General features: G+C 39.8%; 14 protein-coding genes across 26 annotated transcripts in view; 6 read left to right on the top strand and 8 right to left on the bottom strand.

Moving 5' to 3' along the window:
- The window catches only part of LOC130917173 (stromal interaction molecule 1-like), an 84,742-nt gene extending 27,400 nt beyond the window's left edge, over nt 1–57,342 (bottom strand). The window contains exons 1-10 of one of the 4 annotated variants that reach the window (XM_057838286.1): nt 57,122–57,342; nt 54,050–54,168; nt 42,302–42,432; nt 33,412–33,526; nt 23,812–23,923; nt 23,551–23,666; nt 15,570–15,747; nt 3,861–4,038; nt 3,174–3,341; nt 2,916–3,016 (exon numbers count right to left, since the gene is read on the bottom strand). In XM_057838286.1, coding sequence (XP_057694269.1) covers nt 2,916–3,016; nt 3,174–3,341; nt 3,861–4,038; nt 15,570–15,747; nt 23,551–23,666; nt 23,812–23,923; nt 33,412–33,526; nt 42,302–42,432; nt 54,050–54,149 — 1,199 coding nt within the window. In that variant the 5' untranslated portion in view covers nt 54,150–54,168; nt 57,122–57,342. The remainder of the gene's footprint in view (nt 1–2,915; nt 3,017–3,173; nt 3,342–3,860; nt 4,039–15,569; nt 15,748–23,550; nt 23,667–23,811; nt 23,924–33,411; nt 33,527–42,301; nt 42,433–54,049; nt 54,169–57,121) is intronic. The other 3 variants (XM_057838287.1, XM_057838288.1, XM_057838289.1) reach the window with 3 other exon arrangements.
- Nucleotides 57,343–59,037: 1,695 nt separating this feature from the next.
- LOC130917176 (post-GPI attachment to proteins factor 2-like) lies at nt 59,038–74,112 on the bottom strand. Of its 3 annotated transcripts, none has more exons than XM_057838293.1 (6): nt 73,930–74,112; nt 71,301–71,476; nt 68,016–68,265; nt 66,843–66,949; nt 65,450–65,558; nt 59,038–60,058 (listed from the first exon to the last, which is right to left on the bottom strand). In XM_057838293.1, the coding sequence occupies exons 2-6, from the start codon at nt 71,460–71,462 to the stop codon at nt 59,946–59,948; spliced, it is 741 nt and encodes a 246-aa protein (XP_057694276.1). In that variant the 5' UTR covers nt 71,463–71,476; nt 73,930–74,112; the 3' UTR covers nt 59,038–59,945. The 3 variants fall into 3 exon arrangements, with proteins under 3 accessions (XP_057694276.1, XP_057694277.1, XP_057694275.1); XM_057838294.1 differs by having other exon boundaries at nt 59,079–60,058; nt 65,535–65,558; XM_057838292.1 differs by lacking the exon at nt 59,038–60,058 and having other exon boundaries at nt 62,880–65,558.
- Nucleotides 74,113–74,173: 61 nt separating this feature from the next.
- On the top strand, nt 74,174–88,158 carry LOC130917175 (neuronal acetylcholine receptor subunit alpha-9-like). 2 transcript variants are annotated; one of them, XM_057838291.1, is made up of 5 exons: nt 74,174–74,371; nt 76,756–76,874; nt 77,011–77,165; nt 80,477–81,009; nt 86,544–88,158. In XM_057838291.1, the coding sequence occupies exons 1-5, from the start codon at nt 74,311–74,313 to the stop codon at nt 87,176–87,178; spliced, it is 1,503 nt and encodes a 500-aa protein (XP_057694274.1). In that variant the 5' UTR covers nt 74,174–74,310; the 3' UTR covers nt 87,179–88,158. The 2 variants fall into 2 exon arrangements, with proteins under 2 accessions (XP_057694274.1, XP_057694273.1); XM_057838290.1 differs by having other exon boundaries at nt 76,756–76,901; nt 86,544–88,156.
- A 17,618-nt stretch (nt 88,159–105,776) lies between these two features.
- On the top strand, nt 105,777–106,712 carry LOC130917697 (olfactory receptor 6M1-like). The gene has a single exon (XM_057839342.1). The coding sequence runs from the start codon at nt 105,777–105,779 to the stop codon at nt 106,710–106,712; it is 936 nt and encodes a 311-aa protein (XP_057695325.1).
- Nucleotides 106,713–116,063: 9,351 nt separating this feature from the next.
- On the top strand, nt 116,064–117,014 carry LOC130917019 (olfactory receptor 52B2-like). The gene has a single exon (XM_057838057.1). It carries the CDS (start codon nt 116,064–116,066, stop codon nt 117,012–117,014), a length of 951 nt encoding a protein of 316 aa, XP_057694040.1.
- A 10,108-nt stretch (nt 117,015–127,122) lies between these two features.
- Nucleotides 127,123–146,871, top strand: LOC130917919 (V-set and transmembrane domain-containing protein 5-like). Its single transcript, XM_057839699.1, has 5 exons — nt 127,123–127,175; nt 127,257–127,465; nt 134,736–135,062; nt 135,129–135,272; nt 144,342–146,871. Exons 1-5 carry the CDS (start codon nt 127,162–127,164, stop codon nt 144,371–144,373), a joined length of 726 nt encoding a protein of 241 aa, XP_057695682.1. The 5' UTR covers nt 127,123–127,161; the 3' UTR covers nt 144,374–146,871.
- Nucleotides 145,948–163,362, bottom strand: LOC130917918 (mediator of RNA polymerase II transcription subunit 17). 3 transcript variants are annotated; one of them, XM_057839695.1, is made up of 13 exons: nt 163,223–163,362; nt 162,568–162,812; nt 162,341–162,504; nt 162,045–162,264; nt 161,837–161,973; nt 158,597–158,678; nt 157,099–157,251; nt 156,900–157,030; nt 156,280–156,464; nt 150,125–150,262; nt 149,924–150,041; nt 149,698–149,857; nt 145,948–146,340 (listed from the first exon to the last, which is right to left on the bottom strand). In XM_057839695.1, the coding sequence occupies exons 2-13, from the start codon at nt 162,800–162,802 to the stop codon at nt 146,132–146,134; spliced, it is 1,932 nt and encodes a 643-aa protein (XP_057695678.1). In that variant the 5' UTR covers nt 162,803–162,812; nt 163,223–163,362; the 3' UTR covers nt 145,948–146,131. The 3 variants fall into 3 exon arrangements, with proteins under 3 accessions (XP_057695678.1, XP_057695680.1, XP_057695681.1); XM_057839697.1 differs by having other exon boundaries at nt 163,195–163,320; XM_057839698.1 differs by lacking the exon at nt 163,223–163,362 and adding an exon at nt 162,949–163,089.
- A 257-nt stretch (nt 163,363–163,619) lies between these two features.
- LOC130917736 (centrosomal protein of 295 kDa-like) lies at nt 163,620–205,200 on the top strand. Of its 3 annotated transcripts, none has more exons than XM_057839400.1 (28): nt 163,620–163,946; nt 170,717–170,917; nt 175,827–175,951; nt 176,021–176,114; nt 176,182–176,295; nt 176,359–176,499; nt 183,569–183,752; nt 183,828–183,986; nt 184,094–184,378; nt 188,053–188,147; nt 188,224–188,424; nt 188,495–188,559; nt 188,726–190,061; nt 190,185–190,353; nt 190,428–190,553; nt 190,634–190,807; nt 190,886–191,001; nt 193,541–193,772; nt 193,861–193,997; nt 194,071–194,350; nt 200,168–200,535; nt 200,672–200,848; nt 202,103–202,228; nt 203,505–203,574; nt 203,641–203,901; nt 203,969–204,047; nt 204,894–204,993; nt 205,097–205,200. In XM_057839400.1, exons 1-28 carry the CDS (start codon nt 163,848–163,850, stop codon nt 205,136–205,138), a joined length of 5,556 nt encoding a protein of 1,851 aa, XP_057695383.1. In that variant the 5' UTR covers nt 163,620–163,847; the 3' UTR covers nt 205,139–205,200. The 3 variants fall into 3 exon arrangements, with proteins under 3 accessions (XP_057695383.1, XP_057695381.1, XP_057695380.1); XM_057839398.1 differs by having other exon boundaries at nt 183,828–183,995; XM_057839397.1 differs by having other exon boundaries at nt 183,828–184,004.
- LOC130917737 (delta(3,5)-Delta(2,4)-dienoyl-CoA isomerase, mitochondrial-like) lies at nt 204,994–223,255 on the bottom strand. 2 transcript variants are annotated; one of them, XM_057839402.1, is made up of 10 exons: nt 223,156–223,255; nt 218,786–218,954; nt 218,614–218,702; nt 214,809–214,933; nt 214,683–214,731; nt 214,541–214,605; nt 210,070–210,140; nt 208,265–208,336; nt 208,050–208,200; nt 204,994–207,975 (listed from the first exon to the last, which is right to left on the bottom strand). In XM_057839402.1, the coding sequence occupies exons 2-10, from the start codon at nt 218,911–218,913 to the stop codon at nt 207,871–207,873; spliced, it is 855 nt and encodes a 284-aa protein (XP_057695385.1). In that variant the 5' UTR covers nt 218,914–218,954; nt 223,156–223,255; the 3' UTR covers nt 204,994–207,870. The 2 variants fall into 2 exon arrangements, with proteins under 2 accessions (XP_057695385.1, XP_057695384.1); XM_057839401.1 differs by having other exon boundaries at nt 204,997–207,975; nt 222,972–223,213.
- A 215-nt stretch (nt 223,256–223,470) lies between these two features.
- On the top strand, nt 223,471–236,724 carry LOC130917738 (ribosome maturation protein SBDS-like). The gene is made up of 5 exons (XM_057839403.1): nt 223,471–223,728; nt 223,854–223,983; nt 224,106–224,306; nt 228,816–228,980; nt 234,233–236,724. The coding sequence occupies exons 1-5, from the start codon at nt 223,598–223,600 to the stop codon at nt 234,356–234,358; spliced, it is 753 nt and encodes a 250-aa protein (XP_057695386.1). The 5' UTR covers nt 223,471–223,597; the 3' UTR covers nt 234,359–236,724.
- On the bottom strand, nt 234,883–240,794 carry LOC130917739 (claudin-4-like). Its single transcript, XM_057839404.1, has 2 exons — nt 240,139–240,794; nt 234,883–237,792 (listed from the first exon to the last, which is right to left on the bottom strand). Exons 1-2 carry the CDS (start codon nt 240,472–240,474, stop codon nt 237,451–237,453), a joined length of 678 nt encoding a protein of 225 aa, XP_057695387.1. The 5' UTR covers nt 240,475–240,794; the 3' UTR covers nt 234,883–237,450.
- A 4,379-nt stretch (nt 240,795–245,173) lies between these two features.
- LOC130917743 (claudin-4-like) lies at nt 245,174–287,432 on the bottom strand. Of its 2 annotated transcripts, none has more exons than XM_057839407.1 (2): nt 287,375–287,432; nt 245,174–246,594 (listed from the first exon to the last, which is right to left on the bottom strand). In XM_057839407.1, exon 2 carries the CDS (start codon nt 246,585–246,587, stop codon nt 245,952–245,954), a length of 636 nt encoding a protein of 211 aa, XP_057695390.1. In that variant the 5' UTR covers nt 246,588–246,594; nt 287,375–287,432; the 3' UTR covers nt 245,174–245,951. The 2 variants fall into 2 exon arrangements, with proteins under 2 accessions (XP_057695390.1, XP_057695391.1); XM_057839408.1 differs by having other exon boundaries at nt 287,358–287,405.
- Nucleotides 253,233–265,319, bottom strand: LOC130917745 (claudin-4-like). The gene is made up of 2 exons (XM_057839410.1): nt 264,774–265,319; nt 253,233–254,522 (listed from the first exon to the last, which is right to left on the bottom strand). The coding sequence occupies exons 1-2, from the start codon at nt 265,266–265,268 to the stop codon at nt 253,851–253,853; spliced, it is 1,167 nt and encodes a 388-aa protein (XP_057695393.1). The 5' UTR covers nt 265,269–265,319; the 3' UTR covers nt 253,233–253,850.
- Nucleotides 269,763–282,559, bottom strand: LOC130917744 (claudin-3-like). Its single transcript, XM_057839409.1, has 3 exons — nt 282,294–282,559; nt 279,003–279,283; nt 269,763–270,745 (listed from the first exon to the last, which is right to left on the bottom strand). The coding sequence occupies exons 1-3, from the start codon at nt 282,486–282,488 to the stop codon at nt 270,010–270,012; spliced, it is 1,212 nt and encodes a 403-aa protein (XP_057695392.1). The 5' UTR covers nt 282,489–282,559; the 3' UTR covers nt 269,763–270,009.
- Nucleotides 287,433–288,358: the final 926 nt, after the last annotated feature.

The following is a 288,358-nucleotide window of genomic DNA, read 5'->3' as shown; positions in this document are numbered from 1 at the left end:
AGATTCGAATTAAATTTTGCTGCTTCGAGTATTCGTTTAAGTGGCGTTGTAATGGTTTATTTTGAAAGTGTTTGCATTTAGTTTTATTGATCTGAGTGGATACACTGCCTTCGAGTCTGCTTCATTTCACATGGCTGAATCCAGGTGCTCCCTGTTAAAGGGTATGTAGCGGCAAAGGGGGTGTGAGACATCAATAGAACCATTATGTGCCAAGATAACAAATATTGATAAAGTTAACAAAAAAATCAATCACATTAATGAGCAATTACCGAAAATAGATCGAAAATGATGAACATTTCCGAAAGTGTTCCGGAAACAGCCGAATGGGGCGGAGACGTCACGACAAGTGATTGACAGTCAAGGCGGAGCCAGGTGCCATTGTTTTTTAACGATGAGAGAGTAGCGTTGGGGTTTGTTTGACCAAAACATCACAAAAATGGTTCAAAACTGCTGTGCTATGTGGTGTACAAATAGTTATTTATCGGAATATGGTATCCATGAGTTCCTGAACGCAAAAAAAAAAAGCTGGACTACACAGACAATGGGTAAAGTTCGTCCGTGCAAAGAGGGCTAATTTTCTAGACACAGCCTCCGGCATGCTTTTCTGTGGTGCGCATTTTCCACCTGAAAGCTTCTCGAGCTATGGACAAGTGAAATCGGGTTTTGCTAAAAGATTGCTGCTCAAAGGAGATGCGGGGCCGACCATACAGGCGCAGCCACCTAAATGTCCCGAGATATCAAGAAAGAGGACGATGACTGGTAAAGAAGGCTAAAGCTAAGCAAAGGAGGGAAGCAGCCAAGCTCGAAATGGCCAGAGTGAGTACTCTTTTATAATTAAAAAAATGTCACGCATTGGATACAGGACTGGACACATGTATAAATTATCGTTCGTAAAATATATAGAACAAATCCTCTGATCCCATTCATATTTGTGTCTGTTAGCAGAGCGAAAAGCTATGATAGCGCAATAAATGATATTTATTCTATGCATTCCTTTATTTTGCAGTCACGGTGTATCAGCTTCACAAAAAGAAATGCAAAACAAATCATTGGTGTTTCCCACACGATCTGCTGCCGATGTTTCTTCAGTGTCATTGCTCCCCTCAATGACCGTTTCATTATGCTGCATTGGCGTTCGTTTGGGCTCATATTGGTAACCTAAAACACCGATTAAAGCTTCGTAACTCTCCTCGTCACCATTAGATGAACATTCGTTACGTCCTTCTACGTCGGATTCGTCGCTGAAACTAGAAACGAAATTGTCTGCCATCATCGCCGCCGTTCAGTACTAAAGCACTGAGCCTTTTTCTTGTTGAAGAAACACCCCTCACTGTCAATTCTGAATTCTCTTTTATTGACAACGAGGGGTGTTTCTTCATGAGGGAACCTGGAATATGTGCAGGACGAACACAATGCATCAGCATAAACAGCTCAAAACACCCCTAATTCTCTCCTCACTAGAAGGAATCATATTGATGCAGACAGGCGCTGCCCCCCTAGTGGCCGGTGGCACTCTCTCCACTTGTCGTGACGTCACGCACACAATCTGCCAGATCTCGGGCGCCGGTCGTTTTAGCTTGACAATTGAGCCAAATTTCTCTCATTTTCTTGTGTGTAATTACACGAAGTGGCATGATATGAATACAAAAGGCATGCGTTTATGGATAAATGATGGAATATTAACATTTTCCCAGGGCACTGCATACCCTTTAAGACCAACATGAGCCAAGTTTTTGTTTGAGCTATTTTTTTTTTTTTTTTTTTTTAAATGCATTCGTAATTTAGTTTATTTGTAAATTTAGCCTATTTTTGTGGGATTATGTGTCTGAACCATTTGTTAAGAGCACTGTAAAAAAAAAAAGTTTATAGCATTTAAACTAGTGGACTTTTGCAATGTAAGTTAGCCTATTTATCTTTTGTTGTACTTAGATCCTTATTTCTTTATTTATTATACTGTTTGAGGCTCAGCTCAGGTAATTTAATTTTTCATGTTCCTTATCCGATTACTCGATTATTTGAACTAACTAGTTCATCGATTAATCTACTACTAAAATAATCGATAGCTGCAGCCCTACTTTTAATGATTCAATTGGTTTCAGAAATGGCTCACATGGAGCTAAGACCCTCCCAAATGATGTTGAATGTACAATAATATATTTGTCTCAATGAAAAAAGATTTATCATTTCATGAAGACATAAAGGTCAAATTTTGGCAAGACAAGAGTTTTGTCGCCTACAGAAAGTAGAGTGAAAATTGAACAAAAAATCTACTTCAAACACAAAAATATGTTACATAAGTGCTGTGAGATCAAAATTTAATATTTTGTATGACTTCCATGGGCTTCGGCAAGGATTCATACAATTTATTGATTAAGTCAGGGCATTGAAGATGAGACGTGGCTGGGTCTTTCAGCATGACAATGATCCCAAACACACAGCCAGGGCAACAAAGGAGTGGCTTCGTATGAAGCATTTCAAGGTCCTGGAGTGGCCTAGCCAGTCTCCAGATCTCAAACCCATAGAAAATCTGTGGATAGAGTTGAAAGTCCATGTTGCCCAACGACAGCCCCAAAACATCACTGCTCTAGAGCAAATCTGCATAGAGGAATGGGCCAAAATACCAGCAAATACTTATTTTCCACCATGATTTGCAAATAAATTCTTTAAAAATCAAACAATGTGATTTTCTGGGTTTTTTTTCTTCCCACATTCTGTCTCTCATGGTTGAGGTTTACCCATGTTGACAATTACAGGCCTCTCTAATATTTTCAAGTGGGAGAACTTGCACAATTAGTGGTTGACTAAATACTTATTTGCCCCAATGTACGCCCAACAGTCTCACTGTGTCAATCAAAAACAAAAGTAATAATTATTCTATATGTAGAAATTTGTATATACTTCTATTTCTGACTCACTTTGCTGCTAAAATTTTGTGGTCCACATCATCCAGGGACGAGCTGTGTGCTACGTGGAATGTCCCAAAGAGAGTGTTCCTCTTTTTCTTGATCTTTTCAGCCTGTGGAAAACAAAACAAAAAATATACATATAATAATGTACTGTAAATATTTCTTTTAACTCCTCCACTGCCATTGACACTGTTAGCCGTTCCAGTCCAAATGGATTGGATGTCTATCATGGTTACTGACAGTCAATTTCAAACACAATCATTATACCCCTTCTTTAGCAACCAGGAGCTGCCGTTCAGCATTCTGCTTCTTGATGTTGTAATACTGCACTTCCACCTCGTGAGTGAGCTGCAGCCACTTCTGGAGCGATTCTGGAGGGGCCCAGCAGCTTCGCGACTCCAGCTCCTTCTCGGCTTTCTTAAGCGCCATGCGTACCTACGGAGGAGGAGTTTTTAACATTTTGTGCAGTTCCTTCTGAATCATAAGATTTGACCTCTGGTCTGGGGACAATACAGTATAATATATCCCTGAATGTATGGTAAATTTGAAAAAGATGTTCATTGATATCCATTAAGACGCTACTACTCATTCTTCGCAGAAGATAAAGAATGTATGCCTGTGAGTAAGTTGTATTGCCTGTCAACATTGTGTTTGTGTTCCAAAGAGCATGAAACATAAAAAAATGCCTTATTTTTGAAAAAAAAAAGTCCTCTAAAAGCCTAATGGCAGATGTGAAGTCCGCTAATAATATCTAGTCACATCACTTCTAAGTTAAAGTAAAATTCTTTTAATGTCTGTTGCTCGCAAGCTTTATTGTTAAACGTCTTGTAAACAAAGCCAAGTGTGGGTGTATTTATATTACTGGATAGCCAGTGTGACTCTGATGCATCCAGGCATACACTCAAGTGTGATATTACAACACACATTTTCCATATGGGATTAAGCTCTTAATACCTGCTCAAGCTCCTCTTCGGCGTACTTCTGTCGACTGAGTTCGTTCTCAGTGCCCTCACGCAGCTCCTTTAGCCGTTGGGCTTCCTGCTTTGCTGTGCTGATCTCATCCCTGAGCTTCTGCTCAAGGTTGACCTTCTCCACCTCCACCGAGCGATGCTCCTCCTGTGCGATCTGGAGCCTGTGAGCAAAACAAAAATGTGCTTTTTTTCCATTGTTGTTGGGGAAAACCAGGACTGTTTATCAGTAGTGATAATAACTGGGCGCACCCTAGAGGTGGGAATCTTTGGGCACCTAACGATTTGATTACAAATCCGAGGCTATGATTTGATTATAAATTTATTATTGATGCACCCCTCCCCAGGTATTAGCGGCTTTTAATGTTTTACATTGTTGTACAAAATGTACAAAAATCCTCTCAGGCTTAAATAAATGACTATTTCAGTATCAAGTTAACAGTTCAAAACAGTACATAAAATACTCAAGTCACCATTCTATATCAGCAGCTTTAAACTACATTCAATTAATTAAATGTTGTAAATCAACCGTTAAAGTTGTTCAAATTGCTCCCGTTATTCCATATTTTCCCTTCTGTCTACTTTTGACATGTGAAAGTTTTAGAACTGTCTTAAATATAGATTCAAGTGAAGATTTTGACGATTTAGGAGTATTTTAGATAGAAAAGTTAATTAGGTTCGCTTGGAAGGTTCATTACAACAACCTTCCAAGGAAGTGTACTGATTTAAAGAGCATACGACGTGTGGGGTCTTAAATGGCATTACGTGAATTAGAATCATATTTTGAGACGATTCGACAATATACATCAATTTAGCAAAGCGCAGATGACGAGAAATTAGTCTTTTAATCTGCCGGTTAGCCACGCCTACCATTATAGGGCTTTAGCGTCCCCAACAGGTGGATGACGTCAGCGGAAGACTGGGCTCATTGGTTTTACTATTCAGCCCATTAAGGGGGAATTATTCAGAACGAGGAAAACGCGACGAAGAGAGCCGCAAAATGTCATTGTTTCAGTCTCTCTACTCCAATATTTTTACAGGTTATTCTTTTTATCCAAGTATTTTTCCCCAATAGCTATATAAATGGCTTGAGAAGGACCAGTCAGCCCGTCGAGGGGGAACTATTCACAACGAGGAAAACGCGACGAAGAGAGCTGCAAAATGTCATTGTCTCTGTCTCTTTACTTCAATATTTTTACAGGATATTCTTTTTATCCAAGTATTTTCCTCAATTGCTAAATAAATGGCATGGTGATGACAAATAACAGTCTTGTGCTAAATGGAATATGAAATAATAAAAATGCACTTATTCAGGACGACATTGCAAAATTACTCCATAATGGTCAAAACTGTCGACTTCACCTTTACTGTGGCACCTCCCGAATGATATTTTGTGACACCTAAATCGGACATATGTCATTTCCCTTTCCCGGCTTCGGAGAATGTAAACAAACCAAGAAGTGTGACAGCTAGCCGACATGCTAACCCGAACCGAGTGATGTTTCAAAGTCTTCGAAGCGGAAAATCACACATAACTAGCCCGAAACTCCAAAAAGGCGCACACGCCTCTCCCTCTGCAGTTGTTGTGCAGCTAACGTGCTGCTAATGTGCATGAGGAGAGCTTTTTACATGCCTATCAATGATCAAACGTAAGTAGTCCTTTATTTAAAGAAAGTTTGTAGTGTTTACTTTGTAATCGCTGTATTAATATTTGACATAATACAAAACAAGATGTTTACTCACTTCCTCGTAAGTCCAATGGTCCCACAGTAGTTGGGCTTGTTTTGGCCAATATCCACGGTGAATGGGAACCTTTTGAAACTCCAAAAAAGGCGCATACGCCTCACCCTCATACAGGAGGATTTTTCTGCAGCCGTTTGGCTGGCGTGATGCGAAAAATAAACGTATTAATCCGCAAAATCAGCTGAATCCTTCGTCCTCATACACAACAGTACGCTGTATAGTGAAGAGGACGCCTTCTCCCGTACACGTCACAGCGCCTCTCCTCAATGCAAGACCGAAGCCGGAAGTCACTCATTTTCATGGCGCGGGATTCAAAAAACTAAATAAATATAGCGATCGCTTCCACACACATCCAAGCAGTCCATATCATTCAGAAGCATAAAATACCGCGTGTATTATGAAACAAACATGCTTTTTTGTGTCACATACACTTTAAGATGGCGGCTGTTTTCTAACGGCAGCAAGTCTGTCATTTTACATCTACTTTTCTATACATGTGCTGGTAACGCCGCCGAGTCTGTCATTTCGCATCTAGTTCTTTCTACATGTGATATCTACCGTGGCATTATGTGGTAGTAGTTTGTAGCGGCTGTCGGCAGCAGTCAGGTATGCTTGTTGTTTTTTTTTTTGTTTTTTTTTTAATATCGCAGCATGAGTTGAACCAGAGCCGTGAGTTGAGCATTGTCATTAGCCGGGTAATGACAAGCATTATGTTTACTCTCGGTCCGTTCCTCATTGCAACCTGAAGGCCGCGCTGACTGTGTTTTAGTTTCGCTTTACTTGACATATTTCAATCATCGGAATTCGGTCCGTTCCTCATTGCAACCTGAAGGCCGCGCTGACTGTGTTTTAGTTTCGCTTTACTTGACATATTTCAATAATCGGAATTTGGATGTTTGTGAATCGTTCTGGAATCTTCCACGGCAGAATTGCGAATAATCAAAGAATCGGAAATTTCGCACACCTCTAATTGCAACTAAATTGTAAATTGTAACTAGTAATACATACACATACAGTATACTGAATATTTCCATTTTATGAATTTGTCCATTTCACCAACGATATTGTTTATTTCATTGTATGTACAGTATATAAATTAATTGAAACAAAACAGTAATTTCTTACATTAACATTAAAACACCAGTACTTTAATATTTGTGACACAATACATGGATTGAATCAGTGTTTAAAATAATAAAATAATTATATTTGTAATACTGTATATTGTTACAGAAGATTACCTGTGTAAAGAGTTCTACTTTTTGATTATATTTATCACAAAATTAATTTTAAAGAAATATATTGTTTCAAATTTTAACTACCGTATTTTTCGGACTATAAGTCGCGGTTTTTTTCATATTTTGGCTGGGGGTGCAACTTATACTCAGGAGCGACTTATGTGTGGAATTATTAACACATTATGATATAATTTCACATGTTATTTTGGTGTTTGCAGTGACACTGATGGTTTTGTAAAGTTGTTAGCATGTTCTTATGCTAGTTATCTGAATAACTCTTTATAGCTATGGCCACGTTCGCGTTCTGCCTTTGGCAGTGTATGTTCCATTGTATTATTTACTTTTTTATCTATGGATGCATTTAGTTTGTGGCGCTTTCACGCCCAAGTGAGGGCGCACTCGCACTTGTTTACGTGAAGAAGAGTGCTCACATGCCAGAAGAAGACGGACAGCTACGTAGCTCTGAGTGAGTGAGTGGGCGAGAGAGAATAGACGGCTGCGAACCTACTTTCATTGTTTATGCTTTTAAATCATCTCTACAGAGGCAACGCCTGCGTGTATCATCTTTTTATGTTGTTGTTGTGCGTTTTCCACCCGCGATCGGACACTTAGAGCCAGTTGTGTGGTTGTCTGAACGATGTGCTAATGATAGCGAACGCATGCTAACCTGTTACTTATTACTAATAGTACCTAATTATCATTTATTTACGTTGATGCGAACCTGTTTTCTATCGAGGACCAAATTGATTCAGCAAATTATACGGACGTCCAGCATTGTCTTTTGGGAGTTCGCTGTATAGCCAGGACCGAGCCGTAGCGTAGGACAGTATATTCACATTTCGTTGTTCATGCACTGTACACTGTACATTTATTTAGCATGTTGTTCTCTATTGTATTTTTATATTAAATTCCCTTTCAAGATGACATGTCTGTTCTATGTGTTGGATTTTATCAAGTAAATTTCCCCCAAAAATTCGACTTATACTCCGGTGCGACTTATATATGGTTTTTTTCTCTTCGTTGGGCATTTTATGGCTGGATCGACTTATACTCAGGAGCGACTTGTAGTCCGAAAAATACGGTACTGTAATTTTTGGACTATAAATCTCAAGTCTCAACAGCAAAATTACAGTACAGACCAAAAGTTTGGAGACACCTTCTCATTCAAGCGTTTTATTTTTACAACTATTTCATTGTAAATTCTCACTGAAGGTAATTATGAACTTCGCAAAAAAAGGTATTATAACTAAAAACATGTATAATATTCTAGTATCTTTAAAGTAGCCACACTTTGCTCTGATGACAGTTTTTCACACTGTTGTCATTCTCTTCATTAGCTTCAAGAGGGAGTCACCTAAAGTGGTTTTTGACTTCACAGGTATGCCTTTTCAGGGCTGATTAGTAGAATTTAATGCTTTATCAATGGGGTTGGGACCTTCAGTGTTGCATTGAATTAGGCGTGTCCGAAACTTACTTAGTACATACATACTGTATGTGTTAAATACATAAGCCACATGGACTATATAAATCACAGGTGTCCACATTGCATGATGAGATTTTTACGCCAAAAAAGCATGCAGCTCTTTACCACATTAAATAAAATATTAAATTAAATTTAAAAAAACATAAATCACACAGGAATATAAATTGAAGGGATCAAAGCAGGGGACAAAAATAAACCCCAAAACTAATCTAACCATGTAGACATGGTAACGGTATATGTATTTGTATTGAACAGTTTCGGTACGTGGTGCTCTGTTCGGAACGGAGGCGTACCAAACGAGTCTCTGACGTAATGTAACCCTTACTTTTCGAGGCTGTGAGTCAATAGGGTTACAATTTCTTTGTGTAGGTTATATTTACTCCGTCTTCTCTACTATAGTGAGGAACAACACGGTAGGACAGTAGAACCCAGAAACGTCAACGGCGCGACAATGTGGCCACCGCGAGAACGCAGTGAAACGCGGCCGTTAAAGTCAATCAGCCAATGCACACCAGTCGCAGTGCGGCCGCTTGTTAGACACGTCCCAGAAGCGGCTCAACACGATGCAGGCGAAAAGAACGGCAGAGTTTATTATTTGATGCTAGCTAGGATCAGGCAGACCGGAAGTCACTCGTGTAAAATACGGTGGATCCAGTCGATCAGGACCCACTTTTTGAGTCCATCTGATCTCTTGAGTCGTAGATCGGGGCACAGTTGACTTGTCTTTGATGATTTACTGCTGTCTTCTCTGCTATAATAATAACCAACATGGCCCCGTGTTCATTACAAAACCCTCCTACCACAACAAAACAAGTAGGAACTAATATTCACATAGGAACTAAAGTTATACAACATAAAATATACAATATAAATGAATACTACATCACATTTGTAAAATATAAACACAAAGTAAATAAATAATAGCCCATTTAAATAAAATAAATTTAAATGAGCTAAAACACCTGTAATTGAATAATTAGAATAATACACAGATCCTGCTTACACAATTAATTTCTGTGTGCGCTTTAACTTGAGAAAATCCACCAATAAAGCTTTTGAAAACCGTTCATAAGAAAAAAAAATGATTCATTGAGGCATTTTATTTGTAAAATACATGTTAAAATCTTTGTTATTGGGATTGCTTTTCTCTTTAGCACAGGACTTCTATTTTCGTCTTTCATTCTGAAAGAAAGCTGACCAATACGCGGGGTCTGAAAGGCAAATTGTTGTTGGATTAATCTTTAAGTACTCGCTACTTTTTGAGCAGGATTCTAACTTTGTATAGGCTAATGTTCCTATTGTTGAAAGCACAAAGGTGTGTAATAAACTAGCACATATATATTTTGCATTTTGTTTTCTTACTGTACCGAAAATGAACCGAACTGTGACCTGAAAAACCGAGGTACGTTCTGAACCGAGATTTTTGTGTACCGTTACACCCCTACCATGTACCCTATTCTTCATATCTATATCACATTACAAATAGTTACATAAAAACCCATTCATTCATGAATGAACAATATTTTTATTAGATTTATTCCTAATAATGTAAATAAATGACATGCAATGAAAACCACAACCACCACAAATATTTCTAAATTGAGTATCAATCCAAAGTAAACATTATCATCCTTGTAAACACAGAATTTTACAAGGCCCTATTTTTATGTCTGTGCAGGTGTTTGTAGTGTTGTGGCCTGTAAGTGTACGTACGTGGTCCTCACTTTCGCCATGCATCAGCAGAAACCATCACTGACTAGCACTACTGAACTCTCTGTTCAGCTGCTGGGTTACTCACAATAAAATAGCAATAAGAGGCTGAGAACAGCTGTTGGCGTGCAATAATAGAACAGTACAGAGTGTTACTCAATGCTACTGCACTACCACATGTGTCTGAGGTCGTATTGAGCACTCCTATTTTTAGATGTGAGCATGACTTTACAAAAGAGGAGGGCTTTATCACCCGTGACTTAATTACTGAGTGCTTAGGCACGCACGGATGATTGTTTTGTTCCGGAAGTCATCATAATAGCGCACAATGTGTTTTAGATTTCTTTTCACCCCCAGCTGTAATACTGGCTCCCGTCACTGAGGAGCAGCATTTCCCCAGGGAAGAGCAGGGTGGGAATGAAAGGCGATCCAGATGGAAAATGGAGGGTGAGTTGGGACCCTGACCTCAACTGCACAGAAGAGATTCCAACTAAACATGGTGGGACGTTTCCCAAGAAAACTGATTAGCTGTACTTTCTTGATACCGTTCTGTTTACGACTCATTCGACGCCGTCCTTGTCGACAGTCCTTGACCAATTTGCCGCTCGTCTGCACCACTACTCGTAGAGTCACCTCCCCATGTGGCGGAATTAGCAGCAGAGACACCACATGGAAAACCTTTATGCTTAACACCTCATCTCCCTGCAGTGAATCAGAGAGCCCCCATGGTCAAGCGGCGCTCTAAAAGGCTCCCAGGAAATCCAGCCTTCAACCACCAATAGCTCCCTACAGGGATACAGCGGTATCAGGTGGCTCTGGGCTTGAGGGTATGGAAAGAGAGCAGCTGGCAGCAGGGATCAGGAAAAAGCAGGAGGTACTATAGCTACGCTTCCTTAGCTTGAGAAACTAACAAACCCTTAGTTGAATCACCTGTAAATGAATTAAAACTTAATATTGCAATGGGACCATAACTTGACATTTGCTCAGTAAAAAATGTCCACCCGGTTCAGAGTAAAATAATCCCACTGTTTTTGTCTCGATTTTGCTCTTTATAGATCAAGGACGAGAAATGCAAGACCATCTTTTATTTTATAAGATTATTTTATAAAGTTATCCTGTTATCTGAGCTGTGTTAAGAATGACTTTGTTTTGATAAAGTGGGCCGAAGCGGGTCAGGGATGATGATCTTAAAAGAAACCTCGGACTTGAAGACGTGTAGGCTCTAATAGGTAGTGTTGCACCGATACCATTTTTTGGCCCCGATACCGATACCTGGCTGTGCAGTATCGGCAGATACCGATACCATACCGATACCACCCCGTTTATATATATACATATAATTTTTTTTTCCTTTTTTTTCCCCCAAAGAGCTACATAATTGGATGTGAAATCATTGCTATCAAGGCTTTGTCAGGCTGTTGCTTACCTTTGCAAAATAGGAAAAAGACTAGTACAAAGCGAATAGTCTACTAAACCCTAGTAGACAATAGTTGAATAAACCTTTGGCTCTCAAAGGCCAAAATAGTGCTACATTTATGAAATTAATAACACATGTATAATGCTAGCCCAACAGTAAGAAAGTAAAAATAAATTCATAATAATAAACTCAGAATGAACTGAATAAACCTTTTTAAACTTCTCAAAGGCCAAACAGTGCAACTTTCATGATATTATTGTCACATTCTGCATCTGGTTAGATTGTGACTGGGCTGGTCATGGGGGCTTTCCTGACGTCGCACCTGAATCCAATGCAGGCTCATCAGCGCAGCATTTAAGCACGGGTGATCTCAAAGGTATTTTGCCTTGCTGATCGCCATTTGACATCTCGCACTATAGTCTCGCTACATTTGCTTGTTATGCCCCTGCATTGGGTTTTTTTCTGTTAGTGTGCTGCTCTCGTTTGTAGCCCCATACCCTGTGCAGGTATTTGAATGTTTTTATTTTTGGCTTTTTGGCTCACTGCCTATCGTCTTAGTTAACCTTCGAGTTTGTAGTATTGAGCTCCGTCGACCTGCTGTCACGAACTCCTTTTGGTATTTCTTCTATCCCGCGATCGCGTTATTTTTTTGTTTGCAATCACTAAGCCCTTGTACATATCCCCCGCTTGTTGTCTGCTTCGAGTTCCCACCTTGTTTCACATTTGCGGACGCTAACAATTATAAGTAATAATAATTGACCACAGCATCCCGTCTATTAGCCTTTTTTTTTCGGGAGGGGGGAGTCCCTTATTTCTATTTCTGAAAGGTGGCAACCCTACTTTGGAAACAGTTCCCAAATTACTGCGGCATTTCTTTCAGTGAAACACAATAAAAGTAAAGTAGATGTAGTGAACTGACCAGAGATTGTTGCTCCGGTCCAGCGCCCTTCCTCTGGATACCACTCCTCCTCTTGCAGGCTCAAACTCGTTGTGTTGGTTCACATTTCGTCTTCAAATGTTTTATCAGGTTCGAGGTATTGAAATTGGCCAATTTAACTCCACATCTCGAAACTTTCAGGCCGCAAATCTTGCATGCAGTCATTGATTTTAATCGACGGGATTTCTATTTTGAAATACTTCCCGACCGCCGCCATTACTCCTGGTTTGTGTTTCCTCCATGTGAAAAAGCTGCCTTGTCATTGGTTAGGAGTGGCTATTGGCCCGCTCTCATTGGTCTGGAACAGGCCAATAGCGATAGCTGCTTGATGTTCACGTGTCATCACACAACACAGAGACAGAGTGTAGTGAGCGCCAGGAGGAAAAAAAAAAAGGCTGTGGTCAAATGTTATAATATTGGACCGGTAAATGGTATCGGCGCCGTCTTTGTTGGTACTCGCCGATACCGATACCACCATTTCGGGCTGGATCGGCGCCCCCTACCGATACCAGTATCGGTATCGGTGCATCTTTACTAATAAGCCACAATTGTTCTCTTTTGCTAAAATATGCTATGAGAAACACATAAAATATGCTCAAAACAAAAAAATGATCAACGGATGGCGCCATGTTTTATGCGCGCAATGGACGCTAGGGGTGATGACGTAGTTTATTACTGTCACTAGACGAACACAACCGGTTTTCTGCAATTTCTTCCTACGCAGCGAGACACCCAACACATGCGCACATCGGTTAAAAGCGGTGAGTATTTACTATTTGTGTTTTATTGAGTCTTTTATTACCTTTTCATTGCCTCAAAATACTTTAGCATCTTTAGTATGTTCTGTCTGTATGCACCTAAACAAAACAAGCAAAAAGCGCACAGTAGTCCTTTAGGTGTCAAATTCGCCTCATGTAAACGTTTCGCCAGTGTAGCACATTTTGTTTTGTCCTACTCTGGTCTGGTTTCTTCCCGTCTTTCCTGTTCATTTTGCTTTTGCTGCTCGTTTTGTGAAATATGGATCGTGCTGTCATGCCCAATAATGTTCCTCTAGGGTTCAAATTGAAAGGGCTGAACAGATGACATGTTGATGTCGCTGGAGTCATTTCTGGAAGCCCGGCAGTGTAACCCAGTGACATCACCACACTGCCACGTCAACAACAGTGGGGACCTACTAGTTAGACTAATTTTATAAATTGTATAAAAACGAAAACATCAAGAGGGGTTTAAATATCAAATTGTTTCAACTCATAGCATTTATCTTTAATGAACTACGGGTACAAGTGTTTCTATCCGTGGTTCCCATTAAGGATAAAATTAAAAAATACATAAATACAAGCCTGAAAAAGCAGTTTCTGCTCTTTCACCCCTCTTTAAAATAAACTCCTGCTTTTTAAGCCAAAAGAACTGTTGTGTTTGATAGAACAATATGTCTATATGCTGCCATAGCAGATTCATGGCACATTATTTAATTTGTCCGTTTTACACTGGAGACCCCCGTTTACAGACGTCGCGCAACCGCTTTTGTTTCAATCCAGCCATAAAAAGAATTATATTTATTATTCGAAAGGTCTGTCATGTTTAGCTTAGAATCATTAATTGATATCTAATATTTAGTTTTTAAAAAACGCCTTTAAAAAATTATTCACTGGCATATTTTAAACTTTTAAACAAATTACGTCACAATGAAAAAAATAGTGTCTGTAAGTAAGTCACGGTTATGTACCTCATAACTATCGCTTAATTGAATTTTTTTTTTGTTACTGTCGCATTTTCCCCAATATTTTAGATACTTAATTGATAAAAAAAAAGACCATTTAAAAGGGTAAATAAATGAAAAAGAAAATCTTGACCACTCCTTGATGTCTGCGATTTCTGCATCGCGACCCTTGTTATATTACCGTGTTTCACCCATAAAATCCTCAAAAAATTCGGCAGTGGCCATTCACAGTTGTGTCTTGACACTCGGTGATACATGCAACATGGAGTTTATGGATTGAAACAAGGTACGTATGTAATACTATCTCGTTAAAATCAGGGCGTCTTTAATTATGCTCTCTAATGCTCTCACCTACAGTTAGGGCAGGGGTGGGCAAACCGGTCCTCGAGGGCCGCAGTGGGTCCTGGTCTTTGTTCAAACTTATTCAGCACAGACAGTTTAGCCAATGAGGTATCAGTGGAAACAAGAAGCACCTGACTGAAATCTACTGATTGCACTTGTAAGAAACCGGATTGGTGAAAGGCTGTCCTCATGATTGGTATGAACAAAAACCCGCACCCACTGCGGCCCTTTGTGGAATAGTTTGCCCATCCCTGAGTTAGGGTTTCGCTATTCAAATTTTTTCTTTAAAAAATGCCCTCCTGTTCAAAAATTTTCTTCCCCCAGAAAATTGAGATTTTAAGCTTTCCAATTATGTATCTCACATGCATATAGGACAATTTTGAAATTTAGCCAAATTGGGGGTCTCAGAGCCGGACTTTAAGTAACCTGAGTGTTTTCCGCCATATATATTTTTTAAAAAGGACTAAGTGTGGGAAAAGTTTAGTTGTGACTTTGAGACTGGATTTGGAAGAAGTTAAAAGCTAAAAGTCTGCAATTAATGAGAATGAGTGGAGAACTGTGTCACTCTCCCAACAGGTTATAGTTAAATTTTCATTGCCAGGCAGTACGATTCTGAAGTTTGTAGACTACTGTGAATAAATAAATACAATTTCATGAAACAACTATTAGAATTTAGGGTTTAAAAGTCAGTATTTGCGATGACCAGCAGACACTGACTTACTGGTCTGTAGCTTCAAGTCAAGTGCATCTTGTACCTCTGACAAATGCTATAATCTTAAAAGGAATGCTGCATTAGATCAATGGTTGGCAAATCCATGAAAGGAACAAGAAGATACAGTGCACACGCACATTGTGAGCATTCTTTGCCGTATTAGCAGGCCCAAAAATAGGTTCTTCAATAACCTAACGCTTCGTTGCGGCAACGCAGCGGGCGAACAGGGGAGCGAATGTCTCATTCAGACCATTTTATCTAATCAACAGGCTGCTATGCTAGACATGTACAGTATAAATGTGAAGCATCTGTGATATGTGTTGAAAATGTTGTATAATTTTAGTTGTTCTTAAAAATAAGTTAAAAAAAGAAACAGGAACAACATGGACTAACTTTTGTTGCAGGTCATGAAGACTTTGTTCGGCCTTCTGCAGGCCCTCCAGATCCTTCATCATCTTCTTCATGTGATCCTTGGAGTAGCGGTTCTGGATGTAAGCGAACCAGCAACCGCCCATTCCGATGACAATGGACACCACCAACATGAAGTCCTTCAGATGGTTGTGTCTGTTCACTGAGAGATACGGAAACGGAAGTGTTATGCGTTTATTTAACATTTAAACTAGATGGCTTAGTGTATTTTCTTCTTCTTGTCATACAAGAAAAAGTACTATATGGACCTCATAGTGTAATACTTTTCTACTCCATGCATGCTCCACCAATGCCCTGATAAGTACGCAGAGCCCTGATATTTTAACTATGACCGCCCCAAAAAGTCCTTTTTCTTCCCTTCACTAGACAGGGTTCAGGTCGAACACTCTGGGCGACACACGTCTGCGCACGTCCACGCGCATCTCATGGCAGCCGCGTGGTCTACGTTTGGCTAAAACACTCCACACGCGAGCTAGTAACTGTCCACAATTTACCCTGGATTCTGCAGGCACCTTTAAGTCATTTATCTACTTATAGTGACCAAACACCACAATTGTAAGGTTATACCCTCGTAGAGCTTGTAAAAAGAGGTGATTAAATATTTAAAGTAAAAGAATACAAACATTTGGGCGAGGCTCCAGGTCAGGTTGCAACATGCTCTCAAAAGCAACAGCTCAACGCGTTTGTTGTTTTTTCAAAATGAGCTTTGTGTGTTTTTTTTTTTTGTTTTTTTTTACAAAAAAGTTTTTTCCTCGAGTCTAAAGCTGACCGGTTCACAAGTCAGTTTAACATAAGCATGTGTTTTCGTCATAGCGTTCAAGTGGAGTTCAAAGATCCCCCTGAATTGAAATGCAGCCGCACAGCTCCCGTTTTGACACTGAGCCAGACGACACCAGCGCAAGGAGCAGGCATCAACACAAGATATTTGTATGAATATTTGTATAGTTGACTAATCACAGGGTTTCCCCTACAAATTAATGATTGTGGCGCACCGCCACACCAAAATAAAAGCGGCCCCGCCGTGCAAAAGAGATCTTTAAAAAAAAATAAAATAAAATTTAAGGCCGTTTCAAACTAGCGGCAGCCTAGCGTGAAGGGTTCAACAGCAACTAGAGACGTCCCGATCGATCGTCCGTTCACGTCATTTTCAAAGTATCGGAATCGGCAAAAAAATATCGGCCATGCCTTTTTTTTAATATATATGTATTTTTTAATTAAATCGTTTTCTAATTGTATTTAACGTTACAGACATAATATGTTACACTCATCCAGAGTATTTAGTTTAGGCTTAAGGTAGGGTTATCAAATTTATCCCAATAACGGCAGTAATTAATTTTTTAAAAAATGTATCACGTTAAAATATTTAACGCAATTAATGCATGAGCTGCACGACCCACTCACGCATTGTCACGCTCAATCTGTAATGGCACCGTTTTACCTATATAGAGAGATAAAAGGCAGCGTAAAATGAGTAGAGTGAAATTTGGCAGCCTTTGGAACCTTTTTTTAATTGGCTAAAGCCTTACAATCCCTCTCCCTACGGTTAGAAATATCATGGGAAGCAATGTGGGGAAGCAAGGTAGCACTTGATCTTTTTCTTAACACCTTATGTTATTTGCCAACGCAGAAACATATATGAATTGGTAGCACTACGCACAGTCATGGTTCCACTTCCCATCATGCATTTGGCCACGGCTACAGTATCATTTACTGATAGCTCAACAAATACACTAGATGGCAATATTTAGTCACAAATATACAAAGTCACAAGTCTTTCTATCCGTGGATCCCTCTCACAGAAAGAATGTTAATAATGTAAATGCCATCTTGAGGATTTATTGTCATAATAAACAAATACAGTACTTATGTACTGTATGTTGAATGTGTATATTCGTCCGAGTTTTATTCATTTTTTTCTTAATGCATTGCCAAAATGTATATGATCGGGAAAAATTATCGGGAATGATTGGAATTGAATCGGGAGCAAAAAAAAAAAAAACAAAAGCAATCGGATCGGGAAATATCGGGATCGGCAGAGACTCAAACTAAAACGATCGGGATTGGATCGGGAGCAAAAATACATAATCGGAACAACCCTAACGGCAAGCTATTCATTGTGTATTGTAATGTCCGTAACTCGGCAAAGCCCCCTTAAGAAACATTCGGACGAGGAGCTGTGACATAGAGGGAAGCGAGATAGCGGTCGCATGTCACGGAAGCCCGCTATTATTTTGTTATATATTTTCTTCATTATTTTTGCCACAATAAAGTGGGTTAGCCAATACAGATTCCTCTCCTTCTTCCCTCTATCCGGGGCGTTACAGTATTTTGGATCGGACTTTTCAGCGAAAGTAAGCAGTGGACGGCCGTCTTGGACAGAACGGCAAGTTTGAATGAAATTGCGTCGAGAGGCGAGGGAGTGCCATCGTGCTAATATCAACAACGCGTTCAATAGCACAGAGGCAGGCGTACTTATTATATCTGCTACCAGGCTGTTTCGGCGGACGAATATAAGCAATCACGGCTGACGAAACCTTGATAAATGTGCTCTCTTCGTGAGCTCAGCGACACTCGAAAAATTACTCTCATCTCCTTGCTGAGCTAACTGGTACCTCAATGTGCGTTTGTGTGGAAATGGAGTTAAAGAACAACAACAACAACAAAAATATTCACCTTCTCACCGAAACTAGTAAAACTCTACACGGCGAGTAGAATTTCCCCCTACTCCTTGAAATGGATCCATTACAAGGGCGTAGGTTTGGTCCCAATTAGGGCTGTCCCGAACGACTAATTTCCTCCCGATTAGTCAGCCGACTATTTTTACGACATTTTGGAACACCTAAATTCTTTATTTATGTATAAATAAATAACATAAATATCAATAATAAATCACAAACAATGAGGTCAAATGCTGCTGGCATTAACTAGTGCAAAAAAAAAAGTAAACCAAAACACTGTGACTAGAGATGTTGGTCTGATCACGTCATTTTCAAAGTATCGGAATCGGCAAAAAAATATCGGACATGCCTTTTTAATTTTTTTTTTTTTTTTTTTTTTTAATTAAATCGGTTTCTAATTGTATTTAACGTTACATACATAATATGTTACACTCATCCAGAGTCTTTAGTTTAGGCCTCAAGTAGGGTTATCAAATTTATCCCGATAACGGCGGTAATTAAATTTTTTAAAAATGTATCACGTTAAAATATTTTAAGCAATTAATGCATGCGTTGCACGGCCCACTCACCCATTGTCGCGCTCAATCTGTAATGACGCCGTTTTACCTATATAGAGCGCTAAAAGGCAGCGTAAAATGAGTAGAGTGAATTTTGGCAGCCTTTGGAGCATTTTTATAATTGGCTAAAGCCTTACAATCCCTCTACCTATGATTAAAAATATCGTGGGAAGCAATGTGGGGAAGCAAGGTAGTAATTGATCTTTTTCTTAACACCCTATGTTATTTCTCAACGCAGAGAAGAAATATCAATTGGTAGCACACAGTCATGGTTCCACTTCCCATCATGCATTTGGGCATGGCTACAGCATCATTTATTGAAAACTCAACAAATACACTAGATGGCAATATTTAGTCACAATATACAAAGTCACATTTATCCTTTAAGAATGACAAGTTTTTCTATCCGTGGATCCCTCTCACAGAAAGAATGTTAATAATGTAAATGCCATCTTGAGGATTTATTGTCATAATAAACAAATACAGTACTTATGTACTGTATGTTGAATGTATATATTCGTCCGAGTTTTATTCATTTTTTTCTTAATGCATTGCCAAAATGTATATGATCGGGAAAAATTATCGGGAATGATTAGAATTGAATCGGGAGCAAAAAAAAAAGCAATCGGATCGGGAAATATCAGGATCGGCAGATACTCAAACTAAAACGATCGGATTGGGATAAAAAAAACATGATCGGAACAACCCTAACTGTGACTTCACATTTTTAACAGGAGTCAAAACAAATCTTACTCTTTTTGTGGTATGTCATTGTCTAATGAATATTCGTTCATTCGCTGCCCACTCCCACTTCAAACGGATTGAACGTCTACTAGTGATAAACTCATTCCAATTCACAGCAGAAGCTTATTTTTCTGTTTATTAGTTGTTTGTAGAATATCCTAGAATGATTTCCTGACCAATGTATTGATAATATGGATTGATATATATAATCGTTGTATCACCATATTGTCAGATCATCGTTATCGCGAGCTTTGTATCGCAAATCGTATTGTATCGTGAGGTACCAAGAGGTTCCCACTCCTACTCTGAAAAGTCGCATAAAAAGAAGTCCTTCAGCCCACTGCAGTGGTGGAGGGACAGTGAAGAAAAGTTCCCAAACCTGACTCTCCTGGCCAGATCATACCTGGCAGTGCCTGCAACTTCAACACCATCTAAGCGTCTTTTCTCAGCTGCTGGGCACATTGTTACCAAAAAAAAAAAAGGACACCTGAGCATGTAGGCAATCTCACCTTCCTTCATTTTAACGTTTAGAACAATATAGACATACAACAAAAAGAGTAAGAATTGTTTTGACTCCTGTTGGAAAGGGGAAGTCAGTGTTTCCGTTTACATTTTTGTTGTTGTTTTTTTTTTTTTGCACTAGTTAATGCCCGCAGCATTTGACCTCATTGTTTGCGATTTATTATTGTTATGCTAGGATATGTTTATTATTTATACGTTAATAAAGAATTTAAGTGTTCCAAAATGTTTTTGGGTGAATTAATTAGCGTCAACAAAAATGTCATTGCTAAATTAGTTTAAAAAATAAAAAAATATTAGACTAGTCGACTAATCGTAAAAATAGTCGGCTGACCAATCGGGAGAAAATTAGTCGTTTGGGTTAGCCCTAGATTTTTTTAATTAAAAAAATACAGTATAAATAAATTAAATACATACAATTTTAACAATTATTAAAAGCATACAGGAGAATATTTACTATTATGAACTTCATAAAACATAGAAAATTCTCAGAGCAACAATGTCTCTCAATGATTAATTAATTCAAATAGTTGCTGATTAATTTGATAATCGATTAGTTGTCATCTAGTCAATCACCGGTAATCCAACGCACAAGGAAGTGTAAGGAAATCAGGATAATAACCTCCATTTTCTCTATGCAATCAATGCCACTGAATAGAGTCTACATGACACACCAGGCTAGCAACAAGCGTAAAAAATCGGCCTTGTGTAATCATGGACACGCAACAGATGCACTTCAAATCAGTGTGCGGAATTGTGTAAGCCTTGTCAGATGAGGATGTGCCTCATTGTTGCACATGTCTTAAAATGGTGCCGCATTGGTGAGGGAGCCAATGTGGGTGCGAGTGCTTAGAGAGGCTGTCAAAGTCAGACGCCACTCGTTTGCATCTACCCGGGTGCCGACACCCACAGTGACACATGCCACGCGCAGATTCTGCTTGCATACTGTGCCCGTTACGCTACAAAGTGGGCCGACTAGCGTCACCCATGCGTGTCCCCAGCTAGTCATGCTTAGGCAGATTATATGGTCAGATAAAACAAACATTCCAAACAACTACCAAGTTTCCTGGTTTCCCACACAGCTGTTTTGAATATCACTGGTGCAACAGAGATGAAAATTTTCATTTTACTGAATTTAAACGTTCTTCCTAAGGAATACAGGGGAGAATTAGCAATAACATCAAATACAATGGGGCGTTAACTTAAAATTCACTTTTTTCTATGAATGACCTCTATTGAGCATTCGAGTTTTCCATTTGCAATTTGGCAGATCACAAAGAATTCTTTACATAGAGAGTGGTCAAAAAATGTGCTTGCTTTAAACTGCCTATTGTCACCAACAGTAGATGTTTATAACAAAACTATTAACTAAGTAAACAGAAAAGAACCTTTTGACCAAATTGCGTATTTCTTAAGATGCAAAGCAAGATGCTAACTTTATGCTATATCTGTAAAATGCCACCGACATCTTACAATTCAGCATTATACATTTGTTCTGGTTGCCACTGTAACCCTGGTTAACATAGTCTCACAAAATTAAGATTCCATTGATAAAGACAAACATTAAAAGAATACATTGCTTAAACCTTAAAATGGAAAATGTTTTAAAATCCGTGTTTTGTTCAAGATTTAAAACCTGATATAACCAGTAAACTAACTATTTAATTGAGAAGAAATAAAAAGTTTTCCGCTAGACTTCCATTTTGAAAATCTCAATTGGGGAAATGCACCGACATGGAAACTTAGAATGCTCACAACTTCACCGCTGTTGCTCACACTTGATTGAGGAAGGAAAGTGGGGAGTCCATTTAGAGTTATTGTTGAAAAGATTAAAATATTTAAATTATGTCGCTAAAATTTTAACTGTGAAAGGTGTATTTTCGGATATTTCCCAAGCTTTGTTAATCTTGGTGACAAACCGCTTTGCTAAAATGGACTTGGTGAGTTTGAAATTATACTTAATATTTCAGTCATATTGTATTGGTCAGTGTATGTTAAAAGTTTTAATTCATGATATTTATGTCGCACGATTATTGGTGGTTAATTAAACATATGACTTCGCAAAATGTCCCCTTTTTGTCTAGCCTAGCCACCTACATTGTCGTTTTTAACATGTGCCATTGCAATTCATTCGACAATAACTTTAATTTTAATTGTATTTGGACCTCTTTAGTATGCGAATTACTTTATTTTTTATATTTTTGCTAATTACAGAGGCTATTAAAGCTTGATTCAAAAGTGACTGAACAATTAGTGGAGTGACAATTTCCAACTGAGAGACAAGATGGCGAGCTACCCACAGACGACCCGTTGAACTACAGTGGGGAGAACAAGTATTTGATACATTGCCAATGGGTTTTCCCATTGTGAGTGTATCAAATACTTGTTCTCCCCACTGTATGCCTCACTCAGGAGCGAGACGCATGCATGAATTCTATTTGGCATCCATCAACCTGGTAGGCTGCACCATGTTTTTTGTTACCCAGCGGAGTTTTTTTTTTTTTCTGCTCTGGACCACCAGAAAAACTGGACGTAAGACATTGCTATAGCGATATACCGAGAAAAAAAACTGGACATAAGACCTTGCTATAGCGATATACAGATATACCCATTCAGCCTTTTGCTGAATTTGTTTTGAGTTTACTCTTCTTGTCATTTTTATTTTTGTTATGCCGCTGTCCTTAATACCTGAAGTGCTACTGACTTAAAATGTTGTTGATCAACAAAAGAAAAACATTTGATGAGAAAAATTGAATATTGAAATTCAAACTACAAACCAACTACCTTCAGTAGTTCAACCTAGCACTGGTCAATAGTTATTTTGACTGTAATTACTTCATAGGTGTTACACCACAAATGAGCAGCTGTATGTCCACTGAACTGTAAAGACATATTTTGGATTTTTTTTTAATTCTTTACAATCAATTAAATTGTTTTATAACTATGTATATACGGTATATTTCTCAAAAAGTAAATAGCTGTACGTTGCGATTTTTCTAACAGGGAACAAAAATGCATTGGAAGAGATGAATGGGATTCCCCTTAATTTCGATGTACAACTGCAATAAAACCCCTTATGGACACTGTCTATTTTAGATGACATTTTAGATTCTATAATGGCCACACAACTGTTTAACGACACTAAGCTAAGAGAGACAGGATGGCAAAGTGTTCAATGTTCATAGGAAATTATGGTGGAGTTTGGAATAGGGAATTGATAGTGATTCAATGGAAACGGCATCATTTCAGCAAATCAAAGGCTTTTCTACTTTATTTTGGAGGTTCTGCTGTAACTGGTTGAGAAAAATTGACAAGCATTTCAAATTGTCTTTGCACCCACTGACATGACAAAAGAAAAAGCAATTGACAACTTTCAAATGCTTTAGAAACCTCCTCTGAAGCCACAATTATGTGGAATTCATGAACAAAAGATTTAATGACACTTACTGAGGGGTGCTCCGAACAGGACGGTGTCCAGAGATTTGAGTTGCAGCTTTTGAACGTGGCTGCGGTCCAGAATCTTGAGGATGGCGTGTGTCAGAGTTGTGTTCTTCACAGCCAGCCTGAGAGAGAACAGACACGAGGAAGGAAGTTCAATGAAGATGCATCATGCAAGCACACAGTGTATTCTGTTCGGCTGGCTTCTCAAAGTCGAAAAACACCAAATATTACGCAGCTTCCATTGAAACATGACAACCGGGTCCTCACCTGGGCATGGAGCTACCGTTAAAGCTCATCTTACGGAAGGCCTCCACGTACTGCGGCAGCTCCACATAAGTGATGAGCCATTCCACTACCTCGTCCACTGTCCAGTTATACACTGAGGATAGTGAGCAGAAACATCAAGGTTGTCAAAACATCAGAATCTGATTTAGTGCTCAATATATATACAGTGGGGCAAATAAGTATTTCGTGACCCGTCAACCACTAATTGTGCAAGTTCTCCCACTTGAAAATATTAGAGACGCCTGTAATTGTCAACATGGGTAAACCTCAACCATTAGAGACAGAATGTGAGGGGAAAAAAATAATATCGTTTGATTTTGAAAGAATTTATTTGCAAATCATGGTGGAAAATAAGTATTTGGTCAATACCATAAGTTCATCTCAGTACTTTGTTATGCACCCTTTGTTGGCAATAACGGAGGCCAAACGTTTTCTGTAACTCTTCACAAGCTTTTCACAGACTGTTGCTTGTATTTTGGCCCATTCTTCCATGCAGATCTCCTCTAGAGCAGTGATGTTTTGGGGCTGTCGTTGGGCAACACGGACTTTCAACTCCCTCCACAGATTTTCTATGGGGTTGAGATCTGGAGACTAGAAGCCACTCCTTTGTTGCCCTGGCTGTGTGTTTGGGATCATTGTCATGCTGAAAAACCCAGCCACGTCTCATCTTCAATGCCTTTGCTGTGGGAAGGAGATTTTCACTCAAAATCTCTCGATACATGGCCCCATTCATTCTTTCCTTTACACAGATCAGTCTTCCTGGTCCCTTTGCAGAAAAACAGCCCCAAAGCATGATGTTTTCACCCCCATGCTTCACAGTGGATATGGTGTTCTTCGGATGAAATTCAGTATTCTTTCTCTTTCAAACACGAGAACCTGTGTTTCCACCAAAAAGTTCTAATTTGGTTTCATCTGACCATAACACATTCTCCCAGTCCTCTTCTGGATCATCCAAACGCTCTCTAGCGAACCGCAGACGGGCCTGGACGCGTACTGGCTTCAGCAGGGGGACACATCTGGCAGTGCAGGATTTGAGTCCCTGGCGCCGCATTGTTACTGATAGTAGCTTTTGTTACTGTGGTCCCAGCTCTCTGTAGGTCATTCACTAGGTCCCCCCGTGTGGTTCTGGGATTTTTGCTCACCGTTCTTGTTATTTTGATGCCACGGGGTGAGATCTTGTATGGAGCCCCAGAAGGTGCAAAAACATTAGCTGTTTTAAAGGCAGTACTTATTTCTCTCAACAATACAATAAAATTTACACTGGTGAAATGAATTCCACATTTTCTGGAAACAAACAAAGTGTCTTTAGAAATAAGAATTCTTTTAACAAATTGATTTTGTTTTCACAGATTTCTGTACTGTTTCGCATGTTTGTAGTGTTACCGCTGTACTTAATCCTGGTTTTGCACGTTCTGCACCTGGAGTGACTCTATGTACACGACCAAACAACGCACAAATTGACATGGGAATACATGTTAGCCAATGCACTAATTAGCATAGTGCTCGGCGATAACTATCAACATCTCAAAAACAAAAACAATAAAAACTAAACAGTACAAGAGGGTTCGTGTACTCACTTCTGATAGACGGACACAGGACTTAGAAAAAACTCTAGTGACTTTTTCTCAATTAATTCGACTTGAACGTACTGCTGGACAACTGAAAGACAAGGAGCAACGAACTATCTCTCTTCCCCTCACGCTCTAAGAAATAACTTGCGCACAGAAGAGGACCCAAAGCGCGACTGCCGGGACCTGCCTGTCTCATACACAAATTTATTTTCGAGTCTTTTGAACAGGAGTAAATGCTCAGTAACTTCAGCTGCAGCCATCATAACGTTGTGCGTGCGTCCGTTAAAGGGGTCCGGGTGGCAGACGTGTCTTGAATTTCGTTCCGCTACGAGCGGCTGTCATAAAGTTATTAGGGAAACCATCGTTTTTGAACATTTATTAATCATAATCGAATAGTCACTTGTGGAATCTTGATGCATCTAATAATTGTTTTTTTTGGCACACCGCTACATTTTACCCACTTTAAGAGCACCTAAAGCCTGCTACAAACCTTCACAACCTCCAAGGGAATTTTAACCTTTTTTACCCGAAAATCGAGACATCTATCCCTGGCAAAAATCTCCACGATCTCTGAAGGGATATTCAGCATTAATTTTCACCGTTTTCACATCCAAAGCTCGCTACAAACCTCCAACACCTCACAAGGGGTTTCAACAACGTTTACTCACTGATGGAGCATTCAATCCCCTCCAAATACCTCCTAAACCTCCAGGGTCATTTTCAGTGGTACTTTTCACCGTTTCCCTTCACCATTATAATCAGTTCATATATATATATATATATATATATATATATATATATATATATATATATATATATATATATATATATATATATATATATATATATATGTATATATATATAAATTTGAGAGCACCTAAAGGTTGCTTCAAACCTCTAACATCTCTGGGGAAATTTTAGCTTCCTTTTAAGCCGCAATTTAAGAATCATATCCCACATACGCGATCACTTTGCTCGTGAGTGGACCAACATGACATTAAGGAGGTGTGCCAAAACACACCTATGCAACACGCAGGGACTGTAATTAAACCCTACTTAGTAGTTTTTCACCTTTTAAGGTGGGGTTCTGGTCCATATTAACCGCAAAAAAGGAGGAATCACTGTATTCCATAATCAGTTAATCCTATAACTTTGAAAACAAGAACCAAACCTTTGGTCTATTTTGTCTTACGCTGAAATCCTGTAAAATTATAATCACTATGTAATAGGGGTCTAAAGGTACACAAAAATCTCGGTTCGGTATGTACCTCGGTTTTGAAGTCACGGTTCGGTTCATTTTCGGTACAGTAAGAAAACAAAATCCAAAATATAAATGTGCTACTTGTTTCTTACACACCTTTGTGCTTTCAACAATAGGAACATTAGCCTATACAAAGCTAGAATTCTGCTCAATAAGTAGCGGGTATATAAAGATAATCCAACAACAATTTGCATTTCAGACCCCGCATATTGGTCAGCTTTCTTTCTGAAAGAAAGAAGAAAAAAGAAGTCCTGTGCTAAAGAGAAAAGCAATCCCAATGACAAAGATTTTAACATGTATTTTACAAATGAAATGCCTCAATGAATCATCTTTTTTTCTTATGAACGGTTTTTAGAAGATTGGTGGATTTTCTCAAGTTAGAGCGCCACACAGAAATTAATACATTTAATTGTGTAAGCAGGATCTGTGTATTATTCTTATTATTTAGTTACAGGTGTTTTAGCTCATTTCAATTTATTTTATTATGTGTTTCTATTTTACAAATGTGATGTAGTATTCATTTATAATGTATATTTTATGTTGTAAAACTTTGGTTCCTATGTGAATATTAGTTCCTACTTTTTTTGTTGTGGTAGGAGGGTTTTGTATTGAACACGGGGGCTGTGTTGGTTATTATTATAGCAGAGAAGACAGCAGTAAATAAAGACAAGTCAACTGTTCCCCCATCTCCCACTCAAGACTCAAAAAGTGGGTTACGATTGCATATTAGTTTGAAGATCGACCGGATCAACCGTATTTTTATTTTTATTTGAGGCAGGAGGGTCGCGTCTCGCGTCAAATAATAAACTCTGCTGTTCTTTTCGCGTGCGTCGTGTTAAGCTGCTTTTGGGACGCGTCTAACACGCGGCCGCACTGCGACTGATGTGCATTGGCTGATTGACTTCAACGCCCGCGTTTCACCGCGTTCTCCTGGCGGCCACGTTGTCGCGCCATTGACGTTTCTGGGTTATACTGTCCTACCGTGTTGGTCCTCTTTATAGTAGAGAAGACGGAGTAAATATAATCTACACAAAGAAACTGTAACCCGATTGACTCGCAGCCTCAAAAAGTAAGGGTTACATTACGTCAGAAACTCGTTCGGTACGCCTTCGTTCCAAGCAGAGCACCACGTACCAAAACGGTTCAATACAAATACATGTACCGTTACACCCTTACTATGTAAATAAGAAAAGTAAGTAATGTGTCTTTATTTGGTAACGGTGGAAAACGTCTTGGCCAGATGAATTTATTAAAAGAAAAAAAAAAAATGTTATTCAACAATTGGAGACAAATATGTACCTATAATTTACACCATGTTTTAATTTTCTGGTAATTATTATTTTTCTATATTTAAACTTAAATTGTGTTTCAAATACAGTAGCTTAAGCTATTATTAAATATATACCCCTTATAAATAGACCCCATGCACTTATAACTTGGCTAAGTTTACAGTTGGCTAAAAAAATATAAAGGTTTACTTTGCGTTGTAGCCAAAAAGCACTCGTAACATTTGTATCCGGGCCGCATCCCAAATCAACTATCCAGTGACATAACACTGAAAGAGAGCCTGAAATGGGAGCGGATGACCCAACCAGCTCCACAGCTGCTGGTGCAAAGTGATTGTGAGTGAGTGGACTATGAGTGTGAGAAAAGGCAGCCGGCAGAAATTGTGTGAAAGACACGATAGCGAGATAAGGCATGGCACATGAAAGCTCGACCAGAAGAGAGCAAGGGAACTAAGGGGGTGCTTGACAGCATGCATGTCGGTTATTGTGTTGACTGGCTAGAGTATGTTGCCGAGTGGGCTGCTCTTCATTTGACATAGCGGCAGATAGCGCGCCTTGACCAGTAACAAGTGAGTGAGAAGGTCAAGTGGCAGCCGGCGAGAGACACAGATTAGTCACTTGTGTGGGTGAAAATGGCATTTAGAGAGACATGTGTTCCCACAGGGGAAGAAGGACAGAGACCTGCTACAAATAGAAAAAAAATAAATCACACCCACTGAAGAGGTTTAGAATTTTCCTGCTAATGCCGTTTCATTATGGCCTGACTAAATGACCCACTCTAAAGCGCAAGACAAGGTGATGATCAAGTGTATCCCAGTGGAAGAAAATCTTGCTTAACAATGTCAGGAAAAAATACATTTCCCCCCTGTATAATAGCAAAGAAACACAAAAACAAAACATTGTTGCCGCAATCTGGTCCGGTGTGTCGTATTTGCTGCCCACAGTCTGCTGCGCCCAGAAGTATGGTGTATAGTTGTTTCATACACGGATTTCACTCAGATCATTTTTTTTTTTTTTTTTTTTAAAGACAAGGGAAGGGAGAAGGCCATGCCAGTGTGCTAGTGTTTGGTTTTCAGCTATGCAAATAGAACGGAGGGTAAATACAAGCGTGGCTGCTGATCACTTGTTGAAGAGATGGCTGCACACTGTTCGGCAAAGAAAGACAATGAGGGGGTCAAGGTTGGGGTTGCTTCATTTAAGGACCGTGTTGGGCACGTTACTTTAAAAAAAGTAATTAGTTTTAGTTACTCACTACTTCTTCCAAAAAGTAACTGAGTTAGTAACTGAATTACTCTATATTAAAAGTAACTAGTTACCAGGGAAAGTAACTATTTCCGTTATTTTAAAAAAAAAAAAAAAAGTTGTATGTCAAAGAATTTGAAATTTTCTGAGCAGTATTCAAGTCAGTTGAATAGAGAAGGACAGGTAGTTGTGCTATAGAACCTTGTAATATTTATTGCACCTCACCAGCAACAGATTTATCTAGTGCTGCAACGATTAATCGATTAACTCGAGTATTCGATTAGAGAAAAAATATTCGAATGAAATTTTGTTGCTTCGAGTATTCGTTTAATTAAAGTGGCGTTGTAAAGGTTTATTTTGAAAGTGTTTACATTTAGTTTTATTGATTAGGATACACTGCCTTCTGGTCTGCCTCTTTTCACATGGCTGAATCCAACTGCTCCCTGTTAAGACCAACGTAAGCTAAGTTTTTGTTTGAGCTAATGTTTTTAAATGCATTCATGACTTTGTTTATACTAGTAGGTATATTTAGCAGTTTTTTGTGGGAATATGTGTCCGAACCATTTGTTAAGAGCATTGTAAAAAATAAATAAATAAAAACCAGCATTTTATAGCATTTCAGCTAGCGGACTTTTTCTGTGTAAGTTAGCCAATTGTTCTTTTGGTGTACATAGATCCTCGTTTCTATTTTTTATTTTATACCGTTTCAGGCTCAGCTCAGGTATTTTAATTTTTCATGTTCCTTATCCGATTATTCGAACTAACTAGTCCATCGATTAATCGACTACTACAATATTCGACAGCTGCAGCCCTAGATTTATCCTACACTTGAAGTGCAACAAAAATAAACAGATTTGAAATGCTTACCACAGATGTCGACAAAAGCTTTGCCCCGGGACATAAATTACACTTTACATACACGTTCTTTCCTTTAATTTCGACCAACTTGAAATAGTGTTTATATCTCCACCTCGTAAAGGACAAATTTTCCTCTGAATGCTCTGCCATCATATCCCTCTGCATCTGTTTTGCGTGTGTGTGTTTGCCGCTCGCGCTGTTCCGGTTTGTGTGTGAAAACACTGGTTCTGAAGTACGTGCTCTATTAGGCTCGAGCGTTTACGTCACAGAATGGGGGATCACGTGAGATTTGACAACAACGCGGCCATATTGGAAGCAGGTCTGGCTCGCGGGACATTAAACTTTAACTTGCCAGTTCGATAAAGAGACAAACTCGTTACTAAGGCGAAGAACAGATATGTGATCAAACATGAGGATGTGAATAATGTTGACCCTTACGAGCAAGCCGAAGACAAATGGAGTAAAGATGTCGACGCGCTTCCACAATTACGCGAAATGGACATTCTGCTGTATTTATTTTTTGGTGTATGTTACTAAACTCATCAGCGATTCCAAAATTACACATCGCTACAAAGCTACGAACAGTTTTGTTGCGGATGGGTGCAGGACCTGCACATTTATGACCGTATCAAACGGCAACTCCATCATTCTTGCAAAGGTAGGCTATGTGTGTTTACTATTTTCATTGCCATGAACCTGAACGCACCCCAAGTCTTGGATGACAAATAAAGAGAGCAGAGTAGACTCGCTATGGCTGGTAGTTTCTTCAATTTATTCAAAGTAAGTAACCCACCGCTTTTGACCATCAGTAACGGTAACGGCGGGGGAAAAAAATTAGTTAGATTACCCCGTTACTGAAACTATATATTATATATATTATAACAGCGTTATTCCCAACACTGTTTAAGGATGACAGTTCGAATTCACCCAAGCCAAAATGTGAAACACCCTTCGTCTGCATGCAAGATGGGAAAGAAGACTGCAACACCAGACCAGGTATATCAACTTTTAAAAGTATGCCCTATTTTATTTTTGCTTCATAACTGTGTTGGAGTCTTATCAGTGTTTATGAGACAGTGCCTGCTAAGGCTGTAGCCCATCACAAAAACTACATAAACAACAGCATATTTGTCATTGATATGTAATAGTCTGTAATGAAAGTATAAGTATGATAAATAATGTCCCCAAATGGATTTCTTTGCCACTTTTTTCTGATTGACACATTGATTCTCCCATTGAAGAAGCTAAATTTAATGGTCGCCTTTCCTCAAAACTGTTAGCCTGTAAGCACGCTCTGGCTTTGAAACACAAAGAATGACTGCTCGAACTATCCGAGTAAAAAACTTCATCCGCCATTTTATTTTGGTCGTAGCCCAAAACTGACATCCCTGGCTGGCAATCTGTAAGTTACCTCCAGCACAAAGGAACTGACATCCCAACTGACATCACAATCATCAAAAAATGGCAGCGCCTATGAGTGGTGTAATTTTCTGTTACCATTGCGCTAAGAAATTTGTAATTTGTTTATTTTCCAAACGCTCACGGAGAAAACATTTACACATTCTTTTGCCTATGTTTTAGAGTGTCTTATGCTGCAGGCATTTATTGTATTGCATCATTTGTTTTAGGGGGTATTTCTGCAAGTTAGTTAAGGGCTGCAAGCGGGGAGTGTTCTGTCCCTTGATCTTAAGGTAACTTCTTTTTAAGTTTGATTTCTCTCTAAACAGATGTATTGTTCATCCGTCCAGAAGATGTTACTATTATAACTCCGGACTGTACATTTTTTCTTTGGTTTTGCGATCTGTGCTTGGCTACCCCTAGTGGTTACTTACTGGAAGCATCAGGCAAAAAGAACATTACTTAAATTGGAAAATAATTGCGGTGTACAGACGCTACACACCTCCTCTGCACAACACATCATTTAGAACCCTTGATAAAACAAAATCTGTAAGTTTGCATGTTTTAACAGAGGATATGTTATCATTTCGGTGTGTTTATTCTGTTATTTTGCTGTCATTTATGTAAAGCGAGGCAATATGTTTTTGTGCTAAGCTAAATTAGCCACTTCATTTGATTTGCTCATAACGGAGCTCGTCCTCATGTGGCTTCTTCATGGCGTTTGGCAGCTATTTTTTCTGGTTGGCGGTCAGCGCATAGAAACTTGGAAACAAAATTTTAAAAATTCAAACAGTTCTGGGAGAACCACAGTATTAGTCCCGGATCCCATCGATGCCCAACCCTACTCTTAGGTAAGATCTTTTCATAGGACTGTAGAGGATGCATTTTACCATATTGATTACGTTATATTGGTTAAAAATTACTTTTGATCAACTCAATCTTTATCAACGACAGCATTCAAGCACAAACTGGATTAAAAAAAATGTTGAGATGTTATACAAATTGTGAATGAAACAAGGATTATCCAAGCTGTTATTATCACCCAGTTTAGAAGCCTGCATCTGTAATGGTATAGGGTCGCATGAGTGCATGTAGCATGGGCAGCTTGCACATCTGGAAAGGCACAGTATATGTAAAAAGGTATAACAGGTTCTAGAAAAACAGCAGCTTCCACTCAGACTTCTCTTATCGAGAAGACCTTGCATTTTTCAGCCTGATAATGTCAGATCACATACCAGTACAGCAATAATACGAAAATCATAGCTGCAAAGAAAAAGGATCCTGGTATTGAAATGTCTAGCCTGTAGTCAAGATCTTTGAGCTATATAGAACCTTTAGCACAAGTTAAAGTGCGACAAAGAAAGCCCAAGACAGTTGAAAAGTTTGAGACCTGCCTGTATTTGACAAGAATGGGACAGCATTCTTATTTCTAAACTTGAGAAACTTAACGGTTAGGGACTTTTGCAGACTGTTGTAAGAATAAGGCATACCTCACAATGACGAAAATGGCCTTGTCACAACTTTTCTGAGATTTGTTGGCACCACGGAATTTAAAACCAACTTATTTTTCTCTTTAAACGATACATTTTTTCAGTTTAAACTTTTGACCTGTCATCTACGCATGTTCTATTCTGAATCAAATATTGACATTTGGCACTTCCACAACATCGCATTAAGTTTCATTTGCAATTTGTATAGTGTCCCGACTTGTTTGGAATCATGTTTGTCAATATTGAATACTACATGAAAAGCTGCGCAATAAAACTCAGAAAATACATTAAAAGCAAAATCTCTTTTCCTGAGCTGTATGAATGAACGAAACCTAGCTTTTTTTAACATTTCCAGAAAATGAATGGTTGAGAACTTGTACAAAAAACATCAAGGGATAAAATGAACTGGAACTAAAATCCAATGAATGCTTCCATTTTTATGGCAGTTTCATGTATCCAATAATTTAAAGCAGTACCTTCAGAGCCCTTCCAGGCGTTCCACAGATCTTCCACGCTAATGAATTGGTCATCCCCATGGAAGCTGTTGTGCTTGGCCTTGGGGTCATGGTAGTTCAGATCCTCTCTTAAGAACTGCAGAGAGCAACATTCAGATAAGTGGTTGACACGAGGCTCCTTTTGTATTGGGATGAGACACGTGGGGAAGGGTGAAAAACTGACATGATAAAGGAGCAGTCTACCACAGTTACACAATAATGTCCACTTGTCAAGCATTAAAAGGAACGGTGGGGACTGTGCTGCACTTAAATGGGCTGTAGTTGCAGAGAATGTTCATTACAACTATATAAAAGACCTCATGCATTTAAAAAACCATGCGTGTTTATTGCTCATGACTACTTTCATGTACAGTCAAACTTAACTCAAGACTTCCTTCTTGTTTAATCATGAACAACAGCAACATCGACAGCCCTCTAAAATGACTACTTCAAATCGCTTATATCTTGTGTTACGTCAAAAAACATCTCAACATCAAGGGTGTGTTGGAAATCCATGTGCTCTGTTACACTTCAACCTTCGAAATCTATTTTTCTGTTACTGGAGCGCCACTCGTACAGAGCGGCAATCACACCTACATCAACACAAACATGGCATTATATTTAATCGCTAGTTTAATCATTAATAACACTGTAGACCAGCGGTCTCAAACCGACTCCACAAAGGGCCGCAGTGGGTCCTGGTTTTTGTTCCAACAGATCCAGCACAAACAGTTCAACCAATGAGGTTTCTACTAACATAAGCAGCACCTGATTGCAATCAACTGATTACACTTGTAAGAAACCAGATTGGTGAAAAGGTATTTGTCTCGTTTGGTTGGAATGAAATCCAGTACCCCCTGCGGCCCTTTGAGGACCGGTTTGAGACCACTGCTGTAGACTGTGGTGCCAATAGTCACCCATCCCTTGAATAAGCACAGGCAAGTCACATGGTGACCATGTCTGCCCAATCACCCGAAAAGAAAACACGTGAAATCGTAAACACATTGCAGAAATTAAGTACAAACGTGCTTGCTTTGTTCATCATTCCAAACATTAACAAAAATAAAATATTCTTAGTTCCTTCCATCCAAACATTGACAGATAGAGGACATCAAGAAGTTTGTTCCGAAGCAATTCAAGTGATTATGTTCATATAATGTTGTACCGATACCACTTTGTGTTGTGTGATCACACGTGATCACTTTGCATGGCAAGCAGCTATTGCTATTGGCCCGCTCCAGACCAATGAGAGCGGGCACACACCCGCTCTAAACCAATGCCGGGGCAGCTTTTTCAGATGGAGGAAAAACAAACCAGGAGAAGAAAATGTCGGCGGTCTGGGAATATTTCAGCATACAAACGCCGTCGAGTACAATGGCTGCATGCAAGATTTGTGGCCTGAAAGTTTCGAGAGGTGGAGTTAAATCAGCTAGTTTCAATACCTCGAGCCTGACAAAACATTTGAAGACATAACATGTGGACGAAAACAAAGTGTTTGAGGCTGCAACAGCAGCAGCTGGTGCTGCTACCATAGAGAGACGGGATGTTGTGGTCAATGGTTATTAAATTATTATTATTATTATTATTTGCCACCCATACCAGGTATGCAATAAAGAGTTCTACTGGATTAACGAAGTGTTATCGGAATTGTATCGGTATCGGCCGATACTGCACAGCCCGGTATTGGTATCAGTATCGGGGCCACAAACTGGTATTGGTGCAACACTATTTGTATACTTCATGTGCTCTACTGACTGGTAACTGATAGATTAAACCTAATTATTGTGTTGGGATGTTGACTTTGGATGCTCACAATAGCAACTTAGCCAAGCTGTTACTTAAAAACTTGAAAGCGAGACAGTACTTCCTGATTCATTGATCCACCATGCAGCACCGTCGTGCAAACCTCAACTCTCCAACCACTTCCCCAAGCAAATCAGGAGAGAGGCGGCAGCTGCAGATGTGACCAGGAAGCAACTATATGGTTGAATTAATAAAATGTCCTAATGCAAAGCGGTTCTTGCAGATAGTTAAATTTCTGAAGTTTTGACAGAAATACACTTCATTTCCTCATTAAAAGAAGAGGAAAAAATATCACGAAAAGCTTTTCTTGATGGGAATTGATGTTTTCGCGAGTCATCCAATAATCAGCGGTATATTTTTTGAAGGTTCCTCGCATGAAACAAGTCTTGACTGGATCTTCCCAGATTGATATGTCGAATATATTTATAGTGGATATATGGAACAATCAATCTGGCATGCCAGGTTAACATAGTGCTTGATACGAGTAAATTGAAGGCTATATGGAATGAATAGACGTGTGAGAGCATGTGACCCCCACCTACTTTGGCTTAAACCAAAGTGTCACGAGACTACAGAGGAAGTCGCTCCCAAGGCCTTACAGATGAGTGAGTACGCAAGACTGGACTGAGGTAGGTCTGATGAACTCTGCATTTATTATGCTAATCTTCCAGTTTTTTGTCATTATTTTTGTATGTCTTCAGGGAATACCAAAGATTATCTTGTGGAGCTTATTTAAAAGCTGGGTATTCGGTTTCCAGTAACTAGTCATCATCTTGTAGCATCATTAAGAAAGTAACTCATTGGCTGCCATTCACGGCGATAGACGTCCAATCCAATCCAACATAGCAGGAGGGTGAAGAACTAGAGCAGCTGCTCTATGATGCAGTGTATTATTAGCAATGTGGGTCATCCGTGTGTACACAATGTTAATGACTGACAAAAACAATACCGGCGAAAAAGTCATGGAAAGTGCCAATTTAAATAGCTCCACAGAATGCGAAGTGACATTATTAATAGATATTTTTTTATGAAAAAACAGAAAACACATGGTTTAGTGAATCAAAAACTAGAGTTCGACCGAAACGTGGTTTTCAGGACCGATACTGATTATTATTAGTTAGTCGGGCTGATAACAGATTTTTGTAACCGATATTCATTTGCACTAAAAGTGTAAAAATTGGCGTAAACAAAATTGAATGATGCAAACACCAACTTTACTGAAATGCCTAACGCATGTTTATTGAATCACACAAATGGAAAAAATAGCTCCAGAAGTGCCTGAATTTGCATCTCTTATGAAGTTGAATAAAAGGTTAAATAAATAACTGTAATTTTTTCAAAAAAACAAAAACCCTGGTGTATGGCTGGGCAATACAGCCTAAAGTACATATCAGGGTGAATTAAGCAGATTTACTTCGATAAGGATAAATGACGATAAATTCAGCCAAGCGGACTGTTATATAATTTGAAAATCTGAATCAATGCGTAAAATACAAATGAACTGTTTCTCGTTGATTTATTTACCAGATATCAATTTAACACATTCAAACAATTGTACATGCAGTCTAAACATTAAGTATATAAAAATTTCTTGTAAACCATGAGAATTCAAGTCTGAACATATACAGGTATAACAGCTTGTATGACTTGTACAATGTACAACCTGATAAAAATCAATACGATGACTGTGCGAACATGCCATTGTAACACAAATGACTTACAGTTTGAACAAAATACTTCAAACAGACAAATTATTGTTAATGGCTGCTGTGACATAATTACTCAACACAAGTGTTTACTTCAAGGTTTCAGTCCCCCCACCCCCCCGAGCATTTTTATGATACATGCACGCACACATGCACCCCGCACACACACATTAAAGCTATATTGCTCTTTTGCCAATGGAACATTTAAGATTTTATCATGGCAGTAATGACACAGAATGAAGCAAGCACATACAGAAAAATAGCTGTGGCCATTTAACGGTCATATTACAGGCTTCACTGTTGCATTATAATTTATGCTGAATGCTTTACCCTCATAAAAGATAGCAAATAAATATCACACACACACACACACACACACACACACACAGATATACAAAATAATGCGACATACGACTTGCTAGATGCAGTCCGTGCCCAATCCACTCATTAACCCTTGAGAGTCGAAGGACGCGCCGGCGCGTCCTCAGCGCACGTCGTCTTTGAAGCGCCCTCACGTTTTAATTACGTCACCCACATCCCGTTGGTTGGTCTCGTTTTAAAGTGCGGAAGTTGCGGTTTACTCTCATTATTTGAAGTCAATCGACCAACTAAAACGTGAGATATTGTCATTTAAGTTTTATAGTTTTATTGTCCTCTCAAAAAAACATTAAAACGCTGCATGGATCATTTGTTTACGTCTATATTTCCATCATTTCTTGTCCTTTTTCAAAACGGAAGCTCCATGAAAAAAACACAAATCAAACGAACCCTTTCGAAGTCACAGTGGAAGCACAAAATGCGTTTTTTTAAATAAATATAACTGCCGTGCGAGGTTCCACCGAACGAGAGGGAGGAGTGTTCTGAAGCAGCGAGGTGGCGAGCGATGGCCATTTGGATCGAGCAGCGACTTTGTGTGACTTTGAGAATGAACGGAAAACTAAATTTAGCGCAAGCAACTGTGCTTTTTGATCAACTTGAGGAAGAGGATGGTTCCAAATTCGTCATCATCGTCTTCTTCGGAAGAGTCCTCGAGTGAAGATAGTGACGGATTTGAACACGTGGGTGACGCCATCGACGAGCAGAGGTAAGCAAACTCACTTTTTTTTTTTTAATGCTGAAAAAGTTTCTTTTGATATCGCAAGACAAAGTTAATTTTGATGCAATATAAGTGCGTGTTTGTGTATATAATAATAAGATGTGCATATCAGATCAAAGTCGTACGTGCACTGTGTGTATCCAAGGCAGGAATTTATAATTGCGGTGATCTTCTTTCTTTATGAAGATTAGGGATGTAGCACATATTCAGCTATGGTATTCTTTCTATTGTCATACATATAGATTTCCATTATTATTTATTGCTGTATATATTTTTATTTTATACTTTATTATTTTCATAAATACTGACTTTTTTTCATGTACATTTATAGTGACAATGAAAGTAAAGTGAAATGAAAATGGAAGGGTGGAAGGGTGGAAAGAGGACCGACACCCCATGGAAGTGTGGGCTGTGTGATGTCGCCCTGTGTCGAATTCCAGGACGAAACTGCTTTTCGGAGTGGCATGCCTGAAAAAAATTTAACTTGTTTATTGTAAATATTTGTGAAAATACTTTTTTTTTCTCCAATGTTATATATATTTTTTTTTCCCCACAATCAGTCTTCTCAATTTGTGTATATAAATGTGTGTTCAAGAAGCTTGATTGTGTGCACATAGTTTTCATCAGGTGATGGGCCGCAATACCTAAACTCATAAAGAGATGGCCTCTTAACACTTTTTGTGTTAGATGGTATATATTTTTTCACTGTTCGGTCTGCTGTATATAACCTGTTTTGACTAGAGCATGTATAAAGGCAAAAAACGCCTATGGCTATACCTGTTGTTTATGTTGAATTGTCAAATATAAGACTATTTATTCTAAATGTTTTTGGTTGAATGTTCATCCTAACATGTTGAATAAATATTACAAAGTTTCAAAACGGTTCGTTACGCATGTTTGGTTGTCAACTGGACATCAATATTAAAAATTTTGACAAAACGATTTTGGAATTTTTGGTCTTTTTGGGCCCAAAATTATGATTTATAATTGGTCAGTGAAGGAAACAACAGTTTGGACATGAAGTTCAAGGTGTCACAAAAAAAGGGACCAAACCAAGCCGTCGTAAACAATTCTTTCTTTGAAATATAAAGGCAACTTCAAAGGCATGCAAAATCAGACAAAATAGGCCCAGACCTTAAAGGGTTAAGATCAGCCGTTTTGACAAGGTTAGAGCCGCTATCCAACTCCATCACGTTCATTTTATTGCATTAGCCGCTAGCGTTATTCTGTGGCCTGGCTACCAGTAGAAGGCACCCTGTCCTGAAATCGTGAGAACCACAGAGGAAAGCGGGTGAAAGCCCGTTTGGAGGCCACCAATAGTCTACTTAATGTTGAGTGAAAGTTTGGTGAAGCTCCCTTAAGCCCGACTCCATCACGTTTGCTTGTAGCGATAGCCGCTACCATTAGCCTACCGGGCTTCTGTTTGTTTGAGTTCCTGATAACCACGTGACTTCATACATAAGCATGCTGTTTTCTTAAAGGGGAATGAACATAGCCGAACAACACAGAGTCAAAGCGGGATGAAAAGACTTTATTTTCTTGTTTTATTAAATTACCGAATTTACCCACACGGTCAACGTGAAGAATTTCGGTAAGGGTACATTTTCGGTATACCGCCCGGCTCTACCCTGGTCATTTCCTCAAAGTATCCTTGAGCAAGATAATCCAACCCGCTTTGCTCCTGATGCTGTGTCACCAGTAGGTAGATGAGGATATAGTGTGAAGCGATTTGAGAGCCGTAAAAAGGTGAAAAGGCGCAATACAAGTATAACTCCATTTACCATTACCATTTAACCCTTTAACACCTAAGCCTATTTTGGCCGAATTTGCATGCATTTGATGTTGCCTTTATATTTCAAAGAAAAAAATTTTACAATGGCCAAATTGGGTCCCTTTTTTCAGGACACCTTGAACTTCATGTCTAAACTGTTGTTTTCTTCGCTGACCAATTACAATCCACATTTTGGACCCAAAAAGACAAAAAAATCCCAAAATCTTTTTTCAAAATTTGTAATGTTGACGTCCCATTGACAACCAAACATGCTCGACCAACTGTTTTGAAGCTTGATAATATTTATTCAACTTGTTAGGATAAACATTCAATAGAAAAAAATAAGATTGAATTGTTTTATGTTTGGCAATTCAACACAAACAGCAGGTATGGTCATAGGCGTTTTTGGCCTTTACACATACTATGGTCAAAACAGTCTATATAGTGTGCAAAATAGTGAGAAAAAATTTTATATATATCATCTAACACAAAAAGGGTTAGGAAGATATCTCTTTGTGAAGTTAGGTGTTGTACCCATCACCTTATCAAAAGTATATACGTACATGCAATCAAGCTTCTTGCACACACATCTACATAAAAATTGAAAAGATTATAGTGAAGAAAAAATATATATAACATTGAAAAAACGTATTTTAAAAAATATTGACAAGTAGTTCAATTCAAATTTTTCAGGCATGCGACCCAATAAAGTTTATTTTTTATTTTTTGCGCACTCAATAAAGCTTCTTCTTGAACAGGTCACGGAGCTGCGTCACACACAACGTCACACAGCCTACTCTTTCGCCGTTTGCGCACTACTGTCACTTCTACTCGCCGAGACGCCGATTCATCAGAGGAAAACAACGACAAATACGACTCATCTTCTTCCTTGAGTTAATGAAATAATGCATTAGCTTGTGCTAAATGTAGTTTTAGATTCATTCTGCACGTTTCAAAGTCGCTCGCTCAAACCAACCGGTGTTGTGCATTTTTCGGCACGACACCGGCCGCTGCTTGCTTCGCATGCCTCCTTTCAATAGTTGGCGCCTCGCTCGGAAATTTATTAAAAATGATCACATTCGGTTCGTCCTTCCTGACATCACAACGACTCTTGGGATAAGTAGTCTTTTGTGCTGCTTTTGAAAAAGGACAAGAAATGATGGAAATATGGAGATGGATACATGGTCCATGCAGCGTTTTAATGCATATTTATGAGTGCAATAAAACTCAAATGACATTATCTCCCGTTTTTCTTGGCCGATTGACTTCAAATAAAAACTGGTTTGGACATCAACTTCCACACTTTCAAACGAGACCAACCAGCAGCACGTGGGTGATGTAATTACAGCGTGACGAAGCTTCAAAGATGATATGCGTAAACGCGTCGCTGCCGACACGTTCGGTGTTAAAGGGTTAACCAATCAGAGAACAGGGTGAATACTAGAGGTGTGCGAAATTTCCTATTCTTAGATTATTCACGATTCGGCCATGCAAGATTCAGGAACGATTCACAAACATCCAAATTCCGATTATTGAAATATGTCAAGTAAAGCGGAACTAAAACGCAGTCAGCGCGATCTTCGGGACGCAATGAGGAACGGACCGCATTGCGTCCCGGGAGTAAGCATCATGCTTGTCATTACCCGGCTAATGACAATGCTCAACTCACGGCTCTGGCTCAACTCATGCTGCTAGATAAAAAAACAATAATACCTGATTGCTGCCGACAGCCGCTACAAACTACTTCCATATCATGTTACGGTAGGTAACAGAGGTAGGTTATATGTATACAGAACTGGATACGAAATGACAGACTTGCCGGCGTTGGTAAAAAGCCACCATCTTAAAGCAGGAGACTTCTCTAGAAGGCTCTGTTGTAGCGAATTAACTTAGCAAAATCTTAACTTGAAACTATCTTTAAAACAGTTTTAAAGCTTTCACATGTCTCAAGTAGACAGAAGGGAAATTATGGAATAATGGTAGCAATTTTAACAACTTTAACGGTTGATTCACAACATTAAATTGATTAAACGTAGTTTAAAGCTGCTGATACAGAAAGGGGACTTGAATATTTTATTTACTGTTTTGAACTGTTAACTTGATACTGAAATAGTCGTTTATTTAAGCCTAAGACGCTTTTTGTACAATTTTTGTAACTAATGTACGAAACACTGAAAGCTAATAACTTGGGGGGTTTGTGGGTGTCATCAATAATCAATTTATAATCGAATCGTTGCCTCTGAATCGTAATCGAATCGTTAGGTGCCCAAAGATTCCCACCTCTAGTGAATACTAGTGCAGGAGGCAGCAGGCATGAGAGAGAGGCGCAGCTGCATCTTAGCCGTAATAACACAATATTAAATTGTTTTCATATCGGCCGGTCGGATTTAAAAAAAAAAAGCCGATACCGATATACGTCAAATTTCCAAATATCGGCGCCTATACTAGTGATTGATCTATTTCTAATCAAAAACGTTTTTGTTTGAAGCCTCCTACCCCGTCTGTCTCGACCACGTCCACATTGCCGTTTTTGTCATCGTCCATCTGCTTGTGGATGCTGCGGATGGCCTCAAAACTGAGAACAGGGTTCTCGTCGCGGCACAGAAGGCCATCGATACGACAGAAATCTGAAAGACAGAAGATACGCGCAATATTCACACACATTGTAGGATACCAAACTTCGCAATCTGATCAGTACATAAGAACAGGAGAGTTTAAAGTTCATCAGTTGTCTTGGGAAATGAAATATTGGCATGACTTCCTTTGCGCGAAAGACAGATGACGATTTTACTGCATAATTGGCCAATCTGTCAGCAAGGCCTTATCGAGTGCTTTCCATCGAGTCCGCCACCTCCTTCCCCTTTTGCGCCTGCTTCCTCCTTCCTCACAGATAAAGTGAATATAGAAAACCTTGTCTGTGATGTATCGCCAATGTTTGGCTGTCTGAAGGGCACGCTAAGCTAGCATAACTATAGATTTTTATTTTTCCGTTTACATTTTAAGGCATTCATTTAATACACATTACGATACAATTTGTTTATCAATTACGACATAATTGTGCTATAACCAAGAGCTTATGTTGTATGTTTAGCTAGGTGGTCTTCACTGGACATTAGAGGTGATCTTATCAACATAACGTCCCATCAGGCTTGGCTTGACTTGACTGTGGAAGAATGTTTATGCGTTTTGCTTAGTTTTTTAAAATTATTTTGTATAGCGTTTCAAATACATCAGCATCTCCATTAGTGCTGCGATGATTAGTCGATTAACTCGAGTAATTCGATTAGAAAAAAGATTTGAATTAAATTTTGCTGCTTTGAGTATTTGTTTAATTAAAGGAGTTGTAATGGTTGGATTTGAAAGTGCTTGCATTGAGTTTAATTGATTTGGATGGATACAATGCCCTCTAGTGTCAACAGTTAATATGCCATAATTCATTTCATATGGCTGAGTCCAGCTGCTCCCTGTTAAGAACAACATAAGCTAAGTTTTTGTCTGAGGTAATGTTTTTTTTAATGCATTCGTAATTTAGTTTATACATATTTAGTCGTTTTTTTGTGGGGAATATATGTTTGAACCATTTGTTGAGAGCATTGTAATAAATATATATATTTACATTTTACATGTTATAGCATTTAAACTAGCGGACTTTTGCTATGCAGGTTAGCAAATTGTTTTTTGTTGTACTTTGATCCTCATGTATTTATACAGTTTGAGGCTCAGCTGAGGTATTTTATTTTTTTATGTTCCTTATCCGATTACTCAATTTTTCAAACTAACTAGTTCATCGATTAATCGACTACTAAAATAATCAATAGCTGCAGCTCTAATCTCCATTATGTGCAACTTCAAAGGTTTGACAGTAGATATAATTCACTGTATGAAGTTCACAGACATTAGTCATGCCCTTAGTTCTGACAAGTCGGCCGAGAGACCGAAGAGATATTACCTCAACATTTTGAAACCATTAGATGCTTAAGGATTTAGCATTTTAGATGCCTGAGCAACATATAAAAAACTGGCTATACAGTGTAAACAATAACTTCATGTATGACTTGGTTTTTTTCACCCCAACATTTGCCTTGCAAACCTCTGATGCGCAGATAAGAGATTTGCAAACCAGTCAGCCTGCTTTTTTAAGAGCTCCTATTACGCAAGTTATTGGCAGCTTAGGCCAAATGCCATACATTTCCAACTCCAAAGTCTGAGAAGATAGCTACTATTCATCTGTCATTAAAAAGTGAATTAAAAAATACAGAATGAAAACCCTAAAGTGAGAACAGGTGTGTTAGGTTACGCATTATTTTCCTAAAATTAAATACTGTATGTGTTTAATAAATTTGAAATGGGAAGGGCTGGCAACGATTGAATAAAGATTAGGGGTTTTTTTGTTTTGTTTTTAATTAACCTTATGTATGATTATCAAAAAAGATGATTAAGACATTTAATATATGTGGGCCTACCAGAACAAAAAACAGCTGTAGCCACTATGAAAGGAAATACTGAACAGTATTTTCACACCTTTTCTTTCACGTTGAACAATATTGTGCATTGTGTGATGAAATAATGATAGAAAAAAATGAGGGAGGAAAAAACTAGGCCACGGTGTTTCTGAAATGGTTTTTGTCCTGGTGGCACGCCCTTTTCTGCAGACTATTTCATGATCTTTGAAAACAATAGGGTGCCGTGTACATCTTGGGCTGGGGTGTCAAACTCAACTGCAAATGTGTTTTGCTCTCCATGAACGTACTGTGAGGAGCAGAAGTATTTGCACCTCTTCTGATTTTGAAAATTCACACACTTATAAAATAGGTAGAGGTCTGAAATTTAAATCAAATATGCATTTCCACTTAGAGACATAATCTTTAAAAATCTAGAACTCAGATTATATGATTTTTCAACCATCTATTTGTAAATTACTAGGGTTGATAAGTATTTGTACCCCTGAGAAAATCAGTGCTAATATTTAGTGCAAAAGCCTTTGTTTTCAATTACAGAAGTCAGACATTCTCTGTAGTTCTTCACATACGGAAACAAGGATTTTGGCCCATTCCTCCACACAAATCGTCGGTAAGCAACCCAAAGTATCAGCTCCATCCAAAGATTGAGGTCTAGAGACTGGCTACGCCACACCAGAACCTTGATATGCTTTTTACGCAGCCAGTCCTTGGTCAGCTTGGCTGTATGCTTCTGCTCAATGTCATGTTGGAAGATCCAGCCACGACTCATCTTCAAGTCTCTGACTGAGGGAAGGAGGTTGTGGCTCAAAATCTGACGATGCATTTCACCATTCATCCTCTGCTATATACAGTACAGTCGTCCTGTCCCTTTTGCCGAACTGCAGCCCCAAAGCATGAGGTTTCCGCCCCCACACTTCACAGCGGGGATGGTGTTCCTGAGATTGTACTCATCCTTGTTTTTCCTCCACAGACAACAAGTTTGCACAAAAAAATTGGTCTCATCTGACCACATGACTTTCTCCCATGACCCCTCTGCATCATTCATGTGGTCCCTGGCAAACTTCAGACTTGCCTTTACATGTACTGGTACTGGCTTCTACAGGGGAACCTTCTGAGCAATGCATGATTTTAAACCATTGCACCCTGGTGTTCTATTGACAGTAACCTTTGAAACTTCATCCTTTTCCATTTTCTAACGATTGCTGCAACTGTTGATTTATTCTCACCAAGCTGCTTTCCAATAGTGTACCGCACGAATGCTATTTTTAGATCGCGATATGTCGCATCGTAAAGCAGAAGTGGGACATTATAGACATGCCCTCGCATACAAACCATTACTAGTAAATTTCTGGTAGTTTTCTCCGTTAATCTTTCAAAAACGAACATGACGATCAAACACTGCTACTATGGAACTTATATGAACAACTCTAGACATTACGACATATGAAGAATGTTTTCTTCATACGTTTCTGGAAACCAAAAACTGAAAAAAATGTGAAGAACGAATCAACTTGCGCGGACGTTTAACGCAAGTTAGGTGAAGCCATTCACATTTCATATTAACTAACATTTTGTTGGGGGGCATAGTCCTTCAGAGGACGATGAGGTAAGCCATTATGATATTTTTTTACTTATTTTTTAGTGTGGCGTTTTGCCATGCTGCTTCTGTCTGACAATGAATGACCTGAAAAAAAATATTTAAATGGCATCTGACTGCCACTGTTACTTTTTCTGTTGTAAAAAACAAACAACTTTAGTTAGTAAGGGGGAAGGTTAAATGCATCATAGAATTAAGATTTGTTATTAATGAAAAAAATTAAAAGTGTTCGTTGGCTGTCAATGAGTAGCATTTGCGATCGTTACACAAAAATAGCAACGTAAATTGCTAGTGGTGTCAACAATAATCGATGAGGCGATGCATCCCGATGCAGGGCATGGACGATTCGATTCGATGTGGGCAACAAGATTCGGCGCATTTTAAAATATATAAGTACGTTGAAAATCTTCCCTGCGCAATTCCGGTGATGCAACAGATTTGGTTTCCCCATTTGTATTATTATTGTCATGTTTCATTTTTTACACACTGCATAACTCTGGTCACGTTTCCCACCAACCTCGTAGAAGCCAAAATGTCTCCAGATGTCAGCTTTCAATGTCTTATGTGCATCAATAATCTTTCTCGCTCCCTCTTTCTCCGCTTCAGCCATTGTTATGTTATGTCCTATCTCTTAGAGGTTACATCTTGTGCACGAAACCCGAACGGGTCGGGCCCAAAATGTTAAGCATTCACGTTCGGGTCGGGTCGCCCCGCACTAATAAATTATTTAAAAAAAAACAAAAAAAAAAGGGATAAAACCGAGAGCAGGCTCTCTGTATTGTGCATTTGCTTGTGCACTCACATGAAAAAGTGGCGCCGCCCGCTTTTTCTTCTCCTCCTCCGCTGTGGCGCTTGCGATTCGTTACGAAAGACACTTTTATTTATGCACACAAAGGCAACACAAATGTGATCCTTTTGAATCTTCTCCTCTGTGTGTCTGCAAACTCGTTTTTTTTTTTTTAATGTTAAACTTTCCCAGCGTTATTTCGTTGTGTAAATGATTTTATAATGATCACAAAAAAATGTAGACTATTTAAAAATTAAGAAAACTTTTTTTCTCCCAACTCGATGGAAATAAATTGCTGCTGCTGCGGGGGGGTCGCATCACTCCAAGCCGGGTCGGGCTGGATTTTTTAGGCCCGATCTAACCTCTACTATCTCTCTGCTATCTCGATTGCAAAAAACTGATATTTCCTCATGTTAAAACAGATTGTTATGGCTGCTAAAATGCTGCTGCACTTCATTTTAATTCATTATTTTTGGAAATTAAATTATTCTTGGAATGAAAAGATAAGACAAGATGGATATATACATTCAACATACGGTACATAAGGACTTTATTTGTTTATTATAACAATAAATCAACAAGATGGCATTAACATTATTAACATTCTGTTAAAGTGATCCATGGATAGAAAGACTTGTAGTTCTTAAAAGATGAATATTAGTACAAGTTATAGAAATGTTATATTAAAACGCCTCTTAATGTTTTCGTTTTAATAAAATTTGTAAAATTTTCAATCAAAAATAAACTAGTAGCCCTATTCTGTCCTCAATGTGTGTGAGTACACAAATTGACAGATAGCGAACATAAGTTCCAAAAAGAAATCAGACGGTGTGGCAAAGTTGCATGGGCTTTACTGAAGTCATCTCTTTTTGACAGGAGCACGTTTCTTGTATTATTGTAAAACTGAAAATAACAAGGCAATGTGTCAATAACTTGCATAAATCACAAAATAACATAAAATGTACACACACGTGTCCATTTGAGCAGTAGCACTAGCCAATTAGCTCACAAGCATCTAACAATGTAACTGCATTTCACCATATATGTGAACAAATTCAAATACACATCATCAATAACTATCTAATGCTCATGAATATAAACAAAGGAGGAATATAACTCACAAGCGATGCATGTATTAGACACAAACAGTGTGATGGGGCTATGAGAACTGCCACTGAATAGTGGATGCGGACATTAGCTGGTCTGAATAGCACTGTCTATTAGTGTGAGTTCGCGTCGACATATAATCACGTCAGAAAAGCGCGCCGAAACCCAAATAATCAGCTGCACTTAATCGCCAGCAGAGGACGACATTACGCCACATAACATATGCAAGTCACACCCAAGCGCCAGCAGAGGGCGGAAAAACTCCATAAAACACAATTAACAAGTTGGCCTTTCACTGTACTGACATTTAAATCTGTCTGAGCGGGCCTAGTGCGTTAATTGCGTCAAATATTTTAACGTGATTAATTTAAAAAATTAATTAACGCCCGTTAACGCGATAATTTTGACAGCCCTAATTATTTTTTATTGTTATGGGGTAGTTACTGATTGCATTTCTAAGTTGATTGCACATATATAGTGTCCTAGGTCTACATTTTACTTTTGTTCTACATTGCAATTTAGTTGGATGTTGTATGAACTGATGCCTGGATTGATATTGCGATGAAGATGCTGCTGCACTACAATATTTTCTTTGTCGCTTTCTTTAATATTTACTTGAATATTTTTATCGATGGGTCGTTGTAACTATAATATAGTGACTGTTATTAGTGATTTTGCACAGGAGTTCAGATGTTGCACTGTGTGAAAGGCCGCGACTGTGGGTAAAAAAAAAAAGAAAGACCTGGTCTCATTCAAAGCACCAATTAAATGCTGTGATCTGTTTTTTTAATATATACAGTATATCTGAAAGTATTTTCATTTGACTTCAACCAGGAGTGACACAAGAGCCAATAAAAAGTTGTTTAATGTCTGACCGCTTGTGTTGCCTCGTGATTCACGAAAAATATGCTTTGCTTTAGAATTTTAATGCATCCCAGGCTGTAAGGCATCACGATGCATTGCCGAATCGAAACGAATCGAATCGTGACCCTCTGAATCGAATCGAATCGTGGCCCTCCGAATCGTAAACGAATCGAATCGTGAGGGCAGTGCCGATGTGCACCTTTATAAATTGCCCCCCAAAACGGTCAGAGACGTAAGACAACTAGAGGATACAACATATAAGAAAGACAGGGCATATGGTGGTAAAGGATAGATTGTTGAAACAGGAGAATGCCATTGTCAGGGGCATAAGAAAAAGGTGTCGATAAAAAAGCTAAGGCTAAGCTTAGGTCAGCTCGTTTCATTTTCAGCCCTCGACACTCAAGCCATCTCTTTAACTGAACATTTGTATGTTCTTCCACATCTTTACCAGTGAATTTGGCACCAGAGACATCATTTTCAGACAGAATTGATAGGTTGTACTCCACTATTTCCAATGATTTCCTATTGGGGACAAACAAGAGCATGTCCCCCCTTAGCAATAGTAGCTAACGTCATGAATATTAATGAGCGGAAGTGAAGTGTTGCTTGCGGTACGCCATTGTCCGATAGCCTTTTCCAGTTTTGTTGAGCGCAACAATTTTTTCCTCTGGTGTCTTTCGAAAGCTCTCTGATCTTGCCCATGGTAGCAGTTGGATTATGACTGACTGTGGGGTGCACAGTAGAGGAGTTCCTCAAAAAAAAAAAAAAATCGATTATTACATGCATCGCGATTCATCGCGATGATTTTCCCTCATAACTTTATGGCAGCCGCTCGTAGCAGAACGAAATTCAAGACACGTCTGCCGCCCGGGCACCGTTACGGGCGAACGCACGTCATGATGGATCCCGCTGGTTACTGAAAGATTTTAAAAGACTGGAAAATAAATTTGTGTATGAGACAGGCAGGACAGGTGTATGAGATAGGCAGGACAGAAGCGCAACCCGGCGGTCACGCACAAGAGGTGAGTACACGAACCCTCTTCTATCGTTTAGCCTTTATTGTTGTTTTTGAGATGTTAATAGTTAGCCCCAAGTGCAAAGCTAATTAGCCAACGTGTATTTCATATGCACAACGTGTAAAACAATGATTACGTACAGCGGTAACACTACAAACATGCAAAATTGTACAGAAATGTGTGAAAACAAAGTAAATTGGTTGAAAGAAGTCTTATTTCTAAAGACACAGTTTCCAGAAAATGTGGAATTCATTCCACCAGTGTAACTTTTATTGTATTGTTGAGAGAAATAAGTATTCCCTCAAAATGGTTAATGTTTTTGCACTTTCTTGTAAAGAAAAATAAATAATTAATTAAAAAAGCAGCTTAAGGGCAGCTTTTTTGTTGTATGGGCATGTTTCCATGGTTCCTGTTGAATCATTAGGATATTTTAAATAAATAATGGACATGAATTTGTTGGGCTACTTTATTAATTAGTAATGTACAATGCATCGATAATCGCAATAAACGTGATAACCGTGATCATCGTCAATACCGTGATCATCGTTCAATAATCAAATCTGAGCACCCTGAATCGTAATCGAATCGAATCGTGGGGTGCCTAAGATGGCACACCCCTTAAGTGACAATAGTGTGGGTGGTGTTTGGGTGGTTACTCATGGGTTAAAGGTGGACGTTTTTTAAGGCAGACTGACAACTCTTTGAGTGTCATAATTATTGCTGATTCTCAGGTGTACAAATACTTACGTACCCCAGTAAATTATTTAAATTATTATTATTTTTTAAAATCATAAAATGTGACTGCTGGATGTTTATTTTATTATGTCTCTATGAGTGGAAATTAATCTATGCTTAAAATTTCAGACTTCTACCTATTTTCTAAGTGGGTAAACTTGCAAAATCACAAGGGGTGCAAATACTTCTGCTCCTCACTGCATCTACTGTCAGAATGACATTTGTTCGAAATATGAGCAACCTGCTTAACTAGTTAAATTCCCTTGTTTTCAGTGTAAATCTATTGGAAATAAGTGAAATTATCTGATAGCACTTCAAGTATATTTCACTCAGATTTCTTGAAGAAAAATAGCTAGGTGAAAATAATCTTAACAGCCTAATTTTAAGCAATAAATTATTATACTTAATCCTAAAAAAAAAAAAAAGTCAGAAATGTTGAAAAATCTTCAAGAATAGGTATGGTTCAAAACTCGAGCTGAAACGAATACTCGAGCAACTCGAGTAACTCGAGTTTAAAAACTGATCCGAGTAATTTTATTCACCTCGAGGAATCGTTTAATTTTGCCAGCTCTAAGCATCGCGTTTTGCCCGGACTACTTTAAAAGCGGGACATGCTCATGTCACGTGCGTAGAGGAAGAAGCAATAAAAAAAAAAAAAAATACCTTGCTGCAGCCGACAGCCGTTACAAACTGCGTCGACGTTGCTAAAAACTACGCCCGCATGTTGCTACGGTGGTAGCAGGTAGCGTCTGCCGTCTGATGCGTGTCATAGATATCACATGTACGTAGAACTAGATGCGAAATGACTGACTCGGCGGCGTTAATAAAACAGCCGCCATCTTAAAGCAGTACACTTCTCAGCGCTCATCAATAAGATTAACGTTACTGTCACTCGCTCACATAACGTTATGCCTGCGGAGGTTTCTACTCATTATGACCACTGTCGATACGTGGCTAACGCTTACGTACAGGCTTTATTTAATCTGTGAAAACAGCGCTGTAGAGCGATTAGGGTGTAAAATAAAAACTTAATAATGCTAACTGTCAATTTTAGCTCAGTAGTCATTGCTGGATAAAACACAAAGTAACATTGGTGCCTAATGTGCTCCAATACAGCACAGCATTTATTTTGAACACTGCAAAAACTCAAAATCCTATCAGGACTTACAGTTTAGACTAACTTAAAACTTAACTAGAACTTATAGCGTGACACAAGTGGAAATTCAATTGAAACACGTGGGAAAAACAACTAACTTTTAAGTGATGTGTGTTATCAAGCGTAATGACATTTTTAGGTAAGAAATATATTTTTTTTTTATAAGATCGAAAAGTTTTTTGAGTAAAAGCAGTGAATTCATCTTTTTTTTTTTTTTAAGTCACCTTTGAGATGCAATTGTTGGCCGTTTTCAACAATGTACATCGAAAATAAAGACACTGCTTGACTGAAAATGGTTCAATATTAGATGAAATGGCTTGTTTTCTCATCTATATTTATAATTGCTCTTTAATAGGGGTGTAACGGTACACAAAAATCTCAGTTCGGTACGTACCTCGGTTTTGAGGTCAAGGTTCAGTTCATTTACGGTACGAAAAGAAAACAAAATGCAAAATATAAATGTGCTAGTTGTTAATTACACACTTTTGTGCTTTCAACAATAGGAACATTAGCCTATACAAAGCTAGAATTCTGCTCAAAAATAGCGGGTATTTAAAGATAATCCAACAACAATTTGCCTTTCAGACCCCGCTTATTGGTCAGCTTTCTTTCTGAAAGAAAGAAGAAAGAAGAAGTCCTGTGCTAAAGAGAAAAGCAATCCCAATGACAAAGATTTTAACATGTATTTTACAAATGCAATGCCTCAATGAAACATTTTTTTTCTTATGAACGGTTTTCAAAAGCTTTATTGGTGGATTTTCTCAAGTTAAAGCGCCACACAGAAATTAATAAATTTAATTGTGCAAGCAGGATGTGTGTATTATTTTTATTATTTAATTACAGGTGTTTTTGCTCATTTCAATTTATTTTATTTAAATGGGCTATTATTTATTTTAATGTGTTTATATTTTACAAATGTGATGTAGTATTCATTTATATTGTATATTTTATGTTGTATAACTTTAGTTCCGATGTGAATATTGGTTCCTACTTGTTTTGTTGTGGTAGGAGGATTTTGTATTGAACACGGAGCCGTGTTGGTTATTATTATAGCAGAGAAGACAGCAGTAAATCAACAAAGACAAGTCAACTGTGCCCCGTTCTACCACTCAAGAGATCTGATGGACTCAAAGATTAGGTTACGATTACATATTAGTTTGAAAATCGACCGAATCCACCGTATTTTTACACGAGTGACTTCCGGTCTGCCTTATCCAAGCTACCGGTAGTCGTATTGACGCAGGAGAGCCACGTCTCGCGTCAAATAATCAACTGTGCCTTTGTCATGCGTCGCATTGAGCCGCTTCTGGGACGCGTCTAACACGCGGCCGCACTGCGACTGGTGTGCATTGCCTGATTGACTTTAACGCCCGCGTTTCACTGCGTTCTCGCGGCGGCCACGTTGTCGTGCCGTTGACGTTTCTTAACTGCCCTACCGTGTTGGTTCTCATTATAGTAGAGAAGACGGAGTAAATATAATCTACACAAAGAAACTGTAACCCGATCGACTCACAGCCTCAAAAAGTAAGGGTTACATTACGTAGGAAACTCGTTCGGTACGCCTCCATTCCGAACCGAGGACCCCGAACCGAAACGGTTCAATACAAATACATGTACCGTTACACCCTTACTCTTTACCTTAAGAAAAAAAAAAAAAAAAAGTTTTATCCAATTACTCGATTAATCGATAGAATTTTCAGTCAATATTCGATAGCTGCAGCCCTAAAAAACATTATTTGAGAGCATTTTTTTCATGATTTACATTAGGTGAAAAATGGAGGCTAAATCAAGTATATAATTATCGGATTGCATTATCGGTTGATTTTTTTTTTTTTTTTTAAATCTGGATTATCTGCGTGACATCATAATTGCCATTATCGGCCGATAATTATCGGTAACCGATATTATCGTGCATCTTTAAATTTTGTGCGAGGTCAGATGTGGCCCGCGGGCCTTGAATTTGACACGTTCTACGGTGGCAGACTGATGAAAACCTCCATGAATACATTTCACAAAACTACAACATTATAGAAGAAGGCTAAACACATTTTTCCAGCAATTTGAAACTGTTTTCTCAAAGGCTTTGCAGAAGTCAGGGTAGTAACAGGTTTGTTTACTCATGAAAAGCTTCATCTCTTGGTACCCATTGGTAATCTGAAAGTTGCGTGATGATGAAATGTTTATACCCATACTGCTTGGATTACATCCTGCAGGTGTGCATTGTGTCGTCTGTGTTAAGTAATTCATGGGTTGGTGCAACTCTCGCGATGATAAACAGCCCCAGCGGCCATTAGGTCAATTGCTTCCTGTCTGACTAAGCGTTTTGACGCTCGCTGGAGAATGCGAGCCAGGCAGGACTATTCTCAGCCTGGGCTACATATAGAGCCTTCACAAAGACGCATGCAGAGTTTGAGTCTAGCTGTGCGACTCGGACACGTCCACCAGTTAACACCCATGCGAGTTTAATGGATATTTTTGGAAAGCTTACTAAAAGTTATCCACCCCTTTGCATCCTTGCTCACCTGATATACCATTATCAGCAGTGTCGGTAGGAGACGAACTGGATCTTTCAGTCCAACTTCCTCCAATAAGACACAAGAAAAATATCCACAGGGTTACCATTCTGTCCAGTGCTCCAGTGCTGCAAACACGAGAGAAAAAGCGCTTTTTCAACCTGGCAAGCAATATACACAATTGGAACATTGTCTCAGAGATCTAATATTTTAAGCTGGGGACAAAATAAGAAAAATAAAAAGTCTATTTTTGCTCCACTTTACAAAGTTGCTTTCTTTGCTATACTTACGCTTAATGTTTCACAGAAACCTGTATTTCTTCTTCTAAGTGCTCATTAACATACCACAGATTATCTATTAAAATAAATACACAAAAGCCAAGAGGTGTTCTACCTTAAGCTAGTACCAAGCCTTGAAAAAAACAAATGGTTTTTTAGACAAATGGTGATGTTAAATGGTTACATTTGAGTAAAAACTTCGTGTTTAATAGCAATTTTTAGGCTAAACAGCAAGAGTTGTATGCAACAGCAGCACTGCACTGCACTACTGTCAGTGTCAGATGGAAAGAATTGAATAGAATAGCATTTTTTGCCATTGTAACATATGATACGCAGGAGTGATGAAGTGAAGAGTGACACTATAGAGCAGTGGTTCTTAACCTGGGTTCGATCGAACCCCAGGTGAGTGAGTCTGAGGGGTTCGGCAAAAGACAAGACACAGAGGGCCCAATTTTCATACACTGACCAAAGTCTAAGTCATTTTGGACTGGTTTTCCTCTAATTTACATGCTTTATTCCATTTCTTTCAACTGCTAATCCTCTATCTAATGGGAGTAAAAACTGGTTTGCTCAGTGGAAGGTTGACTAGCACTTGGTATGTGGAAGTACAGTGGGGCAAATACGTATTTAGTCAACCACCAATTGTGCAAGTTCACCTACTTGAAAAGATTGGAGAGGCCCTGTCAACTTGGGTAAACCTCAATCATGAGAGACTAAATGTGGAAAAAAAACAGAAAATCACATCATGTGATTTTTAAAGAATTTACTTCCAAATTAGAGTGGAAAATAAGTATTTGGTCACCTACAAACAAGCAAGATTTCTGGCTGTCTAAGAGGTCTAACTTCTTCTAACGAGGTATAACGAGGCTCCACTCGTTACCTGTATTAATGGCACCTGTTTTAACTCATTAACGGTAAAAAAGACACCTATCCACAACTTCAGTCAGTCACACTCAAAACTCCACTATGGCCAAGACCAAAGAGCTGTCGAAGGACACCAGAGACAAAATTGTAGACCTGCACCAGGCTGGAAAGACTCAATCTGCAATAGGTAAAACACTCGATGTAAAGAAATCAACTGTGGGAGCAATTATTAGAAAATGGAACACATACAAGACCACTGATAATTTCCCACGATCTGGGGCTCCATGCAAGATCTCACCCCGTGGCGTGAAAATGATAATAAGAACGGTGCACAAAAATCCCAGAACCACATGGGGGACCTAGTGAACACCTAGTGAACCACAGTAAATTGACAGGAATTTGAACGGGAATTCACTTAAATATTAGCTTGCTGCTGCTCAGCTATGTCGGTTTTGAATTGAAAAAAAAAACATTGCATTTTTATTAATTTTTGAAGGGTTTGGTGAACGCACATGTGAAACTAGAAAGTTGTAAAGCAATAACACTGCAACAAAAATGAATGAAATGAACAAAAAAATATATTTTTATAATGGGTCAAAATTATTTTTCCAGCACCTTAGATGGTCATTTGCTTTGCATATAATTTTAAAATGTATACATATATATATTATAAAAGAAAAAAAAAGAAAAAAAGGATTTTTTTTTTTTGATTGAAGCAACTTTTTTTGGAATTGAATTATTTAGACACATATGTCCTAATCATAATATGGCCCAAACACAAAAAGGATTGTGAAATCAAGTGTTCAATGCAACATTTTTAATCTCAAACATTTTTTCGCATTCATGAATTTGAAAAAAAAAAAAGATTTAATTTTTTCCTTTTTTGATTGAAGTGATTTTTTTTACAAATCTATATATTTTTGAAGCAACTTATTTTTTGATTGAATATTAAACACAAAAATGTCCTAGCCAAAATGTGGCCCAAACACAAATCAACATTACATCAATCAAAAACGTTGCTTAAATAAAAATAAAATAATTTTTTTTTAAAAAAATCAATAAAAGAAAAATGGCTTTCACATGCATTTTTTAGTTTCAATTTTATTTTTGCATTCAAACAAAATTTTTTTTTTGATTGAAGCAACATTTTTTCAGTTAAAAATGTATACTTTGATTGAAGCAACTTTTTTTTGATTGAATAATAAAGACAGAAATCTACCTCCATATGGCTTCGCCGAGGGGATACAATTTTTGACTGGGGTAACTACATTGGCACGTCACCGACGGGCGTACCATAATCAATGGATGACGATCTTGGATGTGAAACAAAAAAACTCTCATTGTAAACGTATTATTATAAATATTCTTGTAAGTTAATTTTATTGCGTTTCAGGGTCATCAACATGTTGTGCCCCCCCTGCCCCAAAAGTCAAACTCCGCCTATGTATTAAAGTCAGAATGGGGAACTCTATTTTAATTAATCACTTGCAGTTCAAGTATTGGAATGACTCCCTTGATTATCATATTTAAGAATGCTGCAGTAATTTTCCCAATAATGACTACAATTATAAACTAAATATTTGCAGTACTTAAATGTACACGAAGTGACTATACTGATTTGGTTACCCAATCAAAAAAATCGAATCTGCGGATGACATTATACACACACATAACATAGATGCCACCGTTTAACTTTACCGCGGGTACCGAGTCGAAGCTAGCTTGCGTGACAATGTGGAGATCAACTCAAACGTGACATTTTCATGCTTGAAACCCCACTTTCCTCACCGTAATTTCGTACTTTCAACTATTACTGAGCCCGCGGTTTGACGTCCGGTGGCACTATTAACATTTGGTGCGAGTGAGGCTGTAATGAACTAGCTACAATATTTCAGCAAATCAACAATGAAGAGCCTTGTCAACGGTGGACAAAACTTACGTGTCATGGATAAAGAAGCTGCGTTCAAGTTGGTCTTATTCGTAGGTTACCATCGCTTTGGAAATTATTTTTAAAAACGCTTCAAGGAAAGAGGACTCGGTCCTCTTACTGGCGAGTATTTGTCTGGGTCTTTTCTTGGTCGTAGCGAATGCGCGCCCACCCACTTGCAGAAGCGAAAAGAGCCGCAGAGTGGAAGACAGGAAAGCACTGGCGGACAGTGGGTCTTCTTCTACGGTTATTAATGTTTCGTTATGACTGTGAAGTGACGACGCTCGCCCACTACAGTCTGGAAGCGGCGGGAGTTATTGAAAGCATAGGTCTCCCATATGAAAGGGTAAATGATGTTTTAAGTCAAGTTGACGGCGTGAGAAAAAGCCGGCCATCTTGCGTCGCAAAACGTCTAAAGCAGGCTCAATGTAGCCGACGTAAGTTAATTTTTTTCTTACTAAAATACTCCATGAAATTTTGACGTATTTACCAGCTGGTTGTTTTTAAATATTGATAATAATTTAAAAAAAACACACACACAGTAACAATGGCTATACTGCGTGTTGTTCAATAAATTACGCGAATTGAATATAATGCATCGCTGACGTTGATGAAAGACCATTGTAATCTCTTGAAAATTGGTTAAAAATAGAGCCAAGTGCCCGCTCCGTTGACTGCAATTTAATATTTAATGAACTGCCCCGACTCAAAATGGCCGCAAAACACAACGTTCTCCATTGACTCTTATATATCTCTGGTTGCGGGTATAGTTGACTGTGGCCATCTTGTGGATGAGCATGGAAAGTCGTTTCGGCAATCAAGGAAGTTTCGGGCTTTTTGTCCAAATTACTAATTCATATCACTTAAATGTATCTTTCCAGTCAAATGACAATGTACTGTGCTAGTATGCGCTGTCCTCCTTTGTACACAATTCAAACAGATTTGTAGGAATATTACCTGTAAACGAAGCTATTTTATCATGTTTTAAAATCTAATTTAAGAAATCCTCACTGGCTGCCATTGACAGTGAGAGACGTCCAATATATTTGAACTGGCAGCCAGGGGTTAATGACCACATTTATTCATATTTTTTTGCAACCGTTGAAACAATTTTCCCCTTTCAACCCCTAAGCAAATCTACTTTAAAATCAAACAATTTTGTTTTTATAACAAACAACAAAAATATACTTTAATTTAAAAAAAAAAAAAAAAAAAAAAAAAAAAACTAAACTCATAACACTGTCGTATAAATAATCATTAATGACAACATTGTTGATCTTTAGCTTTCACGTGATCACTGTTGACGTTGAACATCAGCCTAGGCCAGTAGTTCTTAACGTTGCTGAAGGTACCAAACCCCAGAAGTTTCACGTGTGCATCCACTGAACACTTTGGAATTTGATTTCAAATTCAGTACTGCTATATCTAAGCTAGCAAGCTAATATCTCAGCAAATTCCAGTTCAAATTTCTTCACATTTGGTAGCATGTTTTTTGAAACAGATCAAAGTTTGAGTCCACATGGCCCAAAGATCTGTTATACATCTTCATATCATGTGAGAGTCAACTTTCCACTGAGCAAACCAGTTTCTGCTATAGGCGAATCAAATGGAGGACTAGCAATTGAAAGAAATGAAATCAAGCAAGGGTGTCAAACTCATTTTGTTTAGCATGCCACATTTAGGCATTAGAGTTCATGTAGGCTGGACCAGTGTACTCTGGACCAATCAAGTTAACTCACTGGCTATCATTGCCAGCACTAGATATCCACTATGCGAATGAGTCGCCAGTCCCAGTCAAAATGGATTGGATGTCTAGTGTCATCTGTGGGACTAGAGCAGGGTTCACTAAGTCTGAAACTCGGTGCCACTTTTCCTGTCGTGTTTTCCACGTCTCTCTCCCCTAACACACCTGAATCAAATGAATATGTCATCAGCAACCTCTCCAGAAGCCTGATAATGATCCTGATTATTTTGATTCAGGTGTGTTGGAGGAGGGAGACATGGAAAACACTACAGGAAAAGTGCCACCGAGGTCCGGATTTAGTGAACCCTGGACTAGAATATAAGGATTCACTGTCAATCTTTCCTGTTTAAGTGAATTGGACGTCTATTGTTTTCAGTGGAAGTCAAATACTTCATTTTAGGTCACTTCTTTGTTATTTTGGAATACTTATGGATCAATTCCTGTACATTTTGGGGGATTTCCAGATTATTTTGGGTCATTTCCTGTTGGTTTTTGTGGATGTTTGGGTCACTTCCTTGTTACTTTATTAGCAGCCATTGACTGAGAGGGGCGAATGAACATATTTGACTGCGGACACAAAAGTGAAGTATAGTAATGCACTCAATCATGAAAAAAACTTACAAATCTCCAGTTTTGCAGCTCGAGTGTCAAAATAAAAAGATGTGTTTCACTATGTGGGCCGTACGTTTAACACGAATGGAATAAATGTAAATTGCGGACAAACCTGTCCAAAACCTGGCCTAAAATGTGAGTTTGTATAGATTTAGTCAATGTAATAAAACGGGTCCCTACGTCTTACTTGCCGAACCCCTGACACTTTTTCACCGAACCCCTGGGGTTCGGTCGAACCCAGGTTAAGAACCATTAGCCTAGACATGTCGGCGCTTTCCTATAAACTTTGTGCATCTAGACTGGAGGAACATCAGCAACTTGGCATATCGGCACTTATCATGTAACCTCTGTGCATATACACTACAGTATATCCAAAAAGGCATCAGTGGTGGTTTTCATATGAAACCAGGTCTTTGGTGGTTTTGAGGACTGCGTCGGTTTCACTGCGTTCTTTGTAGAGTTCTATAGTCAGAAGTCCTTTTACAGGCAGGCAATGATTAAGTCACGGCTCCGGAAGTCCCACACTGCTGTGAAGTGGAAGCCCATGATGGAGAAGACAATGAGGTACTCAAACAGGGCAAACAATGTGTAACCTGTTGGGAGAGAGGGTCATTTATTAATCATAATAGATATTTCCAAATAAGGTGAAATATATTTTCATCAGATTTTCTGAAGGGCCGGATTTAGAATTTTGCTATGAAAAAATGGGCAAAACGTAAAAAGGAAAACACTAATGTGTGTCAGTATAAATTCAGTCCTTTTTTAAAATTTAAAATATTGAAAGAAGATTAATATTGTAATTATCTTGTAATATTTAAAAAAAAAAAAAACAGTATCCATACTTTTTAGTTGGTTGCGCTTTAGCTAATAAGTTTAATTTCCCCATTTTTTTTTTTACCATAAAAAAATCTTCTAACTATAGCTGCCAAACAAATGTGCCAGTATTTTACCATGAGTTTGCCTTTTTTTATTTTTTTTTTTACAGTAATCCTATAGAAATTAGACCTCAGGTATGTGTTGTCTATTTTTGTTATGCTATTTTTGATTTGTTAGTTTTTTTTTCATATTTACTTTTTATGTAAATCAGACCAACAAAGCCCTGCTTCACCGATAAGCAAAACAATATATATTTATATATATATATGGCTGACAGTGACGGCAACAGAGGTCCATTTCACTAGAAGTTAATATGCACGTTTCAGTGCCAGCGGTGATAGGCGTCCATTCCATTTTAAAGTGGGTTGGCTGGCAACTCCCAGTCAAAATGGAATGCACGTCTATCGTCGTCAATGGCAGCCAATAAGTTTGTGAACCAAACTGTGACCGAAACATCCAGGTTCATACCAACCATTGATATTTGGGGTACAGTTACAACTAAAGTTGTTCCAATATATTGATTAGTGCTGCAACGATTAATCAATTAACTCGAGTATTCTATTAGAAAAAAATATTCAAATTTTACTGCTTCGAGTATTCGTTCAATTAAAGTGATGTTGTAATGGTTTATTTTGAAAGTGTTTGCATTTAGTTTTATTGATTAGGGTGGATATAGACCCTACCCACGTGACGTCACACACAGCCCTAAACCACGCCCCCGCACCATGTTGGCCGGCAACACATCGTTTTTCCCCATTGAGGCTACATACATTCCTCCTATTAACGGCGTTTTTCTGCTACTTAACGGCGATTAAACAAAATGGTGAAGGCGTGTGTGGCTGTTGGTTGCACTAACAGAGAAGATGGAAGGAGAGACGTGAAATTTTACCGTATTCCGAGGGATCCAAATAGAAGAGCGAAATGGACGGCTGCAATTCGACGTGAAAATTGGACACCAAAAAATCACCACAGACTATGTAGTAGTCATTTTATATCCGGTAAGATGCATTTAATATATATTTAGAGGGTTTTGGCCTGACAACCACAATTAAGATCATTGCTAGGCTAATCGCCGACAACATACGACGTAGTACGACATAGTTTCAAATTCAAGATGTTTGTGACTTCCCTTTCTTCCACCATCGTTATTTTTTGAATAATATTTAGCTGGTACCAAGTGAGGGAAACTGGCCTCGTCTACGGGGCTGACAAATAACCACAATTAAGATCATTGCTAGGCTAATCGCCGACAACATACACGTATGTATGTAGTGCGTGCTATCGCTAAACCATATAAACATTAAAAGCCTTAACTCCATTGACAGCGTGCTATCGCTAAACCATATAAACATTAAAAGCCTTAACTCCATTGACAAACGACATGAAATACATTAGACTTGACAGTGGATGTTAGCAATAACAAAAGAATTCGAATTGAAAATTTCGTAACTCACCTTTCCAAGCACAAGATAGATTCCTGCCAAACGAGGACCTGTTTCACCCAACCAGCAACGAAGTATTTGTAAGCGTCCAAGCTCTTGAAGTTTTTCGTGAGAATAGGCTGATTTTGTGTGGACAAGATCATTTTAAATATCAGCGTAGCAGATGTCAGGCAGACAGGGCGAAGACGGTGGGTCGAAAAACATCGATTTGGGCATCAAATATGGATCTGGCGACTGTATAGAACGAAGCTTTTCCTCATAACGCCTTTTATGCAACAGATCCAGTGAGTTTGCGGCATCAGAAAGCACCGGGTCTTCCATGAAATGCATTTTAAATTGCGCCATCAATTGAAACCAATGCAAATACAGAGTCAAAATGACGGCCAAGTGGGCGGAACCCTACAGCGAACACGTGGTGCGTGGGTAGGGTCTATACTGCCTTCTGGTCTGCCTCATTTCACATGGCTGAATCCAACTGCTCCCTGTTAAGACCAACGTAAGCTAAGTTTTAGTTTGAGATAATGTTTTTTATGCATTCATAATTTAGTTTATAGGCATATTTAGCCGTTTTTTGGGAATATGTGTGTGAACAATTTGTTAAGAGCATTGTAAAAAAAACAACAGCATTTTATAGCATTTAAGCTAGCGGACTTTTGCTATGTGTGTTAGTCAACTGTTCTTTTGTTGTACATAGATCCTCTTTTTTTTTTTTTTTTTTTTAAATACCGTTTGAGGCTCAGCTCAGGTATTTTAATTTTTCATGTTCCTTATCCGATTACTCAATTATTCGAACTAACTAGTTCATCGATTATTCGACTACTAAAATAATCGATAGCTGCAGCCCAAATATTGATATGATGATACATCACGAAACTTTGTATCCCAATAGGTTATTGATATGCTTCAAGAATATATATTAGTCCTTCTCAAAAAATTAGCATAGTGTGAGAAAGTTCATTATTTTCTGTAATGAACTGATAAACATTAGACTTTCATATATTTTAGATTCATTAAACACAAGTGAAGTAGTTCAAGAATTTTATTGTTTTAATATTGATGATTTTGGCAAAAAAGTCAAGAAAAACCAAAAATCCCTATTTCAAAAATGAGCATATTTCAACCGACCAATACAAAAAAGTGTTTTTTAATACAAAAAAAGTCAACCTCAATTAATTATATCAGCTATGCACTCAATACTTGGTCGGGAATCCTTTTGCAGAAATGACTGCTTCAGTGCGGCGTGGCATGGAGGCAATCAGCCTGTGGCACTGCTGAGGTGTTATGGAGGCCCAGGGTGCTTCGATAGCAGCCTTAAGTTCATCCAAAGTGTTGGGTCTGGTGTCTCTCAACTTCCTCTTCACAATATCCCACAGATTCACTATGGGGTTCAGGTCGGGAGAGTTGGCAGGCCAATTGAGCACAGTAATGCCATGGTCAGTAAACCATTTACCAGTGGTTTTGGCACTGTGAGCAGGTGACAGGTCGCGCTGAAAAATAAAATCTTCATCTCCATAAAGCTTTTCAGCAGATGGAAGCATGAAGTGCTTCAAAATCTGACAGCTAGCTGCATTGACCCTGCCGTTGATAAAACACAGTCGACCAACACCAGCAGCTGACATGGCACCCCAGACCATCACTGACTATGGGTACTTACCACTGGACTTCAGGCATTTTGGCATTTCCTTCTCCTCAGTCTTCCTCCAAACTCTGGCACCTTGATTTCCGAATGACATGTAAAATTTAGGCAACAGTCCAGTGCTGCTTCTCTGTAGCCCAGGTCAGGCGCTTCTGCCGCTGTTTCAGGTTCAAAAGTGGCTTGACCTGGGGAATGCGGCACCTGTAGCCCATTTCCAGCACACGCCTGTGCGCGGTGGCTCTGGATTTTTCTACTCCAGACTCAGTCCACTGTTTCTGCAGGTCCCCCAAAGTCTGGAATTGGCCCTTCTCCACAATCTTTCTCAGGGTGCGGTCACCTCTTCTGGTTGTGCAGCGTTTCCAGCCACACTTTTTCCTTCCCACAGACTTCCCACTGAGGTGCCTTGATACAGCTCTCTGGGAACAGCCTATTCGCTCAGAAATTTCTTTCTGTATCTAAGCCTCTTGCTTGAGGGTGTCAATTGCCATGTTTACATGGAGCCAAATATTCCAATTACAATCGGAATATTTGTTCAAACCGAATAAATGTGTTCCATATAAACACCTCATTCGGAATCAACAGGCCCAAACCGAATGGAATTTCATTCCGATTCACAGGGGTGGAATATTCCTTTTCCCAAACCGATTAGAAGTAAAATTATATCATGTAAACAGGGAAGCGGAATGGTGTCTGGTTGCGTTCTTTCTGCACATGCTCCATACTGACGTGGTGACGTCACTTGGTGACGTAAGTAACGTCACTTGCAACATGGCTTCCAAGCACACGCACAGCGCACCCACACAACTTTTTAAATGAACGGCGTATCATTCTGAAGTTTTGTTTCCACTCGAAAAGTTAAAACAGCAGCTGATCTGACGATCGATCTCCATGTTTTGCAACGTGACGCTTTGTTTTGATTAATCTGCGCATGTCAGACGGCAGTTGTCAAACGTCCTTTCGGAATAAAGGCAGACACATGTAAACGCTGGATCGGAATAGATGAAGTGACATGTAAACAGCTGATGTGAAATTTCCATTCGGAATGATTTGAATCGGTATGAATAAAAGTCAGCATGTAAACGTGGCTACTGATGGCCTTCTGGACAACAGTCAGGTCCGCAGTCTTGCCTATGATTGCGATTTTGATTAATGAACCAGGCTGGGAGTTTTTAAAAGCCTCAGGAATCTTTCACAGGTGTTTTGAGTTAATTCGTTGATCCTGATGATTAGGTCAGTAGCTTCTATAGAGTACCTTTTGATGATATGCTAATTTTTTGAGATAGAGATTTTTGGTTTTTTTACTTTTTTGCCAAAATCATCAATATTAAAACGATAAAAGGCTTGAACTACTTCAGCTGTGTGTAATGAATCTAAAATATATGAAAGTCTAATGTTTATCAGTACATTACAGAAAATAATGAATTTTATCACAATATGCTAATTTTTTAAGAAGGACTAGTATGTCATTTTAAAAAGATGTCACTTATTTATCTTAGCAAAATGTTCCCAAGGTTTTCCACTAGACCAAAAATTTCCACTGGAATAATGTCTGTTTAATTGACGGTGTCCAACATTAGCATTCAAAGCCTCGTTTCCCAGTTTAAATGAATTGGACGTCTATTGTTGTCAATGGCTAACAATGAGTTAAAAAAGGCACTCATTTGTTTACAAAAATGTTGCAATAATATAGTATTGCTGTATTTACCAACAGAAATGTTGCACTGAAATATTCTCAGTCTTTGAGAAAGACGAATGTTTGGACAGATTGTCTGCGACAGCGCAAAAAGTAAACATTGTGTTTTTTTTTTCTCCCATTTAGAATTAATTAATTTTTGTCTTGAATAGAGAATATTGTAAAATATTGTAGATTGATTTCCTGACCCATGCATCAATAATCGTTGTATCACCATATTGTGAGATAATCACATTGGGAGGTACCCAAAGGTTCTCACCTCTAGTTACAACCCTGAAAACTACCATACACAAGATTTCCTTGGAATTGACTTGTGTCAAACTAATGCCATACTTACTCCCCGCTTCACAATACAAGTTATGTTGGACATAAAATAATCCGGCAAAAGCACTGAAGCACAAGTTGAGGAGGAACAGACGTACTTTCCAGACATGGGATTTGGCATCCTAGGGGAAAAAAAAAACAGTCCAAAAAATAACAATTGTAAACAAACTACACAGTGTCTTGACTTACAAATAGTGTTGCACCGATACGATTTTTTGTGCCACCTTTGACTCTCAAATGCCAAAATAGTGCTAAATTCGCGAAATCAAAACATGTATAATACCTGCCCAGAGTTTTGCTCTCAAAGGCCAGACAGTACAACTTTAATGAAATTATAAATAATAATAATTGACCACAGCATCCTGTCCCTCTATTAGCCTCCCTCTCTGTGAACCAAATAATAATAATTGACCACAGCATCCTGTCCCTCTATTAGCCTCACTCTCTGTGCACCAGCAGCAACACACACTTATCCACTTACAGTGGGGCAAATAAGTATTTAGTCAACCACCAATTGTGCAAGTTCTCCTACTTGAAAAGATTAGAGAGGCCTGTAATTGTCAACATGGGTAAACCTCAACCACGAGAGACAGAATGTGGGGAAAAAAAACAACAGAAAATCACATTTTTGATTTTTTAAAAGAATTTATTCCCAAATGAGAGTAGAAAATAAGTATTTGGTCACCTACAAACAAGCAAGATTTCTGGCTGTCGAAGAGGTCACCTGTTTTAACTAATTATCGGTATTAAAGACACCTGTCCACAATCTCAGTCAGTCACACGCAAACTCCACTATGCCCAAAACCAATGAGCTGTCGAAGGACACCAGAGACAAAATTGTAGACCTGCATCAGGCCGGGAAGACTGAATCTGCAATAGGGAAAACGCTTGGTGTACCCATTTTCCACCATGATTTGCATATACATTCTTTAAAATCAAACAATGTAAATTTCTGGGGGGGGGGTTTCCCACATTCTGTCTCTCATAGTTGAGGTTTACCCATGTTGACAATTACCGGCCTCTCTAATATTTTCAAGTGGGAGAACTTGCACAATTAGTGGTTGACTAAATATTTATTTGCCCCACTGTAGCTTGGCTTACTTTGCTTACTTCTACACTAATTTTAAATAGGCTTGTCCTTTGAAATAAGGAATCGTTCCAAATTGGGAATTAAAAGTTGCGTTCCGTAAAGTTTAAATTATCCAATAAATGTTGTTCCACTTCACGATTGTGTCCCACTTGTTGTTGATTCTTGACAAAAAAATAAAATTTCATATCTTTATGTTTGAAGTCTGAAATGTGGCGAAAGGTTGCAAGATTCAAGGGGGCCGAATACTTTTGCAAGGCACTGTATTGTTACAGTCAAGGTACTAAGGTGTGTTTTAAAACAATGAGGGGTCACTTACTACTGGATTCACCGAGTACCTCTTGATGACCTTCCACAAATGACACGTTATCACCATGTAGACAAACGAGCTCAGACTGAAGAGGATGAACCCCTCCTCGTGGACAGCTAAGTTGAGGGGAAAGTGACGCTTGCATTAAAAGAGATAAGCAAAAATCAACTTTTGAATGCCTTGTATACAGAGGTGGGTAGTCGTTACATTTACTTGAGTAATTTTTTTGAGAAAAATGTACTTCTTAGGGTAGCGTTACCACGCAATACTTTTTACTTTTACTTGAGTAGACTCTTACTCCGCTACTTTGGGCTACACTAGAGTTGTTCTACGGCCGTACTGTTGAGCCAGTTCACAGATGCGTACCCCACGCTCATATTTTTCTATCATTTCCATCTTCATTTTAATGGTAAGCGTCACCTTTTCCTTGTTTCACCACCTGCACTAACCTTCTTGGAACCTGTGCTGATTTCTCTCACAAGAAAATCCGCCGTGCGTCTGTCTGCGGCGCTGTCATGTTGCCGTATTTCGACCATGTCGGCGGATGTAGAAACAAATGGCGAGTCAAATTTTACGTCGGATGTCGAAAAGATGGTGTGTCGAAGCGATCGTATGTCGCTGTACCACTGTACCATTATTTTTCTTTTAATCAGACATTGTAAGGAGTTACTCACAATTGTACTCGTTACTTGAGTATTCTTTTCAACAAAAACCTTTTTACTTATACTCGAGTACATTTTTGGATGACTACTTTTACTCTTTCTTAAAGAATATTATTTTGAAGTAACGCTACTCTTACTTGAGTAATTATTTTGGCTACTCTACACACCTCTGCTTATATACAAATAAAATACATGTTGTCCCCGGGTTACGAACGAGTTCCATTCCTATGCTAGCGACTTAACCCAAATTTCTGCGTAAATCGGAATTAACCCTTTAAGTACCCCTAAATCTCAAAATAACTATCCAAAACAGGTATCACACATCATATTAATAAAATAAAGTAAAAAATTAAGATTGCGACTGGAGACAAATGGCGAACGAGACTCCGGCATCGAAAAGTCAACATCACATAAATCAGGTACGTAACCCGGGGATTACCGCTATACCCAAATAATGGATTAGAAGTGTGGCTGTTAGACTCGTTAAGTCAGAAAAATGCAGAAAGCAAAAGGTACTCACAGTAGATGTCAGCCGACGACACATAGGTGAGCATCAGCAGGCCGAGGTTTTCAGAGACGGAGAAGCCCAAGTTGAGGTAGGCCAAAGTGGTTTCGGGCACCCGAGTGGCAAAGCAGACTTTGTAGAACTTGAAATAGGCGAATGCCAAAATAAACCTGGGTGCAGAGTGCAGGCCAATGCAGAGGCGCCAGATGTGGCACTCGGGGCTCAGGCTGATGGAGGCGCTGATGGACGGCAGGTAGTTTTCAACCTGGGAATACACATGGAATTTTAGAAAGGAACATGTCAGGCCTCAGTCATTCAAAGATGAAATTCAAATTTCATTAATACCTCAAATTGTATTTTTCAGTATAAATATGCAGTATGTAGATATATATGTAGTAGTGTAGTTTATATGGTGCCCTCAACATTTAAGTTTTTGACAAGATTTTTTGTCATCTCAAAAAGAAGTTAAGGGTGACGTAGTAGCAGTAGCAGTATCTATGAATGAGGTTTCCCTTTTTTTCAGGTAGTTGGCAACCCTACTGATAAAGCATGGTGACGCAGACTACCATCTTCTTAAAAATGACACCGAGCTTTGCCATTTCACAGTTATACACAAATATTCACTCATTTTACACTTCCAGCTGTTAAAGTCTAAAAGTCCATCACGCCCCAGGTTAGTAGGCCGACTTTTGCCAGCACACAAGCTGAAATAATGGCCTCTAGGTTCGTAGAGACAAAATGCGGAACTGGTCGTCTAACCAAAGAATTGTACTAAACCACAGCAAATTCACATGTATAGATTAAAATAGGAGCGTGACAAAATATCAAAATGGCGATATATCATGAAAGGATATGCTCCTGCCAAGAATCGAGATATCGTTTTAAAAAGCTGTCAATGCTAAAAAAATAAAATGGAACCAACAAGTTGCAATCAAAATCTTCCATGATAATAGTGTCTAAGTTAACTATATGGCTGCCATTGATGGCGCTCTACGCCCATTCCATTTAGACTGGGGGGGTCGAACGAACTTTCATTCATTTGAAACCAGAGCATTCACAGAGAGCTCTCGCTTGCAGCTGTAAGGCTCAACATTCTCTCACCGGTTGTTGCTCAGTGTCAGTGAGTCAGCTGTGCAACACGATGGCTGGAGGAGGTGAAACTCCTGAACGTTTTGCCCCATCGAAGAAAACAAAATCGCTGGTATGGGAATCCTTCGGCTACAGAAAAGTTACAGGCGGCCGCGGCTTAGAGGAGGAAGGGCCCACCAACATGTAAAATATGTTTGCGGAAGATGACTGCCGAGGAGGCAATACCTCCAATATGATGTCGTATTTACGCAAAATTAAAGGTTAGTAAACACTGTCATGAACGTTTCCGAACGGCTACGAGAGTTAACTCCAGCGTGTTTAGTGTGTCTAGCGGTAGTAAAACGTGGTGGTTTTTTTCTCTCTGGCAACTGTCTGTGTTGAGAAAGAACGTGTGTATAATGTATACCGTAATTTCCGGACTACAAGCCGCTACTTTTTTCCCTCATTTTGAATCCTGCGGCGTATGCAATGATGCGGCCAATTTATCAATTTTTCTAACGACCGCCAGGAGCGCTCGAGCATAAAATGTAAGCGTAAAACACGTGGAATATATGTGTCAAGGAAGACGCTAGTTTGCACTCTTACCCGTATTTTAACTTTGTGCTTTGTGCACGAATAAAAGTAGCAGACCCTCATCTTTGTGCATTAGTAAAATTAGCAGACCCGCATCATGGAAAATGCTAGAAGAAATGGATATGACGTGCCAAGTTGAATTGAAGGCTTGGATGAGGGATCGTTTTCCAAAACTGGCCGCACGCGAAGAGCAACTTTTGCACAAGTCTGACAGCGTGGAGCAGTGTAAATAAAATCTACCATCACCAACAGGTTTCGAAAAACCGGTCTGCTGCGTGACGAAGAGGACGACACACGCTCAGGAGTGAGCTTGAGGAGTCAGCTAAGTGCCGTTTTGCTGGCGCTCTTTGTAAAGAAAAGTTAAGGTATTGTAACGTTGACAAAGAGTCACCCGCTTAGTTAGGTTGCAATTCTTTATTTTGGAAACTCATGAAACAATACAAGACTGCTGTCTGCAGCAGTCGACGCGCACACACCCCCACAAAAACAGGAAGGCACGTCTCTCGCTCTTCCGCACCTGCCTTACTCCCGTAAGTCACGCGCGATATTTATAACCCGATTCGTTAAAGTATGTTATTAAAACTCAGAAAGCTCTGTGTATTTCTTCATAAATATCTCATGTTACTATGTGGGCACACGCGGCTTATAAACAGGAGAGGCTTATGTATGTGCAAAATGTTTTTTCCTTTAAAAATGTACTGGGTGAGGCTTGTAATCAGGGGCGCTCAATAGTCCGGAAATTACGGTACATGATACGAGTCATACACACGTGCTTTTTATGGAAAATAATTCAATTATTTTTGTTCTGATGATAATAATGTTGAGCTGTGGCTGTGGGTTTAGCCTTACATAAAGGACTGCATTTATTTTAAATTTTATTTAGAATATTTCAGTGTCATTTTGTTATTTTCTATTTTAACTTAATATTATACTTATGTTCTGTGTGTTATGTTTTGAAACATAAAAATCCTGTTCAATGGAAAAAAATATTTTTGCTTAAAGTAACACATTTTGGAGCTGTAATACCGTGATATTTTTGCTTAAGTTTAGTTACGGGTAGTCGCGGGGTAAAAAAAAAAACGTCGACTGAGAACCAGACAAGGAGGCTGGTTTTCACTTCAACCAGGGCACACTGTCATTAGACCTAGCTTATGCAAATTGTTGGAAAACAACGTTATCTCCCCTTTAATAATATTTCATACTCCAATTTATGAATTAAAAATATCACTACATAAATTTGGATTTGAAAAAAATATATATAATAAATGCGAATATTTACTATTAAGAGGCTCAGAAAGGACAATAACATCTCTAAATGATTCATCAACTATCAATATAGTCAAATTGATAACAGATTAGTTGTTGATTAGTCAATTCATTGTGATAGCCCTACTGTACACACATACAGAAAGAATGGTTCGATACACATTTTTTTGTGTGTATTTAATTGAATGTATTCTGGAAAATGAATTTCAAATCATTGTATTGTTTTTATATTAACATGTTATATAGCGTCACAACTTCATTAGACTTATGCTATGAACAAAAATTTGGTATATAAACTAATTGAAGTGGATAATGGGCCGTATGCATGTTCTATGAACAATATAAAGAAAAGGCTTGGGTTTATCTTCCTACCTGGCAGTGTGTTCTTGTAGAGTCCTCGTAATGGTAGAGAGAGGAGATGACTATGCAGACCAAGAGGCCCGTCAGTGGCAAGCAGAGGGTTCCCAAAACACACGCGGTAAAGGAGACTCGGACTAACGTAGACCTCTCATAACTGTACAAGTTCAAGATCATCTTTTGCACTGCACCTGTAGTTATTGAAAGATATGATTAGACAGACTCATTGGACTATATTTTTAAGTTTGCCTTCCACAAACACAATTTCCTACTATTGTACAAGTTCCACAAAATAGCCAGAAACAATTATAGCATGCGTAAATCCATCTTCTCACACTTTATTTTATATTAATATATATATATTAGCTATATTAGCCTACTATCAAAATAACTAAGTTGGCTACAAATACATAATCAGCCTTCACGATTACCGTATTTTCCGCACTATAAAGCACACCTGAAAGCCTTCATGTTTTTCAAACGCAGACAGTGCACTTTATAATTTGATGTGACATAAATGGATCAATATTGGGTAATCATGGCATAACCATAGACTTCATAATGACGCGGGGCACCCCTTCAATCCGTGAATTCTTTATAGATATGGACGCAAAACAGCCTTGATTCTTGGTTAATTGCAAAAAAAAAAAAAAAAGTGCAGTTAGCATTTATTTTACGTAAATATGTCGAAGTACGATGCTAGTTTGTTAGGCAATGTGGCGGGAGCCTTACACCTTTTTACGTTAAAAATTCTTGTGAAAAAAAATATATATAATAATTACCTTGAATCCTCGAACAAATCACTCATGAGACAATCCTTCCTGTTTATATGTGGTACAGCTTTCATACTAACCATGTAACATGTATCTCTGAGTGTCAAGACACAGTTGTGAATGCCCACAGCTGGATTTTTGGGGGATTTTATGGGTAAAACATGGCAGTATAACAAGGGTCGCGATGCAGAAATTGCAGACATCAAGGAGTGTTCGAGATTTTCTTTTTAATATATTTGCCCCTTTTTTCTTTGTTTGGATCGATTATCGAGAAAATGTGACAGTAACAAAAAAAATACAATTAAGCGATAGTTATGAGGTAGATCTCCGTGACTTTTTTTAGACGCCATTTTTTTTCATTGTGATGTCATTTGTTTAAAAGTTTAAAATATGCGAGTGAATAATTTTTTTAAGTCGTTTTTTTTTTTTCTAAATGAAATATTATACGTCAATTAATGATTCTAAGCTAAAAATGACAGACATTTTGAATAATAAATATAATTAAGTACCTTAGTTTTATGGCTGGGTTAAAACAAAAGCGGTTGCGCTACGTCTGTAAACGGGGGTTTTCAGGGTAAAACGGACTAATTAAAAATAGTTTGGAGGCTTAATACGCCATTAATCTGCTATGGCAGCATATAAACATATTGTTCTATCAAACACGACAGTTGTTTTGCCTTAAAATACAGCAGTTTCTTTTAAAGAGGAGTGCAAGAGCAGAAACTGCTTTTTCGGTCTTGTCTGTGTTTTCCGCATTATATTTGTGGTTAAATCCAAATTAAAGGATTGAACCTTTATGTTCTATGCTCTATGTGTTTGATAATTGTAATAATGCCTGTAGTTCTTTCAGGAAGTATTAGCAGAATATGCTTTTTTGAGCATAAAAATCAACTAAAATTGAATATATATTTTTTATACCTATATTTCAATGAAATAATTGTGCTGTTAAAACAATTTCATTGTTGGCTAAATGTGAACAGATTACAGATAACTACATGACAAAATGATGTTTGTGTAACGTAAAATTCACAGGTGTACAGTGGCGCCTCCAGAAATTTTTCATAGGGGTGGCCAGATGGGGCCACTTAAAATTTTGGGGTGGCCAAAACTGAAACCCATAATTTCAGGTTTTCATTATATTATTGCAGTAAAAAGGTCAGGGGAAAACTATCAGAAAGACTTAAGGACACGGCTACTGATATACTTTGGTGTATTGTGTAATATTTGATGTTACTAATGATTTAATGTGCATCCTCCATAACTGTCCAGTCAACATTTTGAGTTCCACAACTATTCTGTTTTATTGTGTTATGTATATATTAGGCATAAGGTGTACATTTAACAAAACCAAATCATTACTGGGGAAAAGCAGGTGCTGGCAGATTTGCATTTGGGATGAAATGCATAACTGATGCTGCAACAATCTATCGATATACTGGCAAGCGGGGTGGCCAGTGGGGTGGCCAACAAATTTGTAGGGGTGGCCGTGGCCACCCCTGGCCACCCCCTGGGGGCGCCACTGCAGGTGTAGTAAAAAGGAAATATTTATAATGATGTAACATGATTTTGTTATGTACAATATTCATGTTGGCTATAACATGATTTTATTGTGTGCAACTGATATCCATTTTTTTTTTTTTTTTTTTAATGTAAATCCAAAGATTTATTTTTCAGTGTTACTACGGGCAGGTACGGGATGGGTACACCCTGATTTGGTTGCCAGCTGGCACAAAAACACACAATTATGTAAATCAAACATCAGGAAGAAGTAATATTTAACATTAAACACCAAGTTGTGAAAAGGGTTTAGTGTCCACTTAAATGAAACCACTCAACACAGCTGTGAAAGTGTACCTAATGTAGTGACCTACTTGATATGGCGTCCGTTGCGTGCAAGAGCCGAAGACGACAAAAGCGTGAGTAGGCTCACATACATGATGCGCACAAAATAGCATGAATATATTGTCACCCACTGATTGAGCTTTTCCAGTCGGGAATGAAGAATGTGGGTTTTTTTTTTGGGTGGGTGTCTGTCGGGGAGAGGGAAGATGTTAACCGTGGTACTGAAGCTAATGATGACAACAATGACGTCATGTACAGCGCGCCGCCTCCCACAAATGCAGAGGATGGAGCGCAGAACGATAAAGAATGTTGAATTTTAATCTAGTTTGTCTTTTCGTCACATTATTGTGAAATATTAGAGTTTTTTGTGTTAAATGCTCGTTGGTTTGGGGTAGATCTCTTTTAGCGGCATGAAAGGATCGGAAATGCAAAGTTTATTGTGCATGTTGTTTTTTGCTTCAGTGTTGCCAGGTAAGAATATTTCCCCCTCCCTTACATTTAATTTACTAAAAAAAAAAAAAAAAAATTCACAGCCCCAGTTAATTCTAGCATTTTTTAAATCTTTTTTTTTTTTTTTTTTGTAGGCTATATATTATATGTATAATACTATCGATTATTTGTTGTTATTGTAATTTCAGTTAAAACAAACTATTACATTTTTGTGTTATTTAAAAAAACAATAATACATTAAGAACACTGTTTTTATGAATTTATTTTTGACAGGTTAACATTTTAAAACCGTGCAACATTTAGAATTGTTTTTATAATTTCCAAGTAAAGATTCAACCGCACCCCAATATTGAACTTTTGAATTGTGTATTTTATTACTTATTATTTTATGTTTAACATTAATTTTTCAAAATAGTATTTTATAGACTGGTTGTCATGTTTTAAGATGTTGTCATTATGCAAACATGTTTTATTATTTATTGTTTTTTTAAACATATTTGTATTTTTATTACTTTTTTACTTTACAAAATTTTATATTACATACACATGCTGATTCCATTCATTAAGATTGTTTTTAATACTTTAACACCTCATATGCAATATATGTAAATATTAACATATTATATATATGTGCATTCCAATCAAGTTTTATTGGTTACTTTTTACATGCATTATAAGATTGTTTAATTTTTTACAGGGAAAAATGTTTTTGCATGACTGACATGTTGGTTTTTTGTACATTTCATTATCATGCTGCTTTTTTTTTTTTTCATGAAAAACGGCCTCACAGCGTCCAGATGTGCAGGGATTTCACTGCCATCATAATCCTTCCTGTGTTGACCTTGTTAACCAAGTTTTTAAAAAAAAACATGTGCTAGCAACATAACAACACAAAATGCAATTAAATAACTTCTTCATCGACCCAAAATGTCTTCAAGTATGTTCCTTTTCCTGCCTCTGGTGTTTGTGTGTGTCTTACCAACATTTTACACTCACATGTTTAATTGATGGAAGTAGATGCAGATTTGGGTCAGAATCAACAACAAGGGGTGAGCCATCATGAAGTGATCTCAGCTCACCATCTGCCACATCCAAAGCACAGGATTCACTTAACTGCTGATAGTTTAAATGTTGTGTCATATGCAGGGGTGAAAGTGGACCAGAACGATCAGGAACGCAGTTCCGGTATAAGAATCAGGGCCAGAACGCAGTTCCGGTATAAGATTCAGGGTCGGAATGCTGTTCCGGTACTCAGTGCTTTGATTCCAAAAATATGACGGCAACTGTCAAAACGCTATGTAATTTACAAAAAAAAAAAAAAAAGCATGGAGGTTTCCCCAGCTGCTGCAGTTATCTGAGCCTGACAACGATGAGTCACATCAATATGTGAATGCACGCAGCAAAGCAAAACACCTGGACTCATTTTTCTGTTCAATTGGCTGACATACTGACATGTGATCAGCAGAGATAGTTAGCTCGGATTGGTTCAAATGTGCATGTTTTCTGGAACAGCAAAAAAAAAAAAAAGTTTGTTGAATTGGTGCGACAAAAAAGGGCAATGCAACATAACATGGATCAAATCTTTAAGAGCAAGGAAAGAGTTGAGGAGGCTTATTTATCATATTTAGTTTTATTTGCTCTGATGGGGAGGTTCAAAACATCTTAGCTGTCAATGTGCACTTTGGACCGATATTTGTTCATTTATGTTAAGCTACTTATTCATTTCCTTATGATTTAAAAAAGTCAATGTTTGTGCGATCTTCAAAATATATTCCCTTTCACGTTGCATAATATAAGTAATTTGTATTTACCGGTATTTTTCTGAATGTATGTTACTTGTTTGTTATTAAATAAATAAACAAAAAGTAAATGTTTACATTAACTTCAATTTTAATATACAGTACATCCAATGTTCTTAAGAAGTTAAAATAGAGATTTAGAATTTAGTAAGTGAGGAAATGAGGGAAAATAAAAATTAGGAGATGGAGATGGGGGTTATTGCCGTTTTTGTTTACTTTTATTTTGCAAATCATTGACAAAAATACAATTTTGAATGAAAATCAGTTTTTGTATGTGTTATAGAAATAACTGCTAAAACAGTTTTCCCTGCATTTCAGTAGTTTAAGAGGTTTGAAAAAAATCTGGCTCCGTGGCGACCTGCACGTCGGGGAGTTCCGGCAAGAGATTCTAGCCACTTTCACCCCTGGTCATATGAGAGAGAGGTTAATCAATTTGGCAGAGCAAGGCAAACTAATTTTATTTTTATTATAGCTACATAAAATGCTAATAAGCTATGTAAAACGGACATAAATGCAGAGTAGACTTCAAGAAATGTGTGCATCCTGGTAACCAATGCTTGAATGTGCATTCATTCCATTTGATATTGATGTCTCCTATGTCCACAGTCTCCTGGTGCGCACACGGCAGGTTCGCCCAGAAGCTCCTTAATGATCTCTTTGACAACTACACCAGCGCTCTAAGGCCGGTAGAGGACACAGATGCCATCCTGAACGTCACCCTGCAGGTCACACTCTCGCAAATCATCGACATGGTAAAATACAAACTAACTCATACGCTGCCAGCTATTCCTAGTTGAAATGGAACGGATGTCCAACAAGGTTAAATTATAATTCATTACAAATAGTTTGGATCCTTTACAGGATGAACGAAACCAAATACTGACAGCCTATTTGTGGATACGACGAGTGTGGCTGGATGCTCATCTCAAATGGAGTAAGGAAGACTATGATGGACTCGATACCATCCGTATACCTAGCAGTTATGTATGGAAACCCGATATAGTCCTATATAACAAGTAGGTCGGACTGGTGTCGAGTTACCATTGTATGATAATTAGCTTTTTTTTTTTTTTTGAAGACGTTATGTACAGGAGAGTCCAGACCCCTTTTTTATGCCTCAGTAAATGGGCACAGTTTATATGAAGTCGATTTTTGAAACTTGACTTTATTTGCCTTGACTTTACTGGAAATGCATAAAATATAAAGTGGAATGAAAATGTATCTGAACCTTTTGGAATTTCTTACATTTCTGTATAAAGTCACTGTCAAATGTGATCTGATCTTTGTCAAAATCACACAGATGAAAAAACAGTGTCTGCTTTATTTAAAACCACCCAAACATTTATTGTTTTTCATATTTTAATGAGGATAGTATGCAAACAATGACAGAAGGGGGGAAAATAAGTCAGTGAACCATCACATTTAACGTGTATTTTGTTCTTCTAAAACCATTCTGAATTAAAGTTACTTCTGTGTTTTTGATTATTGTCTTGTTGCGGCATCCATCCTGGTTTTAGTCCTAACCCTAAGCCTTCCTGCAAAACATCCTGACAAACTTTTGAATTCATTCTTCCATTACTGATTGCAAGTTGTCCAGGCCCTGAGGCAGCAAAACAGTCCCAAATCATGATGCTTCATCCACAATGCTTCACGGTGGAGATGAGGTGTTAATGTTGGTGAGCTGTTGCATTTTACCTCCACACATGACGTTGTGTGTTACTCCCGAACGAGTCAACTTTGGTTTTATCAGTCCACAAAATATTTTGCCAAAACTTCCGTGGAGTATCCAAGTGCCTAATGCGAACATTAGACAGCAGTGGCTTCCTCCGTGGAGTCCTCTCATGAACACTATTCTCTGACAGTTTTACATATAGCTGATGTGTGCACAGAGATATTGGACTGTGCCAGTGATTTCTGTAAGTCTTTAGCAGACACTCTAGGGTTCCTTTTTACCTCTCTGAGTATTCTGTGCTGAACTCTTAGCGTCATCTTTGGTGGACGGCCACTCCTTGGGAGAGAAGCAACAGTTTCAAACTCTCTCCATTTGTAAACAACTTCTCTGACTGTCGATTGATAAACATCCAGACTTTTATAGGTTTTGTATCCTTTCACAGCTTTATACAAATCAACATTCCTTGATCGCAGGTCTTCAGACAGCTCTTTTGACCGAGCCATGATGCACATCAGACAATGCTTCTCATCAAGACAATTCTTACCAGGAGTGTGTTTTATATTGGGCAGGGCAGCTTTATACCACTCATCAGTGATTGGGTACACACCTGACTTAAAGGGTATGTCATGCCCTGGGAAAATGTTAATATTCCATCATTTATCCATAAACGCATGCCTTTTGTATTCATATCATGCCACTTCGTGTAATTACACACAAGAAAATGAGAGAAATTTGGCTCGATTGCCAAGCTAAAACGACCGGCGCCCGAGATCTGGCAGATTGTGTGCGTGACGTCACGACAAGTGAAGAGAGTGCCACCGGCCACTAGGGGGGCAGGGCCTGTCTGCATCAATATGATTCCTTCTAGTGAGGGGAGAATTAGTGGTGTTTTGAGCTGTTTATGCTGATGCATTGTGTTCGTCCTGCACATATTCCAGGTTCCCTCATGAAGAAACACCCCTCGTTGTCAATAAAAGAGAATTCAGAATTGACAGTGAGGGGTGTTTCTTCAACAAGAAAAAGGCTCAGTGCTTTAATACTGAATGGCGGCGATGATGGCAGACAATTTCGTTTCTAGTTTCAGCGACGAATCCGACGTAGAAGGACGTAACGAATGTTCATCTAATGGTGACGAGGAGAGTTACGAAGCTTTAATCGGTGTTTTAGGTTACCAATTTGAGCCCAAACGAACGCCAATGCAGCGTAATGAAACGGTCATTGAGGGAAGCAAAGACACTGATGAAACATCGGCAGCAGATCGTGTGGGAAACACCAATGATTTGTTTTGCATTTCTTTTTGTGAAGCTGATACACCGTGACTGCAAAATAAAGGAATACATAGAACAATTATCATTTATTGCGCTATCATAGCTTTTCGCTCTGCCAACAGACACAAATATGAATGGGATCAGAGGATTTGTTCTATATATTTTACGAACGATAATTTATACATGTGTCCAGTCCTGTATCCAATGCGTGACATTTTTTTATTATAAAAGAATACTCACTCTGGCCATTTCGAGCTTGGCTGCTCCCCTCCTTTGCTTAGCCTTAGCCTCCTTTGCCACTAATCGTCCTCTTTCTTGATATCTCGGGACATTTAGGTCGCTGCGCGTGTATGGTCGGCACCGCATCTCCTTTGAGCAGCAATCTTTTGGAAAAATCCAATTTCATTTGTCCATAGTTCGAGAAGCTTTCAGGTGGAAAATGCGCACCACAGAAAAGTGTGCCGGAGGCTGTGTCTAGAGAATTAGCCCTCTTTGCACGGACCAACTTCACCCATTGTCTGCATAGTCCAGCTTTTTTTTTTCGCGTTCGGGAACTCATGGATACTATATTCCGATAAATAACTATTTGTACACCACATAGCACAGCAGTTTTGAACCATTTTTGTGATGTTTTGGTCGAACAAACCCCAACGCTACTCTCTGGTCGTTAAAAAACAATGGCACCTGGCTCCGCCTCGACTGCCAATCACTTGTCGTGACGTCCCCGCCCCATTCGGCTGTTTCCGGAACACTTTCGGGAATGTTCGTCATTTTCGATCTATTTTCGATAATTGCTCATTAATGTGATTGATTTTTTTGTTAACTTTATCAATATTTGTTATCTTGGCACATAACGGTTCTATTGATGTCTCACACCCCCTTTGCCGCTACATGCCCTTTAAATTGTTTGGTAAAAATTGGTTTCAATTGCTCTTTAAGTCTCCTTAGGTAGAGTGTTCACGTACTTATTTTTTCCACTTCTGTCATTTTTTGCATGCTATCCTCATTGAAATATGAAAACCTATATATGTTTGGGCGGTTTTAGATCGAGCAGACACTGTTTTTACATCTGTGTGATTTTGACAAAGATTAGATCACATTTGATGGTGATTTTATGCAGAAATGTGAGAAATTCCAAAAGGTTCAGACACTTTTTCATACCACTGTACATAGAATAATTGGTGTGCTTGTGTCTTTTCGGACGTCTATTTACGCCCTGTTGTCCTTTTCAGTGCAGAGAAAGAGTTCTCCAGTTCAGGCAATAAACATTTTGAGGACTGACAGTAGCCTCGGAATAAAAATTTTAGTACTCTGGTTCCTGCGCAACCCTCCAGAATGAACACAATCCAATCCATTCCTACTTATGAGGTATGTTTCTGCCTTTCAGTGCCGACGATCACTTCACAGGCCCCATGGACACCAACGTGGTAATCAGCCATGATGGCCAGATCATGTGGGACTCGCCGGCAATTACCAAAAGCTCTTGCAAGGTGGATGTGTCCTTCTTTCCCTTTGATGCACAGCAATGCAGGTTCACCTATGGCTCATGGACCTACAATGGCAACCAGCTGGATATCCTTAACGCCATGGAGAGTGCCGATCTGGCAGACCTGGTGGACAATGTGGAGTGGGAAGTCCTTGGCATGCCGGCCACCAGGAATGTCATATTGTACGGCTGCTGCGCTGATCCTTACCCTGATGTCACGTACACCTTGAAACTCAAGAGGAGGGCGTCTTTCTATGTCTTCAACCTGCTGATACCGTGTGTGATGATCTCGTTTCTAGCTCCACTGGGCTTCTACCTGCCTGCCGACTCTGGAGAGAAAGTGTCTTTGGGTGTCACCGTTATGCTGGCGTTGACTGTCTTTCAATTGTTGGTTGCGGAGATCATGCCACCCTCGGAGAATGTACCACTGATTGGTAGGGATGCACAATCAGTCTATTACAGATTGTTCAGTCTCTGATCCTATGTCAGAAATATGCGGGTCAGCTGTAACCCCTCATAGTGTACCTCACATACAGAAGCACTAGCCAAAGAAAAACTTTGGGTTTGCTTACTAGCTAGGAAGGTTGAAGGTTAGTGTCTTAGGCTAAATGACTACAGGTGTCTAAATGTAATCTTCTATCCTGCACTATGTAAAACAGTTAACAGGGAACCAAAGGAAAGAAACACACCACACACTCAAGAGCAAGTGCAATATTCCTTAAGAAGTCGACAATATGAAACAACGATTAAAAACAAAGATTTTTTTTTTCCCAAAACAATATCATCAATCAGGCAATTTCTGTATGAGATGATTGGCTCATGACTGACTGAAGAGCAGGACTTTAAAGTTAGTGTCAACAAGAACAACAACAACCTGAATGGTTGCTCGACAGGCCTTCAGCCTTTAAAGGGAACCACAGACTTAAAGACTTGTGGGCTCTAATAAGCCACAATTGTTTTCTTTTACGAAAATATGTTATTAGAAACACATTAAATATTGCAATTGGTTTAAAAATCAATAATATTACATGTACATGTTTTGACCTGCGGAGGGCACCATGTTTTAAGCGCGCAATGGACGCTCGGGGTGATGATGTAGATCAGGGGTCCTGAAAGTTTTTCCTGTGAGGACCACATAACTTTTCCCTTCTCTGATGAGGGGCCGGGGTCAGTTTGTAACAGAAAAAGTGTGAAGATTGCAGGAGTGCCTAAACGTAAAAATGTATTGTTTTTCAGAAAGCCACAATCAAATAACCCTTTCTGGATTCTTCGCGGAACAAAAGTAAATAAAATAAAAAAAATAATAATATATAATATAATAATAATAATATATAATAATAACACTATTAATTAAATAAATAATAAACAAATAACCCTCTCTGGGTTCTTCACTGAAAAAAGCCAGGAAACAAATAACACTATTAAAAAAAAAAATCAAAAAGCTCTCTGGTATTGTTCAGGGGGCCTGACCAAATGTGGAGGTGGGCCGCATCTGGTCCGCGGGCCGTAGTTTGGGGACCCCTGATGTAGATTGTCACTGTCACTCGACGAATACTACCGGGTTACTGCAATTTCTTTTCCGCGGTGAGAGGTCCAACACATGCGCTCATCTGCTAAAACCGGCAAGTACATACCGTATTTTTCGGACTATAAGTCGCACCTGAGTATAAGTCGCACCGGCCATAAAATGCCCAACGAAGAGGAAAAAAGCATATATAAGTCGCACCGGAGTATAAGTCGCATTTTTGGGTGAAATTTACTTGAAAATAATCCAACACATACAACAGATATGTCATCTTGAAAGGCAATTTAAAATAAAAATACAATAGAGAACAACTTGCTGAATAAGTGTACAGTATGATAATGTTAAATGATGCATGAACAACGAAATGCGAAGAAGATATGCATAGAGGAATGGGCCAATATACCAGCAACAGTGTGTGAAAAGCTTGAGAAGAGTTACAGAAAACGTTTGGCCTCCGTTATTGCCAACAAAGGTTACATAACAAAGTATTGAGATGAACTTTTGGTAGTGACCAAATACCTATTTTCGACCATGATTTGCAAAAAAATTATTTAAAAATCAAACAATGTGATTTTCTGTTTGTTTGTTTTTTTCCACATTCTGTCTCTCATGTTTGAGGTTTACCCATGTTGACAATTACAGGCCTCTCTAATATTTTGAAGTGGTTGACTAAATACTTATTTGCCTCAATGTATGTCCGTATTTCCATCTTTTCTTGTGCTTTTTCAAAATCGAAAGAACCACAAAATACTATACATCCCAGGAGCCATTGTGAGGTCAAGAAGTTACCACTGTAACTCGTACTATCATTTATCTTTTAAGAAGTACGTCTTTCTATCCGTGGTTCCCTTTCAGATCATCAATGAACCGAACCTTTAGTTTTGATATCAGTGTGTTGAAAATAAAGGTGACCAAGAATGATGAAGTCGCTATCATCCATAGATCAAACAGGGTTCTCTTCAATAAAGTGTGCCTATGTACAGTGTATGTCGTATTCAAATTCAGATTTTTACCTTCATCATACAAACATGAGTTCCAACAGGTTCGCAGATTTAAAGGGATCCTCGGTTTTTAAGACAAGTAATTCTTAGAAGATACATGTTCGTATGAGTTATAATAATTTGATATTAAAACCCCTCTTCAGGTTTTTGTATTAATAAAGTTTGTAAAATTATTTTAAGTGATAGGTCGCCATTCTTGTTACGTCACAGTGCGTGACTACACTGGTCCCGTTGCGGAAATTCCAGCATGTCACTCGTTAGCTTTCCCAACATATCGTCAGTTCTACCCTTCCTATTTGAACCAGATCTGAAAAGTGAAGAGTAGGACAGCACTGTTGGTCGTTCACAGGACGAGCTTCAGGGAAAAATGCATGCAGCAAATACCTGATAAGACAAAAGTTGGGCAAAACTGGTGATGCGAGAGAGTGCTGTTGTGTTGGGAACTCCGGTTGGGAGCGAGAGTGTATTCTGTCCGGTTTTATTAGCAGATATTCAAGGTAAGCATATTGCGTTTTCAAACTTATCCCAATATAATTATGTAGATTGTTAGCATCCAGAGCTGTCGTGTGCTTACAGTACAGGCCAGAGAGCACACCTTGTGTAATCCATGTCTTGTACATTGTAACGCGTGGTAGCTAAGATACGTGTATAAAAGTACCAAAAAGGGGAGAAGCTTCCACTTATGCACATTTATTCACAAAAAATCATATTTCCACCTTGACCACTCTTCACTCGGGAGCTCAGCAGTATGCAAACACGCGTTCCCTGACGAACTCCCAACATTGTTGTAAGGTCCACGTCAGAGTCACTGTCGTCACTGTCAGGGCCGGAGTGGGACTCATTTTCGGCCCTGGAATTTCATGCCTCAGACCGGCCCACTCATTTAAAATTATGTCATTATGCATACACGTGTTCAGTGTTCTCTAAAGCCGTGTACTGTAATTCTGTGTATTCCAATTCAGTGCAGGTAATGGTTGTTTAACAAGGTGGCTTTATTTTAACAAGTGCAACACAACATATTTTGAACAAATTTAAAAATGGATTTAAAAAAAAAAACTATATTAAATGATACATTTGAAAAATAAATTAGGGCTGTCAAACGATTAAAATTTTTGATCGAGTTAATTACAGCTTAAAAATTAATCGTAATTAGTCGCACTTCAAATCATCTATAAAATATGCCATATTTTTCTGTAAATTATTGTTGGAATGGAAAGACAAGACACAAGATGGATACATACATCCAACATACGGTACATAAGGACTGTATTTGTTTATTATAACAATAAATCAACAAGATGGCATTAACATTATTAACATTCTGTTAAAGCGCTCCATGGATAGAAAGACTTGTAGTTCTTCAAAGATAAATGTTAGTACCGCTTATAGAAATTTTATATTAAAACCCCTTTGAATGTTTTCGTTTTAATAAAATTTGTAAAATTTTCAATCAAAAAATAAACTATTAGCCCGCCATTGTTGATGTCAATAATTACTTACACAATGCTCATGGGTGCTGAAGCCTATAAAATCAGTCGCACCCAAGCGCCAGCGGAGGGCGGCAAAACTCCATAAAACACAATAAGTGGGCATGTCATTGTACTGTCATTTAAATCTGTCTGAGCAGGGCATGTGCGTTAATTGCGTCAAATATTTTAACGTGATTCATTAAAAAAATTAATTACCGCCCTAAAATAAATGAATAAATAAGACCTTTTCTGCAACATCAACTATTAACAAAATGAGTGCTTACAGATAAAACAAACATAGCAACATAACAATATGAAAAATAAAGAATACGTATTGCACATTGTAACAACTTCTAATGATACTATTATCCATGTTCCATTTCCACTTTAAAAACGCCACGTAATTGATTATATTAATTCTAATGTTCACTCGCTGAACGACATGGCAATCCTACCTTCCAGCTCTGCACCTGTGGTGTGTTCATTATGGCTAATGCTTGCTGCTACATATCCCTTGTGAGGTGCTACAAGAAGCCAAAGTTTCCACAATTACATATTGTCGTATCACACGGTGCAAGTTGCATTTTATTCGCCATCTGGCCTTACCACTTTCGTTGTAATCCTCTGTAGTTTGAGGCAGCAAGGTCGTTGCATGAAAAAAATTAGCTATTTTCGCGCATTTTGCCGATTCTTTCACGAGTGCTTTTCTCTTTTTAATTCTTATTTTTCAGCGCCACCCTTGCTCTTTTTATCCATCCGAGCACTGAGATAGCAGCTAATTTGGCTCAATACAGACTACAATTAGGGGGCGGAGCTGCATGCTGTATTTTTCGTCTGCACACGTGAGGATGAGTCTGGAAAAAAATAATACTGTTTTTTTTTTTTAAGACGGCCCACAGGGACAGCGGTAACAGAATGTAAGTTATACTCAGTGACACTGTCATAAATAAATACCAAACAAAAAATTATAACAGTGTAATTTTTTTTTTTTTTTTTAATAAAACCCGGACCGGCCCTTCTGGCCGGCCGGCCCTTCTGGAATCGTCCAGAAGCTCCCGATTAGTCACTCCGGGCCTGGTCACTGTAGCGTGCCATAGTGCTTTAATTATTTATTTAGTATGATTTGGGGGAAACTCCCACGAAGAATAGGCAACAAAAAAGATAGCAATAGTAATCCAAATCTGCGTTTTTTACTCACTCGAAGATCCAGGAATTAGACCGATACCATGGCAATGTCGCAGCCGCAATTAGGCCGTCGATACCACAAAATAGACTGATCCGAAAAGCCGCTGTGGGACCGACAAATTAAAAAAAATGGACAGATCCGAAACCAATATTGCAGACGTGGTGGGACCGTCGGATCCAGAAAATAGACGGATCCCTTACTTGACTGAGGATCCAGGAAAAATGTTCGGGCGCTATTTGTAACGCGTGGTGGGTAGGACGCGTGCATACAGGGACCAAAAAGGGGGAGAAGCTTCCACTTATGCACATTCATTCAGTAAAAATAATAATTCCACCTTGACCACTCTCTTCACTCCCCTTGTTTCCATTTGACTGGAAATTGCATCCAAAAGCAGCACATCGTGGCATTTTACTTCGCGAATTTAGGCAGTAATAAGCAATTGTTGAACACGGAAGATACCAATGACGTCATCACTGCGAGCCCGCAAACCATGGCGCCAACTAACGGTCAAAATATGGACTAAACATTATAAAATATTGCCATTGATTTAACATTTTATGTGTTTCTAACAACATATTTTAGTACAAGAGAACAATTGTGGTTTATTAAAGCCTACATGTATTTAAGTTAGAGGATCACTTTAACATTTTTAGGGGTTGGGATTGTGTTATGTTAGTGTGAAGGTTCCTAAACTGTCTCAATTCAGGGTTTAGGGGTGGAGGGCCGAAACAACAGCATAACCAGTATCAACCAACGTGACATTGCATGCCTTGTCTATCCCCAACAGGCAAGTACTACATAGCCACCATGACCATGATTACTGCCTCCACTGCCTTGACCATTTTCATCATGAATATTCACCACTGCGGCCCAGATGCCAAGCCTGTACCCAAGTGGGCCAAGAAAGTCATCTTGCAGTACATGGCGAGAATGTGCTTTGTTTACGAGGTCGGGGAGAACTGCATGTCTCCACAGTCGGAGAAAAGGGAACCATCAATGGTGAGGAACCGCAACATGAACGGCCTGGCGGGTGCCCGCGGAGCAGATCGGAACTTAGGGATAGAGGGATATAGCTCCGTGACCACAGAGGAAAGACAAGACTCGGACCCTAACAACTGCTACGATTCCTGGAAAAATGGAACCTTCGTCGACATGGACTATGACGACTTGTGTGACGCCAAGAGATGTCGGAAAGGTGGCGTGAGTGACGGGGAGCGGTCACACGGGGCCCCCTGCAATGAGAAGCTTCTGATTTTGCCTAACGTGGAATACATCGCCAACTGCTACAGGGAGCAAAAGGCCACTCAGAAGAGAACCGGCGAGTGGAAGAAGGTGGCCAAGGTGCTGGATCGCTTCTTCATGTGGTTGTTCTTTATCATGGTCTTCTTCATGAGTCTTCTTATCATGGGCAAAGCCATCTGACAGATGGCACATTTGTTTAACGGAGTCATCCTCAATGACAGTGCTTTACACAGCTAACTCGTTGTGTGAAACATTGGTATTGATCAATATTTGTTTAACCATTTTTTTTAAAGATAAAAGGAAAAAAAATCTCTCTTACCTACCTGAGCCAATTGATGCATATGTCTTTGTTGAAATCAAATATGAAGTAAAAAATATATCAATAAATAAGCTATAAACTTTGGATTCCATGGAATATGGATAATATGATAGATTTGATCAAATGAATATTGATTTCCACTCAAATCTTATTCGTACAAACCTATTTCTTTTACTCATAATGTGTTATCGAGGAACAGATAGGGGACGTGCCAGATCAAAGAGTTAGATTCATGTGCAAAAAAAAAAAAAAAGAATGGAATTGTTTTGTTTGCCGTGCATAAGCAAAGGAATCATTTAGCTTTGCTGTTAATAACAATTGTTTGTTAGAACATTAAAAAAAAAAAAACTCCCTCTCAACTTGTTTTGAGTGATCCAAATACAGTCAATAAAATTTCTCTACTTAAAGGGATCCTCGATCTTTAAGACAAGTAATTCTTAAAAGATACATGTTAGTATGAGTAATAATAATTTGAAATTAAAACCCCTCTTAAAGGGTATGACAACACCTGGGGAAATGCTAATATTCCATCATTTATCCATAAACGCATGCCTTTTGGATTCATATCATGCCACTTCCTGTACTTACACACATCGCAACACCAAGAAAATGATAGAAATTTGGATCGATTGTCAAGCTAAAACGACCGGCGCCCGAGATCCCGGAAATCTAGCGTATTATGTGCGTGACGTCACAACAAGGAAACACACGGCTCAGTGCTTAGTACTGAATGGCGGCGATAATGGCGCACAATTTTGTTTCTAGTTGCAGCGACAAATCCGACGTAACGAACGTTCTTCTAATGGTGACGAGGAGAGTTATGAACCTTTCTTTGGTGTTTTGGGGTATTGAGCCCAAACGAAAGCCAATGCAGCCTAATGAAAGGATCATTGAGGGGAGCAATCACACTGATGAAACACCGGCGGCAACAGAAACACCGAATGTTTTGTTTTGCATTTGTTTTTGTGAAGCTGATACACTGTGACCGCAAAATAAAGAAATGTATAGAATAATTATCATTTATTGTGCTATCATACGTTTTCGCTCTGCCAACAGACACAAATATGAATGGGATTTGAGGATTTGTTTATATATTTTACGAGCGATAATTTATACATGTGTTCAGTCCAATATCCAATGCGTGCAGGGCCGGCCCAGCCCATTTTGGGGCCTAAGCAAAATAAAGCAAAGGGGCCCATATTTTTGGCCCACCATTTCGTCACAGTGTATTGTGAAACCCATACACGCAATCCAACCCATACGTCCATATTTTGTATATTGATCAGATTTTGTTGCACTGCAGACTTCAAACCTCTCACCCCAAATTTTTGTCCGTACTTACAGTAGATAGCGCCAAACCTTTTTCTAAAAGAGGAAAGAAAGAAGTTAAGGAAGAATTTGTATTTTTTAAGCTTGTAATCAAGTATCAAAACTCACAAAAGTAAAATAAAACAAACTGTAGTAAACAAAATAGAATATGAATTAAACAATTGCCAGATTGGGGGCCCCCTAGTGGTCAGGGTTCCTAAGCAGCTGCATAGGCTGGGCCGGCCTTGAATGCGTGATATGTTTTTTATTATAAAAGAGTACTCACTCTGGCCATTTCGAGCTTGGCTGCTCCCCTCCTTTGCTTAGCCTTAGCCTCCTTTGCGAGTCATCGTTCTCTTTCTTGATATCTGGGGACATTTAGGTGGCTAGGCGTGTATGGTGGGCACCGCATCTGCTTACAGCAGCAATTTCTGAGCAAAACCTGATTTCATTTGTCCATAGTTCGAATAGCTTTCAGGTGTAAAATGCGCACTACACAAAACCGTGCCGGAGGCTGGGTCTGCAAAATTAGCCCTCTTAGCACGGACGAACTGTCACACCTGGGTGTGGGTTGTCATGTCTTGGTATTGTTTTCTCTTCCTGCTTTATTTTGAAGGCTCAACCTCCTGTTTCCACCACTCACCCTTCCTGCTGTCTCACCTGTCTCTGATTATGATTAGCTATTGTTCCCACCTGTGCCCCATTCCTCATGTGCTTAAATTGTTTGTCACTCCCTAGTCTTGTGCCAAAGTGTCTTCGTCGTCACTACAGCCTGCATTCATAGTCCAAGATATTCTACATTGTGAGTTAATTCATAGTATTCTACAGTTGTGTTCTTTTATGCCTAGTGCCAAGTCCTTTGTTATAATATTCTACTCCAGTGCATTTTGCCTGGCTCTCTTGTTTCTCGTTTTTATTATTTTTGTTTCATAGCCCGTTATTTCCTCCTACTGGAGCGCCCTCAGTTTGTACTTGCCTTTGACCATTTTAAGTTATTAAAAGACTGAATTCTGCATCTGAGTCCGCTCATCTTGTCTAAGTGTGACAGTACACTTTGGCCATAATGGACTCAGCGGAATTCGCCAGGCTTTGCGCTTCGCTCCAGGGCCACGACAACAGACTCGACCGTCAGGAGCAGTTCCAGACGGCCATGGCCACCCAGTTGATCCAGCTCACAGCTCAACTGACCGACCTGGCGGGTAGGCTTCAGCCCGTCACTTCACCTCCTGCGGCAACTGCTGTCCCCTCACAAGCATTTTCCACTCACTCTGGGGGAGGTCCTCGGTTGGCGCCACCGGAGTGTTTCTCTGGAGAAGCTGGTACCAGTAAAATATTCATTACTGATTGTACACTACATTTTGACTGTTGTCCGGGCGAGTTCAGCTCTGACCGAGCGAGAATCGCATATATGATCACTCATATGACTGGCCGAGCTAGGGCATGGGCGATGGCTGAGTGGGAGCGCGACTCTCCAATTTGTTACTCACTCACTGCTTTCAGAGAAGCCCTAATCAGGACGTTCGACCCTGTCTGCACCGAACGGGCTCGAGCGCGGGAACTGGGAAACTTGCTGCAAGGCACCCACTCCGTCAATGACTATGCCATCCAGTGCCGCACCCTGGCCGCAGGAAGCGGCTGGGGACACATGGCGCTCTATGACACCTTTCTGAAGGGGCTTTCCGTTCCTATCCGGGAGCAACTCATTCCCCTGGACCTACCGGGCGACCTCGACTCCCTCATTGCTTTAGCCATTCGGACAGACCATCGGCTGCAGGAGCTCCCGAGGGTCCGACCAAACCCATCCGAGAAGCCCCCCCCCAGGACATCCGAGCATCAAGAGAAGCGTCACCCTTCTCTGCATCATGCCGTACCAAGACTTGTAGACGTCGAGCCCATACAGCTAGGGCCAACCGGTCTTTCCAAAGAGGAGCGCAAGCGTCGCCAACTGGAGAGAAGGTGCTTCTACTGTGGGGCCTCAGGACACCTTGTAGCTGCCTGTCCCTGTCGCCCCAACCAACCAGGTGAACCACGAGGTATTCCAGAGAATACACCCCGCTCGACCACTGAGATCCAAGTAACGCACAGGGCCAGGACCCACACATTCCGGGCCCTCATAGACTCAGGAGCGGATGAAAGCCTGATGCCTTGGGGTGTGTGTAAACTCTTGGGACTGCAGGCTCTTCGTCTTGAGCGACCTCTGGTGGCCAGGTCCCTTGATGGCACCAGGCTATTTACAATAACTCATACTACTGAACCAGTGGAGGTTGGGGTACAAGGACACACCGAGACTATGAGCTTCCACCTTTTCTCAACATCAACTCAGACTGTGGTGCTAGGGTTCTCCTGGTTGTGTAAACATGGCCCGCAAATAGAATGGAAAACAGGGACAATTGTGGGTTGGGGTAGTGACTGTGCAAGGAACTGTGGGGGGCGGTGTAGTACGGGGGCTAAGAAGGTTGCTGTTAATAACATGTCTCTTTCTACCTCCTCAGGACCGGAGATCGACCTGAGCGCAGTCCCCGCTTGTTACCACCACCTAAGCCAGGTCTTCTGCAAGACCAGTGCCATGTCATTACCTCCTCACAGACCTTATGATTGCGCCATCAACCTCGTCCCCGGGTCCACTATCCCCAGGGGACGGCTCTACTCGATCTCTGGTCCCGAGAGACAAGCCATGAAGGCCTACATCCAGTCCTCGTTAAAGTCAGGGTTAATCCGCCCTTCGTCCTCTGCTGCTGGGGCAGGGTTTTTCTTCGTGGGGAAGAAGGATGGAGGCCTGCGTCCATGTATTGATTATCGCCAGCTAAACGATATAACGATTAAGAACCGTTATCCACTCCCATTAATGTAATCAATTTTCGATCAGTTGCAACAAGCTAAGGTGTTCACAAAGCTTGACTTAAGGAATGCTTACCACCTAGTTAGGATACGGGAGGGGGACGAGTGGAAGACGGCATTTAACACTCCAGATGGCCATTATGAATACCTCGTGATGCCGTTTGGTCTTACCAACGCCCCTGCTTTCTTTCAGGCATTGATTAATGACGTCCTACGTGAATTTTTAGACCGCTTTGTATTTGTTTATTGAGATGATATTTTGATCTATTCACCTGACCTAGCCACTCACCAGCAGCATGTAGCCACAGTACTAGAAAGACTCTTAGACAACCAACTGTATGTTAAGGCAGAGAAAAGCCAATTCCACGCCGACACCATCTCCTTCCTGGGTTTTATCGTAGCCCCTGGTAAGGTTCAGATGGATCCGGCTAAAGTCAGCGCTGTTGTTAACTGGCCAACACCCAATAGCCGCAAGAAGGTCCAGCAATTCCTGGGATTTGCTAACTTCTACAGGCGGTTTATTCGAGGCTTCAGCGCAATAGCGGCTCCCCTCCATGCTCTCACTTCTCCACAGGTGCGGTTCTCGTGGGCCCCTGAGACAGAGGCCGCCTTCCAGAGCCTAAAGACCCGTTTCACCACAGCACCAATACTAAACATGCCTGATCCACGCCGCCAGTTTGTGGTGGAGGTTGACGCTTCCAATGAAGGCGTTGGGGCCATCCTCTCACAGCGCTCTGAACAGGACGGAAAGATTCATCCCTGCGCCTTTCTTTCGAGGAAACTCTCCAAAGCTGAGCGGAACTATGACGTGGGAGACCGAGAGTTACTGGCAGTGAAGACCGCTTTAGAGGAGTGGCGTCACTGGTTGGAGGGGGCGGAGCACCCTTTTCTGGTCTGGACAGACCACAGGAACTTGGAATACCTCAAGACTGCGAAGAGACTAAATGCTCGTCAGGCCAGGTGGGCGCTCTTCTTTAACCGCTTTTCATTTTCCATCTCTTACAGGCCGGGGTCCCAAAACAAGAAGGCTGATGCCCTCTCTCGCCTCTACGACCCTGAGCCTGTGGCCAAGGAGCCTGAACGCATCCTACCTCTGAACTGTGTGGTAGGGGCGGTGACTTGGCCAATAGAAAAGGAGGTTAAGCTAGCTAATGGGGGGGGCCCTTCAACACAGGGGTGTCCAGAAAACCGTTTGTTTGTCCCGATCGACTTACGCCCCCGGGTGTTTCAATGGGCTCACTCCTCGCAGCTTTCCTGCCATCCGGGAGTTCGGCGGACAATGCACGCCATCTGCCGGAGGTTCTGGTGGCCGGGCATGGAGCCGGAGGTCCGGGAGTACATTAAGGCGTGCTCGGTCTGCGCCCAGAACAAGAACTCAAACCGCCCACGCATGGGTCTGCTACAGCCTCTGCCTATCCCCTCCAGGCCTTGGGCAGAAATTTCCATGGACTTCGTCACAGGACTGCCGGTCTCACAAGGCAACACCATTCTCACAGTCATCGACAGATTCTCGAAGATGGCCCGCTTTATCGCTCTGCCTGCCCTGCCCTCCGCCAAAGATACTGCTGAGATCATGATGCGGCAGGTGTTTCGGGTCCACGGATTCCCCAAAGACATTGTTTCAGACCGGGGGCCCCAGTTCGTGTCCCGGTTCTGGGGGGCTTTCTGCAAACTGATCGGAGCCAAACCCAGCCTCACCTCTGGGTATCATCCGGAATCCAATGGCCAGACCGAGCGCCTGAACCAGCAGTTGGAAACCGGCCTCCGGTGCCTGGTGTCCCAGAACCAATCGACATGGAGCAACCACCTGGTCTGGGTCGAGTTCGCCCATAATACGCTGCCCACCTCAGCTACGGGTATGTCGCCGTTCAAATGCGTGTTTGGCTATGACCCTCCAGTTTTCACCACCCAGGAGCCTGAGGTCTCCGTTCCCTCCGCCCACGCCTTGGTCCGCCGCTGCAGGCGCATCTGGGAGGCTGCCCGTCTGGTCCTTGCCAGACAGGGGGACAGGATGAAAAGAATGGCGGACCGTCGACGTCGCCCGGCGCCTGCCTACCAGCCAGGGCAGCGGGTCTGGCTCAACGCCCGGGACCTCCCTCTTCGAGCCTCATCAAAGAAATTAGCACCCCGCTTTGTTGGACCGTTCCCCATCTCCAAGGTGGTGGGACCAGCGGCCGTCCGACTGCGCCTTCCTCGCACCCTTCGGATCCACCCCACGTTCCACGTGAGCCAGGTGAAACCCGTGGTGGAGAGTGCCGTGCTGCCAACTCCGCCCCCGCCACCCCCGATGGAGATTGACGGTGGTCCTGCTTACAAGGTCAAGCGGCTGTTGGCGGTCCGGTCCAGGGGCCGGGGTCGCCAGTATCTCGTTGATTGGGTGGGATACGGCCCTGAAGAGAGACAATGGGTGCCCTCCCGCTTCATCCTTGACCCGAGCCTCATCGCAGACTTTCACAGGGACCATCCTGAGATGCCTGGTCCGTCTGGGATCCGGTCCTAGAGGGGGGGGTTCTGTCACACCTGGGTGTGGGTTGTCATGTCTTGGTATTGTTTTCTCTTCCTGCTTTATTATGTTTTTTATTATAAAAGAGTACTCACTCTGGCCATTTCGAGCTTGGCTGCTCCCCTCCTTTGCTTAGCCTTAGCCTCCTTTGCGAGTCATCGTTCTCTTTCTTGATATCTGGGGACATTTAGGTGGCTAGGCGTGTATGGTGGGCACCGCATCTGCTTACAGCAGCAATTTCTGAGCAAAACCTGATTTCATTTGTCCATAGTTCGAATAGCTTTCAGGTGTAAAATGCGCACTACACAAAACCGTGCCGGAGGCTGGGTCTGCAAAATTAGCCCTCTTAGCACGGACGAACTGTCACACCTGGGTGTGGGTTGTCATGTCTTGGTATTGTTTTCTCTTCCTGCTTTATTTTGAAGGCTCAACCTCCTGTTTCCACAACTCACCCTTCCTGCTGTCTCACCTGTCTCTGATTATGATTAGCTATTGTTCCCACCTGTGCCCCATTCCTCATGTGCTTAAATTGTTTGTCACTCCCTAGTCTTGTGCCAAAGTGTCTTCGTCGTCACTACAGCCTGCATTCATAGTCCAAGATATTCTACATTGTGAGTTAATTCATAGTATTCTACAGTTGTGTTCTTTTATGCCTAGTGCCAAGTCCTTTGTTATAATATTCTACTCCAGTGCATTTTGCCTGGCTCTTGTTTCTCGTTTTTATTATTTTTGTTTCATAGCCCGTTATTTCCTCCTACTGGAGCGCCCTCAGTTTGTACTTGCCTTTGACCATTTTAAGTTATTAAAAGACTGAATTCTGCATCTGAGTCCGCTCATCTTGTCTAAGTGTGACACGAACTTTGTCTCAACAGAACTCATTGTCTGCGTTGTCCAGCTCTTTTTGTCGCGTTCGGGAACTCATGGGTACTACATTGCGACAAATGGCTATTTGAACACCACATAACATGAGAGGTTTGAACCATTTTAGCGATTTTTTTTTTTGATAAAACACGAAGGCAACTCTCTCGCCGATAAACAACGATGGCACCTGCCTAGACCTTTTGTTTCCTTGTTGTGACGTTTCCGCCCCATTTGGCGGTCTCCGGGATACTTTTGGAAATGTTCGTAATTTTCGATCTATTTTCAATAATTGCTCATGAATGTGATTTATTTTTTTGTTAACTTTATTAATATTTGTTGTCTTGCCACATAACGGTTCTATTGTTATCTCACAGCCCCTTAGTATTATAATAGGGAATGGGACGTACTACGTCACTGTTTGGCTATGCCGCCATGCTGGCAATATCCTTCCGGCAGACTCAACGGGGATTGTAACGTGTGGTAGTGCTAACCTAATTCCTTCGGTGTATTAGAAAGAAAATATGGGTGTGCATTGTTGTGTTACCGGGTGCAACAGTGTCTCCTGCGACAAAAAAAAAGGGCGAGGAAAACTGGACTCACTTCTCACAGTTTTCCTGCATGGAGGACCAAATATCAGATCACGAAGGCACGACGGATGGCTGGGTTGCAGCGGTTCGTCGGAAAAGCATCTTTTGATCATATTTCTGCTGGAATGAGAGCGTGTTCCCGTCATCTCTACTCTTGTAAGTTGAACGATTTATCCGTTTTGGTTTCAATACGTTTTTTAATTTTTTTTACCGTTGTGTAAATCTGCCTCGGTAGCAATGCTAACCTACTCCTCCTCCTCACCTACCTGTTGTGTTACTAGGAAAACCTGCATATGAAATGCTGACAACACATCCCCATTGGTCACCATATCTCTTCTTGGGTTATTCTGAGGTCAAGCGCACCACATCGGAGCGTTATGAGAGGTTGGAAAGGCGAAGAGTGCACGCTGAAACTTCAGTTTGCTCTGCTCTTACAAACACGATCCCAAGTGTTGTTGTGAAAAGTCAATAAAATATGAATACCAAAAAATGACTTGAACAACTTCTTGACAAACTGTAACTGCTTGTTGTTTACTTCAGGTCTTCATAATAAACAGGTGTAATAATTACAAAGTCAGGTGACTTAATTTTGTCATTCTATTTGGAATATGCATTGACAATGTGTGGACAGTGTTGTAGACAAGAACTGGGACTGATAAGTTGCAATAGATTTATTTCAAGTAATGCAACTTCTCCAATACAATATTTGAGCTGACAGTTTAAAATCTTTAAATTAATGCAAACAAGGCCCACCCTCTGACGGGGTCAGCAAATATTATATAATTATAAGTAATATATACAAGTTTAACATAAATGTGTCTATGTCAAAGCAGTTTAAAAACTATTTACTGGCCTTGGGTAAATTGCCAGACAGAATAAATATGTGGTTTAAAGTTCTTGCATTTCCATTTTAAGTATTGCAAGTTCTCCAACACAATATTTGAACTGACAGTTTAAAATCCTTTTAGTGCAAAATGGCCCACACTCTGGCAGGGGGTTGCAAATATTATAATACATAATACATTATAAAAAGCTATATACTATATGAATACAAGATCACAACAAAACCTGTATTTTTCAAAGCAGTTAAAAAAACATTCGGTGGCCTCAGGTAGATAAAGGTGTATAAATATGTACATTACAGTTCTTGCATTTCTATTTTAGGTATTGCAACTTTTCCAACACTATTTGAATTGACAGTCTAAAGTCTACATTAGTGCAAACAAGAATAATTATAAATAATAATAGAATTTATCAATTCAACATTACAATGAAACGTGTTTTTGTCAAAGTGGTTAAAAAAAAAACACTTCACCGGCCTTAGTTAAATAGCCAGGCAGAATAAATATGTGCATTAAAGTTCTTGCATTTTCACAAGTTAAAAGCCCGCAGTTTATCAGCAAGAAAGGCAGACCCAGACGGCGTCTGCTGCAGGGGCTTGTTTGATTCCGACACAAGACAAATGGAACCACTCAATTGAACAAATTTTCTTTGTCAAATAATCCAAGAAGAGAGATGGTCACCAATCGGGATGTCTTGTCAGCAGGTTTACCTAGTAACGTAGTCACAACAGGTAGGTGAGGAGGAGGAGTTAGTGACGGGATCTGTCGTTCACTTGAGTAAACGAATCCATTCCGGTTCGTTCAGTAAAAAGATTCGTTCAAACGAATCGTTCAACGAATCGTTCGCCCCCCTCATCTCCCTCCCCGCCCAAATGAATCGTTCGGTTAGTGAACGAGAAGTGACGTTGCCGAACGAATCACCAAAGACCGCTTTGCAGTATAACTGAACGGGAAGTGACATTGCTTGGTCCCTCCCTCTCTTGCACATTGACCACTCGTCGTAGTTTCAGAAATGAGTGACAGGCGATATCATTCTGCTTACACAGACAGCCTCGTCTCCCTCCCGCTGCTGCAAAAGCGAGGGAGAACTTCCGCGTCGTCTGTCCTAGTTCTGTGGGCTCAAAGTCATGGCTCGTGCTTGCATTTCGATTTAGGACACGGTTAAACATTTTCCTTTTGAGGGGGAAGTGGGGGTTTGGGGTCGGGGGCGCACAGACTTTCTTTAGCCTGGTCTTGCTCACATATACAATGCTGCTGCAGTGCTGCTACCAGCCAACGCAGCATGCTTGCTGTCACGAAAATAAAAATAAATCGAAAGTTTAATTTCTAAATATGGAACGACCAACACATCATATTTACCTCTCGCTCTGTTGTATTTTTGTTTTTTATTATTAAGATGATCGTATTGAATTTTTGCACTGGTATTAATAAATAAAATCCGGTCAGCTCCCCTGTCGTCCCCGCATCTCAGATCGTCAAATGCTGACGAGAAATAATTGTTTGCTCTTTATGATGTCGCCTTTCTACTCTCATTAGTCTGTTAAGAAAAATGTAGACATATTGCGACATCTCCCGTGTCCGCCCGCTTTGTTTTTGGGCGCTTGAGTAGCACATGATGGACGGATTGACATAATTTGTCAAACCAACCGACACCCTCTGACACGAAAAAAAATAAATAAAACACTCGGAAAAAATTGACATGTATATACAGTTTCATTGCAAATCAGTATTATGGTGATCATACTAAATATTCTTTTTTTTTCTGTGCACATATGAGGTAAATATCGCTGCCATGAAGCCTCCATATAGTGACAGTTCTCTGCCCGCTTCACTGCCGTCACGCGACCGCAGCTCAGCTTTTGCTTGCCTCGTAGCTACGCGTGTTTTAAATTACTGTAAATTTGATAGTATATAGTCATAGGTACAGTCCCAAGTCTGTTGAGAAAAGTAGAACGCTAAACCATGCTCGCTAGATTTGTGTGGTGTTTTTGTCTGTTTGAGCAGCATTTGATAGGCTCCACGTTAACAAATATGTGACAAAGTCATTTCCTTTCATTTTATGACTCGTACACCGCATAGTCATTACTGGAAAGTCAAGTTAGCCGCAAGCTAGGTCAGGAACCGGAGGACCGAATCACTGAACGGGAAGTGACAAAACTCAGTCTTTCCCCCCCTGCCTGCACGCTGGCTGCTTATTGGCCACACGTGGAAATGAGTGACAGACGCCTTGATTCTGTTTCCGCTCCCTCCCCTGCCCGCGATGAAGCTGGCGTCTGATTGGTCGTGTGCGATGTCAGAAGACGCCGCCGCTTGCTCAACGCCCTCCCACGCAGCGAACAAGCGCCACCAACTTCATAGAACGAATCAGTGCAGATGGTGATTAGTTCGGTCTCGTTCACCCAAACAATTCGTTCAAAAAGAACGAATCGTTCGCGACCGATACAACACTAATCAGTGCAGATGGTGATTAGTTCGGTCTCGTTCACCCAAACAATTCGTTCACGAATCGTTCGCGACCGATACAACACTAGGAGGAGTAGGTTAGCATTGCTACCGAGGAAGATTTACACAACGGTAAAAAAAATAAAAAAACGTATTGAAACCAAAGCGGATAAATCGTTCAACTTACAAGAGTAGAGATGACGGGAACACGCTCTCATTCCAGCAGAAATATGATCAAAAGAAATGCTTTTCCGACGAACCGCTGCAACCCAGCCTCCGTCGTGCCTTCGTGATCTGATATTTGGTCCTCCATGCAGGAAAACGGTGAGAAGTGAGTCCAGTTTTCCTCGCCCTTTTTTTTTTTTGTCGCAGGAGACACTGTTGCACCCGGTAACACAACAATGCACACCCATATTTTCTTTCTAATACACCGAAGGAATTAGGTTAGCACTACCACAGTTACAATCCCCGTTGAGTCTGCCGGAAGGATATTGCCAGCATGGCGGCCTAGCCAAACAGTGACGTCCCATTCCCTATACCCTTTAATGTTTTCTTTTTTAATAAAGTTTGTAAAATTATTTTAAGTGATAAGTCGCCATTCGTGTTACGTTGCAGTGCGTGACGTCACCGGGCCCATTGCCGAACTTCTAGCGTGTCACTCTTAGCTACCCAAACATGTCGTCGGTTCTGCCCTTCCAATTTGAACCAGATTGGAAAAGTGAAGAGCAGGACAGCAATGTCTGTCGTTCACAAGACGAGCAGCAAAGGCAAAATGAGAGCAGGAAATACAGTACCTGATAAGACAAGAGTTGGGAAAAACCGCTGATGCACTCGCTGCAAGTGCGTCTCAGTGACAACGGAGCGAGAGAGTGTGCTGTTGAGAACTCCGGTTGTTGTTAGCAGATCTTCAAGGTAAGCTATTGCGTTTTCAAACTTTTCCCAGTATAATTATGTAGATTGTCAGCAGTATCCAGAGCTGGTGTGCTTTACATACAATACAGGCCAAAAGTTTGAACACACCTTGTCATTCGTGCATTTTCATGACTATTGACATTATAAAATCTCACTGAAGGTAATAAAACTATGAATGCACACGTGTGATAGGATCGGAGTCGTGTCCTGGCTGACTGTCCTCATTAAATTCGTCATCTGACGGAAACAAATCCTGGAATCGAGTGTAGTCCACGTCTTGTACATTGTAGCGCGTGGTAGGTTTCACCTGCACAACATAGCCAAAATTAGAAATATTTTATCTAAAACCGATGCAGACGAATTCACGCGTTTGTTACATCGAGATTGGATTACTGTAACTCCTTACTTGCAGCATGTCCTAAAAGTTCTCTAAAGGTCTTCAGCTAGTCCAAAACGCAGCAGCAAAACTTTTAACAGGAACCAATAGAAGAGAGCACATCACCCCTGTGCTCCAGGCCCTTCACTGGCTTCCAGTCGAGTTTAGAATTAAATTTAAAATCCTCCTTCTTACATCTAAAACCATTAATGGGTTGGGGCCATCTTATCTCACTGATCCTCTGGTTCCATACCGCCCCAACAGAACACTCCGCTCTCAGAATGCAGGTCTACTAGTAGTTCCCAGGGTTTCTAAAAGTACTGTCGGAGCTAGAGCCTTTAGCCACCAAGCCCGTTTTATGGAATCAGTTTCCAGCTAATATTAAAGAAGCCGAGACAGTCTGCACATTTAAGATTAGATTAAAAACGTTCCTATTCGACAAAGCTTATGGTCAGGCTAGTTGAAGTCGGAGTAGACTCACAGTTTAGTCTAAGCTACACTAGAAGCTATAAAGCTGGGGGAAGCACAGCCACTGAGTTCTATCTCCTTTTTCTCACTCTGCCTACCACTTGTCTTACTTTATTTCTATTTTCCAATGTTAATATCTAGTTGCCTAGTCTCTTCATCACTAGTCACCCGGTGTCCCCTTTTCCCCCTCCCCAGAGCTTTCAGCTGCAGCCTCCTGACTGTCCGGACCCCTGGCTTGATGGACGTCCTCGTTGCTACCCCCTTCTCATCTGGCTAGATGGACCTCTTCTTGTTCCTTTACTCCACTGCATCTTTACGGACTGTAACTTCACCTGCTAATTCCCACTAGCAGTCCTGGGGCTTCCTGTCTATCCGTCCTGGGAGTGGATCTCTCCTGACTGTGGTACTCCCCAAGGTTTCTCATTTTCTCCCAAAGACTCTGGAGTTTTTGGAGTTTTTCCTTGCCGACATGGAGGGTCTAAGGATGGGGGATACCCAGGACATGAACTTTATTTATTCATCTTTGTTGCGTCATTTGCTGTTTCTGATTGTGTATCATTTTGTCACTGCAAAGCCCTTTGAGACAACCTTGTTGTGATCCAGGGCTATACAAATACATTGAATTGAATTGAATAGGTAGGATACGTGCATAAAAGTACCAAAAAGGGGAGAGGCTTCCACTTATGCGCATTTATTCACAAAAAATTATATTTCCACCTTGACCACTCGTCACTCGGGAGCTCAGCGGTACGCACAGACGAACTCCAACATAAAAGTAAGGTCCATGTCAGAGTCACTGTTGTCACTGTAGCGTGCCATAGTGCTTTAATTATTTGGTATGATTTGGGGGAAAACTCTCACGAAGAATAGTCAACAAAAAAGATAGCAATAGTAATCCAAATCCGGGTTTTTCCACTCACTCGAATATCCAGGAATTAGACTAATCCCATGGCAATGTTGCAGCCGCGATCAGGCCGTCGGATCCAGAAAATAGACAGATCCCTTACTTGACTGAGGATCCAGGAAAAATGTTTGGGCGCCAGTTGTAACGCGTGGTAGGTAGGATACGTGTATACAGGGACCTGAAAGGGGACAAGCTTCCACTTACGCACATTTATCCACAAAAAAAACAAAAATAATTCCACTTTGACCACTCACGTCACTCCACTTATTTCAATTTGACTGGTAATTACATCCAAAAGCAGCACATCGTGGCATTTTACTTCGCAGGTTTAGGCAGCAATACGCAATCGTTGTACAAGCTACACATTTGGAAACATCCCATGAGCGTCATCACTGCAAGCCCACAAAACATGGTGCCAACTAACGGTCAAAATATGTACTAAATATTATAAAATATTGCCATTGATTTAACTTTTTATGTGTTTCTAACAACATATTTTAGTACAAGAGAAAAATTGTGGTTTATTAGAGCCTACATGTATAAAGGTAGAGGATCCCTTTAAGACTTCATGGTCACTGTTGTGGCTAAAAGATGTGAGGCCAGTGACAAATCTACACTATAAAAAACGATTTTTGTGCATGGTAATTATGATCCATGTAAATTGTATAAATTATACTAAAAGTATTTAGGTAAGCAAGTGAACTGTATTAAATTGGGTAAAATTAACCAACCAATTTTAATCGGTAAAATCTTCAACTTGAACAAACAAGATAATCTACCCAAAAATATTAGGTTTGTGCACTTTGGGTCTAGATTAGAATGTCCAAAGAGGGTCTCATGGGTGACATAATTAGTCCTGCCTAAGGTCCTAACTGCCCCTTTGTGGCCATTTACAATGTGTTACAGTGCCCAAGGACTCTACTGTATGTGACCAAATTAGTAATTAAATTACTACAAAATAATCTGTGAGATGTAAAAATAAAGGTTCAACAAGCCATAATTAATGGATTTCTGAATACTCAGAAGTATTGTTCGCGTAGATTCTGTCATCCATTACCTTTGATAACAGAAAGTGATATTTTGAATGGTCACCTGCTTTCAATAAAAATATATTATGTTGTTATATCTATGATCGCCTTAATTTCTCAACAATGTAAACATTTCACATACAATCTCATTAGTTTACCTTGTTAGTATGTGTTTTTGAACTGGCAGTTGTTTTTCTAGCGAGCTTAAAGGGAAAAACAAGTGTCAACCGAGACGGTTCCATTTCAACTTGACACATTTACACCATTTAAAGTTAACAAAACAAACAAATGGTCATGCTTATGCTTCCTCTGGGGTATCATTAAACACATATCCCTAACAAATAACACTGTCATTATCCACCGGTGCTTTAAACTAACCCTTCAGGGATAATTAACAGCGAGGCAGTTTGTAACAATAACAATATTTACTGCTCCCAAATGGACTCATTAATAATAATTTGTTTTGGAAATTAGCTGATGTAATTCTGATCGTGTCTTTTTTGTTTGCAGTTATAGTCTCAGGGTATTCGTATCTACATTTGAAATACTTCAAACTAAATATATCCAGGTGAACTATATCCAGGTTAAAAAAAAAAAAACTACCATAGCCTTACTGACACTGAATTTCTTTTTATGTGTTTAACCTCTGATTTAGCAGTACACCTTAGCTGAATATGGCACCCAGTTTGATGAAGATAGAGTAAAAGAAATTAGTTAACTCATTTGCAATACCTACATAGGTTCCCATGCAAATTGCAGCCGTAATAAAAAATAAAAATAAAATATTTTACGAATATCAAAATGTAGCATTGCTGTTTTTCAAATCATTGTTTTCTTTACCAAAAAATCTCATTCTCTCACTTAAATTCATGTTACTTTTGCAATTTTTGTCATTCAAATCCTACTGTTTGGAGTAACAATACAGTATATAAAGTAGTGGAGAAACGATACATTGGTCTGAATCGATTAATTGATCGATCGACATTGCAATGATCCAAACATTGAAACGTAAAACATCGATCAACATCAGTCAACTTGTAGATTTTTCTAAATCAACTTGTAGATTTTTCCATTTTGTTAAAAACAATTGTTTACATTTAAATGTCCGAAATGTAGCTTTAGGTGAAATGTAGCCTTTTGTGTTCAATGTGTGCATAACTTCGTAATAAATCAATTGATGGCCAAAGGAAATGAATGGTGGCAGGCTTTGTAATATCGACAAATATTGTATAATTGTCCAAAGGATCGATATCGGGTCCTATCGTCGTGAAATTATTTATACTGCTACTAACAGCCCAGGCCTGTGCTGCCCATAAGGCGATTTAGGCAACCGCCTAGGGGCGCACCAGCGTCCAAAAAGGCGTCAAGAAAAATATTCAAATAATATTTGATGATAGCAGTATTCAGAAATTATACACAACAATCAAACAAAAGAACAACAAAACCGTTCATAATAAGTCTTTAAATAATAATGAAATCATTTTCCTAGTGTGCCTTCTGCCCGTTTCACTTTTTCCTGTGATGCGATGATTTCACCACGGACCCTAGTCTCGCTCACCACCCTGCAGACTAGCGAGCTACCTGAAGGTGCTATTCTTAGCCTCTGCAATTGAGCGACATTACTGTGACAAGTCAACTCCATGAAAAGACAAAAGCCCTCCGGGACCGAGAAGAAAAAGAATGAGGACAGCAAAGACGCGAAAAAAAACAGAGGTTTGTTGTGATGATTTTTTACAACAGCATAAGCACGTAGATTTAGCCCAACTGCAAGCTAGCGGTTATTTACATAGAGCTTATAATACTTGCTAAAGCAAAATTATACTGTACCATTAGCCAGGCTGTTGTTTTAGAAATATTTTCAGTATTCAGCCAGCTGTGGATTAATTTCAGTTAAATTTACTCCCCCTCCAATTTTAGAGAAATTTGGACAAAGTGTTCATCAATGTACATCAATGGCAGCACCCTCCGTAAGCGTCAATAGAATCGGAGACATTTGCGGGACAGGCTCTATAGATATCTGAGCATTTTCTGTTGATTTGGGGAAATTTTGATTTTCCCCATTGAAAATGAATGGGAAAAATTAATTTTTTCCAAATTCTGTATACAACTTTTATGCCCCTCATCGTCCCGGAATTTTTGATGCCCAAATTGTGTGATTTGGTCAAAAATTGAAGGACTAGATACATTTTGAAACTTTCCTTTTTTCCCATTCAAAATGAATGGGCAGGTTTTTGGCAAATTTCCAAGGAACCGTAAATGTTTTCCAAATTCTGTGCATAGCTTTTATGCCCCTCACCGTCCTTGAATTTTTGATGCATAAATTGTGTGATTTGGTCAAAAATTGTAGGACTAGATCAATTTAGAATTTATTTTTTCTCATTAAAAATGAATGGGCAAGTTTTTGTCAAATTTCCGGGGAACTGTATTTTTTTTCACAAATTCTGTATACAACTTTGCGGAGCCGTTTGAAAAATTCCCTGCGTTGCACAAACATTCCGGATGTGTCGATACTTGAACGGTGCTGATAGGTCAAGCTGTTCGTGCTGTTCGTGCTGCGCGGCGCGCCGAAGGAATCCCATTCCAAAAAAAAAACTGAATAACACTATCTGGGTCTTTCTAGACCCAGATTGTGTTATTCAGTCAATGATACTATTTACAGTGGGGGTAGAGAGTTTAGGGCGGGGGGGGACACGAAACATATACGTCTTCCTTAGGGGAGGCGTAACAGAAAATAATTGAGAAGCACTGATATAATCGAATTGTCTCAAAATATGATTCTAATTCACATAATGATCCTATTTAAGCCTTTTTTTCTCATGTCGTATGCACTTTAAATAGCCCAAAATTGCCTGGAATTGGCTGCCACTGACAGCCATAGACGTTCAATCCATTTGAAGTGGGAGGGTGGCAGCGATCATTCGCTGCCACCCTCCCACTTCAAATGGATTGGACGTCTACTAGCGATAAACTCATTCCAATTCACAGCAGAGGCTTGTTTTTCTGTTTATTCGTTCTTTGCAGAATATTGATTTCCTGACCAATGTATTGATAATCGTTGTATCGTCAAATCATCGTTATCATGAGCTTTGTATCGTAAATCGTATCGTGAGGTACCAAGAGGTTCCCACTCCTAGTATCTAAATGTGTATATTTTCATATTTACACATGTAAAGAAGTTGAACTACTACTTCTGCTTTACCCAAACCAATGTTTGTACTTCAGTTACCTTTGTCATATCAACTAATGTCATAGTTACTTGGATAAACAAATCTATAATCCCTGATGATGTTGATGTCATCAAAGATTGTGCTTAAAGCACGGCAATCGAACCACTCCTCGTGCTCTCTCACGTTGTCCGTGACCCGCTTTGATCTCCACCTCTGCGTAAGAATGGCAAACGAGTCTTGGGGCTTTATGCCCTACGTGAGCTTGGACACGTTCGTCATCCCGCACGGAGGCAAATACCCCATCTTCATCCTCGGGCTTCTCATCTACTTTGTCTGTCTCTTCAGCAACGTTACACTGCTGGCTGTGATCGTGCTGCACCGCAACCTGCACAAGCCTGTCTACTTCATTCTGTTCAGCCTGCCGCTCAACGATTTAATAGGCATCACGGCCATGCTGCCCGGAGTCCTGGCCGGAATCATTACGGAGAACAACCGTATCCCGTACCCGCTATGCGTTCTCCAAGCCTTCTTGCTGCACCTGTACGGCGGCGGCATCCTGTTCATTTTGGCTGCCATGTCCTTCGACCGATACGTGGCCATCTGCATGCCGTTACGCTACAGCCTCGTCATGACCCCCAGGGTGGTGGTCTGTGTCATCACCCTGGTGTGGGCGCTGGACTTTACCCTGATCACTTTCCTGTTCTCATTGCAGACCAGACTGCCGCGTTGCCGCTCGGACATCATGAATGTGTTCTGTGACAACCCGTCTCTGCTAAAGCTCATGTGCGGCAACAAGTCCGTCAATAACATCGTCGGGCTGCTCAACACGGCGGTTATGCAGGCGTTGAGTGTGTCTGTCCAGACATTCTCCTACGTCAAGATCCTGATCACCTGCCTGGTGACAAGACAGACCGACACCAAAAAGAAAGCAGTCAACACTTGTGTGGCTCAGTTAGTCATCCTGATCGTCTTTGAGATCGTAGGCACATTTACCATCTTGTCGCACAGGTTCCAAAACGTGTCGGGCGACTTGCAGAAGGTCATGGGCGTACTGATATTTCTTATATCGCCACTACTTAACCCCCTGGTCTATGGGCTGTACACCAGCGAAATACGAAACACTGTGCTCAGGGTCTTGAAAAATAGAGTCTTTGTCTAAAGCCTATATTTGGAAGCGAGTGATATTGACGTTTGTGTGAAATGTTAAGCTGAAACTAATAATACCAAGCACTGAACCAATAACTTCAAGAGGGCTACGTTCATACTACAGGTCTTAATGCACGAATCCGATTTTTTCGTGTTTTTCCGACTCGAGGGAGGCATTAACTTGACGGTCTGAACGTGACAAGTCGCATAGAACTGGACCATTTCAAATCCGATCTGGGTCACTTTCGTATGTGGTTCAAATCCGATCTGGGCCACATTTTTCCAGACTGTCGCGGCGGTCTGTACTGTCCACTCTCCCAAATCGGATTTCATTCAGCAATTACGTCATCAAATAGCGAGAGAGACGTGACCGTACCGGTGCAGCTGTGCGTTATTAGCGCCTAGCTTGCAGTGAACACGGCTTTTGGGGAAGGGCTGAGCTTGACAACAGTCATAAAAAATAAAAATGGGTTGAGGATAAGCCTGAGAATGATCGGTTTTCTGTCTGCTCCATATAAGCAATATTTCAACATTGCTTACACGGCCGAGAGTCGGGGCAAACTAACCGTGTGTGTGTGTGTGTGACATGCACGGACAGTGCGTGCATGCTATCGATTCATATAAACTTTGAATATAAGCCTAAACGGGGATTATTTATGTCTGTTATTTGTGTCCTCCTTTTGAAAAGCAAAAAATGATATCCCTGGAATGACGGATGACGTGTGTCATTTGTTTTGATGCTTCTGCGCATGCGGGTCTTCTTGCTCAACGCGTCGGACTGCGAATTACTGCGCATGCGTAATACTTGAACGGTCTCAATGGACAAAGGCAGTCTGAACGGGCACGCCAAAAAAACGGATATGACAAAAAAATCGGATTCGTGCATTAAGACCTGTAGTATGAAGGTAGCCGAGCTGACATTAATTTTCTCAAAACCTGCGAATGCAGAATCCCATTGTTTGATGTTTTGCACTTTTAGCACAGCTTGTAGTTCTCTAATTAGCCCTTAAAGGCCTACAAAATGGAGCAATTGTCAGAGAATCCTAAAATTTTAAAATAAGGTTTAAATAGGAATAAAGATCTAAATCAGGGGTCCCCAAACTTTTTCCTGTGAGGGCCACATAACATTTTCCTTCTCTGATGAGGGGCCGGGTCAGTTTGTAACAGAAAAAGTGTGACGATTGCAGGAGTGCCTAAATGTAAAAATGTATTGTCTTTCAGAAAGCCACAATCAAATAACCTTTTCTGAATTCGTCACGGAACAAAAGTAAATAAAATTTAAAAATAATAATAATAATAATATATTATATTACATTATATAGGGCTGTGAAAATTATCGCGTTAACAGGTGGTAATTCATTTTTTTAAAATTAATCACGTTAAAATATTTGACGCATTTAACAAACATGCCCTGCTCAAACAGATTAAAATGACAGCACAGTGTCATGTCCATTTGTTATTGTGTTTTTTGGTGTTTTGTCACCCTCTGCTGGCGCTTGGGTGCGACTGATTTTATGGGTTTCAGCACCATTAACATTGTGTAATTATTGACATCAACAATGGCGAGCTACTAGTTTATTTTTTGTTTGAAAATTTTACAAATTTTATTAAAACGAAAACATTTAAGAGGGGTTTTAATATAAAATTTCTATAACTTGTACTAACATTTATCTTTTAAGAACTACAAGTCTTTCTCTCCATGGATCGCTTTAAGAGAATGTTAATAATGTTAATGCCATTTTGTTGATTTATTGTTATAATAATATAATATTTAATATTTATTGTTATATAATGTCGCCATTCCGCATGAAAACGATGTAGTATTTATGCCAGGCCCTAGGGCACAGTGCAGATTTACAGGGCGACAGAGAATGATGCACTTTGACCCAGCTAAGCTCCCTCAGCCCGGAAAAAAATATGCCCGCCCACTCGAAGCAATGTCATTTTTCTTTTGTTCAAAAAGGCACAAAAATGGAAACATTCAACATATTTAATTTAAAAATATTATTAAAACAGTAAATTAAAGCCGACATTCCGACATATTTGCTGTTTTTAATGTTTAGTAGCACCGCTGCGCACGCCCAATATGACGTGTACGAGTGCTGATGTTATCGGCGCGGTCTCACGCCGCGGGAGCCTTTGATATGCATGACGAGGAAGCCCCCCTCAATCCCCCGCAATCGGATTCTTTAACTTTGGAAGCAGGATTCAGAATTTTTCGTCTTCGGGGGCAGTTTACATGGCGACTCTGCAACACGACGACGCAATGACTGTGTTGCGGAGTGGCCTCACGTGCATATGGTGTCGGCGAAGACGGAAGATGAAAAATTCTGAATCCTGCTTCCAAAGTGGAAGAATCCGATTGCGGGGGATTGAGGGGCGCTTCCTCAGCATGCATATCAAAGACTCCCACGGCTCAAGACCACGCTGATAACGTCAGCACTCGTACACATCATATTGGGCGTGTGCAGCGGTGCTACTAAACATTAAAAAAAGCTAATATGACAGAACGTCGGCTTTAATTTACTGTTTTAATAATGTTTTTAAATTAAACATGTTGAATGTTTCCATTCTTGTGCCTTTTTTAACAAAAGAAAAATGCCATTGCTTCGAGTGGGCGGGCATATTTTTTTCCGAGCTGAGGGAGCTTGGTGGGGTCAAACCATCATTCTCTGTCACCCTGTAAATCTGCACTGCCCCCTAGGGCCTGGCATGAATACTACATCATTTTCATGCGGAATTGCGACATTGTTCGAATGGAGATGCAAATGCAAATTTGAAATTTTTCGTATTCTCAGAGAGTCACCACGTAAACGGCCTCTCAGTTTCAGGTACTGTTGAACAATTGCTATGTATCGTCTTGGTCTCCATTTACTGTCTTTATTGTGTATCATGATGTCAAAATGTTAATGCATTTAAATAATAAGTGTAAATTGAGCGGGACATATATTCATGTTCACCTGCTGTGAATTTTGCAGTGCAGCTATTTGTTAGAGAACAACTTTAGTTCAATTTGAGAACCTCCTATCCCTTTACAATACCTAAGAATTGGTGTTCTTAGGTATCGTCTAGGTGTCTCGATGTCAAAATGTTAGTTATGAGTAATAATAATAATACATAAGGGACTGTGATTGGCTGGCAACCTGTTCAAGGTGTACCCTGGCTCCTGGTCTAATTTGGGCAAAAAATTGCCCACCTCTGCTCTACCATCAAGCATATCTAATTCTTGGAACCTCATCGTTTTGAAAGTTGATTAATTACTTTCGTAATGAGTCGACTCATCGGCTAGTATATAAATCACGTTCTTTACTGTTCTATGACTTTGGGCAAGATATTTTAACTTGAAATGTGCTTTAGAACTAAAACTTGTGCACGGAGACAAATTGGACTTGGCATACTATTTAGCTATAATTGTTTTCCAAAGTAAAAACCGATGTTAGCAAATGTCTAATTTTGATCCGTTACAAAGATAATCATCTGATTAAATTGAAGACTACATAAAAACTAAGAATACTCACCGTTTTTTTCTCTCCCTACTGTATTTTGTTGTTTTTTTTTAATTAAAAAAGATTAAAATATTTTTCAAAAGTTATATAGTACAAGTATATCAATAAGGATACAAAATTTTATATTACAAAATTAATATTTTGCGGTTTTTCTTTAATTTTAAAAATGTGAAAAATAAAAATCAATAAAGGTATGGAATACACTCAAAAAATGCACATGCACTAGTTTAATTTTTAAATAGGTGTTTTTCATTGTATAGACACATTAGTTTTGTGTTTTTACACGTTACTGAATCCATTGTTGTATTTATCATGTAAGAGAGTTAAAACATTTATGAATAAGCATTGCTTAATAATTACGTAACGTGATTTTAACTTTTAAATAGGTGTTTTTCATCGTGTATACACATCAGCTTTGTGTTTTTACACATTACTGAATCCATTGTTGTATTACTTATGGAAAAGAGCCAATTAAAACCACAGGTGGGTAGAGCAGGCCAAAATTTTACTCAAGTAAGAGTAGTGTTACTTCAAAATAATATCACGCAAGTAAAAGTAGTCATCCAAAAAATGTACTCAAGTACATGTAAAAAAGTATCCAGTGAAAAGAATACTCAAGTAATGAGTAACATTGTGAGTAACTGCTTATTTTTGTTTTGTTTTACTGTAAACAAACGTATCTATATAAACTGTTGTTATAATGATACTGTACAATAACCCATTAAATAACCACATTTAGGCAAAGAAATAAAAAAAATAAAAAAATTAAAAAAAACCATTGAATTTCAGTGAGAAAAAAAAAAAAGCATTATTCATCCAAAGAACATGAGTGCCCTCTAGTGGAGAAAATAGTTCCTACTTTGAATAGTGAATAGTTCCTTCATAGTTAATATTATGAAGTTATAAGAATAATATCTCCGGTTTTCCATGGTCAGTTGGTGCCAAATGAAAACTGGGAAAGAGGTTTAAATCCGCGCTTTCGAGTCATGTTGAGGGCAGCGCTCGATGTTAAATACTTTACTTTTTAGGTTCTTTAAAGACAGCGCGTGGATGAACAGGCTGGCGTGATCATAGAACAGCAAACTTGCGTCAGATTGGAGTAATGGAGTCATGTGATTATTGGCGCGACGTCTCACTGGTGAAATTCGTGGAGCTATTCTTGTCATTGCTGGCAAAAAAATTAATCTAAAGAAGAAAGGACTCTTGTGTCGCAAATGAAAAACAAATAAACATGAAAAGTAACACCAGTTACTTTGCCAAGTAACTAATTACTCTTACATTCAGGTAACTGAGTTACTAACTCAAATACTTTTTGGGAGAAGTAATTTGTAACTGTAATTCATTACAGTGGGGCAAATAAGTATTTAATCAACCACCAATTGTGTAAGTTCTCCTACCTGAAAATATTAGAGAGGCCTGTAATTGTCAGCATGGGTAAACTTCAACCATGAGAGACAGAATGTGGGGGAAAAAAAAACAGAAAATCACATTGTTTGATTTTTAAAGAATTTATTTTCAAATTAGAGTGGAAAATAAGTATTTTGTCACCTACAAACAAGCAAGATTTCTGGCTGTCAAAGAGGTCTAATTTCTTCTAATGAGGTCTAACGAGGCTCCACTCGTTACCTGTATTAATGGCACCTGTTTTATCTCATTATCGGCATAAAAGACACCTGTCCACAACCTCAGTCAGTCACACTCCAAACTCCACTATAGCCAAGACCAAAAAGCTGTCGAAGGACACCAGAGACAAAATTGTAGACCTGCACCAGGATGGGAAGACTGAATCTGCAATAGGAAAAACGCTTGGTGTAAGGAAATCAACTGTGGCAGCAATTATTAGAAAATGGAATACATACAAGATCACCGATAATCTCCCTCGATCTGGGGCTCCATGCAAGACCTCACCCCGTGGCGTCAAAATGATAACAAGAACGGTGAGTAAAAATCCCAGAACCACACGGGGGGACCTAATGAATGACCTACAGAGAGCTGGGACCACAGCAATAAAGGCTACTATCAGTAACACAATGCGCTGCCAGGGACTCAAATCCTACACTGCCAGACTTGTCCCCCTGCTGAAGCCAGTACACGTCCAGGCCCGTCTGCGGTTCGCTAGAGAGCATTTGGATGATCCAGAAGAGGACTGTATAATGTGTTATGGTCAGATGAAACCAAAATAGAACTTTTTGGTAGAAACACAGGTTCTCGTGTTGGAAGAGAAAGAATACTGAATTGCATCCGAAGAACACCATACCCACTGTGAAGCATGGGGGTGGAAACATTGCTTTGGGGCTGTTTTTCTGCAAAGGGACCAGGACGACTGATCTGTGTAAAAGAAAGAATGAATGGGGCCATGCATCGAGAGATTTTGAGTGAAAATCTCCATCCGTCAGCAAAGGCAATGACAATGACAATGATCCCAAACACACAACCAGGGCAACAAAGGAGTGGCTTCCTAAGAAGCATTTCAAGGTCCTGGAGTGGCCTAACCAGTCTCCAGATCTCAACCCCATAGAAAATCTGTGGAGGGAGTTGAAAGTCCGTGTCCGTGCAGCCCCAAAACATCACTGCTCTAGAGGAGATCTGCATAGAGGAATGGGCCAAAATACCAGCAACAGTGTGTGAAAAGCTTGTGAAGAGTTACAGAAAAAGTTTGGCCTCCGTTTTTGCTAACAAAGGGTACAAAACAAAGTATTGAGATGAACTTTTGGGATTGACCAAATATTTATTTTCCACCATGATTTGCAAATAAATTCTTTAAAAATCAAACGATGTGATTTTCTGTTTTTTTTGTTTTTTTCCCCACTTTCTGTCTCATATGGTTGAGGTTTACCCATGTTGAAAATTGCAGGCCTCTCTAATATTTTTGGTAACATTTTATAATAACTATCCGTTTTACTAGTTAATAGATCATTAGTAAACTGTTGATAAATGATTTATTGTTGATTTGTGACGTATTTGTTAACAGTTTGTTAAGCATTTACAGGGTGTTCCAATATGGTTGACTCCATTCTAAACGCCCATGCTAGTTGATGGATCTTAATAAAACTATATACACTTTATGTTGAAGGTCATAAGTTTTATTGGTTAAATATACAAAGAAAAGTACAAATATTTGTTGGTTCTATGGCAGATTTTCATAAATGTGCAACATAAACGCTGCCTGCAAAATGCCTTATCAAAATGCCTTTAATTTTGAAGTGAATGGCATTTCTTAACCTGAAAAGATAGAAATGCCAGACGTTACACACAAAAACTTGAAACGTTTCTAAACTGTGTTTCAGGTTAAGAACACCCTGTAAATGCTGAACAAACTGTTAACAAATACTTCACAAATCAACAATAAATTGTTTATCAACAGTTTACTAATGATCTATTAACTAGTAAAACGGATAGTATTATAAAGTGTTACCAACACTGATTTTCAAGTGGGAGAACTTGCACAATTAGTGGTTGACTAAATACTTAATTGCCCCACTGTAAGTACAAAATGGCCTTTTATTTGTTTGTTTTCAGAAAAATATCAGACACACAGGATGGTTCTGAGGTTGTTGTTGATGAGTTGAAGAATACAAATCATCTTCCTCCCCAAAGAGCTTTCAGCAACGTCACGCAGTTTACAATGTCTTTATAAGCAGCATCTCACACACAGAGCATCCTGCTCATTGGCACTGCTGTGTAGCCACATGTGTTGTTCAATATTTATTTTTTTTAAACTGAATTGGCTTTAATGCTGAATTAGAACGCCACTGTTATTGCGTATTGAGGTGATACATTGGTAAGTACTGCATTATTAACTGATGAATTGTTTATGATGATTTTACAGATGATCTTCGTTTTACAGCTTTCCTGACATACTGGACTACATGTATTGTGCAAATGGCATAAAAGTGTTTCTTGGAGAAATAATATAAAAGTACATTGCCATTATATTTCACTGTATTTATCCTGCCTATCCCTGTGCATATTGCTATGTTGTCATTTCCCCCCTTCCTGTCTGTTTTAGCTCTACAAATAATCTTTTTACATGAAGTGTGGTATTTTCTGTTTTGGGTGCAATTTCAGGAAGAACTTCAAATGTGTCATATCTTTTTAGGAGACAATTTATTGGACTTTTTCAGATTTTATTTTAACATTACTGTCCAACTCTTCAGTGTTTCGTCACTTTGCTGTTATTTACCACTGTGCCTTTGTGTGACTCTTTTCAGCGCTTTCTCTCTTTAGAACTAATTGCTTGAGTTACAATTGATACATTATGAAGTGTTTTCTTGGACTGATGAGAAATTTTGAGAAATGTTTATATTAGGGCTGTCAAAATGATCGCATTAACGGGCGGTAATTATTTTTTTGATTTAATCACGTTAAAATATTTGACACATTTAACCCTTAAAGATCTGCAACATGAAGCAATTATCAGAGAATCCCAAAATTTGAAAAATAAGGTCCTAATGAAACCTTTTTTTCAAATTTGTAACAAAATGTCAAAATGAATATGTGTAATAAGCGCTCTAATATCTATAACCCAAGCTAAATCAGTTTTTTTTTCTCCTCATGGAACGTGCAGATGCATGTGTTGACTTGCATCCATCATTATTTTTTTCAAAAAGAAAAAATTCTGAATTACTCTCAAAATCATGAAATTTTAGGTGTATCAAATGTAATACATTTGGCAATAAAATTAATGCACATGCCCCGCTCAAACAGATTAAAATGACAGCAAAGTGTCATGTCCACTTGTTGCTTGTGTTTTTTGGTGTTTTGTCGCCCTCTGCTGGCACTTGGGTGAGACTGATTTTATGGGTTTCAGCACCATGAGCATTGTGTAATTACTGACATTAACAATGGCGAGCGACTAGTTTATTTTTTGATTGAAAATATTAAAAAATTTATTAAAACGGAAACATTAAGAGGGGTTTTAATATAACATTTCTATAACTTGTACTAACATTTATCCTTTAAGAACTACAAGTCTTTCTATCCATGGATCGCTTTAACAGAATGTTAATAATGTTAATGCCATCTTGTTGATTTATTGTTATAATAAACAAATACTTATGTACAGTATGTTGAATGTATATATCCGTCTTGTCTCTTATCTTTTCATTCCAACAATAATTTACAGAAAAATATGTCTTATTTTATAGATGGTTTGAATTGCAATTACGATTAATTCATTTTAAGCTGTGATTAACTCGATTAAAATTTTTAGTGCTGCAACGATTGAGTAGCTCGAGTATTCGATTAGAAAAAAATACTCGAATTAAATGTTTTTGTTTCGAGTATTCGTTTAATTAAAGTGGCGTTGTAATGGTTTATTTTGAAAGTGTTTGCATTTAGTTTTATTGATTAGGGCGGATACACTGCCTGGTCTGCCTCTTTTCACATAGCTGAATCCAACTGCTCCCTGTTACGACCAACGTAAGCCAAGTTTTTGTTTGAGCTAATGTTTTTTAATGCATTCATAATTTAGTTTTCAGGTATATTTAGACGTTTTTTTGTGGGAATATGTGTCCGAACCATTTGTTAAGAGCATTGTAAAAACACTTTTGCATTTTATAGCATTTAAGCTAGCGGACTTTTTCTATTTAAGTTAGCCCATTGTTCTTTTGTTGTACACAGATCCTCATTTAAAAGAAAAAAATATACCGTTTGAGGCTCAGCTCAGGTATTTTAATTTTTCGTGTTTCTTATCCGATTACTCGATTATTCGAACTAACTAGTCCATCGATTAATCAACTACTAAAATATTCGATAGCTGCAGCCCTAAAAAATTTTAATCGTTTGACAGCCCTAGTTTATATACATTTTATACTTACGTAGTTGTTTGCAAATTGCTGAACCTAGGTGGCTGAAAAATGGAGAGGCCTTACAACACTTCGTCCATGCTGGTGACCCAGCACTATAACATCCCACCCGAGGGCGTACTGCCTACCTTTTTCCTGGCCAGCCTCAGCTACATGATCATCCTACTTTGCAACCTGCTTCTCCTCCTCACCATTGTTCTGAACAAGAACCTGTGGAAGCCCATGTACCTGTTCCTGCTCAACATGCCCATCAATGACCTGCTGGGCTCGTCAGCCTTCTTCCTGCATCTGCTCAAGGAGATACTGAGCAACAACGGGTACATGTGGTTCCCGGCGTGCGTAACTCAGGCCTTTTTCATCCACATCTATGCAGCAGCTACCGTGCTCATCCTCACCGCCATGGCGTACGACCGATACGTAGCCATCTGCCTGCCGCTCCAGTACAACACGGTGATGACGCACGGCCATGTGGTGAGGATCATCACGGCCATTTGGCTGTTGTGTTTGTTGATGATCAGCGTGCTCTTCGTCTTACTATTGCGGCTTCCGCGCTGCCGTTCCACTATTTACAACATTTACTGTGACAACCCATCCTTGCTAGCTTTGGTGTGCGCCAACACCACCGTCAACCATGCGTACGGCCTGTTCATCGTGGGCATTACCCAGTTGATGGCCAATTCCGTCATCGTTTTCTCCTACTTCCAAATCCTGATGGTGTCCTGCCGGACCCGACGAGCCGACACCAAGGCTAAGGTGATGCAGACGTGCGCCACGCACCTCTTTGTCTTTCTGTTCCTGGAATGTCTGGGGCTTTTCACCATCATCTCCTACAGGGTCAAGCAGTTCCCGCCCAGTTTACGTAATTTCATCGGGTCCTCCACCCTCATTTTCCCACCTTGGCTCAATCCAATTGTCTACGGGATCAAGACAAAAGAGATCCGAAGCATAATAGTGCACTTTTTTAGGAGGAAAATCATCCATTCTTGTGATGGAAAGCTCTGAACCTCTAGTTCATTTGTGTTGATTATTTAGAACAGGGGTGCCCAAGTCCGGTCCTTGAGAGCCCCTATCCAGCTTGTTTTCCATGTTGCCCTCCTCCAACACACCTGAATCAAATCATCCGTATCATTCTCAAGCTCCTGCAGCGCTTGCTGATGAGCTGATCATTTGATTTAGGTGTGTTAAAGGAGGGAGACATGGGAAAACAAGCCGAATAGGGGCTCTCGAGGACCGGACTTGGGCACCCCTGATTCAGAATAAATATGCGTTGACGTGACAGCAAAATTCTGAAGTTGATACTCATCTGTATGACACCTACAGGCTCAAAAAAGCGAAAAAGGGTATTTATGCAAGCTCCTTATCTCAAGTGGTTACACACAACTGCTTTATGTAACTGTTGCAGTAGGGCAAATAAGTATTTAGTCAACCACTAATTGTGCAAGTTCTGCCACTTGAAAATATTAGAGAGGCCTGTGATTGTCAACATGGGTAAACCTCAACCATGAGAGACAGAATGTGGGAAAAAAAACAGAAAATCACATTGTTTGATTTTAAATAATTTATTTCCAAATTAGAATGGAAAATAAGTATTTGGTCACCTACAAACAAGCAAGATTTCTGGCTGTCAAAGAGGTCAAACTTCTTCTAACGAGGTCAAACAAGGCTCCACTCCAATGAGTGCCCTTGCCAAGATCTTACAATGCGACCAAAACCTGGACAACCCGCCTGCCTGGATCGAATCAACTGAATAAACTAACCGCTGAATTATGAACTAATCTACTGGATCTAATCAACATAACGAGCACATGGACACGATCGACATGGACTATTGGGAAAATGAACAATCAAGGGGGATGGTTAAATAAAAAAAATAAAAGAACCTTGTAATCACTACACAATCTGAATGTCAAAAATTGTTATTTGATATTTTCTGCGTCCTAAGGTATACTGTGGGCGGGTTTAAATAAGCTTCGGCTTCTCCCGTCTGCCCTTTTCTCTTCGGGTTGAATTAAATGTAAACACATATAAATTATGTATGCTTGATGGATTTGTAATGCCTGAAGGGAAAATAAATAAAGATAGAAAGAAAGATCCCCAACCTTTTTTGCACCATGGACCGGTGTGATTTGGGTCTTTTTTTCACGGACCGGTGTCCCGTCAAATTTTGCACCCTTATAAAATTTTGCTCCCAAAGCTTTTGTGGCGGTGAAAAAAACCCTCTTTTATATTCAGTTGGACTCTCAATGTTATCCAATGGTGCTAAAAAACTATTTACATCACAAACATACATGTGCAGCACGGAATTGGCGTAAATTAATGCTTAACGACACGGCGAAGTCGTTAAGTGAGAGGGCAGTTGTTGTGTGCACTAGTGACGAGATTTGTCGTTCACTTGAGTAAACGAATCCATTCCGGTTCGTTCAGTAAAAAGATTCGTTCAAAGAAATCGTTCAACGAATCGTTCGCGCCCCTCATCTCCCTCCCCGCCCAAACGAATCGTTCGGTTACTGAACGGGTAGTGACGTTGCCGAACGAATCACCAAAGACCGCTTCGCAGTATAACTGAACGGGAAGTGACATTGCTTGGTCCCTCCCTCTCTTCCACATTGACCACTCGTCGTAGTTTCAGAAATGAGTGACAGGCGGTATCATTCTGCTTTCACAGACAGCCTCGTCTCCCTCCTGCTGCTGCAAAAGCGAGGGAGAACTTCCGCGTCGTCTGTCCTAGTTCTATGGGCTCAAAGTCATGGCTCGTGCTTGCATTTCGATTTAGGACACGGTTAAACATTTTCCTTTTGTGAGGGGAGTAGGGGGCGGGGGCGCACGGACTTTCTTTAGCAGGTTCTTGATCACACATACAATCACATATACAGCATGTTTGCTGTCACGAAAATAAAAATACATCGAAAGTTTAATTTCTGAATATGGAACGACCAACACATCATATTTACATCTCGCTCTGTTGTATTTTTGTTTTTTAGTATTAAGATGATCGTGTTGAATTTTTGCACTGGTATTAATAAATAAAATAATCCGGTCAGCTCCCCTGTCGTCCCCGCATCTCAGATCGTCAAATGCTGACGAGAAATAATTGTTTGCTCTTTACGATGTCGCCTTTCTACTCTCATTAGTCTGTTAAGAAAAATGTAGACATATTGCGACATCTCCCGTGTCCGCGTGCTTTGTTTTTGGGCGCTTGAGTAGCACATGATGGACGGATTGACATAATTTGTCAAACCAACCAACACCTGACACGAAAAAAAAAAAAAAAACACTCGGAAAAAAATTACATGTATATACAGTTTCATTGCAAATCAGTTTTATGGTGATCATATTGTTTTTTTGCACTGGTATTAATAAATAAAATAATCCGGTCAGCTCCCCTGTCGTCCCCGCATCTCAGATCGTCAAATGCTGACGAGAAATAATTGTTAGCTCTTTACGATGTCGCCTTTCTACTCTCATTAGTCTGTTAAGAAAAATGTAGACATATTGCGACATCTCCCGTGTCTGCGTGCGTTGTTTTGGGCGCTTGAGTAGCACATGATGGACGGATTGACATCATTTGTCAAACCAACCAACACCAGACACGCTGACACGAAAAAAAAAATAAAACACTCGGGAAAAAATTGACATGTATATACAGTTTCATTGCAAATCAGTATCATGGTGATCATACTAAATATTTTTTTCTGTGCACATATGAGGTAAATATCGCTGCCATGAAGCCTCCATATAGTGACAGTTCTCTGCCCGCTTCACTGCCGTCACGCGACCGCAGCTCAGCTTTTGCTTGCCTCGTAGCTACCCGTGTTTTAAATTACTGTAAATTTGATAGTATGTCGTCATAGGCAGTCACGAGTTTGTTGAGAAAAGTACTACTCTAAACAATGCTCGCTAGATTTGTGTGGTGTTTTTGTCTGTTTGAGCAGCATTTGATAGGCTCCACGTTAACAAATATGTGACAAAGTCATTTCCTTTCATTTTCTGATTCGTTCACCGCATAGTCATTACTGGAAAATCAAGTTAGCAGCAAGCTAGGTCAGGAACCGGAGGACCGAGTCACTGAACGGGAAGTGACAAAACTCAGTCTTGCCCCCCTGCCTGCACGCTGGCTGCTTATTGGCCACACGTGGACGTGAGTGACAAACGCCCTGATTCTGTTTCCGTTCCCTCCCCTGCCCGCAATGAGGCTGGCGTCTGATTGGTCGTGTGCGATGTCAGAAGACGCTGCCGCTTGCTCAACGCCCTCCCACGCAGCGAACAAGCACCACCTTCATAGAACGAATCAGTGCAGATGATGATTAGTTCGGTCTCGTTCACCAAAACAATTCGTTCAAAAAGAACGAATCGTTCGCGACCGATACAACACTAGTGTGCACCTAACATGGCAAACGTAAGTTAATATTCCTTTCTTTAAAGAAAGTTTGTAGTGTGTACTTAGGAATCGCTGCATTCGCGGTCCTTTTTAACGTTACGCGCATGCCAACTTTGTCAGAACACCGGCAATGTGTGGCAGAAAAATACAGCAAATATAAAATAGCATTTGTTTTTAGCCCCGTCGTGTTAAGTGCAGGGAAAAAATACAACTCACCCTCTGATTCAGTGGGAGGGCTGAGTTTGTTTCGTTGAGACGAGATGGTCCCGAGATGGGAGAGTGAGAGAAGCTAGCATCACAAATACACGATGTTGGAAATTGTAGCACAGATATCAGCGCGCTCCTAGCGATGTCAGGATATTCCGAAATGACTTTAATCCAGAACTTCGGTAGAGTTGTTGTCTCAAATGTATGTTTAAGTCGCCGTGATTTGCGATCTCTACAAGCGGATATTCCTGTTCCACAGACATGCTCGAATCACTCGATTTATTCACATACATACGGGTCACGAATTCACTCCTTCGCAGTTCGTGGGTCTTTAGTGATTGGGAAGTAGCATAAATTTTGTTTTCTTTGAGGTTGTAGGCACATCTTCTGGCTCGTCAGGTTCCTTTGGTTCCTTTTCCCCCGTAAAAAGTCTGTCCAAAGACGTCTGTTATTCATTCTAGTGTGGGGGCTAATTATTTCCTGGGAATAATTGTGATTGGCGACGACTGACGTCATACGTTATTATCGAGTCCAAGCACGCATAGATATACAAAACAAGATTTAGTGCTAACAGCCCAATCAATGCATTTCTATGATGACCTCCTATCCTGTAGTTGTATATCTAGTGTAGACAGGGATATTGGTGGCACAGGCCAAAGTCAATTGGCCAGAATGCAGTCGTTAATAAATTATTAATTCTGCGTGGCCCGGTACCAGTCCGCGGCCCGGTCGTTGGGGACCCCTGCTCTAGCGCAGTGATGTGTTGGGGCTGTTGTTGGGCAACACGGACTTTCAACTCCCTCCACAGATATTCTATGGGGTTGAGATCTGGAGACTGGCTAGGCCACTCCAGGACCTTGAAATGCTTCTTACGCAGGGGTGAAAGTGGTTAGAATTTCTTGTTAGACCTCCCCGATGTGAAGTTCACCACGGAGCCAGAAATTTTATTTTATTATTTATTTATTTATTTATTTATTTTTTTTAGGGGTGGTGGTGGGGGGGGGTGTCAAAACTACTGAATTGCAAAGAAAACTGTTTTGGTCAGTTATTTCTATAACATACAAAAACTGATTTTCATTCAAAATTGTATTTTTTCAATGATTTGCAAAATAAAAGTTAACAAAAACAGCAAACCCCAACCTCCATCTCCTAATTTTTATTTTCCCTCATTTCCTCACGTACTACATGCCAAATCCTAACCACTTAAGAACATCGGATGTATATTAAAATTGAATTTAATGGAAACATTTACTTTTTGTTGTTTTTTTAATCATAAAGATATAAGAAACATGCATTCAGGAAAATAAGTACAAATGACATATTATGCAGAGTGAAATGGAATATATTTTGACGATCACGCGGACATTGACTTTTTTAAATATACAGGAAATAAATAAGTAGCCTAACATAAATGAACAAATATAAGTCCAACGTGCACATTGACAGCTAAGATGTTCTGAACCTCCCCATCAGAGCAAATAAAACTAAATATGATAATAAGCCTCCTTAACCCTTGCCTTGCTCTTAAAGATTTGATCCATTTTCTGTTGCATTGCCCTTTTTTTGTTGCACCAATTCAACAAACTTTTTTTTTTTTTGCTGTTTCAGAAAGCATGCACATTTGAACCAATCAGAGCTAACTATCTCTGGTGATCACATGTCAGGATGTCAGCCAATTTAATGGATAAATGAGTCCAGGCTTTTTGCTTTGCTGCGTGCATTCGCTCATTGACGTGACTCGTCATCGTCACACTCAGATAACTGCAGCAGCTGGGGAAACCTCCAAGCCGTCCGTGGAATAAAATAAATAATAAATATAGGTGGAAACGGATTACGCTACACAAGCCCTTTATCGTGCTTGTTGTTAACACTTGTGTATGTAAATCTGATGGCAAGGCAAGGCAAGGCAAATTTATTTATATAGCACAATTCAACACAAGGCAATTCAAAGTGCTTTACATCACATGAAGATCATAAAAATCACATTTAAATCAACACAACGCAGAAACGAAGACAAAAGATCGCATTTAATCACAGAATAAAAATAAATAAATAAATAAAAATAAAACAAAAACTACTACTAATAATAATAATTGAAATCAGCAATGGAGATAAAAACAAGAGGAATAGAAAGCAGGTAGATTGAAATATATAGGCAGTTATAGATATGCAGTGCTAAACAAAAGCGTTTTTAGCCCTGATTTAAAAGAGCTAACAGTTTGAGCATACTTCAGACGTTCGGGTAACTTGTTCCAGAGGTGAGGAGCATAATAACTAAATGCTGCCTCACCCTGCTTGATTCTTGTTCTTGGAACATGCAGAAGACCGGTTCCAGACGACCTTAGGGGTCTAGATGTCTCATAGGACTCTAACAAGTCAAGCATGTATTTTGGTCCAAGGCCATTAAGTGTTTTGTAGACGAGCAGTAGTATTTTATAGTCTATCCTTTGACTTACTGGAAGCCAGTGTAGCGATTTCAAAACTGGTGTAATGTGGTCCAGCTTCCTTGTATTTGTGAGGACTCTGGCTGCAGCATTCTGTACCAGCTGCAACTTCCTGACTGATTTTTTATCAAGACCTGTAAATATACCGTTGCAATAGTCCAATCTGCTGAAAATGAATGCATGCATAAGTTTTTCCATGTCTTGTTGAGTCAGAAGCCCCTTAATTCTGGTTATATTTTTTAGGTGGTAATAAGCGGATTTAGTGACGGACTTTAAATGGCTATCAAATTTTAGGTCTGAGTCAATAATTACGCCAAGGTTTCTGACTTGATTTGTAGCTGTAAGTGACATTGTGCTAAGTTGGCTGCTTATCTTTGACCTTTCCTTTTTTGGCCCAAAAATGATCACCTCTGTCTTCTGCACATTAAACTGGAGAAAATTCTGGCACATCCATTCATTGATTTGATGAATGCATTTGCTCAGGGTGACTAAGGGACTATAATCATGTTGGTAGATTGTTTTCTTCTTGAAGATGAAATGCATGTGTGGCAACTTTGTATTGTTGTTTTTTTTTTTACATAGCGTTTTGACAGTTGCTGTCATATTTTCGGAATCAAAGCACCATGTACCAGAACAGCATTCCGGCCCTGAATCTTATAGCGGAATTGCGTTCCTGACCGTTCTGGCCCACTTTCACCCGTTCTTACGAAGCCACTCCTTTGTTGCCCTGGCTGTGTGTTTGGGATCATTGTCATGCTGAAAGACCCAGCCACGTCTCATCTTCAATGCCCTTGCTGATGGAAGGAGATTTTCACTCAAAATCTCGATACATGCCCCCATTCATTCTTTCCTTTACACAGATCCAGTGTTTCCCACAGGATTTTAGGAGACTGTGGTGGGAGGGTCTCTGACCCTCGGGGTAGGGTGTGTGTGTACATTTTCAAGCCTGGTGTATCTCTTTAGGGCATTTTGAGACCACTGAATGTAATATAAATTGCTGTATATGAACATAACAGGTTGGTATCATCCTTAAGAACACACAAAGGCATATCAGGAATATTTCAAATTTAATCTTGAATCAAAAAGCCATGACACAAAGTCATTAATTCATTCACTCACTCATTCAATCCATTGTTCATTCATTCACTACTGACACACGCTGCACCCTGCCATTGAACATTTAATTTTTCTTGGCTTTGTGTACGTCCTCCTGTGACGTACACGACTCCTTTCAATTTCAAACCAAAATTTACGTCGCCTACGTTGCCTCAGCACAAGCACAGTGTTGATCCTTTGCTGCATTTCGACCATTTTGCGGGCAGTAAAACGCATGAAAACAGAGAACACAAACGGAAAGGAGGCTTCCATGTTGCTTTGCATTGACAACTTCCTTGAACTGAATGAATTCGGTCGCACTTGTCGAAGCGCATCTTAGCGTGGTGACGTCACGCACCTTACGCACGGCTGAGGAGGGGTGGGGGTTAGACGGGTGAAAAAAAAAAAAAAAAGACGGCTTTTTTCGTCAATGGGAAAGGTGCCAAATGCCAATTGCTAGTGGGTTGCATCGGCTTGGAAAAACGCGCGTTGACCCACTAGTTTCAGTGGGAAAGGGGCATTTAGTCAAAAGAAATTAAAGTGGGAGGGGCCTTTGGAGCAAACATTGTACTCTCCTTTACTTGATAATTATGCACCTTATGCATATTTGGCACACCTGTCAGCACCTCTAGTCATGCCCTTACCCTGTTCATTGTGGAGAAGTCCCTCTCGCAGTTGACGCTGGAGACTGGAATGACCAGAGCAACTCCTGCCAAGTGGCTCAACGGGAGAGTCGGCTATATGTTCCAATCCGTGGTAAATTCGGTTTTACATGACCAAAAGCACATCGAGTCGCTAAAACCAACAGTCTGTCTCGCGCTAGCCATGTTGAATATGTTGAAATGTCTCTCGCTAGTTTCTTGTCGCTTTACCGACGTCGCGTCAGCCCGTCGCTGATTGGTCCGCTCCGCTGTCTATTTGCTGTGGCTGGCTCCGCCCTGGAAATTTTTTTCTGGTGTACCAGGCTAGTAGTCCCGTCTATGAGTGCGACCTGTTGGCGCGTGCGTGTGTCTGTGTGTGTGCTCGCGCGGGTAGTAGAGTGGAATGGGCTACAGCTGTGTAATCGGCTGACTGACGCATCTGATTATTATCTTTTTTTTTGTTGTTGTTTTTTTTCGGCGGGGGGGCAAACGAGAGGCCCGCCACAGTCTCGTTCATTGGTGGGAAACACTGAGATCAGTCGTCCTGGTCCCTTTGCAGAAAAACAGCCCCAAAGCATGAAGTTTCCACCCCCATGCTTCACAGTGGGTATGGTGTTCTTTGGATGCAATTCAGTATTCTCTCTCCTCCAAACACGAGAACCTTTGTTTCAGCAAAAAGTTCTATTTTGGTCTCATCTGACCATATCACATTCTCCCAGTCCTCTTCTGGATCATCTAAATGCTCTCTAGTGAACCGCAGACAGGCCGGGACGTGTACTTACTTCAGCAGGGGGACACGTCTGGCAGTGCAGGATTTGAGTCCCTGGCGGCGCATTGAGTTACTGTGGTCCCAGTTCTCTGTAGGTCATTCACTATGTCCCCCCGTGTGGTTCTGGGATTTTTGCTCACTGTTCTTGTTATCATTTTGACGCCACGGGGTGAGATCTTGCATGGAGCCCCAGATCGAGGGAAATTATCAGTGGTCTTGTATGACTTCCATTTTCTAATAATTGCTCCCACAGTTGATGTCTTTACACCAAGCGTTTTACCTATAGCAGATTCAGTCTTCCCAGCCTGGTGCAGGTCTACAATTTTGTCTCTGGTGTCCTTCGACAGCTCTTTGGTCTTGGCCATAGTGGGGTTTGGAGTGTGACTGACTGAAGTTTTGGACAGGTGTCTTTTATACCGATAATGAGTTAAAACAGGTGCCATTAATACAGCTAGCGAGTGGAGCCTCGTTAGACCTCGTTAGAAGAAGTTAGACCTCTTTGACAGCCAGAAATCTTGCTTGTTTGTAGGTGACCAAATGCTTATTTTCCACTCTAATTTGGAAATAAATTCTTTAAAAAATCAAACAATGTGATTTTCTGTCCCCCCCCCCCCCCCGACATTCTGTCTTTCATGGTTGAGGTTTACCCATGTTGAGAATTACAGGCCTCGCTAATCTTTTAGAGTAGGAGAACTTGCACAATTGGTGGTTGACTAAATACTTATTTGCCCCACTGTAGCAAATATCACAGTGTGAAGACACAGCTGTGAATGGCCACAGCTGGATTTTTGGGGGATTTTATGGGTGAAACATGGTCATATAACAAGGGTCGCGATGCAGAAATCGCAGACATCAAGGAGTGGTCGAGATTTTCTTTTTTATATATTTACCCTTTTAAACGTTTCAATTTTTCTTAGTTTGGTTTGATTATTTATCATCTTACATATCGGTGAAAATGCGACGGTAACAGAAAAAATACAATTAAGCGATAGTTATGGGGTAGATATCCGTACTTTTTTACAGACACCATTTTTTTCATTGTGATGTAAGTTGTTTAAAAGTTCAAAGTATGCGAGTGAAGATTTTTTTTAAACGAAATATTAGACATCAATTAATGATTCTAAGCCAAAAATGATAGACATTTTAAAAATATAATTAATTACCTTCGTTTTATGGCTGGGTTGAAACAAAAGCGTTTGCGCGACGTCTGTAAACGGGGGGTTTCAAGGTAAAACGGACAAATTAAAAATAATTTGTGGGCTTAATGCGCCATGAATCTGCCATGGCAGCATATAGACACATTGTTCTATCAAACACAACAGTTGTTTTGCCTTAAAGTACAGCAACTTCTTTAAAAGAGGAGTGCAAGAGCCAAACTGCTTTTTCAGTCTTGTCTGTGTTTTCCGCCATATACATAACCTTTGGAATACAAAGTATCACGATATATCACCATTTCGATATTTTGTCACACCAGTATTGAACTGTGAGTACTTCCTGTTTGGCACGTTCTACCAGGTGTGTCTTAAAGGTGGGTGAGGGGCTTTCAAGCTATATCCTGCTGGTTCATGTGGTGACAAGGTTTCTGTTTAAAGACCGGTGGGGGTCTAGTAACTCCATGCGTGTGTGCGCGTAAGCGTCGATCGGCAGAGTACGTGTTTACTCACTAATCTCCTGCTCGACCTGTCTGACGGGTGCGTGCTAACTGCACAGGTATGAACACATACTCGGTGAGTGCCCGAGAAGACTGGAAAATGTCGCTAGTTGGCGAGGACTAAACGCCCGCAACAACGAGAAGGAGATTCTTCTGCTGTCTTCCGAACCAACAAATGGGTCTGAAATGCTAATGTTGCACTATAGGCTCTGGGATGTCCACGACGTTGCTGCAATCCTTTGCGTCGCTCTCTACATGTGTCACTTGGGTAAGCACTGTTCTCTTTCACAGAGCATACTTAGGGCCACATACTTTGTGGAAAACTGGAAAAGTCCACACTTGTGTTTTAAAAAACATGCTAAAAGTAATGGAGGTTAAGGTATGGAAAGTGGTGAAATATAGAGTATTTTAAGAATAAAACTCAAAATCTCAGACTGGTTTAGTTTGGTGACAAACATCATTAGCATGTATTTAGAAATTTAAATATGAGGTGATTTTTTTTGTATTAGGACCAAGTAAAGGAAAAAAAAGGACTACGAGATTAATGCCATACTATTAATCTGAGGGGGAAAAAGAAGTATTATTATGTAGGTGTAATGTAACAGCGAGGGTTGTTCCGATCATATTTTTTTGCTCCCGATCCCGATCATTTTAGTTTGAGTATCTGCCGATCCCGATATTTCCCGATCCGATTGCTTTTTTTTTGGCTCCCGATTCAATTCCAATCATTCCCGATAATTTTTCCCGATCATATACATTCTGGCACCCGATCATATACATTTTGGCAATGCATTAAGAAAAAAATGAATAAAACTCAGACGAATATATACGTTCAACATACAGTACATAAGTACTGTATTTGTTTATGATGACAATAAATCCTCAAGATGGCATTTACATTATTAACATTCTTTCTGTGAGAGGGATCCACGGATAGAAAGACTTGTAATTCTTAAAGGATAAATGTGACTTTGTATATTGTGACGAAATATTGCCATCTTGTGTATTTGTTGAGCTTTCAGTAAATGATACTGTAGCCATTTAACTGTTCTGCCCAAATGCATGATGGGAAGTGCAACCATGACTGTGCGTAGTGGCACCAATTGATATATCTTGTCTGCGTTGGGAAATCACATAGGGTGTTAAGAAAAAGATCAATTACTACCTTTCTTCCCCACATTACTCCCCACAATATTTCTAATTGTTGAGAGAATGATTTTAAAGCTTTAGCCAATTAAAAAATGGCTCCAAAGACTGCCAAAATTCACTCTACTCATTTTACGCTGCCTTTTAACTCTCTCTCTCTCTCTCTCTCTCTCTCTCTCTCTATATGTATATATATATATATGTAAGTCGGTGGCATTATAGATTGAACGCGACAATGCGTGAGTGGGTCGTGCAGCGCATGCGTTAATTGCGTTAAATATTTTAACGTGATTAATTAAAAAAAATAAATTACCGCCGTTAACGCGATAAATTTGATAGCTTTACTTTAAGCCAAAACTAAAGACTCTGGATGAGTGTAAGACATTTTGTCTGTAACGTTAAATAGAATTAGAAAACGATTTAATTAAACAATATATATATATATTTAAAAAAAGGCATGTCCGATATTTTTTTACCGATTCCGATACTTTGAAAATGACATGATTCGATCCGATCGATCGGGACATCTTTAGTAACAGCCAGTGTTGTCATAGATTACTTGAAAAAGTAGTTTAATTTGTGATAATGCCTCAAAAAAGTAAATTAGTTACTTTACTGATTACTTTATTATAGGGCTGTCAAAATTATTGCGTTAACAGGCGTTAATTAATGTTTTTAATTATTCACGTTAAAATATTTGACGCATTTAACGCACATGCCCCGCTCAAACAGATTAAAATGACAGCAAAGTGTCATTTCCACTTGTTACTTGTGTTTTTTGGCGTTTTGCTGCCCTCTGCTGGCGCTTGGGTGCGACTGATTTTATGGGTTTCAGCACCATAATTATTATTGACATCAACAATGGCGAGCTATTAGTTCATTTTTTGATTGAAAATTTTACAAACTTTATTAAAACGAAAACATTAAGAGGGGTTTTAATATAAAATTTCTATAACTCGTACTAACATTTATCTTTTAAGAACTACAAGTCTTTCTATCCATGGATTGCTTTAACAGAATGTTAATAATGTTAATGCCATCTTGATTTATTGTAAAAATAAACAAATACAGTACTTATGTACAGTATGTTGAATGTATACAGTATATCCGTCTTGTGTCTTATCTTTCCATTCCAACAATAATTTACAGAAAAATATGGAATATTTTATAGATGGTTTGAATTGCGGTTAATTACGATTAATTAATTTTTAAGCTGTGATTACCTCGATTAAAATTTTGAATCGTTTGACAGCCCTACTTTACTATCAAAGTAACAGTCACTTTAACAGGGGCGTTACCAGGGGTGGCAGGGGTGGGCAGTGCCCACCCACGTTTCAGTTTTTGTTGTTTTCTTCGGATGAGTCGGCGTCTCGGCGAGTGAGAAGTGACAGGAGCACGTAATTGGCGGGAGAGTGGACTGTGTGACGTAGCTGTGTCCTGTTCAAGAGGAAACTGAGTAGCAAGCCTGAAAAAATTGAACTGAACTAGTTTATTGTCGATATTTTTTAAAACTTTTTTTCAATGTTATATTTCAATTTTGTCCTTCTCTATCAACATTTTCAATTTGTAAATAGATGTGTGTGTTCGAGAAGCTTGATTGCGTTTATGTACTTTTGATAAAATGATGGGTACCGCACAAACAGATATCGTCTAAACCCTTTTTGTGTTAGATGATAAATATATATAAATATTAGGGGTGTGCCATCTTAGGCACCCCACGATTCGATTACGATTCAGGGTACTATGATTCGATTTTTGAGTGATGATCACGGTATTAACGATGAACGCGGTTAATGCGATTATCACGATTATCCATGCATCGTGCAGTACTGATTAATAAAGTAGCCAAACAAATGTATGTCCATTATGTGTTTAAAATATCCTTATGATTCATCAGGAAAGATGGAAACATGCCCATACAACAAAAAGCTGCCCTTAAGCTGCTTTTTTATTTATTTGTTTTTTTACAAGAAAGTGCAAAAACATTAACCATTTTAAAGGGAGTACTTAATTCTCTCAACAATACAATAAAATTTACACTGGTGGAATGAATTCCACATTTTCTAAACACATACAAAGTGTCTTGAGAAATAAGACTTAACCAATATACTTTGTTTTCACAGTGTTACCTCCCTTGTGTAACTGTTGGAGTGACAGGTAGAAATCACAACTGCTCTTGACACCGCCACGCACACACTCATTACAGCGTGGACACTTTCTTCTCTCCCTCAACAACAAATTTCTGTACTATTTTGCATGTTTGTAGTGTTACCGCTGTACTTAATTATGGTTTTACACATGAAATACACGTTAGCAAATTAGCTAATTAGCTTAGCGCTCGGCGTTCGTGTACTCACCTTTTATAGACGCACACAGGTTTTAGCAACACACTCAGGACATTTTTCAATTGAAATGCCTTAAAACTACTGCTGGACATCTGAAAGACAAAAAGCAAAGAAATATCTCCCCCTCTCGCTCTAGAAAATAACTTGCCCGCCGGGTTGCGCCTCTTTGCCTGCCTGTCTCATACACAAATTTATTTTCCAGTCTTTTAAAAAGGAGTAAATCTCTCTCCTAGTAACTGGGAGCATCCATCATAACGTTGTGCGTGCGTCCGTTAACAGTGTCCGAGTGGCAGACGTGTCTTGAATTTCATTCCGCTACGAGCGGCTGTCAAAGTTATGAGTGAAAATCGTCGTTTTTGAACCTTTATGAATCGTAATCAAATTGTCACGTGTCGAATCGCGATGCATTTAATAATTGATTTTTTTAAACTTCTCTAATATATATGTATAAATACATTTTTTTTCCTTTCACTATTTTGCACCGTATGTAACCTGCTTTGACCATACTATGTGTAAAGGCCAAAAACGCCTTGTCAAACATAAAACTATTCAGTCTTATATTTTTCTGTTGAATGTTTATCCTAACAAGTTGAATAAATCCAGTATTATCAAGCCTCAAAACGGTTGGTCGAGCATGTTTGGTTGTCAATGGAACATCAATATTACAAATTTTGACTAAAGATTTGGGGATTTTTTTGTCTTTTTGGGTCCAAAATTTTGATTACAATTGGTCAGTGAAGAAAACAACAGTTTGGAGATGAAGGTTATGGTGTCCTGAAAAAAGGGACCCAATCTGGCCATTGTGAACATTTTTTTTTTTTTTTTAAATAAAAAGGCAAAATCAAAGGCATGCAAATTTGGCCAAAATAGGCTTCTGCGTTAAAGGGTTAATTTGGAGCAGGAGAAAAAAACGTGCTCAACAACCACAAGCTATTTCAAGCGGCGGGAAGTATCAAACCTGCCAGACAGGCACTTAACTACGGATTGTTGGGCAACCTCCGCCCATCTTGTTAAGGGACTCCAAGGCCATTGAGTAAGCCTTCTGGTTCTTCCGTTTGCACAGTGAGGTACGCTGAAGGAATTTCGCTCGAGAATGCCAAGACGCTGAGTGAGTAAAAAGAAAAAATATATAGATACGAGGTGCGCCAGTGAGCATCATAGATAAAGTATTTATTCTTCCACTTGTGCATGGACTACTTTTGCTAGTAGATTATTTACGTCCACTACGTCACCAAAGTGGTTTATTTGATGCCTGAATTTGCATTTAAGAAATATATAGAAAGCATTGGGGGAATAGATAAGTACTTCAAAATAGGATGAACTCATTCACTGCTAATGACTGGTAGAAATCAAAACCATTTAAACTCTGATGAATGTGATTGAATCATGCTTGATGGCACTGACAGCAATCGAAGTCTTATCTAAATTGACTGGGGTTGTTCCCAGTCAAAACATCCATCCATCCATCCATCCATCCCCGGGTTGTGGGAGCAGCAGCTTTAGTAGGAAAGCCCAAACTTCCCTCTCCCCAGCCACTTCAACCAGCTCCTCCTCCATCCCAAGGCATTCTCAAGCTAGCCGAGAGACATAGTCTCCTTTCTTCCTTCACTCGTGAACAAGACCGCAAGATACTTGAACTCCTCCACTTGGGGCAGGATCTATCCCCGACCCGGAGAGGGCACGCCACCCTTTTCCGACCGAGGATCATGGGCTCGGATTTGGAGGTGCTGATCTTCATCTCAACAGCTTTAAACTAGGCTGTGAACTGCTCCAGTGAGAGTTGGAGATCGCAGCTTGATAAAGCCAACAGCACCACATCATCTGCAAAAAGCAGAGATGCAATGCTGAGGCCACTACATTGGACCCCGTCAACGCTTCAGCTGCGCCTAGAAATTCTGTCCATAAAAGTTCTGAACAGAATCGTTGACAAAGGGCAACCTTGACAGAGTCCTACCTTCACTGGGAACAAATCCAACTTACAACCGGCAATGTCGACCAAACTCTGGCACCGGTCGTACAGGAACCAAACTGCCCTTACCAGGGGGCTCGATACCCCAAACTCCCGAAGCACCCACCACAGGACTCCCCGAGGGACACGGTCGAACACCTCTCCAAATCCACAAAAGACATGTAGACTGGTTGGGCGAACTCCCATGCACCAATGAGGATCCTGCCAAGGGTGTAGAGCTGGTCCACTGTTTCAGAGCCGGGACAAAAACAACACTGATCCTCCTTAATCCTAGATTTTACTTTCCGACGAACCCTCTTACCCAACACTAGACTTTACCAGGAGGACCCTCACAATACGTTTGGGTCTGCCAGGTCTGGCCGGCATCTTCCCCCGCCATCTGAGCCAACACACCACCAGGTGGTGATCAGTTGACAACTCCACTACTCTCTTCACCCAAGTGTCCAAAACATGCGACCGTAAATCCGATAAAATAACTTCAACGTCGATCATCGAACTGCGGCCTAGGGTGTCCTAGGATACACATATGGATACCCCTATGTTTGAACATGGTGTTCAGACTGAAGTCCAATAAGGCTAGGTTCATACTACAGGTCTTAATGCACGAATCCGATTTTTTCGTGTTTTTCCGACTCGAGTCAGACATTAACTTGACGGTCTGAACGGGACAAGTCGCATAGAAGTGGACCATTTCAAATCTGATATGGGTCAGTTTCGTATGTGGTTCAAATCCGATCTGGGCCACATTTTCCCAGCGGTCTGTAGTATCAAGTCTCCCAAATCGGAATTCATGCAGCAATTACGTCATCAAAGAGCGAGTGAGACGCTACGGTAGCGGTGCAGCTGTGCGTTATTAGCACCTACCTTGCATTGAACACAGTTTTTGGGGAAGGGCCAGGCTTGACAACTGTCATAAAAAAATAAAAATGGGTTAAGGATAAGCCTGAGAATGATCGGTTTTCTCTCTGCTCTATATGAGCGATATTTCAACATTGCTTACACGGCCGAGAGTCGGAGCAGACTGCCCGTAAGTGTGTGTCACATGCACGGACAGTGCGTGCATGCTATTGATCCATATAAACGTTGAATATAAACCTAAACGGGGATTATTTATGTCTGTTATTTGTGTCCTCTTTTTGAAAAGCAAAATATATCCCTGGAATGACGGATGACAGCCAGCACGTGTTGTCATTTGTTTTGATGCTTCTGCGCATGCGGGTCTTCTTGCTCAGCGCATGTCGGACTGCGAATTAGTGCGCATGCGTAATACTTGAATGGTCTCAATGGACAAAGGCAGTCTGTACGGGCACGCCAAAAAAACAGATATGACAAAAAATCGGATTTGTGCATTAAGACCTGTAGTATGAACCTAGCCTAACAGAACACCACTCGAGCTCTCATCAGGGGGGTGGCGTTCCTCCCAATCATGTCCCTCCAGGTCTCACTGTCATTGCTAACGTCAGCGTTGGAAGGCCCCCAGCAGAACGAGGGAGTCCCCAGAGGGAGCGCACCCAGTCAAAATGGATTGCCAGGATTAGCGATCAGGTAGCATAGAATAGAATGTCAACATATCCACACTTATAGGTGATTTACATAATACTGGGTTCCCCACGTCACATTGCTGAATTGTGTACGCTCCACCCCACCTAAACACGTTCCTCCTCTTTCGCCTCGGTTATCAGGCCCCCCACATGGTGTCCACAGGTAAATATAATTAGCTAAAGATCGTACCATTATGTTCATAGGTAACGTAAGCATGTATTTAATTTTGTTGTTTGTTCTCTTGTCTGCTTCTTTTCTGTCCCCCATAGCACAACCCTTTCCTGTTCGTTTCTTTCTCTTAATAGATAAAGTAAAAAGGACAAACAGAATGGGAGTACATCAAACTCCCATGTGATACATTAAAACTATTCAGGCCAAAAGGACCCTCAGATACCCTTTCTCCTAGTCTAAGCAGTTGAACAGGACAGATTTTAAAAAAGAAAGAAAAAGATTTATTTATTAATGATCAGTTGTCGCTTAATCGCAGCAGTCCTAGTTCGCAGTACCAAGCATCTTTTTTCTTCTCTCCTTCCAAGTCGGGGCCATCTCCATCCACTCTCCCCAGCGAAGCTTCATCCGGTCAGTGCAAGAGGATGTCTTCTTCTCCGTGGACGTGTCCTGCAACTGTACCCCCATTGTGCAGTGGACCTTCATGTCGGCCTCGGTGAGCCGCGCCATCGGCACCTGGCGGCCGGGTGTCTTCGCCAACATCACGGCCGACTATGACGGCCGTGTGGAGTCGCATTACAATGGCTCAATGGGCCTGGCCCGTTTGCAGCTGCAGGACGCCGGCTTTTACGTGGTGACGGTCACCGACGATGCAGGTGGCAGCAAAGACGCTGGATTTGTCCTCAAGGTCAACGGTAAGCGAATATCTGCCGTCGCTTTGTCAAGGAGTACGACGACCTCTTTCCAAATTGTCCTCACAGAGGTTCTGTACGAGGACCTGCAGTACTTGTCGGTGTCGGCCTTGGCCCTGGGCTGCTTGGCGGGTATCCTCATGTTATGCATGTGGCTCTTGAATAAGGCATACAAGAAGATCGTGGCGTGTAGGCGGAGAAAGCAGATGCCAGGTAACAGCTTTTTAGCGCTTTCAGTTCCTAAAGATCCTGCGCCCCACATGGTGTCCCCTCAGTTAGAAAAGATTCATATGACAAACAATTCAATTAATCGTGAAACACCTACAACATCTACTTAACATCGCCGGGGCCTAAGGAGGATGCTCGGGTAGAAAAGAGAGAGGAAGGCGGAAGCAAGAGAACATCAACAGGCAGCTATGGGACCGGAGCTCTGACCCCCGGGTAGCAATATGAGTAAACGACAATGTCTTTGACATCGGTCTGAAGAAAGTTTGCCCTACTCCTCAATGCAAAATACCGTACTTTCAACAGTGACTGACTGTTGAAGTGAGAGAGAACACCATGGTAAGATCATAGGCGCTGTCTGAGGCCTTCAGAAAGAAGATTGTTGAAGCTTGAGTCTGTTAAGGCAGGAGTCCCCAACGACCGGTCCGCGGCGCATTTGGTACCAGGCCGCGCAGAAATAATAAATAATTTATTAACGACTGCATTCTGGCCGATTGACTTTGGCCTGTGCCGCTTAACACACACCAATATCCCTGTCTACTCTAGATATACAGTGGGGTAAATAAGTATTTAGTCAACCACTAATTGTGCAAGTTCTCCCACTTGAAAATATTAGAGAGGCCTGTAATTGTCAACATGAGAGACATAATGTGAGAAAAAACCCAATTGAAAATCACATTGTTTGATTTTTAAAGAATTGCAAATCATGGTGGAAAATAAGTATTTGGTCAATACCAAAAGTTCATCTCAATACGTTGTTATGTACCCTTTGTTGCCAATAACGGAAGCCAAACGTTTTCTGTAACTCTTCACAAGCTTTTCACACTGTTGCTGGTATTTTGGCCCATTCCTCCACGCAGATCTCCACTAGAGCAGTGATGTTATGGGGCTGTCGTTGGGCAACACAGACTTTAAACTCCCTCCACAGATTTTCTATGGTGTTGAGCTCTCGTTGGGCAACACGGACTTTAAACTCCCTCCACAGATTTTCTATGGTGTTGAGATCTGGAGACTGGCTAGGCCACTCTAGGACCTTGAAATGCTTCTTTCGAAGCCACTCCTTTGTTGCCCAAGCTGTGTGTTTGGGGTCATTGTCATGCTGAAAGACCCAGACACGTCTCATTTTCAATGCCCTTGCTGATGGAAGGAGATTTTCACGTCTCATCTCCATGCTCCATGCAAGATCTCACCCCGTGGCGTCAAAATGATACCGAGAACGGTGAGCAAAAATCCCAGAACCACATGGGGGGACCTAGTGAATGACCTACAGAGAGCTGTGACCACAGTAACAAAGGCTTCTATCAGTAACACAATGCGCCGCCAGGGACTCAAATCCTGCACTGCCAGACACGTCCCCCTGCTGAAGCCAGTACACGTCCAGGCCCGTCTGCGGTTCGCTAGAGAGCATTTGGATGATCCAGAAGAGGACTGGGAGAAAGTGTTATGGTCAGATGAAACCAAACTAGTTGTTTTGGTAAAAACACAGGTTCTTGTGTTTGGAGGAGAAAGAATACTGAATTGCTCCATACCCACTGTGAAGCATGGGGTTGGAAACATCATGCTTTGGGGATGTTTTTCTGCAAAGGGACCAGGACGACTGATCTGTGTAAAGGAAATGGGGCCATGTATCGAGAGATTTGGAGTGAAAATGTCCTTCCATCAGTAAGGGCATTGAAGATGAGACGTGGCTGGGTCTTTTAAGCATGACAATGATCCCAAACAAACAGCCAGGAGTGGCTTCGTAAGAAGCATTTCAAGGTCCTGGAGTGGCCTAGCCAGTCTCTAGATCCAGGCATGAAAATGGGTCAGGGGTTAAAAAGGTGAGAAAGGTGTGGAGGAAATATGTTCCGGCGTTCTGCCAAAATGTCCTCTGTCGGCGAAACGTCCTACATGTGGCGAATTTGACCATTTTAATTTTCCACATAAGGCTTAATATTCGAGCGGGGGTTTAATTAGTTGAAGGACTTGATTTCAACCACCATTGACTCGCACTAGCTTAGCCACTCCGGACCCCTGAAACTAACAAATAACTGGCAAACTGCACAGAATTTGTTCAAATCAACTCCGACTAATTAAACCCCGGCTAACTCAAAGATTAAGCCTAATGTAAAAATTCTGAACTTCCCCTTTAAAATAAAGACCATTGAATATGGCCATTAAAATGTTGTCTATAAAAGTTTTAGAGCAATAAAATAAACAACAAAAATGAATGAAATGAACAAGAATCCTTCAAACTATTTCATAATGGGTCCAAATTATTTTTCGAACAGATCATGTGACTACAGCACCTTAGAGACAGCCGTTTGCATTGCTTAGCCAAAACTACAGCTGAGGAGGCAAGATGGATATTTAGAATTTCTTTAAACCTAAGCTTTCAAAACTTTCAACAACAACTGAGCTTGAACCGAGGATTGAGCACGAGCAGTATCAAAAAGTCCTGGCTTTCGTGTTACCTGTTGTGCTGTAATTCCAAGTGGTGCTTGAATTGGATGCTTATAGCGGTCGACAGTCTTTTTGAGCCAGCGCAAAGTTCGCAGCGCACGGAGATATTTTTGTCATCTTTACTGGACAAAAATGTGACGTAATGGCTGTGTTTCCAGTGTGCAAATGCAGCCGTTTGTAGTATATCTCCTGCCTATTTCATTGCCTCCTGGAGGGGAAGCAAGGGTGTGTTGTTTTGGCCGCAAACTCCCAGCGCTCACGGCTCACGCATCATGGTAATACACGTGACCCTTTTTTTCCCATCCTTGATTAGAAAATGTGACATGTGATGTCACTCCCATGACTACAGTATTCTTCATTCTACATACATTATGGGGCAATAACAAAATAGTAACGCACAGGCATCAAGGAAAGTAATTTTACTCAGATTACTGATTTAGAAAAATGAACGCGTTAGATTGTTCTTTACTGAAAGAAAGTAATCAGATTACAGTTACGCATTACTCACATAACGCGTTACTGACAACACTGCTTTTATATTACCGTTAAATACACAAGCTTGACGCTACCTTAACGGGAGCTATTTTTCACTGGACACTCTGGCAGTGTTCAACGCAAGCTGCGACAAACGGCAGTAACTTTGTCATACCGCAAAATATGAAAACGATTAAAACCATTACTCACCAAATTCAATATGCTGGCGAATGCATTCATCTAAAAAAAAAAATTGGGAGTGAGACCTCACCTCGTCCAGCGAACGTGAATTTGTTCTTAGGACAAGATCATCTGTCGCAATTAGCGATCTTTGACGCTCTTTTTCTCCTCCCCACATACAAACTTGATTCTCTCTCAGCGGCTGTGATTTAGTGACGGGATCTGTCGTTCACTTGAGTAAACGAATCCATTCCGGTTCGTTCAGTAAAAAGATTCGTTCAAACAAATCGTTCAACGAATCGTTCGCCCCCCTCATCTCCCACCCCGCCCAAACGAATCGTTCGGTTACTGAACGGGAAGTGACGTTGCCGAACGAATCACCAAAGACCGCTTCGCAGTATAACTGAACGGGAAGTGACATTGCTTGGTCCCTCCCTCTCTTGCACACAGGCACCACTCGTCGTAGTTTCAGAAATGAGTGACAGGCGGTATCATTCTGCTTTCACAGACAGCCTCGTCTCCCTCCTGCTGCTGCAAAAGCGAGGGAGAACTTTCGCGTCGTCTGTCCTAGTTCTATGGGCTCAAAGTCATGGCTCGTGCTTGCATTTCGATTTAGGACCCGGTTAAACATTTTCCTTTTGTGGGGGGAGTGGGGGCACACGGACTTTCTTTAGCATGATCTTGATCACATATGCTACCAGCCAACGCAGCATGCTTGCTGTCACGAAAATAAAAATAAATCGAAAGTTTAATTTCTAAATATGGAACGACCAACACATCATATTTACCTCTCGCTCTGTTGTATTTTTGTTTTTATGCTCATCACTATTATTTTAGGTCACTATTGTTAAAACTGAAGTGTAAATAGCTAGTTGTCAAATGTGCTGCTCTGAAATAAAAACAATACTACATTTTGATATTCGACAGTTTAATTGCAAATCAGTATTAAGATGATCGTATTGAATTTTTGCACTGGTATTAACAAATAAAATAATCCGGTCAGCTCCCCTGTCGCCCCCTCATCTCAGATTGTCAAATGCTGACGAGAAATAATTGTTTGCTCTTTACGATGTTGCCTTTCTACTCTCATTAGTCTGTTAAGAAAAATGTAGACATATTGCGACATCTCCCGTGTCCGCGTGCGTTGTTTTTGAGTAGCACATGATGGACGGATGGACATAATTTGTCAAATCAACACCCGACACGCTGACACGAAAAAATAAATAAATAAATAAAACAGTCGGAAAAAATTGACATGTATATACAGTTTCATTGCAAATCAGTATTATGGTGATAATACTAAATATTTTTTCAGTGCGCATATGAGGTAAATAACGCTGCCATGAAGCCTCCATATAGTGACAGTTCTCTGCCCCCTTCACTGCCGTGAGTGCCGTCACGCGACCGCAGCTCACTTTTGCTTGCCTCGTAGCTACCCGTGTTTTTTTATTTATTTATTTTTAGCTACCCGTGTTTTAACTACTGCAAATTTGATAGTATGTTGTCAGTCATAGGTAGTCCCGAGTCTGTTGAGAAAAGTAGTACACTAAACCATGCTCGCTAGATTTGTGTGGTGTTTTGTCTGTTTGAGCAGCATTTGATAGGCTCCACGTTAACAAATATGTGACAAAGTCATTTCCTTTCATTTTATGACTCGTTCACCGCATAGTCATTACTGGAAAGTCAAGTTAGCAGCAAGCTAGGTCAGGCACTGGAGGAACGAATCACTGAACGGGAAGTGACAAAACTCAGTCTTTCCCCCCTGCCTGCTTATTGGCCACACGTGGTAATGAGTGACAGACGCCTTGATTCTGTTTCCGCTCCCTCCCCTGCCCTCGATGAGGCTGGCGTCTGATTGGTCGTGTGCGATGTCAGAAGACGCTGCCGCTTGCTCAATGCCCTCCCACGCAGCGAACAAGCGCCACCAACTTCATAGAACAAATCAGTGCAGATGGTGATTAGTTCGGTCTCGTTCACCCAAACAATTCGTTCAAAAAGACCGAATCGTTCGCGACCGATACAACACTACTGTGATTAACCTCAATGAAGTTGCTCTCCTAACTAAGCCTTGCCTATCATTCGTCTTTGTAAGTTTTTAGTAACTTTGTGTATTGAATTTGAAAGGAAAATGTGGGTTTTGTTTTTGGCGAACTTTTTCATGAAGCTAAACTGTTGAAGCGACTCACACGTGGAAAAATACGATTGTACAACGTTTTAAATGTATTCATTTGGTATATTTCAGTTACCACGATTTGAGAGATCAATAAATTGAAGAATTTACGCCTTGCGTTTGGAGTGTTTCTTTTTGGGTTTGCTGGAATAGCGTCACTGACACTCGCACCATCAAACAGAGGAAGGGGTAAGTTCTGCCGCGCCAAGCCACTTCTGGCTGCATTTTCGACACATGAAAATTAACGAATACGTACTACTGTATGACGGAAAATTTTAGTGGTTTTGTAACCGCCACGTTTTCATAGCATGGTAAACCGTGAAGGTAACCGGCACATGCCTACACCCGAACCCCCCCACCCCCCTTAAAAGTTTTCTCCTCGGATCAACACGATTCAAGTAGGTCATCCTTTTTGACTTCAAAACGGCGAATTTCGCCGAAAGGTGAGAGATTTTCATGCCTGTAGATCTCAACCCCATAGAAAACTGTGGAGGGAGTTGAAAGTCTGTGTTGCCCAACGACAGCCCCAAAACATCACTGCTCTAGAGGAGATCTGCATGGAGGAATGGGCCAAAATACCAGCAACAGTGTGTGAAAAGCTTGTGAAGAGTTACAGAAAACGTTTGGCCTACATAACAAAGGGTACATAACAAGGTATTGAGATGAACTTTTGGTATTGACCAAATACTTATTTTCCACCATGATTTGCAAATTAATTATTTAAAAATCAAACAATGTGATTTTCTGTTTTTTTTCCACATTCTGTCTCTCATGTTTGAGGTTTACCCACGTTGACAATTGCAGGCCTCTCTAATATTTTCAAGTAGGAGAACTTGCACAATTAGTGGTTGACTAAATACTTATTTGCCCCACTGTACAAAGACAGGATAGGAGGTAGTCATAGAAATGCATTGATTGGACTGTTAGCAGTACATCTTGTTTTGTATATCTATGTGCGCTTCGCCTCGATAATAACGTATGACGTCGCCTATCACATTTGTTCTCGGAAATAATTAGCCCCCCACTAGATTTTTTTAAAGGGAAAAGGGAACCTGACGAGCCAGAGGATGAGCCTACAACCTCGAAGAAAACAAAATCTATGCTACGTCCCAATCACTAAAGACCCACGAACAGTGAAGGAGTAGATTCGTGACCCGTATTTGAATAAACCGAGTGATTCGAGGATGTCTGTGCAACAGGAATATCAGCTTGTAGAGATCGCAAATGACGGCTACCTTAAACGTACATTTGAGACAACAACTCTACTGAGGTTCTGGATTAAAGTCATTTCGGAATATCCTGACACCGCTAGGAGAGCACTGAAAGCTGTGCTACAATTTCCAAAATCGTATCTTTGCTTCTCACTCTTCCCATCTCGGGACCATCTCGGCTCAACAAAACAAGCTCAGACCTCCCACTGATTCAGCGGGTGAGTTGTATTTTCTATGCACTTAACACGACGGACTAAAAACAAATGTTATTTTATATTTGCTGTATTTTTCTGCCGCACATTGCCGGTGTTCTGACAAATTTGGCATGCGCGTAACGTTAAAAATGACCGCGAATGCAGCGATTCCAAAGTACACACTATAAACTTTCTTTAAAGAAAGGAATATTAACTTAGGTTTGCAATGTTAGCTGCACACAAAAACTGCACGCAACTCTCCCAATTAACGACTTCACCGTGTTGTTAAGCATTAATTTACGCCATTTTCGTGTTGCACATGTATGTTTATGATGTAGTTTTTTAGCACCGTTGGACAACATTGAGAGACCAACAGAATATAAAAGAGGGCTTTTTTCACCGTCACAAAAGCTTTGGGAGCAAAATTTTATAAGGGCGCAAAATTTGACATAACACTGGTCCGTGAAAAAAAAGACCCAAATCACACCGGTCCGCGGTGCAAAAAAGGTTGGGGACCCCTGTGTTAAGGGATTTCAAGAGATCTCAAAAGAATAAAAAATTAGCCATTCCACTATCTGGAAAATAGTCTAGAGGTGGAGGAAATTCAAAATAACTGCAGACATGCCCAGGTCTGGCCGTCCAAGCAAGTTCACCCTGAGAGCAGACCGCAAGATGCTAAGAGAAGTCTCCAAAACCCCTAAAATGTCATCACGGGACCTACAGCAGGCCTCTACAATCAGAAAGAGACTTCACAAGTTTAACTTTCATGGGAGGTGTGCAAGGAGGAAATCTTTGCTCTCCAAGAAGAACATGAAGGCCAGACTGAAGTTTGCCAGAGTGAATGTGGACAAAGACCAGGACTTCTGGAATAATGTTCTTTGGACAGATGAATCTAAAATTGAATTATTTGGACACCAGAACAGAGGACATGTATTGGGTAAACCCAATACACCATTCAAGGAAAATAACCTCATACCAACTGTGAAGCATGGAGGTGGAAGTGTCCTGGTTTGGGGATGCTTTGTTAGAGCAGGGCCTGGCCAGCTCACCATCATAGAATCCACCATTAATTGTATCGTGTATCAGAGGGTGCTTGAGGAACATGTGAGATCATCTGTGAAAAAGTTAAAGCTGAAGGGAAACTGGACCCTGCAACATGACAATGACCCAAAAATACCAGTAAATCCACGAAGGACTAGCTGAAAAAATGGAGAGTCCTGGAAACGTTGAGTCAAAGCCCATATCTTAATCCCATTGAGATGCTGTGGGGTGACTTGAAACGGGCTGTACATGCAAGAAACCCCTCAAACATCTCACAGCTGAAAATATTCTGTGTTGAGCAGTGGGGCAAACTTTCTTCAGACCGATGTTTAAGACTGGTAGATGGGTACAAAAAGTGTCTCACTGAAATTAAGGGGGCAAAAGGAGGTAACACTGGTAGGTGGTAGGGTGTCCTAACCTTTTCCTCGGTTAGAATATGCATTTTTGTTGATATGTTTCGTTTAATAAGTAAAACAATGTTAAAAATTAACATTGCGATATGTATTGCCAAGGCTCCACACTTTTTTCATTGTTTTCACTGGTGCGGCTTTTTTCTTAAAGGGATTCATGGATTGAAAGACTTGTAGATCTTACACGATCAACGTTATTATGAGTTAAAACAATTTGATATGAAAACCCCTCTTGATGTTTTCGATTTTATACAATTTGTAAAATTAGTTTAACTAGTATGTCACCATTGTTGTTGACATCGCAGGGTGGGTCCCATGGTTACGCTGCCGGGCTTCCAGAGTATGACTCTAGCGACATAAGCATGTCATCTGTTCATCTCTTTCAATTTGAACCCGAGAGGAACATTAATGAGCATTACAGTACTGTTGACATTTCACTAAACGAGCAGCAAAAGAAAACTGAACAGGGAAGACGGGACAAGACGACAGTATGAGAAAAAAACGGTGTTCTGCCAAAATGTGCTCCACCGGCGAAACGTTCTATAAGAGGCAAATTGGACACCCAAAGTACTACCGTGCGCTTTCAGCTTGTTTTGTTTAGATGCATACAGACAGAACATACCAAAGATGAAAATGGTCAACAGATCAACAATCTGCTTTAAAGCAACCACAACAAAACACAATGCTTAAAAGTATGAGAGGGAAACACATGCAAAAAGTATTTTGAGGCAATGAAAAGGTAATAAAAGACTCAATAAAAGCAGCGTCTAATGTCTAAGCAGCTGAACAGGACAGATACATAAATAGATTGCTACTGTCTCATTGAATTAAAAGGGAAGACACAATAAAATCTGTCTGGCTGCAGATATGGTTTATGAAGTGCACTTTGGGTGTGTTTTGGAGTACAAAGGTTAACACTTTCTTTCCTTTGGCAGAAAATGACGCAACAGAGCTGCAACCTCTTTGACGCATGGTGGGACTACTTTTTTTATTCCAAGAAGACAGGACTATTTTTTTCCTTCTAAAACAAACAAACAAAAAAGGACACATATTCCGATAAGTGAGATGGAGGTGGATTTTTTTTTTTAAAACTACGTTAATGACTCTGTAAATAGGAACTGTATTTATTGACAAAAATATGAAAAAAAAAAAAAAAAAATTATACATATATTGGTAACTGCCTGCTCACTTGGTACAATTTTGTCATCTCAACAGATTGTGACATTCGCACTTATTGGAAATTTGACGTTAAAAAAACAAAACAAAACCTGCTTTTTACATTGAAGTTAAAGATGTAATACTTTATACTTATGACGTTAAGCTTTAAAAAAAAAACATACTTCTTAAAATATATCAAAAACATGATTTTTTTTCCCCTCATGAAAATTTTCTCGAAAATAACATTTTCTCTTTAAAACTTGAAAGTATTATATTTATTAATTCGTACACATTTTATCACTATATATATATGTATAAAATAACTTTTTTTGCTGAAAGAATAGAAGTCTGAAAACTTTGTTATTGTAAAGTTGCAACTTAAATAAAAAAAAAAAACGAATTTGGTTTTTAATTATTACTCTTTCATATTGAAAATGCATCAATTTTACTTTTAGACTGCATTTTTTAAATAAGTTGTTTTTTTTAAGTGAAAAAATACTTTTACATGCATGCAATTTCGAAAATCCTGAACTAAAAGTAACATTTTATTTAAAAAAATAAAGGGCAAATGAAAAATGGAGGAATAAATTATATTTCATATATATTTTTTATATTTTCCAAAAATACATTTTAGTTTTTTTAAAAAAAGGATTTAAATTTTTGTTGTATTTTTCAAAGTAATTTTCTATTCCCCCAATGTTTTATATCTGTAGTTAATGTAAATTTAGTGATCAAGGGGTTAAAGTTGTAAAAAAAAAAAAAAAAAAGTACATTTTATTGATAGAAAGTTGAAATTTTACGAGAATAACATTTGTTAAAAGGATAAAATGTTTTTCCAGGTAAATTTGTAATATGAGTAAAGTTTCACAAGAGAATATAATTTTTGAGGAAGTTGAAAATAACAAATTCATGGAGTTGTTAATATGAGAGACTTGAAGAAACGGTGACGAAGAAAGTAAATATGTACGTAGAATAGGTTTTTATTTGGGAATTTTATTGTGAAAGTCTGGGAAATTGTGAGTGAGCTAAACAGTTTGAAGTCTCAACAGGAAAGATGGGAACGTTTTTCGACAAACGTCTCATTCAGTTAAATGTTGGGGTTTTTTTGGGTTTGGAAAATGTGAAGGTGTTGGAAAGGTTTTAAGAAAGTAGAAAAATGCACTTCTTGACATTTGAATGGTTTGAGGAATGTGGAAGGAGAAGTAAAAGAGTGGAACGCGGTACCAATCAGAACTCCGGTTTGTCCCTTGTCCCGCACAATCCAGGACTGTTGGCAACCCTAGGACTGGATGAACTCAGATTGACCTATAAAAGAATTGTAAATATCTCAAAAACGACAGCAGCACAAACGATTGACATCATTTTATGTAAACTTGCGTCTGATTGGGGGGCCAACTTTGCCGAGGTCTTTATTTTCTCTCCAAAAGTGTACAAACGTGAGCAAAGAGTGAGCAGGCAGCCACCACAAATCTTCTAATGGTCCTTCCTCAGGACAATAAAATGGAAAGCGGCTCTGATTGTTGTTCTTTTTTGTAACCGTGGACTCTGCCAGAACTTGCTGGTTGCTTTAAGGGCAAGGAGTTAGAGCAGCCATGAGGAGCTCCATCTTGTAGACAAAATTGCGTCCCTCCATTTTGTTCCAGTGGACCTCCTTGTAGGGACCCCTGAGGTGAGTCCACTTGGCATCCTGGATGACTTCACTCTTGGGCAGCTCCTTGCTCTGGCTACGGGGGAACTGCACCAAAACCCGGCACCCGCTTTCAGGACCGTTTCGGACTGGATATGGAAAAACAAAACAAAAACAAAAAAAAACAGATGTACAGGATTAAAAAAAAGGCATCTTGCCTATAGATATTAGGAGTAGGCATGTGCCGGTATGATATTCTGGCAGTATGTTATCCTTAAACCAAAATATCACCGCTTCACTGTATTGGAATTACAACTCTAAAATGTGTTACTTTGAGATATCTGGGTTAAAAAAAAAATAATTCCATTGAACAGGATTTTTATTTTTCAAAACATGTGAGCAAACTGGAACATAAGTATAATGTTAAAATTAGGGCTGTCAAACGATTAAAATGTTTAATCGAGTTAATTACAGCTTAAAAATTAATTAATCGTAATTAATCGCAATTCAAACCGTCTATAAAATATGCCTATTTTTCTGTAAATTATATATATATTCTGTAAAATAAATTGTTGGAATGGAAAGATAAGACACAAGCTGGATATATACATTCAACATACGATACATAAGGACTGTAGTGGGCATTTCACTCTACTGTCGTTTAAATCTGTCTATGCTGTCCTCACTCCGAAGCGTCTACTTTTTCCAAAGCTAGACAGCTAGTAAACGACGCCTTAATAATTCTTCTTCCTTTTTCATCTGATTTATTAATAAAATGGCCTCAAACCATTGTCCTCTTTAGACCGTCGTAAAACTACAAATAAAAGTACACAAGCATTGCATTAGCAACAACGTTAGCTTAGCACGCTATACAGGTTCACTAAACATAAACAAAAAGCGTCTCATACAAAAAATATAACATTTCGCTTACTAACATAATATGTACATTCTTTACAACAACCATACTTACGGACAAATCTTGTCCAAGGATCATATAAGCACAACATTATCAGCCCGAGACGTCGTGCAGCCATAATGAACTGGTAAGAAAACAATAAACCATGTCGCAAAGCGACCACAAGAGTTCGCTGTTGGACAGCATAAAAAGCCTTGCTGTAAAACTTGCCAAAAGGCAGAATACTTTCTGAGCGGGACATGTGCGTTAATTGCGTCAAATATTTTAACGTGATTAATTTAAAAAATTAATTACCGCGCGTTAACGCGATAATTTTGACAGCCCTAGTTAAAATAAAATAAATTACTGAAATATTCTAATTAAAATAAATGCACTCCTTAAGGTGAGCGCAAACCCACAGCGACAGCTCAACATTATTACCATCGGAACAAAAATACTTGAATTATTTTCCATGAAAAGCACTTGTGTATGACTCGCATCATGTTTACATTATACACACACTCTTTCTCAACACAGACAGTTGCCAAAGAGAGGAAAAAAACAAACAAACAAACAAAAAAAAAGTTTACCTCCGCTAGACGCACTAAACACGCTCGAGTTAACTGTTGTAGCTGGTGGGACACGTTCATGACAGTGTTTACAAACCTTTAATTTTGTATAAGGCGGAAAACACAGACAAGACTATAAAAAACAGTTTCTGCTCTTGCACTCCTTTTTAAAAGAAACTGCTGTATTTTAAGCCAAAACAGCTGTTGTGTTTGATAGAACAATATGTACAGTGGGGAGAACAAGTATTTGATACACTGCCAATGGGTTTTCCCATTGTGTGTATATATGCTGCCATAGCAGATCCTTGGCGCATTAAGCCCCCGAACTATTTTTAATTTGTCCGTATTACCCTGAAAACCCCTGTTTACAGACGTCGCGCAACCGCTTTTGTTTCAACCCTGCCATAAAACGAAGGTAATTAATTAATTATATTTATTATTCAAAATGTGTCGTTTTTAACTTAGAATCATTAATTGATGTCTCATATTTCATTAAAAAAAAAAAAAAAAAAAAAAACGACTTAAAAAAATTATTCACTCACATATTTTAAACTTTTAAACAAATTATGTCACAATGAAAAAAATGGCATCTGTAAAAAAGTCACGGATATCTACCTCATAACGATCGCTTAATTGTATTTTTTTTGTAACTGTTGCATTTTCTCCGTTATGTTAGATGATAAATAATTGATCCATACAAAGAAAAATTGAAAATAAATGTTTAGAAGGATAAATATATGAAAAACAAATTCTCGACCACTCCTTGATGTCTGCGATTTCTGCATCGCGAACCTTGTTATATTACCATGTTTCACCCATTAGATCCCCCAAAAATCCGTCTGTGGCCATTCACAGCTGTGTCTTGACACTCAGTGATACATGCTACATGGAGTTTTTGGATCGAAACAAGATAAGTACCGTAATTTCCCGAATATAAGGCGCACCCGTGTATAATGCACACCCCAAATTTACTTGTAAAATTTGGGGAAAATTATTGTACCCGTTTATAACGCGCACCCTAATTTTAGCACCAATAAATAGAAGAATACAAGAAAACAGAGCTCGTGTACAGATACAGAGATGTCATTTTACTGACTGGTGAAACACAGCACAAGCATAGCACATTGGTAGTTCAAAACATTACTGTAAACTGACAATATTTACGGTAATAATATGATTTGACAACTTCTCCAACTTACCAGAATCTAGGAGAAAACAAAACGGATGTGACTTTTCTTTTAAAGGCTGCTGTATAACTTGCTCGTTTCCTCATGATGAATAAATGTTTCTTCCATGGATTGATACGGTAAAACTACTGAACTATTGTTATTTTGGTTTGAGTTTCCCGAGGGACCGATATAGTTGACGGACACAGGAAGTGTGTGTCCTTACATTTCTTATGGTCCGAATTGTGGAGCTGCCATAAACGTTGACTCAAATGAGTTCAATAAACTAAATTCTGTGCTTTATGAAGAGTGAAAAAAGCAGAATTTAACACAGACGAAATCATTCGGCCGATTAGTGTGAAGTATTACCGAAACAAAATGGTGACGTCACGTACCGTAATGGTCGGCAACGGGTCGCCGCATACGTTTCTTCAACACAACGTGGCCGTGTCAATGAAAAAAAAATCGGTTTATATATATATATGTAATACATATATATTTCTGTCTCCATCCATGTACCCGTTTACAATGCGCACCATGAGTTTACAAGTTGATTTTGGGGAAAAAAAGTGCGCGTTATATTCGGGAAATTACGGTACGCGATAATAATTTGTTAAAGTCATGGCGTCTGTAATTCTGGTCTCGCGTGCTCTCACCTCCAGATAGGGTTTTGCTGTTTTTTTTTTTTTTTTTTTTTTTTTTTAAATGCCTCCTGTTCAAAAATCTTCTTCCCCCAGGAAATTGAGATTTTAAGCTTTCCAATGATGTATCACACATGCATATCAGACAATTTTGAAAGATGGCCAATTTGGGGGTTTCAGAGCGGAACTTCAAGTCACCTGAGTGTTTTCCGCCATATGATAAAAGTGGTCTTACCTGAAATGGCGTACTCTCCGTTGGGGGACGCCACCGTGACGGCGGAGGCATTCCCGATGCTCTCCACCGGGCCCAGGCCTACGTGGTTACTGAAGCTCAGCACGTGCCAGCCCATCACTTTGGCAAGCTGCTGCACCGCGTGCACTTGGTGCTGGGACATCTGCCACCAGGAAATGCGCCCGTGTTAGGTGAAGTTCGAGTACCACTGATTTAAGAAAAGCTCCACCTGGGAGAGAAGGAAGTCCTGTAGTTCCTGCTCTTGGTGCGACAAAGTGACCACGCGTCCGTCTCGGTGCACCACTCGGATCTGCTCCACGCCGATGTTAAGTTGCAGCTGAATGGACCTGGACAATACACGCATTTAAGTAAAAAAAAAAAAAAAAATCTACATCAGAGGCCCCTTTACATCTTCTCCTCCTCCACTTACTTGCAGATTTGCTCGTAGCTTTGGGAGGTGATCAGCACTTTGACGCTGGACTCGTACACGTCGTTAATGTTGGACCAGTGCGCTTGAATCTGGGGGTCTTCGATGCGGCTGGCGAGGCTGTCGATAGTGCGTGCTGTCCTAGTGATGACAAGCTGTATTGTTTATAGCAACCCTTTTAATTTTTTGTTTTCGTCTTTGTGCGAATGCACGCAGCAAAGCAAAATGCCTGGACTCATTTAACCAGTCAATTGTCTGACATCCTGACATGTGATCACCAGAGATAGTTAGCTCTGATTGGTTCAAATGTGCAAGCTTTCTGAAACAGCAAAAAAAAAAAAAAAAAAAGTTTGTTGAATTGGTGCGACAAAAAAAGGGCAATGCGACAGAAAATGGATCAAATCTTTAAGGGCAAGGCAAGGGTTAAGGAGGCTTAGTTATCATATTTAGGTTTATTTGCTCTGATGGGGAGGTTCAGAACATCTTAGCTGTCAATGTGCACGTTGGACTTATATTTGTTCATTTATGTTAGGCTACTTATTTATTTCCTATTGATTTAAAAAAGTCAATGTTCGCGTGATGGATAAAATATATTCCATTTCACTCTGCATAATATAAGTCATTTGTACTTATTTTTCTGAATGCATGTTACTTATATCTTTATGATTAAAAAACACAACAAAAAGTAAATGTTTCCATTAACTTCAATTTTAATTAGAGATGTCCCGATCACATCATTTTCAAAGTATCGGAATCGGCAAAAAAATATCGGCCATGCCTTTTTTTAATATATATGTATATATTCATATATATATATATATATATATATATATATATATATATATACATATATATATTAATTAAATCGTTTTCTAACTGTATTTACATTCATCCAGAGTCTTTAGTTTAGGCTTAAGGGAGGGTTATCAAATTTATCCCGATAACGGCGTTCATTAATTTTTAAAAAAATGTATCACGTTAAAATATTTAAAGCAATTATCACGCACTGTCGCGCTCAATCTGTAATGGCGCCATTTTCCCTATATAGAGAGATAAAAGGCAGCGCAAAATGAGAAGAGTGAATTTTGGCAGCCTTTGGAGCCTTTTTTTAATTGGCTTAAAGCCTTACAATCCCTCTCCCTATGATTAGAAATATCATGGGAAGCAATGTGGGGAAGCAAGGTAGCAAATGATCTCTTACTTAACACCTTATGTTATTTCCCAAAGCAGAGATCAATTGGTAGCACTACACACAGTCATGGTTCCACTTCCCATCATGCATTTGGGTTGAATGGCTGCAGTATCATTTACCGAAAGCTCAACAAATACACTAGATGGCAATATTTAGTCACAATATACAAAGTCACAAGTCTTTCTATCCGTGGAACCCGCTCACAGGAAGAATGTTAATACTGTAAATGCCATCTTGAGGATTTATTGTCATAATAAACAAATACAGTACTTATGTACTATATGTTGAATGTATATATTCGAGTTTTATTCATTTTTTTTCTTAATGCATTGCCAAAATGTATATGATCAGGAAAAATTATCGGGAATGATTGGAATTGAATCGGGAGCAAAAAACGCATCGGATCGGGAAATATCGGGATCGGCAGATACTCAAACTAAAACGATTGGGATCGGATCGGGAGAAAAAAAACATGATCGGAACAACCCTAATATTGAGCTCAAATGGGTGGTGGGTGGGTGGTTACTCATGGGGTAAAGGTGGACTTTTTATTAAGGTAGACTGACAACTAGAGCTGGGAATCTTTGGGCACCTAACGATTCGATTACGATTCAGAGGCTCCGATTCGATTATAAAACGATTATTGATGCACCCCCCTCCTTTTTTTTTTTTTTTTTTTTTTTTTTTTAATTAAATGTTTTGTACATTAGTTCCAAAATTGTTCAAAAATCCTCTCAGGCTAAACCAAACTACTATTTCAGTATCAAGTTAACATATAGCAGTAAACAAATATACAAAAATAACAGTAAATAAAAAACTCCAGTCCCCATTCTGTATCAGCAGCTTTAAACTACATTCAATTAATTTAATGTTGTGAATCAACTGTTAAAGTTGTTAAAATTGCTCCCGTTATTCCATAATTTCCCTTTTGTCTACTTTCGACATGTGAAAGTTTTAAAACTATTTTAAAGATAGATTCAAGTCAATATTTTACCGATTTAGGAGTATTTTAGATAAAAAGTTCATTAGGTTTGCTTGGAAGGTTCGCGACAACAGCCTTGCAGGGAAGTATACTGCTTTATGATGGCGGCCATTTACTAACGGCCGCATCTAGCTTTTTGTAGATGTGCTGCTCACGCTACCGAATCAATGGTCCATCTAGTCCTATATAAATTATATCTACCATTACATTATGTGGATGACGTACTTTGTAGCAGCTTTTCGGCAGCAGTCAGGTATGTTGTTGTGTTTTATCTCGTGGCATGAGTTGAGCTAGAGCCGTGAGTTGAGCATTGGCATTACCCGAGGGGCCAGGTAATGAGAAGCATGATGGTAAGCTACTCTCGCTTCGTTCCTCATTGCGTCCCGAAGACTGCGCGGCGCGCTGAGTGTGTTGTACTTCCGCTTTACTTGGCATATTTCAATAATCGGAATTTGGATGTTTGTGAATCGTTCTCGAATCTTCCACGGCCGAATCGCGAATAATCTAAGAATCGGAAATTTTGCACACCTCTACTGACAACTCTTTAAGTGTCATAATTATTGCTGATTCTCAGGGGTACAAATACTTATGAACCCCAGTAAATTACAAATTAATGATTTAAAGAAAATCATACAATGTTATCTCTGGATTATTTTACATTATGTCTCTATGAGTGGAAATGCATCTATGATTGAAATTTCCCCAATTTCACAAGGGGTGCAAATACTTCTTCTCCTCACTGTATTCATTGCTCTTGTTAGTGGCCATCTCTTTCCACATGTAGGAGGAGGGAATTTGCATGAGCTGTTTAATAATGCACCATGTGTTTGTGCTGTGAAGGGATTTATGAATTTGCACAAATGATAAAATTTTATACATTTGTTATAGATGCGGCGGCACGGTGGCTGAGTGGTTAGCACGTCTGCCTCACAGTTCTGAGATCAAGGGTTCAATCCCGGGCTTCGGCCTTCCTGTGTGGAGTTTGCATGTTCTCCACGTGCCTGTGTGGGTTTCCTCCGGGAACTCCGGTTTCCTCCCACATCCCAAAAACATGCATGGTAGGCTGATTGAACACTCTAAATTGTCTGTAGGTATGAGTGTGTGCGTGAATGGTTGTATGTCTCTTTGTGCCCTGCAACTGGCTGGCAACCAGTTCAGGGTGTCCCCTGCCTACTGCCCGTAGTCAGCTGGGATAGGCTCCAGCACCTCCACGACCCTCGTGAGGAAAAGCGGCATGGAAAATGAATGTTATAGATGCTCTTTTCGAGCAGAAGCCTCACATTTCCAAAATTATTTTTTCAAATACAGTGGGGCAAAGTTCTCCTACTTGAAAACATTAGAGAGGCTTGTAATTGTCAACATGGGTAAACCTCAACCATGAGAGACAGAATGTGGAGAGAAAAAACAGAAAATCACATTGTTTAATTTTTAAATAATTTATTTCCAAATTAGAGTGGAAAATAAGTATTTGGTCACCTACAAACAAGCAAGATTTCTGGCTGTCATTTAGGTCGAACTTCTTCTAATGAGGTCTACTAATGGCACCTGTTTTAACTCATTATCGGGATAAAAGACACCTGTCCACAAACTCAGTCACACTCCAAACTCCACTGTGGCCAAGACCAAAGAGCTGTCGAAGGATACCAGAGATAAAATTGTAGACCTCCACCAGGCTGGGAAGACTGAATCTGCAATAGGTAAAATACTTGGTGTAAAGAAATCATAACTGTGGAGCAATTATTAGAAAATGGAAGAACACCACAGATAATCTCCCTCAATCTGGGGCTCCATGCAAGATCTCACCCCGTGGCGTCAATATGATAACAAGAACGGTAAGCAAAAATCCCAGAAACACACGGGGGGACCCAGTGAATGACCTACAGGGAGCTGGTACCACAGTAACAAAGGCTACTATCAGTAACACAATGCGCCGCCAGGGACTCACATCCTGCACTGCCAGACGTGTCCCCCTGCTGAAGGCAGTACAAGTCCAGGCCTGTCTGCGGATCGCTAGAGAGCATTTGGATGATCCAGAAGAGGACTGGGAGAATGTGTTATGGTCAGATGGAACCAAAATAGAACTTTTTGGTAGAAATACAGGTTCTCGTGTTTGGAGGAGAAAGAAGACTGAATTGCGTCCGAAGAACACCATACCCACTGTGAAGCATTGGGGTGGAAACATCATGCTTTGGGGCTGTTTTTATGCAAAGGGACCAGGACGACTGATTTGTGTAAAGGAAAGAATGAATGGGGCCATGTATCGAGAGATTTTGAGTGAAAATCTCCTTCCATCAGTAAGGGCATTGAAGATGAGACGTGGCTGGGTCTTTCAGCATGACAATGATCCCAAACACACAGCCAGGGCAACAAAGTACTGGCTTCGCAAGAAGCATTTCAAGATCCTGGAGTGGCCTAGCCAGTCTCCAGATCTCAACCCCATTGAAAATCTGGGGAGGGAGTTAAACGTCTGTGTTGCCCAACGAAAGCCCCAAAACATCATTGCTCTAGAGGAGATATGCATAGAGGAATGGGCCAAAATACGAGCAACAGTGTGTGAAAAGCTTGTGAAGACTTACAAAAAAAGTTTGGCCTCTGTTCTTGCCAACAAGGGGTACATAAAGTATTGAGATAAACTTTTGGTATTGACCAAATACTTCTTTTCCACCATGATTTGCAAATAAATAGAGGCGTGCGAAATTTCCGATTCTTAGATTATTCGCGATTCGGCCGTGGAAGATTCGAGAACGATTCACAAACATCCAAATTCCGATTATTGAATTATACCAGGTAAAACACAGCGCGGTCTTTGGGACGCAATAAGGAACGGATCGAGAGTAAATATCATGTTCAACTCATGCCGCTATATTAAAAAAAAAAAACAATACCTGACTGTGGCCGACAGCCGCTACAAAACAACGCCCAGTTGCTAGTTGCTACAAACATACGGCTACAGTAGATATCATATATATGTAGAACTAGATGGAAAAGGACAGACGACGCTGGTGTTAGAACATGTATTATTGAACCGAGATGCATAATGACAGACTTTCCGACGTTAGTAAACAGCCACCATCTTAAAGCAGTACATTTCCCTGCAAGGCTGTTGTAGCGAACCTTCCAAGCAAACCTAATTAACTTTTTATCTAAAATACTCCTAAATCGGCAGAATCTTGTCTTGAATCTATCTTTTGAAATAGATTTAAAACTTTGACAAAAGTAGACAGAAGGGAAATTATGGCACAACGGGAGCAATTTTAACAACTGTAACAGTTGATTCACAACTTTAAATTAATTGAATGTAGTTTAAAGCTGCTGATACAGAATGGGGACTGGAGTATTTTATTTACTGTTATTTTTGTATATTTGTTTACTGTTATATGCTAACTTGATACTGAAATAGTGGTTTGGTTTAGCCTGAGAAGATTTTTGAACAATTTTGGAACTAATGTACAAAACATTAAAAAAAAAAAAAAAAAAAAAAAAAAAAAAAAAAAAAAGAGGGGGTGCATCAATAATCGTTTTGTAATCGAATCGGACCCTCTGAATCGTAATCTTAATCGAATCGTTAGGTGCCCAAAGATTCCCAGCTCTACAAAAAAATTTTTTTTTAAATCAAACAATGTGATTTTCTGTTTTTTTCCCCCACATTTTGTCTCTCATGGTTGAGATTTACCCATGTTGACAATTACAGGCCTCTCGAATAATTTCAAGTGGGAGAACTTGCACAATTAGTGGTTGACTAAATACTTATTTGCCCCACTGTATTAACAAATGGATCAGCGCAACCATTCCGTTCAATGTAGTTGAGGAAATGGAATGTGTACCTAGCAGTGTTTGCTCACCGTGAGCCAAGCAAACAGTGCTTCGGAAAGCGCTCTTTTATCTGCTAAAGAAACTGTTCAGTTTCACTTTGTACCTGCATAAGACATGAACTTCAAGTATTATGAAACTGCCATCACTCTTTAGGCCATAAAGCAGTATTACCTGCTCCGCAAGAAGATGTGCTTGGCCTGTTTGATGATTTTCTCCAAAAGACCTTCCCGTTGCTGCAGGCTGTTGATCTCAGCCTTGTCGTAGGCCAGCGGTCCGGCCAGACGCAGGCGCTTGTGACCGAAGGGGGCGGTGGCAGGATGCGGCATTACCATGGAACTCAGCTGCTGCTTGTGGAACTACGACAGAAGCCAAGGAACTAGTTGCAAAATGGCGGTCCAAAAACCCAAGCTGTCCACTCACACAAAAATGTCTTTTCTTAACGTCGTTTGCTGCCAGCCCTCACATTCAAATGGATTGGATGTTTATCACCATCAGTGACGTACAGAACCAGTTACAATTTTGCTTGCGACAAAGATGAGTTCGACAGCCCTGATTTATTTTTTTATTTAGAGGTAGGTACGTAGCTCCCCCATGTGCTACGATGGAAAATAAATATTTTTCATAACTAATCTGTACCTACAGTTTAGTCATCTGTTCTACAGTAATCTGTACATACAGTTTAGTCATCTGCGGGTACAGATGACTAAACTGTGGGTACAGATTAGCTATGAAAAAGTTTTTTTCTAACATGGCACCCTGGGGGCTCCGTATGTAGGTCTTAGGTTCCTTACCTCTCGCATCATCTGATGTAAGTTGTGTTCCAGCACGTAAAGATGGTCATCCGATTTGGGTTTTTCCGGAGACGCCCGGTGGTTTTTCTTCTCAGCCGTCGAGTGACACAACGAGATGGACAACTGCAGACCTGCAAAAGCTGGAAAATGTGAGCATTGCTAACGGCTGAAAAAGTTTTGTTCGAAGCACTGCAGCGACCTGGGAATGGCTGTGAGATGATCTGATTCTTCACGACTATGTGCGGGATTTGGGACTTGATCTGGACCGCTTCCCTAGACAGCTGCGCAAAGATTTCCTTGCAGAGCAGAACGTTCTGAGCCGCCTCCAGTTTCACATGCCACGGCTGCGAACCTGGCAATGTGACAAATTAATGTGAGGGTACATATAAAAAAAAATTAGGGGTGTAACAGTACACAAAAATCTCGGTTCGGTACGTACCTCGGTTTTGAGGTCACGGTTCATTTTTGGTACAGCAAGAAAACAACATGCAAAACATAAATGTGCTAGTTGTTTATTTCACACCTTTGTGCTTTCAACAATAGGAACATTAGCCTATACAAAGCTAGAATTCTGCTCAAAAAGTAGCGGGTGTCTAAAGATAATACAACAACAATGACCCCGCGTATTGGTCAGCTTTCTTTCTGAAAGAAAGACGAAAAAAGAAGTCCTATGCTAAAGAGAAAAGCAATGACAAAGATTTTAACATGTATTTTACAAATGAAATGCCTCAATGAATCATTTTTTTTTCTTATGAACGGTTTTCAGAAGCTTTATTGGTGGATTTTCTCAAGTTAAAGCGCCACACAGAAATTAATCAATTTAATTGTGTAAGCAGGATCTATGTATTATTCTTATTATTTAATTACAGGGTTTTTAGCTCATTTCAATTTATTTTATTTAAATGGGCTATTATTTATTTTATTATGTGTTTATATTTTACAAATGTGATGTAGTATTCATTTATATTGTATATTTTATGTTGCATAACTTTAGTTCCTATGTGAATATTAGTTCCTACTTGTTTTGTTGTGGTAGGAGGGTTTTGTATCGAACACGGGGGCTGTGTTGGTTATTATTATAGCAGAGAAGACAGCAGTAAATCAACAAAGACAAGTCAACTGTGCCCCGATCTACCACTCAAGAAATCTGATGGTCTCAAAAAGTGGGTTACGATTGCATATTAGTTTGAAAATCGACCGGATCCACCGTATTTTTACACGAGTGACTTCCGGTCTGCCCGATCCTAGCGACCGGTAGTCGTATTGACGCAGGAGGGTCACGTCTCGCGTCAAATAATAAACTCTGCCGTTCTTTTCGCGTGCATCGTTTTGAGCCGCTTCTGGGACACGTCTAACACGCCGCCGCACTGCGACTGGTGTGCATTGGCTGATTTGACTTTAACGCCTGCGTTTCACTGCGTTCTCGCGGCGGCCACGTTGTTGCGCCGTTGACGTTTCCGGGTTATATTGTCGTACCGTGTTGGTCCTCATTATAGTAGAGAAAACAGAGTAAATCTGCACAAAGAAACTGTAACCCGATCCACTCACAGCCTCGAAAAGTAAGGGTTACATTACGTCAGAAACTCGTTCGGTACGCCTCCGTTCCGAACCGAGCACCACGTACCGAAACGGTTCAATACAAATAAATACATGTACCGTTACACTCTTAAAAAAAGATACATCTCTATATCTCATACCTCCTTTAGGTTTCGTTTGTTTTCTGAACAAGTTAACTGTTCCAAGATCACCAATGTCAGGAGCTTGCTTCTGAATGGAAACCTGGAAAAATGGCAAAATTACTATTTGTGAACCTGTTCAAAGAAAAAAAAGCTTGAAAATGCAACTGAAGCTATGTTTATCTCGACTATTGACATGTTATAACTGGCAGCGGATGCCTATAATCAATTCGTTAATATGTTGTGTCTGTCATAGGGCTGGGCGATATGGCCTTAAACATGTATCACGATAAATTGAGCAGATTTATCTCGATAACGATAAATGACGATAAATTCGCCCAAGCGGACTGTTATATAATTTGAAAATCTGAATCAATGCATGAAATACAGATTAACTATTTCTTGTCGATTTATTTACCAGCATTCAATTTGATATACTGTATTTAACAATTGTACATGCAGTCTAAACATTAAGTTTATAAAAATGTATTGTGAGCAATAAGAATTCAAGTATGAACATTTATAACAGCGTGTATGACTTGAACAATGTACATTGTCAAAATCAATATGCCTGTGCAAACATGTCATTGTAACACAAATGACTTGCAGCTTGAACAGTACACTTCAAAAAGACAACTTATTGTTAATGGTGTCATTGTAACACAAATGACTTGCAGCTTGAACAGTACACTTCAAAAAGACAACTTATTGTTAATGGCTGCTGTGACATAATTATTAAATACAAGTGTACACTTTATGGTTTAAGGTTTTTTTTCCCCCCCAGTGCATTTTTTAATAAATGCACGCACAACAAAAATAGCCGGGGCCATTTCTCGGTCATTATAAGTTTCGCCGTTGGATTGTACTTTATGCTGAATGCTTTACCATCACAAAAGCTATCAGAGGAATCACACACAGACAGATACAAAATAATGCCACATAGTAATTGCTAGATGCAGTCCGTGCCCAATCCACTCATTAAGTTCAGCCGTTTCGACAAGGTTAGAGCCGCTATCCGACTCCATAACGTTCATTTGTAGCGTTAGCCGCTAGCTAGCGTTAGCCTGGCTACCAGTAGAAAGCACTGAAAGCACCATCTCCGGAAATCGTGAGAACAAAGGAGGACAGTGGGTGAAAGCCCGTCTGGATGGCACCAAGAGTCTACTAAATGTCGGTTGAAAGTTTGGTGAACCTCCCTTAAGCCACACTCCATCACGTTTTGCTTGTAGCGTTAGCTGCTAGCGTTAGCTTACCGGGCTTTTGTTTGATTGGCTTCCTGATGATCACGTGACTCACTACGTAAGCACATTCACTGCTTTCTTAAAGGGGAATGAACATAGACGAACAACACAGAATCAAAGCGGGATGAAAAGACTATATTTTCTTGTTTTATTAATTTACCGAATTTACCGACATGGTCAAAATTACGTCGGTCATCGTTAAGAATTTCGGTGACGGTAAATTTTCGGTTTACCGCCCTGCTCTAGTCTGTCATCAGGGATGTTTATGTTTATATGTTTATGTTATGTGAAATTAATCTTTGAGTCTTATTTATTACTATTTTATTCTGTTGCCTACAGTGTATCACAAAAGTGAGTACACCCCTCGCATTTCTGCAGATATTTGAGTTTATCTTTTCATGGGACAACACTGACAAAATGACAATTTGACACAATGAAAAGTTGTCTGTGTGCAGCTTATATGATAGAGTTAATTTATTGTCCCATCAAAATAACTCAAAATATAGCCATTAATACCTAAACCCCTGCCCCTGGCAACAAAAGTGAGTACACCCCATACAAACTACGTACATCCCGAAATATCCAAATTGAGTACTGCCTGTCTTTTCCCCTCCAAAATGTCATGTGACTCATAACAGGAGTTCTGTCAGCATTGCTGCAGAAATTGAAGAGGTGGGGGGGTCAGCCTGTTAGTGCTCAGACCATACGCCGCACTCTACATCAAACTGGTGTGCATGGCTGTCACCCCAGGAGGAAGCCTCTTCTGAAGACGATAGACAAGAAAGCCCACCCGTCTCATCAGACCATAGGACATGGTTCCAGTAATCCATGTGCTTTGTTGAAATGTCTTCAGCAAACTGTTTGTGGGCTTTCTTGTGTAGCTTTCTCAGGTAAGTTTTGACAAATTCCAGCCTGGCTTTTTTAGGTCTCTATGTCAGAAGTGGGGTCTTCCTGGGTATCCTTCCATAGAGGCCCTTTTCATTCAGACGCCCACGAATAGTACAGGTTGACACTGTTGACACTGAGCCCCAAAGCATGATGTTTCCACCCCCATGCTTCACAGTGGGTATGGTGTTCTTCGGATGCAATTCAGTATTTTTTCTACTCCAAACACGAGAACCTGTTTCTACCAAAAAGTTCTATTTTGGTTCCATCTGACCATAACATATTCTCCCAGTCCTCTTCTGGATTATCCAAATGCTCTCTAGCAAACCGCAGACAGTCCTGGACATGTACTTTCTTCAGCAGGGTGACACGCCTGGCAGTGCAGGATTTGAGTCCCTGGCGGCGCATTGTGTTACTGATAGTAGCCTTTGTTACTGTGGTCCCAGCTCTCTGTAGGTTGTTCACGAGGTCCCCCCGTGTGGTTCTTGGCTTTTTGCTCACCGTTCTTGCTGTCATTTTGACGCCACGGGGTGAGATCTTGCATGGAGCCCCAGATGGAAGGAGATTATCAGTGGTCTTGTATGTCTTCCATTCTCTAATAATTGCTCCCACAGTTGATTTCTTTACACCAAGCATTTTACCTATTGCAGATTCAGTCTTCACAGCCTGGTGCAGGTCTACAATTTGGTCTCGGGTGTTCTTTGACAGCTCTTTGGTCTTGGCCATAGTGGAATTTGGAGTGTGACTGACTGAAGTTGTGGACAGGTGTCTTTTATACCGATAACGAGTTAAAACAGGTGCCATTAATACAGGTAACGAGAGGAGCCTCGTTAGAAGTTAGACCTCTTTGACAGCCAGAAATCTTGCTTGTTTGTAGGTGACCAAATACTTATTTTCCACTCTTATTTTTGAAATAAATTCTTTAAAAATCAATCAGTTTGATTTTCTGTTTTTTCTACATTCTGTCTCTCATGGTTGAGGTTTACCCATGTTGACAATTACAGGCCACTCTAATGTTTTTAAGTAGGAGAACTTGCACAATTGGTGGTTGACTAAATACTTATTTGCCCCACTGTACGTGAGAGGGATTAATTTAAAAAAATGCTTTATTTAAGAAAGTATGGCACTCCTTTACCTTGATATAAGCTGATCCCTCCAAATCACTCGGAATCTGGACGTCAAGTGGACAGTAGTCTTCTGGGATCTTTTTGTCCAGATCGATGTCCGTGTTCTTGATGACCTCGAATGAGCCGTGATGAGGAAACAGGGAGCCTGCGTGAGTGACACCATGCAAGTTTAACTATAATTGACGATAATTCCATCGCCATCAAATTTCCATTCACCCGCGCTCCGGTAGCTGAGGTCTCCCAGAATCTTGTCGCCCACTTTGCGCAACTTCCACTGCGAGCGCAACCTCAGCAGTTCCGAATTAAAGTCCCGTTGCCTCCGGTTTTCCAGGTTCTCTGCGACTGATTTATTGAGCTTCTCGGCGCCTTTCAAGAGGAGCTGCGCGGCTGTGGCGAGAGATTTCTTTTTGCTCATAAGCTGGAACACCTGAGGGGTCTGGATGGAAGCATGATCAAAAATTAAACCTCAAACAGGGTTTGTAAAGTTTAAAAATGACTCGTTTTCACTTTACCTTGCCTATGGACGGATCTTGAGAAACAGGGTCTAGCGCCATATATTTCTTCTCTTTCACCACGCATAGCACATCATAGAGGACGCACATTTCCGTCAGGGCACTGCGCAGGTTGTTCCGCACAGAGTCCCAAGGCCACAGAGACGGTTGGAACTTCACCGTGCCTGTGTAAAATAGGAAATCGTACAAAAATACAACAACACATTTACAGTATTTTCTTGTGGTACCGTCTTCATCTTCCTGATCCTGTTTGCACCACTCGCGATCCCGGGATTCACCGTCAGCTCCTTCGTCTTCCGAATCGGAACCCTGGCTGAAGTCGATCCGCTGTGCCAACTTGGCCAAGTTCTGGGACATGGACAGGGGCGGCACATATGTCTCTGTTCCATCCAGGGCCACTTCCTGCACTTGCTTCTCGCAGGAAGACTCGATGCTGACCCTCACGCCCGGACCGCTTGCCATGATAACAACTCTGACAAGTGACAGCAAGAAAAAAAGGCAGATTTACACGATTGCTGCAATGTGAAAATATACAGTATCTGTGAAACCTATAATTTTCCTTAAGGTTTAACCATAATCATTTTATTTTGTAGTCATTGCCTAATTACCCTTTAATGGTTGTCCTTAGCTGATGCTCTTCTATGACAGCTCCATTTCAATGAATGACGTTTAATTATTCAGTTTACATTCTATTTGTAATACTAGTTAAAGGACGCTATAAAAATAACTGTGTAAATATATATCTGTAATCGAACATTGAGTCTGTGCAATCAATCACTTTGTTGGTTAGCGTTAGCTCCAGGCTGATAAGTGCATATGTTAAAGTACAATCAGCGAAACAAAATCTTTCTTACCATCACATTCGCTTGAATTATCTCTTACCTTTGCTATTAAGCAGTTGTTACAAATGAAAAGGTTAACGTAATGCTCAAGGTCGTAATGTTTTCGTCGCGATGTGTTTATTATTTGCTCTCTCTTGCTACAGGACGAGCTCTTCCTTTACGTCGAATGAGCGGTACTAGCCCTTACCTGGGGAAATATCGCCATCTGTGGTGAAAAGTAGCACTGAATGTGCCAAAGATACAAAAATACCAAATATATTTTTATTTAAAAATATATATATATTAATGATGTGATAACATGTCAATTGGTGAAACAGTAGCAAAAAAAAAAAAAAAAAAAAAAAACAGAAAAAGTTTTAAATCTAAAATTAAGCGATTCCACAATGCGCGGTAAAGTGGCGGGAATTTTAAACTACCGGATATTACGTATTAGCAATTCGAAGATTTACGGAGATTGCGCAGATTTAAATGCATGGAAATGTCTTTTTGGTTTGCATTGAGTATTTTTAAAGGTGGCGTTTGGCCACAAAATGTTTTATTCTCTTGTCGAACTTCGGTTGAGTGACGGAGCGCTTGCGACCCGTCGTTTTAACAAGCTCTGCTAACTTAGCAGAGCTGCAGCCAGTTCGGACATTGTCACAGAGAAATGTTTACGCTGAGGGACGATGGCGAGACGGGTGGGAAATCTAAGACCAAGCCCCAACGAAGAGGCGCTTTTACTACGAGAAGAAAGGGAAAGGAGGCGAAAACTGCGAATACAACAGGTAAATAGGAAAGGAAAATCATTTTTTGGCGTTTAGACTGTACGCTTTGTTTGACGTCATATGTTTTCATTTGGTTAGCACAGTTAAAATTCGCATCGTTTTTTTTTCTCTTATTCGACACCCTTCCAAATAGTCTTGTGAATGCCAAGAGAGCCAGATGTTTACTTTTGGATGATTGTAAGCCCCCCAAAGTCTTAATTTGGTGGTGTTCTCATTTTAACAATTCCCAAAATACAAACAAATAGTAATGAACCCTTTGGGTGCCATTCACGGAAAAAGACGTCCAATTGACTGGCAAGTTCTGACAGAAAATAATCGACGATGAATTGGACTTCTTTTGCCACTAATGGGCGTTTTTAATCATATACAGTGATCCCTCGTTTTTCGCGGTTAATGGGGACCAAAACCCACCGCGATGGGGGAAAAACCGCGAAGTAGCGCCCCCCCCCCCCCCCCCCCCAAAAAAAACCTGTCCTGTTCAGCTGCTTGGATACAGAATTTAATTTTATGTATATTACATTATTCATATATATATATTTTTGTGTATACAGTACACAAGTTTGAAACGTAAACGCAATATTATTATACATTAAGATGCATTAGATGAATAAAATTTACTCACCACATTGATGATCTTGATAAATTTTATGAATGAAGAAAAAAATTCCAGAACAATGGATATGAAGATAAAGATGATTTATTGAGAAGCTTCTGCAGGAGGTGTCCTGCGCACAAGGAACATCGTGATGGGGAGTTGTGGCCGTTATTTTTCTGGATGGCATCCTCTTACAAAAAAGGCCAGTCTCGTCCATGTAAAACACCTGCTTCGGGAGATAGCCACCCTCTTCAATTTGGGAAATTGGTCCTCAATGTAACGAACAGCTGCGTCATGGTGCGGCGAGAAGGCCTCCCCATGCAACGTAACGCTGCGAGGTCCAAACCTCTTTTTGAATTTTTGAACCAGCCCTTGCTGGCAACAAAACCACAGTTTTCTTCTCTTGTACTAGGCTGTGGTTCATCTTTGTCATAGTCGGCATCACTGCCACCTTCATTCAACTCTCCTTCAGGAATGAGGCTATCATACAGCACTTTGGCTTTTGCCCCAATCATGTTTGTGTCGAGACTCACCTTCTTTTCCCGACAGTCCGATATCCACAATGCTAGTGCATTTTCCATTTTTACAATCGTCTTGTTGTGAGGTGTCACGACTCGCTTAGTGTCCCTGGAAAACTACGTTGAGGCGGTCTTTCGGATTTTTGCCTCGTCTTTTTGTATGTAACGAACGGTTGATTCGTTTAGTCTGTAATGGCATGCAACAGACACATAGCTGTGGCCAACTTTAAGCATGGCCAATAATTTAACTTTCTCGTGCACAGTCATCATTTTTCTTTTCTTCTTGGGTTTGCTAGAGGATTGAGCAGGTGGAGGACGCTTTGGAGCTCTTTTCCTTCGATAGCAGCAAGGTTAAACATCTCGGCCAATTAGCTTGCGATATTCCCGAGTGATGCTGGCAAGCCAATCAGAGTGGTGGAATATAAGTTGGGCGGGCTGTCCTTGCCTTATGTTACGGAACGGGCAGATTTTACACCATATATTCTCCATTATTTTAATTTTTTATGCATGTATGTATATTATTTTTTGACTGAAAAAAAATCTGCGATAGACTATAACCACGAAGTTCGAAGCATGAAGTGGCGAGGGATCACTGTACTCATTTACCGACTATCTAGTATATACTTTGAATGCTATACAGTGGTACCTCTACTTACGAAATTAATTGGTTCTGGAAGTAGTCTCGTAACTGAAAATTCCATAATTCGAGTCGTGTTTTCCATGTAAGTGCCCTAATCCATTCTAAGATACCCAAATTGAGACATAAATCTTAAAGCATAAAAATGCATCAAAACATGTAACAAATACATGTTACAATTACCGTAATTTCCCGAATATAACACGCACATTTTTTCCCAAAATCAACTTGTAAAATCATGGGTGCGCAATGTACTCGGGTACATGGATGGAGACAGAAATATACTGTTTATATTATATATATATCTCTCAAGACAGATTTTTTCTTTTTTATTGACACGGCCATGTTGTGTTGAAGAAAACGTATGCGGCGATCCGTTGCGGACCATTAAGGTACATGACGTCACCATTTTGTTTCGGTAATACTTGTTTCGGTAATTCCACACTGATTGGTCGAATGATTTCGCCTGTGTTAAATTCTGCTTTTTTTCACTCTTCATAAAGCGCAAATTTAGTTTCTTGAACTCATTTGAGTCAACGTTTATTGCAACTTGGCAACTCGGACCGTGACAAACGTAACACAACACAGAGTTCCTGTGTCCGTCAACTATATCTGTCCCTCTGGAAACTCAAACCCAAATAACAAAAGTTCTTGTTACAGTCCACAGCGATGCACTTTTTCCGTTTTCCGACTTCAGTCCCCACTTTTATTTTACCGTATCAAACCATGGAAGAAACATTTATTCATCATGATGAAACAAGCAAGTTATACAGCAGCCTTTAAAAGAAAAGTCACATCTGTTTTGTTTTCTCCTAGATTCTGGTAAGTTGGAGAAGTTGTCAAATCATATTATTACCATAAATATTGTCAGTTTACGGTAATGTTTTAAACTACCAATGTGCTATGTAGGGCTGCAGCTATCGAATATTTTAGTAATCGACTGAAAATTCTATCGATTAATCGAGTAATCGGATAAAACAAATATATTTTTAGGTGAAGAGCAATTATAAATATACATGAGAAAACAAGACATTTCATCTAATCTTGAACCATTTTCAGTCAATCAATGTCTTTATTTTCGATGTATATTGTTGAAAACGGCCAACAATTGCATCTGAGATGTAACTACAATAAAAAAAAAAAAGACTAATTCACTGCTTTCACTCAAAAAACTTTTAGATCTTATAAAAAAAAATTTAAAAAAATTATATATCTTACCTAAAATGCCATTGCGCTTGATAACACACATCACTTAAAAGTTAGGATTTTTTCCCCACGTGTTTCAATTGAATTTCTATTTGTGTCAAGCCATTTTTAAGTTCTAGTTAAGTTTTAAGTTAGTCTAAACTGTAAGTCCTGATAGGATTTTGAGTTTTTGCAGTGTTCAAAATAAATGTATGATACCTGCTGTATTGGAGCACATGAGGGACCATTGCTACGTGGTGTTTTATCCAGCAATGACTAATGAGCTAAAATTGACAGTTAGCTAACATGTTTTTATGTTTGGGAGGGTGGCAGTGAATGAACGAATGTTCATTTGCTGCCATCCCTCCCACTTCAAACGGATTGAACGTCTATGGCCGGTAGTGGCAGCCAATGCCAGGCAATGGGGTAATTTTGGGCCATTTAAGGTCATTTACCTGTTGATTTTCAGTTACTTCCTGTTGATTTTGGGGTATTTTATGGGTCTCTTCCTGTTTATTTTGAGTTACAGAACAAGAAGTGACCTGGGAATTACCCAAATGAATAGGCAGTGACTCAAACTCAACAGAAAATCACCTGTAAATGCCCTAAAATGATCAGTAAGTGGCCTGTAAGTGCCCTGAAAATCGGACAGAATGACTGTGAATGCCCTGGTTTCGAATGAACGAACGTTCCCAGTCTAAATTGATTGGGCGTCGAGCACCGTCAATGCAGCCTTAGAGTTCAGTGTTTCCCACAGGATTTTAGGAGACTGTGGTGGGAGGGTCTCTGACCCTCGGGGTAGGGTGTGTGTGTACATTTTCAGGCCTGGTGTATCTCTTTAGGGCATTTTGAGACCACTGAATATAATATAAATTGCTGTATGCGGTGTCGCCGGATCGCGCCAAATGCAGCAGAATGCAGCAGACAGTAGTCCTGTAGCCTGGTACACCAGACTCAGCGGCAATATGTTCCAATCCGCGGTAAATTCGGTTTTACATGACCAAAAACACATCGAGTCGCTAAAACCAACAGTCTGTCTCGCGCTAGCCATGTTGAATATGTTGAAATGTCTCTCGCTAGTTTCTTGTCGCTTAACCGACGTCGCGTCAGCCCGTCGCTGATTGGCCCGCTCCGCTGTCTATTTGCTGTGGCTGGCTCCGCCCTGGAAATTTTTTTCTGCTTAATGGTGGCCAGACTCATACTCTCATAGCCAGGCATGAAAATGGGTCAGGGGTTAAAAAGGTGAGAAGGGTGTGGAGGAAATATGTTCCAGTACACTGTACACCCCAACAAAATATTGAGCTCTGTCGACCCAAACTGTGTTTCAGCAGGGCCGTGCAGAGACCGGTGGAGGGGCGGGTGCTCGTAGATCAAAAGGGGCACATGAACAAGTATTTAATACATCTTAAAACAACATAACTTCAATTTTAACCAGCTTTAGATAATAATTGCCTGCGACTGTGACATACTTTAATTGGGAGGGGGCAACAGTGAATAGAAATCAAAACTGTCATCAACACTTTCTGTCAGTCTGCCTCTTTTCTTCCTTCAACCTCTGCATCAAAACTTCCTTCCTCAACTTGTTCATCTGAGAACAAACCACATCAGATCGTCACTGAGCCACCAACAGCACAGTTTTCTTAAAACTATTATTTCATTATTATTCATACTTAACAACTCTAGCACCTAATGATTAATAAAGCAATGACATAAAATCTTATAGAAAAATAGCATTGTAATTGTGTTTATAATTGTATATAATACCCGACTATCCTTGCAAACTTGTTCTTACCAGGTCTGCTATTCACCTAGCTGATGAGGTATCCACTGCCTTTAGCAGCCTCATCTAACTCCTTTTTTGGTGGCTTTTAGTTTTAAAGCTTTCTTAATTTCTTTCTCTCTCAATAACGATGGAGGTAGATTTGTGTTTTTATTATTCAATCAAAAAACAAAGTTACTTCTATCAAAAACAAAGTTGCTTCAATCAAAATACAGTATATACTTTTAATCCCCAAAAAGTAATTTCAATAAAAAAATTGTTTTTGATTGCAAAAATAAATTTGAGACAAAAAAAGCATTTGAAAACTATTTTTCTTGATTGAAACAAATTTTTCCATTGAAGTAATGTTGTTTTGCGTTTGGGCCACATTTTGGCTAGGACATTTGTGTCTTTATTATTCAATCAAATAAGAAAATAAAAGATATAATAATAGAATAGAATAAAAAGAAAAACTTTGCACATGTGTCAATCACCGTTTACCAAAGCCTGAGAGGGTTTGAGTAGACTCACTATGAAGCATTTAATAAAGCCAAGCATTTTCTTACTACTTTATTCTTGTTTAAAAATAATTTGGTGGGGCAGTAACATGTTTAAAACATCATAATTCTTACATTTTGAATTGCTTGATCTTTTTTTCCAATGTAAAATCTGAATAAATACATTGAACACGCACAAAAAAATGGGGGGGGGGGGGGGGGGCGCTACTTCGCGGTTTTCACTTATTGCGGCGGGTTCTGGTCCCCATTAACCGCGAAAAACGAGGGATCCCTGTATTTCTGAAAAGCTTTAAGACCTAAGAGTCATTCCCACCACTCGTTGGTCCGGTGTTGTGCTGAGACCGGCCGTCAGCTCAAGTCCCAGGCGAAAATAACGCGTCTCAGGCGGACGACGGGAGCGATGCGAGGCGCCCCCTCCATCCGAGAGCATGCCGATTAATTTGACTCAACAGTGTGTTTCTTCGTTTATATTACCGCTAAATACACAAGCTTGACGCCAATTTAATGGGAGCTATTTTTTTTTCATGGGAGATTTGGCTAGCTCTGGCAGTGTTCAACGCAAGCTGCAACGAATGGCAGTAACTTTTTTGTATCGCAAAATGTGAAAACGATTGAAACCATTACTCACCAAATTCAATCTGCTGGCAAATACAGGCAAGTGTGTATGCTGCGCTCTGGTCTGCCCCGGTGTGGATAAGGCCTGCTTTCTGTTTTCGCAGCTTTGCAATGCAACCAAAGGCTCTCCGAGCACTCCATGTACAGCAAGGAGTGCGCGCGTTTGGAATAATGGAACGCAGCTTGGGCCGATGATTGGTTCTCGTCAGCGAAGCATATAGAAGGATTTGCTGACTGTGTTCTTAAGTGCTCAGTTTACGTACTAAGTTAATCACATGATGATAATAATAATAATTAAATAAAACCTCCCGACCCCCCACCCCCCCACCTCCCAAAAAGAATTTCTCCTCGGATCTACGCAATTCACGTAGGTCGCCCTTTTTGACTTCAAAACGGCGAATTTCGCCGAAAGATGAGAGATTTTCATGCCTGCATAGCACAGCTATGAGTCTGGTGTACCAGGCTAGTAGTCCCGTCTATGAGCGCGACCTGTTGGCGCGTGTGTCTGTGTGTGTGCACGCACGCGCGCGCTCTTGCTCACGCGGGTAGTAGAGTGGAGTGGGCTACAGCTGTGTAATCGGCTGACTGACGCATCTGATTATTATCTTTATTTTTTTATTTTATTTTTTTCGGTGGGGGGGGCAAACGAGACGGCCCGCCACAGTCTCGTTCATTGGTGGGAAACACTGGAGTTAACTGAGACACTATAATGGTGGAAGCAACTTGTTGGTTCATTTTTATTTTTTTAGACATTGACACCTTTTTAAAACGTTATCTCGATTCTTGGCAGGAGCATATTGATAACCTTTTGGGATACAAAGTATCACGATGTATCACAATTTCGATATTTTGTCACATCACTACTGTACATATACCTGAGCTGGAAAGAATGCGTTTTGTACTGAAGATTTTTGTGTGAATTGGAAACTCGTCATCTTTTCAGGTTCGTGAGCAGCATAAAAACTTTGCACTGCAGACCCGGCAGAATGTGGAGCAGAGGCGTCGACGGGAGTTGGAGCTGCTGGGAGAGGAGCTGCGGCAGCAATGGGAGCAACAGAGGAGTGACAAACTTCGCGCCTTACAGATGCTCTTCGAAAAGAGCCTCCAGATGGTCGGCCAAGGACAGAGGATGGCCAAAGAAAATGTAAGACCATAGTAATAGCTACTGGTAGTGGGCAGACGTCAACTACTACATGATTTGACTTAGTTGTGACTAGGGTGGCCTTTTCCACAACATTCTAAAGGATGACACTTTGTGGCATTTAGTGGGGGGGGTCGCAACATCCAACTCAAGCTTATTCCCAGCAACAATACAATTTTCTATATAACAACAATTATCATAATTCAGTGATTCTAAGACATATTGTTCATCACATTAGTTTTCTATGGTCATATACTTCATAATGTATAGACGTGACTAGAGGTGGGAATCTTTGGGCACCTAACGATTCGATTATGATTACGATTCAGAGGCTACGATTCGATTATAAATCGATTATTGATGACCCGCCCTTCCGCTATTAGCTGCTAATGTTTTGTACATTAGTTACAAAAACTGTTTAAAAAAAAAAAAAAAAAAAAAGCCTCGCAGGCTTAAATAAGCGACTATTTCAGTATCAAGTTAACCGTTAAAAACAGTAAATAAAATACTCAAATCCCCATTATGTATCAGCAGCTTTAAACTCCATTCAATTAATTTAATGTTGTCAATCAACCGTTAAAGTTGTTAAAATTGCTCCTGTTATTCCCTAATTTCCCTTTTGTCTACTTTCGACATGTGAAAGTTTTAAATCTATTTTAAAGATAGATTCAAGTCAATATTTTACCGATTTAGGAGTATTTTAGATAAAAAGTTAATTAGGTTTGCTTGGAAGGTTCGCGACAACAGCCTTGCAGGGAAATCTACTGCTTTAAGATGGCGGCCGTTTACTAACGCCCGCATCTAGCTTTCTCTACATGTGCTGCATTCGACACCGAGTCTACAATGCATCTAGTACTATATAAATAAGATATCTACCTTAACATTATGTATTGTTGATGTACTTTGTAGCAGCTTTCGGCAGCAGTCAGGTATGTTGTTGTTGTTTTTTTTATCTCGCGGCATGAGTTGAGCTAGAGCCGTGAGTTGAGCATTGGCATTACCCAAGGGGCCGGGTAATGACAAGCATGATGTTTAGCTACTCTCGCTCCATTCCTCATTGCGCCCGAAGACGCGCGGCGCGCTCAGTGTGTTTTACTTCCGCTTTACTTGACATATTTCAATAATCGGAATTTGGATGTTTGTGAATCGTTCTGGAATCTTCCACGGCCGAATCGCGAATAATATAAGAATCAGAAATTTCGCATACCTCTAGACGTGACACATTCGCCGTTCACTGCGTCACGCTTTCCCGAAGGGGGCCGTCCCACATTCCGATTCATTTATTAGCAGTCGGTCACATGCAGCGATGTAACGCCAGATTTCTGTTGAAAAAGGATGATAGCTGTACCGCATACAAACAGGGAGGATTGTCTCAGGAGTGATTTGTTCGAGGATTCAAGGTAATTATATTTTTCGTACCATGCATGCATTTTGAAACGTGAAAAAAAACAATGGGAGAAATTAGCCGCTACAGCATTGGCATTATACTTCGAAATATTTACGTTTTTTTAATTTTAACTAAGAATTGACTCTTACGTCCACATCTATAAAGAATTCAGGGATTTAAGCATTTATTCACAGAAATTTTAAACGGATAAAGCTCTTGGTTTACATATGGCGGCCACTAATTTCGATACTGACCAGCCTCATAGTTCACAATATTTATGTAAAATAAATGGTACCTGCACGTTTTTTTTTTTTTTTTTTTTTTTAATAGTGTGAACGCGCGCTTAGTTTGGAGACATCTAATGGTCAGTAAGAATAACTGCTGTGCTAAGCTGTGACCAGCCCTTGTACAAAGGTAGAATGCTTCTACATTAACTTTAAAAGCAACATGCATATTGGTCCAAAACTGACAATGAAAAACCGATTTCGATGTTATCAGATATTTTGAAATCCTTTTATCGGACAACTCAAGTAGAAATGCATATAAAAAAGCAAAAATTTTGGTGACTGATGAGATGAAAGTTTTTTGTTTTTTTTTAAATATAGTGCAGGAAAAAAAATCACATTAGCGGCAATGACGACTGTCGGGTCTAACTTGGTAAGCTGTTAACTGCTAACATGCTAATGCAAGCAACACTTGAATTAAAACTCACCAAATCCCTCTTTTTAACCATTTTGCTGACAACAGAAAATGACTCGTCTGTGCCAGTGACGTAGCTTATCAGATGTTTAAATAAAAATGCACTTTAGCTGCTCTCAGTGCAGCGAACACTCGTGAAGAGACTGGAGTGTGTTGCGTTCCGGTGCAGCTCCAACACAGATGCAAATAAGCTTCTGCTTGAACCCGCGCAGAACGAAGCATATAAATTCAGGAATGTCCTGCTCCTGCATAAACTACGAAGGATGGCCATGTTAAGTTGTCCTAGGAAGGATAAATTTGTGGTTTTTCAGCTTTCCAAAGAACGCTCTACATATTAAGCCTGAACGATATATCGTTTAATGTGCGCATCCGTGATAGTCCCATCGCAAGGACATGCAATAGTTTAAAAAAAAAAAAAAAAATTCCAATCCACAAACCTTTGTTCTGCTTCATTCGCTCGCACAGCCTCTATCACCCCCTTTCCCAGCTCTCCGTCACTGCGGCACTTGCTTATTAAAGTTAACGATGGCTTTTATCTGGCCAAAGAAGCCGGGCAGCAATCTGTCAATCATCGTTTAACTTGTTAAACAGTTTCTGCAAGGAAGCGTGGGCTGGAATGAATGTGTGTGTCTGTGGGGGGAGAATGTGGAGACGTTTGAGACATATAAAATAAACGCCAGACATGATTATGAGGAGTATGTAATTTCTACATGTAACTCCAAGAGTCACAGCCATGTTAGGCAAACAGAAGCATTTAATAAAGCCAAGCATTTTTCTCCTACAGTACTTTATTCTTGTTTAAAAATGATTCAGTGGGACAGTTATGATTAAAACTGATCATAATTATTACATTTGAAGTGCTTAAAAAGCATTTATTATTATTATTTTTTTTAAATCATACTTTGGGGGGTAAAAGTGAGAAAAAGTCCCTATTAACCGCGAAAAACGATTGAATACTGTACACTGTGGTCATGAGTCATCCAAAGTCTTTCCAAACAGCTATTCAAGTCATCTAGTAAAAATGTCTTTAAAAAATATATATATATATATATATATATATATATATATATTTTTTTTTTTTTTATATATATCGCAAATCCCTATATATATATATTTTTTTATATCGCAAAACCCCCAAAAAGTTTTTTACAATATCGTTCAGGACTAATGCATGTATACAGTGGGGAGAACAAGTATTTGATACACTGCCGATTTTGCTGGTTTTTCCACTTGCAAGCCATGTAGAGGTCTGTAATTTGTTCTCTTCAACTGTGAGGGACGGAATCTACAAAAATCCAGAAAATCACATTGTATAATTTTTAAATAATAAATTTGTATTTAACTGCATGAAATAAGTATTTGATACATTACCAACTAGTAAATATTTCGGCTCTTAGTTCTTTTTTAAGAACCCCTCCTGTTCTCCACTCATTACCGGAAGTAACTGCACCTGTTTGAACTTGTTACCTGTGTAAAAGACACCTGTTCACATGCTGAAACAAACAAACTCCAACCTTTCCACAATGGCCAAGACCAAAGAGCTGTGCAAGGACATCAGGGATAAAATAATAGACCTGCACAAGGCTGGGATGGGCTACATGAAAATAAGCAAGCAGCTTGGTGAGAAGGTAACAACTGTTGGAGCGGTTATTAGATAATGGAAGAAGTTCAAGTTGACGGTCAATCTGCCTCGTTCTGGGGCTCCATGCAAGATCTCTTACCTCGTGGGGCATCACTGATCATGAGGAAGGTGAGGGATCAGCCCAGAACTACACGGCAGGACCTGGTCAATGACCTAAAGAGAGCTGGAACCACAGTCTCGAAGAAAACCATCAGAAACACATTACGCCGTCATGGATTAAAATCCTACAAAGCACGCAAGGTCCCGCTGCTGAAGCCAGTGCATGTCCAGACACGTCTGAGGTTTGCCACTGACCATCTGGATGATCCAGAGGAGCAATGGGAGAAGGTCATGTGGTCGGATGAGACCAAAATTGAACTTTTTGGTCTAAACTCGGCTCGTCATGTTTGGAGGAAAAAGAAGGATGAGTACAACCCCAAGAACACCATCCCGACCGTGAAACATGGAGGAGGAAACATCATTTTTTTGGGGCTGCTTCTCTGCCAGGAGTACAGGACGACTGCACCGTATTGAGGGGAGGATGGATGGCGCTATGTATCTCCAGATCTTGGCTGACAACCTCCTTCCTTCAGTGAGAGCCCTGAAGATGGGCCGTGGCTGGGTCTTCCAGCATGACAACGACCCAAAGCACACAGCCAAGGCAACTAAAGAGTGGCTCCGTAAGAAGCATCTTAAGGTCCTCGAGTGGCCTAGCCAGTCACCAGACCTGAACCCGATAGAAAATCTATGGAAGAAACGGAAGGTCCGTGTTGCCCAGCAGCAGCCCCGAAACCTGAAGGCTCTGGAGAAGATCTGCATGGAGGAGTGGGCCAAAATCCCTGCTGCAGTGTGTGCAAACCTTGTCAAGGACTACAGGAAACGTTTGGTATCTGTAATAGCAAACAAAGGTTTCTGTACCAAATATTAAGTTTGATTTTTGTGATGTATCAAATACTTATTTCATGCAATGAAATGCAAATTTATTATTTAAAAATCATACACCGGGATTTTCTGTTTTTTTGTATTAGATTCCGTCCCTCACAGTTGAAGAGAACTTGTGATACAAATTACAGACCTCTACATGCTTTGCAAGTGGGAAAACCAGCAAAATCGGCAGTGTATCAAATACTTGTTCTCCCCACTGTGTGTGTGTGTGTGTATATATCTATCTATCTGACATTTGTGTTTAAATTTCACCTGAAAAGGAGCCTGATGTTGCTGCCATAGCCCAAAAGGATGCGGAGAATCACGCCAAAGCAGAGGAACGCTTCAGAGAAGCTCTCAAAGAACTGAAATCACAGAAGCTTAAAGAAATTGAGGCGCAAAACCGGTAAGCAGTTTTTCAACTTCTTAACGAAAATATCTAACTACAATGCCAATAGATATATTTTCTCCCCAGAACCATCAATGCCAGAAAGAAGGCAATACAGCTGGAAAAGGAGAGAGCATCAAAAGTGGCTCATCTCCCAACGCCAGCTCCAAATCCGATTTTGGTCAGTTGTCCTATCGCACTAATCCATCGGACCCCAAAAAACATGATTTTTTTCCCCCCACAAGTAGGCTATTAATGATGACAAAACCCACATGGGAAAGAAATCCGACGTCAGTGCCTTTGCGTCCACACGTTTCCACATGCCCGCAGCCACAGTGGACCGAGGGACAGATGCAAAGCAGGTAAAAGGCTCACTGTTGATCCCGCGTTTTGGATTTTTGCACTAAGTGTAGTTATCAAAATAGACGAATGCACATGATGGAGCGGAGCTGGCAATGAAGAAGCTCGAGATTTTCCAGAGGGACGGCGAGAGGAAAAGAGTTGAGCAGATGGAGGCAGCTCGCCTTCGAGGGAAAAAGGCTCTGAAGAAAGAGCAACTTGCGCTGGTATGACATGTGACATCCCACACTTCACATTTTAATTCATGGGTGTCAGTCATCTAGGGATGTCCCGATCCAGGTTTTTGCACTTCCGATCCGATACCGGTATTGTTTTGCACTTCCCATCCGATACCGATACTGGCCGATACCGATACCGGCCTATCTGAGCACACCACAACCCCCCCCCAAGCTATTAGATGCTTTTAATGTTTCGTGCATTACTTACAATAATTGTATAAAAAGCCTCTCAGGTTTAAATAAACGACTATTTCAGTATCAAGTTAACATTTTAAAACAGTAAATAAAACACTCAAGTCCCAATTCTGTATCAGCAGCTTTAAACTACATTCAATTCATTTAATTTTGCAAATCAACTGTTAAAGTTGTTAAAATTGCTCCCCTTATTCCATAATTTCCCTTCTGTCTACTTTCGACATGTGAAAGTTTTAAAACTGTTTTGAAGATAGATTCAAGTCAAGATTTTGCCGATTAAGGAGTATTTTAGATAAAAAGTTAATTAGGTCCACGTGGAAGGTTCACAACAGCCTACTAGGGAAGTCTCCTGCTTTAAGATGGCGGCTGTTTAGTTTTCCATACTTCAATGTTGCATATATACATACAATGTTGTCATATATACATATGATATCTATTTTCTACAGTAAAACGATGTTGGCGTAGTTTGTAGCGGCTATCAGCAGCAGTCAGGTATTCTTGTGTTTTTTATCCAGCGGCATGAGTTGAGCTAAAGCCTGAGTTGAGTATTGGCATTACCCACGCCTATGACAAGAATGATGTTTACTCTCGGGACGCAATGCGGCCCGTTTCTCATTGCGGCCCGAAAACCGCGCTGTGTATTAGTTCCGCTATACTTGACATATTTCAATAATCGGAATTTGGATGTTTGTGAATCGTTCTCGAATCTTCCACGGCCGAATCACTCAAGGATGTAATGACGGCTGGGCATGATGTACCGTGGTTTTAAGTGTTGGATGGTGCGTCTTTACTCACGAGAGATAATGGCTCGTCATCCAGAATGAACTCCTCGGCAATGACTCTTGTTATTACCTGGGCTTTGGGACTGTCGGGTGCCAGTTTGTCACGCATAGCAAAAGTTTCTGCCAGTGTTAGTTGCGTAGAACCTTTCTTTTTGTCTTCAGTTTTCTCAACATACGCCTTATATTGTTTGTGGTGGTATTTCGCTAAATCCTTGATTAGGTTGGTTGTATTAAAACTTCTTACAGCTTTACCACCACGCTTGACTTTATTGTGGCATATGTTGCACTCTGCCTTTTCTTCTTTGTCGTCCTTTAAGGTGAAATGATCCCACACAGCTGACATTTTTACCGATAGTCTCTCGGTAAATTGGGAGACGGTAATGTCGTGTGTTGAAGGTGTACCGTAAAATACGGACCGGATTTTAGGGAAACCGAAGCAAAAACTGGAATGGATTTTGTAAGTCGGTGCGCTGTAAAACCCCAACTGGGCTTAAAAAAACTGGATCGGAAGTCTGGATCGGAATTTTTCCGTGTCGGCCGATCCGATACCGATGCGCATTTTTTTGCCCATATCAGCGTCCGATCCGATCCAAATATCGGATTGGGACATCTCTACAGTCATCTTTGCCGTAATAAATACTTATTAGTCTTAGTCGCATTTTAGTCATTTCAAAATGTGTTCGTCTTCGTCTAGTTGTAGTCGACAATTCCTCCAAATGTTTTCGTTTGTGAACTTCAAAAGTTTTAGTCCACGAATAAATAAAGGTTTCCAACAATTTTGAATGAACATTGACAGACAAGCACATAATAGTAGAGTGTACATGGGCATCACATTCTTTGTGATGATAATACACACTCGTAAGGATAACAGTACATTATTTTCAATTAACCCTTTAACACCTTGGCCTGTTTTGTCCAAATTTGCATGCCTTTAATGTTGCCTTTATATTTCAAAGAAAAAAATTATCACAATGGCATGGTTGGGTCCCTTTTTTTTAGGATACCATTGTCCTCATGTCCAAACTGTTGTTTTCTTCACTGACCAATTGTAATCAACATTTTGCACCCAAAAAGACAAAAAAAATTCCGAAATTTGTAACATTAATGTCCCATTGACAACCAAACATGCTCAACGAAACGTTCGGAAGCTTGATAATATTTAATCAACTTGTTAGGATAAACATTCAACAGAAAATAATGAAACTGAATAGTTTTATATTTGATAATTCAACAGAAACAGCTGGTATGGTCATTGGCGTTTTTGTTCTTTCTACATACTATGGTCAAAACAGGTTATATACTGTATACATATATACAGTATAATCTAACACAAAAAGGGTTTGGAGGATATCTCTTTGTAAGGTTAGGTATTGCACCCATCACCTTATCAAAAGTATTTAAATACAATCTAGCAAACTGAGTGGCATACTCCATTTCCCCTTGAATAGGACACAGGGCAGCGTTGCAGAATATATCACAGAGCCCACTCGTCTGTCATTTGCGCACTGCTGTCACTTCTCACTCGCTGACTCATTCGGAGAAAATTACGACAAATCTAGCCCATCCTTGTCCTCGAGTTGATGAAATAATGCATTAGCTTTTGCTAAATTTAGTTTTCGATTCATGAAGCACGTTTCAAAGTCGCTCCGCTACATCAAACCGGCCGTCACTCGCTCCCTCTCCTTAGGTGGCGCCTCGCTTGGCAATTTATTAAAAATTTTCACATTACATCCATCCTTCGTGACCTCACAATGGCTCCTGGGATATGTAGTTTTTCGTGGTGCTTTCAGTTTTGAAAAAGGATAAAAAAAATCATGGACATAAACACATCGTCCATGCCGTGTTTTAATGTTTATTTATGAGGGCAATAAAACTAAAACTCAAATGACATTATCTCCTATATTTTACTTTGGTCAATTGACTTCGAGTAAAAACGGGCGTGGACCTCAACTTGCACACTTTGAAATGAGACCAACCTGTGGTACGTGGATGACGTAATTACAGCGTGACGGGGCTTCAAAGGGGATATGCGTAACATCGTCGCCACAGACACGTCCAGTGTTAAAGGGCTGATTAAACACGTCACACACTGTATGAAAATACTTTTCCAAGAATTTGAGACAACACTCACCACGCTAAATGCTAATGATACAAGTTACATTTAGTGTGTGATGATCACTCAGGAACTAAACTTACCAAGCAGCACCTGACACATGTTTCACAAAAGGAGCCTTGAGTAGCCACATGCTTACTCACCGGCCAGGGTGTAAGCATGTGTGTGGGGCGGGGGGGTCGCGCAGCACGTCACATGAGTGACACGACTAAACACTGCTACGATCCATGCTAACTACACATACAATATGTTTTGGGATACAAAGTATCGTGATACATCACCATTTCGATATACTGTCACAGTCGCACCTCTAATTAGATAGTGAATCGTTTAGAGACATTGGTTGACCTCATAGTTTTCAAATATTTGGATTTTATTTTGGGGGGGTAAAAAAAAGTATGGGGAAAAACAATTATTCATTTACCTTAAAAAGGGACAGTAAAACATGTAAATGTAAATATGCCACAATTGTGACTTTACCATGTTGATTATGATGAATTGATGACAAAAAAGCGCTAAAAAAATATACCGGTAATAATTAATTTTTAAATAACTGTTTGCGTTCCAAGTAATGGGGAACATTTGTCACTGCTCAATTTCCTGCTACATGGTTTATGGTGTCGGACGCCTAAACATGCAGGCAAGTACCGGATTGGCCCGAATATAAGACAGTGTTTTTTACATTGAAATAAGATTGAAAAAGAGGGTGTCATCTTATATTCGCGGTCTAGACATTATAACCATTCACGACGCTAGATGACGCCAGATATTATTGAAGCGATGTTCTGTCATGACAGATCTCAGCTTCTCTCGTTTTACCAGTTTGCATGATTTTATTGCAATGTTTTTCTTATTCAGATTTGTTTCAAGACTACAGTTACAGTTAGACTTCACTTTCATGCTAGATGACGCCAGATATCATTGAAGCGATGTTCTTTTATGACAGATCTCAGCTACTCTCCCCATTCACGACGCTAGATGACGCCAGATATCATTGAAGCGATGTTCTCTCATGACAGATCTCGGCTACTAGTTTAACCAGTTTGCATTATTTTATTGCAATGTTTTTCCTTATTCCGATTTGTTTCATGACTACAGTTACAGTTAGACTTCACTTTGATGGTTAATGCAGTTATTGCAATTCTGTTGTTTTATCAAAATAGATTGGTTTCAAAAACCAGAAGCCATTCATTTACGAATGTGGTTGCACTTTAGTTTACATATTTAAATGTTCAGATATTAAGATTTGAATGAGGCAAAATAACATGCTTTTTCTCTCAAATATATTGTTATAATCATTTTTTTCAGATGTACTGTAATTATTTTCTGTATAAAAATTAATTTGGTGTTCAAAAGGTCATTTTTGAAACTTGAGTCTTGAAAAAGAGGGGGTCGTCTTATAATCAGGGCCGTCTTATATTCGCGCCAATACGGTATATTTTCATAAAAACCAGCGACTCAAGACATTTATTACACACCACAACTGCAATATTAAACACACATAACTCTGGAAAATTACACACACTGAGAATTAAAATATAAAGAATATTTCATTTTACAATTGTGCCAGCTAGCTTAATGTTCAACCGCTAATAGGAATTAGCATCGAGTCGTCTTATTGAAACACATAAACGCCACCATATTTCTTGTTATATACTCGAAATATAACATTCACATGTACTTTATATGCTCTTTGCCAAAAGCAAGCTATAAAAACTATCGACTGGTAAAAATAAAAGTGTCTCCAGTAGTGTAGCAATGGCAGCCCTTCTCTGCAAAGTGCTAGCTCTCAGTGGCCATGGTGCGCACATACTCAAATCTACTTTTAGAAATTAAATGCTTTGTTCAGGGAATTTATTATTTTTCTCGCTTTGTTATTCATATTTTTAAATATTTCTATTAATGTGTATATTAGGAGTGGGAACCTCAGGGCACCTCACGATACGATACGATTCGCGATACAAGGCTCACGATAACGATTATATCACGATACAGCGATTATCGATATATTGGTCAGAAATTGGATACATGACATTCTACAACTGTTGAAACGAAGAAAAAAAAGAAGATATTTAAAAATAGAAAAAATACTGTTTAAGTCATTTATTAAACAGTGACACCTTTTCTGTGCAACATTGCTGTAAAATATAAATCTACTGCAAATTGTGCCCCTGCACATATAGAGGAAACCAACCACGACCACTGATATCGCTTGGAGAGATCATGATGAATGGCACCCTTAATTTCTTTAAAGTTTTAAATCTTAAAAAAAAATACATAAATAAAAAGTGCCGTGGGTGTCAGCAGTTGAGCTTGGAGTGGGGCATAGATAAAATTGGTGGGTCTTTTCTTCGTATATGACCTTTGTTGCTTGGTTTGAGCACTTCCGCTATCTGCTTCAGCATTTAAGATGTCAGACTTGCTCAGTCACAGTCTTCCTCACCTTAAAAACAACAACAACAAAAAAAAAATATTAGCTACTTCATAGCGTTTGAGATGAAATCCTGATTTTTTTGTGTTGGAAGTATTGAATTTAAAAAAATATGAATTGAATGTATAGAAATTAAAAATTCAATAATTACCTATTTTTAATATGTAGGCTACATTAATTATCATGCACATCACTTTATATATCTTGGAACCTATTCAAACCATTTTTATAGCTTATTGTATCAATCATTTGTGTAGTAAACTAGATGGAAATTGGTTCTCAAATAAATCGGTAAATTCATGTGGGCTTGTTCGATATTCATTTTCATCCAGTTTAGGGTCCTGGTTTATTTTATATCATTCAACACCAAATGTCATCAAAATAATACATGTAAATTAAAAAGTCAATTACATTGCAAAACTTTCTTACCTGAAGTGATGAAAGCAAAGCTCACAAACTCCAGTGTCCACTACGTCACCAGCTCCCAGTGAAACTTATTTTTCTTAGACAATTCTTGCATACAGCAAAGTCCTTGTTCACCTTACTTCCTTTCTTGTTGGTGTAAAATCTAAAGCGTGTCCCCATGTGTGATTTGTAGCAATATTTTTCTCATTTTTTCCTCAACCGTTCTCTCGGAGCTTTTTTATTTTTTCAACCCACTTGAGCTTCCTCTTCTTCTCTAGACAACTTGTGCGCACTTTACCGTCACCGCCACTCCCGAGCGCCCCTAGTGGACCGCCAAGGAATTGCTCAACAAACATTGAGCAGTTTACAGCATCCATACTCCATTGTATGGCCAATATGTTAAATAAAAGTATCGATTCTTGGCGGGAGCATATCGATAACCCATCGGGTTGCAAAATATCGCGATATATCGCTGTATCGAGATATTGTCACACTCTTAGTGTATATATACTTCCCAAAGAGACGCTAAATTGTGATTTGATTATTTTGACACATTCCACTATTTTTTTTTTTTTTTCAACCATTCTTTTATCATGGTTTTCTTCTTTCTAATTTAACTTCATTTGTTAATTTCATTTGTTTTTATTATTGACTTTACATTTTTGTAAGCTGGTGTCTATTTTATTATTTCAAATTTTCACTGAGAATTTTAGTTTGCCAGATGCAGCATATTGAGTGATGCTAATTTGACTTCATATTTGAACCTAATTTTTAATTGCACACTGTTTTCTTATATTTTTATCATGTGTTATTAAAATTACCAGTCAAAAACAATAGAAAAGACAAAAGTTTAAAAAAAAAAAAAAATTTTTTTTTAATTGAAAAAAATCTGGATCGAACGATGTGAGAAACCATTTTTTTCTCAAGTTGACAGCTTTGATGGGCCAGTGTAAAAAATATTTTTCTGGGTACGTAATGTTTCGGGCGTTTCAAATGCCCTTTTGGCTGTTAATGATGAATATGTAGCAGAAAATCAGAAAAGTTAAGGCTTATTTTTCAAGAAATTTGAAGCCTGCATGTCCTCAAATTCTGGAATGACCCCACGACAATTTTTCCCTTCTCTTCCTGTAGGACCGCGATCGTCTCCTCGTAGAACTGGAGCACATGCAGCAGGCCGACTTGCTGAGGAGGCGGCAGCAGGCCTTGCAGATGCCGCCGCAACTTTTCCAGCCCCCTCAGAGGAGACAGGAGATAAAAGATGAGTTCCAAAGGGACATGGAGTTTGCCTTTGAGAACATGTACATAAGAGAAAGGAGTAAGAACCATCAAAAAACAAAGCAGTCGTAACCTGAAATTTAGCCTAAACGTACTAAAATAAGCCTGCTTCCAGAAATCAAAGGTACCCAAATGGGTAATCTGGTCCCTGAACCGATTCCTGAGAAGTCCATAAGCAACCAAGATCCGGAGTTGGACGTCAGCCTAGATGAAGTCATCACATCCAAGCAAGAAAAGTCGCAAGTACAACCTGCATCACAAGACTCAGCCAACGGTACCAAAAGTACATTGTGTAAAGTATAATTGGACTTGGATCTGAAGCTGGATAACAAAATACTGAAATGCTCAAACTGCTTTCCGTATTCACCTTCAAACTTGCAGGCGAAACTTTCAGACGACCTGGCAGACAAGCCTTGAAGAATCTCCTCAATCGTATCAGGACCCAGAGGAGCGACCCGACGAGCGGTGGGGTCCCGGCGGCCCGTTCCCTCGTCACCGTCACCAGTCGTGTGTCTGAGCGGGATGCGGAAGTAATTCCAGAGTGGGATGAAGTCGGCAGGGACCAGGGAGTTTCTGAGAAGAATGAGGGCGCCAAAGCAGTATCTGAGTCAGAAATGACCATCAACACGGGCACCCTCAGCAGCCAGCCTCCAACGTCATCAACAGGTAGCGCTTTTGCATTTTAAAGTCCCCTGTCACATCAGGGGGATACTTTACTGACTTAGATAGATTGCGCTTCACTGAGCCACAATCCGTAGTCCTTTTGTTTATAAAATGAACGAAAAACATGCAAAATACAGTTTTAATTACATTTTTTCTGTTGGCCAGGAAGGTCAGTAACCAGAAGACATGAAATCAAAGGCAGGCTTTTTTGCTCACTGCGCACTCATTCATTTGGTTTCAATTCCATGGTGGCCAGTGTTTTTTATTGGGAAACTGGTTAATGCGTGTTGTGTACGGAACAACGGTTAATATTTGTTGTGTAGGAAATGGCTCCAACATGTACACTGCATCTATAAGCCTCTGTTTTTTCCTTCCAACTAAGCAGCGAGCTGAGTGTTTGTTTTGATTAGGGATGTACCGAAAGCAGAATTCTTTGCCGAAACCAAAAACTGAATATTGGAAGCACTTGAACCAAAAGGCCGAAAAATACACATGCATATAATCCATTATTAATTACTCATGGAATACATGTGATGCAGCGCTAACGAATATAAATTCATTAAGTTACTTCAAAAAAATGTACAAACAAAATATAATACAACATTACACTGACCAAAATCCGTCATAACCACAGAGCGCACACACATCACAGATATGATGTTCTCACAGCAAAGGATGATTAAATGTCAGGGTCAGAGAATAAGACATAACTATTGCTCTTAGGATATGCCCTCCAGCAAAATCGCATTACTAGGCTGCCATTGCAACGAGAGTGCCATGTTTGACCTGCGAATTGACAATATGTGAAAATCCATGGCAATCAATGACTTTCGAATGTAATGTGAAGATTATGACTAGACTGATACACAATAGGCTGTTTGTGCGTCCCGGGCTGATGGGGGACGGGTTTCGATAAGTATCTGCTTTTCCAGTCTTTCCATGTCTGTCTTCGTCTTTCCTTCGGGTAAAAATTCCACACTCTGAAACTGTCAATGATTTTGATGATGATGACAATGACAATAAATTCATTCATTCATTCATTTATTTTTAAATGATTTTATTTCATTTTTTTCCGATTAATGCCCTTTGCCTTGGCAACCCTAAAGGCGCGAGAAATTTTGTCTGAAAGGTGCTGATTCTGAAACCCTATGGGAGGGTGCGTTCCCGGCAGCAGTGAGCGTTATGTGGCAAACTGAACACGTCCTACAGCAGAGGTGTTGGCGTCGTCATAGCATTCTGTTTGTACACGTCACGGCCGATTAAGCCTTGATAAATGCTTTCTTTGGCTTTTCACAATTGGAGTTCTTGTTTCACTGATGATTACACCGTAGAACACTTTGGCCTGCTAGCACACAAACAGGTAAGTCAATGTGACTTATGAAGCTCATATAGAGCTTGATTTCAGCAACTTAGATGAGGTTGAGCTACTTATGCTACACCATTGCTTGCTGCATTGGACTCCACTTCCTTAGTAGAAAACAGAAAGCAACCTGATTGGGTGTGCGCTCACTGTAATTAAACTTATGAATTTCACCATTTTAATTTAACTTGCAGACAAATTATTATTAAGAATATAGTCCCAAGAATTGTACAGTGACAACAGGAAAACAAAAACAATGAATAAAAAAAAAAAAAAGTTGCGCATCATGTTGTTCAGTGGTCTCCAAACTATTCCACATCGGGCCGCAGTGGGTGCAGGATTTCACTCCAGCAAAACAAGACCACACCTTTTCACCAATCTGGTGTCTTACGAGTGTCATCAGTTGATTGCAGTCTGGTGCAGCTTGTTTTAGCAGACACCTCATTGGGTAAAGTGTCTGTGCTCGATCGGTATGAACAAAAACCAGGACCCACAGCGGCCCTTGAGGACCGCCTGCCCGTCTCATCAGACCATAGGACATGGTTCAAGTAATCCATGTGCTTTGTTGACCTGTTTACTGCAAACTGTTTGCGGGCTTTCTTGTGTACCATCTTCAGAAGAGGCTTCCTCCTGGGGTGACAGCCATGCACACCAATTTGATGTAGAGTGTGGCGTATGGTTTGAGCACTAACAGGCTGACCCCCACCTCTTCAATCTCCGCAGCAATGCTGACAGCACTCCTGTAACAGGTCACATGACATTTTGGAGGGAAAATGACAAGCATTACTCAATTTGGACATGTAGGGATGTTTTTCAAAGGGGTGTACTCACTTTTTTTGCTAGGGGTTTAGATGTCAATGGCTATATTTTGAGTTATTTTGAGGGGAAAATAAATTAACTCTATTATATAAGCTGCACACAAACTACTTTTCATTGTGTCAAAGTGTCATTTTGTCAGCGTTGTCCAATGAAAAGATATACTTAAATATCTGCAGAAATGCGAGGGGTGTACTCACTTTTGTGATACACTGTAATTAGACTTCATGATTAAATGTTTATTTTGCCACCTCAAGATGAACTTCATCACAATATTAATGAATTGAAAGAATGTTTGTCCTCCTACAGAAACTGTCTTTAAAAAATATATATATATATATTTTCTTCCCGTCTTTTTCCATTTTCAAAAATCTTTGAAAAAGCTCCAGGGAGCCACTAGGGCAGCGCTAAAGAGCTGCACGCGGCTCTAGAGCCACGGGTTGCAGACCTCCGTCTTAGTCCTTTTTTCATTTTATTGGGCCCCAATACGTATGACATTACCACAACAATAAGAGTCCTTCTATCAATGGACCCATTTCAAGGAGTGGGCGGAAATTCGATTGGCTGTGTAAATTGGTTTACTAGTTTTGGTGAGAAGTTGGGTAGTTTTTTGTTGTTGTTGTTGTTCGTGAGCTACCTTTCAACACAAACGCACATCGAGGTACCATTAACTTAGCAAGGAGCGGAATGAAAGTCATTTTTCGAGTGTCCCAGGGCTCGCAAAACTTGAAAAAAGCGCATTTATCAAAGTTTCGTCAGCTGTGATTGCGTATATCCGTCTGCCAAAACAGCCTGATAGCACAGATATAATAAGTACGCCTGCCCCTTGTTGTCGAAGTTAGCGCGGCGGCGCTCCCCGCCTCTCTCTGCACGAATTCATTCAAACTTGGCCTTTCGTCCAAGACAGCTGTCCACCGCTCACTTTCGCCGAAAAGTCCAGTCCAAACTACTGTAAGGCCCCGGATACGAGGAAGAAGGAGAGGAGTCTGTATTGGCTTACCTACTTTATTTTGCTAACAATAATAAAGAAAAACAATAACAAAATAACAGCGGGCTGCCTCGACATGCGACCACCATCTCTGGCTTTCTCGCCTGTTCTCCCATTCTTCCTACTCGCTTCCCCCTGCGTCACAGCTTCCCTGTCCGATCGTCTCTTAAGGGGGCCGCGCATATACGGACATTGCAATACACAATGAATAGGGGGCCGCTGAACTCTTCACACTCGGCTGACGCTAGTTTGAAACGGCCTTAAAACATTTTTTTTTAAAATAATCATTTTAAAAAATCTCATTTGCAAAGCGTGGCGGCTTTTATATTGGTCTGACGGTGCGCCACAATCACTTGTTTGTAGGGGAATCCCTGAGTTATGGATCGGTGTGAACATTGATTTTTGAGTACTGTTTGACCAGATCAATCATTAGTGTGAAAAAAAACATAATTGGGGGACTTAAACTATCTTTGAGGCGTGACTTCAATCTTTTTCTCTTGATTTCATCACCAGTAAAGCCAACTGGTAAGCCAATCCCACTCGACAAGCAACCCAAGGATGCCCTTTCCTCCAAAATCTTGGAATTTGAAGCTGAACGAAAGAAAAGGGTAAGGGATAAGGTGATATTTTTCTCAAGGACGTTCGACTAGTGCATTTCTTAAGTGAGGCATTTACCTTCTACAGGAGCTAGAGCTTGAAAAGGAGAAGCAACAGCAGATGGCTTTGCTACAGGAACTGGAAGATCAGAAAGCCCAATTAGACCAACTTCTGCGTCAGAGTCAGCAGGGGGGAAGTCACCCGAATGTTTCCATTGACTTGGAAATCCTGCATTACCAAACAGAGATACAGCCGGCCCGTGAGAAGGATGTTACACGAGCTCAAGAGGTAAATATATCTTGGTCTTCTTTCCCAATTATGTTAATATGGCTAAGCAATTTATTGATTGATACTGCAGCGGTTGACTCCTGAGCACACACAAAAAATCAGAGAATGTCAAGAACGCCTCCTGGAGCAAAACAGGTGTGTAGCACTGTTTGCTATTTCAGTTGTAAAGTAAATCCCCACTATTTGTATCAAGAATCACACTGTAAAAAAAACTCCAGTAATTAATGCAACCCTCATAATGTATGAAATAATTGATTATAATAATAGTTACAGGTGGTGATTTTCTAAATTTACCTTGTAGAATTCATCAGCAGTCCATAGACATGGCTCGACGGCGCCTGGAGGATTACCAGCGTGCTCTGCGGACTCGTCACAAAGTGGAGACATGGCCTCCTCCGCCACAGTTTCCCTCAGCATCTACTGATCCACCCCTACCTCCCAGCCTTCCACTCTCCAGTGTCAGCCGTACCTTTTCCAGATTAGAGCATACAGAACCATTGGGAAGCTTTAACGGTCCCAGACACCAAATGCAGAATGAGTCGGATCCTGCTCAAAAAAATTGGGTTTTAAGAGACATAGAACAAGCGCGAGGTCCGACAGTCACGACAGAGACGCTTCCTTTTAAAGAGGTCCCCCAAAAGCCATTTTTCCCTAAAACTGTCTCCAGAGAGCCAATTCCTGATGGAGTGTTCATCAGAAAACTAGTTCCTCCTCAGTCGGTCACTGAAAAGCCAATGGCTCCGGTCGTGGTCACCATAGAGTCGGTTCCTCCTCTGTCGGTCACCAGAGAGCCAATGCCTCCTGGAATGGTCGCTGGAGAGCAAGGTCCTTCTCAGTCAGTCCCCAGTGAGCCAGGTCCTTCTCAGTCGGTCGCCAGTCAGCCAGGTTCTTGTCGGTCGGTCGCCAGTGAGCCACGTTCTTCAAGGTTGGTCCCCAGAGAACCAGTTCCTTCTCGGTCGCTTGCCAGAGAACCAATTGCTCCTGGAATCATCACTACAGAATTAGGTCCTTCTCAGTCAGTCACCAGAGAATTAGGTCCTTCTCAGTCGGCCGCCAGAGAGCGAGGTCCTTCTCAGTCGGTCGCTAGAGGGCCAATTCAGTCTCGTTTGATCTCTAGAGAGCCACTTTTATCTCAGTCAGTTACCATTGAGACAATTCCATCTCAGTTGATCTCCACAGGGCCAATTCCGTCCCAGTCGTTCTCCAGAGAGCCACATTCCCCCCAGTCAGTCAATAGAAATTCAGTCCCTTATAATATGGTCACCAGAGAATCACTTAATCTTAAACCTGTCACTCGAGAGCCATCCCCAACTGCAGTCTCCAGAGACTCACATTTTCCCTCACCAGTCACCAGAGAAGTACTTTCTCCTCAAGCAGTCATCAGGGAGTCCTTCGCTCCTAAAACAGGCCCCACAAAGCTCCTCCCTTCTAAAACCACAAGCAACAGCCATTCATTTAGCCCCATCCGAACGGTCACAGAGGATAGCCCCTCGCTTTCTCTTTCGCCGCAGGCCGGACTACTTCAACATGATGACTGTGATATCCTTGAAGAGCAGCGACAAAAACAGCGAAAGCGCTTGGAGCTCCTCAGGCAGCAAAAGGAAACATTGCAGGCACTCCTTCATGCTGATGCACAAGTGAGTTCAGTCGATGGATGTCAATATATTTGACAAAATATGTCCCTTGCTCCTGTTGGTGTAATTACCATAGCCTTTTAATGTAGAAAGTCAAATGGTCGAATGACATTTTCGCACCCACAGACGCAAAGTGACGTCTCTGCACCAGAAGATGGCGAACAAACCCGGTTGGAACTACTTTCTTCCCTTCTTAAAGTCATTGAAGACTCAAACGGTGGGAGTTTGTCCCCTCATGGACATCTGCAGCTGGAAGAAGGTTCAAGTCCAGAACTACCATCCAGCAGTCAAACGGGTAATGGCTTAAGTTGAAAGTGTTCTCATAGCTCTGACACATATTCCCACTATGTATTATTTTATTCTACCTAGCCTCATTCCCTGCTCGAGCAGCAAGGCCCCCAGTGACCCGTGTTCGGCATGGCACGATGATGAGGGAACAGCACGAGCTAAGCGCTATTCAGGAAGTTGAGACACCAGTAGACATCAGCCAGACCGGTGAGTACCAGGTGTTCATATCTGACTTGTTTTGGGATGATTCTAAAACTGTACATCACTGGTGCTGTTTCTGTTTGCAGGTCCTGAGGATGTTTTCTCTGTGCCACACCACAGAGCGGACGTGTCACTGCAGAAGCCATATGAGTGGACCAGACTGACTCCCCAGAGCGGCACAATGTCAAGTTCAAGTGAATCCAGCCCACCCCTTTGTCGAGAAAAGGGGATGAGAACATCCCCAGAATCCTCTGAGCATAGTAAGAACAATAAATATTTCTCTAGTGGCTCCCTACTTTTTTTTTTCTTCCTCAGGGACTGATAAAACTTTTCTCCAGGTTCGTATCAACCACTCTCATCCGACTCTGACCGGGGAGCCCACTACTTTGGCCCGACACCCACAAGCCGGGCCCCCCCAAGTGATACCAGGCCACCTGCAGAGTCAAGTCAACTGGTAGGGTTCTTATTTTTATTCAAAAAGTGACATTGCATCCATGTCAAATAATTAAGTCCTCTGAGGTTCACATTTTGTGGATCAATGATGAAAAATAGCCAAATCTGAGTGCCTTGGAAACATCTTCCTTGGCCTGTGATTATGCATGAGAAGCTTTTTGTGTCTGTTTGTGTTTTCTGTCTGCGTTTGGGTGTGTGCGTGAGCATTTTTATTATGAGTGTCTGTGTTTGTGCGTGTGTGTGTTAGTGTTTGTGCTTGTTTGTTTTTGTCTACTGAGCGATGATGTAAACAAAATTACCTGAACTGTATTTTATGACAAAATACATTTCATGAGGGTTTCTACACTTGAACTGAGCTCAGTGACTGTGCATGTTTTCTTCTGTTCTTTTAAGCTGGGGTTGGTCAGGGCCCTGGTGCTTCTCTCGCCCTGTGGCCGGCAGTTTTGGCAGGAGCCTGCCTCTTAACTCACGCACTCTTCACCACGTAAATATCCTTCCTTCACTTTGGGCACCTACACACTCATTCAGGGTTTTTGGGGAAAGTCTGAATGTAGCCGTACAGTCCCCTACAGTTAGGGGGGAAGGGGGGGGGCAGTTGCCTTCCCGCTGCCGGCCCTGCCATTCCCGCACCTCTTTTTAACGCACCATATACATTGTACTCCACGGGAGAAATGCGACAAGGGGTGGTGGGATGTGCGGCTGGGAAGAAGTACCATTTGGGGACCTGGCAACCACAGTAATAGGTGGGTCCCACACTTTTCTATATGGCGGGCTCCCGGGGCGGGGCGTCCTCTTCGTCTTGGCTTTCGCTTGTGGACTCTGGTCAGCCTAGGCATTCTCCTGCTTTTGCCTTCCTTGGTCTTTTCTACCCTGGCATTCTCCTTGAGCACTGGCGCGGATCGTTGGCTGGATGCCGGTGGGGTGCCGCCCCCTCCGGGTGGGAGTCCTTTCCTGCCTCTAGTCTAGTGGACCGTGGTGTTATCACGGTGCGTAGGGGGAGGTGGCGCATCCCCTCGTCCCTTCCATGAGGGACGGTTAATAGGGGCGCTGATGGTCCACTACTGAAACGGAGTGCAGAACAAAGAGAAAAAGTCCAGTGACTTCATGTATGTAAAATAAAATTCTGAAATTTTACAATGTCCTACATAGATTTTAATCTCAGGTTTTGACTCCTATCGGGCTGCAGCTATCTTATATTTTAGTAATCAAGTATTCGACTGAATATTCCATCGATTAATCGAGTAATCGGATGAAACATTTTTTAGGTAAAGAGCAATTATAAATATACATGAGAAAACAATACGTTTCATCTAATATTGAACCATTTTCATTCAATCAATGTCCTTATTTTCAATGTACATTGTTGAAAACGGCCAACAATTGCATCTCAGATGTGCCTATAAAAAACACACTAATTCACTGCTTTCACACAAACTTCTAGATCTTAAAAAAAAAAAAAAAGTCTTATTTCTTACCTAAAAATGTCATCACGCTTTATAACATACATCACTTAAAAGTGTTTCCATGTGTTTCAGTTGAATTTCCATTTGTTTCAAGCTATTTTTAAGTTCTAGTTAAGTTTTAAGTTAAGTCTAAACTGTAAGTCCTAATGGGATTTTGAGTTTTTGCAGTGTTCAAAATAAATGTATGATACCTGCTGTATTGGAGCACATGAGGGACCATTGCTATGTGGTGTTTTATACAGCAATTACTAATGAGCTAAAATTGACAGTTAGCTAACATGTTTTTATTTTACAAACTCATCATTCTACAGTGCTATGTTTTTACAGATTAAATAAAGCCTGTATGTAACACTTTAGCCACGCATCGACAGTAGTCATAATTAACAGAAACCTAGCCCTTCGCAGGGCTAACGTTCCGTGAGCAAGGAACAATAACGTTAATGTTATTTATTAGCGCTGAGAAGTTTACTGCTTTAAGATGGTGGCTGTTTATCAACGCCGCCAAGTCTGTAATTTCTTATCTAGTTCTATATACAGTGGGGAGAACAAGTATTTGATCCCATTGGCAGTGTATCAAATACTTATTCTCCCCACTGTATATGTGATATCTGTGAGACACATCAGAAGCTACTTGCTACCACCGTAACATCATACAGGCGTAGTTTTTAGCAAGGTCCGTATAGTTTGTAGCGGCTGTCGGCTGCAGTAAGGTAAGCTTCTTCCTCTACGCACGTGATGTCAGCTCGTTGTCCCGCATTCAAAGTAGTTCGAGCAAAACGTGATGCTTAGAGTTGGCAAAATTAAACGATTACTCCAGGCGAATAAAATTACTCTGATCAGCTTTTAAACTCGAGTTGCTCGAGTATTCGTTTCAGCTCTAGACTCCTATTCTAATGGGGAGACACCTATTTTTCACCTTTTAAGAAGGTGTCTAGATAGGGTCCCTCAAAATTGGGGGCCGGGGGGGCTTATTATATTTTTACCAGTAGAAGTACTACTGTGGATATGACTATTCAGTAGAAATGTTTGCTCGCAAACCCATAATTGACTGTGTGTATGGTCTGCATATTGTGTCAGTCCCCACATAGATATCGGGATCCAGAATGGAGGTCCACCACCCCGCTGTCCACTGGCAGCTACATCTCAACTGATCCAGAGGGCTGTCAGACAAACGCTCTAAGACTTGCTGCCGGCCGTGCCCAGCCTGCGCAGCTCACCTCTCGATTCAATGACGGCTACGCCCAGCGCGTCATTGACCGATACGCCAAAGAGCTTGATAGCTCTTTTAGCGCCGCCGGTAAAAGCACAGGTGCGAAACTTCTAAATGTCATAAATATTCATGTAACTTGTCATGTTAGGTGGCGCCCTTTGCACAATTTCCCGATTTTGGTTTGCAGACAGCGAAGGCTCCGTTTTGGAGATGCTAGGCTCTTCACTTTCCGAACTGTCTTTACACCAAATCTCCGAGAGACGAGGGGATGGTCAAGTATCCGGTGTGACTCCGCCTTCTGAAGCTTCCCTCACAAGTGACCTGGTAAGTACAGTCAAATTTATTTATAGTCCTATAAAATAGTCAGTGCCACTGAAACGTGATCATTCTCTGTTAGATCCGTCCAGTCCAGTCTCGGTTCTCCGTCTGTGAAGATCAGGATTCGTTCAGACCTCTAATAGGTCAACTGGCAGATCAGTCCTCCTGTCTCCTCGCCGACCACCAAAACGCCACTGTGGAGCGTCCGGTGGGTCTGGCGGGCCAGCCGGATCACCGCACGGGTCAACCGGCAACTCACACGGAAAGGTCGTGGTTGGACGAGCATCCAGAGGAGAGCTCCATGAGACCGCTTGTCGGGGAGTTGGACTTGTCTTCTTGCCAGGACAGTGGAAGCTCAGGTATGAGGATTCATGAGCCACTTTTGAGAAGTTTTGCCGAAGAGTGTAACGGCTCACCAGGGTGTACTGAAATGTTTCGGTTTTGCATTTTTGGTTCGGTTCATTTACATACTGTTTTGGTTTTGTTTTATGCATTTTTTTTCTCTTGAAAAATGAAAATTATTATTAGCACTAATGGCTGTAGGGGTGCACGATATCCATTTTTTGAAACCAATACCCATATCGATAACTTCCTGCTCCTCAAAGCCGATACCGATATTGACAACCCATAATAAATATATATTTTTTTAAATGTATACCCTGAGTTTTTGAAAACCTGGAGGTTTCCAAAAAGAAAAAAAAAACTAGTGGTGGATTCAACATAGATTTGCCATTGATCTCACCAGATTCTTCATAATGACAAAAACACAACAGTGCGTTTCACTTCTGCACTGCCCAGCAGCCAGCTAAAAATAAATGCATTTCCATAAACCACAAGGCTTGGTCTTTTCTTGCTTTTATGGGAAGACACCTGTCTTAATATTGTGAAAGTACAACAGAAAAATACACATATTCAATACACAATTATACAACAGACTGCACAATACACGTATATACACAACTATTATATGTATAGCATTGCACACTTGCTTGAGCTACTAAAGCATTGGCTGGCTTCTATAACACAACAACTTATGAAGTTCTGTACATATAGTAGGGATGTCCCGATCCAGGTTTTTGCACTTTCGATCCGATACCGATATTGTTTTGCACTTCCGATCCGGTACCGATACTGGCCGATACTGATACCGACCTATCTGAGCATGTGTTAAAGTTTAGTTATTTAGCCTCCTTACTTAGTTGTCAGACTCATGTTGAAAAAGGTTTTAGTACCCTTGACAGTCCAGCTGAATTAGGTGGGTTTGAATAACACACAACGGTTGGTAACAAGAAACTGACCTGTTTATTCAGTGACAAACACAAAACATTTTAAATAACAAACAGAAATGGCATAGTCAGTCAGTAAAACGTGCAAATAATATTGTAAACTGTCTTAAAGAAGCAAAACACACCAACAACCTCTGTGGAAAATCCCACAAATCCCCCAAGCTATTAGATGCTTTTAATGTTTCGTGCATTAGCTACAAAAATTGTATAAAAAGCCTCTCAGGTTTAAATAAACGACTATTTCAGTATCAAGTTAACATTTTAAAACGGTAAATAAAAATACTCAAGTCTCCATTCTGTATCAGCAGCTTTAAACTACATTCAATTCATTTAATTTTGCGAATCAACTGTTAAAGTTGTTAAAATTGCTCCCGTTATTCCATTATTTCCCTTCTGTCTACTTTCGACATGTGAAAGTTTTAAAACTGTTTTGAAGATAGATTCAAGCCAAGATTTAGCCGATTTAGGAGTATTTTAGATAAAAAGTTAATTAGGTTCGCTTGGAAGGTTCACAACAGCCTACTAGGGAAGTCTTCTGCTTTAAGATGGCGGCTGATTACTAACGCATCTGGTTTTCAATACTTCAATGTTGCTAACGCAGTCGAGTCTGTCATGTAGCATCTGGTTCTATATTAGAGGTTAAATTTTGTGCCCGAATCCGACCCGATCCGACCCGACATTTTTGGTCTGGTCGGGCCCACATTTTAAGCATTCACGTTCGGGTCAGGTCGGGTCGGGCCGCCATGCCGGACTAATAAATTATTTAAAAAAAAAAAAAAAAAAAAAATGGAGAGCAGGCTCTCTGTATTGCGCTTTTGTTTGTGCGTGTGCACGAACGCCGTGGCGCCGGCCGCTTTTTCTTCTTGTCCTCCCGCTGTACCGTTTGCGCACGGCGGAGGCGCCGCCCTCATTTTCATTTTCTCCCTCTCTGCACCGAGTGTACACAACTCATCCCCTTGGTACTTTTCCAATATGGAGCAGAAAGAAGCTAAAAACAAACTGAAGACGGATTTTATTTTATTTCTGCACGACGACGACCAAAAAATATAACCAGTGTAAGTATAAGCCATAATATCCTGCTGTTCAAATCGCCATTTTTAGTCAGAGCCGGTCTAATTATTTCCCTTATTTCACAGTAATAAAGAGCAAGACATGAGGCGGGGCCGCAAGTTGCCGACTGCAGTCAAGGCCAGCCCGCAGTTTAAAGCTTTTATTTCATTTTTATTTTTTATTTTGGTATTGTTGTCGTTACAATAAAGAATTTTATTTCAAAGCATTTGTAGTTTCGTTTTTTTTTTTTTTTTGCTGCTGTTCCCTCTCCTTGTCAGAGAGGCTTGTCCATGTGAGAACAATATCCCACACACTCAGAAATATGTTTAACAAACTTTCCCAGCGTTATTTCGTTGTGTGAATGCTTTGATAATTCTCAAAAAAATATGTAGATTGTTTAAACATTAAGAAAAATTGTGTTTTTTTCTGCCAACTCGAAGAAATGAAAATAAATTGCTGCTGCTGCTTTTTTTCCGCGTCACTCAAAAAACAAAACAAAAACAAAAAAAATCGGGTTTTTCGGGCTCGGGCCTGCAAATCTGGTTAAGTGATCGAGCTCGGGCCGGGTCGGACCTCAATACCAGCGGGCCGTGTCGGGTCGGGCTGGATTTTTTAGGCCCGAACTAGGCTCTATTCTATATACATATGATATCTATTACAGTGCCTTGCAAAAGTATTCGGCCCCCTTGAACCTTGCAACCTTTCGCCACATTTCATGCTTCAAACATAAAGATATAAAATTTTAATTTTTTGTCAAGAATCAACAACAAGTGGGACACAATCGTGAAGTGGAACAAAATTTATTGGATAATTTAAACTTTTATAACAAATAAAAAACTGAAAAGTGGGGCGTGCAATATTATTCGGCCCCCTTGTGTTCATACTTTGTAGCGCCACCTTTTGCTCCAATTACAGCTGCAAGTCGCTTGGGGTATGTTTCTATCAGTTTTGCACATCGAGAGACTGACATTCTTGCCCATTCTTCCTTGCAAAACAGCTCGGGCTCAGTGAGGTTGGATGGAGAGTGTTTGTGAACAGCAGTTTTCAGCTCTTTCCACAGGTTCTCGATTGGATTCAGGTCTGGACTTTGACTTGGCCATTCTAACACCTGGATACGTTTATTTTTGAAGCATTCCATTGTAGATTTGGCTTTATGTTTTGGCTCATTGTCCTGTTGGAAGATAAATCTCCGCCCAGTCTCAGGTCTTGTGCAGATACCATCAGGTTTTCTTCCAGAATGTTCCTGTATTTGGCTGCATCCATCTTCCCGTCAGTTTTAACCATCTTCCCTGTCCCTGCTGAAGAAAAGCAGGCCCAAACCATGATGCTGCCACCACCATGTTTGACAGTGTGGATGGTGTGTTCAGGGTGATGAGCTGTGTTGCTTTTACGCCAAACATATCGTTTTGCATTGTGGCCAAAAAGTTAAATTTTGGTTTCATCTGACCAGAGCACCTTCTTCCACATGTTTGGTGTGTCTCCCAGGTGGCTTGTGGCAAACTTTAAACGAGACTTTTTATGGATATCTTTGAGAAATGGCTTTCTTCTTGCCACTCTTCCATAAAGGCCAGATTTGTGCAGTGTACGACTGATTGTTGTCCTATGGACAGACTCTCCCACCTCAGCTGTAGATCTCTGCAGTTCATCCAGAGTGATCATGGGCCTCTTGGCTGCATCTCTGATCAGTTTTCTCCTTGTTTGAGAAGAAAGTTTGGAAGGACGGCCGGGTCTTGGTAGATTTGCAGTGGTCTGATGCTCCTTCCATTTCAATATGATGGCTTGCACAGTGCTCCTTGAGATGTTTATAGCTTGGGAAATCTTTTTGTATCCAAATCCGGCTTTAAACTTCTCCACAACAGTATCTCGGACCTGCCTGGTGTGTTCCTTGGTTTTTATAATGCTCTCTGCACTTTAAACAGAACCCTGAGACTATCACAGAGCAGGTGCATTTATACGGAGACTTGATTACACACAGGTCGATTCTATTTATCATCATCGGTCATTTAGGACAACATTGGATCATTCAGAGATCCTCACTGAACTTCTGGAGTGAGTTTGCTGCACTGAAAGTATAGGGGCCGAATAATATTGCACGCCCCACTTTTCAGTTTTTTATTTGTTAAAAAAGTTTAAATTATCCAATAAATGTTGTTCCACTTCACGATTGTGTCCCACTTGTTGTTGATTCTTGTCAAAAAAATTAAATTTCATATCTTTATGTTTGAAGCCTGAAATGTGGCGAAAGGTTGCAAGATTCAAGGGGGCCAAATACTTTTGCAAGGCACTGTATCTCCAGTAAAACGACGTTGACGTAGTTTGTTGCGGCTCTCAGCAGAAGTCAGGTATTCTTAGGTTTTTTATCCAGCAGCATGAGTTGAGCTAAAGCCGTGAGTTGAGCATTGGCATTACCCGGGTCTAAGACAAGTTATGTTTACTTTCGGGACGCAATGCGGTCAGTTTCTCATTGCATCCCGAAGACTGTGCTGTGTATTAGTTCCGCTTTACTTGACATATTTCAATAATCGGAATTTGGATGTTTGTGAATCGTTCTCGAATCTTCAGCGGCCGAATCGCGTGTTGGATGGTGCGTCTTTACTCATGTAAGATAATGGCCCGTCATCCAGAATGAATTCTTCGGCAATGACTCTTGTTATTCCCTGGGCTTTGGGACTGTCGAGTGCCAGTTTGTCACGCATAGCAAAAGTTTCTGCCGGTGTTAGTTGCGTACGACCTTTCTTTTTGTCTTTGGTTTTCTTAACATACTCCTCATATTGTTTGTGGTGGTATTTCGCTAAATGCTTGATTAGGTTGGTTGCATTAAAACTTCTTACAGCTTTACCACTACGCTTGACTTTATTGTGGCATATGTTGCTCTCTGCCTCTTCGTCTTTGTCGTCCTTTAAGGTGAAATGATCCCACACAGCTGACATTTTTACCGATAAAGTCTCTCGGTAAATTGGGAGACGGTAATGTAAATGTAGTGTTTTGAAGGTGTGCCGTAAAATGCGGACCGGATTTTAGGGAAACCGAAGCAAAAACTGGAATGGATTATGTAAATCGGTGCGCTGGAAAACCCGACTTTTAAAAAACACTGGATGGGAAGTCTGGGTCGGAATTTTTTCCCGTGTTCCAATCAGATACCGATGCACATTTTTTTGCCCATATCGGCGTCCGATCCGATCAAAAATATCGGATCGGGACATCTCTAGGATATGACTCTTCACCACAGAAGTAAACATATGTTGCACATTCATATGTTATAGTAAACATAAAATATTTACATATATTTCCGAGGCGGAAACGTAACAGAAAGCATTCACGATTGTCAATGCTACCGCTAGACGCCACAACGTGTAAGTGAATGAGTTTGTAATGTGAGCCAAACTGTAACAAAAAATAGATGCAGCAAATTATTCTGACCAGCAGGTGGGAGCAATGCCCGGCAAATGGTCAACTGATTTCCCATACTAGTGTGTAAACTGTAAAGCCAGCACAGTACATATTATTGGTCCTATTAATAATGTTATTGGATTTATCGGGATGACGTCATAATTCCCATTATCGGACCAATAATTATCGTGCACCAGTAATTGGCTTAGACAGTCTCAAAAACATCCACATAGTGGTGAGTGCTGATTTCAAATTAAAAGCACATTATAAATGCGCGTAAGACAATTTACACACATATTTGATGAATGTGTGTGTATTTCATGTCAGATGTCGTTATAAATCCCAAAATGTGTGTGTTTGTTATGAGACTGTTGTTATTCAAATATCAAAATTATCGTTTATGGCAGCCCTACTTTTAACGAGCTCCCCATGCAACTCTTCTTGTTTCAGGAGAAAGAACCGGTGTGGATCTTGGCGCCTCGGTAGAAGCCACCATGCCCACCTGTCCATCATTCCTACCCGACGCCTCCAATCACGGCACTTCTGTCCCCGGTCTAAATCCAGAACCACCGTCCCCACTCGCCGCAGACTCCTTCCACCCTCTGCCGGTGGAAGTCACCCAAAATGAGACGTCTGAACCACCCGCTCCAGACTCCTCCGATGGACGTCTCTCCAGCGGCGAACTCAGCTTTTCGGCAAATTCCGATTCACGATCTTTCGGCGGCAGGTCTGAGAGTGAGCGGTCCGCCGAGCGATTCAGGACAGAGGACATCGGCTGCTCGACAACGGCTAGTTGTCGTATTTCTTCTCCTCCTCAGGTTTTCGCCGCTAGCGGTTTTATTTGTTTTTGACTGTTTGTATTGTAATTTATACAGGTTTGCCTCCCCTCCAGATGAAATCTCAATCTCTGATTGCCATGACTTTTTTTTCTTCCCCCGTCCTTACTGATTTCAGGTGTTGCATCTCTCACAAACGGACACGAGTGACTCTTCATCCTCATTCAGTTTGCTGCCTGTGGAGGAGGTGGATGAGCAGCATGAAGTGGACATTCCGGTTCCAATCCCCTCTGCAGAAATGAGGCTGGAGCACTGTTTGATCCCCATGAAAGACTTCCTTAATGAAGCACTATCGGTAATAGAGGCGTGCGAAATTTCCGATTCCTAGATTATTCGGGATTCGGCCGTGGAAGATTCAAGGACGATTCACAAACATCCAAATTCCGATTTTTGAATTATAACAGGTAAAGCAGAAATAAAACACAGTCAGCGCGGTCTTCAGGACGCAATGAGGAACGAACCGAGAGTAAATATCATGTTCAACTCATGCCGTGAGACGAAAACAAAAAACAATAATACCTGACTGCGGCCGTCAGCCGCTACAAACAGAGCCCAGTTGCTAATTGCTACAAACACACGGCAACATACGGCTATGGTAGATATCACATATATCTAGAACTAGATGTGAAATGAAAGACGACGGCCATGTTAGATCATATACCAAGAACTACATGCGAAATGACTTTTTCCCGCGCTAGTAAACAGGTGCCATCTTAAAGCAGTAGACTTCTCTAGAAAGCTCTGTTGTAGTGAACCTAATTACTTTTTATCTAAAAAAAAAAAAAAACAAATCAGCAAAATCTTGACTTGAATCTATCTTTTTTTTTATGCAATTTTATTATTATCATCGGTATCATTGGCAATCATTGACAATTACAAAATGTGATATGATTTGCCCGAAGGAACCGAAATGATGAAACAGTTTTAAAACTTTCATGTCGAAAGTAGACAGAAGGGAAATTATGGAATAATGAACAATTTTAACAACTTTAACGGTTGATTCACAACATTAGATTTATTGAATGTAGTTTAAAGCTGCTGATACAGAATGGGGACTTGAGTATTTTATTTACTGTTTTTAACGGTTAACTTGATACTGAAATAGTAGTTTGTTTAGGCTGAGAGGATTTTTGAACAATTTTGGAATTAGTGTACAAAAAATTAAAAGCGTTGGGGGGTCTTGTTGTGCATCAATAATCGATTTATAATCGAATCGGAGCCTCTGAATCGTAATCGAATCGTTAGGTGCCCAAAGATTCCCACCTCTAATCGGTACACTTTTATGCTGCTTCTTTTTGGACATCATTGGCTAAGCTGTTTAGGGTTACCACGCGGTCTTATGCTGCCTTCAGTGTGGTGTTGTAATTATGGTAAATACCACTTGTTGAGTCAAATAGTGCATGTGAACGCCCCCTCCAGTGGTATTTTCTACTGGAGAACTGGATTTTTTTCCTGAGGGTATAGGAGTCCAATCCATTTTGTCTTTATTATTTATTATTGGCTATTATTGTAGTAAATTGTCTATTTTTTCTTTTTATTGCCATTTCAGGAACCGGACAGTCCAAAAGGAATCCTCGAGCAGTCCCAAATAACATTAGTGAGCTTGACTGATACCACACCACGTGACAGCATGGTGTCTGAGGCAGTGTGGGAGGAGGAGGAAGAACAGAAAGAAGTAATCTTGCTGGTGTTCGAGAATTCTCAAGTCAATTTTACCCTTTTATAGGACACTCATTGAATGCCATTGAGGGCGATAGACGTCCAGTCCATTTTGACTGAAAGTCGGTTGAAAATGGACTGGACATCTAGCGCTGTAAATGGCACTGAACGATGAGTATTCAAAGCCAGTCCTCACAGTTTAAATGAATTGAGCGTCTATTGTTGTCAATGACTTAATATTAAATATTTTATTTTAGAAACCAAAATTAAAAAAAGAGAAAAAACAGAAAATATTCCCTTATTTATTTTAATGTTTTGATTTTTTTTTTTTTAAATAGCGGAAAATAAAAAAATCATTAAAAATAGAGAATAATTTCAGTTTTATTAATTTTTTAATAATTTATAATTTTTTTTTTTTTTTTTTTTTTTAAACAAAAACAATGTTATTCTGGCTTAATGTTATTGAGGAGCATAACCACAGCATATTTTGATTTTTCATTCATTTTAAATTTGTTTTTATTAACGTATTAATTCATCCATACACTTCATAACCTATTGACATGACACTGGAAACTGGGCCGGTTCGTAGGGGAGCTACTTTCAAAAACTTTCAAAACCAAAGCTGATACCGACCTAAAACCAAAACGGGCGCCTACCTTTGCCATAAATGAGTCTCCATGAGCAGCGGTATCAAAAAATTCAGTCGTTCCCTTATAAAATCCTGATTAAATATTTTTTATATAAGTATAACAAAACTTAAAATGGCTATAAAAATCTTGATTTTACACTAGATACACAAAAATCACCAAATGCAGAGATAATACCTATATTTTCAGGATCAGTAACTATATTTAACATATCACATACGTTTTTGACCAAAATAGTTTTTCCAAAAAAATTTTTTTTTAATTTACTACAAGTTTTCAACAGCTAATAAATCACTCAATATAACATCAGAAACTTAATACTTAAGGAAAACATGCAGAATCAATTATAAATATTTAAAAAGATTATTAATAAATTCTATATACAATCACAACTTGGTATAGAGTAGAATATCCCTTTATAATGGTATGGTATAACAGGTAATAAAGTATGATTTATCAATTTTTATTAAAAACATCTTTAAAATGATAAATAATGTATATAATATATAATTGAGACCTGATTTCTAAATATGTGGACGGCATTTCTTTTATTAGGCTGTTTTTTTTGTTTGTTTTTTCCCCCCCCCATATAACAAAAATAGTCACTTCCGCTATAAATGCTTAAACTTGTTTTCACTTTTATAGGAGTCCCAAACAATCATAACAGAGGAACCTTCTGTGGTTATAAAAGAGTACCAGAGCCCAACACATGCAGGTAGTGCTATTTTAACGCCATCTTCATGTTTGAGAGTAACTTCTATTGAAATCTTTTGGCTTACAGGCAAGCTCCTCGAGGTGAACTGGGGGTCCCAGCCGCAAGAGGTCTTTGAGCAGAAGCGCCGAGCTCTGCAGGCAAGGTCGGCGCGCCGGGCGGAAGAAGTCAAAGCAAAAGGCGCGAAAGCCAGGACTGTAGCAAAGGAGGTGAAAGCGAAGGTCTGCGCCAAATCGGAGGAAGGTCCTCCACCAATTCGACGGGATGTTCAACTTGACAAGCCCAAAATGGCTAAATCCGCTTTGGTCAAGCAACAGAAGCCTGCTTTAGGTAAGGAGTATGATAGGTAGATTAATGCCAGATAGATTTGTACAGTCATATGGAAATTATTTTCCAGCTGTGACCACGGTAACAAAGCTGTATGACCAGAATCAAGTCAAGAAAAACAAACAAGAGATGCTCAGACGAACTCAGAGGTATCTTGACACTTTAAATTTTTTCACGCAATTTCCGTGCAATGAAAACAATTCCCAATGTTCTAATGTTTGTGTGCCTCATGGATGGAGAATTGTCACTTGACACTGACTTGCCTCACTGAAATCAGTCTGTTTGTGTTTTTGGTCTATTTGGATGATTTTGATTTCCGATGGTGTTTGTTCATGTTTTGTGTTTGTGTGCAGTCCAGCATGTTTTTTGGCAGCCGTTTTAATTTTTGTCTTAGTCTTTTGGATGGAAATTCTTATTAGTCATTTCAAAATGTGTCGTTTTAGTTGACCAAATATCATATAATTTTCATCTAGTTTTAGTCCAAAAATAAATGCTTATTACAATTTCGAATTAACATAGACGAGCACATATTGTCGTGTCTACAAGGACAACGCCTTAAAAGGCTAAAAGAACGTTGCATGTTCTCTCAGGCAAGATAAAAAAAAATCTTAAGATTATTTTCAAAACAGGCAAGCCTGCAGATTCCTGTGGCAGCCTGCCTTTAAGCTGCTGCGGGGTCCTAAAGTCAGTCAGCAGCGGCCACAGTTGCTCCACAGATGCCTGATCAAAATCCTTTTTTTATCGGCTTATTTTTTTGTTAATTAGCCGATGTTGGAAAAAAGTCAGCGTATTGGCGTGATATATGAGTTGACCTCTAATCTAGACCACGGTCTGGTCTTTGAAGGCACACATTCAACACGAATACTTACTACTGCTCACAGAGCAAACACACACAAAAAAACAGCTCTATTGCTGTACATCATGTTTTGAATTCATGGAATTGATTGGCTTTGAGTAAATTGAACCAGGTGTTTAATGGTGTATTGTTGTTCTAGAGTGTACGAGCAGCTAGAGGAAGTGAAGCAGCAAAGGGCCGTCAGGAACAGACAGGAGGCTTATGCCAACAACAGACTAAAGGCCAAAGCCTTTCACATGGTAAATCACCCCAATCAACATTTACACATTAAAATCTCTTTTAATCTGTGGCATTCAAGAACAGCACTCAAATGACTTCAATTTCCTTTCTGTTGACGTACAGAAAACCCTCGAGAAGCTCCGAAGCAAGCAGACCCAACAATGAACAACTGAATGTGATTTTTGTACCCGTGTTAAGTTATCGTTTCAATAAAGCTTTTAACTTATTCTACTGGAAGTTCATAGGTACTCATAGATATCCAAATTTGTTTGAACTGGGCGGTCTAGCGGTGGGATTTTTTGCTTATAACTGTGAATCGTGGCAGCTTTGTGAGTGCCAACAGATTATTTACAGTATTTACAAGATGGTAGTTTCACAATCAAGAAACTTACAATTAGGAAGGGGGAAAAAATGCTAAGAAAAAAATGGTAAATTAAGAAAATGAAATTCTGGGAAAAATGACAAAGAAAAATGCTACTTCAAAAAAGTAAAATCCTGTGTTGTTCGGCAAAAAAAGCAAAATTAATCTTAAAACATTGAAATGCTACAAAAAAATCCGCTAAATACCAAGCATTGGAGATCCATGTTAATGTACAAAAATGTCAATCTCAAATGTGTATAGCAAATGTGTTCTCTTTCTCGTTGGTTATCACACGATGTCCAAAGGTAAATATGGTAAGGTAACGATAGCACCAATATGTTCATAGCGGTGTTGATTTTGCAGCCCTTTTTCATCTTTGTCTTTTGGATAAGAATACCTATTAGTCTTAGATGAAGACAAACACATTTTGATATGACTATTTTATGTTGACGAAAACTGACAACTTTCATCTAGTTTTAGTCGACAATTACTCAGTGTTTTAGTTAAAAAATAAAGATATTCAACAATTTCAAAAGAACATTGACAAATGAGCACATATTGTAGTGTGTACAAGGACAAAGCAAGCTTGGTGATAATACTCTGCAGGAAAAAAGGTACGTTATATTCAATACTACTAACCTAGATGCCATAATAATAAAGTGTTTTAGGCAACGCTGCAAGTCACATTTAGTGAGTAATGAGCACTCAGCACAGACCTTTAAAGCCTAACGTAACGTTGCATATTCTCTCGTTAAGATAATTCTTACCATGCGTTTCCAAAAAAGCAAGTCTGGAGAGGACACCAGTGGGAAGGCATGTGCTGGTATGAGACTTTGATGGTGTAAGTTAGCTTGAGCCAAAATACCACAGTTTCACGGTATTGCTATTATAGCCCTAAAATGTGTTATTTTGAGATGTATGGGATAATAAAGATTCCACAGAACATGATTTTTTGATTTTTCACAACATATTTGCAAATTGGAACATCGACATGAATGTGAAAATAACATTTTAAATAAAATTGAAACAGAACTTAAGACTATAGCCACAGCTCAAGTTGCTGAACAATAGATCCCCCCCAAAAAAAGTTCCATAAAAAAGTAAAAACACTTCTAAATAAAAATTATGTGTATATCAGGCACGTCACTGACTTTAAAGCTCCATCTCAACATTTTTAGTCTTGCTCATTTTCTACATATTTCTCTCAGTGCAAGTTATTATGCAGGAATGTATTTTCACATTTTCTTGGTTAATATACCACTACTACAATTAATATTAATTAGTTGAATATTAATGGAGAGCGAGAGTTAAGAGACTGAGCGCACGTGTATGACTCGTCTATCATTATTTACACATTATTATACACACCCACACCCTGAACACAAAGTCTGCAGAGAAAAACCACTGTCAGTATTATGAAAATGCCATTTTGAACAGATGTTTCCAATGGCGGAAGACTACAAAAGTACGCTTATAGTGAGGTTATTGAGGAAACGAGTTAGCCGTCTTCGCATGCTCACTAGCCTGCGTTATAATACTTGTTTTACCGTCGCTAGACACACGAAACACTGAGTGAACTCTTGTAGCTGGTGGGAATTGTTCATGATGGCGTTTACTTCAATTTTGTGTTAAGTGACGGATGATGGTAACATTGATGTGAAATTGCTGGTTTAGCCTGGCTGTCCTTCTCCAAGGCACGGCCGTCTTTCTTTTCAGTAGCCCAAATACTCCCATACTAGACCATTTTGAGGGGGTTTTGAAAAGGCTCAGGTGGCTTCAACAGCACTGTCACCGTCAGAGCAAAAACCGGAGAGAGAGGGGTAAGCGCTGTAAGCTATTTCTTCCTGCATTTCGGGGACATAAAAAATAGCTAATAACCGCACTACAGTATGACAGAAAATTTAAGTGGTTTGGAAACCGTGATGTTTTTCACACCAGGGTAAACCTTGAAACTGGTAACCGGCGCATGCCTCCCAGTGGTAAGTGGGTGGGCGCAGCAAGTCTTACTTCTCGTACAATGAGAAAATGTCACATTTTTAACATAAGACGGAAATTCTCGTCTCAGATGAAAATTGGCATCCGTTTCGTTACATTTTAGTCTCCCAATACACGTTTTTAGCTAGTCCTGTAATAGAAAAAATGTTTATGAAATATTTCCATCATTGTTGATGAAAACAATGGTTCATAGACGTGTACCAATGTATTTGTCCCCCCCATTACCTTTCCTGTTCGTCCCTTTCTCCTAATAAAACCTAATAACCACAATAGGAGTAGGTATATCAAACTCCCATCCGATACAACGAAACCATTCAGACCATGAGGAAACCCTTCAGTGTCTAAAAACCCACCCTTTCAAATTTCAGAAGCATTTAATAGATCAATATAAACATTCAAAATCATGTACAAATGTATTTTTACAATGCCATTTCTCAGAAGTGCACTTTTTAGCTTATTTTTGCCACAAAAGTTCTGAGACTGCATGTGTTTCAGGTTGATGATCGTGTTCCTTTGGACGTTTAAGCATCGTCAGCTCGTTTCACAGTTTGGAGAACTTGATGCTTTTGACATTCTGCTTCTCGATCGAGGCTTGAGCCGATTTCATCAGATCTTGAGTCTGCAGCATGCTCATGTTCCACGCCGCCTTCAACGAACAACAGACTGTTGATGTTTTATTGCTAATTTCGACTTGTGCTGACTGACGTGGAGCCTCCTTACCATGTAGTTGAGTCCCTCCGCTACGCTGTGGTCTCGGGAGTAGATTAGGTTGACTTTGGTGCCTTGCACGGCTACGGGGCTGCGAGCGGCAACCTCTTCGGCCATTTCCAGTGCGCCCGCCATCATGGCCTCCTTGTCGGCGAAAACTCGGCTGGTTGCGCAAAGAGGTAAATTCATTCTTGACAGTTTCCAAAAATGTTAAGTTCAGTATTTACCTGACAAGTCCGCTATTCAAGGCTTCATCTGCATACATCTTCCTCGCGGTAAGAGCCAGCTCATTCACAAGACTGGAGGTCAATAAAAAAAAAAAAAAAGTATTGCAGGTATTTAGTTGTGAGTTTAGGTGTGATAAAATATCGAAATGCTGATATATCGTGATACTTTGTATCACAAAAGGTTATCGATATGCTCCTGCCAAGAACAGAGATATCGTTTTAAAAAGGTGTCAATGTCTAAAAAAAATAAATAAAAAGGAACCAACAAGTTGCTACCAAAATCTTCCACCATAAGTGTCTCAGTTAACTCTAAGGCTGCATTGACTGTGCACAACGCCGAATTCATTTAGACTGGGAACGTTAGTTCATTCGAAACCAGAGCATTCAGTCAGATTTTTAGGGCCTATTCATTTGGGTGATTTCCAGGTCACTTCCTGTTCTGTAACTCAAAATAAACAGGAAGTGAAATACCCCAAAATCAACAGGAAGTAACTGAAAATCAACAGGTAAATGACCTTAAATAGCCCAAAATGACCTCATTGCCTGGCATTGGCTGCCACTGATGGCAACAGACGTTCAATCCGTTTGAACTGGGAGGGATGACAGCGAATGGACATGCGTTCATTCGCTGCCATCCCTCCCAGTTCAACTGGATTGGACGTCTATTAGTGATAAACTCATTCCAATTCACAGCAAAAGCTTGTTTTTCTGTTTGTTTTTTGTAGAATATCCTAGAATGATTTCCTGACCAATGTATCAATAATCGTACCGCCATATCGTCAGATCATCATTATCGTGAGGTACCAAGAGGTTCCCACTCCTAATGTAAATATTGGAAAAAATGCTAATTAACACTTTATATGCAGACAGGAAGCTGAACATTTGTTCATTTCCTGCCATCCCTCCCACTTGAAACAACTGGATGTCTATGGCAGTCAGTGGCAGCCAATGAGTTAATTTTAGGGTATTTCACATCGCTTACTATTGATTTTGGGTTACTGAATAGGAAGTGACCACAAAATACTGGTTGTGAAAGTTCTAGTTTCAGTGCCACTAATGGCTGTTGGTTCCTTTTTATTTTTAAATAGTGACACCCATTTTAAACAATTCATCGTTTCTTGGCGGGGGCATATCAATAACCTTTTGGGCTACAAAGTATCGCGAAAGTATTACCTTTTTTATATATTGTAATTTGTCACATGGTTTCAATCATGTAAAATATTCATACTACGGATTTCTTGATGGATGTCCAATCCATTTCAAATGGGTCAATGCTGGTCCAAATGGATTAAACATGTATTTTAAAATGTTTGAAAAATATTCGTTTCATCTAGAATGGTAAGTTTTATTTATTAGCGCCTTTCTCAGACAGAATGATAAGGCATTTTACAATTTCAACAGACAATAAAAGAGTTCAAGCATTTAAAATAGCATTGAAAAATGTCGGCATCGGTTTTGCGCCGATATGTATGTTGGCTTAAAAGTTAATGTACAATCCTGCAGCCTATGTACATGGCTGGTCCTAGTTTAGCACAGCAGCTATGCTTAGAATGAACTCTAGATATCTTCAAACTAAGATGCGTTGCATTTGTTAATTGAACAAAGACCATTTGCATTCACGGTGTACAAATAAAATGAACAATAAATGAAAAACTGAATTTATAAACTCATCACATAAATTGAATTAGCCATAATATGTTACTATCGGCATCGAATTTTTAGTTAAACAACATCGGGATAACTTATCGGTTAAAAAGCAATAATCGAACAACTTCAAATTGTTAAAAATACAAAAAGGCAAGTACCTGCGGCTGCCGATGACTTTTGGGAGCCTCTGCAGCGTTCCGACATCCGCTGCCAGCCCGACATCCACTTCCTGCATCACAGTATATGGATTAGGAAGTTCATTCAGTCATTTTCTGAGCCGCTTATCCTCATGAGGGTCGTGGGGGTGCTGGAGCCTACTCCAGCTAACAATGGGCAGTAGGCTGGGTACACCCTGAATTGGATGCCAGCCAATCACAGGGCACAAGGAGACGAACAACCATTCACGCACACATTCATACTGAGGAACAATCGGGTGTTTGATCAGAATACCATGCATGTTTTTGGGGTGTGGGAGAAAACCCACAAAGGCACGCGGAGAGCATGCAAGGCCGGAGACCGGAATTAAACCCTTGATCTCAGAACTGTGAGGCTGATGTGCTAAACACACTGTCACATGCCGACATCAAATTCGTCCAAGTACAATTTATGTATTTCCATCAGTTAGAGCTGTACCACGTCAGCAAAATTTCTGCATAAAATGAGCCATTGATTACAATAGACAAATAGGAAACTTTTTATAATCAGAATTTCATGATTATATCATTCTAAATTAGGGCTACCAAAATTATCACGTTAACGAGCGGGAATTTAAAAAAAAAATTTTTTAATTAACCACGTTAAAATATTTGACGCATTTAACGCACATGCCCCGCTCAAACAGATTAAAATGACAGCAAAGTGTCATGTCCACTTGTTACTTGTGTTTTTGGTGTTTTGTCGCCCTCTGCTGGCGCTTGGGTGCGACTGATTTCATGGGTTTCAGCACACTCTGCTGACGTGATTATAAGTCGACGCGAACTAATACCAATAGAGGCTATACAGACCAACTAACATCTGCATCCAGTATTCAGCGGCAGTTCTCGCTGTCTCATCACACTGTCTCTTGTACATGCATCGCTTGTGAGTTGCATTCCTTCTTTGTATATATTCATGAGCATTGTGTAATTATTGGTGTACATTTCATTTTGTTTACATACATGGTGCAATGTAGTTACATTATTTGTTGCTTTTGAGCTAATTGGCTAGTGCTACTGCTTAAATGGAAACGTGTGTGTATACTTTGTGTTATTTTGTGAGATTGACACAATGCATATTTCTGTTATTCGCTATCTGTCAATTTGTGTACTCACACACAATGAGGACAGAATACAGAGCAAAAATATTCCTATCAAAAAAAAATAATGTTCACAAAAAGAAAAGCGCTTCTATCTGTATTAATGATGCTCATACTTGGGACAAACTATTCAAACATTTCGTTTAGCTCGACAAATACACTGGATGGCAATATTCAGTCACATTATACAAACGATCAGAGATCTCGTAGGTTGTGAAGACAGCACTCAAATGATGTACAATGGATGGGCAAGTAAACAGGGAACTACGGCGTCGGTTGAGGGACAAAACACACTCATTGGCTTGATTTCTAAGTAATTTAAAACTCGCCATTGACACTTTGTGGTGTATTTGAATCACTACCTTACGTAGTTAAAGACAATGTGGAAGAACGGCAGGGAGCCCATGTGACGTCACTGCTCGGTGACAACAATGGCGAGCTACTAGTTTATTTTTTGAATGAAAATTTTACAAATTTTATTAAAACGAAAACATTAAGAAGGGTTTTAATATAAAATTTCTATAAATTGTACTAACATTTATCTTTTAAGAACTACAAGTCTTTATCCATGGATTGCTTCAACAGAATGTTAATAATGCTAATGCCATCTTGTTGATTTATTGTTATAATAAACAAATACAGTACTTAGGTACAGTATGTTGAATGTATATATCCGTCTTATGTCTTATCTTTCCATTCCAACAATAATTTACAAAAAAATACGGCATATTTTATGGATGGTTTGAATTGCGATTAATTACGATTAATTTTTAAGCTGTGATTAACTCGATTAAAAATTTTTATCGTTTGACAGCCCTATTCTAAACACAATATCTCGGTATTGAACAAAGATTTTTGGCCAAAATTTTCAGGAGACGCCAGGAGCCAAGTTAGATGTAATTTGCCATCGCCACTATCTTGTTTTACCTTTGCAACCTTGTGAATTAGGTCAACTATAATTGAAACTACAATGAGAGACGTCACAATCAAATTAATCGTATTTTAAAGGGTCAACATGTGGCAGACCAGCAATGAACTTTTTTTTGTGTGTGTGTGTAGTAGTAGGTGGTAGGAGTGGGAACCTCTTGGTACCTTACGATACGATACGGTTTGCGATACAAAGCTCACGATATCTGACAATATGCGTCAGTAGCAGCCAATGCCAGGCAATTAGGTAATTTTGGGCCATTTAAAGTGCTTGTGACACGAAAAAGCATGTTTATTTCATAATACACGCGGTATTTTATGCTCCTGAATGATATGGACCACTTGGATGTGTGTGGAAGCGATCGCTATATTTATTTAGTTTTTTGAATCCCGCGCCAGGAAAATGAGTGACTTCCGGCTTCGGTCTCGCATTGAGGAGGAGGGCGCTGTGACGTGTACGGTAGAAGACGTCCTCTTCACGCTACAGTGTACTGTTGTGTATGAGGACGAAGGATTCAGCTGATTTTGCGGATTAATACTTTTATTTTTTGCATCACGCCAGCCAAACGGCTGCAGAAAAATCATTCTGTATGCGGGAGAGGCGTATGCGCCTTTTTGGAGTTTCAAAAGGTTCCCATTCACCGTGGATATTTACTGTGGGACCATTGGACTTACAAGGAAGTGAGTAAACATCTTGTTTTGTATTATGTCAAATACGAATACAGTGATTACAAAGTAAACACTATAAAATTCCTTTAAATAAAGGACTACTTACGTTTGATCATTGATAGGCATGTAAAAAGCTATCCTCACGCTCATTAGCAGTTAGCTGTTAGCACGTTAGCTACACAACAATTCCAGCCACCCTCCTCCAGGGAACGAACTGTAAATTGCTCTCCGCCGGGTGGTTTGCCGATCCGCAAAGAAACTCGACAACCGGGTCGTCATGTCAAATAATCCAGGCTAGTTATGTGTGATTTTCCACTTCGAAGACTTTGAAACATCCCTCGGTTCGGGTTAGCATGTCGGCTAGCTGTCACTCCTTCTGGTCTGTTTACATTCTCCGAAGCCGGGGAAGGGAAATGACATATGTCCGATTTAGGTGTCATAAAATATCGTTCGGCAGGTGTGACAGTAAAGGTAAAGTCGACTGTTTTGACCATTATGGAGTAATTTTGCCATGTCGTCTTGAATAAATGGATTTTTTTTATATTCCATTTAGCACAAGTTATTTGTCATGACCATGCCATTTATTTAGCAATTGGGGAAAGTACTTGGATAAAAAGAATATCCTGTAAAAATATTGAAGTAAAGAGACAGAAACAATGACATTTTGCCGCTCTCTTCGTCGCGTTTTCCTCATTGTGAATAGTTCCCCCTCGACGGGCTGACTGGTCCTTCTCAAGCCATTTATATAGCTATCTGGGAAAATACTTGGATAAAAAGAATATCCTGTAAAAATATTGGGAGTAGAGAGACTGAAACAATGACATTTTGCAGCTCTCTTCGTCTCGTTTTCCTCGTTCTGAACAATTCCCCCTCAATGGGCTGAATAGTAAAACCGATGAGCCTAGTCTACCGCTGACGTCATCCACCTGTTGGGGACGCTAAAGCCCTATAATTGTAGGCGTGGCTAACCGGCAGATTAAAAGACTAATTTCTCGTCATCTGCGCTTTGCTAAATTGTTGTATATGGTCGAATCGTCTCAAAATATGATTCTAATTCACATAATAATGCCATTTAAGACTTTTTTTCTGGTGTCGTATGCTCTTTAAGGTCATTTACCAGTTGATGTTCAGTTACTTCCTGTTTATTTTGGGGTATTTTATGGGTCACTTAATGTTCATTTAGTGTTACAGAATAGGAAGTGACCTGGGAATCACCCAAATGAATAGGCAGTGACTCAAAGTCAACAGGAAATGAACAGCAAGTGACCGGTAAATGCCCTGAAAATCGGACAGAATGACTGAATGCTCCGATTTCGAATGAACGAACGTTCCCAGTCTAAACGGATTGGGCGTCGAACACCGTCAAGGAAGCCTTTGAGTTAACTGAGACACTATTATGGTGGAAGATTTTGGTAGCAACTTGTTGGTACCTTTTATTTTTTTTAAGTCATTCACAACTTTTTAAAATGATATCTCAATTCTTGCAGGGGCATATTGATAACCTTTTGGGATACAAAGTATCACGTTATATCACCATTTCGATATTTTGTCACACCCCTAATAGGTGGTGCCTTTTACCAGGCTTTGCAAATTTTGGGCCACCGCAATAGGTTGTGTCTTTTACCAGGCTTTGCAAATTTTCACACTGTCAAAAAACATCCCATCCAAACTGTTGTTTTCATGTGTTGAATGTATGAGTGATGGCTGTCATGTGATATTCCCATCTTCACTGGACGTACCTTGACTTGGAACCAAGCATCTTGGGTGCACAGACGGATGTCACAGGCGGTGATCAAGTCCACACCTGATGAAGAGATTCTAGAAGGTAAAAATGTGCTTTTTCCCCTCTGCTTATCTTTTTTTCACGTTCTAACATCCTACCTCCTCCCACACAGGCTCCATGTACTGCAACTACAACTGGCTTTGGACACTACATTATATATAAAAAAAAAAACCACTGATAAGTAAGACGGGTGACAATATAACATCATATAAAGGATGACTGACCCTCTCAATAACTGAAAATGTGTTCTGGTACTTGCTGATGGTCTTTTTGAGGTTCCATGATATCCGAGCTGTGTCGTCACCTTCGGGCTGCAGAATATCGCCGGCCATGTCCATCAGGTCAATACCTATGCAAAAACACAATTTGTAGGTAAGGTTAACTCATTAGCTGCCAGTCAAAATTGATTGCATGTCTCCTACCGTCAGTAGCAACAAATTAGACAAAAAGATATACTGTAAAATTCCCATTGTAAGGAGCACCTGACTATAAGCCGCCACCCACCAAATCTGGCACGAAAACGAGATTTATTTCACAAATAAACTGCACTGGACTATAAGCCGCAGCCGTCCTCACTGGCTTATGGGATATTTACACCAAAATATATTAACTGGTAACACTTTATTTGACAGCAGCATCATACGACTGTCATAAGACCAAATGAACTACCTTGCTTTAAGAAGCTTCATTTGGCTATCACTGCTTCCTTGGAGGAGATAGTCAACCTCTGCTTCCACCTGCTTTCAGCACTGTTGTTGTCCAACATGCCTCCTAACATGCATTGCAGTACTATAGATGTAAATAACAATCAAAATACTGTTCTGTGCTAATTATTTGTTCAGCTCATGTTCAAGTTGTTTCAATAATTGCTAGTTATGGTATTTTGTAACACTTAATTTGAAAGTGGCGCCATAAGACACATTAGACAATCAAAATTATGACATGACCATTAATGAATGCTTATAACAGATGTCATATAGTGTTATCCGGCAAATTATCTCACTTTTGAATGGATGTAAAAGATCCAAGCTGGTCATAAATGGCATTCGTGAAATAAATTGCCAGATGACACTTAATGTTGTACCGTATTTTTCGGACTATGAGTCGCACTTGAGTATAAATTTCACCAGCCCAAATATGCAAAATGAAGAGGAAAAAAATCATAAGTCGCACCGGAGTATAAGTCGCATTTTGGGGGGAGATTTACTTGATAAAATCCAACACATAAAACAGATGTCATCTTGAAAAGGCAATTTAAAATAAAAATACAATAGAAAACAACATGCTGAATAAGTCGACAGTATTAGAATGTTAAATGATGCATGAACAACAAAATGCGAACGTAGCCGGTATGTTAACGCAACATAGCTATTAAGAGTTATTCAAATAACTATAGCATAAAGAACATGCTAACAACTTACCCAAACCATCAATGTTACTCCAAAACACCAAAATAACATGTGAAATGATAATTAGGGCTGTCAAAATTATCGCGTTAACAGACTGCAATTAATTTTTTAAATTAATCACGTTAAATATTTGACGCATTTAACGCACATGCCCCACTCAAACAGATTAAAATGACAGCACAGTGTAATGTCCACTTGTTACGTGTTTTTTGTTTTTGTCGCCCTCTGCTGGAGCTTGGGTGCAACTGATTTTATGGGTGAGCATTGTGTAATCATTGACATCAACAATGGCGAGCTAATACTATATTTTTTAATCGAAAATTTTACAAATTTTATTAAAACGAAAACATTAAGAGGGGTTTTAATATAAAATTTGTATAACTTGTACTAACATTTATCTTTTAAGAACTACAAGTCTTTCTATCCATGGATCGATTTAACAGAATGCTAATAATGTTAATGCCATCTTGATTTATTGTTATAATAAAAAAATACAGTACTTATGTACCGTATGTTGAATTTATATATCCGTCTTGTCTTATCTTTCCATTCCAACAATAATTTACAGAAAAATATGGCACATTTTATAGATGGTTTGAATTGTGATTAATTACGATTTAATTAATTTTTAAGCTGTAATTAACTCGATTAAAAATTTTAATCGTTTGGCAGCCCTAATAATAATTTGTTAATAATTTCACACATAAGTCGCTCCAGAGTATGTCGCACCCTCAACCAAACTATGAAAAAAACTGCGACTTATAGTCCAAAAAATAAGGTAACCATTCAGTAATGCCCATGATAGTGTCATGTCATAATTATGACGGTCTTATGACAGTCTTATGACGCTGTCAAATAAAGTGTTACCTATTAACTAGTGTTGCACCGATACCATTTTTTGGCCCCGATACCGATACCTGGCTGTGCAGTATCGGCCGATACCGATACCATACCGATACCACCCCGTTCATACACACATATATATATATATATATATATATATATATATATATATATATATATATATATATTTTTTTTTTCCCTTAATTTTTTTTTTTTTTTTTTTTTCAAAGAGCTACATAATTGGATGTGAAATCATGGCTATCAAGGCTTTGTCAGGCTGTTGCTTACCTTTGCAAAATAGGAAAAAGTACACTAAACCCTAGTAGACAATAGTTGAATAAACCTTTGGCTCTCAATGGCCAAAATAGTGCTAAATTTGTGAAATTAATAAAACATGTATAATACTAGCCCAACAGTAAGAAAGTAAAAATAAATTAATAATAATAAACTCTGAATGAACTGAATAAACTTTTTCTAAACCTCTCAAAGTCCAAACAGTGCAACTTTCATGAAATTATTGTCACATTCTGCTGCTGGTTAGATTGTGTTTTGTTGCTGGGCGTGGCACTTGAATCCAATGCAGGCTCATCAACGCAGCATTTAAGCACAGGTGATCTCAGAGAAGGCTGCCGAGATATTTGCCTTGCTGATCGCTATTTGACATCTGGCACAATAATCTCGCTACATTTGCTTGTTATGCCCCTGCATTGGGTTTTTCTGTTAGTGTGCTGCTCTCGTTTGTAACCGCTGCCTATCGTCTTAGTTTGTCCGTCGACCTGCTGTCACGGACTCCTTTTGTTATTTCTACTATCCCGCGATCCAGTGTTATTTTTTGTTTGCAAACATTAAACCCTTTTATGTATCTCCCGCTTGTTGTCTGCTTCGAGGTTGAACCTTGTTTCCGCATTTGCGGACGCTAACAATTATAAGTAATAATAATTGACCACAGCATCCAGTCTCTCCTTTTTTTCGGGAGGTGGGAGTCCCTTATTTCTATTTCTGAAAGGTGGCAACAATACTTTGGAAACACTTCCCAAATTACTGCGGCATTTCTTTCAGTAAAAGACAATAAAAGTAAAGTAGACGAAGTGAACTGACCAGAGATTGTTGCTCCGGTCCAGCGGCCTTCTTCCTCTGGATAGCAGTCCTGCTCTTGCAGGCTCAAACTCGTTGTGTTCATTCACGTTTCGTCTTCAAATGTTTTATCAAGTTCGATGTATTGAAACTGGCCGATTTAACTCCACATCTCCAAACTTTCAGACCGCAAATCTTGCATGCAGCCATTGATTTTAATCGACGGGATTTCTATTTGGAAATATTTCCCGACCGCCCGCCGCCATATTTCCTGGTTTGTTTTTCGTCAATATGAAAAAGCCCCCTTTTGATTGGTCAGGAGTGGCTATTGGCCCGCTCTCATTGGTCTGGAGCAGGCCAATAGCGATAGCTGCTTGGTGTTCACGTGTCATCACACAACACAGAGACAGAGTGTAGTGAGCGCCAGGAGGAGAAAAAGGTTGTGGTCAAATGTTATAATAATGGACCGGTAAATGGTATCGGCGCCGTCTTTGTTGGTACTCGCCGATACCGATACCACCATTTCGGGCCGGATCGGCGCCCCCTGCCGATACTAGTATCGGTATCGGTGCATCTTTACTATTAACCCAAATAAATCACCAAATAAGCCGCACTGGAGTATAAGCCACCGGTATCAAAATAAAGGAAAAAAGTAGCAGCTTATAGTCCGCGAATTACACTAAGTTTAAAAGACTCATAATACCCGCTGTGAAGACCTTCCCTGCGGCCGAGAACACCACCACTCTGCAGTCCTGGTCATCAGAGATCTGGTTAAAACAATCCACCATCTCACTGAAGGACATAAACATGGTCATTATAACGCTTTTACTACCATTGACAGATATACTGTACTTGTCGTATGTCGGGATTCCTGCCTCCAGAAAGCTTTGTTCATGGCGTTTCGCTTTGAGGGGCGGTGCAGCTCCACGTGTGTGATCGTTGGAGTTGGGTGGCTGATGGCCAGGGTGGTGTAAGGGGGCGTGGGACCATCGGATGACGACATGGCTCGGATGACTGTATGGCTCCAGGGCCCCAATCCCCTGTCTTATAACAGAAAAAGGGAGAAAACAATTCATAAGAAAACATTAGAGTTGTCCGATGAAGACTTTTTAACAGATATCCAGATATTGTCCAGCCCCAAAAATCTGATACCGATATCAAACAGATATATGCGGTCGTGGACTTAACATATTATGGCTAATTGTATTGTGATGCCCCACTGGATGCTTTACTAAGGATAAATGTAACAACTTCAAGGTTTTCCAAATAAGCATTCTGAAAAATAAGAACAATTTCAACTGAAGTAATGGAAAAAACGCCAAATTTGGTCCACTATATTTATTGTGAAAATCAAAATAGAAAAGTTGAATTGGCTTTACTTTGGTTATCTTTCGACAAGAGCACTGATACTTTTTTGTAAAATTGAAAAAAAAAAAAACAAATATTGTGCCAATAATATGAAATAAAGTCACAAAATAAAGCAAAGTGTACACCATGTGTAAATTTGAATAGCAACTGCTAGTACAGCATGCAAGCAGTGAAATAATGTAACCACATTTTCCCACAAATGCTAACAAAACAAAATATACACATTTCCAATATACTACACAACGCTCAGAAGCGGTGCTTGTATAAGGCACAAACAACGTGGTGAGATGACAAGAACTGCTATTGTACACTGGCTGCAGATATTAGCTCCTCTAATTAGCTCTCTATTTGCAAAGTGCTAGAACTTATCAAAACTAATTACACCTGAGCACCAGCAGGGGGTGACAAAACACCAGAAAAACAGGCAGGTAATAAGTGGACAATACATAACTACCATATGCATATTGGCCCAAAACCAATAATGAAAAACCAGTGTTGAGATTAGCCAACGTCATTTTAAAATTCTTTTATCCCTTTCCGATATTCTTTTATTCTTTTACCCGATACTATCGGACAACTCTGTGCCACTTCATTCCCTGGATGACAGCACTAAGGATGACTGGAGGATATAAGAAATAAGAGAAAAAGGAAGAGGCAGAATATGGTGCAAACATCACTCCAGTATTAGTCAATGGTTCAGTATTTTGGATACACAAAAAGTTATACTTCGGTGATGCCATTGGTTTCATGCTACTGTGATTTTAGGGCTGAAGGATCGATCGACTGATTTTATACTGAAGTCACCACGGCCATGATGTGTACATATACAGTAAACTGTATGCAATTACTTGGGGTGGGACTTTTACATGTTAATTGGAGATGTCCCGAGCCGATATTTGGATTGGATCGGATGCCGATATGGGCAAAAAAATGCGCATCGGTATCGGATCGGCCAACACGGAAAAATTCCGATCCAGACTTCCGATCAGGTTTTTTTTTTTTTAAAAAGTTTGTTCAGGGTTTTCCAGCGCACCGATTTACATAATCCATTCCAGTTTTTGCTTCGGTTTCCCTAATATCCGGTCAGCATTTTACGTCACACCTTCAACACACTACATTTACATTACCGTCTCCCAATTTACCGAGAGACTTTATCGGTAAAAATGTCAGCTGTGTGGGATCATTTCACCTTAAAGGACGAAAAAGACGAAGAGGCAGAGTGCAACATATGCCACAATAAAGTCAAGCGTGGTGGTAAAGCTGTAAGAAGTTTTAATTCAACCAACCTAATCAAGCATTTAGCGAAATACCACCACAAACAATATAAGGAGTTTGTTAAGAAAACCGAAGACAAAAAGAAAGGTCCTACGCAACACTGGCAGAAACTTTTGCTATGTGTGACAAACTGTCCCAAAGGCCAGGGAATAACAAGAGTCGAAGAATTCATTCTGGATGACGAGCCATTATCTCTCGTGAGTAAAGACGCACCATCCAACACTTAGAACCACGGTACAACATGCCCAGCCGTCATTCCATCCTTGAGCGATTCGGCCATGGAAGATTCGAGAACGATTCACAAACATCCAAATTCCGATTATTGAAATATGTCGAGTAAAGCGGAAGTAATAGACAGCGCGGTCTTCAAGACGCAATGAGAAACGCTGGATAAAAAACACAAGAATACCTGACTGCTGCTGACAGTCACTACAAACTACGTGAACATCGTTTAACTGTAGATAATAGATATCATATGTATATAGAACTAGATGCAAGACTCGACGGCGTTAGCAACATTGAAGTATGGAAAACTACATGCGTTAGTAAACGGCCGCCATCTTAAAGCAGGGGACTTCCCTAGTAGTAATTAACTTTTTATCTAAAATACTCCTAAATCGGCAAAATCTTGACTTGAATCTATCTTCAAAACAGTTTTAAAACTTTCACATGTCGAAAGTAGACAGAAGGGAAATTTTGGAATAACGGGAGCAATTTTAACAACTTTAACAGTTGATTCGCAAAATTAAATGAATTGAATGTAGTTTAAAGCTGCTGATACAGAATGGGGACTTGAGTATTTTATTTACTGTTTTAAAATGTTAACTTGATACTGAAATAGTCGTTTATTTAAACCTGAGAGGCTTTTTATACAATTATTGTAACTAATACACGAAACATTAAAAGCATCAAATAGCTTGGGGGGATTTGTGGGATTTTCCACTGAGGTTGTTGGTAGAGCTGGGAATCTTTGGGCACCTAACGATTCGATTACGATTACGATTCAGAGGCTCCGATTCGATTATAAAACGATTATTGATGCACCCCCCTCCTTTTTTAAATCTTTTATTCATTTATTTATTTTATAAATGTTTTGTACATTAGTTCCAAAATTGTTCAAAAATACTCTCAGGCTTAAACCAAACTACTATTTCAGTATCAAGTTAACATATAGCAGTAAACAAATATACAAAAATAACAGTAAATAAAAAACTCCAGTCCCCATTCTGTATCAGCAGCTTTAAACTACATTCAACTGATTTAATGTTGTGAATCAACCGTTAAAGTTGTTAAAATTGCTCCCGTTATGCCATAATTTCCCTTTTGTCTACTTTCGACATGTGAAAGTTTTAAAACTATTTTAAAGATAGATTCAAGTCAATATTTTACCGATTTAGGAGTATTTCAGATAAAAAGTTAATTAGGTTTGCTTGGAAGGTTCGCTACAATTGCCTTGCAGGGAAGTGTACTGCTTTAAGATGGCGGCCGTTTACTAGCGCCCGCATCTAGCTTTTTGTAGGTGTGCTGCTAACGCTACCGAATCTATAACGCATCTAGTCCTATATAAATGATATCTACTGTAACATTATGTGGATGTACTTTGTAGCAGCTTTTCGGCAGCAGTCAGGTATGTTGTTGTTTTTTTATCTCGTGGCATGAGTTGAGCTAGAGCCGTGAGCTGAGCATTGGCATTACCCGAGGGGCCGGGTAATGAGAAGCATGATGTTTAGCTACTCTCGCTCCGCTCCTCATTGACCGCGCGGCACGCTGAGTGTGTTGTACTTCCGCTTTACTTGGCATATTTCAATAATCAGAATTTGGATGTTTGTGAATCGTTCTCGAATCTTCCACGGCCGAATCGCGAATAATCTAAGAATCGGAAATTTTGCACACCTCTAGTTGTTGGTGTGTTTTGCTTTTTTAAGACAGTTTACAATATTAATTGCACATTTTACTGACTGACTATACCATTTCTGTTTGTTATTTATAATGTTTTGTGTTTGTCACTGAATAAAGAGGTCAGTTTCTTGTTACCAACCGTTGTGTGTTATTCAAACTCACCTAATTCAGCTGGCTAGTTGTTATCAAGATTACTAAAACTCTTTTCAACGTGAGTCTGACAACTAGGTAAGGAGGCTAAATAAGTTGCTAAATAATGTAAACACTAAAAAAGTGACTTAAAAAAAATCACACCATTTTAAACACTGTGTGGCGCTAAATGTGAGAAAATGTGATTTTGAGCATGTCCTGCTTTACAAACGGCGATGAACTTTGGCACAGATATCTCATTACGTCTGACGACAAATAATTGGAACACAACACTTGTTAATTATCGACCGTTTTAGTGGCTAAAATCACTACAGGACTCACTGTGTAGAATGTGACGTTTAATAACGCAATATAGCACCGGTGACTTACGTGTTTTGAGAGCAGACCTGGCAAAGAGTGACAACATCGCCCTTGAGACGGTGCAGGCAGGAAGGCGAGAAAAGAACAAACTAGAACCTCATCAAAGTCTCTTAGAGCAGACGCAAAGATTTGCAGATCGAAGGAAAAGTGCAAAAGTAGCGAGCTGTGGATAGTTTTGGAACAGGAGCCTCACCCAAGCTCTTTAAGATTCTCCGAGCAGGCAGAATACTATAGCGTCTTCAATTCTTCTCGCTTTGTTTTGCTAGTGCTGCATTGGTGCTTAGGCTCTTTAGCGCCCTCTGTAGTCACATTCACTGTAAGTTCAATTTACCGTTCACTTTGTCGTTTGATTTTATCACTCTTTGCGAGGTTAAATTTGACTAAAATGTTCATTTCACGTTGTTTTATACATTTATAAAAATGTAACTGAATGTTAATGAAATTTAGTTTCATTAAATGTTATTAAACACAGTACTGTAGTTCGGTTGGTTCTATAACAAGGCGGAACTCTAGCTTACCGTTGCTGTTTCTTGACGGACTACAATTGTTGTAAGACAGGGAAAAGGACGTCACAGACGTGGAGTTGTTTTGACAACAGTTTTATTTTCAACAAAATTAGTAGTTAGACGTCGAACATGTCCAACATATTCACACCGACGAACCAAATACGCCTCACGAACGTGGCGGTGGTGCGGATGAAGAAAGGAGGTAAACGCTTCGAAATTGCTTGCTACAAGAACAAAGTTCTCAGCTGGCGTTCTGGGGCGTAAGTTGATTTTAATTTGCCCTACATTCTCAAAATGTTTATATCAACCATTTTCTTTTAGCCAAAGCAAGAACCGAAGCAAGCCAAATGTTAAAGGTAAAAATGTCACGTGTTTTTGTCTGCAGGGAGAAAGATCTGGATGAGGTTTTGCAGACAAATTCAGTTTTCGTCAATGTCTCTAAAGGGCAGGTGGCTAAAAAGGACGATTTGGTCAAAGCTTTCGGCACAGATAACCTGACAGAAATCTGCAAGCTGGTACAGTAACAATCCCTACATCTTCACTCATTCACAGCCAATGATGGCGATGGACGTCCAGTCGTCCATCAACGGCAGTCTCTGTTAATGAATTTCATCACCTTAATGTTCAATCTGTACAGATTCTAGCCAAAGGGGAGCTTCAGGTGTCAGACAAGGAGCGGCAGTGTCAGCTGGAGACTATGTTCAGGGACATCGCCACCATAGTTGCAGACAAGTGCGTTAACCCCGACACCAAGAGGCCGTACACGGTCAGCCTGATCGAGCGCGGCATGAAGGATATCCATTATTCGGTCAACACTAACAAGAGCACCAAGCAGCAGGTAAACATGTAGTTGGGGCATGTGCAGCACCTACTTGGGGAAAAAAAAACAAAGCTGCACCTACACACTCATTCAGGGGTTTCGAGGACAGTCCAAACAGGGCCGTACAGTCCGGGGCTAGCTCCCCCCGGATTTTAATGCATCATGAGTAGGAGTGAGAACCTCTTGGTACCTCACGATACGATACAATTTGCGATACAAAGCTCACGATAACGATGATCTCACGATATGGCGATACAACGACTATCGATACATTGGTCACGAAATCATTCTACAAAATAACAAACAGAAAAACAAACTATTTTCATCCTTCTGCTGTAAGTTTGTCACCAGTAGACTCCCAATCCATTTGAACTGGGAGGGTTGGCAGCGAATTAACCCCTCCCACTTCAAACCGGCCCCTCCCACCTCTATGGCCGTCAGTGGCAGCTAAGCAACAAAGTCCTTTTTTTGGGCCATTTTAGGCCATACCTGTTGATTTTACAGTCACTTCCTGTTGATTTTGGGGTATTTCAGGGTCACTTCGTCTTGATTTTGAGTTACTGAACAGGAAGCGACCCGGGAATGAATTGCCAGTGACTCAAACTCAACAGAAAGTGACCTGTAAATGCCCCGAAAATCGGATGCTATGGTTTCGAATGAACGTTCGCCCTGTCTTAATGGATTGGGCGTCGAGTGCCGTCAATGGCTGCCATAGAAGATGGAAGATTTTTTTTTTTTTAAATTTAAACATTGACACCATTCTAAAACTATATCTCGATTCTTGGCATGAGCATATCGATAACTTTTTGGGATGTAAAGTATCTCAGGGTTGTAACGGTACACAAAAATCTCGGTTCGGTACGTACCTCGGTTTTGAGGTCATGGTTCGGTTCATTTTCGGTACAGGAAAAAACAAAATGCAAAATATAAATTTGCCAGTTGTTTATTACACACTTTTGTGCTTTCAACAATAGGAACATTAGCCTATACAAAGCTAGAATTCTGCTCAAAAAGTAGAGCAGGGCGGTAAACCGAAAATTTACCGTTACCGAAATTCTTCACGATGACCGACGTAATTTTGACCATGTCGGTAAATTCGGTAATTTAATAAAAGAAGAAAATATAGTCTTTTCATCCCGCTTTGACTCTGTGTTGTTCGGCTATGTTCATTCCCCTTTAAGAAAGCAGACAGTGTGCTTACGTTTGGAGTCACATGGTTTTCAGGAAGCCAATCAAACAGAAGCCCGGTAGGCTAACGCTAGCAGCTAACGCTACAAGTAAACGGGATGAAGTCGGGCTTAAGTTAGCTTCGCCAAACTTTCACCCGACATTAAGTAAACTCTTGACGGGTTCCAAATAGGGATGGAAAAACCGAGGCTTTCTGAAAAAATGAACCACTTTTAAGACAATTGCCCTAAATTGAATCACTGTTTGACGCACTGCAAGAGCCCCATCTACTGGATAAACAGTGCACGTTTCCTTTTAAAAGTAAAGTTGACAAATTGCCTCAGCATTACATATCTTCAATAGAATTAAGTGGATGTCGTCTATTTCAACCAGGAGATCGTGTCGTCATTAAGTGTGATATACACAATTAAAGTTGACCTCTTTAAGCCTGTGTCATTGCTTTTGTCTGTGAAGATGTGTTCAAAGCAGTATTTGTAATACACGACAGTGCTAGTCTTGTAAGTGGCTCGTCCTAGATGACGGGGAGTAACTACTATTGTTTATTTTTTGTAAAAATTACAATACAGTAAGCACAGTGCTTGGGAACAGTAATATTATTTATTGCATACTGTAAGGATTTCCAAAATCATAAGATGTAAATAATTGAGCCGAATAAAAGAAAGGTTTGTGAAACATTTTATTTTTTAATTAAGTATAATTTCTGGGGGGCGGGTGGATGTGTCGTATTTGTATCTATTCTAAATATCTAAACGTATGCCACTATCTAGTGTATAACAATGCGGAATGAATTTAATGAAATTCAAGTGATGATATTTTTCAAGTCATACAAGCTGTTATAAATGTTCACACAAGAATTCTTATTGTTTACAAGATTTTTTTTAATACTTAATGTTTAGACTGCATGTGCAATTGTTAAATTGAAAGCTGGTAAATAATTTTAACGAGAAACTGTTAATTTGTATTCCATGCATTGATTCAAATTTTCAAATTATATAACAGTTTGCTTGGGCGAATTTATCGTCATTTATCGTTAGCGAGGTAAATCTGCTCAATTTATCGTGATACGTACTTAGGCCATATCGCCCAGCCCTATCAAAAAGTAGCGGGTATTTAAAGATAATCCAACAGCAATTTGCCTTTGAGACCCCGTGTATTGGTCAGCTTTCTTTCTTAAAGAAAGAAGTCCTGTGCTAAAGAGAAAAGCAATCCCAATGCCAAAGATTTTAACATGTATTTTACAAATGAAATACAGTGTACCCACTGTACCTCAATGAAACATTTTTTTTTCTTATGAACGGTTTTCAAAAGCTTTATTGGTGGATTTTCTTAAGCTAAAGCGCCACACAGAAATTAATAAATTTACAAAAATTTAAAAAAACATAGTAACCTTTGCTATGTTTGGAAGTCATTTAATGTTGTGAATCAACCATTAAAATTGCTCCCGTTTTTGCATTAGTTCCCTTCTGTCTACTTTCGACATGTGAAAGTTTTAAAATTTTCATCATTGAAAGATAGATGCAAGTCAAGATTTTGCCGATTTAGGAGTATTTTAGATGAAAAGTTACTTAGGTCAGCTAGGAAAGTTCACTACAACAGAGCCTTTCTGAGAAGTCTACTGCTTTAAAATGGCGGCTGTGTTTACCAATGTGTCATTTCACATGTAGTTCTATATGCATGCGATACCTAGGCGTAGATTGTAGGCTGTCAGCTACTGTCAGGAAATATTGGAGCCACCTAGCCTAGCATCGCGTTTGCTACAGTGTCACAACAAGCATTTCTCAGTGTCTCTGACTTTTCTCGCGTCATTAAACCAACGTAAGGCATAGTAACGCACATTGTCTCGTTGCCGAAACGGTGACAAAATCCGAACTGAGAAAAAAAACGTAATGCACGAAAAACGTACAGATTTTGAACGTACGGCGTACACATTTGAAAATAAGTGCTCGAAACCGTACAACTTGACAGGTATGTATCCACACTTACAGGTGATTGACATCATACTCGGTTCCCGTCCTGACATTGCTGAATTGTGCCTTTTGATTGAATATGAAATAAACATGCTTTTTAGAGCCATGTACACTTTAATCCAGCTTTGGTAAATGTTCTTCATTACCGTAATGTATAGACCCTACTCACGTGACGTCACAGCCACGCCCCCGCGCCATGTTGTCCGGATACTAGTCATGTTAATGCATTAGCGCTTCGTAAATTCCTCCTATTATGGCGTGTTTTTCTGCTCGTTAACATTAATAATCAAAATGGTGAAGTCGTGTGTGGCGGTCGGTTGCAAAAACAGAGAAGATAGACGGAGAGACTTGAATTTTTACCGTATTCCGAGAGACCCGAAGAGGAGACCGAGATTGACTGCTGCAATTCGACGAGAAAACTGGGCTCCAAACGACTACCACAGATTACGTAGTAGTCATTTTATATCTGGTAAGATGCATTTAATATATATTTAGAGGGTTTTGGGCTGACAACCACAATTAAGATCATTGCTAGGCTAATCGCCGACAACATACACTCAGACGTTGTGAACGAACTACCTGAAAATATATAATTATAAGGGGATAATCAGACAGTTGTCATACAATTAATTTACAATTTCACTATTGAGGTCAAAAGCCAAAAAATAAATTCAACTAGGGACAATCTGGAGTAGTGCTATCGCACTTCATATTTATTACGTATTATATATGTATATAGTGAGAGTGCTATCGCTAAACCATATAAACATTAAAAGCCCTAGCTCCATTGACAAATGATATGAAATACATTAGACTCGACAGTGGATGTTAGCAAGAACAAAAGATTTTGAATTGAAAATTTCGCAACTCACCTTCCGAGCACAAGATTCCTGCCGAATTTTCGTGTACGAGGACCTGTTTCACCCAACCAGCAACGTAGCATTTATAAGCCTCCAAGCTCTTAAAGTTTTTCAAACTTTCGTGAGAATAGGCTGATTTTGTGCGGACAAGATAGTTGTAAATATCAGGATACCAGATGTCAGGCGAAGCCAGCGGGTCGAAAAACATCGATTTAGGCATCAAATACGGATCTGGCGAATGGATACACTGAAGCTTTTCCACGTAACGCCTTTTATGCAACGGATCCAATGAGTTTACAGCGTCAGATAACACCGGGGCTTCCATGAATTGCTCTATAACTTGCTCGACTAATTGAAAACAATGAGAATAGGTCTGAAAAAGAGGTACAATATGGCGGCCGGAAACAGCGACACGCCCATTTTGTGACGTAGGTGAGTAGGGTCTATAGCCTATAGTCTATAGACTTGATGTTTTTATGATTCTAAAGGCCGTTGTTTTGTCTTACTTGCAGGCGCTGGAGGTGATCAAGCAGCTAAAGGAAACCATGCAGATCCAGCGGGCCCACATGAGGCTGCGGCTCCTGCTCCCGGGCAAAGAGGCCAAGCGGCTCAAGGAGAAGGTCAAACCTCTCCTACAGGTCATCGAGAGCGAAGACTTTGAAGAAAACCTTGAGATTGTGAGTTTGGCCGACCACCCTGCCTCTCAATGTCGTCAAGGGAATATGCTTGATTTTAGGAGTGGGAACCTCTTGGTACCTCACGATACGATACGATTTGCGACACAAAACTCACGATAACGATCTAACGATATGGCGATACAACGAATATTGATACATTGCTCAGGAAATCATTCTAGGATATTCTACAAACAACTAATGAACAGAAAAACAAGCTTCTTCTGTGAATTGGAATGAGTTTATGACTAGTAGACGTCCAATCCATTTGAACTGGGAGGGTGGCAGCGAATGAACATTCGTTCATTCGCTGCCATCCCTCCCACTTCAAATGGATTGAACGTCTATGGCCGTCAGTGACAGCCAATGCCAGGCAATGAGGTAATTTTGGGCCAGTTGATTTTCAGTTACTTCCTTATGATTTTGGGGTATTTTATGGGTCACTTCCTGCTTACTTTGAGTTACAGAAAAGGAAGTGACCTGGGAATCACCCAAATGAATAGGGAGTGACTACAACTCAACAGGAAATTACCTGTAAAATCGGACAGAATAACTGTAAATGCTCTGGTTTCGAATGAATAAACGTTACCAGAAGAGGCGTGCGAAATTTCTGATTCTTGGATAATTCACGATTCGGCCGCTGAAGATTCGAGAACGATTCACAAACATCCAAATTCCGATTATTGAATTATACCAGGTAAAGCGGAAATAAAACACAGTCAATTCGGTCTTCGAGACGCAATGAGGAACGGACCGAGAGGAAATATCATGTTCATCTCATGCCGCTAGATAAAAAAAAAACAATAATACCTGACTGCGGCCGTCAGCCGCTACAAACAGCGCCCAGTTGCTAGTTGCTACAAATATACGGCAACATACGGCTATGGTAGATATCACATATAGACCCTACTCACCAACGTCACAGAATGATGTGTCGCTGTATCCGGCCGCCATATTGTCCGTCAGTGTTTATCCGTATTCTCAATGGTTTCAATTTATCATGCAATTTATAGTGCAATTCATGGAAGCCCCGGTGCTTTCAGACGCTGTAAACTCATTGAATGCGTTGCATAAAAGGCGTTATGTGGAAAAGCTTCAGTCTATCCATTCGCCAGATCCATATATGATGCCTAAATCGATATTTTTCGACCCGCTGTCTTCGCCGTCTCTGCCTGACATCTGCTACCCTGATATCTACAACTATCTTGTCCACAGAAACTCCGCCTATTCTCACGAAACTTTGAAAAACTTTAAGAGCAGCACGTTAAGCAACATTACCCCGTGTGACCCTTTACTTCCAATTTTCTAAAATGGCGACAATCAATCAAAAAAAAAAAGTTGACTGCGATGGCCGACGCTTCAAGGATAGGTGGATATTGGACTATTTCTTCAATAAAATACTCAACAACTGTGTCTGCCTCATTTGCAAAGAGACAGTCGCTGTTTTCAAAGAGTTCGATGTGACGCGATTTTGCCAAACAAGACACGCTGACATGTACAACATTACAGGGAAGATACGCAGCGAGAAATTTAGCAACTTGAAGCTAGTTTAATTTCACAGCAGCAGTATTTCGCAAGAGCCCGAGTGTCAAAAGAGAACGCCACAAAGGCGAGATTGTTGAAATTATGAATTAAAAATAATAATAATAAGCAAATGTGACACACAGAAGGGCTTGCTAAAATTTGTTTAAATATATTGTTCTACGTAAATCAGCCAAGGTAGCCCCCCGCATTTTTACCACACCAAATCTGGCCCCCTTTGCAAAAAGTTTGGACACCCCTGTTTAACCGATGATCCGGAGACGAGGCCAGCTTCTTTCACTTGGTACCAGCTAAATATTATTCAAAAAATAATGATGGCGGAAGAAACAAACATCTTCAATTTGAAACTGTATGTTGTTGGCGATTAGCCTCGCAATGATCTTAATTGTGGTTGTCAGCCCAAAACCCTCTAAATATATATTAAATGCATCTTACCAGATATAAAATGACTACTACATAATCTGTGGTGATCGTTTGGTGCCCAGTTTTCTCGTTGAATTGCGGCAGTCCATCTCGCCCTCCTCTCCGGGTCTCTCGGAATACGGTAAAACTTCAAGTCTCTCCGTCTATCTTCTCTGTTACTGCAACCAACCGCCACACACGCCTTCACCATTTTGATTATTAATGTTAACGAGCAGAAAAACACGCCATAATAGGAGGAATTTACGTAGCGGTAATGCGTAAACACGACGAGCTGACGGACAATATGGCGCGGAGGCATGGTTGTGACGTCATGTGAGTGGGGTCTATATCTAGAACTAGATGTGAAATGACAAACGACGGCCGTGTTAGATCATATACCAAGAACTAGATGCGAAATGACACTTTCCCACGCTAGTAAACAGGCGCCATCTTAAATTAGTACTTCTCAAATAGTGGGGTGCGCCCCCCACCGGGGGGTGCAGAGCGATGCCAGGGGTGGCACATGTGACCTCGGGAAACATGCTCTTTTTTTTTTTTTTGCCGTAGTAGAATAACGTGTACTTGCACATCCACTCAGTGGGTGGCAGTGGCGCTCTCATTTTCAGAGTGTGCGCAGTATTTTTGAACTAAACAAGAGCACACAGAAAACAGATATGAAGAAGTGTGCGCCGTTTTTGAAAGCCGTTTTCCGGCCGGACTCAAGCAGCGACCCACTGTCTTCTCCGGGTCTCACGATTCCGCCCAAGAAGTGCCATTTTCGGCTTGGGATCGTCACGTCTTTTTCAGCGAAAACGTGCCGAATATTGCCAACAATCGTCCCGCTTTGTCCGTGTTATATCAGCAAACCAGTGAGCACTGTTAGCATGCTCGGTGCTAAATAACACCACACCATTGCAAAGGAGGTGATACTGTGAGCAGCAAAAATAAAAATTGTCCTTCTGTCCAAAGACACTTTTTTTTCCTTTTATTCAGTTTTGTTTTTTCGGTCAAATTTTTTGGCATATTGTCCTCATGAGTTAATGTTTCTAATCAATTTGAATTTGTTATTTACTGATTTTATTACATTTTATTTTTCAGTATCAAATGGTCAAAAATGTACCTTGAGTGTATTTTTACAGCTTGGATGTAACTTTTTTTTTTAAATCAGGCAAATTGATGCGAGTTAAGTATTTTCTGTTACAAACAAAACAACGTTGAAAAAGTTTATAATAAATTGATATGTTACTTTTTTCTTCTTTAATCGTAAAAAAGGACACAATGTTAGTCAGAGGCGTACTTATAATAGTAATTTTATAGACAAATGATACTATTTACCGTGGCGGCAGAGAGTTTGGGGGGGGGGCGCGCAAAACATTTCCGTCTTCCTTGGGGGGGGCGTAACAGAAAATAATTGAGAAGCACTGTCTTAAAGCAGTAGACTTCTCCAGAAGGCACTGTTGTAGCGAACCTAATTACTTTTTATCTTAAAAAGAAAAAGAAAAAAATTGGCAAAATCTTGACTTGAATCTATCTTTTAAATGATGAAACCGTTTTAAAAATTTCACGTCGAAGGTAGACAGAAGGGAAATTATGGAATAACGGGAGCAATTTTAAAAACTTAAACTTAATTCACAACATTAAATTAATTGAATGTAGTTTAAAGCTGCCGATACAGAATGGGGACTTGAGTATTTTATTTACAGTTTTTAACTGTTAACTTGATACTGAAATAGTAGTTTGTTTAGCCTGAGAGGATTTTTGAACCATTTTTGGAACTAGTGTACAAAAAATTAAAAGCGGGGGGAGGTGGGGGTTGTGGTGCATCAATAATCGATTTATAATCGAATCAGAGCCTCTGAATCGTAATCGAATCGTTAGGTGCCCAATGATTCCCACCTCTAGTTCCCAGTCTAAATGAATTGAGCGTCGAGCACCATCAATGCAGCCTTAAGCCTGAGTTATACTCCCGTGTTGCGGTGACGGCGCAGCGACTACGGCGTCATTCGACATTCGATAGTTTTGCGGTGAGGGAACGCGTTGCTCTGTAATTCACCGCCAAGCCACTAGAGGGGTGTGGCGTTATGTTTGTGCGGTTTTGGGGCATGCTTGTTGACTTCCGCTAGTCTAGTTTAACGGAGAAAAAATAAACAATGCAAGATGGAACTCTTGAATATAAATCTTCTGCTCATCAACATTGAATAAATGTTGAACATACAAATGTTGAGGGGCAGGCGACGCAGATAACGGTTTTGAGGCGGTCTGGCCGACTTTTGATGCCGCACACAGAGTTCGGGTGGAGAGAGCTAGCTGTGGCGGCTAGCTTCAAACTGGCGTCGTGCACTGCGTCCAAGGTCTGCAAAGCCCTCCAGCCTGATTTGTTTGCCGTGTCCTACAACCAGCCGGTGGGAAGCCATAGAAGATTTCTGGCGTCTATGGAACTTCCCAAACTGCGTTGGGAGCCTTGATTTTAACGTTATCATAAAAAGCACCGAGGCACTCTCAAACAGTGATGATGTATCGTGTGTGAACTGTCTGTTATTGAAAATTAAAGATCAAAACAACTCTTGACACCAAATGTGTGCTTTATTCTTCATATACTTGAAGTGTGACACGTGAATAAGTCACAGACTCACAGCAAACATATGTACACAATAAATGATGAAGTGCACCAACCAAAAATACGACATAAAGTGATAAAAAGTTGGCAGTTTTTGGCCGACTGGGTCACCGCTTCGTGTGGCCACTGGATTCCGAACACACACGTCTCGGTGGTTCTTCTTTTTTTTAATCGCCGACCTTGCCATTTGGCAATCATAATAATGTCTTGATGAGACTTGCTCTTCGATGAATCGCCCGTCGGCTTGGTCCATTTATGCGTGTAGAAAAATGTTTGATTCTATTCTACAATGGCGGTGATTTCGCGCTGAACCAGAAACAACAGTCTGAGCGGACCAATCACAGTCCGTTTTCGCCACATCATACACGTCTACGCGACGTGAAGGTTAGAAAATTCGAGAGGAGCGCGTCAGGCTACGGCACAGGGTCGTAACTCGGGTCTTCCTTGACGGCGCAGGTCTGACACGGAAGTATAACTCGGCCTTTACAGTTACCTGAGACACAATTATGGTGGAAGATTTTGGTAGAAACTTGTTGGTTCCTTTTTTTTTTTTTTTTAAACAGTGACACCTTTTTAAAACGATATCTCGATTCTTGGCAGGAGCATATCGATAACCTTTTGGGATACAAAGTATCACGATATATCACCATTTCGATATTTTATCACACCCCTACTTGATTTGTTTCTTTTTCAGGTGTGTCTGGTGGATCCTGGCTGCTACAGGGAGCTCGGCGAGCTGATTCGCTGTGAAACCAAAGGTCGAGGCTCTGTGGAGGTCATCAGTCTGAAGGATGTGGAGGAAGGTGACGAGAAGCTGTAACAAAATCTTAAAGAAAGAAAAAAAAACAAAGACCATTGCCACTAATTCAGTCAATAAACTGCTATTGTATGTTTAATCTCAACGCTACAAGCCCGTTTATCTTTTAATTACAACAGATAAATATAACTGCATATTTAACTGATTGCCTGCCACTGACAACAATGGATGTCCAATTCATTTAAACTGAGAGCACTAGCTAAGAAAGCTCATTTTTCAGTGCCAACAAATGTTAATTCGCCCATCTGAGTCAAAATGGATTGGATGTCTAGCGCCGTCAATGGCAGCAAGACAGTTAATAACATTTATATTTTAATTAAATGGCACCGTTTGGTTAAGAAAAATCTTTATTAAGTCACTCACGCACCACGGAAAGAAAAAAAAGACACTTTATTAACAGAATGTGTATTTACGACATTGATAAATGTTCAAATCACGTGTATGAGCCGACAAACTATATGTAAAGAATTCCACATGTAAAGTCGTTTTAAAAGAATAAAGTAATGTTTGGGGAAAAATTAATATATTTCATGACTGTAAAATTACAAATATTACCATGATATGAATGATGGCGAAGTTGTAATTTAAGGAAATATTAAGTGTAAATGTTGCAAAAATGTAATTTGAATAGAATAATGGTCTACTTTTAGGAGCAAAAATACTTGTAGAAGAAACAACAATAATAAAGAAGGAGACAATATACCCGAATTCTATCAATAATTCTGATTTATTAACACCTTATTTTTTAAGTAAACCGTAAACAGTACATTCTAGTGACACATTTCACATTAGAAAAATGAAATAAATACAATTATAACAGTCACAATTTCAGTGTTTTTCCATACAATACATGCATTTCATGGTATTTTACTCATTGCTTGTCATTGACAAAGATAGACGTCCAATTGATTTAAACTTGGAGGACAGACTGTGGATGCTCATGTTTCAATGCCCATAACTGTTTTAGATGTCCAATCCATTTTGACTTGAGGTTTAAAAAAATAAAACTGCTTAAAAAAAGCGAAATCATGCAAAACAAGGGAAAATCTGCTTTTAAAATAAAATCATGACATTTTGTTCAGGAAAAAAAAGTGGCCAAAAAAAAAGTGAAATAAAGTACGGTAAGTAAAATTCTGCTTAAAAAAAGAAATCCTGCAAACAAAATTGAATTTATAGGTGGGGGGGTTATAAATAAAATACAATATCTGCAAAAATTGTAAAATGACTTGGGCATCTTGTGTCATCCATGGCAGCCAATGATTTCAATAAAAAATAAAATAAAATTCATACAACATAGCAACATATGTCCATGAAATAGGTCGTTATATAGTAAAACATTTATACCGTAATTCTCGGACTATAAGCAGCTACTTTTTTCCTTCATTTTGAATACTGCGGCTTGTACTCCAATGTAGCTAATTAGTTGATTTATATGGGTTAATAGGTAACACTTTATTTGACAGCGGCGTCATAACACTGTCATAAGACTGTCATAATTATGACATGACACTATCTTGGATATTACTAAATGCTTATGTCATTAAGTGTCATCCGGCAAATTCTGTCACTCACTCCATTTATGTCCAGCTTGGATCTTTTACATCCATTCAAAGGTGAGATAATTTGCCAGATAACACTAAATGACATCTTTTATAAGCATTCATAAATGCTCATGACAGTGTCATGTCATAATTATGATTGTCTGATGACAGTCTTATGGCGCCACTGTCAAATAAAGTGTTACCAAATACTAGCAAATAATGAAACAACTGGAACAGTAACTGAAGAAATATTTAGCCCAGAACATGAATTTTGATTGAATTAACATCTGTAGCGCTGCAATGCATGCTAGGAGGCATGGACAACAACAGTGTTAATAGCAGGTGGCAGTAGAGGTTGACTGTCTCCCCCCAAGGGAGCAGTGGTGGCCAAATGAACCTTCTTGAAGCAATGAATCTTGGCAGCTAATTGGTTCAAAGCTTCATTGTGGTTCATTTGGTCTTATGACAGTCATATGATGCCGCTGTCAAATAGTGTTACCGATCAATATCTTTTGATGTAAACATCCCATAACACAATGTGGACAGCTGCGGTTTATAATCAAGTGTGGCTTATCTATGAACAAATGCCGTTTTCATGTCAAAGTTGGTGGGCGGCGGCTAATAGTCCGAAAATTACGGTATATGTTTTTACATTAAATGAGCTTGTATTTTAATGATTTAATGACACAATTAATAACATTTATTAAATGCCAATTTAAATCAATGACACATTTAAAGATGTGTTTAGAGATTTCTCTCTGTCCCATTTGGTCCTCCATGTTTAACTAATTGCCTGCCGTTGACAACGAGAGACATCCAATTCATAAAAACTAAGAGGACTGGCTGTTGATGCTCATTTTTCATTACTCTTGATAGCTCTAGACGTCTAATCCATTTTGAGTGGGAGGGCTTATAACGGTAAAACGGAATTCACAGTATAGCAGACTTAGGCTTGGTTGATACTACAGGTCTTAATTAATGCATTTTTTTGCCATATCTGTTTTTTTGGCATGCCCGTTCAGACTGCCTTTGTTCACTGATACAGTTCAAGTATCACGCGTGCGCACTAATTTGCAGTCCGAGATCAGCAAAGAGACCCGCTTGGTCAAGCCCGCTTCGTGCTTGAAAGAAGCCTGCATGGCTGCCGTCCTCCGTGCCTCTTTCTCTTTGCTGACGTAATTGCTGCATGAATTCCGATTTGGGAGTCTTGACAGTACAGACCGCCAGTCACGTTCTGAAAAAATGTGACTCAGATCGGATTTGAACCACATACGAAAGTGACTCAGATTGGATTTGAAATAGTCCAATTCTATGAGACTTGTCCCTTTCAGACCGACAAGTTAATGCATGACTCGAGTGGGAAAAAACGAAAAAATCGGATTCGTGCATTAAGACCTGTAGTATGAACCTAGCCTTAGATATTCCTCCATGCACATTTCAGTGTTATTGACCTTTGATTGAGCCGTGACAAATCCAGCCCAAACTCAACTCACCTTCACAAAACAAAGCCAAGCCCTTTAGAAAACTAAAGGATGGATACCCGCATCCTGCACGTCAGACGGGCATGGATCTATGTTGGTACTGGTTATGTGTAAAGGTGGCCCTGTTGATACTGCTGAGGGGGTGCATCACCTCATCCTCAGGGTATGGAGGTGTCGGACCTTCAATAGCCCTGGTTGATACCTCCTCAGTGGTGGGACACAGCGTGGTGAGCACGGCCCCACCAACCATCATGAGCCCAAAGGCGACCCATCCCAAGTAAAGCGCCGGTCCCCAGTCCCTTTTCAGGTGCGTCGCTCCCTCCAGCGGCTGGCTGGTGTGGTGGCAGGTCCAGGCGGTTGGAATCAGAATCAGGACTCCTGATAAGATGTACGCTGCCCCGGAGAACACCTTGACCTGGGTCATTGAAGAATTAAAGGATATTTTGGCTTCAGCATTCTTGGAAAAATAAGCCTTCACGCATCTGGTTTTCTGCTACAATTCATCAAAGTCAGTTTGCAGATCCATATAAAAAAAGCGTGCTTGATTCATTTGATAATCGTAATATTTAGCATTATCACTAACAGGGTTGCAAGTCCATACTAAAGTTAGCTTTTTTTCTTATAAGTAGAAGCTCAGTTTTTTAAACAAGTCCTGTTAACAGTGTTGTAAATCTAACAATTTTAGCTTTTTCTCAGGAGTAGAAGCAAGTCATCACAGTAATAGGATTGCCAATCTTTATTATTTTTAGCTTTTTCACCAAGAGTAAAAGTTAATTTGTACTATTAGTGTTTTCGCAGGAGTTAGAGCTAGCAGTTATTTATAATCACAATAAGAAGGGTGAATAATATCCATGTTGTAAGCGTTTTCTCAGGGTAGAAGCTAACTCTTACTATTGATAGTGTTTTCGCAGGAGTTAGAGCTATCTGTTATTTACAGTATAATCACGTTAAGAAGCGTGCATATCCATAATGTTAGAGTTTTCTCAGGGTAGAAGCTAACTGTTACTGATGATCGGAGTAATGGCTGCAAATGTATACTAATGTTTGCTTTTTATCATGAGTGGACGCTAACTGTTATAGGTATCACAATAACAGGATTTAAATCTAATAGTAGCATTTCTCGGAAGTATAAATTAGCCATGACGTATTGTTACAGTAACGGTTTCAAATCTGTACTAATCTTAGCGCCTTCTCAGAGTTGAAGTTACTGTTACTGCTAATCACAGTAACGGTTACAAATCCGTATTGATGTCAGCTCTTCCTGCGAATCACAGTTAGGGTTACAAATCCGTATTGATGTTAGATTTTTCTCGGAAGTAAAAGCTTTTACCACTGATTAAACATTTGCAAATCTATACTAATGTCAGTTTTTTGTCTCAGGAGTAGAAGCTATAGCTGTTACTGATTAACACAGTAAAAGGGTTGCAGGTAACAGGGTTGCAAATCTGTACTATGTTAGCTTTTTCTCAAGTGTGGAAGCTAGCTGTTACTGATGATCACAGTAACAGGGTTGCAAATTCATACTGTTAGGTTTTTCTCAAAAGTAGAGGCTATCTGTTACTGTTGATCACAGTCACTGATCTTGGACCAGGCAGCTCGGACCTTTCTGGTCAGAATGACTTCGGACGTTGCTGGCGCCATCTTGTTAGTCTCTTCCTGGAAGATCACTGAAGTCAGTATGCATCTCGCTTAATGCAATATTCTGATATGCTTGCAAGCATGACCAGTTTTTTTTCACTGAAACTGCTGATAGTTAGTTTTGCCGCAGATAAACATGGACTTTGGGGGCCTGTCTCAGGGAGAAGGCGGAATACATCTGTAAATAAATCGTGACTGTTTGATTTGTTGTTTTCATGCTATGGATGCTTGGATGGTGTGACATTAATTGTGGGACACCCTGGATACCTTTATATTTTCATTCCTTTATTTCTCTTTCTATTTATTCATCTTCTGAACGCCTATCCTTAGGAGGGTGCTGGAGCCTATCCCAGGTAACAACGGGCAGGAAGCAGGGTACACCTTGAACTGGTTGCCAGCCAGTTGCAGGGCAACAACCTTCATGCACACTCTCACATCTACGGACAATTTGGAGTGTTCAATCAGCCTACAATGTATGTTTTTGGGATGTGGGAGGAAGTCGGAGTACCCGAAGAGAACCCATGTAGGCAAAGGGAGAACATACAAAATCGAACCGGAATTGAACCAACAATCTCAGGACTGAGGTGGTGGTGCTAACCACTCTGCCACCAATTTTGACATTCTTGTGATTCCATACAGGACAAGTCAATTCAGTCAGAAACAATGTTTTAGTGCAAAGTGTTTTCTGCAGGGTTTGGACTAAATAATGGAAAGACTTAAAAAAAAAATCAACAAAAACTAATTTTATATGGTGTAGGTCCGTCTTTTGCAACAATTACAGCCTCAAATCTCCGAGGTATTTATTCATACAACTTGTGGATTGTTTCCAAAGGAATTTTTAGACATTCTTCAGTTAGAATACCCTCTAACTCTTTTAGAGACAATGGCGGTGAACATGGACGCCTTAGCTGAAACTCTAAAACTGACCATAAATGCTCAATAATGTTGAGGTTTGGGGATTTTGCTGGCCATACGAGACACTCAACTTCATTAAAATGTTCCTCGTGCCATTCTTTAACAATTATGTTCAATAATTATGATGCCAAAATGTTAGGTATTCCCATTATTTTGTCCCACCCTTGTATGTGGGTATTCAAAATCCTCTGATGCTAGCTTAACTCACCTGACCCCGTTTTGGGAACCACATGACACCAGCTGCGCCCACCAACGTGGCAAAAGCCCCGGCACCCACCGCCGCCATGATGAGTGCCCTCCATGTTCGGAAGCTTCCAGAAAGCGACAATAACGACTGATAAAAGGAGCAGTGCAGCTGACCGTCTTGGAGCAGGTCCCAGTGGTTCCATTCCAGCCAAGCCCCGTCCCAATAGACCGGCAGACTAGCTGTGGAGTTGTCCACGGTGCCGATCACCGTCCACAAGGCCGTGCAGCGGGTCAAAATGGCGCAGAGCCACCCGGAAAGGGCCAAACCAAGGCCTGCCAGCTCCAGATGCCTGCGCATGTCGACGGTGGAACCCTGACAACCACCGTCAGGCCGTGTTTGCCATGACAAACCGGTTAGAGAGCAGAGAAAGGCTCCACCCGAGAGGAATTCTTTGTTTGTTCTGACATCGTATCAAAACAATCTGACTTTTCCTGATAGAATCAGTCGGCAGGCAGGACAAAAGATCCTCTGTGGACTTTTTTACTCACTGGGAAGAAACTGATTTAAAGGAGAAGTTTTGTTTTTTAGCACAATGTGCAAGTTTGTTTAAACGAACAAAGAAGGGCTTTCAGCAATGGTCTGCGACAAAGGGGTTCGCAAATTTTCCTTTATTACTGTACTGATAGTACACATTTATAATAAATGGTGAATGATATTCAAGCATGAATGACTCCCTGAGATTGGCAGGCAGTCACACTGGTGTTCTTAGCCGTCAGGGTGTCAATTAGTTTTGTCCAATAGAGGGAGCCATTTATTTGTCAGGCTAGACACTCAGAAAAACAGGCTCAGCCAGTTTTTTTCTTTCTGTTTTGCACCCAGTTTTTTTTTTCTTTTAAATATAGTTCACTCATTGGCAGATGATTGCTGCCAGTCCCTCCCAGTCAAAATGGAATGGACGTCTAGCGCTGTCAATGGCACTGAAACATGAGCATTCACAGTCAGTCTTTGCAGTTTAAATGACTTGGATGTCGATCAATGGTAATGGCAGGCAAATGCAATGAAGTTATAATAATTCCCAAAAAAACATTTGACTGCTATTGGGTGGGCAAAATCAGAGTATTTCTGTTTTAATTTTATTAATTTGGTTTTGTTAATATTTTATATACTTCTCTAAATCTATGGATTATTTAAAGATGACATCACTTCATATGTTAAGCATTTTTTAGAGGATAGTTGACATTTTTATGTGCAGTCAAGATGTTTAGTTTGTAGGTTTTTCCTACTTTATGAAAAGTACTTTCACAATTGTGAAGTTGGATTTTTTTCTCACCTGTCCTGCTTATACACAGAGGATGTTAAATCTGTGAAACAATTTTAGTATGCCACAGGGGAGTTTGGCACACTTTGTAGTTGTTTATTTCGTGTTGTGCAGAAAATGCAGCTGGACAGAAGAGGACAGTCAGAAAGAATGAACAGAGTGACATAGTGATATTAAAACAAAGGGTTGGAACAGGGAAGATAGGTCAGATAGGGGTGTGATAGGGCCGGCTGAGTGCGTGAGCTGTTTTAGTAATGTGTACACCAGAATACAATATTAAGTAAGGGTGTAACGGTGCATATATCTGTATTGAACCCAGAGGTTGCGCTAGACATTTTCGTTGTCTGTCATTTTGACTGACAGGGTCATAAAAATCCAGTCATAATCTATTTTTACCAGTCACTTAAATTTTTAAAATGATAATGATGACATATTCAATAGTATTTAGTTTTCATTCATTTTTAATTAATATTGTAACGCTTGCTTGGCGGCGAAAAATTAGACAAGGAAGTTGTATTTTTCTCCCTCTTTTTACTCTGCTTACCGCCAACACCAACAAAACAACTCCACTCCCAAAGAAAAAGAGGCAACTATATAGACCCCAATCACCAACGTCACACAATGATCTTAATTGTGGTTGTCAGCCCAAAATCTTCTAAATATATATTAAATGCATCTTACCAGATATAAAATGACTACATAGTCTGTGGATCGTTTGGTGCCCAGATTTCTTGTCGAATTACAGCAGTCCATCTCGCTCTCCTCTTCGGGTCTCTCAGAATACGGTAGAACTTCAAGTCTCTCCGTCTATCTTCTCTGTTACTGCAACCAACCGCCACACACTTCTTCGCCATTTTGATTATTAATGATAACGAGCAGAAAAACATGCCATAATAGGAGGAATTTACGTAGCGGTAATGCGTAATACATTTAGACATGATTCAATTTCTTGTTTTATTTAAAACGATTGGTGCACTCCAAAACAGGTCAATAAATCACATTTATAAAAGTATTGCAAAAATAGCATACGAGAATGTGATATCAGACCGCAGAGCTCCGGAGCCTCGTGAACAAATAGCGACATCACGGAGGCCCTCGGCGGCATTTAGATGTGCTTTTTTCCCGTCCTCGGTAATTCCAGCTCCAATAGCATATATTCAAAGATGCTACCGTTCACAAGTTCGTAGTTGGATCACGGCGATCTCGGCGAACCACCGTCTGTCACAATTCCTGCCTCTCTCGGCCTCTCCCGGGAGTCGAGCTGTCATCATCATTGTGGAACGCAAACGATATATGTTCGATATATGTCCATCAACGTACAAGTCAAGTTGTCTTCTCTTTTATAACAGCATTTCCCAGCTGTAAACAAACGAATAAAAACTTGTAACACTTGGATTTATGCGGTGCATTCAAACACGATTAGCAACAGGCGGCTAGCAGCAGTAGCAGAAGCTAGTTGTTGTAAAAATGATAAAACTTCGTAATTACAATCATCATCGTAATATCAATAGCAAAGGCAACAAGTCGTTTCATGCGCCAGATTTTAGGTTTCGTATTTTTAGAGCACATTACCTTCCATAACAGCGGGGGCATGACTGCAGGAGCTGTCAGTTTTGTACATCTCCTTCCCTCCCACCTGTATGACGAGTACGAGCACCCATGGTTTGGAAATCGACATGGTACGAAGCATGGAGGCCTTGGCTTGGTTCTCCACCCGCCTACATCAAAATAACATTCCCGGGATCTTGTATAAAGACCTTCCAACTTCGATTCCACCGCCATTGACTTCAACGGTAAACAGGCGGAAACGGAAGGGGAAGGAACACATAAGGAAGTAAACCGGAAGTACCTCGGAAACTTATCTATACACAGGCGACAATCTAGTCCACCAATTGGATGACGCGCTGGCACACCGGGTGCAATAATAAGAACCTCGCGTTGATGTGTCAATCACGGTGCTGCCGCCAGACCACGGTGACGCTACAATATTCTGACAGAATAGCCAACGACGTCATTCATTAAGAGAGACAATAGCTAATTAATATGCCACCCTGTGGTCTGGGGTGTGAATTGCAACCTGTCAAAATGACGGACGGACTTCAGTTTTTTCCGTCACCGTTTTAAAAAACCGGTCAACGACGGAAAATATTCGGTTAACGCGACCCCTGATTGAACCGTTTCGGTACGTGGTGCTCGGTTCGGAACGGAGGCGTACCGAACGAGTTTCTGACGTAATGTAACCCTTACTTTTCGAGGCTGTGAGTCGATCGGGTTAGTTTCTTTGTGTAGATTATATTTGCTCCGTCTTCTCTACTATAATGAGGACCAACACGGTAGGACAGTATAACCCAGAAACGTCAACGGCGCGACAACGTGGCCGCCGCGAGAACGCAGTGAAACGCGGGCGTTAAAGTCAATCAGCCAATGCACACAAGTCGCAGTGCGGCCGCGTGTTAGACGCGTCCCAGAAGCAGCTCAACACGACGCACGCGAAAAGAACGGCAGAGTTTATTATTTGACGCGAGACGCGACCCTCCTGCGTCAATACTACTACCGGTAGCTAGGATCGGGCAGACCGGAAGTCACTCGTGCACAAATACGGTGGATCCGGTCGATTTTCAAACTAATATGCAATCGTAACCCACTTTTTGAGTCCATCAGATCTCTTGAGTGGTAGATCGGGGCACAGTTGACTTGTCTTTGTTGATTTACTGCTGTCTTCTCTGCTATAATAATAACCAACACGGCACCGTGTTCAATACAAAACCCTCCTACCACAACGAGACAAGTAGGAACTCATATTCACATACAGTTGGAACTAAAGTTATACAACATAAAATATACAATATAAACAGGGGTGCACATAAGTGGTCCGCATGCGCGCATGCGTACCGGACGTAGACAAACGCGCTGGCCCTCAACGACTTCCATACGTTTTTGCGTACCGATGGCTGACCACCGTATTTGCGGCGGACACGAGAAAATAACTTCTCAAAATGTCAGAGGCAGGCCACACCGAGTAATTACTTCCGTGTTCCCCCACCCCCGTCAAAAGACAGACAGACGACAGAGACGTCACCGGAGCTACCGAAAAAAAGGACTTTTGCTGAAAAGTAGGAGGTACCATGGCTAGAAGCAAATGATGCTCGCACGAAAATGCGGTACAAAATGTGCTGTGAGAATCCCAATGTCGCCGATAAAAGCAGCGCATTTTATGCAGGGTCAAAGAATTTCAGCCATCCAAACTTTGAAAAGCACGAAAAAAACAGAGCATGTGGCAATTAAGCAAACTATCGATGTCAAACAGGACCCAGCTCGCCCTATGGACAAGTGGCGGAATAAAGGTAATGAACAGCGACATGCACTGACAAACGTGTCTTTGCTCGCATTTTACAAAGCTAAACATGCACGTTCAATAAGGTCTTATGAGGAGGACATCCCACTTTTAAAAAGGCTTGGAGTTAATGTGGGAGCCGCATAATGCCCTTTATTTTGAATTGGTGCTTTTTATTTCTTTACATTTCAACGTAATGGCAATTTTGTTGTGCCAGTTGATGTTAATCAAGCATTAATTGTTAATATAATTAATTAAAGTTAATTGGCTCTAAGTAAAGCTTGTCATAAATTTATCGCATCAGGCGGGTTGGCTCTCAAACTCAATGAGGACCAAGTCACATCTCCAGGTCCTCCTCTGAGAACCTGGGCAAAAAAATTATGTGCACCCCTGAATATAAATGAATACTACATCACATTTGTAAAATATAAACACATAATAAAATAAATAATAGCCAATTTAAAAATAAAATAAATTGAAGTGAGCTAAAACACCTGTAATGAAATAATAAGAATAGTACACAGATCCTGCTTAAACAATTTAATTTATTAATTTCCGTGTGGCGCTTTAACTTGAGAAAATCCACCAATAAAGCTTTTGAAAACCGTTCATAAGGAAAAAAATGATTCATTGAGGCATTTCATTTGTAAAACACATGTTAAAATCTTTGTCATTGGGATTGCTTTTCTCTTTAGCACAGGACTTCTTTTTTCTTTCAGAAAGAAAGTTGACCAATACGCGGGGTTTGAAAGGCAAATTATTGTTGGATTATCTTTAAATACCCGCTACTTTTGGATCAGAATTCTAGCTTTGTATAGGCTACTGTTCCTATTGTTGAAAGCACAAAGGTGTGTAATAAACAACTAGCACATTTATATTTTGCATTTTGTTTTCTTACTGTACCGAAAATGAACCGAACCGTGACCTCAAAACCGAGGTACGTACCGAACCGAGATTTTTGTGTACCGTTACACCCCTAATATTAAGAGAAAAGACTTGTGAGCATTCATGAGTCAACATCCACTTTTTGCTACGTAAATACAGTAGCTTACAAAATACCAAAACTATTATTCTTTCCTTAGATTTTTTTTACCCATAACCTGACAACTTTTTTGCTCTCCAAATATCATTCCGTCTTATCATTTTACGTATCTCGAATACAGGATACCAGCCACTGCTGTTCTAAACATAGTTTTTGATACCATAGCTGTTGTCAGCACGCGTCCCCGCTGGGGCGTACGCATTGGAACGGATTGCACCCCTGGACGGTGGCCCACTTGCACACAGAAAACCTCCTCCGCAGAGTAGCAACGCCGATGCAATGAAGCCGATATAAATGGCCGCCCCCATTTCCCGTTTAAGCCCTTCAGGGACGCGTGGGTTGTAAAAGTCTTTGATCACGCTGTTAGCCGTCCAAGACACGGCCACCATGGGTGCGAGGCCCGCTAGTCCAAAGATGAGTCCGGAAACGACAACCACTCGTGCCTTGATGCGCGGGTGGTTCAGGCACTTGGTACACCGTGCGCCCACGAGGAAAACCAGAAAGCCTAAGCACCCGAGAACCATGCCGACGCAGACCAATCCACGAGCCGCCTGCAGCTCGGGGGACAGGTCTAGCAAGGCGTCGTAGAGCTTGCACTGCATCTGTCCCGTGTACTCGCTGACGCATGTCATCCACAGACCCTCCCAAAACACCTGCATGACCACCAGGCGGGTTCCGATGAAGGCCGTTACCTTCCACATGGGCAGGGCGCAGATCATCACGGTCCCAGCCAGACCCAGCATTGCTAGGACAATGCCCAGCTCCTCAAGAGCCATGTTGGACCTAAAGGCAGGAGTGAGAGGAAGTCACGGGTTGGTTCTTTTCAAGGGGACCAAATACCTTTTGCTTATTTTAAAGCCAAGTATTGTAATTAACTGCTGCTGATTTTTTTTCATATGTATTTAGGGGCTGCAGCTATCGAATATTTTAGTAATCGAGTAATTGACTGAAAATTCTATAGATTAATAGAGTTATCGGATAAAACATTTTTTTTTAGGTAAAGAGCAATTATAAATATACAGTGCCCTCCATAATTATTGGCACCCCTAAAAAAGATGTGTTTTTTAGCTTCTAATATATATTTTTTAAAATTCAAATAATATGGGACCTAAATGGAAAAAAAGAGAAAAATCCAACCTTCAATACAAGTGCATTCATTCAGTGGGGTAAAAAAATCCCACATAAAGAAAAAATTATTTGACATCAAATAATGTGTGTCAAAATTATTAGCACCCCTGGTGTTAATACTTTGTACAACCCCCTTTTGCCAACAAAGCAAGGCCTGGGGACTGAGATGGCCGTGGGAGGAGCTTGATATTGTGTCTGGTGAACCATTTCTGTGTAGATTTGGCCATATGTATAGGGTCTTTGTCTTGCTGAAAGACCCAGTGACGACCCATCTTCAGCTTTCGGGCAGAGGGCAACAGATTTTGATGTAAAATTTCCTGGTATTTCAAAGCATTCATGATGCCATGCACCCTAACAAGGTTCCCAGGGCCTTTGGAAGCGAAACAGCCCCACAGCATCACTGACCCACCCCCATACTTCACAGTGGGTAAGAGGTGCTTTTCAACATGCGCATCTTTTGTGGCACGCCAGACCCACTTAGAGTGTTTGTTGCCAAAAAGCTCAATCTTGGTCTCATCTGACCAAAGGACACGGTCCCAGTTAAAGCCTGGGAATATGTGTATTTTTGTGTGAGACCAAGATTGAGCTTTTTGGCAACAAACACTCAAAGTGGGTCTGGCGTCCCACGAAAGATGTGCATTGGGCTCATCTGACCAAAGCACACGGTCCCAGTTGAAGCCTGGGATCGTGTGTATTTTCGCTAAAATGCTAAAAATCTGATTTTAGATGCCTGTCTGAACAAGGCCTTAAACTACTGTTTGTGTAACCCAAGTTTGATGATTTCTGCTTTAATTTGTTCCCAAAATTGAGAGTGAGAGCGTCCCTTGCTTCCTGCAGGAGGTCGAAAAACTGGTTCTCCCGGAACCGAAGTGAAATAACAACTGAGAGAGAAGTACGAGATAGCAAATGTATGGCAACCAGAAACGCAAAACAGCAAAACAAAATTAGGAATATGGAAACTTTACATGTACAGTGGGGCAAATAGGTATTTAGTCAACCACTAATTGTTCATGTTCTCCCACTTGAAAATATTGGAGAGGCCTGTAATTGTCAACATGGGTAAACCTCAATCACGAGAGACAGAATTTGAAAAAAAAAAAATAAAACAGAAAATCACATTGTTTGATTTTTAAAGAATTTATTTGCAAATCATGGTGGAAAATAAGTACTGTATTTGGTCAATACCAAAAGTTTATCTCAATATTTTGTTATGTACCCTTTGTTGGCAATAGCGGAGGCCAAATGTTTTCTGTAACTCTTCACAAGCTTTTCACACATGGTTGCTGGTATTTTGGCCCATTCCTCCATGCAGATCTCCTCTAGAACAGTGATGTTTTGGGGCTGTCATAGGGCAACACGGACTTTCAACTCCCTCCACGGATTTTCTATGGGGTTGAGATCTGGAGACTAGCTGGGCCACTCCAGGACCTTGAAATGCTTCTTACGAAGCCACTCCGTTGTTGCCCTGGCTGTGTGTTTGGGATCATTGTCATGCTGAAAGACTTAGCCACGTCTCATCTTCAATGCCTTTCCTGATGGAAGGAGATTTTCACTCAAAATCTTTCAATACATGGACCTATTCATTCTTTCCTTTACACAGATCAGTCGTCCTGGTCCCTTTGCAGAAAAACAGCCCCAAAGCATGATGTTTCCACCCCAATGCTTCACAGTGGGTATGGTGTTCTTCGGATGCAATTCAGTATTTTTTCTCCTCCAAACAACAGCACCTGTGTTTCTACCAAAAAGTTCTATTTTGGTTTCATCTGACCATAACACATTCTCCCAGTCCTCTTCTGGATCATCCAAATGCTCTCTAGCGAACTGCAGACGGGCTGGACGTGTACTGGCTTAAGCAGGGGGACACGTCTGGCAGTGCAGGATTTGAGTCCCTGGCGGCGCATTGTGTTACTGTGGTCCCAGCTCTCTGTAGGTCATTCACTAGGTCCCCCCCATGTGGTTCTGGGATTTTTGCCCCATAATTAACCCGTTGCCTTGCATTGTCTGCCACTGACGGCCATAGACACGTCTACTAGCGATAAACTCATTTCAATTCACTACAGAAGGACAAAAATAAGCTTGTTTTTCACCAAATAATTGGTCTTAAAAAGTCTTAAATTTCACTTGACGTAAACTGCGACGTAAAATAATTTATTCACTGCCACTGACCACCCCCTATTTTTGAGTTTTCATTTATTGGTTTTTATTTTTATTTACCGTAATTTTGGGACTATACGACGCTACTTTTTTCCTTCATTTTGAATCCTGCGGCTTATAGTCCAAGTATGGCTTATTTGTTGATTTATTTGGGTTAATAATTAACATTTTATTTGACAGCGGCGTCATAAGACTGTCATAAGACCGTCATAATTATGACATAACAGTATCATGGGCACTACTGAATGCTTATGACCAGTGCTTTATTTGTAAATCATAAGGTGCCGGAACACAAAGTACATATGACAGCGCAGGGATGATGATGAGACGGGCACAGGTCCCGGAACATACGCAGAAAATGGTGCTGAAAACAACATGCAAATGCCCACTTGCCATGCTGTGGGACTTACAAGCCTCAATTTTAGATAATATCCATGGTATAAATGTTATGACAACAGTTTACATTCATTTAGGCTATACTATATACAGCACGTGCAATCGTCCACATAACTGCAGGTGGGACTTACAGTAACGTACAGTCTAATTTGTAAACCATAAAATAAAAAAATCTGAGATTACAATAACTAACACAAACCCATTCTTTTGCGAGTTTCACCCCCCGGTCTTCTCTGGCCCCCAAGTTCCCCCCGTCTTACAAATTGTGCAGCCCAGACCTGAATTTCCCATAAGGGTACTGGCCTGTTGATCTGGCTGTTGGTGGTCCACCTGGCTGACTGCTGCTGCTGTAGCTGGCCCCCACTCCGGGTGGCGCTGAACCTGACCAGCTGCTGCCATAGTAGCAGCCTCCTGCCCCAGCTTGTTTGGCTGTCCGTGAGCCTGGCTAGCTGCTGCGGCGCTAGCCTCCCGGTTCTGCCCGTTAGCATGATCGCTGCAGCTGCCCTCATTGCTGGTTGTTGTTGTTTTTCTGACTCGTTTTGAACCTTCTTCCTTCTTTTAAAAAAGACAGTAAATGCAACTATCTTTTTAGCATGTTGAAATACCTTTTGATCCTGGCTGCTTGCTCCCCAGATGCCGCACATTTCCAAAGTTTTTTTTTTATTTTTTATGTCAGGGGCGTGATTTGTTGGTCCAGCTTTTCATTGCATCAACAAATCTCCGACTCTTTCAAGTGATGTTAAGTGTTTATAAACAACATGCAATTCTTGGGATTTGTTCTGTAAATGAATTTATGCATAGTATTATTTTTAGGGCTGTCAAAATTATCGCGTTAAGTGGCGATAATTAATTTTTTTAATTAATCACGTTAAAATATTTGACGCATTTAACGCACATGCCCCGCTCAAATAGATGAAAATGACAGCACAGTGTCATGTGCACTTGTTACTTGTGTTTTTGGGTGTTTTGTCGCCCTCTGCTGGCGCTTGGGTGCGGCTGATTTTATGGGTTTCAGCACCATTGTGTAATTATTGACATCAACAATGGCGAGCTACTAGTTTATTTTTTGATTGAAAATTTTACAAATTTTATTAAAACGAAAGCATTAAGAGGGGTTTCAATATAAAATTTCTACAACTTGTGCTAACATTTATCTTTTAAGAACTACAAGTCTTTCTATCCATGGATCGCTTTAACAGTTAATAATGTTAATGCCATCTTGTTGATTGATTGTTATAATAAACAAATACAGTACTTATGTACAGTATGTTGAATGTATCTATCCCTCTCGTGTCTTATCTTTCCATTCCAACAATACTTTACAGAAAAATATGGCATATTTTATCGATGATTTAAATTGTGATTATTTACGGTTAATTCATTTTTAAGCTGTGATTAACTCTATTAAAAATTTTAATTGTTTGACAGCCCTAATTATTTTATTTTATACTTTAATGTCCGTAACTAAGCATGGTTCCTGTAAGACATGCTTGGACTGGAGAGCTGTGAGGTAGTAGGAAGCGAGAGAGAGACGGGCGAGAAGCAAAAGTTAGCGGTCGGATGTGGCGGTAGTCCACTATCATTTTGTTTATTGTTTTGTGATTATTGCCACAATAAAGTGGAGAAAGCCATCAACATATCCTCTCCTTCTTTCCCCCCATTCGGGGCTATTACAATACTTTTAAAAACGTTTTGATATTAGTATTATTTTCGAAACACGAGAGGTGGTGGATCTGCCCAAATAAGTCCTGGAACACAGGGAGGCCAAAATCAAGAGGTGCCGGATATTGTTCCGGCATGATCCGGCACAAATCAACCCCTGCTTATAACAGATGTCATTAAGTGTCATCCGGCAAATTATGTCACTAACTTCATTTATGTCCAGCTTGGATCTTTTACATCCATTCAAAAGTGAGATAAATTGCCGGATAACACTAAATGACATCTGTTATAAGATCGATCGGGTCCGATCACGTCATTTTCAAAGTATCGGAATCGGCAAAAAAATATCGGACATGCCTTTTTTTAATATATATATATTTTTTTAATGAAATCGCTTTCTAATTGTAGACAAAATGTCTTACACTCATCCAGAGGCTTCAGTTTTGGCTTAAAGTAGGGTTATCAAATTTATCGCATTAACGGCGGTAATTAATTTTTTCTAAATTAATCACATTAAAATATTTAACGCAATTAACACATGCGCTGCATGACCCACTCACGCATTGTCGCATTCAATCTATAATGGCGCCGTTTTACCTATATATGGAGCTAAAAGGCAGCGCAAAATGAGTAGAGTGAATTTTAGCAGTCTTTGGAGCCTTTTTTTAATCGGCTAAAGCCTTACAATCCCTCTCTCAACAATTAGAAATATCATGGGAAGCAATGTGGGGAAGCAAGGTAGTAGTTGATCTCTTTCTTAACACTCTATCTTATTTCTCAACGCAGAGAAGAGATATCAATTGGTGCCACTACGCACAGTCATGGTTGCACTTCCCATCATGCATTTGGGCAGAACAGTTAAATGGCTACAGTATCATTTACTGAAAGCTCAACAAATACACTAGATGGCAATATTTAGTCACAATATACAAACTCACATTTATCCTTTAAGAATTACAAGTCTTTCTATCCGTGGATCCCTCTCACAGAAATAATGTTAATAATGTAAATGCCATCTTGAGGATTTATTGTCATAATAATCAAATACAGTGCTTATGTACTGTTTGTAGAATGTACTGTATATATTCGTCAGAGTTTTATTCATTTTTTTCTTAATGCATTGCCAAAATGTATATGATCGGGAAAAATTATCGGGAATGATTGGAATTGAATCAGGAGCAAAAAAAAAAAAAAAGCAATTGGATCGGGAAATATCGGGATCGGCAGATACTAAAACGATCGGATCGGGAGCAAAAAAACATGATCGGAACAACCCTAATTATAAGCATTCATTAATGCCCATGACAGTGTCATGTCATAATTATGACTGTCTAATGATTGTCTAACGCCACTGTCAAATAAAGTGTTTCCAAATACCATAAGTAGCAATTAATGAAACAACTGGAACAGTAACTGAAGAAATAATTACCACTGAACATGAATTTTGATTGTTATTTACATCTATAGCGCTGCAATGCATGCTCGGAGGCATGTTGGACGACAACAGTGTTGGCAGCAGGTGGCAGCAGAGGTTGACAGTTTCCCCCAAGGAAGAAGTGATGGCCAATTGAAGCTTCTTGAAGCAATGAGGCATTGCAGCCAATTGGTTCAAGGCTTCATGGTGGTTCATTTGGTTTTATGACAGCCGTATGATGCCATTTTCAAATAAAGTGTTACCGGTGAAAATCTTTTGATGTAATTATCCCATAATACAGTGAGGACAGCTGCGCTTATAGTACAGTGCGGCCAAGGCCATTTGGGGGCCCTAAGCAAAATAATGCAAAGGGGCCCATATTTTTGGCCCACCATTTCATCACAGTGTACTGTGAAACCCATACATGCAATCCAACCTATACGTCCATATTTTGTATATTAATCAGATTTTGTTGCACTGCATACTTCAAACTTCTCACCCCAAATGATTGTTAGTACTTAAAGTAGATAGCGCCAAACCTTTTTCTAAAAGAGGAAGGAAAGAAGTTAAGGAAGAAATGTTATTTTTTAAAGCTTGTAATCAAGTATCAAAACTCACAAAAGTCAAATAAAGCAAACTGTAGTAAACAAAACAGAATATAAATTAAACAATTGCCAGATTGGGGGGCCCCTAGTGGTTAGGGGCCCTAAGCAGCTGCATAGTCTGCGGATAGGCTGGGCTGGCCCTGAGTGCGGCCTATCTATTAACAAATGCCGTTTTTGTGCCAAATTTGAAGGGTGCGTCTTATAGTGCCAAAATTACGGTAATTACATTTTTTTTTTTTAAAATAAAGAGGAAAAATCTTGCATTTATTAGGTTTCTTTTCATTTCAATAAAGAGCAAATATTTTATTTTTAATTAAAATATCAACAACAACAAAATCCCAAATATTTGTAGTTCATGGAGGACTACAGAAATGTCATCAAAATGATATTTTTGGGAACAACATCAGGTCGATGCACATGATTTCTTTTCCGTCGGCAATAAATCAAATGTCGTAAACATCCACTTTTTCATTGATGACGACAGAAATGTTGTTGAAATTATATTTTAGTGAAAACATGAAGTCGATGCACATGATTCCTTTACATCAACCAATGACTTAAACATCAGACGTGTAGAATTATAAGACAGAGAAGTAAAATGAAGACTTTCCACCATATGTATGCAACATATAATTTCCAAAAATGAAGAACCTGATCATCCCAGTCTGTCTTTTATCATCTCAAATGTACGTTTTTGTCGGTGTGTACGATCTCACGGAGTCGACTTTCCCGTACCCTCCTGAAGACTTGTTCGCAAGGTAGCGCATGGATGGATACTCGTCCTTCTTGGGGGGGCAGCTGGCGCACAGGAGCCCCCCGCCTAGCAGGAGTAGACCACCCGCCCCCCAGGCGATGTACAGTGAAGCCCCCAGCTCCCTCTTCTGGGCGTCCACCACGGTGGGGTTGTAGAAGTTCCTGATGATGAGACTGGCGGTCCAGCAGGCAGGGATGATGCATAAAAGGCCACTGATGATCAGAAAAACCCCTCCGGCCACTGCCACTCTTGCTTTTTCCCTTTTATCGGGGATGAAGCTAGTACATTTGCCGCTAGTGAAAGCCATGAGGACCCCGGCTACTCCGACGATAATGGAGACCACCATCAAGGCACGTGCGGCCTGTAGATCCTGGGTCAGGGCTAGCATAGAATCGTAGACCTTACATTGCATTTGGCCCGTGCTCTGGAAAACGCAGCTCATCCACAGACCCTCCCACGTGGTCTGCGAGGTGACGATGGTGCTGCCGATGAAAGCGGTGACGCGCCACATGGGCGCCCCGCAAGCGATCAGCACGCCGATCCAGCCGAGGAGGGACAGGGCGCAGCCGGCCATCTGCATGCCCATGGAGGGCATGGTGTCGGCGGAGAAGTCGGCGACCGGTCAGGATCCGATCAGGTGCCCGAATGCCACGCCGACTCATAACAAGAGGCGTGATAGTTGAAGGCACGTCACAAAAGACCGGCCATTCGAGATTCTTGCTTGCTTTGTCAAGGCTGTTATTATTATTGCTCTGAAAGGAGGATTGTGTTACGTTGTCGGCTCGATACTCTCGACAAAGAGTTGACATTCAAGGTCAATGTGGGAAAAGCCTGAAATTCAAATGAGCTGTAGCAGAGGTGATTGCTCTAAGATTCTAAGCTCAGCTTCCTCCCAAATGTCAAAAAATGATCAAATGTATACTGCTGTGTGTACATGTGATTGACTAAATATGCGCTACAACGCGCCCAACTTTGTTCAGAATTAGCTTGCTTTTCATTCATTTGCGCAGCGTCACAATCTTTTAAACAGTGTGGACGCTGTGCATCTCCAGAGTTGAGAGGACATTGTTCCATTACAGCAAAGCGAGACGAGTCATTGGCTAAAGGCTGGGTTTATCCCGCCCATCGGACACCTTGCGTCTCTGAAGGTCTATGGGCAGTGGGCGGGGCTCGGCAGACCCGGACACTCTGCTTCTCTGCATGATGATTGGATGATCTGTCTAAGGCTGAATTGATTGACAGCGGAATTGGCGAATCAGGGGTAAACATCCGAAGGAGACATTTTCATTCCTTTGTTCTGAGTTGAACCGGAGACTTTCATAATCATCCTAGCGACTCTTCGTTCCAAACAACTAGCAAAAAATTGAGCTTAGATCTTGTGTTTTTTCTAGGGCTGTCAAACGATTAAAATTTTTAATCGAGTTAATCACAGTTTAAGAATTAATTCATCGTAATTGCAATTCAAACCATCTATTAAAATATGCCATATGTTTCTGGAAATTATTGTTGGAATGGAAAAATGAGACACATTAAACATACTGTACATAAGTACTGTATTTGTTTATTATAACAATAACTCAACAAGATGGCATTAACATTATTAACATTCTGTTAAAGGGTATTACAACACCTGGGGAAATGCTAATATTCCATCATTTATCCATAAAAGCATGCCTTTTGGATTCCTATCATGCCACTTCGTGTAATTACACACATCGCAACACCAAGAAAATGATAGAAATTTGGATCGATTGTGAAGCTAAAAGGACCCGCCCCCGAGATCCCGGAAATCTAGCATATTGTGTGCGTGACGTCACTACAAGGAAACAACTGGCTCAGTGCTTAGTACTGAATGGCGGCGATGATGGCGGACAATTTTGTTTCTAGTTGCAGCGACGAATCCGACGAAACGAACATTCTTCTAATGGTGACGAGGAGAGTTATGAACCTTTCTTTGGTGTTTTGGGTTAGCAATTTGAGCCCAAACGAAAGCCAATGCAGCCTAATGAAAGGATCATTGAGGGGAGCAATCACACTGATGAAACGCCAGCAACATATCATGTGGGAAACACTGAATGGTTTTTTTTGCATTTCTTTTTGTGAAGCTGATACACCGTGACCGCAAAATAAAGTAATGTATAGAATAATTAGCATTTATTGTGCTATCATAGGTTTTCGCTCTACCAACAGACACAAATATGAATGTGATTAGAGGATTTGTTCTATATATTTTACAAGCGATAATTTATACATGTGTCCAGTCCTATATCCAATGCGTGATATGTTTTTTTTTATTATAAAAGAGTACTCACTCTGGCCATTTCGAGCTTGGCTGCTCCGCTCCTTTGGTTAGCCTGGGGTGGTCTCATCAGAGCCAGTCAGCGCCCTCTTTCTTGATATCTCGAGACATTTCGGTGGCTGCGCGTGCATGGTGGGCACCGCATCTGCTTTCAGCAGCAATTTCTTCGCAAAACCTGATTTCATTTATCCATAGTTCGAATAGCTTTCAGGTGTAAAATGCGCACGACACAAAACCGTGCCGGAGGCTGGGTCTGCAAAATTAGCCCTCTTAGCACGAACGAACTTTACTCATTGTCTGCGTAGTCCAGCTCTTTTTCTCGCGTTCGGGAACTCATGGGTACTACATTGCGACAAATGGCTATTTGTACACCACATAGCATGACAGGTTTGAACCATTTTAGCGATTTTTTGATAAAAGACGAACGCAACTTTCTCGTCGATAAACAACGATGACACCTGCCTCGACCTTTTGTTTCCTTGTTGTCACGTCTCCGCCCCATTCGGCTGTTTCCGGAATACTTTCGGTAACGTTCGTAATTTTCGATCTATTTTCGATAATTGCTCATGAATGTGATTTATTTTTTTGTTAACTTTATTAATATTTGTTATCTTGCCACATAACGGTTCTATTGATATCTCACAGCCCCTTAGTATTATAATACCCTTTAAAGCGATCCATGGATCGAAAGACTTGTAGTTCTTAAAAGATAAATGTTAGTACAAGTTATAGAAATTTTATAATAAAACCCCTCTTAATGTTTTCGTTTTAATAAAATTTGTAAAATTTTCAAACAAAAAATAAACTAGTAGCTCGCCATTGTTGATGTCAATAATTACACAATGCTCATGGTGCTGAAACCCATAAAATCAGTCGCACCCAAGCGCCAGCAGAGGGCGACAAAACACAAAAAAACACAAGTAACAATTGGACATGACACTGTGTTAATCTGTTTGAGCGGGGCATGTGCGCTAATTGCGTCAAATATTTTAACGTGATTTATCAAAAGAACTTGATTACCGCCCGTTAACACGATAATTTTGCCAGACCTAATTTTTTCTATTGTAGCTGTTTGTTTTTGAAAACTTCTGGCACTTTAGTTTTTATATCTAGCGAGCAGCAGCTGCCGCTGAGCCCCTCCACCGTCACACAGCACTCACAGGCTGACACACTTTGAGCTTCCCTTCACTAAAAGACCAGCATCTGCCACTGTAGTGTATAGATATTTGTTCCCATATGTTTGTTCATTTTACTTGGTACATTCATTTCTGTATTGTTTGTCTATCTGACTTGATCAGAAAGCAAAGTCATAAACAGATAACACAGATACCTAGTAAAATTGCACTTTCTTGTGACGCACTTCTTGGGCCTCCCTGTTTGCATTGGAAATCACAAAAAGTGCATGCGTTGAAAGCTCAGGACGGATCTTCTCGAAGGCACCTGGGGCACTTGAGGACATTTATCTTGGCCGACCAGCTTTGAATTATTCTTTCCTTTAAAAATTGATTATTTGTCTTAGGTGACGAATGCTTTCTTTTTGTTCCTGAATGATGTGTGTCGTCATTTCCTGTTCATTTAGAGAATAAAAGAACCTGGGGAAAGAAAAAATAAACTTTTTCTTCGTCTTCTTCTGCGTGAGAAATTCGGGCACAATTTGGACTTTTGGGATCGGGCACAGAAAAATGATTCACTGTGGCTTAATTTTCAGAAGTGAGCATTTCAGTCCACTGCCATGCATTTGCAGCACCATCCAAAGTGCAATCTTGACAGCTCATTCCGACTTGGCAGCCCAGGGGCCAGCTCGGGCCCGGCAAAGTATATCCTGTGCATCGACTTAAATAAACATAAAGTTTCGAACATATTTCTGTAGTCCTCAATGGAAGCGCAAGCACTATTATTTTGTTTTATTTTTTTTCTTTTATTTCAAATAAATTAATGATAATTTTTTAAAATAATAAAAAATAAAAAGAATATTTACTCTTTTTCCATGTTTAATTGAAAGATTATTTTTCATTTTTCTATTTTTGTTCGTATTTTTGTGTGTGGGTTTTTTTTTTTTGTTAAGAAATTTAAAAAATGGAAATTTTCCCCAATTTTTTTTTTTTTTTAATATTAATGATTATTATTTTTTTATTCATTGTTTATTTGTTTCATTTTGTTTTTAAAAAATCAAAAGAGGAAATCACTATATTTTCACTTTATTTTTTTTAAATTACTTTAAAAAAATATATGGCGTAAAACAGACAAAACTGAAAAAGCCGTTTCTACTCTTGCAACCCTCTGTAAAACAAACTGCTGTATTTTTAGCCAAAAGAACTGCTGTGCTTGATAGAACAACATGTCTAGATGCTGCCATTGCAGATTCATGGCGCATTAAGTCCCCGAACTATTTTTAAATTGTCCGTTTTACCCTGAAAACCCCCATTTACAGACGTCGCGCAACCGCTTTTATTTCAACCCAGCCATAAAACGAAGTTAATTAATATTATTATTCAAAATGTCGTTTTTAATTAGAATCATTAATTGATGTCTCATATTTAGTTTTAAAAAAAAAACGAATTAAAAAAATTATTAATTCACATATTTTAAACTTTTAAACAAATTATGTCACAATGAAAAAAATGGCATCTGTAAAAAAGTCCCAGATATGTACCTCATAACTATCGCTTAATTGAATTTTTTTTGTTACTGTCGCATTTTCTCCGATATGTTAGATGATAAATAATCGAGTCAAACAAAAAAAAAAATAGTAAAAAAAAAAAACATTTAGAAGGGTAAATATATGAAAAAGAAAATCTCGACCACTCCTTGATGTCTGCGATTTCTTCATCGTCACCCTTGTTATATTACCATGTTTCACCCATAAAATCCCCCCAAAATCCACCTGTGGCCATTCACATGCTACATGGAGTTTTTTGGATCGAAACAAGGTAAGTACGCGATAATATCTCCTTAAAGTCATGGCATCTGTAATTCTGCTCTCGCGTGCTTTCACCTCCATATAGGGTTTTGCTGTTTAAAAACATTTTTTAAAAAATTATTATTATTTTTTAAAATGCCCTCCTGTTCAAAATTTTCTTCCCCCAGAAAATTGAGATTTTAAGATTTCCAATGATGTACCACACATGCATATCGGAAAATTTTGAAAGTTGGCTAAATTGGAGGTCTCAGAGCGGAACTTCAAGTCACTTGAGTGTTTTCCGCCATATATATTTACCGTCATTAAAAAAAAAACGTGAAAGCACTATACATCTATTAATTTAATTATTTTAAAAAAAAAAAAAATCTGAATCAACAAGCAGTGACCTGGGTTTGCCACAAAATCAACAAATCACCCAAAAAGCAACAGAAAGTGAACTGGAAATGCCCTAAAATCAAAAGGAATGACTCAGGATCAACAAGAAGCGTGTTGGGAAGGCCCCAAAATCAACAAGAAGTGGCCCGGGTCTGCCGCAAAATCAACAGGAAGTGAACTGGAAATGCCCTAAAATCAACAGGAATGTATGACAGACTGTAAGAAGAATGTCACAGTGAGTCCAGGGTGTGTTTCTAATGAAACTGCATGTCATCCTGCAATGTTGACTTTGTCACATGTACACTACTGGCCAAAAGTATTGGCACCCCTGCAATTCTGTCAGATAATGCTCAATTTCTCCCAGAAAATGATTGCAATTACAAATGCTTTGGTAGTGATATCTTCATTTATATTGCTTGCAATGAAAAAACACAGAATAGGAAAAAAAATCTTTATCATTTTACACCAAACTCCAAAAATGGTCCAGACAAAAGTATTGGCACCCTTTGAAAAATCATGTGACGCTTCTCTAATTTGTGTAATTAACAGCACCTGTTAGTTACTGTACCTGTGGCACATAACAGGTGGTGGCAATAACGAAATCACACTTGCAGCCAGTTAAAATGGATTAAAGTTGACTCAAGCTCTGTCCTATGTCCTTGTGTGTACCACATTGAGCATGGAGAAAAGAAAGAAGACCAAAGAACTGTCTGAGGATTTGAGAAGCAAAATTGTGAAGAAGCATTGGCAATCTCAAGGCTACAAGTCCATCTTCAAAGACTTGAATGTTCCTGTGTCTACCGTGTGCAGTGTCATAAATAAGTGTAAAGCTCATTGCACTGTGGCTAACTTCCCTAGATGTGGACGGAAAAGAAAACTTGAGAGATTTCAACTAAAGATTGTGCTGACTGTGGAACCTCGACTAACATCCAAACAAGTTCAAGCTGTCTTACAGTCCGAGGGTACAACATTGTCAACCCGTACTTTCCATCAGCATCTGAATGAAAAGGGACCCTATGGTAGGATACCCAGGAAGACACCACTTTTGACCCAGAGACATAAAAAAAGCCAGGCTAGAGTTTGCCAAAACTTACCGGAGAAAGCCAAAAACGTTTTGGAAGAATGTTCTCTGGTCATACGAGATAAAAGTAGAGCTTTTTGGGAAAAGGCATCAACATAGAGTTTGCAGGAGAAAGATGACGGTCCCCACAGTCAAACATGGCGGAGGTTCCTTTTGTGTTTTGGGGTTGCTTTGCTACCTCTGGCACTGGACTGCATGACCGTGTGAGTAGCATTATGAAGTCTGAAGACTACCAACACATTTTGCAGCATAAAGTAGGGCCCAGTGCGAGAAAGCTGGGTCTCCCTCAGAGGTCATGGGTCTTCCAGCAGGACAATGACCCAAAACACACTTCAAAAAGCACTAGAAAACGGTTTAAGAGAAAGCACTAGAGACTTCCTAAGTGGCCAGCAATTAGTCCAGACCTGGATCCTATTAAACACCTGTGGAGAGATCTGAAATGGCAGTTTGGAGAAGGCACACTTGAAATCTAAGAGACCTGGAGCAGTTAACCAAAGAAGAATGGTCTAAAATTCCGGCAGAGCATTGTAAGAAACTCATTGATGGATACCGGAAGCGATTGTTCGCAGTTATTTTCTCTAAAAGTTGTGCTACCAAGTATTAGGTTGAGGGTGCCAATACTTTTGTCTGGCCCATTTTTAGAGTTTTGTGTAAAATGATCATGATTTACATTTTTTTCATTCTCTTTTGTGTTTTTTCATTGCAAGCAAAATAAATGCAGCATTTGTAATTGCAATCATTATTGGGGATAAATTGAGGATTATCTGACAGAATTGCAGGGGTGCCAATACTTTTGGCCAGCACTGTATTATTGGTTGATGAATGTGGACAGAGGAGGTCAATATACAGTATGTCATTTTTTACTTTTCAAATTTTACTGTAAAAATGTGGGAATAGGATACCTAGGAAGAGCCCACGTCTGACCCAGAGACATAAAAAAGCAAGGCTGGAGTTTGCCAAAACTTACCTGAGAAAGCCAAAAACGTTTTGGAAGAATGTTCTCTGGTCATGCGAGACAACAGTATAGCTTTTTGGGAAAAGGCCTCAAAAAGGAGTTTAGAGGGAAAAAAACAAGGTCGTCAAAGGAAAGATCACAGTCCCAACAGTCAAACATGGCAGAGGTTCCCAGATGTTTTGGGGTTGCTTTGCTACCTCTGGCACTGGACTGCTTGACGGTGTGCATGGCATTATGAAGTCTGAAGACTACCAACACATTTTGCAGCGTAATGTAGGGCCCAGTGTGAGAAAGCTGGGTCTCCCTCAGAGGTCATGGCTCTTCCAGCAGGACAATGACCCAAAACAGACTTCAAAAAGCACTCGAAAATGGTTGGAGAGAAAGCACTGGAGACTTCTAAAGTAGACAACAATGAGTCCAGACCTGAATCTCATGGAACACTTGTGGAAAGATCTGAAAATGGCAGTTTGGAGAAGGCAACCTTGAAATCTCAGAGACCTAGAGCAGTTGGCCAAATATGAATGGTCTAAATCAGACATGTCCAAAGTCCGGCCCGGGGGCCAAATGCGGCCCGTGGTCAAATTTCATCCGGCCCCCAGCCTCTGTCGTAAAATCAATAACGTCTGACCCGCATCATAAAATGGTCAGCAGTACTGCTACCAGCATATGAAGTAGCTTACACACTAAATGCTGCTCCTCATTTACCCACTAAAAGGCAGCAGCACTCTAAGCAACATTACCCCGTGTGACCTTTTACTTCCACTTTTCTAAAATGGCGACAATCAAAAAAAAAAGAGGAAGTTGACTGCGACGGCCGACGCTGTAAGATAAGTGGAAATTGGACTATTTCTTCACTAAAATAACCAACAACTGTGTCTGCCTCATTTGCAAAGAGACAGTCACTGTTTTTAAAGAGTTCAATGTGAGGTGATATTACCAAACAAGACACGCTGACATGTACGACAAGATTACAGGGTAGATACGTAGCGAGAAATTGAAGCAACTTGAAGCTAGTTTAATTTTACAGCAGCAGTATTTCGCAAGAGCCCGAGAGTCGAAAGAGAACGCCACAAAGGCTAGTTGCGAGATTGTTGAAATAATTAATTTAGGGCTGTCAAACGATTAAAATTTTTAATCGAGTAAATCACAGCTTAAAAATTAATTAATCGTAATTAATCGCATTTCAAACCATCTCTAAAATATGCCATATTTTTCTGTAAATTATTGTTAGAATGGAAAGATAAGACACAAGACGGATATATACATTCAACATACTGTACATAAGTACTGTATTTGTTTATTATAACAATAAATCAACAAGATGGCATTAACATTCTGTTAAAGCGATCCATGGATAGAAAGACTTATAGTTCTTAAAAGATAAATGTTAGTACAAGTTATAGAAATTTTATATTAAAACCCCTCTTAATGTTTTCGTTTGGACACCCCTGGTCTAAAGGGTGTGCTACCAAGTATTAGGCTGAGGGTGCCAATACTTTTGTCTTGCCCATTTTTGGAGTTTTGTCTTTTTTATTCTCTTTTGTGTTTTTTTATTGCAAGCAAAATAAATGAAGATATTACTACCAAAGAATTTGTTATAGCAATCATTTTCTGGGAGATATTGAGCGTTATCTGACAGAATTGCAGGGGTGCCAATACTTTTGGCTAGTAGTGGAGACCTCCAATCCATTTGAACCGGGAGGGTAATGAACGAATGTTCATTCGCTGCCAACCCTTCCAGTTCAAATGAATTGGACGTCTAGTAGCTATAAACTCCATCTAAGTTGGACATCTGATCTAACACGTTCATTGTATAGGTTTTACGTGGAGGATGTTGACACGGAGAAACCAGTAGAACAAGTTTCACATCTGCTGGAAGAACAATGCTCATTCCTGCTTTTATAGACCAACACCCTAATGACCTACTTAGATGAGAAAACACTGTTTTTGACTCCTACTACTACCAAAGACAAAATATCCCAACAATGGTATCAAGTAAATTTTTTATTAAAAATCAGTAAAATTGCTGAGCAATTTGGATAATACACAAACACATTCACAAGGCTGTACAAATATGTAGCAACTCCGACGTGGGATGTTTACGCCTCCGTTAAAAAGTTCTTGAAGTTCAATGGCTTAATTTGTAAGAAAATTAGTCCATAACAGCACTTGAACCAAGTTACATGTTCTTTTTTTGTTTGGGTTAGTTCAAAATTAGGGCTGTCAAACGATTGAAATTTTTAATCGAGTTAATTACAGCTCAAAAATTAATCGTAATTAATCGCAATTCAAACCATCCATAAAATATGCCATATTTTTCTGTAAATTATTGTTCGAATGAAAAGATAAGACACAAGACTGATATATACATTCAACATACGGTACATAAGTACTGTATTTGTTATAACAATAAATCAACAGGATGACATTAACATTAACATTCTGTTAAAGCGATCCATGGATAGAAAGAGTTGTAGTTCTTAAAAGAAAAATGTTAGTACAATTTATAGAAATTTTATATTAAAACCCCTCTTAATGTTTTCGTTTTAATGAAATTTGTAAAATTTTCAATCAAAAAATAAATTAGTAGCCCGTCATTGTTGATGTCAATAATTACTTACACAATGCTCATGGGTGCTGAAGCCTATAAAATCAGTCGCACCCAAGCGTCAGCAGAGGGCGGCAAAACTCCATAAAACACAATTAACAAGTGAGCGTTTCACTGTACTGTCATTTAAATCTGTCTGAGTGGGGCATCTGCGTTAATTGCGTCAAATATTTTAACGTCATTAATTTAAAAAATTAATTAACGCCCGTTAACACGATAATTTTGACAGCCCTATTCAAAATACAAAATTATACAGGACGACAACACACTTTTGTTAAAACAGAAACAGAAATTTCATGTTTTTTCGCCGGTAGTCCGTAAACCACGATCGGTCGTATTTGGAGGGTTCGTAAAAACACGTGAGAGAAAGTACAACTTGTCGGAAAACTGATTTTTTTTTCGTGAACCGGGTGGTCCGCGAGCTGAGGTTTCGATTGTACTTCAAAGTCTTTTCATGGCGGGCCGGTTGTACCTCACACATAGGCCCGGCTGGTGGCTGTAGACCTGGCGCCTGAGTACTTGACCGGGTACTCGGGTCCGTCCTTGGGTGGGCACGAGCTGCACAGGAGGGCCCCGCCCAGGAGAAGCAGGGCTGCGGTTCCCCAGCCGATGTAGAGAGCGGCGCCCAGCTCTCTTCTTTGCGGGTTGGTCAGGATAGGGTTGTAGAAATCCCGGATGATCGTATTGGCCGACCAGCACACGGGGATGAGCACTAGAACCCCAGCGCAGATGAAGACCGCGCCCGCGGCCACTGCCACCTTAGCTTTGGCAATTTTGTCCTTGACGAAGTTGGTGCACTTGCCCCCGGCGATCCCCAGGATGATCCCGACGGCGGCCACGACGATGGCGAGGACCACCAGGGCCCGGGCAGCCTGGAGGTCCTGCGGTAGCGCCAGCAGAGAGTCGTAGATCTTGCACTGCATTTGCCCTGTGCTCTGCGTGACGCAGTTCATCCACAAACCTTCCCATATGACTTGCGCCGTCACGATGTTGGCGCCGATGAAAGCGGTCACCTTCCACATGGGGAGGGCGCATACGATGATGGTTCCCACGAATCCGATGCAGGCTAGGATAAAGCCCAGCATCTGGCGGCCCAGCGACACCATCTTGACCTTTTTGTTTTTTCTTGCGTTTGAGTCGAGCACTGGAACTGAGCGAGACGTTGAATGAACGTGTCGCCCCGGTCCACTTTGTTTTAAGGATGCCGAACCCAAAAAGGGGCTGGGTCTTAACTGAAACTTGCAGTTCCTGTGTCGAACCTGCCCGGCAGGATTCCTATGGGAGTACTGACGACAGTTTCGACGAGATGAACATCAGTTCTTCCGTGACTTCATGAAAATAGGTGGTGTTCGCGGTTTGAACAAGGCTATGACCTTTGATTGGTCGGACGTCAAAAGCTTCCGGTTTTCAAACTGGTGCTGCGGTAGTGTCCAGTGGGGGTTTGTTGTTGAAGAAGTGGTCACTACTGAGTGAATCAGCATAACTAAAATCTTTTGCCTGAGTCTTGTTCCAATGTTTTCACAAAAGAAGTTTTAAGTAAACTTTTACTAATTGCACAAGTATTTTTTAATTGATACTCTTACAGTCATTTTACAGTGTGTTTCACAATTGCTGTGAAGTGTCATGTAAACAAGTATTTGTAACGATACCAAGTGCTTATATTTCTTTTTTTAACTGATTGGCTGACATCAATAGACAAACCACACTCCCAAAAAAATGCAAATTTAATTGGCCGTAATATTTTGTAAACACAAGCATGGAATATAACTTTGTTTTAAAGTAAAAACATGCTGTACTACTAATACTGTATAAAAAATTGGATAATTTAGTAAAATTTACAACACCATTGGGGTAAAGTAACATTTTTTGGAGTCAGGTGCTTTTAATTTGTAAAGAAAGATGTGGATGTACAGTGGGGCAAATAATTATTTAGTCAACCACTAATTGTGCAAGTTCTCCCACTCGAAAATTTTAGAGAGGCCTGTAATTGTCAACATGGGTAAGCCTCAACCGTGAGAGACAGAATGTGGAAAAAAAAAGAAAAGAAAATCACATTGTTTGATTTTTAAAGAATTTATTTGCAAATCATGGTGGAAAATAAGTATTTGGTCAATACCAACAGTTCATCTCAATACTTTGTCATGTACCCTTTGTTGGCAATAACGGAGGCCAAACGTTTTCTGTAACTCTTCACAAGCTTTTCACACACTGTTGGTGGTATTTTGGCCCATTCCTCCATGCAGATCTCCTCTAGAGCGGTGATGTTTTGGGGCTGTTGTTAGGCAACACAGACTTTCAACTCCCTCGTCATTCCGTGGCGTCAAAATGATAACAAGAACGGTGAGCAAAAGAACGGGTCTGGACGTGTACTTTCTTCAGCAGGGGGACACGTCTGGCAGTGCAGGATTTGAGTGCCTGGCGGCGCATTGTGTTACTGATAGTAGCCTTTGTTACTGTGGTCCCAGCTTTCTGTATGTCATTCACTAGGTCCTCCCAATGTGGTTCTGGGATTTTTGCTCACCGTTCTTGTTATCATTTTGACGCCACGGGGTGACGAGGGAGTTGACAGTCCGTGTTGCCCAACGACAGCCCCAAAACATCAATGCTCTAGAGGAGATCTGCATAGAGGAATGGACCAAAATACCAGCAACAGTGTGTAAAAAGCTTGTGAAGAGTTACAGAAAAGGTTTGGCCTCCGTTATTGCCAACAAAGGGTACATAACAAAGTATTGAGATGAACTTTTTGTATTGACCAAACACTTTTTTTCCACCATGATTTGCAAATAAATTCTTTAAAAATCAAACAATGTAATTTTTTTCCCCACATTCTGTCTCTCATGGTTGAGGTTTACCCATGTTGACAATTACAGGCCTCTCTAATATTTTCAAGTGGGAGAACTTTCACAATTAGTGGTTGACTAAATACTTATTTGCCCCACTGTATTAACGCTCGTACTTTTCGTTCACAAAAAAATAACAACTTTGGACCATTAAAATTAAAATGTTAAATAACACAGAACATACGTTGAAATGCATTGCGCTCTACTGTTTTGGAAAGAAAAAAAAGTGGTATTCTGTGTGGTATTTTACAGAGCCCCTAAAGGGACATCGACAGAAATAAAATTAATTTAAGCACTCCGGTGCCCACCAGAAACAGTCTGGTAAACATTAGCATTATACAGCATTTATGCTAGAGGACTTTGCTATGCAAGTTCGCCAATTGCTAGCGGACTTTTGCATTGTTGCAATTGGCTAACTTGCATAGAAAAGTTCAGCAAACTTAAATGCTATATAATGCCAATGTTTACAGCAATTGGCTAACTTGCAATGCAAAAGTCCGCTAGCTTAAATGCAATATAATGCTAATGTTTACAACTATTGGCTAACTTGCATAGCAAAAGTCAGCAAGCTTAAATACTATATCATGCTAATGTTTACCAGATAGTTTGATTGCTTAAATTTATTTTATTTCTGTCGATGTCCCTTTAGGGGCTCCGTCGTATTTCTTTGAACAATTAACAGCAATTGAAAGTAAAATTACTGGGGGGCAGCATTTTCATGTTAATTCAACAAAAAAGGTCTGTTCAAGTTACAAAAGTAAAATGTTTTACTGACTAAATTATACCAGTTAAAACTGTACAACTGTATTTTTTCACAAAATTATTCTGTGGATATACACCATTAAAATGTTTTATTTTACATAGATTACAGTTTTGTTTGTAAATGTTTTTACAATTTTATTGTTTTTTTTATACAAACTTGTTTTTGTAAAAATATTTTATTTTATTTATTTTCTTTTGCTTTAACCAATTCAGGGACAGTGAAAAATGACACTTAAGAACTTTAATCCTTTACAGGGCAAGTGACTATTTTTGGTCATTTAAAAAATAAACTTAAATAATATCAACTATTAATATTGTTATTTAATTTTTAAGTCATCATTGTATTTTTTCAAATATTATTTTTATGATCATAAAAACATTCATAAATGAATACAATGTTAGTAAACTTAAATTATTTTAATGAAAATGAATAAAAACAGCAATAGACATTGGCTATCCCCTAGTACCACTCTGAAATCAATGTTCTTTGAAATATTATGTTACTCATTGCTTGCCATTGACAACCGCAGACATCCAAACTAGGACGACTGGCTGTGAATGCTCATGTTTGAGTGCCACTGACCACACTGGACGTCCAATCCAAGTTAAATGAGTGCCCTAATAAGTGTTATCCTTGGAGGAAAGCCTATGAATGCTTACCCTTCAGTGCGATTGCCAGTCAAAATGCATTTGACATCTAGCGCTGTCAATGGCAGCAAGTGGGTTGTTAAAAAGTATCATAAATCGTTGGATAAAAATGACTGACCACACAGCAATGTTACCATTTACAACACTGAAAGTCACGAATCCGATCAACAACCTAACTGCTGTAAAGCCTTTAATGTTATTTTACAAATGAACTCATTGGCTGCCACTGACGCCGATAGATGTCCAATTCATTTTGACTGGGAGGACTGATAGCCATCGGTCGATGAACTCCAAAATCAACAAGAAGTGACCCCAAATTAAACAGAAGTGAATCAGAAATGCCCTCAAATCAATAGGGAATGGCCCAAAATCAACAGGAAGAGAGGAGCAAAACCGACGAAGTGAACTGGAAATGCTCTAAAATCAATAGGGATGATGCAAAATCAACAGGAAGTCATCTGGAAAGGTCCCAAAATCAAAAGGAAAATAGCCCAAATGAACAAGAAGTGACCCGGGTTGAAAATCATTTGACATTTTGAGACCTGCAGGCCACACTTGAGCAATACCAAATTTAAATATGGTGGCCTACAGGACCCAAAGTGTGATGTGCGCATACAGTACGTGGAATTAATGTGAATCAGTTATAATAATAATATTATTGTAAAGATTTTCAGTCATTATTTGATATATAGATACAGTGGGGAGAACAAGTATTTGATACACTGCCAATGGGAAAACCCACTGGGAGTGTATCAAATAAATAAAAACGAATAAAAACAACAAAAAATAAAAATAATAAATAATAATAATAATAAATAATAATTTTAAAAAAACAAAAAAAACGAATAAAAACAAAACCACTTTGGTTATGCCCCCCACATAACACTCCAAAGTCAATAAATACTAAATAAAATCCCATCATTAATAGCAAGTAATATTTTTAGAAATTCCCTTAGTTTAAGAAATAAATTTTTTAAATAAACTGAATAATCAGTTTCATCTTTTTTAAGCTTTTTTTTTTTTTAAATTAATATAAATAAATGGGGAAATATTTGTTTTTTTGTTTGTTTGTTATTTTAATTAACAAAAAGAAAAGAAACTAAGTTTTAAAACTATATAAAGTTAAATAAGAGAATGTTATATCGACTCATTGCCTTCCATTGACAATGACAGATGTCGAATCCATTTGAAATGGGAGGACTTGCTGTGAATGCTCATGTTTTAATGCCATTGAACTCGGCGCTAGAAGCCCAATCCTAATGGATTGGGCATCTAGCGCCGAGTTCAACGATCGCCCTATTATAAACTGTTAATCAAGGTATCACAGTACAATTTGACACAACCACACTATAGTATTTTTTCATTATTTATTAACACATTGAGTTATTTACAAAAAATCAGCGCAATTAAACCTAAAAAAAAAAGGAGTTAATTCTCAACAATGTTAAACTCCGGTGCAAACACGCATGCTGACGAAACAATCACGGTCCAATCATTTTCAACCGCTAGCTCTGGCAGTGAACGTTCACGTTTTACTGCTTTACTAACTACCATAGCACATTATCCGTGAATTTGAATGCAGTTCCATTCAGTCCTTTCAAATGTACTGTCTCGGCGAGTATCCGGATGGCGCCGCGTACGGTTTGGCGGGATAGTACGACCCGCTCGGCGTGTACGGCTGGCTGGATGGCGGCGCGTAAACCGGCGCGTAGGTGGAACCGTTAGCATACGGGTAGGCGGCGTAAGGGTACATGGGCGTCTGCGGTGGACAGGAAGTGGTGAGGATGATCCCCCCTACCAGGAGGAGGGCGGTGGACGCCCAACCGATGTAGATAGACGCTCCTATCTCTCGTCTCTGCGTGTCGACGGTCAACGGGTTCTGAAAGTCGGTGATGGTGATGGTCGCCGACCAGGTGACGGGAATGAGGACTAAAACGGCAGCGATGATGAGCAAAACCCCACCGATGATCACCACTCTGGCCTTGGAGGCGTCTTGCTGGAGGCAGCTGGTGCATTTGGCGCCGATGAACGTGACCATGAAGCCGATGAATCCAAAAACCAGCGAGATGATGACTAGCGCTCGCGCCGCTTGGAGATCAGGGGTTAACGTTATAACAGATTCGCTGAGGCGACACTGCATTTGGCCGGTGCTCTGCATGACGCAGTTCATCCACAGGCCGTCCCACACGATCTGGCCCGTCACGATGTTGGCGCCGATGAAGGTGGTCACCCTCCACATGGGGATGCCGGTGGTGACCGCCACCCCCACCAGACCGATGAAGCCGATGACCTGACCCGCCGTCTCCTTGCCAATTCTCCCCATGACTGAGAGGCTGTCGCGCGCTGGAAGGATCTGAGCTGCTTCTGTTTAGTTTTGGACAACAGCGACGGAGGATCCGCCTACTCACCGGTCGTCAGGTGAGTTTTTCTCGCCTGACCGGATTCTTACTCTGCCTTCTGTTTTAGTCACGGGAGCGGCATTGAGAGGAAAATACCAAGTGTTTACCATGGTTTCATCATGGTAGCATTATTTATCATACAATATAAAATAAATTAATATTATGTTAACAAAACCTAAATTAATTCAATTAAAACAGTACTTTTCAAATAGCGGGGCGCAGATCGATCACGGGTGTGGCGCATGTGACCTGAGGGAGCATACTTTTTTTCCGTACCAGCAAGGGTGAAAGTGGGCCAGAACGGTCAGGAACGCAGTTCCTGTATAAGATTCAGGGCAGGAACGCAGTTCCGGTATAAGATTAAGGGCCGGAATGCTGTTCCGGTACATGGTGCTTTGATTCCTAAGATATGACGGCTACTGTCAAAACTAGGGTTATTCCGATCATGTTTTTTTGCTCCCGATCTGATTGTTTTAGTTTGAGTATCTGCCGATCCCGATATTTCCCGATTTTTTTTTTGCTCCCGATTCAATTCCAATCATTCCCGATAATTTTACCCGATCATGTACATTTTGGCAATGCATTAAGAAGAAAAATTAATAAAACTCGGACAAATATATACATTCAACATACAGTACATAAGTACTGTATTTGTTTATTATGACAATAAATCCTCAAGATGGCATTTACATTATTAACATTCTTTCTGTGAGAGGGATCCACGGATAGAAAGACTTGTAATTCTTAAAGGATAAATGTGACTTTGTATATTGTGACTAAATATTGCCATCTAGTGTATTTGTTGAGCTTTCAGTAAATGATACTGTAGCCATTTAACTTCTGCCCAAATGCATGATGGGAAGTGCAACCATGACTGTGCGTAGGGGTACCAATTGATATATCTTCTCTGCGTTGGGAAATAACATAGGGTGTTAAGAAAAAGATCAATTGCTACCTTTCTTCCCCATATTGCTTTCCACGATATTTCTAATCGTAGGGAGAGGGATTGTAAGGCTTTAGCCATTTTAAAAAAAGGCTCCAAAGGCTACCAAAATTCACTCTACTCATTTTACGCTGCCTTTTAGCTCTATATATCGGTTAAACAGCGCCATTACAGATTGAACGCGACAATGCGTGAGTGGGTCATGCAGCGCATGCGTTAATTGCACTAAACATTTGAACGTGATAAATTTTTTAAAAAATTAACGGGATAAATTTGATAACCCTACCTTAAGCCTAAACTAAAGACTGGATGAGTGTAACATATTATGTGTGTAACGTTAAATAAAATTAGAAAACGATTTAATTAAAAAATATATATATATATTAAAAAAAGACATGTCCGATATTTTTTTGCCGATTCTGATACTTTGAAAATGATGTGATCGGACCCGATCGATCGGGACATCTCTAGTCAAAACGTTATGTAAAAAAATAAAAATAAATAAAAATGCTAAGCTGCCACACATGCATTTCATCTCCAAGAAGAAAACAATCTACCAACATCAGATTTACATGCAGTATTTTTCGGACTACAAGTCGCACCTGAGTATAAGTCTCGCCAGCCATAAAATGCCCAACGAAGAGGAAAAAACATATATAAGTCGCACTGGAGTATAAGTCACATTTTTGGAGGAAATTTACTTGATAAAATCCAACACATAAAATAGATATGTCATCTTGAAAGGCAATTTAATATACAATAGAGAACAACATGCTGAATAAGTGTACAGCATGATAATGTTACATGATGTATGAACAACGAAATGCGAATATACTGTCCTCATCAGGACGCTACGGCTCGGTTCTGGCTATACAGCGAGCTAAACTCCCAAAATGACGATGCAGGACGTCTGTATAATTTGCTGACTTTATTTTGGCCGTCGTTATGACACCATCATTTCAAGAGTGAAACGAAAAATTAGGGCTGTCAAAATTATCGCGTTAACGGGCGGTAATTAAATTAATCACATTAAAATATTTGACGCAATTAACGCACATGCCCCGCTCAGATTAAAATGACAGCAGTGTAATGTCCGCTTGTTACTTGTTACTTGTTTTTTGTTGTTTGGCGCCCTCTGCTGGCACTTGGGTCCAAATGATTTTATTGGTTTGGGGAGTGAGCATGGTGTAATGACATCAACAATGGCGAGCTACTAGTTTATTTTTTGATTGAAAATTTTACAAATTTTAATAAAACGAAAACATTAAGAGGAGTTTTAATATAAAATTTCTATAACTTGTACTAACATTTATCTTTTAAGAACTACAAGTTTTTCTATCCATGGATCGCTTTAAGAGAATGTTAATAATGTTAATGCCATCTTGTTGATTTATTGTTATAATAAACAAATACAGTACTTTTGTACCGTTTGTTGAATGTATATATCCGTCTTGTGTCTTATCTTTTCATTCCAACAATAATTTACAGAAAAATATGGCATATTTTATAGATGGTTTGAACTGCGATTAATTACGATTAATTAATTTTTAAGCTGTAATTCACTCGATTAAAAATTGTAATCATTTGACAGCCCTACTAAAAATAGAAATAATGCAAATCAATTTTGTCCTCGATACCAAACAGGTTCGCATCAACCTAAATAAACGATAATTACCTGCTATTACAACAATGACACAAACGGTTAGCATGCGTTCGCTAGCATTAGCACATCGTTCAAACAACCACACAACTGGCTCTAAGTGTCCGATTGCGGGTGGAAAACACACAACAACAACAGAAAAGATGATACACACAGGTGTTGCTTCTGTAGAGATATTTTACAAGCATAAGCATTGAACGTAGGTTCGCAGCCGTGTTTCTCTCTCTTGCCCACTCGCTCAGACACGGCGTAGCTGTCAGTCTTCTTCTGGCGTGTTAGCGCTTTTTTTCGCGTAAACAAGTGCGATTGTGCCCCCACTTGAGCGTGAAAGCGCCACAAACTAAAAGCAGGCATTTCAGTATAGAAAAGTTAATAATACAATTCAACACACATTGCCAAAGACATGGCCATAGCTGTTAATGAGTTATTCAGATAAGTTTACCAAACCATCAGTGTCACTCCAAAACACCAAAATAACATGTGAAATGATATCATAATGTGTTAATAATTTCACACATAAGTCGCTCCTGAGTATAAGTCGCACCCCTAGCCAAACTATGAAAAACAATGTGACTTATTGTCCGAAAAATACGGTACACAAGTGTTAACAACAAGCATAATAAAGTGCTTGTGTAGCGTAATCCATATCCACCGATATTTATTATTTATTGTATTCCACGGACGGCATGGAGGTTTCCCTAGCTGCTGCAGTTATCAGAGTCTGACGATGATGAGCCACGTCAATGCGCGAATGCACGCGGTAATTGGCTGACATACTGACATGTGATCAGCAGAGATAGTTAGCCCTGTTTGGTTTAAATGTGTATGTTTTCTGGAAGGGCAACAACAACAACAACAAAAAGTTTGTTGAATTGATGCGACAAAAAAAGGGCAATGCAACAGAAAATGGATCAAATCTTTAAGAGCAAGGAAAGAGTTGAGAAGGCTTATTTATCATATTTAGTTTTATTTAGAGCTGTCAAACGATTAAAATTTTTAATCGAGTTAATTACAGCTTAAAAATTAATTGTAATTAATCGCAATTCAAACCATCTATAAAATATGCCATATTTTTGTGTAAATTATTGTTGGAATGGAAAGATAAGACAAGACAGATATATACATTCAACATACAGTACATAGGGCTGTATTTGTTTATTATAACAATAAATCAACAAGATGGCATTCAAATTCTTAACATTCTGTTGAAGTGATCCATGGATAGAAAGACTTGTAGTTCTTAAAAGATAAATGTTAGTACAAGTTATTTTATATTAAAACCCCTCTTAATGTTTTCGTTTTATTAAAATTTGTAAAATTTTCAATTAAAAAATGAACTAGTAGCTCGCCATTGTTGATGTCAATAATTACACCATACTCACTCCCCAAACCCATAAAATCATTTGGACCCAAGCGCCAGCAGAGGGCGCCAAACACCAAAAAACAATTTACAAGCGGACATTACACTGCTGTCATTTTAATCTGTTTGAGCAGCGCATTGGCGTTAATTGCGTCAAATATTTTAACGTGATCAATTTAAAAAATTAACTACCGCCCGTTAATGCGATAATTTTGACAGCCCTAGTTTTATTTGCTCTAATGGTGAGGTTCAGAACGTCTTAGCTGTTAATGTGCACTTTGGACTTATATTTGTTCATTCATGTTAGGCTACTTATTCATTTCTTTATGATTTAAAAAAGTCAATGTTTGCGCAATCTTCAAAATATATTCCGTTTCACTCTGCATAATATAAGTCATTTGTATTTTTCTGAATGTATGTTACTTATATCTTTATCATAAATTTTTTTTTTTTTTTTAAAAAGTAAATGTTTACATTGACTCTAATTTTAATCTGCATCATATGTTCTTAAGTAGTTAAAATTGAGATTTGGCATTTAGTATGTGAGGAAATGAGGGGAGATAAAAATTAGGAGATGGAGGTTGGTGTTATTGCTGTTTTTGTTAACTTTTATTTTGAAAATCATTGAAAAAATAAAATTTTGAATGAAAATCAGTTTTTGTATGTGTTATAGAAATAACTGTGCCAAAACAGTTTTCTTTGCATTTCAGTAGTTTTAGGAGGTTTTACCCCCCCCCCCCCCAACTCCAAAATAAATAAATAAATAAACTACGGCTGTCAAAATTATCGCGTTAACGGGCGGTAATTAATTTTTTAAAATTAATTACGTTAAAATATTTGACGCAATTAATGCACATGCCCCGCTCAAACAGATTAAAATGACAGCAGTGTCATGTCCACTTGTTACTTGTGTTTTTTTGTCTCCCTCTGCTGGCGCTTTGGTGCGACTGATTTTATGCACCATGAGCATTGTGTAATTATTGACATCAACAATGGCGAGCTACTAGTTTATTTTTTGATTGAAATTTTTACAATTTTTATTTAAAACGAAAACATTAAGAGGGGTTTTAATATAAAATTTCTATAACTTGTACTAACATTTATCTTTTAAGAACTACAAGTCTTTCTATTCATGGCTCGTTTTAACAGAATGTTAATAATGTTAATGCCATCTTGTTGATTTATTGTTATAATAAACAAATACTGTACTTATGTACAGTATGTTGAATGTATATATCCGTCTTGTGTCTTATCTTTCCATTCCAACAATAATTTACTGAAAAATATGGCATATTTTATAGATGGTTTGAATTGCGATTAATTACAATTAATTAATTTTTAAGCTGTGATTAACTCGATTAAAAATTTTAATCATTTGACAGCCCTAAAATAAACAAAATTTCTGGCTCTGTGGCGACCTTCACGTCGGTGAGTTCTTGCAAGAAATTCTAGCCACTTTCACCCCTGCGTACTAGAATAAAGTGTAATTGCATATCCACCCAGTGGTTGGCAGTGGCGCTCTCATTTTCAGATTATGCACAGTATTTTTGAACCAAACAAGAGCACACAGCAAAGAGCACTGGAGATACAAAGAGTTAAGACGAGGAAATATGACGAAGTGTATGTAGCGTTTGGCTTTGACTTTTAATACAGTGGGAGATGAGGAAAGTGAGTCCGTTTACTGTGTCTAAATTTTTTGCAGTGGACAGCAGGATGCCAAATACATTATTGTCACAGTCAATTGCAGTGAAATAATAAAAAAAGGAAACTTCCAGAAAAAACAAAAAATAAATATCAGCTTAAAGGGAACCATGGATTGAGAAGATAAATGTTTAAACTAGGACTGTCAAAATTATCGCGTTAACGGGTGGTAATTATTTTTTTAAATTAATCACGTTAAAATATTTGACGCAATTAACGCACATAACCCACCTCCAACAGATTAAAATGACAGCAGTGCAATGCCAACTTGTTACTTGTGTTTTTTGGAGTTTTGCTGCCCTCTGCTGGTGCTTGGGTGCGACTGATTTTATGGGCTTAAGCACCCATGAGCATTGTGTAATTATTGACATCAACAATGGCGGGCTGCTAGTTTATTTTTTTGATTGAAAATTTTCCAAATTTTATTAAAACGAAAACATTGAGAGGTTTTAATATAAAATTTCTATAACCTGTACTAACATTTATCGTTTAAGAACTACAAGTCTTTCTATCCATGCATCCATTTAACAGAATGTTAATAATGTTAATGCCATCTTGTTTATTGTTATAATAAACAAATACAGTACTTATGTACTGTATGTTGAATGTATGTATCCATCCTGTGTCTTATCTTTCCATTCCAACAATAATTTACAGAAAAATATGGCATATGTTATAGATGGTTTGAATTGCGGTTAATTACGATGAATTACGAATAATTAATTTTTAAGCTGTAATTAACTTGATTAAATATTTTAATCGTTTGACAGCCCTAGTTTAAACAAGTTATAACAATTTGACAGTAAAACCCCTCTTAATGTTTTCGTTTTAATAAAATGTGTAAATTTAGTGTAATAGTAGGTGGCCATTGTTGTTGATGTCGGAGAACGGTGACTTCACATGGCCACGCTGCCGGACTTCCACAGTGTCACTCTTTAACTACATAAACATGTCGTCAGTTCTGCCCTCCCAATTTGACCCCGAGTAGAACATTAATGAGTAGGACAGCCTTGTCGATATTGCACAAAATGAGCAGCAAAAGCAAAATGAACAGAAAAGACGGGACGAGACGAGAGTAAGGTTCATGTGTCTAGTACGCTTCGATTCATTCGTTTTCCGTGTCGCTTATTCACCAGGAAGGAAGCTTCGGGAGCAACATCTGATAAGTCTGATAAATCTGAGAACACTGGCGGGATGATCAACAATATGGACAGCGTTTTTACAAGGGGTGTGACAAAATATCGAAATTGTTATATATCGTGATACTTTGTGTCCCAAAAGGTTATCGATATGCTCCTGCCAAGAATCGAGATATCGTTTTAACAAGGTGTCAATGTCAAAAAATAAAAAGGAACCAACAATTTTCTACTAAAATCTTCCACCATAATAGTGTCTCAGTTAACTCTTAGGCTGCATTGACGGTGCACGACGCCCAATCCATTGAGACTGGGAACATTCGTTCATTCGAAACCAGAGCATTCAGTCATTCGGTCCGATTTTCAGGCCATTTACAGGTCACTTGCGGTTCATTTTAAGGCATTTACAGGTCATTTCCTCTTGAGTTTTGGTCACTGCCTATTCATTTGGGTGATTCCCAGGTCACTTCCTGTTCTGTAACTCCAAATAAACAGGAAGTGACCTATAAAATACCCCAAAATCAACAGGAAGTAACTAAACATCAACAGGTACAGTGAGGCAAATAAGTATTTCGTCAACCACTAATTGTGCAAGTTCTCCCACTTGAAAATATTAGAGAGGCCTGTAATTGTCAACATGGGTAAACCTCAACCGTGGGAGACAGAATGTAGGGAAAAAAAACAGAAAATCAGTTTGATTTTTAAAGAACTTATTTGCAAATCATGGTGGAAAATAAGTATTCGTTCAATACCAAAAGTTCATCCCAATACTTTGTTAGGTACCCTTTTGTTTGGCAATAACGGAGGCCAAACATTTTTTGTAACTCTTCACAAGCTCTTCACACACTGTTGCTGGTATTTTGGCCCATTCCTCCATCCAGATCTCCTCTAGAGCAGTGATGTTTTGGGGCTGTCATTGGGCAACACGGACTTTCAACTCCCTCCACAAATTTTCTATGGGGTTGAGATCTGGAGACTGGCTAGTGTGATATTTCTTCCACACCTTTTTAACCCCTGACCCATGAAGAGGGCCCCTGGAAATGTTCGCCTTAGGCCCCAAAATTGCCAAGTCCGCCACTGCTCGTACTAACATTGATCTTTTAAGAACTACATGTCTTTCTATCCATGGTTCCCTTTAAATAATAAGTAAAACTGTGCCCCCCAAATTAAATTCCATGAAAAATTTTCCTGGGGAATGAAAAGAAGTAAAATGCAATGAACCCATGTTTCACACATATTCCCTAGAGGTTGACGCCGACTTCGCCGGCACGTATTTAGGCACGTAATGAGGGTCCTGCCGCCGTTTCGGAGGGCAGTTCCAGCACAGCAACCCACCGCCGATCAGAAGCAAGACGGCGGCCGCCCAACCCACGTAGAGCGCGGCCCCCAGCTCGAAGCGCTGGGCCGGGATGACCAGTGGGTTGTAGAAGTTGCTGACGATGGCGTTGGCCGACCACGACACGGGAATCAGGCACAAAAGGCCGGACGCCAGGAAGAGTGCGCCGGCCAAGATGCACGCCCGGGCTTTGGGAACTTCCTCCCGGATGCAGTTGGTGCACTTGCCGCCCGCGACGGACATGGCGACGCCGAAAACGCCCAGCAGGATGGAGATGATGATCATGGCGCGGGCGGCCTGCAGGTCTCGCTCCAGCGCCAGCATGGAGTCGTACACCTTTTGGTACAGGTTCGATGATCATCTTATGCTGCCTTTGACGGCTATAGACGTCCAATTCATTTAGACTGGAAGGGGTGAATGAACCGTCTAGCGCTGTCAATGTCAGTGAATTAGCAAATGACATTTTTGACCATCAGGAGAATCATGTTGGCTTCGCGAGTGCCATCGGATCGATTTTTAGGAAATGAGTTGCTACGGTATGACTAAACGCTTAGGGTAGTACCCCCCCCCCCCCCCCCCACAAATCGAATAAAGAATAAAAATAAGGTTTTGCTTCATAAAAATGATAATTCTGTATGGTAAAAATTAAGCTTTAGAAAATGCCCAGTGTAATTCTAAAAAATGCAATATTCTGGTGTGTGTGTGTGGGGGGGGGGTTGAAAACTTTCTTCAGCTAAAAAAAAAAAAAAATTGCTAATGATTTGTGAAATTCTGCTATTAAAACTAAAATAATTCTGCAAATAATTGAAAAGGGGAAAATTCTGCAACAACAAAAAAATAATATTCCCAAAAACGTCTGCTAAGAACATGAAATTTTGCTATAAAAACTGAAATTATTCTCCTAAGAGAGTGAAATTCTGCTGTTACAACTGAATTTTTTTTTTTTTTTTTAATAAATAAACTTAGGTTAAATAAGTGTAGCTAATGATTAGTGAAATTGGGCCAATAAATGAAACTTATATCCTGAAAACAAAAACTGCTAAGTAAAGGAAATTTTTGCTATAAAACTAATAATTCTGCTAAAAAAGTGAAATTCTGCTATTCTTAATTCTGCTAAAAATTGAAATAGTTGTAATAAATAAATGTACTATAGCTGATGATTAGTAAAATTGGGCCCAAAAAAAAAAATCTGCAAAAATAAAAATTCTGAAACTGAACTGCTATAACATGAAATTTTGCTTAAAAATTAAAACAATTCTTCTATGACAGTAAGTTTGTTCTATTAAACTTATTATTATATTACATAAATGATTAAACATAGCTGAAATAAATATAACTAATGATTAGTAAGATTGGGCAAAAACGGGAAGGTTATGCAACAAAAAAATTGTAATATGAAAAAAATTCTAAGAAAATCAAATTGGGCTTAAAAAAATAAAATAAAATAAAATAATTCTGCTAACAAAGTGAAATTCTGCTAATAAAACTGAAATTATTATATTATATTATATCATATTATAAAAAATTATAAGTAAATGTAGCTGATGTTTAGTAAAATTTAGCCCAAAAAAAGAAAAATCTGCATTAAAAAAAGTGTTATTCTGGAAAAACAAACCTGCTAAGAACACAAACATTTTGCTTAAAAAAATGAAACAATTCTTCTAAGACAGTAAGTTTCTTCTATTAAAACGGAAATAATTGTCAAAAATAAACATATCTGCAATAAATATAGCTAGTGATTCATAAAATTGGGCTGAAAAGGGAAAGGTCTGCAAGAAAAAAATGCAATATTATGAAAAATTTTCTTGGAAAATGAAATTTTGCTAAAAAAACAAAAACAAAAACTGAAATAATTCTGCTGAGACAGTCTATTCCTTCTTTTAACTGAACTAATTGTCAAAAATAGATGTAGCTGAAATAAATATAGCTAATCATTAGTGAAATTGGGTCAAAAACGGAAAGTTCTGCATCAAAAAAATGTTACACTATGATTTTTGGGGGGCTAAAAACATGAAATTTTGCTAAAAATAAAAAAATAAAAAAATTCTAAGACAGTGAATTTTGTTAAAACTGAAGTAACTGCCAAAAATAGACGTAGCTGAAATAAATGTCGCTAATGATTAGTGAAATTGGGCCAGAAAATGAAAATTCTGCAACAAAAAAAATTAACATTATGATATAATTCTGAGAGAAAATGAAATTTTGCCCTTAAAACTGAAATAATTTTCAGAAAGTAAAATTCTGCTTTTAAAACTGATATATGTAGCTAATTATTTATGAAATTGGGCCAAAAAGGAAAATTCTGCTACAAAAAAAGTAATCTTCCGGGAAGAAATTGCTGGGAAAATGAAATTTTGCTATTAAAACTGAAATAATTCTGCTCATAAAGTGAAATTCTACCTTTAAAACTGAAATAAATGTAGCTAATGATTTGTGAATTTGGGCCAAAAAGGGAAAATTCTGCTACAAAAAAGTAATATTCCGAAGAAGAAAAAAAAACTGCCAGGAAAATGAAATTTTGCCATTAAAACTGAAATAATTCTGCGCAGAAAGTGAAATCCCGCTTTTAAATCTAAAATAAATGTAGCTAATGATTTGTGAATTTGGGTCAAAAAAATGAAAATTGTAATATTCAGGAAGAAAAGCTGCTAAGAAAAGGAAAGTTTGCTATAAGACCTCATAATTCTGCTAAGAAAGTGAAATTCTGCTATTAAAACTGAAATAATTGTCGTGAAAAGATGTAGGTGAAATAAATGTAGCGAATGATTTGTGAAATTGGGCCAGACAAGTAAAATTCTTCAAGTGATATTCTGAAAAATCTAAGAAAATATTATTTTGCTGTAAACACTGAAATAACTCTATTTAAAGTGAAATTATGGCCCCAAAAAATAAAAAGAAATTCCGCAAAAATAGTTGATTTTAAAAAATTAACAAAAAAAGAAGTACAATTCAGTGATTAAAAAGTCCAATTCTGTGCAAAACAACCAATTAATCTTTGCTTGAAAAGGGAAGTTTTCTTGAAAAAAGATTCAGATTTAAATCGTAAAACCTGTAAAAAGAAAAAAAAAAAGGAAATAAATTGAAACTTAACCCCCTCCCTCCAAATTATGATTGTCAAAAAAGACATTTTGCACACAAGAAAAATGAAAATCTGTTAGAAAAGTAACTTTAAATCAGAAGTGCCGAAGATAAATTAACTCTTTTACTGCCAATGACATCTAGCGCCATCAATGGCAGTCAAAGTTCATTCATTCGCCCTTCTCAGTCAAAATCAATTGGCTGAAACATTAGCATCAAAATCAATCTATATAAACACACGTATATGAGAGTAACATTTATCATGAACCTTGCACTGCATCTGTCCCGTACTCTGCACCACGCAGTTCATCCACAATCCCTGCCAGATGGTCTGCGCCGTAATGATGTTGGCCCCTACGAAGGCCGTCACCTTCCACATGGGCAAAGCACACGTCACAATCACCATGAACCAGCCGACGGTGGCCGAAGATATGCCGATCATCTGAACGCCCTGAGAAACCATTTTGCGTGGCTAGGTGAAAAAGACGTGAGCTCTCTCCCGAGTTTGTCTCAGAATGAGAGAAAAGCCGTGACGCGGAGGCGTGGGAATCTGCCGTTCGGCGTTCTTATTGGCCGTGGTGCGTTTACACATAAACACGGGCGTAATCACCTTCAGTAGGTGCTGACCTGCCGCTATATCCAAGGTGAAAAGTCCCCTTTCTGGTTCACCCTTACAAAACAGACTGAAAAATGTGCCATGTTGTTGGAAATTGGAGGTCATCTAACCAGCTGGCTGCCATTCACGGTGATGTAAAAACAAAAATTAGCTGTTTTGACTTTGACCACGTAATAACTTTGCCATACTAGAAACGGCAATTTCTGAAGAAATTACTCTGGGTCTATGCTGTGTGGAGATACAGATCTTAGCCCCGCCTAGATTGGTTTGGGGACATTATGGGGACATATCAGGTCACTTCCTGTTGATTTAGGGACATTTGGGGCACACATCCAGGTCATAACAGGTCACTTCTTGTTGATTTGGGGACATTTCGGGGACAATATCAGGTCATTTCCTGTTGATTTGGGGACATTTGTGGGGCGTGTCCTAGTCATATCAGTTAATTTGGGGACATTTGTGGAGTGTGTCCTGATCATATAAGGTCATTTGGGGGGGAGTTCTGATCATATAAGTTAATTTGTGGGGCATGTCCTGGTCATATCAGGTCATTTTGGGACATCTGGGGGTTGTGTCCTAGTCATATCAGGTCATTTGGGGGGGCGTGTCCTGGTCATATCAGATCATTTGGGGACATTTGGGGGGGCGTGCCCTGGTCATATGGGGTCATTTGGGGGCATGCCCTGGTCATATCAGGTCATTTGGGGACATTTGGGGGGCGTGTCCTGTTCATATCAGGTCATTTAGGGACATTTGGGGGGACACGTCCTATTGATATCTGGTCATTTCCTGTTGATTTGGGGACATTTGTTTTTTTTGCCATTGAAAATGAATGGGAAATTTGGACGTCCATGGTCGTCAATGGCATCGAATTACATTTGTGTAAATGGAGTGTAAGTACATTGGCATCACTAGAATCAACAAATATGGCCGTCAATGGCATTAAACAAAGTAAATGTTTTTGAAAATGAATGGGAAATTTGGACGTCCATGGCCGTCAATGGCATCGACGTCCATATGTGTCAATGGAATCCAAGTACAGTCTCAGGGGTACAAATACTTATGAACCCCAGTAAATTACAAATAAATTATTTTAAAAAATCATACAATGTGAGTTCCGGATATTTTTTTTAAGATTATGTCTCTATAGGTGTAAATGCATCTATGATTGATATTTCATACGTCTACCTATTTTCTAAGTGGGTGAACTTGCAAAATCACAAGGGGTGCAAATACCTCTTCACTTGGCCATAGCCTTCTTTTGCATACCACTAGTTGATGACATGCGAGATATTTTCCCATTTACTTATGATACGGGACAACTAAGCTACACTCGACTCGACCCCTATAAGGGTTTGCGTTGTCCGTGGGATTTTTTAACAAAGAACCAAAATGACTTCTATCATCCTACATTTTTCCGGACGGTGTTGTCTTGATTCAATATGCTGATGACATGTTACTGGCAGTAACACTGTTGATTGTATGCACACAACCGACCAAGGGCGTAGGTTTGCATAGGGACGGTAGGGACATAACACTACCAACTTTTCAGGATGCTCAAAATTTCCCCACCAACTTTAAAGAAACCTTATTTGCGTTATAATATAATGACTTCAGTTATATAGGTAATTTAGATTGTCTTCCCATATGTTGTAGGAATAGAATTGACCCTACCATTATTAAGTGAATCATTTTCATTGTGTTCAGACATGCATTTACCCCTGCATTTTCACATGTTGAAAGTGCCGGTTTATGTTTTACCCCATAAACACACGTTTGATTGGCTGATGACTTGACCCACACACACACACACACACACAGCCCTGACACAGACAACATGTCGTCGACAACGTGCCACCTCCTCCGAGGAGGGATATTAGATTTTCTTTCCGGCCAGCAGCAGCCACTGTAAATAATGTAAAAAAGTGTCAATGTTGTGGATGTGGGGAACACACCACTAATTTTGCTACAGAAAGTCCGACCTGCATCAGAGTTAGCATAACATTAAACTGCGTGAACTTTCTAACCAGCAAAACTCAAGTAGGAAGCTGCTTAGGGAGAAGTGTCTCAAATAAATGACTAAATAATAAATTACTCCCTATCCGTAACACTTCCTGTATGAGTTTTCTACTGTTAACGTTAATTAAACTGTGAGAAATGTAGTGAACCGAGGTTTACCCCCTTCTCCCCAATTTTCATTTTTATTTTGTTTATGTGGTCTTAAAGTGCCTGTGACACGAAAAAGCATGTTTATTTCAAAATACACGCGGTATTTTATGCTCCTGAATGGTATGGACCGCTTGGATGTGTGTGGAAGCGATCGCTATATTTATTTAGTTTTTTGAATCCCGCGCCGTGAAAATGAGTGACTTCCGGCAACAGTCTCGAGTTGAGAAAGAGGGCACTGTGATGTGTACGGTAGAAGGAGTCCTCTTCACTATGCAGCCGTTCTGTTGTATGAGAAGAACTAAGGATTCAGCTGATTTTGCGGATTGATACATTTATTTTTTGCATCACGCCAGCCAAACGGCTGCAGAAAGATTTTGCTGCAGCAGGGAGAGGCGTGAGTCTTTTAGGAGTTTCAAAAGGTTCCCATTCACCGGTGGATATTGGCCAAAACAAGCCCTACCACTGTGGGACCATAGGACTTACTAGGAAGTGAGTAAACATTTTGTTTTGTATTATGTGAAATACTGGGATCATTTTAATACAGAGGTGGCTTGCATTTTGTGGCTGACATGTTCCTTGTCGCACATACCCCCGCCGGGCGAGCACTTTACTCGGCTTTTGCACTCTTGGTGTGCCTGATATTCTGTCAAATTTTCCACCCGATCAGAAATTGCAACTTTGTGTTAAAAATAGCCGCGAATACAGCGATTACAAAGTAAACCCTACAAACTTTCTTTAAATAAAAGACTACTTAGGTTTGATCATTGATAGGCATGTAAAAAGCTCTCCTCATGCACATTAGCTGCACGTTGGCTGCACAACAACTGCAGCCGCCCTCCTCCGGGGAACGAGCTGTAAATTGCTCTCCACCGGGCGGTTTGCCGATCAGCGAAGACAATCGACACCCCAGTCGTCATGTCAAAAGTCCCGGGCTAGTTATGTGTGATTTTCCGCTTCGAAGACTTTAAAACATCACTCGGTTTGGGTTAGCATGTCGGCTAGCTGTCACGCCTCTTGGTTTGTTTACATTCTCCGAAGCCGGGTAAGGGAAATGACATAAGCCTGATTTAGGTGTCATAAAATATCGTTCTGGAGGTGCGACAGTAGAGGTGAAGTCGACAGTTTTGACCATTATGGAGTAATTTTGCCATGTCGTCCTGAATAAGTGCATTTTTATTATTTCATATTCCATTTAGCACAAGACTGTTATTTGTCATGACCATGCCATTTATTTAGCCATTGGGGAAAAATACTTGGATAAAAAGAATATCCTGTAAAAATATTGAAGTAGAGAGACAAAAACAATGACAATTTGCAGCTCTCTTCGTCGCGTTTTCGTCGTTGTGAATAATTCCCCCTCGACGGGCTGACTGGTCCTTCTCAAGCCATTTATGTAGCTATTGGGGAAAAATACTTGGATAAAAAGAATATTCTGTAAAACTATTGGAGTAGAGAGACTGAAACAATGACATTTTGCGGCTCTCGTCGCGTTTTCCTCGTTCTGAATAATTCTCCCTCAATGGGCTGAATAGTAAAACCGATGAGCTCATTCTCCCGCTGACGTCATCCACCTGTTGGGGAAGCTAAAGCCCTATAATGGTAGGAGTGGCTAACTGGCAGATTAAAAGACTCATTTCTCGTCATCTGCGCTTTGCAAAATTGTTGTTTATAGTCGAATCGTCTCAAAATATGATTCTAATTCACATAATAGTGCTATTTAAGACTTTTTTTCTCATTTCGTATGCTCTTTAAAACAGCCAAATCAGCTTTACATTTTTGTTAAGTTTGGCTGTGCTTGTGGACAAATTTATTTTTGTTATTCCCTGAGTAAAAAGGTTTGTCAGTTATGTTTAATTTATTTATTTAGACGGACAATGTTGTCTAGTCAATCCTGGATACTTAAAATATTATTAACAAGTTTATTGTGTGTTAACACAATTTATGTTCAAATAATGCCATTTAAATGTGCTATTTGCTACATTTATTCTAGTTTTCAAAAATCTTTCTTTAGTAGTATTTGAAAACAAAGGTTTGAATCTAACGGTGTATCACCTGAACCAATACTTATGAACGTTAGTATGAGTCACTATAGATTTATTTTGCATTGATCATTTTAGCCTATCAATTAATTAGGTTCAAATTCCTGAGAAAAGTAGCCCTGACCCCCGTTCAACCAATCTGTTTGGTCTTCTTAATGTCCCTTCCTCAGTAAAAAGTGTACATGCCATCATATTGTCCCTACCAATGTTGATACCCAACCTACACCCTTGCAACCGACCCATGGCTACACCATCTTTTTGCTTGTTTTTCCTCAAAAACATAAAAATCAAACAAACAAACAAAAAATACTGTTTAGATTGGACGTCTATCACTGTCTGAAACATTAAATGACAGCCATCCCAGTTCAAAAAATTTGACGTCCATCGCTGTTACCTGCATTGAATGAGTTCATATTTTAAAACTAAATTCAATTCATTGTGATGTCTCTTTAAATATTTTCCTTTACTATTCATATCATAACATTCAAGAAGAAGCAATAAAACAGACCCCAAATTCAATCTGACCTCTCGCTGAGTCTCAAAGTAGACGTCGGCTCCGGTCCGTTCGGTCCCGTCGACGATGAAAATGTGAAGCCTGAAGATGAGTGAGTCGGCTCCGCGACCAGCGTGTGGCCAAGAAGAATCAAATTGTCCTGAAAATGAATGGCGGTAGTGTGCTCCCGTCCAAAAGTGCACTTTAATCCCTCACTTGGATCAGATAGAATTGCACAAAAACCGTCAGGAATGTCCACAATGAAGACTGATGAGAGATGCTTTCAAATTGTGCCGCAGAACATTTTGCGTCTCATCTGTTGGGATGTGAGAGCCTTCAAAAGTTTAGGAATGAATGTTTCTTTTTTTTAATTTATCTACGGTGTGTGCAGGTAAAAAGGTGTGGCGTTGAAAGGGGTGCGTGTAGGGGGGGGAAATTGGGCTTGATAATAGATTATTTCTTCTTTTTCTTAAAAAAAAAATCTTTTTTAATGTATGTAATCTTTTTTCATGAACACAGTAACATTTACATATACAAGTACAGTACATCCTTTATTAAAACTTTATTTTTTTAAGAACTAGCAGTATGGCCCGGCGTTGCTCAGGTTTGTAGTTCTGTTCCTACACTGGCGACGAAACCAAAGTTTCCACGTAAATCGGAATTAACCCTTTAAGTACTCCTAAATCTCAAAATACCTATCCAAAAAGTCCAAAAGTATTGTACAGTGGTACGAGAAAGTATCTGAACCTTTTGGAATTTCTCACATTTCTGCATAACATCACCAGCAAATGTGATCTGATCTTTTTCAAAATCACACAGATGTAAAAACAGTGTCTGCTTTAACTAAAACCACACAAACATTTATAGGTTTTCATATTTTAATGACGGTAGCATGCAAACAATGACAGAAGGGGGAAAAATCAGTAAGTGAATCCTCTGCCTAAGGAGACTTTGGCAATCCACACTTAGCAGGGTTTTATAAAAACCAGGATTCTGCCCTAATACGTCCGGAAAAA

Source organism: Corythoichthys intestinalis, chromosome 6, assembly GCF_030265065.1.
Source record: "Corythoichthys intestinalis isolate RoL2023-P3 chromosome 6, ASM3026506v1, whole genome shotgun sequence".
In the NCBI taxonomy this organism is placed as follows: domain Eukaryota; kingdom Metazoa; phylum Chordata; class Actinopteri; order Syngnathiformes; family Syngnathidae; genus Corythoichthys; species Corythoichthys intestinalis.
This window is presented reverse-complemented; position numbering and strand designations above follow the sequence as displayed.

What these genes read in the sequence shown, in the direction of transcription:
- LOC130917176 (XM_057838292.1), bottom strand. Translation starts at nt 71,462, where the DNA reads ATGATCTTGAACTTGTACAGTTATGAGAGGTCTACGTTAGTCCGAGTC. An exon ending in CTACAAGAACACACTGCCAG is followed by an intron (nt 68,266 to 71,300) that starts GTAGGAAGATAA and finishes GTGTATTCCCAG; the next exon opens with GTTGAAAACTACCTGCCGTC. An exon ending in GTCGTCGGCTGACATCTACT is followed by an intron (nt 66,950 to 68,015) that starts GTGAGTACCTTT and finishes CCCTCAACTTAG; the next exon opens with CTGTCCACGAGGAGGGGTTC.
- LOC130917697 (XM_057839342.1), top strand. Translation starts at nt 105,777, where the DNA reads ATGGCAAACGAGTCTTGGGGCTTTATGCCCTACGTGAGCTTGGACACG.
- LOC130917738 (XM_057839403.1), top strand. Translation starts at nt 223,598, where the DNA reads ATGTCCAACATATTCACACCGACGAACCAAATACGCCTCACGAACGTG. An exon ending in ACAAGAGCACCAAGCAGCAG is followed by an intron (nt 224,307 to 228,815) that starts GTAAACATGTAG and finishes TCTTACTTGCAG; the next exon opens with GCGCTGGAGGTGATCAAGCA. An exon ending in TTGAAGAAAACCTTGAGATT is followed by an intron (nt 228,981 to 234,232) that starts GTGAGTTTGGCC and finishes TTTCTTTTTCAG; the next exon opens with GTGTGTCTGGTGGATCCTGG.
- LOC130917918 (XM_057839695.1), bottom strand. Translation starts at nt 162,802, where the DNA reads ATGGCAAGCGGTCCGGGCGTGAGGGTCAGCATCGAGTCTTCCTGCGAG. An exon ending in AAGATCCGTCCATAGGCAAG is followed by an intron (nt 162,265 to 162,340) that starts GTAAAGTGAAAA and finishes GCTTCCATCCAG; the next exon opens with ACCCCTCAGGTGTTCCAGCT. An exon ending in CATCTCACAGCCATTCCCAG is followed by an intron (nt 157,031 to 157,098) that starts GTCGCTGCAGTG and finishes CAGCTTTTGCAG; the next exon opens with GTCTGCAGTTGTCCATCTCG.
- LOC130917919 (XM_057839699.1), top strand. An exon ending in TCTCTACATGTGTCACTTGG is followed by an intron (nt 127,466 to 134,735) that starts GTAAGCACTGTT and finishes TCTCCTTCCAAG; the next exon opens with TCGGGGCCATCTCCATCCAC. An exon ending in ATTTGTCCTCAAGGTCAACG is followed by an intron (nt 135,063 to 135,128) that starts GTAAGCGAATAT and finishes TTGTCCTCACAG; the next exon opens with AGGTTCTGTACGAGGACCTG.
- LOC130917175 (XM_057838290.1), top strand. Translation starts at nt 74,311, where the DNA reads ATGAAAGGATCGGAAATGCAAAGTTTATTGTGCATGTTGTTTTTTGCT. An exon ending in TCTCGCAAATCATCGACATG is followed by an intron (nt 76,902 to 77,010) that starts GTAAAATACAAA and finishes GATCCTTTACAG; the next exon opens with GATGAACGAAACCAAATACT. An exon ending in GATATAGTCCTATATAACAA is followed by an intron (nt 77,166 to 80,476) that starts GTAGGTCGGACT and finishes TCTGCCTTTCAG; the next exon opens with TGCCGACGATCACTTCACAG.
- LOC130917019 (XM_057838057.1), top strand. Translation starts at nt 116,064, where the DNA reads ATGGAGAGGCCTTACAACACTTCGTCCATGCTGGTGACCCAGCACTAT.
- LOC130917745 (XM_057839410.1), bottom strand. Translation starts at nt 265,268, where the DNA reads ATGGTGTCGCTGGGCCGCCAGATGCTGGGCTTTATCCTAGCCTGCATC. An exon ending in AGCTGGGCGCCGCTCTCTAC is followed by an intron (nt 254,523 to 264,773) that starts ATCGGCTGGGGA and finishes TTCTCCGCCGAC; the next exon opens with ACCATGCCCTCCATGGGCAT.
- LOC130917739 (XM_057839404.1), bottom strand. Translation starts at nt 240,474, where the DNA reads ATGCGCAGGCATCTGGAGCTGGCAGGCCTTGGTTTGGCCCTTTCCGGG. An exon ending in GGTTCCCAAAACGGGGTCAG is followed by an intron (nt 237,793 to 240,138) that starts GTGAGTTAAGCT and finishes TCAATGACCCAG; the next exon opens with GTCAAGGTGTTCTCCGGGGC.
- LOC130917744 (XM_057839409.1), bottom strand. Translation starts at nt 282,488, where the DNA reads ATGGTTTCTCAGGGCGTTCAGATGATCGGCATATCTTCGGCCACCGTC. An exon ending in CGGGACAGATGCAGTGCAAG is followed by an intron (nt 279,284 to 282,293) that starts GTTCATGATAAA and finishes CTGTACCAAAAG; the next exon opens with GTGTACGACTCCATGCTGGC. An exon ending in ATCCCGGCCCAGCGCTTCGA is followed by an intron (nt 270,746 to 279,002) that starts GCTGGGGGCCGC and finishes AGCGCGCGACAG; the next exon opens with CCTCTCAGTCATGGGGAGAA.
- LOC130917743 (XM_057839407.1), bottom strand. Translation starts at nt 246,587, where the DNA reads ATGGCTCTTGAGGAGCTGGGCATTGTCCTAGCAATGCTGGGTCTGGCT.
- LOC130917737 (XM_057839401.1), bottom strand. Translation starts at nt 223,008, where the DNA reads ATGTTGTCACTCTTTGCCAGGTCTGCTCTCAAAACAC. An exon ending in TGGAGCCTGTGTGGGAGGAG is followed by an intron (nt 214,606 to 214,682) that starts GTAGGATGTTAG and finishes TCTCTTCATCAG; the next exon opens with GTGTGGACTTGATCACCGCC. An exon ending in TTGAATAGCGGACTTGTCAG is followed by an intron (nt 208,201 to 208,264) that starts GTAAATACTGAA and finishes TTGCGCAACCAG; the next exon opens with CCGAGTTTTCGCCGACAAGG.
- LOC130917736 (XM_057839397.1), top strand. Translation starts at nt 163,848, where the DNA reads ATGGCGAGACGGGTGGGAAATCTAAGACCAAGCCCCAACGAAGAGGCG. An exon ending in GTATTTCTTCTCCTCCTCAG is followed by an intron (nt 200,536 to 200,671) that starts GTTTTCGCCGCT and finishes TACTGATTTCAG; the next exon opens with GTGTTGCATCTCTCACAAAC. An exon ending in CCAGAGCCCAACACATGCAG is followed by an intron (nt 203,575 to 203,640) that starts GTAGTGCTATTT and finishes TTTGGCTTACAG; the next exon opens with GCAAGCTCCTCGAGGTGAAC.